Source organism: Lotus japonicus, chromosome 4, assembly GCF_012489685.1.
Source record: "Lotus japonicus ecotype B-129 chromosome 4, LjGifu_v1.2".
Classification (NCBI taxonomy): domain Eukaryota; kingdom Viridiplantae; phylum Streptophyta; class Magnoliopsida; order Fabales; family Fabaceae; genus Lotus; species Lotus japonicus.
Window position 1 is genome coordinate 69,748,030 of NC_080044.1, and position 266,430 is coordinate 70,014,459.

General features: G+C 35.6%; 24 protein-coding genes, 2 long non-coding RNA genes and 1 other non-coding gene across 48 annotated transcripts; 10 read left to right on the forward strand and 17 right to left on the reverse strand.

The window, feature by feature from the left end:
- Window positions 1-2,103: 2,103 nt before the first annotated feature.
- LOC130710488 (phosphoinositide phosphatase SAC3-like) lies at window positions 2,104-12,053 on the forward strand. Of its 2 annotated transcripts, XM_057559774.1 has the most exons (16): window positions 2,106-2,715; window positions 3,315-3,519; window positions 3,601-3,766; window positions 4,311-4,533; window positions 4,698-4,774; window positions 5,380-5,567; window positions 5,682-5,779; window positions 6,529-6,662; window positions 6,759-6,887; window positions 7,127-7,499; window positions 8,146-8,267; window positions 8,500-8,601; window positions 9,544-9,735; window positions 10,568-10,744; window positions 11,027-11,141; window positions 11,470-12,053. In XM_057559774.1, exons 1-16 carry the CDS (start codon window positions 2,623-2,625, stop codon window positions 11,584-11,586), a joined length of 2,511 nt encoding a protein of 836 aa, XP_057415757.1. In that variant the 5' UTR covers window positions 2,106-2,622; the 3' UTR covers window positions 11,587-12,053. The 2 variants fall into 2 exon arrangements, with proteins under 2 accessions (XP_057415756.1, XP_057415757.1); XM_057559773.1 differs by having other exon boundaries at window positions 2,104-2,715; window positions 5,380-5,779.
- Window positions 12,054-14,232: 2,179 nt separating this feature from the next.
- Window positions 14,233-15,561, reverse strand: LOC130715669 (60S ribosomal protein L31). The gene is made up of 3 exons (XM_057565786.1): window positions 15,429-15,561; window positions 15,216-15,309; window positions 14,233-14,752 (listed from the first exon to the last, which is right to left on the reverse strand). The coding sequence occupies exons 2-3, from the start codon at window positions 15,293-15,295 to the stop codon at window positions 14,473-14,475; spliced, it is 360 nt and encodes a 119-aa protein (XP_057421769.1). The 5' UTR covers window positions 15,296-15,309; window positions 15,429-15,561; the 3' UTR covers window positions 14,233-14,472.
- A 1,259-nt stretch (window positions 15,562-16,820) lies between these two features.
- Window positions 16,821-19,780, reverse strand: LOC130714631 (eukaryotic translation initiation factor 3 subunit K). Its single transcript, XM_057564544.1, has 8 exons — window positions 19,559-19,780; window positions 19,416-19,472; window positions 18,991-19,041; window positions 18,781-18,843; window positions 18,394-18,444; window positions 18,255-18,321; window positions 17,673-17,755; window positions 16,821-17,282 (listed from the first exon to the last, which is right to left on the reverse strand). Exons 1-8 carry the CDS (start codon window positions 19,670-19,672, stop codon window positions 17,079-17,081), a joined length of 690 nt encoding a protein of 229 aa, XP_057420527.1. The 5' UTR covers window positions 19,673-19,780; the 3' UTR covers window positions 16,821-17,078.
- Window positions 19,781-21,400: 1,620 nt separating this feature from the next.
- On the reverse strand, window positions 21,401-28,234 carry LOC130713496 (kinesin-like protein KIN-7B). 2 transcript variants are annotated; one of them, XM_057563261.1, is made up of 15 exons: window positions 28,076-28,234; window positions 27,433-27,670; window positions 26,990-27,079; window positions 26,783-26,883; window positions 26,493-26,606; window positions 26,335-26,416; window positions 25,999-26,066; window positions 25,737-25,796; window positions 25,533-25,657; window positions 24,913-25,108; window positions 24,267-24,404; window positions 23,831-23,920; window positions 22,871-23,752; window positions 22,364-22,668; window positions 21,401-21,988 (listed from the first exon to the last, which is right to left on the reverse strand). In XM_057563261.1, the coding sequence occupies exons 2-15, from the start codon at window positions 27,659-27,661 to the stop codon at window positions 21,664-21,666; spliced, it is 2,805 nt and encodes a 934-aa protein (XP_057419244.1). In that variant the 5' UTR covers window positions 27,662-27,670; window positions 28,076-28,234; the 3' UTR covers window positions 21,401-21,663. The 2 variants fall into 2 exon arrangements, with proteins under 2 accessions (XP_057419244.1, XP_057419243.1); XM_057563260.1 differs by having other exon boundaries at window positions 27,433-27,743; window positions 28,076-28,232.
- Window positions 28,235-30,973: 2,739 nt separating this feature from the next.
- LOC130713254 (uncharacterized) lies at window positions 30,974-34,939 on the reverse strand. Its single transcript, XM_057563039.1, has one exon. The coding sequence runs from the start codon at window positions 34,937-34,939 to the stop codon at window positions 30,974-30,976; it is 3,966 nt and encodes a 1,321-aa protein (XP_057419022.1).
- Window positions 34,940-36,098: 1,159 nt separating this feature from the next.
- On the reverse strand, window positions 36,099-36,943 carry LOC130713255 (uncharacterized). Its single transcript, XM_057563040.1, has 3 exons — window positions 36,582-36,943; window positions 36,239-36,491; window positions 36,099-36,158 (listed from the first exon to the last, which is right to left on the reverse strand). Exons 1-3 carry the CDS (start codon window positions 36,941-36,943, stop codon window positions 36,099-36,101), a joined length of 675 nt encoding a protein of 224 aa, XP_057419023.1.
- A 10,389-nt stretch (window positions 36,944-47,332) lies between these two features.
- LOC130714835 (sucrose synthase) lies at window positions 47,333-52,931 on the forward strand. 2 transcript variants are annotated; one of them, XM_057564796.1, is made up of 14 exons: window positions 47,333-47,477; window positions 48,392-48,489; window positions 48,797-48,923; window positions 49,015-49,166; window positions 49,255-49,447; window positions 49,849-50,184; window positions 50,278-50,373; window positions 50,510-50,683; window positions 50,776-50,892; window positions 50,988-51,154; window positions 51,252-51,476; window positions 51,697-52,260; window positions 52,411-52,549; window positions 52,640-52,931. In XM_057564796.1, exons 2-14 carry the CDS (start codon window positions 48,395-48,397, stop codon window positions 52,670-52,672), a joined length of 2,418 nt encoding a protein of 805 aa, XP_057420779.1. In that variant the 5' UTR covers window positions 47,333-47,477; window positions 48,392-48,394; the 3' UTR covers window positions 52,673-52,931. The 2 variants fall into 2 exon arrangements, with proteins under 2 accessions (XP_057420779.1, XP_057420781.1); XM_057564798.1 differs by lacking the exon at window positions 47,333-47,477 and adding an exon at window positions 47,561-47,564.
- Window positions 52,932-58,268: 5,337 nt separating this feature from the next.
- Window positions 58,269-59,800, forward strand: LOC130714836 (protein ENHANCED PSEUDOMONAS SUSCEPTIBILITY 1-like). Its single transcript, XM_057564799.1, has one exon. The coding sequence runs from the start codon at window positions 58,303-58,305 to the stop codon at window positions 59,629-59,631; it is 1,329 nt and encodes a 442-aa protein (XP_057420782.1). The 5' UTR covers window positions 58,269-58,302; the 3' UTR covers window positions 59,632-59,800.
- A 2,346-nt stretch (window positions 59,801-62,146) lies between these two features.
- On the reverse strand, window positions 62,147-75,588 carry LOC130714462 (uncharacterized). 3 transcript variants are annotated; one of them, XM_057564356.1, is made up of 11 exons: window positions 74,688-75,584; window positions 73,751-74,027; window positions 73,413-73,598; window positions 71,739-71,891; window positions 70,842-71,303; window positions 67,469-69,784; window positions 66,449-66,654; window positions 66,209-66,364; window positions 65,203-65,437; window positions 63,735-64,051; window positions 62,147-63,122 (listed from the first exon to the last, which is right to left on the reverse strand). In XM_057564356.1, exons 1-11 carry the CDS (start codon window positions 75,386-75,388, stop codon window positions 62,822-62,824), a joined length of 5,310 nt encoding a protein of 1,769 aa, XP_057420339.1. In that variant the 5' UTR covers window positions 75,389-75,584; the 3' UTR covers window positions 62,147-62,821. The 3 variants fall into 3 exon arrangements, with proteins under 3 accessions (XP_057420339.1, XP_057420340.1, XP_057420341.1); XM_057564357.1 differs by having other exon boundaries at window positions 73,751-73,989; window positions 74,688-74,813; XM_057564358.1 differs by lacking the exons at window positions 62,147-63,122; window positions 65,203-65,437 and having other exon boundaries at window positions 63,914-64,051; window positions 74,688-75,588.
- A 13,075-nt stretch (window positions 75,589-88,663) lies between these two features.
- Window positions 88,664-89,383, forward strand: LOC130711919 (auxin-responsive protein SAUR78-like). The gene has a single exon (XM_057561700.1). It carries the CDS (start codon window positions 88,745-88,747, stop codon window positions 89,117-89,119), a length of 375 nt encoding a protein of 124 aa, XP_057417683.1. The 5' UTR covers window positions 88,664-88,744; the 3' UTR covers window positions 89,120-89,383.
- Window positions 89,384-115,792: 26,409 nt separating this feature from the next.
- LOC130715910 (auxin-responsive protein SAUR40-like) lies at window positions 115,793-118,456 on the reverse strand. Of its 5 annotated transcripts, none has more exons than XM_057566064.1 (3): window positions 118,220-118,456; window positions 116,842-117,349; window positions 115,793-116,046 (listed from the first exon to the last, which is right to left on the reverse strand). In XM_057566064.1, the coding sequence occupies exons 2-3, from the start codon at window positions 117,305-117,307 to the stop codon at window positions 116,000-116,002; spliced, it is 513 nt and encodes a 170-aa protein (XP_057422047.1). In that variant the 5' UTR covers window positions 117,308-117,349; window positions 118,220-118,456; the 3' UTR covers window positions 115,793-115,999. The 5 variants fall into 5 exon arrangements, with proteins under 5 accessions (XP_057422047.1, XP_057422045.1, XP_057422049.1 ...); XM_057566062.1 differs by having other exon boundaries at window positions 116,842-117,359; window positions 118,220-118,443; XM_057566066.1 differs by having other exon boundaries at window positions 115,793-116,028; window positions 116,842-117,359; window positions 118,220-118,411.
- A 1,850-nt stretch (window positions 118,457-120,306) lies between these two features.
- Window positions 120,307-122,635, forward strand: LOC130716217 (adrenodoxin-like protein 2, mitochondrial). 2 transcript variants are annotated; one of them, XM_057566419.1, is made up of 6 exons: window positions 120,307-120,665; window positions 120,753-120,848; window positions 121,744-121,850; window positions 122,000-122,049; window positions 122,163-122,245; window positions 122,345-122,635. In XM_057566419.1, coding segments are annotated over exons 2-6 (357 nt in total). In that variant the 5' UTR covers window positions 120,307-120,665; window positions 120,753-120,846; the 3' UTR covers window positions 122,460-122,635. The 2 variants fall into 2 exon arrangements, with proteins under 2 accessions (XP_057422402.1, XP_057422403.1); XM_057566420.1 differs by having other exon boundaries at window positions 120,759-120,848.
- A 930-nt stretch (window positions 122,636-123,565) lies between these two features.
- Window positions 123,566-124,164, reverse strand: LOC130716218 (uncharacterized). The gene is made up of 2 exons (XM_057566421.1): window positions 123,950-124,164; window positions 123,566-123,824 (listed from the first exon to the last, which is right to left on the reverse strand). The coding sequence occupies exons 1-2, from the start codon at window positions 124,078-124,080 to the stop codon at window positions 123,695-123,697; spliced, it is 261 nt and encodes an 86-aa protein (XP_057422404.1). The 5' UTR covers window positions 124,081-124,164; the 3' UTR covers window positions 123,566-123,694.
- Window positions 124,165-124,897: 733 nt separating this feature from the next.
- LOC130711459 (peroxiredoxin Q, chloroplastic) lies at window positions 124,898-128,088 on the forward strand. 2 transcript variants are annotated; one of them, XM_057561085.1, is made up of 3 exons: window positions 124,898-125,312; window positions 127,468-127,557; window positions 127,646-128,088. In XM_057561085.1, exons 1-3 carry the CDS (start codon window positions 124,947-124,949, stop codon window positions 127,862-127,864), a joined length of 675 nt encoding a protein of 224 aa, XP_057417068.1. In that variant the 5' UTR covers window positions 124,898-124,946; the 3' UTR covers window positions 127,865-128,088. The 2 variants fall into 2 exon arrangements, with proteins under 2 accessions (XP_057417068.1, XP_057417067.1); XM_057561084.1 differs by lacking the exon at window positions 124,898-125,312 and adding an exon at window positions 126,061-126,557.
- An 83-nt stretch (window positions 128,089-128,171) lies between these two features.
- Window positions 128,172-132,866, reverse strand: LOC130711458 (probable flavin-containing monooxygenase 1). Its single transcript, XM_057561083.1, has 5 exons — window positions 132,310-132,866; window positions 130,878-131,118; window positions 129,352-129,530; window positions 128,884-129,236; window positions 128,172-128,796 (listed from the first exon to the last, which is right to left on the reverse strand). Exons 1-5 carry the CDS (start codon window positions 132,760-132,762, stop codon window positions 128,448-128,450), a joined length of 1,575 nt encoding a protein of 524 aa, XP_057417066.1. The 5' UTR covers window positions 132,763-132,866; the 3' UTR covers window positions 128,172-128,447.
- Window positions 132,867-140,390: 7,524 nt separating this feature from the next.
- On the reverse strand, window positions 140,391-143,470 carry LOC130715618 (uncharacterized). 2 transcript variants are annotated; one of them, XR_009011711.1, is made up of 3 exons: window positions 142,983-143,458; window positions 142,730-142,791; window positions 140,391-140,631 (listed from the first exon to the last, which is right to left on the reverse strand). XR_009011711.1 is itself a non-coding variant. In XM_057565735.1 (3 exons), the coding sequence occupies exons 2-3, from the start codon at window positions 142,769-142,771 to the stop codon at window positions 140,415-140,417; spliced, it is 333 nt and encodes a 110-aa protein (XP_057421718.1). In that variant the 5' UTR covers window positions 142,772-142,791; window positions 142,983-143,470; the 3' UTR covers window positions 140,391-140,414. The 2 variants fall into 2 exon arrangements, 1 of the variants encoding a protein (XP_057421718.1); XM_057565735.1 differs by having other exon boundaries at window positions 140,391-140,705; window positions 142,983-143,470.
- A 4,497-nt stretch (window positions 143,471-147,967) lies between these two features.
- Window positions 147,968-156,005, forward strand: LOC130710507 (uncharacterized). Of its 8 annotated transcripts, XR_009010378.1 has the most exons (8): window positions 147,968-148,397; window positions 148,698-148,787; window positions 149,118-149,204; window positions 151,115-151,207; window positions 151,361-151,581; window positions 152,306-152,678; window positions 152,763-153,907; window positions 155,403-156,005. It is a non-coding gene; the product is annotated as an uncharacterized LOC130710507 (long non-coding RNA). The 8 variants fall into 8 exon arrangements; XR_009010381.1 differs by lacking the exon at window positions 155,403-156,005 and having other exon boundaries at window positions 147,979-148,397; window positions 148,698-148,830; window positions 152,763-152,948; XR_009010380.1 differs by lacking the exon at window positions 155,403-156,005 and having other exon boundaries at window positions 147,981-148,509; window positions 152,763-152,948.
- A 6,732-nt stretch (window positions 156,006-162,737) lies between these two features.
- LOC130713256 (uncharacterized) lies at window positions 162,738-166,603 on the reverse strand. The gene is made up of 2 exons (XM_057563041.1): window positions 165,734-166,603; window positions 162,738-165,476 (listed from the first exon to the last, which is right to left on the reverse strand). Exons 1-2 carry the CDS (start codon window positions 166,601-166,603, stop codon window positions 162,738-162,740), a joined length of 3,609 nt encoding a protein of 1,202 aa, XP_057419024.1.
- Window positions 166,604-172,446: 5,843 nt separating this feature from the next.
- Window positions 172,447-173,196, reverse strand: LOC130713257 (E3 ubiquitin-protein ligase RSL1-like). The gene has a single exon (XM_057563042.1). The coding sequence runs from the start codon at window positions 173,194-173,196 to the stop codon at window positions 172,447-172,449; it is 750 nt and encodes a 249-aa protein (XP_057419025.1).
- A 2,198-nt stretch (window positions 173,197-175,394) lies between these two features.
- Window positions 175,395-175,512, reverse strand: LOC130716380 (U5 spliceosomal RNA). Its single transcript, XR_009011996.1, has one exon. It is a non-coding gene; the product is annotated as a U5 spliceosomal RNA (small nuclear RNA).
- An 8,201-nt stretch (window positions 175,513-183,713) lies between these two features.
- LOC130716125 (uncharacterized) lies at window positions 183,714-184,605 on the forward strand. The gene has a single exon (XM_057566321.1). It carries the CDS (start codon window positions 183,887-183,889, stop codon window positions 184,418-184,420), a length of 534 nt encoding a protein of 177 aa, XP_057422304.1. The 5' UTR covers window positions 183,714-183,886; the 3' UTR covers window positions 184,421-184,605.
- A 2,363-nt stretch (window positions 184,606-186,968) lies between these two features.
- On the reverse strand, window positions 186,969-190,163 carry LOC130714399 (uncharacterized). The gene is made up of 5 exons (XM_057564301.1): window positions 189,832-190,163; window positions 189,551-189,651; window positions 188,758-188,874; window positions 188,575-188,676; window positions 186,969-187,318 (listed from the first exon to the last, which is right to left on the reverse strand). Exons 1-5 carry the CDS (start codon window positions 190,058-190,060, stop codon window positions 187,148-187,150), a joined length of 720 nt encoding a protein of 239 aa, XP_057420284.1. The 5' UTR covers window positions 190,061-190,163; the 3' UTR covers window positions 186,969-187,147.
- A 9,414-nt stretch (window positions 190,164-199,577) lies between these two features.
- Window positions 199,578-200,516, forward strand: LOC130712080 (pectinesterase inhibitor 3-like). The gene has a single exon (XM_057561914.1). The coding sequence runs from the start codon at window positions 199,708-199,710 to the stop codon at window positions 200,317-200,319; it is 612 nt and encodes a 203-aa protein (XP_057417897.1). The 5' UTR covers window positions 199,578-199,707; the 3' UTR covers window positions 200,320-200,516.
- An 8,150-nt stretch (window positions 200,517-208,666) lies between these two features.
- Window positions 208,667-210,235, reverse strand: LOC130714730 (uncharacterized). The gene is made up of 2 exons (XM_057564666.1): window positions 209,910-210,235; window positions 208,667-209,823 (listed from the first exon to the last, which is right to left on the reverse strand). Exon 2 carries the CDS (start codon window positions 209,816-209,818, stop codon window positions 208,799-208,801), a length of 1,020 nt encoding a protein of 339 aa, XP_057420649.1. The 5' UTR covers window positions 209,819-209,823; window positions 209,910-210,235; the 3' UTR covers window positions 208,667-208,798.
- A 1,505-nt stretch (window positions 210,236-211,740) lies between these two features.
- On the reverse strand, window positions 211,741-214,102 carry LOC130714075 (uncharacterized). Of its 3 annotated transcripts, none has more exons than XR_009011155.1 (3): window positions 213,812-214,102; window positions 212,705-213,691; window positions 211,741-212,082 (listed from the first exon to the last, which is right to left on the reverse strand). It is a non-coding gene; the product is annotated as an uncharacterized LOC130714075 (long non-coding RNA). The 3 variants fall into 3 exon arrangements; XR_009011154.1 differs by having other exon boundaries at window positions 211,778-212,082; window positions 212,705-212,779; window positions 212,878-214,101; XR_009011153.1 differs by having other exon boundaries at window positions 211,778-212,082; window positions 212,705-214,102.
- Window positions 214,103-218,506: 4,404 nt separating this feature from the next.
- On the forward strand, window positions 218,507-227,699 carry LOC130710583 (uncharacterized). The gene is made up of 18 exons (XM_057559903.1): window positions 218,507-219,062; window positions 219,359-219,878; window positions 219,974-220,234; window positions 220,460-220,551; window positions 221,097-221,306; window positions 221,386-221,787; window positions 222,681-222,853; window positions 223,000-223,093; window positions 223,188-223,244; window positions 223,448-223,588; window positions 223,702-223,770; window positions 224,957-225,070; window positions 225,242-225,403; window positions 225,496-225,624; window positions 225,780-225,881; window positions 225,954-226,033; window positions 226,509-226,649; window positions 226,879-227,699. The coding sequence occupies exons 1-18, from the start codon at window positions 218,574-218,576 to the stop codon at window positions 227,462-227,464; spliced, it is 3,822 nt and encodes a 1,273-aa protein (XP_057415886.1). The 5' UTR covers window positions 218,507-218,573; the 3' UTR covers window positions 227,465-227,699.
- Window positions 227,700-228,871: 1,172 nt separating this feature from the next.
- On the reverse strand, window positions 228,872-235,426 carry LOC130711287 (3-oxoacyl-[acyl-carrier-protein] synthase II, chloroplastic-like). The gene is made up of 14 exons (XM_057560838.1): window positions 234,875-235,426; window positions 233,535-233,740; window positions 233,248-233,451; window positions 232,885-232,995; window positions 232,670-232,765; window positions 232,507-232,552; window positions 232,344-232,423; window positions 231,580-231,648; window positions 231,236-231,320; window positions 230,132-230,286; window positions 229,915-229,995; window positions 229,632-229,691; window positions 229,368-229,530; window positions 228,872-229,279 (listed from the first exon to the last, which is right to left on the reverse strand). The coding sequence occupies exons 1-13, from the start codon at window positions 235,149-235,151 to the stop codon at window positions 229,414-229,416; spliced, it is 1,587 nt and encodes a 528-aa protein (XP_057416821.1). The 5' UTR covers window positions 235,152-235,426; the 3' UTR covers window positions 228,872-229,279; window positions 229,368-229,413.
- Between the last annotated feature and the right edge of the window lie 31,004 nt (window positions 235,427-266,430).

Below are 266,430 nucleotides of genomic sequence, written 5' to 3' on the forward strand. Positions count from 1 at the left end.
CTATAAAAAAGTATTAAATAATATTTTATTTTGTCATATTTTTAGCATGATTCAAGCTATAAGCATATCATTGAGTGCATGATGAATCAGCTGATTAAAGAGTTTTGCTTACTTTATCATTGTTGGGTTTAACTTCACTAATAGTAATTTAACAAAAAAGAGATAAAATTTCAAAACAAAATAAGGAAGTAAACTAAAAACGCCTATAAATGAAAAAAAGGGACCATCAACAATTTGTTTATGTAAATTCAGAGGTACTATAATTAATTCTTCAAATGCCTATAATAGTATAATGTGAAGGTCAAATTGATTTTGATAATATTATAGTATTGCTGTCATGGGATAATCAAAGCTTGTAATTTTATTTTCTTCTTCTCTATCGTCTCAAGTAGCTGTCGCGAACTAATTTAGATGCCACGTTAGTGCACATTTAAGTCAGTCGTTGAATATAAAATATAATAGATTTGTTTTGTAAGAAAGAAAAAACAAGGATAATGAATGTAATTTTCTATTAATTATGTTTGCTGATTTGACACTTTTGCAACCTAAATGATGTTTTATAAAGTGCCGACTTTTCAAATTATTAATTACAAAATCAAATTTAAGATAATTCTGGGGTGATTTGTTTAAATAACATATACTTACTTCATTTAAGCATCTCAACTTCAGTTTAATTGGTCCATTCAATAATTACAATAATTAAATAAAAGAGACTCATCTCGATATAAATGTAGTTTTATATCAACATCTAATTTATATATGTTTTTTTTCTATCAAACGGGAAGGGGTAAACTCAAAAAAGAACTAGAGAAACAAAGCCTAAATAGGCGCAACTATCATGCACCAAATGGTACCACTAACTCTATCAAAGAGCATAGTATGTACAACCTCTGGAGGGAAGAGAAACGAAAGTGAATTCCACGCTATTATCTTGACCACAACGGGCTAGAGCGTTTGCCACCTTGTTAGTTTCTGTGTAGTCATGACTAACACAACAATAATCCAATCTAGACATGGCTCTCTTAGAAGCGGAGAGGCGAGGGTGGAAATGTATAACGTACTCATTTAGAAGCTCAACGACAACCTTTGGGTCGCAAGAGAGAATGATCCGCTTCAGACCCCAATTTATTGTTGTTTGGAGGTCATGAAACGCATCAACACAAATAATACTTCCATGTCAATATATATAAATATTATATTTCACTTGTTTAATGTTAATGAGTTTAATTTTTATGCACTAACAGATGTAGAGTTTTTTTTTTACACCATCAACCAATCAGATTTTATGAATATGAGAAAATTTGTTTTTTATTTAATTGTATTAATTGATGTGACACATCCTTACAATTTGATTGGTTGTCGATGTAAAAAAAATTACATTGTCAATCCATCATTCTTTTTCTCAATGTTAATTAATGAAAGAAATTAAATATTAAATTGAAATATTAATTGAAATAAGTTTTGACCGCAAAATGAAGTTAATAATTATGATTGAATAAACTTAATGTTGTTTAACAATTTAGTATAATAATTTTTTTTACATTAGAAAGATAAATTGCATCATTTTAAAAATTTATTCCGGGACTTTTCCATCCCAATTAATATATGTTCCTCAACTATTATCACTTAAGCTATATTTGACAAATCAACTAACTTTCATGAAATACAATACCTACAATATATTTATTTCTTAGAATTATTATTTTCTTCAAATATACCCTCCGACCACTATTATAACTTATAAGAAAAAACATGTTTTTAAATTCATTAAATAAATGATGTATCTAGTCTATAATAACGATTAGATACATCATTTATTCAATGAATCTAAAATGTTGTTTTTTGTTTATAATAGTGACCAGATGATGTATACAAGCTTCTAATCAACATTGATAATTATCATGTTTATATTTTCTGAATTTTTAAAATGTGGACGGAGAATTCACACGATAAAAATTATTTAATTATCTTTTAATATTGTGGTTTTGATTTGATCCTCAGATCTGAACTTTTATTTATTCTCTAAAAAATGATATATATATATATATATACATTTTTAAAATGAAATAAAAATTATTCGTTAAAAGAAAAATGAATCAATAATTAAACCTTGTTGTTCTTCTTCTTCTTCCCAAACCCGTGGTTTCAACCTTTTTGTTCTAGAATCTCCCCCAAATCGTGTTCCTATTCAAATTCCACCCAATTTTCACCCTCAATCTTCTCCTCGCATCTTCTTACCTTCCATATCCAGATTCCACACAATTTTTCCTGTTTATCGATATCTATTTTCTTCATTAGCTCAACAAAATCTCTCAATTTTCGTTTTGGGAAATTTCGATCTGTGTGTTGAAGCTCGGTGAAGATCAGTGGTGGTTATTGGTGGTAGCAGTAGCGTTAACGGTGGCAGTGATGGTGGAGCTGGAACGATGAAGAGAGATGGATGATTTTGAGAAATAATGCTGTATTTGAAGCAGCCTATAGTTGAGGTTATGGGTTTGAATTTTTGGGTTTGTGAGAGTTTTACAGCATTGTGAGGATTCTGAAAATTCATTCAGTGTTTGTATGCCATTTTGGTAGTGGCAGAAAATTCCCTGAGCTTGTGGCTCGGGGGATCTGAATTTCATGGCGTCGTCAGAGAATGAAGCTTCTCACTCTCCTCCTGCTCCTGCTTCTCAAGTTTGTATGCAGAAATTTAGGCTATATGAGACTCGATCGGTAATCACCCTTTCTCTCTGATCTCTCTGATTTTGTGTCTGTGATTAGGTTGTTCTGAATTGTAGAGAAATAATATGAATTTTATCTGTATGAATTTTTTCTGTACTGTAGGTCAAAAGTTTTATATCATTGGTCACTTCACATGTTTGTTGTTATGTTTCAGTGCATTTATTATCCTAGTTATAGCCACTCATGATCATAAAGTTGGCTCGTATTTCGATAATGCAATGTTAAATGTTTTTTAGAAGAAACTCAAGTTAGCTTGTCATCCAATGCATCAGATTTCTAACATGATAGACTGAATTAGTTTGGCAAAGTAGAAGGGAGAGGGACTACTTAACTTGGTAGCCCCATTCCTTGTTTTGTTTAAAATGGGTTTTCTCCAGCCTCGCTTCATGCTTAGATGCTTGGCTAGTTGGCTGTATGAATTATCATCCGGTCATCCCTGTGTAATCTCATGAGTATATTGAACTTGGGATGCCCCATTTGAGAAATTGAAGTTACAACATTGGATGCATAGTTGGAGATGAAGTGCTTATCGTGCTTTTCTTCTTTTTAAAGTATTTTTAACTTGCATTTATTTGTGTTTCGTGGCACAGAACTTTTACATGATAGGAAGGGACAAGAGCAGGGCACATTGGAGGGTACTAAAGATTGACCGTCTAGATCCTTCTGAGCTAAACTTGCGTGAAGATCCCACCACATATACAGAAAGAGAATGTTCTGATCTTTTGAGACGGGTACATGAGGGGAACAAATCCACGGGTGGACTGAAATTTGTTACAACTTGTTATGGAATTGTTGGTATGTAAATCTATAATGACTTGTCCAATTACATGTTTACAAATTATTAGTTGCTATCTTTATATGTTATTCTGCTTTTAGGGTTCATCAAATTTTTGGGGCCTTACTACATGCTGCTTATCACAAAAAGAAGGCAAATTGGTGCAATCTGTGGTCATACAGTGTATGGCGTCTCGAAGACTGAGATGATTCCATTGCCAAATTCTTCAGTTGGGTCTAGCATCATCAATTCTAAAATTGAGAACAGGTCTTTACAGTCTTTCATGTCAAATCAGTTTTACACTTTTACTTCTCATGGAAAACCTGAATGTTAGCTAGCCCAAGGGGGTTTGAGCATTTATATGCATATTGTACATAAATACATTTAATTTTTTATTTTCATTTTGAATGTGGATATTTTCCCACTGTTTACTACTTTAACTATTTGAAACTTAAAAATCACTTTAGTTAGTTCTAAATTACTTGGATTTATACTTTATAATGACCTTTCAGTTTCTCAACCTTAAATTATCTCCATTTTCCTCTGTTAATGAACCGTTACATGCTTACACCCCTTCTCTTCTACTTGTAAATAATATTACCCATTAAAATGCACACAGATTTGTGGAGTACTTAATTTTGATTAGACATTGTTTATGATGAAATATGGTATATTTTAGAATTACGATGGGGTTCCTATTCTTAATGTTTTGTTGGAAGTTAAACACAATATTTCTAGCCTTGTATAAAATTTTGTTGTTTGATGCATTATTAGGTTTTCTACGAGTCATTTTACTTTATTGATTTTTCAGGTACAAGAAGCTCCTATGCACAGTCGACCTTACAAAGGATTTCTTTTTTAGCTACTCATACCACGTTATGCGTAGTCTTCAAAGGAACTTTTGTGATAATGAGACAAGCCATGTCCTTTATGAGACCATGTTTGTCTGGAATGAGTTCTTAACACGAGGAATTAGGAATCACCTCCAGAACACTACTTGGACTGTTGCACTAGTTTATGGCTTTTTTAAACAGGTGAAGATAAATTACTCTTAAATTTCAGTTAGATACTTTATCCTTTGATTGATTAATCTTGTTAAGTGTCTGATTCGGGCATGTTTACGATTAGTTCCTGCTTAATTCAAGTAGTTTTGTCATCATTCGCTCTGATATCTGATGTATATTGGTGTCTTCATTAGGACACACTCATGATATCTGGACGGGAGTTCATACTCACGCTAATCGCTAGACGATCACGTCATTATGCTGGCACTAGGTCTGTAATTTTCATCTTATTTTTTTCACAATTAATCACATGCATCAAGTCTTTTTCCAATGTATGCTCCAGTTCGGTAGGACATCTGGTTCTTTAAATGGACTATGTGCAAATTTAGCTAGTCAGCTAGTTTACCATGGACCACCTCTGATGATTGTATCCTTCTTGTGCTGAGGATGTGAGATCCTTAACTCCTTATACAGTAATAATATAAGCCATTTCTAGTATTTCCTAGTTGTTTTGAATTGTCTCTATGCCTTTACAGTTTGTATATAAAATGGGTATATGATAGGGAATGTTGCATGGAGTAATCTATCCTGATGAGGTACATGGAACATAACCTTTTTAGTTTATAAAATGTTTTGTTAGCCTCACAAAGCTGACAAATGACAATGTGTGAGAAATTGAAAGAAACCTTTACACAAGATTTTCTAGTATAGTCAGGAAATATATATTAGAAAGAGATAGAAACATAGAGCTGGCAGTAAAATCTTGATTTTGAAGGATATATATGGTAGGAAATGTTTGAAATAGGAAAAGATGGATGCATAAGCAGTGAATATGTGTACCATTCATGGATTCATTTATTTGATTATTATGCATAGGTATTTGAGGCGAGGTGTTAATGAGAAGGGCAGAGTAGCAAACGATGTTGAGACAGAACAAATGGTCTTTGAGCATGTTCCGGAAGGTCTTCCAATCAAAATTAGCTCTATTATCCAGAACCGTGGTTCAATCCCTCTATTTTGGTCACAAGAGACTTCACGTCTAAATATTAAACCAGATATTATAGGTATGTCTTCCCATTTTAAGAATATTATTACACTTAGCAGAGTTATTTTTCTCTTCAACTTTGTTGTATTGGAATCCTTACTTTTGCTGATGCAATCATTTATTTCTTCCCCAGTGTCAAAGAAGGATGAGAATTATCAAGCCACCAGACTTCACTTTGAAAATCTTGTCAAGAGATACGGGAATCCCATAATAATTTTGAATCTCATAAAGGTAAACTTATTTTCCTCCATCTACTACATGTCAATTTCCTGAATGTTCAATATTCTTGTGTCTTGGTTGAATTGACAATGTATTGATGTTGTATTTGGCAACGTCTTGGGTTCTTGACTAGATTTATGTTTTAATATTTGCTAAACAAAACAAAATGCTTATATCATTATTATATTAACAAAGTGGAAGTTCTGCTAATGGGCTGTACTGTCTTATGTTGATTTGTTAGAATTATTTTTAAAATATATTTACTTATATCATGAACCAACTATCAAATGTTTAGTGAAGAAACATTAATAGTTTTATATTATATTTCTAATTTGTCCCTAATGCAAGAGTCTTTTGTGCTTGAAGCTTGCATATTGCACTAGCACACCTACCTTGTGCTAGAAAATTTAACTTTTTATTAGAAGAATAGGGGTGCCATTTATTGAACTGTAGACCACTTGGTCATAGAAGTTTTAGTCCCATGTAATGAATCAGCTATTCCAAACGCTTAAGTTGCTCGGTGAAGATTTTATATTATATTTCTTACAGTTTAGTTATTTAATTAGGATTAGAGTCTAGTATTAGCATGAATAGGTCTATTCGGTTAGTATTTGGAATCACATGATAATACACCCGGGCCATTCAATATTTCATTGCTTTGTGTCTCTATTCTCTCATTTTCTCCTTCCTTATCTCAACTGTATAATTTCCACTGTTCCCTTATTCACGAGACTTGCGTGTTTGATTTTTCTTTTAAGCAGACCCATGAGAAGAAGCCTCGTGAGTCCATACTTCGAACTGAATTTGCTAATGCCATAGATTTCATTAATAAAGATTTGCCTGAGGAGAACAGGCTTAGGTTCCTTCACTGGGATCTGCACAAACATTTTCAGAGGTTGGTTTTTGTTATATAATTCTATTTCTCCCGGTAAATTACACTGTGTGATCTGAGTGAGCTGATTCAAAAGTATGCCTTATATTTTACTTCCAGCAAAGCTACAAATGTGTTGCAGCTTCTGGGCAAAGTGGCTGCGTATGCGTTGACATTAACTGGTTTTTTCTATTGCCAAGCTACATCAACCTTGAGATCAGAGGACTGTCTAAATTGGCCACCTACGGAGTATGTTTTTCATTTTGTTTCAAATCTTCAATTACCGTCTCCAATATTCCATAGTTTCACAGCGTATATGCTTAAACTCATACAATATTTTGAATAAAAAATAGAACAATGCAATTTGGCCAACAAATAAATTGAATATCATTAAGAAAGCAGATAGTGCTTGATGGACTGGAACTGGAGAAATTCCCAAGTTCTTCCACTGGCATCTCTTAATCACTGATCTAATGTTTTGCATGCAGAAATGTTGATAAGGGAAGTGATTCACCTACTAGTCATTTTGATTGTGATAATGAGGATGCTGATCATTTAGAGAGAAAACCGAGTGAAGGAAACAATGTTTCAAATGCAAATCATTGTGTCAAACCACAAATGTTGCATAGACTGCAAAGGGGGGTCCTCAGGACCAACTGCATAGACTGCCTGGACCGCACAAATGTTGCGCAATATGCATATGGGTTGGCTGCTCTTGGCAACCAGCTTCACGCGCTAGGAGTTATTGACCACCCAAGAATTGACCTTGATGACCCAGTAGCTGATGATTTGATGAAGTTTTATGAGCGGATGGGCGACACACTTGCACATCAGTATGGTGGTTCTGCTGCACACAACAAGGTAATTTGAAGCTCTGCAGCTTGTTGCGATCACTTCAGTTTATTTATTCAAATGTAGCTTGGAAATTGATTTTTTTGCTAAATCATTTTCTTTCTTAATTATATTTGAAGACAGTTAAACTTGTAATGATAAGATAATCATCAATCCTATTACCATAAAACTTTTTTTGGGGGGATAAAATTAGTAGTCCTCTTTATTAACCACCCACTCAATTATTTAGGCGTTAACCAGAGTTCTTAGAGACCTAATTATGTTGTCTGAGCTGGATGGCACAGGATTATGTTGTTTGCTTTCTTCTTAGTATTGTGAGAAGGGACTGTGTCCTGCATTGATTCCATATATAACTTTTAGAAAACATTGATAACTTTGTGGCTGGCACTAGTTATCTAATGTCATGCATAATGTAGGCCCTAAGAGTTAATTTTGCTCTATTGAGAACAGGGATAACCCCCTGATGGGCTACCCAGTCTTTAGAGTGTTCTTAATCTCTTGCCTGTTATATTTCACTAAACTGTTAAATGTGCAGAGTATCTGTCGTCAGTGGATTTTCTTGCTGTTATATTCAACTTTACTGCATATTGGGACAATATATATGCTCACCACCCTTTTCTGTTGGTCTTTTTTTATAACTTCTTTTTCTGTGTAGATATTCTCTGAGAGGAGGGGCCAATGGAGGGCTGCAACACAGTCTCAGGAGTTTTTCAGGACACTTCAGCGTTATTACAGCAATGCTTACATGGATGCTGTGAAACAAGATGCAATTAATGTGTATGTGCTGCAGTCATGCATTTTTTTACTCTTACGCGGCAGTCGTTTTTTTCACTCCAGTCTCCAATCTCTGCATGTCTTGCTGTTCTCTGGCATTTAGCAGCTTTGTCATGCTATTTTTGCAGCTTCTTCTTTTATTATATATTTTTTGTTTAGTAAGATACATTTGGGGTCTTAAATGATTATTCTTTTCAGGTTATCATGAGATAATCTTTCTGTTCTGTTGGTGCAGATTCCTGGGGCATTTTCAACCACAACTGGGCAAGCCTGCTCTATGGGAGTTGGGTTCAGATCAGCACTACGATACAGGGAGGCTTGGAGATGATGATGCAAGGTATTTGAACATAATTTGTGGGAGTAGAATACCTTTTGTTGACTTCTACGAATTGGTCCTTGATTGAAAAACTTGCCTTAGGGTTTCTTGGCCTGGAGTTTATATAGTCCACCTCCCCTTTCCATATTTTCTATATATCAGTGAAACAGAAACCATGACTAGGGGTCCATGCCAACCCCATCTAGTGAGAAAAGACATAGTTGTTATTGTTATGATCTTTGAAACAGACACCCCCGTGGACACTTCAAGATTGGGGAGGAATAAGAGGGGTGAAGAGATATACTACACACAATAAAGGAATGGCCTTTTAGATAACAGCTAGAGAAATAGATGATAGTTAGGAGAGAAAAATACAACTCAAGTTGGGTAAACAGTCATCCTATTTTTTTATTAAAAAAAGAGCCCATAAGGGGCTAAAAATTGGGGTGAAATATGTAAGGAGAAAGAGACTGCCCAGACTATACATGCCATGAAGTCTCAACTTCCTTAATCCTGTCAAAATCTTCAAACTGTATCATGAAAAGAGAAACTACTCCAGGGTGGCTATCCCAACCGATTAACTTACCAGAAATTATTTGCCTTGAAATTCAAAAATCAGTGCGGTCTAAAATAAACTCAACCACGAATAACTGATTAGTGAACATGGTTTGAAATTTTTTAGAGGAGGGCTAAAGGTGTTGATGCCGAGCTGCCGAAAAGTGACAAGGCAACGGGAAAGAATGACAAAGCTGATAATCCAATCAAAACTATCATTTTCAAGGAAGATAAATGAAAGAATGTTTTAGTTCTTACTGCTTTATATTTGTTCTAGACTTCTAGTGATGTATTTGTTGATGTTGATAGGCTTATGGAACTTATCATGATAATGTGAAGCATGTACATTGAAATTTGGAAATGCCTCTCTATGCAGCTAACATGGTAACTCTAAAATTTTCTTTTTAGGTCGATTTTCAAAAGATCCTTCTCAGATGGAAACATTCTTCGTGAAATTTCTACACCTATGTCAGCTCCAAATGCCAAGCAAGAGAACTTCTCAAACCGTCATTTACCAGACCGATCACAAGAAAAAAACAAAGCTCTTTGCGAGTCATCACCTGAAATATCTTCTACTGAGAGTGACATTGCATTTTCAAGGTTTGTACTCTGTAAACATGTGAGCTTAATTGTGTTATATGTTTCAAGATATACAGGAGGGCGTGATTGTCAACATCCCATTTTATACTATGACTCCCCTATTTCATCTATTGATTAGTTGCTTTAATCTTAAATTTGTTTATGTCTTCTCTGTTCTCATAGCTGACCTTTCTGTTTGAGAACTTGTATATGATAATTAAAATATTTAGTATGTTAACTAATATTTCCTAGAAGATGAGAGACATCATTCTAGTTGAGATGGCCTTTATCCTTGGCTGTATTTGTATGTTGAAATGACCAATTACTACTAAGTGATGGGCTTTATCATGGGCCTCCAATGAGAGTGTATCACAGAAGAGAGAACAGGAGCAAGGGGAGGATAGAAATTGATGTGGGAGAGAATTCTGTTATGGTGGATCTTACAAACTGGACACATAGCAGCATAGGTGAGAAATAGGGGATGCGGTGGAATCAGTGGAGGGAGATGTTGGACGAGGTAGAAGGGATGGAGTGGAGGAAGATTGGCATGTAATTAGGTAAATTGTGGGGTGGCTGTTGCCACAGGGAAGAGAAGTTTTAGTTCTCTGATTCTCTTCTCTTCCATTTCCAGTTTCAATGTTTTCTGCTTATTTCCCTTGTAAGTGCAGAAATTTCATGTGAGTTTCCTTAAAAAGTTCCCTACCAAATTCAATTCCCACCACAAAGATTTTAATTTGTAATCTGAAATGTGTCAATGGGCTCATGTTGTGCTGGTATGTATTGGAAACTACATTGCTTGTTTGCATGATAGCATGTACTGATGTGTGATATGCAATTCAATTTGTTGGTCTAGGTACACTCCTTCTTTGCCTCGGAGACAGCTTTTTGGAGAGATGCAAAGAGAGCGCAGCCTTGAAGGTGATCATATATATTATTCTGAGCATGGGGATTCCTTTAGCTGCTCCAACTTTGTTGACCTGGATTGGTTATCTTCTTCTGGAAATTCATGTGAAGAAGAGCAATTTGAGAGGTAATACTTTCTATTGACGCAATTGTACATGTATCTTGCTAGAATGCTTTTTTACAGGAATATCTTGTTGGAGAGATACGTAGTCAACAAGGTGGGGATAGGGATGAGAAAAATGATGAGCATGATTAAGAATTATGAATTTTGGGTGTGAATATGTTGCCTTGGGTGTAATATGTATTTCTAGTATTTGTACTTTTCTTTCTGGACGGTCTACCAAATTTGTATTTCTTTCCTTCTTTCTGTATAATCATTTTATCCTGAAACAATTTGTACTGTATGCAGGTCATCCATAACCAACTCTCCGATTGCTGGTGTTTCTACGGAAAATGTTATCAGTGGGGTGATGGTAGGGGAAACAACTGTCTCCACTAGTGATCTGGGCGGCTCTAGCCTGAAGGTACCACCTCTTTTGTCATATAATTTTGTAGCATGAATTTGAAGTTAATTGTTTTGGTGGGAACAAATAAAATGTAAGTTTAGTCTACTTTCAGACTTCTAAGGGCAGCTTTTTTGATCTGGTCTGATAAAAGATGATGTATCCTGTGCAACATGGAACAACAACTGTTACCATTTATTTAGGATTTACATGAGTTGTCAGCTAAAACTTTTATTACCTCCTCCCTTGCATGTTTGGAGCAGCTGCTCAAACTCAAGCTACTCATAGAAGTTTCTTGCCATAATTGATTTTTGGCTTTCATGCTAATCTAATCCCATGTAATGTATAGGGAAGGGAGCAAACGGAATCGAAGTTATCCTACAACAACGGACGGTCCAACACGCCAGAGGAATTTCCAGATACTTTTGTGAACTGGGTGACTTATGGACAGACACTTTGCCATTGAACTTCTGCAGCATATGATCCTTTGCACTAATTGACATTTTTTTGATTGACTTGGCCTGCTCTAATGTTGCTGATCAGTAGAGAGTAGAGAGAGCTTATGCTCGGTAGTGACATGCAGCAACATTGTTTTCTGTCGTGAAAATCTCAATCAAATCCTGAAAACATAGCAGAAAGTAGTACGTAGCAAGTGGTTGTAAAATTCTTCCTTGTCTTGTTTCTCGTTGTTGCTCCGCCGGAGTTCTCTGTTTTTCATCTTTCTTTCAGCAGTTGAAGATTTTAGGACGGTGCGTGTTTTTGTAAATATTGTTAGACCCTGCTTGTGGGAGCTTCACTTTTAGACTTGTAGATAAATTTGATTCTTTTACAGTTTTTGCTTATTGTAATTCATGCTGGGGGTCATTCATACCTAGCGTTACTACCTGGCTACACCTGAAGCAGTTGTTTCTGAGTTATTCCGAACCTCCAAAATTTCTCTCTTTTGAATTTAAATAATGTTACGCGTTATAAAGATAGTTATGAAAACCAGATCTACCCAAGCTTTTCCAAACGTTTAAAGGGTTTTTTTAGCACTTGCTTCGAGACGAGCAAGACAAAAGTGAAGTGAATATGAACTCTTTTTATGAGTCAATGGTCATTTTATTAGTATCTGAAAGTATAGTGTCGGTTAAGTATGTCCCTAGACTGAAATACTCCCTCCGTTCCTTATTATAAGTCATATTTTTTGAAAAAAATTTGTTCTTAAATATAAGTCACTTTCTAATATCTATGAATTATTAAATAATTTTTTTCCAAATTCGCCCTCATATTTAATATGAAAGAGATGATGAACTTTTAGAATATTAACTTGGAGAGAGAAAATCATAGGAAAGTAAATAAGGGTAGTCTAGGAAAGCTAATCATTTCATTTACTAATTTATTATTACTAACTACTTTTCTTAATCTAAGAGAATTAGTTTTTTGTGACTTATAAATAGGAACAGAGAGAGTAGGCAAAATAGTTTCATATGTTGTAGAACATCGATCATGTTAGCGCCTAGCGTCAAAAAAGTTAAGTGACTTTAACAAATTGGAAGATATGTCATGTATGCCAATTTGACATGTTTGGTGTTGGGGAGAGGGAGAGAAGTTAACCATTTAACTCGCGGGGACCAAACCCTTTACCCAAAAGAAACTCGCGCTGAGCAAATTAATGCATCTAGGGATGAAATTTACCTGCATATGACAGTTTAACCTTACATATTACCCAATCCTAATCCGTTAACAACGTTTATGAACCTGAGAACTAATGTGGTTGACATTTTACCGCATGTGTGACTATTATGCGTACTTCCTAGGTCTAGGCACGAACTTGACCTACACCTACACTTCAGAGACCAAAATGGTTGATTGAATGTGCTTTCAACTAATGCAATTGATATCTAAACGCACATTGATTGTAGTTTTATATTTTGTTAATCGTTGATCTATACTTTAGTGAATATGGTAAAATTTTACCCCATTGATGTGTTGGGATGCGTTTTTCCGTAACAAAAATCAAACTCGAGAACCAAACTTGTTCATTAGTAGCTTTTATTTTACTTTTATGGGATAGTTTTTTGACATATGTTAACTTAATATCTTTCCACGTTTGAAATCTAGATCCTTTCCACCATGTCTTAAATATTAAAGAACTTCAAATTATTATATCTTAACAAGTTTAGAATCTAGATCCTCTCCACCATGTATCTTCATCCACCTCTCCTGCAAAATCTTGTCCATCGATTGTTCTACTGAATGGTTCACAGATTAATCGGTGAAAACTGAAAAATTAATTCATAAAAACTTGTTTGTGATTGGTTAAATTGCTGCCGGAGGTGCTGGACAAGTTTAATAACCAGTTCAATTTCACATTAAAGCAAACAAATACCACCCTAAATGTTCTTCACCTAAACTGTATTCTATTGTGAAACCATTCTCGCATTGACTTGAGAACAATGGAGCAACAAGACGACGGAAAACCTCAGGTTTAACTTGTGACCATTTTCGAAATTTGTTGGGAACAAACCCACAAAATTCTAATTTAACTTGTGACCTTCAAAATTAGAGATATTAGTGGTTAGTCACAGTATGAAAATCAAATTTGGTTTCATTCATTCAATTTAGATGACCGCTCACCTCACCTTGCTCACAAATAAGGCATTGTGTTGCAGGAGAACGGTCAGCAAAATCAAATACATGTAATACGGTATGTGAAACACATCGTAACCAACATCACAGATACCTTGTGAAGACCACAAACTAAACAGGGAGAGAGTGTACCCAACAGACTCTATTGAAGCCTGGGAATATTCCGGAACAAATAACTGTAGTAAATGAATAAAGAATGCAAGAATGGTTTTACAATATACACATTAACACATAATCAATGTTCATGGTTTCAAAAAATTTGATTTTACCGTTGCATATATCACAGCAGGCATACTCTGAAAATGAGTTTTAAGCATGCTCTGCAGATCAGTTGCACAAGGGTCTGCTGCAAGTTTAGACCACTAAAAACCGGTCCATGTTTTGCTAACCCAAAAAACTAATGAGAAATTAAAGAAAACAAGTTCAGAAAAGATTATAGCAAGTCATTATTTTCATAAATTAAACTAAACACACTCTAAAATCCAAATGAACTCTTCCAATCATGCTCTAATAAAAAGGGTGAGTTGACCACTCTACCACGCGAAATAAAACCTGAATATTAGGGGGGTTTTAACACAACGGCATATTATACTGTTTCATGTTTCCAATGCAAACAACCCGGAGGAAGAATATCAAAATTGTCATGCCACATATTCCAAATGTCTTAACAAAATGAAATGTAGTTGAAAAGATCACATTAACTAAGCTAACAAATATTTTATCAATCCTCATCATCGATAACCTTGGTGCCTAACCCCTTGAGCTCTTCCTTGGGGATTTCGACAACAGTAACCAGGGAGTACAGCTCTTCCTTTGCATCCTCATCATCGTTCCTCTTACGAGCAATGCGTACCCTTATCCTCCTGGGAACACTCCGGATCCCCTGGCTCCAAATAGCCTTGTTGAGCTTCACATCCACTCTGACATCATTAGTCCCCATGGCTTTCTGGGCAAACTTCCTTATCTCCTTGATTGCCTTAGGAGCTTTCTTCTTGAATGTGCTGTTTGGCATAGTAAAATCATTACATATAAGCTATACTGCTGCACTTATACTTCAACACACACACTTGAACAAATTCACAAAATATCTTCACAATAGAAAGACTAAACTAAAATGTAGATTGTTGTCAAAACTAACATATCTTATAAATAGAGTTTTATGCACAACACAAGAAAGAAAACATGAATCTAGTAACTTATCAACCATCAACCATAAAAGAATGAGATAACAGATTGATAACAAGGTTTTATATGTTAGTGATATTGGTAAGTGCTTCATTTTTGTAATACATAAAAGGGATAAAAGTAAGCCAAATATCAATAATTCACAACAAATAGGCAATATGAATCAACAACTATCAGATTACACTTTCTACATTATTCAAGATGAATACAAAAGCAATGTTGAAATCATCCAATTTGAACAAAACCCTAAATAACAAATTGTTAGAGAAAGGAAATTACCAGCTATGCAGGCGTTTGTGGAGGTTGATGGTGTACTCTCTGGTAACGACCTCCTCCTTTCTACCGGCCTTTTCCACCATTTTCACTTACTTACCTGCAAATTCAAAACATACATACATACAATCAGTGATTTCAATTCATTCGAATACAAAAACGAAGAAACAGAGAAAACAAGCTAGAAATTGAGTGAAAACCCTAGACTAGATGAGCGACCTTGTGGATCTGGAAGACGAAGACGCTGCAATCCGCGGCGGGGAAAAGTGTGATTTATCAGAGAGACGAAACAGAGTGGAGGCGTTGTGTTGCAAATAATAATATACACAAAACCTAGGTACTCAGCATTGGGTATGGGCCTTTTTTATTTTTGTTACTTTGGTATGGGCCTATCACTGCCTATAACTTTGAAAACAAAAATAAAATCCTTTTTTATTTATTTGATGAGTCACACTCACACCAAATTACTAGAACTATGCTAGAATTATCCTTTACTCTTTGCCTGATAAAATATTAATATTAATATGTTATATCAATATCTTTTATTTTATTTAAGTTGGTATGTTATATTTTAAAATACTTTCTAATTATTTTCTTAATATTTTCCATATTTCAATAAATATATTCTTTGACAATTCTTTAACGTAAGAGAATGATATCTCAATCCAAGGCATGGAAAGTTATAGGGCTCAAAAAAGACTTATAGAATATTTATGTTTATCTCATCTAAAAGAGAGGGAGGGGACGGTGTCTCAAGAATATGGTGGAGGTTGAAACTTGCAACATTGTCATGCTCCACTCGACCAACTCCTTTGAGTTAAGTTTTAAATCTATTGACTGATACTACGAAAATCCCGATTTAATGGTTAGGCAAGCAATGCACTTAACTTAAATATATGTTTGTTAATGAGAAGTTATAAAGTGGACCATTTTTTAAGTGGTCTACCGGTGATCCACCATTACACATCAATGCCTTCTTCTTTATAAAAGTTAATCTAATTTTGAATTGAAATTAAAACTACAAAAAAGTGGTGAATGTATTATATTTAACTTTCAAAACTAAGCCAACATTTCATTTTGTTCCTAGAGAACATAATTTGGTGGCTGATTGTTTATATTAGATTAGATTATTTTCTAAAAAACATAATTATATGATTGCAAGTGAGAATTTGTAGTCTGGTTCATTTTTTATCATTTTTTAAATGAGAATAACTTATAATACATGTCATATGCTTGTTTAAGATGGAGGTGTACAAATTGAGCCTATAGAAGTAAAAACACATAATTTTCATCCCTAAAAGATTGGAAGACAGTTTAGTCTCTCCAAGATACAAAATGCGAAAATGATCAGTTTTAGAGTTAAATTATGTTTTTGAAAAAGATGGAAAAGAATAAGATGTGAAAAAAATCTCGTTCGAGGTAAAAAAATTAGCAAGGGAAATGGAATTAGAGTAAACTCGCATTTTGCTCTCTACTAGTTATAGAAAAATACTTCGACTCATTAAAAGATTGAACCATTTAACATTTCACCCCACTAGAGCACTTGTAAATACTAAATAATACTTCAACTGCATATATGACATACTATCACTTGATAATATGGCCATTGCGTTCCGTCCAACTAGTCAGGAATATTATAGGCACTATAAAGAGAAGAGAAAATCTATTCAAGGAATTAATCCCCAATCAATAACAAAACATTCTAAAGCAATTTAATTTTCAGCCATTAGTACAAAACATAAGAGTAAAGTACAATCTCTGTCCACTAATTCTCATATTGAAGCATCCAAGGGGGGAGATGCTGCAAGGTGAGGCCAAATTTGCATAAATCCTCCTGGAAAGAAAACTTGCAGTCCGCCATAGAAAAAGTTAGCTAAGAATAGGGAAGATGCGAGTAATGTGCTCCAAAGGTACACTATCGGCTGTGTTTTTCTTCAAAATTGGGTCATTAAACTCATTTCTGGGGATGACAATGAGTTGACCCTTGCCTTGGCTTTTCTCAATAGCCCAACCAGAGTTGGCAACTTGGTGTTCAAGGAATTTGTCCAAGGATAAACCTTCAACGTTGATAGCCTATAAAAGTTCAAAACAAAATAAATGGTATTATACTTCAGAAAACATGAGAAACCAACTTCCTATATGAAGATCATACAAGTATGTCAAAGTCATAAAGCAAAAAAAACCACAGAACCTATCACTCAGTAAAGACTACAGAACAATAGTTTGACAAACTTGTATTTTGAAAAGCAGAAGAATGTAAATAACAACTGCAAAAGTTTTCGTGAACCACTTAAACAGTAAAGAATATAAGTGTGGTATTATAAATCTGAGTGATATCAATAATGTGTTCAACTAGCCATTAGAGAAGTAATGCAATGGACTGTGCAAGCAGATATTAGCTTAAGACAAAACAAACAGCGAAAAAATGAACCAATCTTCAAATGGACAAAACTACAAGCATACCTCAGCAAGCACAGTTCTAGGAACCTTTTGGTAAGTCAAGGAAATGACATGAACCGCATAGCTCTGGATTGCCTGCTCAAATCCTGCAATTCATTTCAACATAAGCTAGTATTTAAGCATGCATTAATGAAGAAGCTGAAGCTATGAAGCTCAACCAATGACAACCTTAAACAAGAAAAATAGGTTCATAAAGATAGATAGAGCATGATAAAAGGTAAATAGGCAACAATGTTCTGTTGAACTTCATTATAATGAGATAAATAGGCAACCAATGTTCCTTACATTATAATGAGTGCTGAAGCTAAAAAAAGGTAAATACGCAACAATGTTCTGTAAAAAATCATACTGCACAAGATGTAAGGAAAGTCATATGATATATGCTTAATTTCATGACAAGCAGAATCATGAGGCTTCAAAATGACAAGACCCTATTAACCAGATAGATAGAGCATGATAAAATAAAGAACTAACAAGGTGTCCAAACTAAAACTTTTCTGAATATAGATTTGTTGATTACATTCTTCAAAGTTTATTGGTGGTAACAGCAACTTATAATTTCATAAATAAAAAATGCATAATTACCTGGCACAGCTTCAACTATATGACGACTTTTTGCTGCTTCATCCCAAAACTGCCGAAACCTTCCTGTCTGGAGATGAGAGGTGTATTAATTTCAAATTCTAAACTACATAAGACATGGGCAACTAAGGCTGATGCATACCTCCAAATAGTGAGACAGAACAATCAGAGTCTTGAACTGCTCCTCCATTTGCTAAGATTCATAAGTAAACAAAAGTTAGTAAAAAAACTTCAAATTAAAATGCCGCACATTGAGTATAAGGAGGAAATGAACTCATCATGGCACAGTTAGACAAATTCAAATAGAAGATTCCTAATAAAAAAGGATGAATGCCAGATACTAATAGGAACCCCGCAAAAATATTCCAGGTTAAATGAGAGAAATTCATGAAATTGCACATGATTACCAAGTCCAACTTATTAAAAGTCTCAAACACACATGTTCAAACAACTAGTCATGTGTGCAACTGTTGCTGAGAGCAAGAAGAACTACCACAACAAAGCAAAGAATAATTCGTAAGACCCATACCACACGTTCAGGAATCAGAAAGAGACACAGACTGAAGTCAGGAGCTGGCATTGCCATGAGGGCCTGCACAAAAACAAAAACAAAAAACAAAGACATGAGCCCAAAAACAAAAAACAAAGACATGAGCACGTACCGAAATCCACTACTATCCAGTTCGACAGTAAGAACTACAAACTAGTAAACACATCCAAAATAAAAGCTTAGCCGAACCTTAACCAATATGCGGGCTACAATCTGGGAACTCATTTTCTCTGGTTCAAACTGCAATAACAAACAGAAAAACAATTACTTACTCGTAAACCCGCCAATCATTTCAAGAGTTCCACTAAGCCAATGATCTTAAACCCAATAATGAAATAACAAACAAATATTAAGAACACCAGAAACTAGTAGTAATCAATGTTGTCAAATCGCGGACCATCGCGGTGAGCTAAAAATCCGCTATTTCGGCCTCTATTTAGCTGCGAATAGCGCACTATAGTGGGCAATAGTGGCGTCACGATTAGCCAAAAATCCGCTACGCTATAGCGGTGTAGCGCCACTATTTGATAACACTGGTAGTAATAATGATTAAATAACAAACAATCACAAAACGAATGCTCTGATTCTTCTAAGGGGAATGGTAACACAAATACCTGGTAGAGACGAAGAAGGCACAGATTTGCATCCAGACTGTATGTTTGTGATGAAACCTGTAAAATTGCACATACATTTTAGGTTTACGTCAACAACAGAGAAAAAACCGAATTGCGAAAGCGGGAAATCGTGCATAACGTACCTGGTCATTGACATAGTTTTCGAGATCTGGAAGAATGTCAGGATTGTAGGGATTGAGAGCAAGAAGCTGCTCCACTGCGTAACCAACCTGTGCTTGTTCTCTTTCTCTTCCCATCTTTCGATTTTCGCCTTTCACGAAGAGGATGCGGAAACCCTAGTTAGCTGCTATCTCCACTCCACACACAGGGAAAACAAAAAAAAAGGCTTTGTTTTGTGTTGTAAGCAGAGAAAAATAAATTTTGCTTTATAAATGTTTAAATTCACTTTTGCCCCTTATATTTGGAATATTTAGATAAACCTTTTTTAATTTTTTTTTACTGTGCCTCATTCCAAATTTTAGGACCAACATTTTTTATTAAGTTTTAAAATATATTATTATCTCTTTTCGCGGCTTCGAAAAATAAATAAAACGAGAACAAAAGCCAAGACACTCATATGGAGTCTTTCAGCTACATAGTCTCCGAGTCCAGGAAGGGAATAGTAAAAACCTGGATACAGGAAGAAGACGAACAAACACCCATTTTTACAAGGAGGTAATATGATTTTTTAGAGTCACCCTTGGTCCCTCCGAGAAGCTTGGGGCAAAATTTCTCATGAACATGATGATTATGTGCGGATTATGCATCTTCAAATATATCACGGTGGTGAATCTTTGCTTAGCAATACTTGGTGTCCCCCTACGGCTACAAAGAGGATTTATAAAGAGTTAGATTGTTGTATGGGATAGGGTGGTCTAATTCGAGATGACTAAAGCAATTGGACTTGTGGGCTTTGGGGTTGGAGGTAATCCTTTTCTTTGAAGACCAACGCTTTACATGAGGGACTTTACCAAGCTTGAAACAAAGGATATAGACTAATAGTGTGAAATGAAGTGTGTTGACTTGATTTCGTCGCTTGATGACCTTGAAAATTTGAGACTAGTTGTAGTGCTTTTTGGCATAAATAACTTAGCAAAAATTGGGATTTTTTTTTGAAATGAAAATTGGGATGTTAGCTTAAAGTTAGTTTATCGGCATTATATTATCGGCATTATATTCTTATCACCAAAAACATAATATTTTTTTTAACTTGTATTCACTTAAAAAATAATATATTTTTAGTCTCACGGTTGATTGATAACATTTTCTTTCTTAAAAGATCCATGTGATCCTAGATAAGAATTTTTTTTAACGTCCTAGATAAGAAAATAAAAAACAATAACATTATTTTACTTATATTTAATCTGCGTTTTTTCTAAAAAATAATATAATTTGACATTATTTCTAAAGTAAGTAAATGACATTATATTTATCATTAAAGTTTAATAAGTTAAAATCATAATCTAATTCACATTAAATTAAAATTGACTTAAGAATAATGATAATCTTATTTTAATTATGTATAGATATTCAAATATGTTGCCCTCTCTGTATACATATTTATACATCAGTCCTTCAAACATATTAACAGACTGAAAAAAATCATGTCAATGTTGCATGGTAAAAAAAAAGTTAACCGTTGAATATATATTATAATGTAATTATTTAAGAGAAACGATTATGTTTTTAACTATGCAATGCTTTTATCTTAGCTGTCCACATCATTTTGTTTTTTGTTTTTTTATCTTACAAGCATGTGTACAAGCACAATAGATAATCTCATAATCTGATTCGAGCACTAGCTTGCTTATGAAGTTAGCTTGTTCAGTGGGCTTTTTTCATAAATAAAACTTTAACTTGAGATCATACTTGATGAAAATAAAATGCGTACCACTTGGACCAACCACTAAAGCCACTAAAGATGACATTGTGTTTAAAAACTAAATTGAACACTTACTCAATATTGCATTATTTAAGAGAAATGATTATCTTTTAAACTATACACTGCTTTTATGTTAAATACCTGTATTTCTAAGGTAGTTTATGACAGAAATTCACAAAAGCTACAATAGAAGCAACCCTCAAGCCCTCAAAAAAAGCCTATCATTAATTGATAGAACTAAAATACTCTTTCTTTTTTGTGTTTACATTCTTCAACACTGGTATGCCCATAATCTCAATATATGTTTGATGGTTTTATCATCTATGACTATAAATGAAGTACAGCTACAGATGCAATAGTTTGTGTTCACAAATTTAAAAGATTTGATATGAAGTTCCAGCCCCCCCATGTTTTCTTATTGTAAGGGCTTGCAAAGTTTAATTCAAACATGTCCTTGCTATTTTCATCAGATACACAGAAATCAATCAGCTTCGCTACAATTTCTGCGCTCTCCTGTACATGCTGCAAGTTATAAGGATCGGTCCAAAATTTATTCACCAGTTGCAGCCTCCTCTGTTTTCCCACTGGAGGAACTTCCCATTTTGCATAAAGATATTCCCTCTCCTCTGCAGTCAATTTAGTGTTGACCCTCTTTGATAGATACTCCCTTTCTTGCTTCAGAGCTCTGATGCTGCATTTCATGACCAACCAACAGCAAAAGATTAATTGTATTCTTTTGTTTATAATAATGAAAGTTGTGTAGGACCTGCACTAATTTTTCTAATATAAACCTTTTGCAATGACACTAGTTATAAACCTATGGTGCATTTGGAGAAATAAATCAATTAAGCACTTCTGGTGCGCTTATTATAATAAACTATATTGAGAAATTTATCGAAATAAGCTCAAAATAGCTTATAGATAGGTATAAAATCTTTGTTAGTCTTTCATCTTTCTCCCATGCATCCTTTCTGTTTGTTGGTCATAATTATAAGCTCTTATTCATAACTAATTTGGACTTGTGAAAATAAGCTAAAAACAGCAGATGATTCAGAGACTGGCGTACCTTGCCGATACAGAGCCTGCAGGCTCATCACCTAGAAGTGCTGGACTAGCATTCCCAAGCTCTGCTAGGTGTTGCTCCAACCAAGTCAATCTTCTAATTTCAACTTCCATATATACCTGATCAGAAGGATCTCCCTTTAGCAAAAGATAAAACTGCGTCCGGTGCACGAGAGAAATGTGGCATAAATGCCATAACATGATAATTTGCTTTCTCTGCTCTTCAAATAGTATGTGCCACGGCAAGGGAGATGGATCAGTTGTGTTTGTTTCTTCATCTAAGGACTTGCTTGCTTCAAGCTCCAAAACCTAAACCCGTGCAAGGGAGAAAATTAACAAGATCAATTACATTATATTCTATTAAAATGAATGAATTGCAATTTTAAGTTACGCAAGCATTGTCCGAAACAGGTAAACCTGAAAGAAGTGTTAAACTTTGGCATTTTAACATATAATTTACATACAGGGGGATATTAAAGTGTGTACAGTAAGGAAATCTATGAAATGTTACCTGGCAAACCAGAAGCTGCTTCTGGTAATGCAGTTTTGCAACTAGCTCTTTCAATTCGGTAATATAAATTCTGAAGCTACGAAAGTTCTCCTCAGCAGCATTCTTGAACATTTTCTGAATCTTCTTCACACTCACTGATTTTGATTGCCGTACAGCAGGGCTTCCTTCCTGTGATAAAATAGAATTAGAAGTTCCATCATCCTTTCGTGGAGTATCACTGCCGGAGTAGGAACTGTTCTCAGGTACCCTATTCTCATTGTCATGCTCCGTTGTTTTGCGAGAAGAAGAGTGAGGGGAGCAAGGAGCGCGTATTATATGTTGCATGTTGGGACTGTTACTTAAGGCGAATGGAATAATTTTCTTCCTTCTCATCTGGGTCTTGCCCTCTGGAGTCTCCCCACTACTAAAAGCACAGAACAGCTTGTCTATAGATTTTAGAACATTCTCCAGCTTCCTTTCTAAAGATGCCATGGTGTTCCCTTGACATTTCAACTGAGTGATCTTTTCCATCAAGTCGGCCTTATCAGCAGTCACAAAGTCTTCTGCACGGGAGCTAGCAGCTACCAAGTCTTTTATTTCAGACAGTACTTTCGACATGGTTTCAGCTGTTTCTTGATTTCCAAGATTATGGGTTGCAAAATCCTTGTGCAGAACTTCAAATGCTCGATTTGCATTGTCACAAAGCTGCAGCTGCCGGTTCTCAAGCTTTCGGATTTCGCCGACCAGAATGGATGGATCGGGAGAAGCTAATAAATTCTTCAACATAGCCTGCCTGCCCACTGGCTTCCTTCTCTTAGCATGCTTATCACTACCTGATTCATTCACTTCAGGAAAAGAAAGACATCTGACAACTTGACCAGAGGGCCCATGATCATCGGATCCCTGCCAGAATAATTAATTCAATCAGAAGAATAAATTAGAGTAAAACTTAACTGATGTGTTAAGATCTTTCCTCCATACCTTCTGAACTTTATTTGCTCTTCTTTCAAGGTCAAGTTGATATTGTGCAAGGTCTCTCTGTCGCCTCAGGTCTTCCATAGTCCTTTCCATCTGCAAACTTCTATTTATCAATTCTATTCATATAAAAGAGACCAGACTTGTATAAAAAATTAAAAAAAAAAAGCCAGCTTAAAAAGTGGTAAATGAATAGTTAGCCTTTCACAGTTCATGCTCGTAAATCTCAGAATTTGATCCATTACAGAAAGGGAAAATGAGATGCATTGTTACAGTTAAGAATTCCAAGTTTAATGAAAATAACAAATATATGGCAATATAGAAATCATTGACCACAATCCTGAGGCAAGAGATAATAATGTAAGAACTATAATCAAGACTTTTAAATTTTCAATCCAGTAAGCTTTTACATGGAAGTTAAGGCCAAGAGAGCACTTTGTACCTGCTGAATTTTCAACTCCTTTTCAGCTAGCAATGACCTTAAACATGACTGTGATGAAGGTTCAGGGCTTCGTAACTCCCCTTCAAGTCGGGCAACTTCCTTTTGCAATTGTTTAACTAGTGTCTTATCTGAAACAACCTGCATAAAACCACCACCAGCCTATTAAACAGACGTTTCTTAAAGATGATAGTTTTCTTTTTGTGAAAAAAAGTGAAAAACACTTGATAATGGACCAGGTTTCTTGACATAAAGATTATAGAAAAAAACAGGTATGTCACGAATATTAGAGTCCAGGTGACTAAACCCACAATTTGAAGTGAATATGAAAGGCTCGCTTTCTACGAAATTTTGTGTTTATAACTTACTGCAGTAATTTCAGACAGCTCTAATAAACAAGTAAGCGTCACTAGTCACTTAGAGGATGCCTACTAACGAAGAAGAATCTGAACCCAGGGGAGCTAAGATAAGATTAAAATTTTCATTTAAATGCACTTGTCAATACAATAACAATGTCAGCTGCCAAACTTCTGCACGCTTCTATTAAGAAAATAACTGTATATAATAATTAGAGCTGATCGTCGAAATAATTTTCACATTAATTTATTCTCCAATCAAACACAAATCATATTTAGGCATTTACTCTTACCATATTCACTCGAGCAGTATTAATGACTTCCTTTGCACTGGTAGCAAATGTTAGTGTATTTTTTGTTTGATCCACATGGCTCAAGGAAGGACTTATGGTACATATAATTGCGGTTCGAGCATTCCCCCCAAGTGAAGACTGCAATATACGTGTCAGTTTTGAATCTCTATATGGTATGTGACCACACTTTCCACCACTGCAAAGCAAAAGAAAACTCTAAGAGAAGAATCAGACTCCTGTAGAGGCATTATTTTATCATAATTATCAATAGAAGTTTAAGATCACCCAACTTCAAAAGTAAACAATTTATAGTCCTTAAAGAAAGATATCACGAGACTCCATTCAGTAAACAGAACTCTAAATAGTTGTAAATTATGAAATTTGTTAACATATCATCAATTATATAAACTCTTTTTTCTTCTCCAACAAAAATTAAACCGGAAAAAAGGGCCTTTAGTATTTTTTCTATAGCTACTAGACTAGGTAATCACTAAGACCTTTTAATAATTTTGGCTGCTTAAAAGTATACTTGTATTTATGACTCTTCATTACAAGAAGATCAGTGAGAAACAGTAATCACATGCAGTTGGATATTTTTCAAAAGTCTACAATTGCAGGACCTTAGCTTCCTGATGACTGATGTTAGAGTCAATAAACTTCGGTTGATGTGGCTTCCCTCCTTCAATCTTGCTCCAGTTGTGTTTGTTTGAGAGATGCGCTCACTTCCAGCAAGATCCACCAAATTCTATGAAGTGAACAACATTCATCAATTTGATTGGTTTGATATTAAGACTTTCAGGTCAAACTATGAAGATAAAACATACCAAACTGGCTATGTACGACTTTACATGGCCTGAACTATCACGAAGGCTGCTCTCTACAGTCTGAAATGTTAATACAAAAATAAATGAGTACTGATTGATAGCAGTGCAGTACAGTAAAATTGTCTTGTCTCTAACCTCTGCCTAAATTAGCTAAAGACGAGAAATGGGATGGTTAAGGTTAACCAAGATGGAACATGAAATATGCATCCATTATTCTCTTAAAGAAGATAACGAATACTTATATTTCATTTTTTGAGCTTACCAGCCTGATTATTTGATGTGATCTTGAGCTTTTATCATTTAAAGTAGTTTCCCCCACTTGCCTTTGCGCTGCGCAGATACAATATTTTATATGAACAGTAGTACTATGCAGATAACCTAAACAGTGCTTTCATATTCAGCATAAAGTGGCCAAAGTGCTGTATTTTCTACAACTCTGTTGCATGGTTTACAAAGGGAAATCTAGTTCAAAGTTCAAACATCAGCAGTAGTGAAATATAAAAATATAATCTGAACAATGGAAGACGTCAAATACTCAAGAAAACTTTGAAGACTACATATGAGACGCTAGACAAACTAAGCCAGATTTCTAAATTACCTTCACAGATCCCGATTAAATGGCTTAGATGTTGAACGTCCTTAGCTACTTCTTCATTCAGTTTTTCCACAATGGTCCCTTTCTGTATCCAAGGAAATATATATCAACATGGAGTCTTTTCACAAGTTTTAATAGAAGCTTTTATCTGTGAACTATACCTCGGGGTCATCCAAAAGTCGAAGAGGACCAGTTTCACGATTTAGAAGGTCTATGACAGTCTCATTATAGATTTCCAGTGCAGAGATTCGCAAAATAAAATCCCTTTCTGGTGTCTGTGAGATCAAAATTATAAAAAAATCATAAAGCAGGCATTCAACATCCCTTTCTGGTACATAGGATTCAAATCATGAATAGCATTTCTACATTACTTTTGTCAACACAAACACAAAAGCCACCTTCACATTCTGGAAAGGCAGCTGAAGTAAAGTAAGGTCTCAATTGTACTTACATTCTTAATGAACTCATAGATGTCCTTAATAGCATTTTCAGTGATGCCTTTCATCGTGAATGTCTTTCCACTGCTAGTCTGCCCATATGCAAAAATTGTAGCTGCAAGAAAAATGAAATTGTTGAATCTATTAAAAAAAAGTGCCATAATTAGCAAAAGGGAGAGACAGAGTCGTTCTGCCATAAGATTTAGCTCAGAAGAAGTTACCATTAATTCCAGAAAGTGCTGATAAAGCAACATCTTTAGCCCCTTCTTCATAAACCTTTTGATTTCGGCTTGTAGGACCAAAAACTCTATCTGCAACATAATAGGTAAAAATAAAAAATACCATATAAGCAAACATATAATAAACTTAACAAATACCAGTCCCCTGTTTAAAAAAAATTCAACTCCACTACAAGAAACACAAAAACAGTAAATGCTAGAAGAGTCATCATGAGCCCATGGACTTGACAATCAGTTTGATTCAATAATTAATTGCCCTATTTATCATAATTTAAATTCATTAATTAATTTCCCTTTATGAAAATTTCAGTTCACAATCTTTTTTTTTTCAAAATCTCCTAATCAGAAGGAGCAAGGGTTTGAACTTTGAACAGAGATCTAATCATTGTTCAAATCAAGTCGATCGACTTTGATGCAATACATACCGAAGGTGTATGGTGTGGCAGGCTTGTCTGGATTCGGATTCTTGAACACAATGGCCTGCTCATCCAAGCACTCCCAAGCAATCTGATCGTACATTGCGTGTTCCTTCCTGTTGAGTGGCCTCATCCGAACAGTGACCAGAATTTTCTCTTCCCGAACTTTCGAACCACCGGGAGTACATGACAGATTCCTCTGTATCTTAGATGACGGTGTTGCCGGTGCTCCCATCATCGTAAATTTCTGCATGTCAATTACCAATCAGCAAGAAAGGAAGCATCAAATCAAGCAATCGCGGCTTCCAGCATTTCCTTACCTAAAAGAATTCGATCGAAACAAAGAGTAATAAGTAACACTAACAGCAACAAAAAACCCTAATCCAAGCTTGCTATAAGTGAAAATGCAAAATCGAATTTCTAAATAAGCTAAGAGCGATGAAGATTAAGCTAGAACCTAGCATGATCTGAAATTGTTGAATCGTGTACAACTAACTCAATCACGAACATAATTTTCATCAGAATGCTTAAGGAAACAGAAATGGAAAAAACCTAGAATCTCAGTACTTCATTTAATACTTTCCTAAATTTCTTTCTATTTTAATTCTTGATCTTTCCATTTTCGAACTCAAGAAGAAATGGAAAGAGTTACCTGCGAGTGAAGATGGAAGGCACGGTGGCGTGGCCGGTTGTTGAGGCTGCCGGAGGTGGAGAAACGCCGGTGGATTTGCCGGAGAAGCGCGGAACGATGTAGAGAGAGAGAGGGGGAGCGTGTGGGTATAGTAACGAGTAACGACTACTATGGTGAGCAACAAGAAACGGACGTTTTAAATTCTCCGGCCCCACGTACGCATCATCCAGATTTCTGGGCCGAGCATCGTGGGCTTCCGGGTTTTCATGGGCTTTGTGATAAAATGAATGAGAATTGATTTTTTTTATCACCTTTTTTATCCTAAAGTATAGATCTCTAGTCCACCTAAAATAAAATCTCGTTTGAAAATTTTAGCAGCTTGAATAATAAATATTAAACATTTTTAAAGGATAGTTAAAAATATTTAACAATTAATTATTATTTATTTTGGTCTTTCATTGGAATGTATATAAACGTTGTGAGAATATAGTTATCACTCCCAACAAATGACTTTTAAGGATTTGATTTGCTGATCACTAAATCAACATATTGTTGATATTATCTATTGATTCTAATTATTTATTACTTTTTAATATTATTTTTTATTGATTGTTGAACGTTACAATTCATTTAAAATCCTTTTGACGACGAGCTTTCTGACGGGCTTTACAATTTCAAATTTATAATTATTTATTTGAGGTAACGGTCACTAATAGTTATTGCAAAAATTATTAATTTTAAATGTTATTTTTATCATAAAATTATTATTATTCTTATAATTGACGAATTAGTCAAGGTAACTTTTGACTTGTGTGAGAGTCTTAAAGTGTTGGAATAATATCATTTAATGGAGAATTTTCACAAAATAATATCTCAAAGACTATATTCACGCGTGATGCGTCTCAACCTACATGGTTGACTTCAATTGAACCATTAAATTGTAAATAGATGTTTTCGCTAGTTCAATAAGCGATTCGATTTTTTTAAACATTGTTGTTGTGTACAATTACTATGATTTTCAGAATTTTCTATTTGTGATTTTGAACACTCATTAAAAGTAAACCGCATTGTCATGGTCTTTATTGAGAGATTCTTGTTAAATGTTAATGCATGTCTGGATAAAACAACCAAATTCTTGGTGTTATAGCCATAAGGAAGGATAATGGTGTAGTACCACCACAAAAAACGGTTGTCCATGGCCGTCGCAGTTTGATTCCAGGGTATGATTACTCAATTTCAGTTTGAATGAGTCACAATTTTTATCGGGTGAATTCATTTAGGTTAAGATTTAGAAAAAATTGCAAGAAATTGCAGATAAGAGGATGAGATCAAGTCAAATTTAAAAAAAAAAAAAACCTTAACAAACAATTAAAGACGAAAATAATTAGAACTAAGTGAAAGATAACATAAAACTCATCTCAACTCCTCCTACATATACTGTCATGCCTGTTGTTGCAGTACAATAATAAATTTCAGAGCCGGTCCAATGAAATTCATCATATATTTTCAAGACTAGTTTAATTATTTATTGAGTAAAATACACTCACCCCCTCAAGATTTGTAAGAATGACACTCCACCCCATTCTTTTTAAAAATCTACACTCCACCCCATTTTTTATAAAGGCAAATTTTAGTGACGAAAACAAATTCCTCACTACTAAAAACTAATTACTAATTAGTAAAAATTTAAATAAATTTAATGCATATACACTATCATACATTAATTTATGAAAATAATTTTACTGAATTAAATTTAAAAAAACCATCCACTCTGTCTGTTAAGTCCACGTCTCATCTATCTCCAAATCATATTTCTCACCACAAACGGCCACCACCAAGCCTTTACTCCCTTTAACACGGCTCCACTGTCCCACAATGTGAAACCCCATGGCACCTCCATGCCTCAAAGTTTTGTTGCGACCTGAACCCCAGAACGTGAATCGCACATCCCTAAAGCCACTTGTTCAACTACTTCTTGTGAATTTCACCCCTTTAAGTTGTGAGCGAACGCTCTGTTGGTCTTAGATATTGTTGGATTTTGTTAAAAACGATGCTCCACCGCCTCGTTGGGCTCTAATAACCTCAGATCCACTTCATATTTTCATAATTTTGTTTCTCTATTTTCTTCACCCATTTGTGTTGCTTTTTTGGCCTACAACCCAATTTTGAAAATTGGAGGTATAAAGAGATTATTTTGATTAAAATTGAATTATTACCAAATATGAAAACACAAGCATGTTTCACTATGTTCGAGATATAGTTTGTAAATCGGGCAGGTGTGCTATTGCATAATTTGCATTATGAATTTACGGAGGAAAAACGCGATTGAGAGAATGAGGAGGATTGTGATGTTTTCATTTTTAAATTTATTGGATTATATTGATTTTTTTTTTGAAATTATTGATTAACAATTTAAATAATAACTAATTATTAATGAAAAATATTTTTCGTCACTAAATTTGCCTCTATATAAAATGGGGTGGGATGTAGATTTTAGATAAGAATGGGGTGGATTGTAATTCTAACAAACCTTAAGGGGGGTGAGTGTACTTTACTCTTATTTATTTATTTTTATATGAAAATGGAAAACAGAGTATAATAATGGCATAAAAACCTATATGTTTAGAACTTGAAATAATTATCTGTTACTATCTAATTGGTGTGGACTGCATCCGAATTTATTTAATTAGCTTTGCATGTCATTTTCAAGCTTCGTTTTTAGATGTTATATGCAGAACTATCCTTCTTGAAAGTCTTTGTGAGTGATAGCAACTGTTTATGGGAAAATTTTAGGCATAAATTGTTTTTTTGTGACGTACATGACATGGAAAATTTGGTCGCGTCGTCACTTATCACGCCTATTCACTTTTTTTTTTTTTTTTTGATAAACAAAGCTTACAAAAAAAACAAAAACAAAGACTAAATTCTCATGAACTCTGTTCCCACTTGATCCGCCCTCAACATAGGCACAAGACTCTGCAGGGGAGAAGCCCAAACCAAAAACGCCGACTGCGCAGATGCACCATACTTAGCTAAGAAATCCGCCACCGAATTTCCCTCGCGAAGAATATGCTGACACCGAACCTGCCACGACCGCTGAAGTAACGTCTTAATCCGCCCAATAATCGCAGCATAGCGGTGAAAGACAGGATGCAGATCCATAATCAAACCCAAAGCGAGCAGAGAATCTGAAAACAAATCCACCTGCCTATACCCATGGTCCCAGCAGACTTCCAACCCACGAAGAATGGACACTAATTCCGCAAGCAAACTATCTGCCTCACCAATAGAACCCGCATAACCCAAGAGCCAGTTCCCATGCTCAGATCGCACGACACCACCAATCCCCGCAGCACCCGGATTCCCCAGCGAACTGCCATCGGTGTTGAGAGCAACAAAATTCTCCCTAGGGGGCTGCCAGCGAACCCAGCGAACCGTCGGCGAAGTAGCTCCACGGTGATACGTATCAGCAATGAGTAACCACAGTTCCCGTGCCTCACGAACAACTTTGTGGACCACTAGGTGCTGGGACGCGAAAACGAAACGACAGCGCTCCTTCCAAATCACCCAAGCCGTAGCCAGCACGATATGCAACCCAAAACCATCAAAAATACGCAGCACCTCCCCAAAATTCTGGACTGCATAAAATGCTTGAGGGAGAATGAAACCGGTGCCACGCCAAACGCGTCTTGCATCCGCACAGTCACGAAGACAGTGCAAAATCGATTCGTCCCCAACTCCACACCTAGGGCACAAAGCGGGCGTAGCCAAGGAACGGCGTAACAGAAGGCAGCGGGTGGGCAATGCATCATGTAAGACCAGCCAGAGGAAGACACGAATATTTTCTGGAGCATTCACCTTCCAAACCACATTCCATAAACCACCAACGGGACCTGAATCAACGTCAACCTCCTCCTGATGCAGCAGCCACTGGAACCCATCTTTAACTGTGTAATTCCCATTCATATTATGAGCCCATATCAAGCAATCCCGAGTCCCGGAATCAAAGAAAACATGCTTGAAAGTGAACAAGAACTGATTAACCTCAGGTGGCAACTCGGTGTACAACAAGGAGGAGTTGAAAGATCCTTCAGAAAAGACATCCCTCACAGTCAAGTCTATGTCATGAATGTCAACCACTGGAACTATGTCACACAATAAACCAAAGGGTGTCCAGCAGGAATACCAGAAAGAAGAGCTGCCATCACCGAAACGAACCTGAAACCCTCCCTTAAGCATGTCACGTGCCTTAATAATGGAACGCCAAAAATAAGAACCGGCGCTAGCAGCGCAAGACAGAACCTCCCCCCCTGCCACATGCTGGCCGCGTACCACCCTCACCCAAAATTTCTCATCCTGTTGAACCAAACCCCAAAGTTGTTTACCCAACATGGCCACATTATTCAATCTCGCACTCCTCAACCCTAAGCCACCATATTTCTTTGGCCGAGCCACCTTATCCCAGGCTACCAAGGGGATACCCTTCGAGTGAGCATTTCCCCAAATAAACCTTCGAACCACCATATCCAACTGATCACACACCGATTGAGGAAGCCAATTCAATTGCATGACATACACCGGGATGGCGGACAAGACAGATTTGGCAAGGGTAACTCTCGCTGGTTTGTTCAACAAGCTAGCCTTCCAAGTTGCTAAGCGGGCAGATACACGGTCAACAATAAAACTGAAATCCTCCTTCCGAACCCGACCAATATGGATGGGGAAGCCAAGGTACTTTCCAATATTATTCGTGAAAGGGATGGAAGTGATGGCAGCAATCCGATCTTTAACAGCTCCATCCACACACCAAGAAGCCATGGCTTTGGACTTTGAAAGGTTAATCTTAAGTCCAGAAGCACCACAGAAGTCCTCTAAAACCCGATAAATATTCCGCACCTGAGCCACTTCTGCCTTAGCAAACAACAACACATCATCAGCAAAGAAGAGATGAGATATACCTGGGCCTCCTTGACTAATCTGAACCGGCTTCCACTGGCCCTGGCGCACCTCATGATTAATCATATGAGCAAGCCGCTCCATACAAAGCACAAATAGATACGATGAAAGAGGATCACCCTGACGAAGGCCCCTAGTAGCACTGAACGCCGGTAAACGATTCCCATTCCAGAGAAGCGAAATAGAAGAGGATGTGACACAATACATAATCAAAGCAACAATGGACGACGGGAAGCCAAACTCCACCAGGGTTTTTTCCAAGAACTGCCAGCTTACTTGATCATATGCTTTCTCCAAGTCCAACTTGAAGATAACATTCCTGCTCCTTCGCTTCTTATTCATCATGAAGTAAGCTACCTCCTGCAAAATAATAGCATTATCAGAAGTTCCCCGCCCCGCAATGAAGCTACTTTGAAGAGGCCCCACAATTTCCTGCAAGCATGGCCTAAGGCGAAGAACCAAGACCTTAGTGATCAGCTTATACATCACATTACACAAGCTAATCGGCCGCAACTCACGAAAAGATGCAGGCACATCCACCTTCGGAATTAGCGCAACAAGCATATCCGAGAGAGCTCTATCAAACGTGCCAGTAATGAAAGCATCCCTGACAACTGCATAGACACTCCCTCCAACAATATGCCAGCAAGATTTAAAGAAAATTGCCTGGAAACCATCAGGGCCAGGGGCCTTGAAAGACCCCATGGTAGAAACCGCCCTCCACACCTCCTGAGGTGACACCTCCGCTGAAAGCTGGGACACATGCTCATGGGACAAACTGGGGCAGAAGTATTTCCCTTCCTGTAGTGGCCTAGACGCCAAAGGAGAGCAAAACAATCCTTTAAAAAACCGCAACGCCTCAACTTGCAAGGTTTGCTCATCCGTGCACACCTCACCAGACGGTAGAGTAAGAGAAATGATCTTATTCCGTCTTCGGTGAACGATAGTTTTAGTGTGGAAATACCGTGTATTACGCCCCCCCAACAGCGCTTCTTGCTCCCTAGATTTCTGAAACCACAACAGCTCTTCCTGGGCAAGGGTATGATGAAGCTCAATCTGAAGCTTATCATGTAACAGAGAAAGGGCAGCAGAGTCCACCGTATCAAGTCTCAATTGAATTCCCCGAATTCGTGCATGCAAGGTACGCTTCCGTCTCCTAATGTCGCCAAACACGTCCTTATTAAACACCATAGAACGCTCCTGGACCAAATGCAAGTTCCCGGGGAGTGTCTCTTGCGGGGACCAGGCTGAAGCCACCACCTGCTCGTAGTCCGCATGGGAAAGCCATGCTGCCTCAAAGCGAAACGGCCTCGAACCACGGAATGGCGGGGAACCACCACACCTAACAAGAACCGGGGAGTGATCTGAATGAACCCGAGTAAGGTTCTCAGCTAAAGCATCCGGGAATCTGAAGTTCCAATCTGAGTCTCCTAGGCACCAATCCAGCTTCTTATGCATAACGGGCACACCACCACGACGTCGCACCCAGGAAAAACGAAGCCCAATAGTGTGAAGGGGAATGAGACCACAATCCTGGAGCATAGCAGCAAAAAGGTTCGCCCTTGCATGAGAGAAAACCCCTCCCCGCTGATCAGAACTGAGCAGAGAATCATTAAAATCTCCTATTATCATCCACGGATAATTAATCCGCTGGCGAAGTGTTGCCAGATACCTCCAACACGCAACCCGAGATGCAGGGATAGGGCTAGCATAAACACCCGTACAAATCCACGGGCTTTGAGACACCCGCACCTCCACAGTAATAGCCTGCTCAAACACATCTACCACATGAATACAAGGTAAAATGTGTGAAAGGGCAAGACACCATAATCCACCTGAGTGTCCATGAGCTTCCACAATATTCACTGGTAAAAAACCCAAATTCTCCCAAAACTTTTTAACTCTATCAAACTGAACATGAGTCTCCATTATGAAAAGTAATGAAGGTCTGAACTGCTGCAAGAGCTCACGCCTATTCACTTTGATAGCACATGTGATTAATTAATTTGCGTTGCTCTAGTACCAATTAACATGAGAGTTTAAAATACCTCAACTTATTATTTAGTAAATGACTAATAAATTATAAAATTTATTATAAAAGAAATCATGATAAATTGGGTAAAATGTATGAAATACATCCCCTTTTCGATGAATACTAGAGATTAATTTTCTTTTGTCATCTTTTTTTATGCGTACGTGGCATTAAGGTTGAATTTTTTATACCATAATGTCTTTATTCTTTAGGTTTGATAATGAGAATTTTATGTCATCAACTTGAAATGGTTTGCATTTAGAGTACTAAAATAGGAAGGTGATTATTCCCACTAAACATGAATTTCATTATTTTACATTTAAATTTTCAACACTCCTGACCCCCTAACGTACTATGACGTATACTCTCATTATCAGTTTGTGAATTTTTTTTATAGGCAATTAAGAATATATTGAAATGAAGCACAAGGGGTACTTCAACCCAATACAAGAGGATAGAAAAAGAAAGGTACAGTGACTTTCAAAGACAAAGAATATAAAAACCCACCCCCACCTCTCCATGGAAGAAAGATCTTAGGAGGAGACCTCATTAAAACCTTACTAGGAGAAAACTCCTTAGGGAAAACCTAGTAAGGAAAAAGAGTACCTCCCACTAAGATCAAAACGAAACTTCCAATGGAGACTAAAATACATAGATAAAGGGAAAAACATCATAAGTCATTGTCCCAAGAACCAGCACAGGTCAGCATGCCTAAAATCACTCCACACTTATATGTTCATGTTGCTCCTAGAAATAATCATCATGATATCCAAAGTATAGCCATAATCACACCAAACAAGCCTCAACCTCTGAGAAGACACCAGAAACATAGCACAACCACCACCAGATAATAATCCATGACCTGATTAGAGAGAGTCCACCTAAATTCCATGACAAGATGCCCCAAAAATTGATAGAAACACAGACAAGTATCCAACAAAAAAATCCAGCGAACAACCAGCATAGAAACCAGGATATGAAGATCCTAAATTAAAGCACCATCAGGAAAGTAATGCATTCCAACACCTGCACAACACAAACAGCTCCCAACCACAATTACCATGGCCCCAGAAGTATGTGCCAAGAAACAAATAAGTTAGCAGCTGCCAACTTTCCCTGCATAATACAAATGAACAGCAAGCAAGCAATTAAATTTGAGTGATACATGAGATGGGGTCTGATTTCCACTCAAATACAGAACATCTAAATTCCTTCTCCAATGCAGAAAACCAGCTCCAAGACCGCCACTGGATCATTTCAAAAATCTGTTCTGAATCTGCAGCCTCATTGTTGAATACTACATTGTTATGAGCTACCCACATTGACCACACCACCGCTGCCCAAATCGAATTCCAACATCTTTTCTGTTTTTTCTTCCAGCGATTCTGAGAGTGTTGAAGGAAATGAGTTCTACAATCCTCAGGTAACACCAGATCATATGCCAGCCATCTGTAACATTTACACCAAAGATTATATGAAAATGGACAAGAGAAAAATAAGTGACTCATAGATTCCACTGGTCAGCTGCAAAAGGAACACTTCAAACCATCCTCGTCAATTGCCACTCCCCTCTTAGCAAGATTAATTTTGGTCTGCAATCTATCCCATGACACTTTCCACATGAAAGACTTGATGTTAGCAGGTACAATCAGCCTCCAAATTTGCTTAAAGATAGATTCAGGTTCAGAATTCCAGAAGCCTTTAATATGAGCATATGCAGAACTTACCCGGTATCCCTCCTCATAGTTATTAAGCCAAAGTAACTTATCATCAATCCCTTGACGGAGTGTAACTTGATTAAGTCTCGTCATAAGATTCAGCAACATTCTGCCTTCCCTTTCTCTAAGCGGACGACGCCACAGCAGATTCCATGACCACGAATTTCCATCCCAACTACCCATCTCCCCAATACTAGCATAGCACTGTACGTGCTGATAAGTGGAAGAGTCTATTAAACTGAAACCTCAAAGTCTCATCGCCCAACCATTTTTCAGACCAGAAATTAATCCTTCTCCCATCGCCGATCCTTCTACTCACGGCCTCATCAAACCAGCTTCCTCCTGACGTATCAAAACAGGATTTCCAGATGTCTTGCCACCAACTTGAAGCTCTGCTACTTTGAGAGTAGTTTAATTGCCCAGAAAAGTCAACATATTAATGTGAAATCAAAATGTCCATGGCATGGGTTAGACTTAGACACAAAACCTAACACAATTATCATCTTCGATTTAATTTTTATGAGTCAAGGAAGTCTAATAACAAATCATCTATGAATTTGTTTAGATACGGACTTATCGGAGTTAGAGTAGCGGAAATAAATAAGCTCCAATATGCAGGGGTGAAGTAGGATCTTAATTAACCACGGATGTCCGAGATTCAATAAATTATGTGTATGTTTGAATATATGATAGAAAATAACAATAATAAAAAAAGTCATAGTTGATGAAGTAAAATTAAAAAAAATCTTTTATCTACCGTAATTTCAGCTCACCGTACCGCATGTCCAAACATGCACTATGACTTATAAGAAAAAAGAATTTTTTTTTTTACAAAAAATGCATGTTTACCAAACAAACCCACCAAGCAAACTGTTTGTTGGGTAAATCTTTGAAAAAAATGAAGTTTGATATAATTAACTTTAATAAAATGAATTTTTTTGGATAGAACAAAGTGAAATCACTTTTACTTCTTTGTCCAATGTGTATAAATTTTATGCACCAATTGTCTTGATCGACTTCCATTCGCACCAAAACACAATGAGTCATTTCATCAATATAATTTTAAGGCATTGAGCGAGTGAGACTTTTTATTTATATATTGTTCAACTTAGTTTTCGTTTAATGGGAAACATTTTTTTATTCACATTTGTACTTTATCAAGATAAAATTTAGGAGAGAAATCTATACGAATATCAATTATCATTTTAAATTTTAAATTTTAAAATTATTACTAAATTATTTTTTATATTTTAACTAATCACATATCAATTACTAATTATCTTTATTTATATTACATCAAATATTTTGTATCTTTTCGACTCTCCTGAAACTTATATAGTTATATACTTATATTGGCACTAGCTAGTAAATATTGTTTATCTTTTTGCCTGTTTAATTAAGCTTTATAGCTTAGTAAGGCGCCTATGTTTTTGGGCTGCAAAGAATAATAAGTGTATATGTCTTTGTTATGAAATATTTAAAATTTATGTAACAGAATCAGAATACGTGTATATGTGTGGGAGTGAATTGACATAGCTCACTAGAAGATATCTCCAAAAGCTAAAAGGAGAAATTAACATGGTTGACAGCCAAGTGCAAACTCATTACTAACTTGATCATGAAAGAGATCAATAACAGATTTTGGGTTAGTAGCTATCAGGGATGTAATATAAGCATGCTCCACTTGATTCATGCTATAGTCCTAGACATCAATGAATCATTATAGTAGTTAGTTGAATTGAATTACCCATAATATTTTTTAAGATATATCTGACATGCATATGCATATTGTGACGGTCAATATATATAGATAGTGAAGACTACTAACAACCACAATTTATAGAGTACTAAAACAAAACAAAAATTTATAGCAAGTTATAAGAGCCGGGGAAAATGGGTTGGGGAGGGAAAAGTATATGGATCGATCTCTGAAGGGATGTGCAATTTATCTTTTCGATGTAACAATTTTTTTTTAAAATGCATGCTACAATGACGAGAGTCATAACTTTACGTGTGTGTTTTATTGGCAAACATAAAAAACTCCACTAAATGTTTAATTTTACTGGTTGATGTCAAGCGCATCCAAGGTCTAACATATTAAGAACTCTTAAATTAATCATCCAATGATCACTTTGTATATTTGAGTTTATCCTATAGCACAAACGTATGTAGAAATACTTGAGAAAACTTAATTATGTAAATAGCTTTTAACCTATTTATAAGTAAGCTTTTCATACTCAAATTAGCTTATCAATTCATGAGTGCTTATAGCATTTAGTGACGCTTTGAGTGAGAGAAAAGTCATTTGCACCACCATCAAATGAAAAGCCATGAGTATAAGATCTGCGTCCCCACAAAACCATTCTTTTTGTTTGTTCAACCACAAAACCATTTAAGTGACCCATTGATTTTCTTTGCGGCCTTTGTAAATTACTACTATATATCTGGGACTTGATTGTCAACTCTCAACGACCCTACATGTTCTAATTAATTACTTATATAATCATAACAGAATTCACTTGAGATTTTTTCTTCATATTTTAATTAAATTTTCCCTCCCTCTTGCTTGAAATGGACGCAGAATCATGTGTTATACTTTCAAGTACTTTCATTCATCTATTTTTATTTCTTAAAGGAAATTAATTTTTGTACCACTTTACCTGTTTATAATGTTGCTTAATTAAACCCAAGCTAATTTGCAGAGGTCAAATAAGTATTGCATGGCCAGTATGGAGTTGGAATCTTTTCTTTTCTTTTGTTAAGTTATAACTCTTGGCCGGGAGAGACAGAACTTTCATACAAACTTGATGTAAAGACAAGTTATTTTCGGATAAGGATAAACTTAAATATTTTGCTGTACATTTTTAAAATAGTAACACTTATTTTTAAAAAAAAAAGGTTTCAATTTTTTCTCCTTTCATTTCAATAAATTAAGTATGAGTTAAAACTCTTAACTTATTCCCTTTTTCCATTTCGAAAATACTCAAATGTGTAGATATCTACATAGTGCAGATATCTAATAGTAGAAAAATTTTAATCCGAGACCTCTCTTACCGTAATGAATGTTTTGTATGATTGAGTATCATTATTCCAACCTGATATCCCTTTTGTTAAGCTAAAATAACTGAGAGTGTTAGTTAATTTAATTTACACGTCTGGTGGTGATTGGAATTGGATCTCTTGTTAACGTATTTTGTGGGCTCCAATTAATTAAAGGAGCTTTTGAAGTGTGAGGACCAGTACCTGGTGGAATCATCTTAGCTTTGTTGGGATTTTTAATTTTGTAATGGAGGAATTCCTTTGTAGTGCTGCGGTCTGGGTTGGACACAATGTTCTCACCCTCACACAGTATTTTTGAGTTTATAAAAAAAAGTCACGTGGTGATAATAATAAGTTTGATCAATTAAAAAAACTTTTCACTTGATGCATAATGATATATTAATGTTTTCAATGTATGTCTTAACTTATATTTCCTCCGCTAATTTTTTAAGAATCAAATCATCATTTCACCCTCTTAAGAAATGTATTTAAAGTAGTAGTTGATAGTATTAAATTTGTTCCAAATTTACATACATTTTTCAAACCACTTTTCTTAATTTCTATTAATCATAATTAATGAGTTGCATAGTGGAAAGAGAGAAAAAAAATCAATTAAATGAATGCATTTTTGTCCAAAAAATAATTAATGCACTATAAACTCTAAATTAATTCTTATAAAAAAGACCAATATACACGTCTCATTTTAGTTCTTATAAAAATGAACGGAGAGAATAAATATTTTCACAAATTAATAATTAGGTTTTTTTATTAGAAAATGTTAGTTGTTAATTGTTAGTAAAATCGTTCATTCGTTAGAGTTTGAACTGTGACCATTTGCCATGCAAATCCCTTCATTTCCCTTAACTCATAAACCCTTCCCTATAAATAGTTAAGTGTTTGTCATTTGGGTGTTAGGCAAGCTAAATCACCTCTTATAATTATAATTAGGTTAACAACTTGTCGGTATTACGTATGTTTCACGATGCTTAATCAACCTAAACCAAATATCGCTTTATTCCCCAAACAAATTAAACTAAAACTACATGTACACCCTCATTTGTTTCGAATGAAACAAAGACCGCATGCATGCAGATAGGAGCCAGTTTTACCAAATTGTTGGATCCAATCACCCTCCACACCGTCATTTGTTTCTAAGCTTGGCATTATTGGGGCCAATAATTATTCTAACCTCATTCCAAATTATTACTATTTCATGATAATGAAGAGTCAGTGCAATTTAAAAATTATGATTGTCCATTGAAAAAGTAATTATTCAAATTTAAAGAACATTATAATGACTTTACCTTTAAAATAACAACTCACTTTAAATAAGTCAAATATTTATAATATAAAATTAAGATTATAAGTTAAATCAACATTATTCACCTTATTTCAGTTCAGTGTGCTAATTTAGAATACGAGGAATTAGGATAACTCAAAGTGTCAACAATTAAACTAAAAGTATGTCATATCAATGTGGTTGGAGACATTAATTGACAATGCTCATGATGAAGAAGGTTCCAATCAGTGTAGCATTGCAACTGTATAATATCTGAGCAAGGATGTTTCAATCACTTCTTTCAGCTTAGGGAACATAGTTGTCATTTTGTTGATCCAAACAAACATTGTAACGTAGGGTAGTGAGGGTAGTTGTAATTAACACCCTCATGTCATTTAATTCTACTTCCCCCTATTAAGTGTGTGAATTACACACTTTCAAGTGCGTATAAAAAAGATGGGTGAAATTAGATGATATGAGAGTGTTAATAACAACTACCATAATTTAATTTTGGGTGTTGTTTAAATGATCACATAAAAAGTTTGGGTTATATCGCCACAGTCTTAAATGTCATCGATTCACTTAGAACTAGAATGATCTAACCCAAACTTTAAACTTTATGAATAATCGATCATTTAAACAATTCTTGTAAATCAATATTGTAATTGACTTTTGTCTTATTAATTCCTCTTTGCTCGATCATGAACGTCTGATTGCAGTGTTCAATACAATATGCTAACCATATTTCACCATCAATGTCCATCCTTGTCTTTATAATATGAACTCAACATGCTTGATTCACACAATAGATTGAGACACAAGAACATTTGAAAAGTTTTGACTGCTTCTTGATTCTACTGATTTTTAGTTGATTAAGCCTGTCATCGAGGTGATTTCCGGTCCAACTGACCAGAACGACCGGTCTAGTTCCTATAACACTACATATGTAATGTAACATATTACTATTTGTGTATTTTTCAGGTAAATAAAATGAAATTTTAACCATAAAAACTCGGGTGTCTAACCCTTTATAGTGGTTTAAGAAACATTTTCCGAAGTATAAACAAGATCATCCAATTTTCCAATTAATGAAGGCTCAAATCAGTCGTGTCTCACCTCTCTAGAAAGATGGCTAATCAAAAAATACTTTTCAGAGCAATCCATAGCACACGCACCATAAATTTGAATGGTGTCAAAATTTCCTGAAAACAATCTAGAACGAAAGGCAGTTAGTCGAGGAGGGAAAAACCACGAAAAAGTAGATATATCATATATTAGAACAAACATATATATCAGTCAATTTTGACAAACACAAAAATGCAAGCCAAGTGTATTTTTAGTTGATAAGCGAAGATTCACGTGCAGAAATTAATACTGACATTGCAATGGCACTGCAATGCATGTCCCAAAATTCACTTTTTTTTAATTCCTTCAAAAAAGCTGATCGACCTGACAAAACAACCTGGCCAAACTGAGCTTCCATAAAGAGCTTTGTTTCAGAAATAAATAAAAAACAGAGAAAAGTCACAAGCTTAATTACCGCTCACTATATTACTATTAATTTCAAAGAGAAACAAAACGTTTTAATTTATATATGTTACCCGAAGAGATTAAACTTGAAAGCATTAATCACATATCCTAAAGCCTGTTCCTTGTAACAACAGCTCATGCCACACAGATCTGGGACACTGTCCCTAGTCCCTACCAATCAACGCGGCAACCCGTCCACTGTATTCTCAGTCTAAAACTGTGGTCTTCCACTCTTCCTTGGTACTTGGTTGTTTTCTATTCATTTTATATTCTATATATTTAACTCAATTCAAAGTTAAACTTAATATATTATTTTTTGAAAGTAAGTTTTTTTTTACAACTGAAAGTAAGTTGAACTTAATATTCTAAAGTCATTAAAAATTATACATGGATGTTTTTTACAGCATAGGAATATGCGTCTTTAACACTTAAAATAAATTTCTGATCTCAATTAACGTGAAAAATCATCCAATTTTCTATATTACAACCAAGGCTTTTTATTTTGTGACGCAACAAAGGAAACGGAAATGATGACATGTCGGTGGTAATTGACTAATTGCCACGTCAGAAAACATCGGACACCAACAGGTCGTTTCATTCAGTTTAAATGGACCAGAGAGGATGTGGGGCCCGTCTCTTAAACCACAAAGGGATACGTGTCAGAACTCATATGACACCATGCAAAAATCAAATGATAATAAATAAATATAAATAAATAAATAAATATAAATACTCTAAATAAAACCCCACTCTTCTCTTCTCTTATCCTGTGATATACTACAAGATATATTACAGCCCAGTTTGGAAGAGCTTATTTGAGCTTATCTGACAGCATAAGCTCTTATGCCAGTGTTTGGGAGAGCTTATGCAAACAGCTTATGGTCTGCCATAAGCTATTTTCAGCTTATTTTCATAAGCTACTCAGAATAGCTTATGAAAAACAGCTTATGCTTATACACAGCTTATTTTTAATTTATTTCAATAAATTTTTAAAAATAGCTTATGAATAAGCGCTTATGTCATAAACGCTTATGACCATAAGCGCTTAATTAAGCTGTTTATCCAAACGGGGCCTACATATATAGGCATGTCCTGATACGTCAAACTACAGTTATATTCCAATGAGAAAATGACACATCATTGTCTAAAAGGGGATTTTGTATGTATTTTTGAGTTTTTCCCCAGCATAGTGATGAAATCTATCGTATTCGTACAGTATCTCATAAACGTTTCAAAAGAAAAATATATGCAGAAAATTGATACGTATAAAATTTCATGCAAAATGCCTTGTAAAAAAATTCTTTAATTTTTAATGAATAATTGTGATTTTTTTGTGAGAAAAACGGTAGAGCTCGGAAAGGTACTTCCGGGCCAACCAAATTGGGCTCCAAGAAAATATAATGAGATCAGCCGAGGAAGATTATCTCCAATATTACTTCGGTGGACCATCATATTGTGAATTTTGATACCATATATCTTATTAATTTATGTTCGTAAAATATATAATTTACAATCCAGTAGTATTAAGTACGTTCAAATTTTCATTTTAATGTATTAAAATTGATATACTTTCTATGGTGCTCTCACATAATTTCATATGCATGCATAATAATCTATCATAACCGACTATATTGTCATTTATAATGGTTTAGATCAGAGTAGGTTTGGTTATCCAGTACTCAACTGTAATAGTTAAAAAATTACTTTGTTTTTGTGTTTTTATGAATTGAAAGGCTTGCTTATTTTAATATAAAGAAAACCGTCAGCAGTTTAGAAATTGAGACACTAGAATGGAGTAAAAAACTAGCTACAGGAACCAGAAGAAAATTAAGGATGCTTAAGTAAGTACATTGTTTAATTAATTAATCAACTAGGAATGCATAGAGATAGAGGGTACTGTACTGTTATTAAGATTTAAAAGAGCAAAATAATAGAGGAGTAGAAAGTGGATAAGGATATATGAAGAATTAAAAAATGACAGTGATGAGTCAGAAAGGGAGAGAACGGGGAGGGGTTGGTGTGATGGAGAAAAGTGGTTTTGTGAAAACAACAAACAAACCACAGGAACAGGAAGGTTGGTACTTGGTGGTAATAATGAATCAAGGGTTCTTTTAATTTCGAGGAAATATATAATTACACAATGTAAGTTTTCGCCGAATACGTTAATTAAGGATTCAACATTCAATTATACAATTTCTTTTTACTATTGTGTTAAAACATGCATTTAAAAGTGAGATATATTATTTTTAAAGGTTTATATAAAATGAGTAAAATGGTAACTATGTAAATGCTATTACTTTTACTTTTCTTTTCAGAATTTTTTTTTTCTATCAATCTAAATAACTTAAAAATCATTTTAATTTCCTTTTATATTATTTTTTCTTATATCAATCTTTGGATTATCTAAGAAAATTCCTTATATATATATATTCATATATGTTATTTTCTCATTTCGCCTAGTTTAATTTGTTTGTTTACCTTCACTCTTTTTCTGTATCTGTCTCTCATTGCTTGATTCCTTCATTTGCTTTGTTTCCTTCTCCAGCTGGTTCTGGCATATCAAGTGTTTGGAGGCAAACTTGAACGTTATAAATAGAAATCTTATAGCCTGCAGTTTTGGTCTTGGTATTTTCGATCGATATTTGCATGGCGTAAAAAATTGTCATGTAGTTATCATCACTAACTATAGTTACCTTAGCTGATACTTGTTCAATAGAGCATATTCTTTACAAGGTCACCCTCATGGCAGCAAAAATTAATTATTGATAGCTCTTGTTTTCTAGTGCCATTTATAAAATTATCTACTCGTATAATTAAGGTACTACACTCTACTTTCATAGTACTAAATTATTTAATTATAGAGTAACTAGCTAGCAATTGAGTGGGGCCAGTTTTTTATTAATAATGCACACTTCAATAACTAGGAATGGGGTTTAGTAGGGAAATATAACACCAAAAATACTTTGATTGTGACGAGCACCACAATGCACTCTAAATATTGAATATTAATATTAATTTGGTACAATAGTTAGATGGAAATAAAAGCTGACGTGCGATATGATGTATTTGCTGAGAGAATGCATATTCAATTCTACCTTTCATTTTCAAGTAATAAAGTATAGGCAGAGACTATTTGCGCCTCCCTGTTTTGCTAAGTCCGCCATCTCTTTTTTTAAAAATTCCAACAATGCCCTTAGTAAAAAAACATAAAAAGGTAATATTTTATTTTTACTTCCCACACACCATCTCTTTCTTCCTCCTCATCCTCCTCTTAATCCTCCACTCCCAACTTCTTTTGGGTGATCTCAAGTCAAGAATAGAAGCTTACCCATGTAAGTTTTTACCTTTTTTCGAGCTTTTTTTCAGCTTTTTTTAGCTTTCATCGCGATTTCGCGACTTTCCGACGTAATTGGTTAGTCCCGCACTTAAACATGCGGTAGTGAAACAAATTACATGCTCCCGCTAACATAAGTGCGGAAGTGTGAAATTTATACCTTCCGCTAACTTGTTAGCGGAAGTGAAAAACTTAGTCATTTCAATCGTGTTAAGGTCTGGTACTGCTACCTAAATAAAATTGATTTTTCCGCACTTAAAAGTGCAGAACGTGATGTGTTGGAATAATAGTTCCGCAGTTTAAACTGCGGAAGGCAAATTCAAAGAGAATTCAGAGAGAATTAAAAAAAATTGACTATCCGCAGGCTAACCGCACTTAAACATGCGGTAGTCATAAAACCTGTCCGCAGTTTAAAGTGCGGGCAAGTCACGAAACATCCTCACATGACAGAATCAAATCGAGGGACTGAATGAAGACACAGAATACAACCTCCCATGGTTAATGTGGGTTTGAGAGACTTGATTTTGTGAGGGTTGAAAATTTTGAAATTGGGTTGGAGAGGAAGAGGGGTTATACGGTTGAAAGAGGGGGCAGGGTTTGTAGGGAAAGATAAGGTAGTTTTTTTTTTTAATTTAAATTACTGAAGGGTATTTTGGTCTTTTTTCAGTTTTGGGGATGGCGCACTTAGCAAAATAGGAGGCGCAAATAGTCACTGCCTAAAGTATATAACCAGGGACGGATCTATGTGTTAGATTGTGAGGGCAAGTCCCTCACTTAATTTTGGATAATATCACTAGAGAAAAAATTGAGTAGTAAAAGTATGTGGTTTTTATTGTCTATTTGATAAAAAATGCTTTTATTTGTGTTCCACAATTCTAAATGTCATCACTTAAATAGTAAAAGTATGTAATTATTGATGGTCTCTTTAGTAAAAAATGCTCTTATATGTGTTATTTTTGATAAAAAAATGCTCTCACTTCTAATAATATATGTTTTTTTTTCTTTCTAGACTTATATGTATATATTGCCCTCACAGTATCAAATTTATGGATCCATCCCTATATACTATATATACTTTTATTAAGCTGGTGGAGCAAGAAAGAGATTCGTACTTGAAAGACTCATACTTAATATTATGTTGCTGGTTCGAACTCTACTAATTCCTTAGATTAACATAAATGTAAGTTTTTTATCAATAGTTTTTGAATCCGACAACTTTTATTAAACGAGAGTAACATTCTTTACCCTACATTTTAGTGTAACCAAAAAAGAGAATATACTTTTATTATCCATTGTGTTGGGTAAGGAAATTTAAAGATAAGATTTTTTGACCTTTGGTGAATCTCTTAGAATTTAAAATATTTTTTTTATATTTCCTTTACCCTGTTACCCATATAATAAGATTATTTTACTTTTCTTGTCTGTGAATTCCCAAGCTCCTTGCCTATAAATTGACTCAGGCACCACCTCAGTTTCCATTCATTCATCCCTTCTCTTCGTACATCCCCTCTCTATTTTGCGTTTACTCTGTTTTCGTAAGTGTTGTTTCTTTTTTTTATTTTCTCTTCTCTTTCTTACTCTGTCTCTGTTCTGTTCTTCCCCTGTTTCGGTGCTCTGTTTTCCCCTGCCATGTCAGAATGATCTACCTCTGCTTGTTCATTCTTTCATGGCCCCTAGATCAGAATCCATGCTGTGATCTAGGGTCTCTGATTCTCTTCTCTCTTCTTACATGAAATGGGGGTGGTTTTCTTAGTCTAGCTCTGTTTCCATGTTGAATTTTTACTTCATTTTACTTGGAATGCTCTGTTCTTCAGACACCATTTGGTTTCTGGAACAAGGTTCTGTAGGTTGGGTGATTTTTTTGCCAACCCTTTTGCTGGTTATGAGAATTTCACACCAAAATGCATGGCTTTGGTTACTAAAAACAAAAATTAATGAAACTTGTGCACAGCCTGGCCTTGAATGAAGAACTTGTTTGTTTCTTATGATTCAATGTTCTTTTTCTTTTTTCACGGATCAACACTGTGCTTAGTTGAACTTGGGGGTTATGAGGTTGAAGCCAGGAACAGAATGTTGAATTTTTTTCTATTTTCAGACAAAAGCACAAACATCATTATTTCTACAACCACTTTAGATAATGTGATTAATTTAAAAATAAAAGATGGGTACACTGCAAAAGGATAATATTCTCCCAGCACTGATTAAGGTTGAAATCTTAGTTGAACAAAGGTTGAAGATTTGATATTAATATTTTAATGGACAGGTGGTTGGTGGTAGCAGGTTTTGAAAATCCAATACAGTTTTGTGGAATAATTTTAATCTTTCTTTATTTTGTTTTTCACTTGTTTGGGTTATTGACTCTTTGTGAATTGTTGATTAATCTTGTATTTTCTTGGTGGTCTATTTTGTGTGTTCTTGATCTGTTTCTTATGCTGCTTTTTCTTCTCAGATCATGGCCAATGGCCTGACCCGAGTTCACAGCCTCCGGGAGAGGCTTGATGAGACCCTTGCTACCAACAGGAATGAAATTTTGACCCTTCTGTCAAGGTAAATGTTCATCCTTTGATTTCATGGGTTTATGATCACAGTGGTTTATACTTTAACTAGAGGGTTTAAGCTCAAATTTTTATTTATTTATCTTTAAGCTACTTGGTGGAGTTAATCTTAATTGCATGTTTGGAAATCCTTCTAAAATTGATTATTCAGTCAGAATCAATTTTGGGGAGAAGCCTATATGAGTAGCTTCTGGGTTTTAAAATTGATTTTGAGAAAATAGAAGCTGATCCAAACATGCTATGATTATGTGTTGAGGAAGCATGCAACTCTAACAATGAAATGTTTTGGATTTTGATAGGATTGAAGCCAAGGGCAAGGGGATCCTGCAACATCACCAGATCATTGCTGAGTTTGAGGAAATTCCTGAAGAGAACAGGCAGAAGCTAACTGATGGAGCTTTTGGAGAAGTTTTGAGATCCACACAGGTAACTTGTTGTTTGATCAATCCATATGATGTTATAAACCACCTATGATTTGTGTTTTTTTGTTGATTTTCTGGTTTCAATGTTTTTCTAGGAAGCCATAGTTTTACCACCATGGGTTGCTCTTGCTGTTCGTCCAAGGCCTGGTGTTTGGGAGTATCTGAGAGTGAATGTGCATGCTCTTGTTGTTGAAGAGCTGCAACCTGCTGAGTTTCTGCACTTCAAGGAGGAACTTGTTGATGGAAGGTAAGGTTTCATAGCCTTTAAGTTTTGTTTTTCAGTGTAATTTGTTATGTTACTCAAATGGTAAGAAGTTGTCTCAATCTTGTTGTAGTTCTAATGGCAACTTTGTGCTTGAGTTGGACTTTGAACCATTTAATGCATCGTTTCCTCGCCCAACTCTGAACAAGTCAATTGGGAATGGTGTGGAATTCCTCAATCGCCACCTTTCTGCTAAACTCTTCCATGACAAGGAGAGCTTGCATCCACTTCTGGAATTTCTCAGACTTCACAACTACAATGGAAAGGTACCTGTTTCTCGTCCTTGATTGTAATTTTTTATGGTAGTGACATGTATGCATATGTATCATCCATATTTAGTGCATGTTTGGAAACTATTCTACAATTGATTCTAAAACTGTGAGTAGCTTCTGCGTTTCAGAATTGATTCTGATGAAATAGATGTTGATCTAAACATGCTATTAGTAACATCTAATAGTACTTGCTTTGTAAGGCATATTCTTCAATGAATTTATGACCTGAATATCCACATCCATGTTTGAACCATGTCTAGTAACGAGATCTAGAATATAAATCCAATATTTCCAATCCTATCTTTATATTAAGATGATTTATTCATTCCTGTACATATGCTGTCTTGTGTGTGTTCGTTTTGAGTTTACTGACAAAGATTTCTTTGCATTTGCAGACTTTGATGTTGAATGACAGGATTCAGACCCCAAATGCTCTCCAACATGTTCTGAGGAAAGCTGAAGAGTACCTAGGCACACTTCCTCTTGAGACACCTTACTCAGAATTTGAGCACAAGTTCCAGGAAATTGGTTTGGAGAGAGGGTGGGGTGACACTGCTGAGCGTGTCCTTGAGTCCATTCAACTCCTTTTGGATCTTCTTGAGGCACCTGACCCGTGCACCCTCGAAACTTTCCTAGGAAGAATCCCTATGGTCTTTAATGTGGTGATCCTTTCACCCCATGGTTACTTTGCTCAAGACAATGTCTTGGGTTACCCTGATACTGGTGGCCAGGTTGGTTTACATGAAATGCTTCAGGTGTACTATTTCTCATACTTATTTTCCTATCATGGTTAACTCACATGCTTTGCTTATTCTCTAATCCAGGTTGTTTACATCTTGGATCAAGTGCGTGCATTGGAGAGTGAGATGCTCCAACGCATTAAGCAACAAGGCTTGGATATTGTTCCTCGCATTCTCATTGTAAGTCCTGTCGCATGTTTAGAAATCTGTCTACAATTGATTCTAAAGCCAAAATTTAATTCTGAGGAGAAGCTTGCTTTGTCTATAATGTGTGTATATTTCTCTAATTGGTGCCTTTGGATGCTGTTAAATGCAGATCACTCGTCTTCTCCCTGACGCAGTGGGAACTACTTGTGGCCAACGTCTTGAGAAGGTGTATAACACCGAGCACTGCCACATTCTTCGAGTGCCCTTCAGAAATGAGAAGGGAATTGTCCGTAAATGGATCTCAAGATTCGAAGTCTGGCCCTACCTAGAAACTTATACTGAGGTAAATGGTTAACCCAAGATTCTGATGCTGTTCTAGCATTTTGATGTTTTCATTTGAATTTGACCTTGATTTTAATTATTTTTTGTCATTAGGATGTTGCTCATGAGCTTGCCAAAGAGTTGCAAGGGAAGCCTGATCTGATCGTTGGAAACTACAGTGATGGAAACATCGTTGCCTCTTTGTTGGCACATAAATTGGGTGTCACTCAGGTAATACTTACTAGATCAGTTTTATGTTGTAACCTTTTGTTAACTATGTTTTGGAACTTTAAGGCCTAATGTTGTTTTCCCTTTGTTCATTGTAGTGTACCATTGCTCATGCACTTGAGAAGACCAAATACCCCGAATCCGACATCTACTGGAAGAAATTCGAAGAGAAGTATCACTTCTCATGCCAATTTACAGCTGATCTCTTTGCAATGAATCACACTGACTTCATCATCACCAGTACATTCCAAGAGATTGCTGGAAGGTGAACTATCTCTTTATAATTCATACCATATTTTTTCCTTTTCACAATTTTCATGGATTGATTACTTACTTAAATTCTTGTATACATACTTGTGCAGCAAGGATACTGTAGGACAGTATGAGAGCCACACTGCCTTCACCCTTCCAGGACTCTACCGAGTCGTCCACGGTATCGATGTCTTCGATCCAAAGTTCAACATTGTCTCACCCGGAGCTGATCAGACCATTTACTTCCCGTACACTGAAACTAGCCGTAGGTTGACATCCTTCCACCCTGAAATTGAAGAGCTTCTATACAGCTCAGTCGAGAACGAAGAACACATGTTAGTCTCTATTCTATCATTTCCTCGCCCCGTTTGTTATTTGTTTCCATGTAGAAAAATACTTGCGTGTTTAAAAACTCTACTACAATTTGATTTTGAAGTCATAATCAATTCTGAAAAAGAAGCTAAGGTGAATTGAATAGCTTTTGAGTTTCAGAATTGATTCTGATGAAAGAGAAGCTGTATATCTGAGTCTAATGTAATATCCACTGTGTCACAGATGTGTGTTGAAGGACCGAAGCAAGCCGATTATCTTCACCATGGCGAGGTTGGACCGTGTGAAGAACATTACAGGACTTGTTGAGTGGTATGGCAAGAATGCTAAGCTGAGGGAGCTGGTGAACCTTGTGGTTGTTGCTGGAGACAGGAGGAAGGAGTCAAAGGACTTGGAAGAGAAAGCTGAGATGAAGAAGATGTATAGCCTGATTGAGACCTACAAGCTAAATGGGCAATTCCGGTGGATTTCATCTCAGATGAACAGGGTCAGGAACGGAGAGCTGTACCGTGTCATTTGCGACACGAAGGGAGCGTTCGTGCAGCCTGCTGTGTATGAAGCTTTTGGTTTGACAGTGGTTGAGGCCATGACTTGTGGGTTGCCAACATTTGCTACCTGCAATGGTGGTCCTGCTGAGATCATTGTGCATGGAAAATCTGGTTTCCACATTGACCCTTACCATGGTGACCGTGCTGCCGATTTACTTGTTGAGTTCTTTGAGAAGGTTAAGGTTGATCCAACTCACTGGGACAATATCTCTCATGGTGGTCTTCAGCGTATTGAAGAAAAGTAAGCTAATTTCATTTCAATTCAATTGCATTCTCACACTCTAACCATATCAATATATCATATCACATTGGGAATGCTTGTTCACTTAACATGTTTGGATCTGCTTTTATCTCAAAATCAATTCTGACTAAGGCTTTTGTGCTTCCACAGGTACACATGGCAGATTTACTCTCAGAGGCTTCTCACTCTCACTGGTGTCTATGGCTTCTGGAAGCATGTGTCTAACCTTGACCGCCTTGAGAGCCGCCGCTATCTTGAGATGTTCTATGCACTTAAGTACCGCAAATTGGTCCGTGACATGTTTTGTTTCCTCAGTATTGATTATGGCATTAGATGTCAAGTTACTAACCTGTTTTTTTTTTCATTCTATGTGCCTCAGGCTGAGTCTGTGCCCCTTGCTGTTGAAGAGTGAAAACATGAGGCTGACGAAGAGTAGATAAAAGAAATGGAGGAACCGGCTTTTTCCTTTTTATTTTTATTTGGAGTCTGTTGTTTTGAGTCTTATAAATAATGTCAATTATTTTGATTTTGTTATTAAGCTTTGGATAAAATGAAGAAAAAAAAGAGTCATTGTCTTTTGTTGTAGCATGATGTGAATGTAATTGGAAAAAGCTTTGAAAGGGTGTTGTCCCCATCAATTCAATTTCAAGTAGTGCTTTCTTCTTTGTTCACTTTGCTGTTTGTTAATGACTTTTGTTGTCTTTATCCTTCAAAGTTGAAACCACAATAAAATTGGTATACAGCAAATGATACTCCGCAATTTCATCCGGTATTATCTATCACACTATAATAGGGGGAAAAAAGCTAAAAAGTTAAAACTGTTGTAATTGTCATTTTCAATTTTTTGTTGTTGGATTAGTGCTATTTCCAAGTGGACAAAACAATTGCTATTATCTCCACGTCTAACTTCACCATCCCCTTTTTTGAAAAAACTCTAAAATCTTCCTCAATCCTCACCATCCCCTTCTTCTTTCTACCACATTCCTCTTCTCCATCACTATCAAAGCTTGTTGACAATATCAACATGTTTCCTCTTCTTGTTGCATTTTCCCCCCATTTGGTTCAGTAAAGCTTGCATTTTATAATGCAGTAGCTAAAATACATACCCCACATCAGCTTGCAGAATGTTATTTTCGGGCAGATTATGTTAGATAATGCAGAGTGTAACATTAGTGAACAGGATTGTGATATTGAGTTTCATTTGTTCCTCATTTTAAATTATAGTACACATTTCATCTTTTGCGTACCGCAAAAATGAAGTTACTGAATTGAACAACATTTTAGCTACCACATTTTAGATTGCGAAAATGAATACAAAGTTATCTACCGCGCAGTAATAAGGGTATTCTTAGAAGTTACCTGAAGACAGTGAAGTTAGATTTGGGGGTGGCAACTAGCAAGGCATCTAACTCCTTTTCAAATGGGTAATTGGGACATGGATCTTACACGTCTAGTATCTACCAAAGAATAAAACAAATCTTAATGAGAGACTTTGTTTATTTTTGGGGCTACCCTCATCCAAAGGGTCTGCACCTTTTAATGTGTCCAATTCAAGTAAAAGCCAATTCAGGGAGCTTTCAAAGAAAGCCAAATAGCTTTTTGTTGGTAGTCCCCACTTTATTCAAAGAAACGCTGCCTTGAAATCACTTATTTTGCTTGCTTCTTTAGTATCAGACAGATTCAGTGAAATAAGCATTTTTGTACATATCATCCAATTGGATCTATCTTGAGAGGTTTCATAAAATGGAAAATGCCATATCCATGATATTTGATTCTGTAAAAATCTTAAAATCTAATTCACTAGCAAAAAACAGATAAAATTTCATGTGTTTCAAGAACATAATTACTTACACAATATTTAGTATTTACATTGGAAAAGCATAACAGTGACTTGTAAGGATCACATTCTCATGCTGCTTGTGGCGTTTTGGCTTATTTGTATCCCTTGGTTATAGGCTTATAGCACAAGTAGAAGTGGGCCATTTGAGAGCATTGGTTCTTTTTCTTTCCCTTTTTTTTTTCTCATGTCATTTTCTCAACTCTTGAAGAAGAAATATCCATTTTCTTAGGATAAAAGGACATGAACTGTATTTAATTGTTTTTGGTTGGATACCAAGTTGTGCTCGTGATTCCACATAAGTCACTTGAGCTGTTAAGCATAGTGTGAGACAGTGAGAGTCTCATGACAACAAAAACGACAAGGCCCAAACCTCAGCAACTTTGATTCGGAGTGCTGTATGCGCGGTCCATCGTTCTTTCACCAGGTGCTTTTTTAGTCATTCGACATTTACATAGCTATTTGTCCTTCACCAACATCTGCATGCAACAAATACTTTTGGTATTAATGTAGGCTTAATACATCAGAAGGCCTCTGAAATTGTAAAGGGAATCAAATTCAGGGCCTGTAAAATTTTCGCATCAAATTGGGTCCCTAAGAAAGTTTTTTTAATTCAATTAAGGCCAAATGCTGTTACACCTCAATTTTGTCCTACTAAGCAATTCCACATGGCTTTTTAATTTTTTTTTAAATAGAAAAATTATGAAACTTTATTTTTTATTTCCAACTCATACATTAAAACATAAATAAAAAAAATAAAAAACTTAATAAAATTCCTAATCTAAATAAAAACCTAATCTAATACCTAACCTAATCTATATTAATATTAATCCCTAATGAATAAAACATCATGAACAAACCCAGAAATAATCATTTTCTTCCTAATCTGATTCATCAACTCCCTAAGGACCCAAAACCCTAAATGTAGAAAAGTGCTGGTGTTGGGGTGGAGGAGGAAGGAGTGGAGGAAGAGGCGCGATCAGAGGAGATGAAAGAGGGTGGATCTAGGGTGCGCGGTGGTGGTGCGATTGGTGGATCTGGGTTATGGGGTGCGTGGATCTTGGGTGGTGGTGGTGCGTGGATCTGGGGTGCGCTTCCTCTTCCATTGCTCAGGGACCAGTATAAGGAAGAGGAGGAATTCGAAGAAGGGGAGGCAAGAACAAGAACGACAACGACCCAATGTCGTTTCGGTGTGCTCAGGCCGCGAATTGGACTTACAGGGGAAGAAGAGCTCAGGCAGCGATTTCCAAGGTGCAAAAACGAGCCATGGATGGCGATTTGGACTTACAGGGGAAGAAGAGCTTCCTGTTCCTTTGTTTTGAAGCACTGCTGGTGCTTTGTAAGATTGTGAGAGGGGAGGTGTTTTGGTTGACTTTGATGTGCCGTTATGGTTGATGGTATAGTGAGTAGTGGTGGGTTAGAGGAGAAGGAGGAAGAGAGATGAGGAGGTGGTGGTGGTTGTAGACTGCTGGGTTTGATGGAAGAAGGAAAGTGGATGAAGATAAAGAGGATGAAGATGAAGAGGTAAATGGAAATTTGTGAGAGGGATTATTAGATTAGGTTAGATTAGTTTATTAGGTAGATTATTAGTTTGTTTAGTTAAGGATTATTAGATTAGATTATTTATTAAGCTTTTAAATTTTTTTTTTCTGATTATTTAATTGAGTTGGAATTAAAAATAATTTTTTATTATTTTTTAATTAAAAAATAATAATAAAAGCCACGTGGAATTGATGACTGAGATAAAATTGAAGGCTGGCACACTTTGGCCTTAATTGAATTAAAAAAACTTTCTTAGGGACCCAATTTGATGCGAAAATTTTACAGGCCCTGGATTTGATTCCCTTTACAATTTCAGGGGTCTTCTGATGTATTAAGCCATTAATGTATTTTCACAATTGACAAGCACGAGATTACATTATTCGAGGTTTAAAAAATCATATTAAGTGAATAAGCCCCTCTTAACAAATAATATTGATTACATATCGTTCAATGATCAAACCTACGACTATGCTTAAAAAACTCAGTTATTGTTGGAATCAAATGTCATAGTCAAGTCCCACATCGGAGAAGTCAGAGAAAGAGAGAGAGAGAGTTTATAATGAGATAGACTCATAAATCTAATTCTTTAAGGTTTTTGGTTAAGATGTGGTGTCAAATATCTTCTTGGTGTTTCCCTCGACCTTGCCCCACGGGTCCTCGCCGTGACTTTCCCCAACAAGTGGTATCAGAGTCGATGGTTCGTGGACCATGGTAACGGCTCCTTGTGTCGAAAGTCTTCCTAGCAGAGCTGGCTAGGCAGCGGGTTCCGTTGAGCAGCGAACGGCGGCTCAAGGGTGGATAGCTTCCGCAGACGGGAGGACCATGGGTGATGTGGTTGATGGACTCACACTTGAGGGGGATATTGTTGGAATCAAATGTTAGAGTCAAGTCTCACATCGAAGAAGTCAGGGCAAGAGGGAAAATTTATAAGGAGATGAACTCATAAAACTAATGCCTTATGATTTTTGGTTAAGATGTGGTGTTCACCTGGTTAATTGAGCTGGGACTTGGTACATGCAACAAATATTTTAGCTGCACTAATAAGTATCGTCTGCATGATATTACTAAATATAAAAAATATTAAAAATTTAAAAAAATATTCAATTGATAGATAGAAAACTATTTTACTAGTGAAGATAAATTTAAAAAGTAAAAAATTAACACTTAAATTTTAAAATATCTATGAAATTGTCTAATTAATAAAATAATATTTACAAAAATTTATAAATATCATATTTTGAATATGATCAATTAACATTAGGTGTCAAATTGTGCATATTGTAAATTTATACCACCTTGCAAAATTTTGTAGAATGTAACCTATAAAATTTATATCCTTTAGTGAAAGAGATTAATTTCTATACACCGACGGTGTAAATAAGTTTTACACCATCATTCAATTACATCTCTTCATTTTGTTAGCTCATAATTAATTTTAAATTTAATAATATCTAAAATAGAAAATGAAAGGTTGTGATTGAATGATGGTGTAAAACTTTTTACACCGTCGGTGCATAGAAATTAATCTCTTAGTGAAATGTCACGACAATGTAATTTCGTGGTTGTTTGTTATGAAAATACATTAATACCAAAAGTATTTGTTGAACCATGTGATAGTATCTACATTATCATGCATATCAAAATTTAGATAATTCAAATGATTGTACGTACGTAATCTTATAACATATCATATAGTAAATGAAATTATATGATGAAGTGTCAATTAGTTTTTAACTATTATTGATCTTGCGTCATGCACAGATGGAATAAGAGTAATTTGTCCGTATACATTATACCTTTTTTCATATTTCTTTTTTTTTTAAATACGTATATCACTTATTTAATTTTTTTTCTAATCCGAGTTACATTCTAATTCCCTCTTTTTTTTAAAAAAAAAAATTGTTATGCTTTGAATCAATATACCAAAACCATTTTAATCGTTCAGATGTATATACGAAAACAAAAAAATACAATACTACAATTTTTTGAGTTAATTTTCAAATCAATCCTTTAAAATTATTTTATATCAATTTTTTATAGCATATTGGAAATCATATTACATTCATTTTTTTTATTTTGTAATACAAAAAAATAATCATAATCATTAAAAAAAGTCTTTGTCAGCATACATCTTAATGGTAGAAAAGTCATAATTGACTTTTATTAATTATTCTAATGTCATTAAAAACAATTAAATGTCAAATTAATACAATAGTTACTTTTGAAAAAAGTCACAATTGACTTTTGTTAATTATTTTAATGTCATTAATAACTATTAAATGCAATATTAATACATTAATTATTTTCAAAAATATGAAAATATTTAAATTACTAAAAAATCAGAAAATATAAATATATATTCAATTTTTGTTTTATTTTGTAATATAAAAATTAAATATAATCATTAAAAAATGGTCAGCATACATCTTAATAGTAGAGAAGTCACAATTTACTTTTATTAATTATTATAATTAATGTCATTAAGAATCATTAAATGTCAAATTAATATAGTAGTTATTTTTGAAAAAAGTCACAATTGACAATTATTCTAATACCATTAATAACTACTAAATGCAATATTAATTATTTTCAAAAATATAAATATGACAAAAGTGGAATATCTAGGCAACATCTTCCGCTGAATATTCACACTTCACAGTACCATGAGTACTATTCGAGTCATCTCCAGCACCACCATCAAGGCACCGAGTCAGAACGACGGTGACTCAGCTGAGAAAATCGATTTACCACCATGGGATCTCCAATTCCTGTTACTTGAAACCATCCAAAAAGGCCTTCTCTTCCACACAAAAAACCACCAAATCCACCACCTCCAACACTCCCTTTCCTCCACTCTCTCCTTCTTCCCACCCCTCGCCGGCCGCCTCGTCATCACGCGCCACCATGACAACAACAACAACAACTCCACCGCCACCTGTCACATCACATGCAACAACGCCGGCGTACTGTTCGTCCACGCCGCAGCAGAAAACACCTCTGTCGCTGACATCCTTCTACCCAACTACGTCCCTCCCATTGTCCACTCCTTCTTCGCACTCAACGGAGCTAAAAACCACGAAGGCACCTCACAGCCGTTGCTGGCGGTGCAGGCGACGGAGCTGCTCGATGGCCTCTTCATCGGCTTCACAATAAACCACTCTGTTGTTGACGGCAAGTCGTTTTGGCTTTTCGTCAACTCCTGGGCTGAAATCTCACGGGGTTCCCTTAATCCATCAAAATCCCCTGTTTTTCAACGTTGGTTTCCAAACTGCATTGAAGTTCCAATTCGATTTCCATTCACAGAGAAGCAAGCAGCTCAACAGTGCTCTGAGAAAATCCTCAACCCTCCCCCTGAGAGGATCTTCCATTTCACGAAGGAGAAAATTGCGGAGCTCAAGATGAAAGCTAACATGGAAGGTAACACGAATCGTGTATCTTCTCTACAAGCGCTTTTGACTCACCTATGGCGGTCTGTGATTCGTTGCAAACAGGTTAAACTGGAAGAAGATGTGAGTTACTTCTTGAGTATAGGAGTTAGGACCAGGATGGTTCCACCATTGCCGGAGGACTATTTCGGAAACGCGTTGGTGGTGGGTGGTGTTACCATGAAAGCAGGGGAGCTGGTGGTGGAAGGTGGGCTAGGGAAGGTTGCTATGGAGATGAATAAGATGGTTTGTTTGCAGTCTGATGAGACGGTGAAGAAGGAGTATGAGACTTGGGTGAAGAAACCGTTGCTGATTTCGCCGACCATGCTGAGCGTTAGTCATTCCTTGGCCACCAGCAGTTCGCCGAGGTTCGATGTTTACGGAAATGATTTTGGGTGGGGGAAGCCGGTGACTGTTCGGAGTGGCCGTGCCAATAAAGGATATGGGAAGATTACAGTGTTTGCTGGGGTAGAGGAAGGTAGCATTGACATTGAAGTGTGCCTTCCTATTGAGATTCTTGAGGCATTGGGAATTGACCCTGAGTTTACTCATACATTTTCCAATTAATGGAGGTTCAAACTTCAAAGCAAAACCTTGGTGTAGTTCAGTCCATATTTCATTTCAGATTCATGAGTATGATTATAATAGTATTAGTATTAATTCTTACTAGTATTGATCTCGCGCCATGCAGGATGAAATAAGATCACTTTATTGACATACATAAGAAATTTTTTATATTGACTTAAAGGGTCTAAAGGCCCCTGAGATTACAAAGGGAATCAAATTCAGGACCTGAAAAATTTTCGCATCAAATTGAGTCCCTAAGAAATTTTTTTTAATTCAATTAAGGCCAAATGTTGCCACAGCTCAATTTTGTCCTAGTCACTTTTACCACGTGGCTTTTATAATTATTTTTTAATTAAAAAAATTATTTTTTTAATTCCAACTCATTTATTTAAGTAGAAAAAAATTAAAAAACTTAATAAATCTCTAATGTAAATAAAATCTCTTAACTAAATAATAATAACAAAAAACATGAAACCCAACAAGAAATTAACAATCCCTTCAACATCAAACAACACAGATCTAGGGTTTCACTAACAATTCACAAATCTTCATCCTCAACCCCAACAACTGTTATCTTCTTCCTCAACTCCCAAAAAACCCATTCTTCTTCTTCTTCTTCCCCACCCCCACCCACCCAACAAACCCAAATCTTCATCCTCAACCCCAACAACGGTTATCTTCTTCCTCAACTCCAAAAAAACCCATTCTTCTTCTTCTTCTTCCTCTTCTTCCCCACCCCCACCCACCCAACAAACCCAAATCTCCATCCTCAACCTCAACAACTGTTATCTTCTTCCTCAACTCCAAAAAAACTCATTCTTCTTCTTCTTCCCCACCCTCACCCACCCAACAAACCCAGACAACCAGAACCCCACCACCCTCAATCCACATGCAAATCCGAGTTCAGTCTCACCTCACCAACCTAGATCCAGCCCAGATCGAAGCATATCCAGACAAATTGATGCAAGGAGATGGTAAAGGTGCAGTAAGGAGAGCTTGGGTTTGGCAATGGCAGCAAAAAAGTGTTGGGTGTGGTGGTTGGGGTGGGTTTCAGTTTTGTTGGTTGCTAGCTAAAGAAGATGAAATTTGGGGTGGGTAGATAGTGGTGGTGCGTGGGTTTGGAGGTGTTGAGGTGGGTTGGGTTCTTATTTCTGGATTCTGAATTTTTGGTGTGGTTATGGGTTTTCAATGGTGGAGGTTGAAGAGGTGAGGAAGGTTGCAGGGAGTGTTTTGTTTTATTTTTAGATTTAGGTTTTTATTTACATTAGAGATTTTATTAAGTTTTTTATTTTTTATTTATGCTTTAATATATGAGTTGGATTTAAAAAATTAAGTTTTAGGAATTTTTTCAATTAAAAAAAATTTAAAATGCCACGTGGAAAAGCTGAGTAGGCTAAAATTGAAGCCACTTCAGCATCAGACACACTTTGTCCTTAATTGAATTAAAAAAAATTTCTTAGGGATTCAATTTGATGCGAAAATTTTCCAGGTCCTGGATTTAATTCCCTTTGTAATCTCAGGGGCCTTTGGACCCTTTAAGCCTTTTATATTTCGTCTCTCATTTTTTTAATAGGCTAATGTTAGTTATTAATTGTTAGTAAATAAGTTCTTTCACCACCAGGGTTTGAACATTGACCCTTCACCCTTCTCGTTTATCTTTTTTTAAATGCGTATATCACCTATTTAAGTTTTTTTAAGCCTATTTACGTTCTAATTCTAGTTTTTTTCTAATTTGTTATGCTTTGAATCAATATACCAAAATCATTTTAATCTTCTAGATGTATATACGAAAACATAAAATACAAAAATTTTGAGTTAATTTCCAAATCAATCATTTAAAACTATTTGATATCAATTTTTTTGATAACATATTTGATATCATTTTAAATGTAAGAGTATAACATTCATTTTTTTATTTTGTAATATAAAAAATAACCAAATCATTAAAAAAATGACTTTGTCAGCTTATATCTTAATGGTAGAAAAATCACAATTGACTTTTATTAATTATTCTAATGTCATTAAAAATCATTAAATGTCAAATTAATACGGTAGTTATTTTTGAAAAAAGTAACAGTTGACATTTGTTAATTATTCTAATGACATTAATAACTATTAAATGAAATATTAATAAATTAATTATTTTAGAAAATATGGAATTATTTCATATTTAAATTACAAAAAAAATCAGAAAATATAAATATAACATCATCTACCTACTAATTATAGTATGAGCGAGAAAATTTATGAAGAAAGACATAGAATAAGAGGGTGATACTTAAATTGCCATTTTTTTGTTTCAGAAATAGTATAGGATTTGCATGAAATTGGATAAACTTCAACTACTACTTTATAAGAACAATAAATCCAGTGGTTGCATTAATTAATTTTGCATTCTTAAAAAAATATTACGTGATGCAAGTATAAAATTCAACTTTTTAAAAAATAAATTAAATTCTGACTCCGTGGATCCCAACACACATTTTTCCCTATGAGACCTTTATGGCCCAAGTGGTAAACTGTGAAGTTTTCCATGGATTCTTATTGCTTTGGAATATTTTGGTAGTCATAATTTAGTGTTGCAGTATACATATCCTTCTGAAAATGGCAAAAAAAAAAGAAAAGAGAAAGACAAGGAGTACAAGTGCATATATATACCAACTTAGGGTCCTATAATCAGCCTCCCCTACATCGTATCGCTTTCTGCTAAATACTAATAGTGACACAACTATAACAACTTACAGTAACCTACTGTACACTTCGATTGGCTGATGAAAAAAAAAGTACAGGAAAATATAACAATTTTGTACAAGCCTTGACCTTTCTACTTACAAAATTGACCCTGTACATCATATATCTTAAATCTAAAACCCCCATATGTTTGGTGCCTGCCTCTAGGTTCTTTATGAGAATTTTGCATGATACTCAAGATAACTGAAGCCTTTATTGCTTTTGACAAAAGGATCTTGTACTCAAAATGGTCCTTTGATTTTGCAAAGTTTTGTCTTTCTTTGTATGCCCCAGTTACTGGCTTTCCCATTCTCTACTTCCATTGACAAAAACCATTAAAACTTGCACCGTGTATAGCAGAATCAAAATGCTCTACTAACCACCTCCAACTTTGGCATATTAACAGGGCAGTGTCAACCAAATTCATAACTGTGATGCTTTTAAGAAATGAATTTTGTACTTACTCCCTAATTTCTCTTTTCAGTGAAGTCTGTTTGGGGTAGAGAAGTACTGCCAATGATAAAGCAAGTACAAAACCAACGATACCACTAAATGGTTGAAATGGATGATACCCCATTATCCACATAGGAATGTTGGCCTTATTGTAATATGTTAAAACACCACCCTTTTGCAAGAAAAAAGTGGATGCCATCATCCCTGTACGTATCCCGATAGGGATGGAGAGACTACCTCCATTTCTCTCTCGGAAACCTGACAAAGACAACGATAAAAGCCAAAGTCCTGGTATTGCTTGTAGAGACCTGAAAACCCAACCAAAAGAGAAGGTTTTGACTTGGAATGAAGAGAATAAGACTGATGTAGACTAATCATATCTAGAAAAGAAAATCCAAGGAAATTAAGTTCAAGGAGCCTTTGAGCTTCAAGCACATAAATGGGAATGTTATTTGTAATGAATTATAATCATACCTAGGAAAGAAAAAAAATATATTTTGTTAAAAGGACAAATCCCATGTTAAAGTGGGAAAGTTCAGGAAGGCTTTGAGCTTCAAGCACATAAATGGTAAAGAAAATTATATATCAGGCTACACCCCTCAATTACCAAGCTTTGGGGTGGGGAACAATTTTTTGATAAGATAATGTTAGTTTTACGTGACTCTCTCACATAATTCACATAATATTGCAACTGCTTTCCTTTTCTCACTCCTCTCTCTATCTCTCTCATTTTTTTGAATAGAAACAAACAAAAGAACGAATGAGGACAAAAAGAAAGATAAGAGTAATTAAAACAGAAATAAGAGATTATGACTAGACGATTTCCTGGTGAATGGGAAAATTTGAAGGCAGATAAGGGTCCTGAAAGTGTAATGGATGAAACACAATAGGCAAAGCATAACTCTAAAAAGAAGACAGACCTCTGCAATATAGAAAATGCTAGCCCGGAAATTATGATTCCTTGATGATACCCGATATCAACTGTAATTTCCTGGGGCAACCATGACCTGAAAAGCAGTTCTTCCACCATGGAAATAGCACTTGCCATGACAGTTCCTTGAACAACTACCAGGCCCATTTGACCGTACACTTTTAGCCAAGTCATGGCATCTGAAGGTGGAGTATGAGGCCAAGAGAAGCTTGCACAACCAATAAATGCATTCACGGCATGAATTGAAAAAACAAAGATGACTCCACCGACAAAACCACCAGCAGAGCCTTTCAAAAATTTAATCAGCTGCATCAAGGATAAAGAAATTAGCTGATCTTTCATGAAACAGTACACAAGTAGTTCTGGTGAATTAGTTATTCAATGAATATTTCATATTCTCCTAAACTCCCTCACCCGTCCGCAAATAAAAGTTGAAGTAAAAAGGATGTGCGAAATTTACCTTTATGTGTATAACTGTATATTGAAGAAAAGAAGTCTAAAGCATTAATTCAAAGTCACAAATAAGCAAAAGCATGAAGATTTAGAATAACTTGCATACTAAGTAAATTTTGGTCATTTATGATACAAATTGAAGTAAATAACAAAGTTACGATTCCTATCTAAATTGAGGAAGAAGGTTATTTAATGATCTCTAACATAATTTGTTTCTCACCTACCTTTTCTTCTTGAATATTTATTCAGTTGAATTATCAATTGTGATGTATTTTTGGTCAATATTCTTTTTTGTTGATTTTTCACCATTAATGTTAGTATTTTAATAACATTCATGTTCTACTAATTTGTAAATAAACATATCGAAAGAGAACATATCCAAGTTATAGCTAAATTGCACATAATGGATCTAGGTCGGTGTATATAATTAAATACCCAATAGGTAAGGGTATGGGTATTAAGTCTATCAACACAAGTACCGGCTCACGTAAGGATTTTTTTTAATGCAAGTATGAGGATGAGTACTGTACCTTATCCAAACTGTACTCATATTTATTCCTAATTATATGGTTATATATAATTTATCTATCCCCTCCAGTCTTCCAAACAGATACCATATGTTAACAAACTACTAGATCTAAAAGCTTCGGTAATTGTCCGAAATCCTAAAAATACTACCAATCATAACATTCTAAATATATTTATTAAAATGTTACAAGTATTTCCTCTGCCCCCTCTATGAAAGCAAACTTTAGCACATTTATGGTGGGAAAAGGCTTTTTGTTATTGTCATTATTATTGATCTTCCTTGTCATTCCCTATATATCTAACTAGATATATCTATATAATAGATGAAATTTCAATTTTAATATAGATAGCTCAAAAAAAATAAGGAAAAGATAAAACATTATAGTTAGAACCTCAGACATATCCAGATAATCTCCAACACACTCTACTGAAACTACTCTCAAACACATTCCATTGGTTTTATGTCAAACATTTACCTTTTGTGGTGATGTCAAGTCCAGCCCATACTGTTCAAATGAATTTTGGTACCCACGGATTCTTTTCCCCCATAACATAACAAGTATCATTATAGCAGTGTAGAGGCCAAGTATGCTAGCAAACTCCACTATTTTGGAAGGAGTCTTTGTCGCCAAACTCTGAACGATTGTTGGAAGCAGTGGAATAACAATAGGAGACCATAGAACAAGGGTCATGCCGACAAACCCACAAATCCTAGAGGAGGGGAAATCAGTGCAGTTTGAGACTCATGTTAAGACAAATAAAACTCAGGCATTAAAAACTGATAGTAAGACCTATGGAAGATATATTCACACTTAAGTGAATACATGGGTAAAAATTACATTAGATAGGGACCAGCCTTTAGATGGAAATAGAAAGGATTGTGCAAATAGTGGTCATCTTTTTCAGGTGCAAACGTCTCGTCATAATCTACCTCATATTCTTGTTTGTTACCCAAGTCAACTAACTGGGCCTTGTAACCAGAGAGAACCATCAAATTTAGCTTCAGAGAGTACACCCATGTGCAACCAACGGGTTTACCACCAAGGGGGTAAGGAACAGTATTCCTAGTGAAATTCTCTTGAAGTGCTTGGCGCTCAATCTGTGCAGTGTGCCTTTATGAGTTATGCTCCCACACAAAAAACTAGCTTAGGGTAAGGGTTTCTCTACCTTTATAAGGGCTATTGGTCACTCTAGTCAATGTGGGACTTCTCAAGATCACTCTCAACAAAGTCTTTCCATAAAATATCTCAAGAATAGATAAATCTTTGTTTCTAACTAATGAAAAGCCAATAGATTTTTCAAACTATTGTTTTTTCAAGATTAATATTGTTGGCTCTCTACTAAAATTAACAGTGGATTATGATATATGTAGCTAAATTATTGCAATTTTTACATTATACCAGGTAATTCCACAATGGAAGGCCACATTAGCAGAAGTACAAAAAAAAGATAACGAAATGAACATTCACCAGTTGAAGTTACCTCTGAAACAATGGGCGTTCAGCAATATGCGAGAATGAGATAAGCCTATCTGTCAAACTCATTGCACCACGTATACCACCCCACAGCAAAGCAATTTTTCCTACAAGCCTCAACATGCCACCTTTCTGTCCTAAATCAGCTAGCATGGCAACCATTCTGTTCAAGAAGGGAAGTTGCCTTAAATTATTAGGAATAAAAAACCACTAGAACCTATTACTTTGGTAACATCTGTGCTCTGACCTTTCTTGATCCACTTCACCATCTTCTTTAGTAGGTACAACTGGACTAGCAACTGACATGGCTTTCTCAGCAAGGCTTGTGACTAAGTTATTCTGGTTCTTTTCAGATCCTTCCTCCTTAAACTCTTGTGGTTCCTTTGAATGGTGCTCTTTTATTTTCAAATATGTGGATGAGCTTTCAGAAGTTTCATTTCCTAGTTGTGGATCCTGGAACAGAGAAATTTAAGTATAAAACTCAGACAACTCTATTTACACGCAACTTACAGTTTAATAGTGTCAAAAACCAATTATTCCAAAAGCTTAAGTTGTTCGGTAAGGGCCGCAGGAATGGTTTTATAATATCATTTCTAACACACCCCCTCACACAATAGTCCATTTGGGCTTGAAGCATGGACAATGCACAGGCCCACCTACTCTGTGCTAATATTCAACTTTTTGTTAGAAGAATTGGGGGCGGCAATGATCGCACTTTAGACCGCTTGGTCATAGAGGCTCTGATACCATGTCAAGAACCAATTGTTCCAAGAGGTTAAGCTGTTGGGTAAGGGCCACATGAATGATTTTATATTATTATTTCTAACAAATAGTAAACTGGTATTTATCCCATCTGCTTCACCACTTTCTGTTCTTTTCTCATTTAAAGGATACATACAACTTAAGTCAGTCCAATACCAAGTAGATTCTTTCAAGTTATAATTGATCGAGAAAAATCATAAATACGAAGCAACTTCAGTAAAAAGTATATTGAATACATAAAATGGAGATAACAAGAGAAACATTAAATAATGAGTAAGCCAAGACACACAAGAGAAAAAATGTATGATAGAGAGAAAAATATGAGGAATTAGTGCAGTATATATATATATATATATATATATATATATATATATATATATGGAAAGATAGTTAAGCAAACCAAGTGATAAAAATAAAACACTTGATCCCTATCTTGCAACAGAGGTTTAAATTGCAACTTGCAAGCCAAGAACACTGAAAGCAAAAGAAGAGATTGAACTAATACCTTCTGTTGAATGAGTAAAGCAGAAGCCCCAAGAGCAGCTGTAACAGCACCAACCATGACAGTACTTTTGCTTGCATTTTCTGATTCACTTTGTACCAACTCACTATTGATAGGATTGTCCAGACCAGTTTTTTCATCAGGTACTTGATCTATATCTGTTACACCAACAATGTCATGATTCTTTTTTCTAGGTTTTTCCCCGTCATCATGGCCCAGATATCTACTCTGGCCGTTATCTTGAAGTGAAGCTACATCAAAATATTTCCTTAAGGTAGCTAATATGGATCCAACAATAACACCAACAGGCATCACTTTTCTCAGGCAGCTTGTTTGCGGAACAGAAGATGATATTACCCTAATGATATGTTCCCCATCAAGAGTACCAACATTTTCTATAGCACCCCCAACAACATGATCTTGACTTTCAGTATTTTGTTGCACCTTGCTATCCACAACAGCCAGTGAAACCGCGTCTGCCACATACTCCAGATCTCCCGCAAGCATCGATTTCATTTCTATCATTTCTTCAGCATTCAGCTTGCGTCCAACTTCCATCTTCAAAGAATCTAGTACTCTGTTTTTCACTAATTGGATCAATTCCTCTGACCTGTCTTCACCAGTATCAATCATGCTGTTCCCAGTGTCTGTTGTTATGAACTCTTTAACAGGTTCTTGTTGCTTTTCAGTATCTATTATTACATATGGTGGTTCAATATACTGCTCTGCATCAACAGATTTCGCAGACGAGGAGGCCTTCATCTTGCGTCCAGCCTCATAAGTTTCAGCATCAGCAGAAGCAATTTCCATGCCTTGTGGTTGTTCAAAAGGCTTCCATTGACCTTCTTCTGGGAAATAGCCAAGCAATAATGCAGTAGCTGTGTTTAAATCAAGTGATTTGGCAGAGACCTCCGAAACAAGATATTTACGAAGGTATTCTTTGTAAGGCGAGTCAGTATGTGCACCTGCAGGTGGCGAGTCAGTATGTGCACCTGCAGGTATGAACACCGGCATCCTATTTACCTGTCTCTGTCCATCCCATTTATCAACAAGAGATGTTTTGTCAATTAGTTGACTAGTCGTGTTACTTTCCTTCTTAACAGGGTGATCATTAGAGTTACAATTGTGAGAATTGAATACAACACTCCCATTAATTGTACTCAGGCTTTGAGTTTGTTGTTCCTTTGTATGACAAGAATCATTCTTCAAGAATGTGTCATTATGGTGATCTACAGAAGGATTATCACATGTGCTGGAATCATTGTTCTGGCTATTACCTTCTTCCTGCCCTCCTAACTTGTGTTCAATATCGTTTCCATCCTTGACTTTATCTTCATTGTCTGAGCTCTGTTCAAGCTGAGTTAACATATTTTCTATCACACCAAAAACACTATTCATAGCCACTTGGGTGGAGTCATCCATTCCTGTCAACGCATCCATTGCTTGAGAAACACTGATGGAAGAGGCACTGGAGTCTGAGTCAGAAGAGTTAGGTTTCTGCGAAATAGGCTGCATATTCTTGTTATCTTTCTTCTCGTCATCATTACCTTCCTTTTCTATTGTTTGGTTCTCAGAGGACAGAGAAGATGAAGATGGTTCATCTTTTGCATCAGTTGATGTCGTTTTACTTTGATCACTAGAGAAATCCTGACTTTTCTCTTCAACCTCCAAGGTGTTACTTTCCTCTCTGTCTGTTTGAGGTATTCCACCATTTTGGTTTTTTTGTTCAGCAGCAGCTACTGTTTCAAGGCCACCTGCCCCATCAGAATGGCTGGGAGTAGATGGTTTAGAACCTATTTCCAATCCTTTCTCGCTATGATCAATATCAGGAACGACTTTTCCTATTAATTCCTCTTCTGTGTCATTATTGTCTCTAGACTCTCCAGTTTCCTTCCTGAGAGAACCAGAAGAACCAGATTCGTTGTTGGATTCCTGAGGTTGAGCTAAATTTGCAGAATTTGGTGATACCTCTAGTGGAATACCTTCTGTTTCTGTTCCTTCAGCAGATTCACCCCTGCCACTTGGAGCACTATCAGAGCCATCTGTAGAACTATCAGTCTTTTTTATCTGATTCAAAGATGACTGATCTTCAGACTTAACTTCTGCACTTGGCACTCCTCTTGATTTTTCTTGGTTCTTTTGCCCTGGTGATGGTTTAGGGGCCTGACTCATACCAAGAATCCTGTCAAACTTCAAGTCAGAGCCTTGTGAATGCATAATTCCAGACACGGCATCTGTTAACTTTCCACGAACATCTTCTGGAACAGCATCTTGTAAAGCTTTTATGAGTGTCTCTCCCTGACCCACTGCAGTTAATACCTGGAAATTTGTCACAAATGTCACTGCAATTACAAGATTCTGAAATAAAGCTATAATTTAGATAAACCATTACGAATATTACATGATACTAGAAATAACATAATTAAACAAGTAACCAAAGCCAAATTTAAGAATAAATGAAGACAATTCATTTAAACTATCAGCATAAGAACAAAGTGACCCAAGCCAAATTTCAAAACTATTGCTTTTGAAATTCGTCAATTTGTATTATTTATAGAAGAATAAAAATAAAAGGAATATGAACCACTGAGGACAAAAAATGTCATATTCCCAGTTAGGAACCTTCAAAAGACTTAGGTAGAAAAAAGATGATTTTATTGATTGAAAGAAATTGACATAACTACTCCAAGGGTTTCCCCTTACAACTGAGCTACTGCTCTGTTTTTCCAAAATAGCCAATGTGAATCTCCTAGAGTTTCTCACTATTTATTTAATTGAGTCTTTTCTAACTGACTAACTTTCATTCTACCTCTCTATCCTAACATTCCCCTAGAAAAGGAAGAGTGCCAAAATTTTTGGTAAATGATTGATCACTGATGAATTCCAAGAAACAAAATAACCAGATTATTTAAAACTATCTCTGTTATCAATAAAGGAATTGTTGAGCATACGATACCTGGAATGAATTTTTTTTCCCTCTTCCTTAAAACCTTTATCAGTTAGGTTAGTTCTCAGATAAGCTCTCCAACATAACCAAGTTATTCCGTTTTGCCATAATTTTAACTAAAATGGTAAGAGTCCAAGTTACAAATATCTCATTGTAGATAGCAACAGAATACCGAACTGAAAAGATACACAACATAATTCAGAAACTGAAATACAGAAGGTTCACGGAAAATCCCAAATAATCACCAGGAGTACAGGAAATAAATATGGAGGATCACAAGTAAAAGCTGAAAACATAGAGGAGCTAGTCTGCTGAAATAAATATGGAGGATCACAAAAAATGCACCTCCCTCTTGCTCTTTTTTAGCAGCAAAGAAATATTATTAAAATGATAGAAATGACACCAAGTTATAAACACTTTATGCTCTACCTTTTTCTTCTTCTCTTCTGATAGAGTACCGGGCATGGTAACATCAAGCATATTCATTACAACTTGTGTGGTCTGTAGAACTTGACCATGGTCACTATCTACTGAGGCATCGTTCTCCTCTTCAGTCGAATCTGCATCAGAGCTAGTCTGCTGCAATGGACCATCTTTAACCTGTAAGCTAATATCTACCTGCTCAAAGTTCCTTTGTGGTTCTTGTTGGGACCTAGGCTGGCGGCTAGCATTACTCTTACCTCCTTCAAGAGAATCTTTGGTAGGACCAAGAGAGTATCCATTAAATGCATCTGACTGAGCAAGATCCAACAATTTGCTGACATTACCTTTCTTATCTGAGCTCACTTCCTCTAGAGCAGATAATCCTTTAGAAGGATTTATGGTTACATCTAAATCTGTTAGAAGAGGATGACGGCCCTTTAAGAGTCCCAGCTCCACTGCTGTGAGCCACTGCGTATATAAACATCAGAATATCACTTTGAAGGAGTAGACTAAAAAATCTCCCAAAACTCTACACGGGAAAAATAAATGATTTTTTGTAACAGTTAAGAGAACTGAAAACCTAACTAAAGATTTTGCATAGAAGCTATGTAGCCCTAGCTTATCTAGCTGAAGAAGAAATGAAGTAAGTTCCCGTTAATAAAAGATTAATGAATCTATCATCATGATAATTATGAGGCTTTTTCATTGTTTTATTGTTCATATATTTTTACTAATTTTTGTATTACATTACTTTAGTAAAAGAAGCAACTTGAAATCAATACTTTCAAAACTGACCATCCATTGAACAATAATCCCACTTTTTTGGAGTATAATCCCACTTGAAGAATGCTATATAAATAAGACAACAAAGGTATCCATAACTTGGTAGAGAGAGATAGTTACCTCAATTGTTAGAAGCTGGCACCACGATAAAGCAGACATGTCAGTATCCATAGCACTAGATGGTAAACAAGAACACAGGAGCAGGCTTGTGAATGGATTTTCTGCAATCAGATTCCGTGGAACTGAGAACACTGGAGCCATCCCATTATCACTCTGGTAAGATTTACAACTGGTAAGATTTCTCATTTTGGGCATTTGCATACATGCATAGGGAAATTAATACTTGGCAAATAACAAATAGTACAAATATTTCATAAAACCCATAGACTCATATATAGAGTTTATCCGTGCTAGACAAGAGTTAAAACATGTCATGAACTGAGAGTTGCAGATTATTTGTTTTTTTTTCTAAACGCTGTAAAATTCTACAGCGAAGAGCAAGGGTGAGGGAAAGGGGAGAAGCAGGACTGCCACTATGCATAACTCACCTTGCTCACATTTATTTTGTACAGACTGTTTTATTTAGTTTGTATAGCTGTAAATCTCTGTAAATTAGCCTTGAAATCAGTCTCAGATAAATAGGACAATTATGGGATGATTGTATGCTTCATATTTGTCATGAATCAATTATCCCAAAAGTAAGCTATTGGGTAAAGGACACATGAATGATTTTATTATTATATTTCTAACTCACACTTCACGCAAGAGCCCATTGGGCTTGAAACGTGGAAAATGCATAGGCCCACCGAAATTCAGCTTTTTTTTATTAGAATAATTGAGGGCACCAAGGGTCGAACTCTAGATCACTTGGTCATAGAGGCTCCGATACCATGTCATGAACCAATTATACCAAAAGCTTAAGTTGTTGTGTAAATGATACATGAATGGTTCTTTATTATATTTCTAACAATATTATTATGTAACTATAGTAACTTGAGTAACTATTGATCCTGATATTTATGAGACTTAATAAATATATCATTCTCAAGTGTGTAAGTGAGCACATGGATGATGGATTCACTAAATGCCTTCTCGTTTTCTCTGTTTCAACACATTTATTGCTTCTAAGCAGAATAGCAATGGCGACTCAAAACGTGTTTCAAAATTATCAAGACTGTAAGTCACATTTACTAAATGGAAAAAAAGTTCAATATGAGCTATTTGTCTGATTGTACATAGCAGGCAGGCTAATATATTCTACAACAGTTCAAATGCTAAAGCTGAGATGCCAATTTTACCTCATGCAGATTATTGCAAAGATATAGGCAAAGCAGATAATCAATTAGTTGAACAAAACAACATATAAAGTGTTATCAAAACCACAATAAATGAACGAATCATAGATAATTGAAGTCTCAATTCTCAAATCCTAGATAATATAAATAAGCATCTAATAACCTTCAACCAACTAGGTCTGGTTGCCTAGTCAGCGATCAATAGATCAAATAACGACCACTCTTATTATAATACCAATCCATCTTTAAGATACGTATTTCTAACATGGCAAAATATTTCAATCTCTCTTTGTCTTCTGTTTTTTAAGAGGCAGAAGAAGCTTGTGATTATTCCACTATCTTAGCGGTCAGGACACATTGAGATTCAATTGCAGACAGTTAGTTCTTCAGCATCTTGTGGATAATCAGGAGGATACTACTTACTCCAATCACAATCCCATCAAAACAATAGACCACTTAAAAAATTAATATTCAGCATAATGCGGTAACGCATGCTTACCTGTATGAAGAGAACAGGAATTTTAACATCCCTGATCATATTTCTTGTGCTGGATTTTGTATAAAAATCTTCTATATTCTCAAAGCCATAAGATACCATGGATATTGCTTCTTCAAAATCACGAACAGATTTTGCCAAAAGAGCTTTTTCCACATCAAAAACTTTAGTTTTGCCTTGGAATAGTGCCTACAGAAACAGTTAGATTTCATTTAGTCAAGTCATAAGCACTGGTGTTAAGAGATAGAAGCAAAAACCGATTGTGTGAGAACTGAGAAATCTCGATGCAGGCTAGGTAAAATAGGGAAAAGGTGGGTGAAGATTGAAAGCAATTTCATTACCTTATTTGTTTGTAGAATATCTACCAGTCCACCAATGAGTCTCTGATCAGTGACAATGTGATAAGGAGAGGCCTTTGTAGCTTCATCTAAATCAAAAGGATTGTCTATGCACGTAGCAGCCGTCAGTGGTGTTCTTTCCCCAACCTCAGCCAGGTATTTCGTCAGCATGTTTGCCCCATATCCCCAGCCAACACCCATCAAGGTCGTCCATGGCCTCGCCTTATTGATATACGTTATAGCTGTGCAGATATCATCGCTGTCAGCAGCTGTAAATAACCTACAGAACATAAAGCAGCTAAGAAGTCTTACCATTGTCTTATCTTTGCCATAAGTCTCTAAAGAGAAAACACTACTCCTAATCCATTATAAGAAATTACCCAATTCTCAGTCCCAGTGCAGACGAAAGAAGACAAATAGGACCATCAAAAGTCAAAGAAGTAAACGAACTTACGTTTGTTTGCATGAAAATGGAAGAATAAAAGGACGAGTAGCAGTTCAGTCCCCCTGTCCCCGGCCAATAGTAAGAACTAAGAACCTAACCCACCATCATCTTCAATCCAAAAGCACCATCCTCCTATCATTCACCCGATAACCACTATAATATGGACTATGAACTATCCAAATTCCAGAGCACTATTCCACACTTTGGCCCAGTTTTTGAATTGGCTTTTAGCATTCGACTCCTAACTAATAAGGAAAAAAGCACTTACAAATTTAAAAGTGATTCCAATTTTCTTCTCCTACTAGTGAAGTTCATCAAGCTAGCTCTTTATTGTCCACTACACTAATTCCCCAAAGAAGTAGCATATCGATTTTCGAATGAATACATCATCCCCTCCATGCAATGAATCATACAAAAAAACTGAGTAAAATGTGAACAGTTTACCCTAAATTACTTGCATCTGAATAATCTTATGAAAAAAGTTCAGAGTGATACCGAGGAGTGGTGAGAGGTGAAGAAGCGCATCCTCTGGGATTCATGACAACAGGGAAGTACCCTCTCTTGAGAGCTTCGACCACAAAGAGCTTTATATTATCGTCGGCGCTCCCTTGCGGCGTTCCGGGAACAAGCAAGAGAGTAGAATCCAAGCCACGCTCCTCTTCCAAATCCAAATTAGCAGGCCAATCCAATGAAACCACACCTCCATCCGGTGAAGTCACGCACACTCTCTGATAACTCAACTCATCCTCCTCCGATTCCCTCTCTCGCTTCCTCTTCTTCTTCTTCTTATTCTTCTTGACTTGAATCCTCCCATTGCTGACGCAGACGTAGTGCCTCTCCTCTTTGATAAGCCTCTCGCTGACATCGTCGTTCCCTTCGAACGAGATCGAAGGACAACGGAGGAGTACGAAGCGGTTAAACGGCGTCGGAGAAGAAAAGAGGATCCAGTCGCCGACATCGGAGAGCGGGGAACTGTTATCGGTGTTGTTGAGAGGTGAGGATTTGAATCGGGAGAAGAAAAGAGCGGCGGCGCCGGAAGCGAGGCCGAGAGCGGCGGGGGTGATGGAATCGAGGGAGTTGAAGAGGTTATAGGAGGAGGAGTTGATTTTGAGTCTGCGGCGGCGGAAGATGCGAAACTGGCGGGTTTGGGAGGGTTTGGCGGGAAAAAGGGAGGGAGTTAGGGTAACCGCCAACATGGTGGTTTCATGAGAGGAGGAGGAGGCTGAGGTGATCGATCATATATGATGACATTCTACAGTTCCGGTGAAGCGAGGGAGGCCTCAGCGGTCCAGGATTGTCCGTTAGTCGCTCGATGAAAGGTTGACGTCCACGTACCATTTCCTCTACATTTCTCCACCGCCCCTGTTACTATCACAGTATCACCTCACCTACATAGCTCCATTTTTTTGTTTTTATTTTATTTATTTATTTTTGAATGATTGAAGAAAAGAACAAAGCAAAAGTAAGTTAGGCTCATGCTATTGGAGGCAATCAACGGCAACAAGTCATGGAAAAATTATTAAAGGAACCCATTGCATGTGCAAAATAAAAAAATAAACAATCAGTATATATGAGTTTGTCTCACGATAAATGTGCTTGAAAAATCATTGAAGGAAACCTCATTGCATTGCATGTGCAAAATAATATATAAAAGAGTAAAATACACTCACCCCTCAAGGTTTGCAAGAATGACACTCCACCCCATTGTTTTTTAAAATCTACACTCCACCCCATTTTTTATAAAGGCAAAATTTAGTGACGAAAACAAATTCGTCACTAATAAAAAATAATTACTAATTAGTTAAAATTTAAATAAATTAAATGCATATACACTATCATACATCAATTTATGAAAATAATTTTACTGAATTAAATTTAAAAAAACCATCAACTCTGCCTGTTAAGTCCACGTCTCATCTATCTCCAAATCGTATTTCTCACCACAAACAGTCACCACCAAACCTTTGCTCCCTTTAACACGACGACAACCATCCCAGAATGTGAAACCCCATGGCACCACCATGCCTCAAAGTTTTGTTGCGACTTGAACCCCAGAACGTGAATCGCACATCCCCAAAGTCACTTGTTCAACTACTTGTTGTGAACTTCACCCCTTTAAGTTGTGAGCAAACACTTTGTTGGTTTAAGATGTTGTTGGATTTTGTTAAAAACGGTGCTCCACCGCATCGTTGGGTTCTAATAACCTCCGATCCACTTCATATTTCTTAATTTTGTTTCTCTATTTTCTTCACCACCCATTTGTGTTGCTTTTTGGAACGGGAGGCAGCAGTGGGGAATTTTCCGCAATGGGCGAAAGCCTGACGAAACAATGCCGCGTGGAGGTAGAGGGCCTACGGGTCGTGAACTTCTTTTCCAGAAGAAGAAGCAATGACGGTATCCGGGGAATAAGCATCAGCTAACTCTGTGCCAGCAACCGCGGTAAGACAGAGGATGCATGTGTTATCCGGATACAATCCAATTTTAAAAATTGGAGTTATAAATAGATTATTTTGATTAAAATTGAATTATTACCAAATATGAAAACACAAGCATGTTTCACTATGTTCGAGATATGGTTTGTCAACCGGTCATGTGTGCTATTGCAGAATTTGCATTGTGAATTTACGGAGGAAGAACGCGATTGAGAGAATGAGGAGGACTGTGATGTTTTCATTTTTATATTTATTGAATTATATTGAACATATTTTTTAAAATTATTGATTAACAATTTAAATAATAACTAATTATTAATGAAGAATATTTTTCGTCACTAAATTTGCCTCTATATAAAATGGGGTGGGGTGTAGATTTTAGATAAGAATGGGGTGGAGTGTTATTCTAACAAAACTTGAGGGGGGTGAGTGTACTTTACTCTAAATAAAAACTAAACAATCAGTATATAGGAGTTTGTCTCACGACAAATGTGCTTCAAAAGGCATTATAAGGGGGAATAACAATTGAGATAACTTCTTCCAAGATATCAAATAAAGGAGAAGACATGGGAGAAGTCTCAAACAAACGAATCACGTCCAATGAATCACTTTCACATATCACTTTGTCGGTATCCAAGGTCTCAGGCCAACAACAAACTATGTTTCAAGTCTAGAAACTCGCATGAAGAGGACCATCCCATGGAAGGTAGCTGAAAAACCTGCCATCCGGTCGGAGGAGAAGTTTTGAATGATGTTACATGCACCCATCGAGTTGCTACTTGGACGGAAGCAATCATCAACATTTAGCTTGACAAACGAGCTTCAAGGAAAGGACCAAACTAGTTGAGCAAGTTGATTTTATTATTTTGAGGAGAAACGACAATTGTTATCCAAGAGAGTCACATTCCTTCACAAAAAGGAAGAGATATGGTGCAAATCAATATCAACTAAGTAAGGGGAATCATCAAAGATGACATTATTTCGTCAACACTAAATGATAAGCACAAACCTCTGATTCTCTTTATGATGGATAAGAAAAACAAGTCAAGTTCTCCAATTACTATGCAGAAACATTTCATATAGAGAGACACCGCATCTAGCTCAGATTTTGCCAGCACGAGAATAATCGTGAAGACAAAATACTTCATGTATTATGATTAAATAACTGTGTAATTAATTTATTTATTTTACATTACCAATGTATTATAATTAAACTTTTCTTGATAACCTCAATACGCCTTTATGTGGGGTGGTTTCATCCTCTACCTCTCAATTCTTAGTATTGGTAGTATTATTATTAACTCAACCAAAACCCTTAACTAAAGGATACACAACCTAAAAGTATGGAACTTTTGAGTGAAATAAAATTTATAAGTCAATCTTAGTCTCTAGGAGGGGTATACAGTTTTTAAAGATAAATTTATGGAATAATAAAATAACAAAACTGATGTAATTGGATTAAATTATTTTTCTCTTCAAGACTAGTCTAATTTAATTTGCAAACACCTCTTGTCATGCGAGAAAAACTTTGGTACCAAAGAGTCAATACTCCCTCTCTCACACAATTGAACAGTTACCTTCCACTTTTACTTCCTTTAAAAAAAAAAACCTTCCACTTTTGCTCAAAAAATATTAAATTGGGAATAACTAATCATTAAAATAAAGGACAGGTGGCATGCCATCATTGGAAGTGATATTTCTTTTATTTACTAAGGGGTTAACCCAAATAAAAGGAAATGTAACCCCTAAAATAAAGGGGTATTATAAGAGTCACACATAAATGAAATAAAATAGGAGGAAGGTATACAATCATAAGTCCTAAAGGGCATAAGAAAGCCCATTCCATTTGGGCAACTGAGTTTGTCTCTCTGTAGACATGGTTCAACATAACCTAATCAAAGTTGCTTAATAGACTTTTGATCTCTCTGCCCAAAGTAGCCATAGGCATAGATGCAAGACACCCCTCAACAATAAGCCTAACCACGAATTCAGAATCACTTTCCATTGGAGAAACCCCTTGCCAGTGCTATCTTGACACCATGATATATACCCCAAAGCTCAGCATGATTAGCAGAATAATTACCCAAATTGTCTGAGAAGTGAGAACTGAGAACCCAACAAGGAAATTACCCTCATCACCTCATGATTCACCCCCAAGCAGCATGATTGGTTAGAGGTGAGAAGGATCCATCATTATTAACTTTGATCCAATCTTCCCTAGAATGACTCCACCTGATCAAGGCAGAACCAGTGGATTCCATCTAATCATTAGAATTCAGAAGTGATATAGTATCTACTACTGTAACACTGAAAAATTCCCCTGCAACCTTAGATGCATTTTTTTTTTATCTTTTAGTGCCAACTGCCAAATGAAAACATAAATGGAAATATATAGAAAAAAACTTCTTTCTTGGTGTAGACTGTAGAGAAGATCCTAGAATCCTTCAGAAAATAAATGAACAGTCTTAATAATTGAAATCCAACAGCATATATATGAGGATTTACATGTCTGTCTCGGTATGGGGAACTTACATTTGGATTATGTAGGAAGATTTTTCATTAATTAAGATAAAGCTATGATTGATTATAGGAATGACAATGAGGAATCTAAAGAAAAGATCATTCTAACATTAATCCGATCACCTAATATAATAGCTTTTATATATTCATGATTTGGCAATGAAATCGTCCAAATTATCTGCATTTGTAACCTCCAACGCCCAGATTATTGGGTCTTTAATAATGCTAAATATGTGCAACATCAAGCACATGGGAAAGAGATTGCTAATCCAACAACAATCCCCATACCTATATACCTAAGATCCAACATTTGTTTCCTACTGTATACAAATCCATCCAAAATTTTCAGCAAATCAGGTTTTTATAATCAGTTAGCATGTTGAGGCCATGCTGCAGATTAAATGATCAAAAGTAACAATAGCATCTGGCACATGGGTACTAGGAACCTGCTAGTCCAAACAATACTGATTCAGATTTTAACTAGTGCATTATTCTTCTACTTAGGATATGAAATTAATCCATATTGAAATTAATTCATATTTCAAATGCCTGATTACTAATGATTTTGACTAGTTTATTTTGGGTTTGGCAAAATGCCGACATAACTCTGGAAATGCAGACGCTATATATAGCTATTTGTAATTAATCACCTCAATTAGTCATCACTATTGGAGCTTAGTCACATAAGATGACAAATTTCTATTCGGCTAAGATGGGTTTATGATATTAATTTATCACTATTCTTATTCTCTGTATAATGCAGAATTGGTTTTGTTTCTGCTTAACAATTTCACAATCTGGTGCAAATTAGTGTCTATTGCTGTCTTATTTTATTGGAACATAACCTGGATTGAAGAATTTGTCATTTGCTTCAAATCACCTGTACCAGAATTCATTGAATGCAAATAAAGTTTGTTTGGTCCTGGTTGAAGTTATTATCTACTCTGGTTCATTCTGCATTTCTCTAATATTTATGTTTGATAGAATAGAATATTCTTATATTTATTATTCTGTAATTATGCATGTAATTAGGATTTAGCCTTTATTATTAGTCAATTTTGTATTTGTATAAATAGAGGTTTATTCATCAATAATAGTCACGGAATTGATTTCCTTCATGGTATCATTGAGCAGGTTCAGATCCTACTTTCTGACCTAATTTTCCCCTTTACTTTTCTTTCTATTATTTCCTTTTTTTTTTTCCTTTCCGCCAACTGCCGCAGCGCAACCGCACCTTTTGCGCCACCGCCGCCGCAATCCAAGCCCAGCCGCGCTTCCAGTCGCGCCGCCGGCCACGCCACAGCCACCGCGCTCCTTCAGCAGCGTCGTCGCTCCCGTGCGCGTGCTTCATCAGAGCTGTGCGAGTTTCGTAGACAACGAAACCCAACCTCGCGCCTCCGTCGCTCGAACGCAGCTCCTCCGGCCACTTCCACAGCCGCCGCCTGCCCGCGTCGCCGCCAGACCTTCCCTCCTTGGTCGCCGCTCCACGCCCGTGCAGGTCCTTCTTCTTGCTGCGCTCAAACCCGCTCCCGCAAGAAGACCCGACCCGTTTCAGGATACAGCCCACACACCGGTCCAGCCAACCCAGGCCTGCCCGGTTCGCCAGTGAACCAAGCCAGCGGTTCAATTGAACCGGTTCACAGCACAAAAAAAAAAAAACAAATTATTTTATTCTGTTTTACAGTTTCTATGGCTACCTCCGACTCGACCACTGACTCTCCAACCGGCGACACCACTATGGTCCCTACGCCCACGGCGCCGTCCTCCTCCTCTGCCACGTCGGATTTTCATCCGGCCCTTGCTGTCACCAATATAAAAAATAATATTCCTTTCAAACTCGAGATCGACAAGGATCATTATGCTCTGTGGGCTGAATTGTTTGAAACTCATGCTCACGCCACTCAGGTGCTCCACCATATCATTCCTCAAGCTGGCTTGGAGCCTCCTGCGCGCACCGATGCTTCCTATGCCCGGTGGGCCACTCTTGACTCTACTGTCAAACAGTGGATTTATTCCACCATATCCTTTGATCTTCTCGCCACTGTTATGGAGAAAGGTTCTATTGCTATGGCTACTTGGAACCGTATAGCTTCTATGTTTGAGGACAATCAGAACTCCCGTGCTGTCGCCCTCGACCAGGATTTCATCTCCACTCGCATGGAGGATTTTCCTAATGTTTCGGCCTATTGTCAGCGTCTGAAACATATCTCTGATCAGTTGAGGAATGTTGGCGCCCCAGTCAGTGATCATCGTCTTGTCCTCCAGTTAGTCTCTGGTCTCACTGAGCCTTTCCGTGGTGTTGCCACCCTGATCCGTCAGAGCGAGCCTTTGCCTCCATTCCTCAAGGTTCGCTCCATGCTGATTTTAGAGGAATCCGGTCTCGCCAGGATGTCAGGTCCGGCCTCTCAGACTGCTTTGCACACCTCTGCTTCCCGTCCACAGGCCTCCGTTGACTCCTCTCAGCAGCGCCCCACCTACCGCAGCGATCAGGGCCACTCCAACCATCGTTATGGGTCAGGGCCCCATCGCAATTATCAGGGTGGTTCTGGTAAACCTAAGAAGAAAGGTGGCTCCCGTTATCCTGGATCATCTGGCTCCTCTGGTTCCTCTGCTGCATCTCCTCCACCCTGGCGTCCACCACCGCAGGCATCCTGGAATCCCTGGGGTTGGGCTCCTCCCCCTGGTTGGGCTCCTTCCCCTTGGGGCATGCCTCCTTGTCCTTACCCCACATCTCAGTGGTCGCGTCCCATGGGTGCTCCGCAGCAACCCGGCGTTTTAGGTCCGCGTCCTCAGGCCTACACCGCTACTACTTCTCCAGCACCCACTGATATCGCTGCTGCCATGCACACCATGTCCTTGACTCCTCCAGACACCACGTGGTACATGGACACCGGCCCCTCATCCCATACTGCGGCATCTCAAGGTACTCTCACGTCTTATTCTAATTTAAGTCATTTAAATCAGAAACTGATAGTTGGTAGTGGTCAGGGCATTCCAATTCAGGGTTCGGGACACACTTCTATTCCTACCCCTCACAAACCTTTAGCACTCAATCATGTCTTGCACACTCTGCGAATTATTAAAAACTTAATTTCTGTGCGACAACTCACTACTGACAATAATGTTTCTGTTTCTTTTGATCCATTTGGATTCTCGGTGTCTGACTTCAAGACGGGGATGCCTCTCCTGAGATGTAACAGCCTCGGCGACCTCTACCCAGTCACTCGTTCCTCTCCTTTTGCTGGTCTTGCTTCTAGTGTCTGGCACAATCGACTTGGTCATCCAGCTTCCTCAGCTTTAAACCATCTTATGAATAATAAACTTATTTTTTGTGAACCTTCGCGTTCTAGTTCTGTTTGTGATTCTTGTGTTTTAGGCAAACACGTTCGGTTGCCTTTTAGTTCATCTGAAACTATTACTTTGAGACCATTTGATATTTTGCATAGTGATTTATGGACGTCTCCTGTTTTAAGCACTGCTGGTCATCGTTATTACGTTTTGTTTTTGGATGATCACACTGATTTTTTATGGACGTTTCCGATTAGCAAGAAATCTCAGGTTTATGAAATGTTTACTACTCTTGCTACACTTATTAAAACACAATTTTCCGCACATATTAAATGTCTTCAATGTGATAATGGACGTGAATATGACAATGACTCCTTTCATCGGTATTGTGATGCTAATGGCCTTATTTTTCGTTTCTCTTGCCCTCACACTTCTTCTCAAAACGGCAAAGCAGAACGGAAAATTCGCACCATTAACAACATGATCCGCACCCTCCTAGCTCATTCGTCAGTTCCTCCTTCATTTTGGCATCATGCCCTTCAAATGGCAACGTACCTTCTGAACATTTTGCCACGCAAGACTCTTCAGAATGATTCTCCTACTCAGCTGTTGTATCATCGCGACCCTTCCTACTCACACTTACGTGTCTTTGGTTGTCTATGTTTTCCTCTATTTCCTTCCGCTACAATAAACAAATTGCAACCACGATCGACTCCGAGTGTGTTTCTGGGGTATCCGATGAATCACAGAGGTTATAAATGTTATGATTTGTCACACAGAAAAATTATAATATCGCGGCATGTCATTTTTTATGAAACCCGATTCCCCTTTGCTGACCTATCCTTGACTCCTGCCCCTTCTTATGAGTGCTTCACCGAGGACCTCCCTCCTTATTTGATCCACCATTGGCAAACCGTATCATCCCGACCACCTGACCCTCCGGTCCCGCCGTCGAGTCCCACTGACTCTTCGCCTCCCTTACCGGCTCTCGTCTCCCCTCCTGCTTCTCCCTCGCCTTTGCCTTTGCCTCCGGTCCCCCCTGCACCACCCGTACGGACCATGACTACCCGTAGCATGCACGACATCTCCAAACCTAAAAAGCTTTTTAGCCTTTCGGTCTCTATTGATGACCCGTCCATCTCACCCTTGCCTCGTAACCCAAAACAAGCCTTATCCAATCCCAATTGGAAGTCCGCTATGCAGTCTGAATTTAATGCACTTATTAGAAATAATACGTGGGAGTTGGTTCCCCGTCCTTGTGATGATGTTAATGTTATTCGCTGTATGTGGATTTTTCGCCATAAAAAGCAGTCTAATGGTTTGTTTGAGCGTTATAAGGCTCGTCTTGTAGGTGATGGCAGGTCTCAGATTGCAGGTGTGGATTGTGACGAGACTTTCAGCCCTGTGGTAAAACCGGCTACCATACGGACAGTTCTCAGCATTGCTCTCTCCAAATCCTGGCCCATTCATCAGTTGGATGTCCAGAATGCCTTTCTGCATGGTGATCTCCATGAGACTGTCTACATGCATCAGCCATTGGGTTTCCGCGACTCTCAGCACCCGGACTATGTCTGTCGTCTGAAAAAGTCTCTTTATGGTCTGAAACAGGCGCCTCGTGCTTGGTATCAGCGGTTTGCTGACTATGTTTCCTCTATTGGCTTCCAACACAGCAGTTCAGATCATTCCCTTTTTATCTTCAGGCGGGGTACTGACATTGCCTATATTCTGCTATATGTTGATGACATCATCCTCGTTGCTTCTTCTCATGCTCTCCGCAAATCTTTTATGGCACTTCTTGCATCCGAATTTGCTATGAAGGATCTGGGTCCTCTGAGTTATTTCCTTGGCATCGCTGTCACTCGGCATGCCGGTGGCCTTTTCCTCAGTCAGAGCACTTACGCTAGTGAGATCATTGCCCGCGCCGGCATGGCGTCGTGCAACCCTTCTACTACTCCGGTTGACACCAAGCAGAAGCTCAGTTCTTCTTCTGGGACTCCTTGTGAGGATGCCACTTTGTATCGGAGTCTTGCTGGTGCCTTACAGTACCTCACCTTCACTCGTCCTGACATTTCCTATGCTGTTCAGCAGGTGTGCTTGCACACGCATGCTCCCCACACCGAGCATATGCTTGCTCTCAAGCGTGTCTTACGCTATGTTCGTGGCACTCTGACTTATGGTCTTCACTTGTATCCCTCCCCTATTGCGAAACTTGTTTCTTATACGGATGCTGACTGGGGGGGATGTCCTGACACCAGACGCTCTACTTCTGGCTATTGTGTTTTCCTCGGTGACAATCTTATTTCTTGATCGTCTAAGCGGCAACCCACCCTCTCTCGCTCTAGTGCTGAAGCTGAATACAGGGGTGTTGCTAATGTTGTCTCCGAGTCCTGTTGGATCTGCAATTTACTTCTCGAGCTTCATTTTCCTCTTTCTCAGGCAACATTGGTCCACTGTGACAATGTTAGTGCCATCTACCTCTCTGGAAATCCAGTGCACCATCAGCGTACCAAACATATAGAGATGGATATCCACTTTGTTCGGGAAAAGGTCGCGCGTGGCCAGGCTCGCATCCTTCATGTCCCTTCCCGTCATCAGATTGCAGACATTTTTACTAAGGGCCTTCCTCGGGTCCTCTTTGATGATTTTCGTTCCAGTCTCAGCGTCGGTGAACCTCCCGCTTCGGCTGCGGGGGTGTGATAGAATAGAATATTCTTATATTTATTATTCTGTAATTATGCATGTAATTAGGATTTAGCCTTTATTATTAGTCAACTTTGTATTTGTATAAATAGAGGTTTATTCATCAATAATAGTCACGGAATTGATTTACTTCAATGTTAAATGAAGTTTCACTACACATACTAATGGTGTGTTCTGAAATGGAGTATATGTTATTTTATCATCAGCAGGTGTAGTGTTCAGGTTTGAATGTATGTTGGTGTAATCGATCTACCATATATATTCACGTGTGAGTGTGGGACGCCGAAACTAGGGAAAACATATATACTTTCTTTGTATCATGGAGAAATTAAAGCATGGTCCATAGTTTATGCTTCTGGTTCATAGAACACCAATTGCAACTTGCACAAAATTCACATGGCAATGAATATCATTTCATCAACCATATATACGATGTGCGGTTCAACCATGTAAAGCGTGCTTAGTCCATGTGTTGCTCACATGGCGCTCTGCCCCCTGCATGCCGCGTGTCTCTATCAAGTATATTACAATTACAATGCTGACTAAGAAAAATACACCTGAAAAATAAAGGAGGGAATTATCAATTTTGAAGTGGTATACGGGTGATCTAGTATCAATTAATAACAGTTGATTTAATGATATTTTAACTGGCAATCCTGAATCAACGACCATAAGGCATAAACACTAAATGAATAGTGAACCACTTCAAAATTGATTTATCCTATAACTCTCCCTTATATATATTCGAGACTCTAGTTCAAAAAAATATTCGGACTCTAATGAGGTGAGGTCTTTCTAATGAGCTATCTCAACCATATATCTCTAGTCAATATATGTGTAACTTTTCAACACAGTACCCCATAAAGAGAAATTGACATCTACATATGACTCATATACATATAGTTTCTACTTAACATGTGTATGACAAACTCTGGTACCATATTAAATTTAAGAGACTTAACTCTACCTCAAAATTTAGCTTGAGATCGACGTGTCTTCTCATGTATAAGGGTTAACATACCTCTAATCAAAGTGAGACTTCTCAACTGAAAAATTGAAGAGATTTTCATCTTATAACTTTGGTAAAATTTCATTCACACAGTGACAAATAGAAAGAAAGAAAAAAAAGAAGACAAATGAGAAATATAGTGTGTGACATGATAGAGAAAAATTAATACAATGAAAATACAATGAATTAATGTTTGCGAATGATGAGTGAGAGATAACAAACATCAATGCAAGGTTTTTTCTATGATGGGAAAGAGTGAAGCATATTAGTAGGTTGAAAGATAAATTAGTTGATCTCCATCATAAGAATCTTTCAAGCATCATAATAGCATTGTTAATTAGCTTGGTAGATATTGATAGTCCACAATGCAACATAATATTTTAATTTTTTTATATATCTACCAATAGAATAATTTGAAAATATATGCTTCCTTTTTTCAACAGCCAAAAAAGGTGTTTCATTTGGCAATCTAGTTGAATTTAATACGAGGTGGTAGTTAGCACCAGTTGGCTGTTGGCAATTCTAAATAGAGCAAGGTATTGTCTTTGTCTTTGTATTCCTAATTAATATAAAACATGTATAGATGTGCAGAGGAGGAAGGAAAAAACAAACGATGTGGTTTTGTATCTGGATATATATAATATTCTGGAGTGAAATAAAATTAATTAGCAAGTACTGTTGTTGATTAGGAAAGATAATATATGTTAATAGGTTGGAGACCTTGGCAACATACTTGCACATGTCTGTCGCTTTCGGTGCCAAATGAGAAACACTAATTCTAGTTGAAATTCAGTGTCACTGGTGATTAATACAAGACAAGAAGTTAACTAAATAATGATCTTGATTAATTATTACCAAAAAAACAGTGAACTTGAACACTACTAAGAGAAATGCAGTGTTTGGAAGGAATTGCGTATTGGGTTTAAAGCCCAAATTAATCGAAGGGAGCATGAATTTTCTTAGTGCAATTAATATGTAGATGACATGAACAATCACTATCAAAAACCATTATCAGATGTTGCGAAATTGTATCAGGTTAAGGTAAATTTCCACAAATTAAAGTTCTCAAATGCAAGGTGGGAACTGGGAAGTGTACCTTTCATACAAGCTAATTCGAGGAGGAAGAGTATTAGGCAACCTATATCATTGATACATTTTTAAAGTTGCTATATCTTGCTAGAAAGGTCCTAAAAGCTTATGGTATGAAGAATAAAAGTAAGAGAAAATAAAATAAGAAGAAAGAAATTAAAAGAGTAGAAAATGAGATGATGGTGAAGAAAAAATGAAAGAAAAGTGAAGGAAATAAAATGATATGTTTGTAAAATGACAAAAAAAATTAAAAATTGAAAGATAATTGCATTAGTCAAAGAAGAAATAACACCAACACATGTCGATCCGTTGTAAAGGACAAATATATTTCCCTTATAAGGTTGTGTTCGATTCTCATTGTTGATGTGAGAGTTGTGTTGATGAGTGATTTATAAGTATCTTTATAAATGACTTATGATTAAGAAGCATGTATGCTCTGATATGTCATAGTGACCAAAGTCGAAACTATCCCAAACTTTTTTGTTAAAAAGAAATTTAACGGGCACAAAAACCATTTCATCACAGTCAAAGTCAATAGAGCAACCAATAATAGACATAAAAGACCATTGTTAAATTTTATTTTACAACAATACCAATTTTGAAATTCTACATCTATATTATATCTGCCCTTTTATGTTTGTTTTGATTATTTTATCGCAAAAAATAATTCACTTTATTCTATATAAACAACAAGGTAATATTTATAAAAAAAACAACAACAAGGTATATACATCAATAAGTGGATGATCAATTATATCTAGGTCTTACTTTCAAAAAAAAAATTATATCTAGGTCTTTTAGATTTATATTAAATCTAATTTTTTAGATAGATAGTATTTTAAAAAATAAATATTTTTTTGAAAGAAGAAAAACATATATAGATATTAATTCTGTTATAAGATGTTTTTCTTTTCCTCTTATAACCAAAACAAGTTTAAGATGTTTTAATTCTGTTATTTTATTTTAATCCTAATTTGTCTCTAGGGTTGTTATTTCCTTTTTAGTTATTGTATTTATTTATTTTTTTCATTATCTTTGATTCCAACTTGTTTGTTTCCTCTAATTTCTCTCTATCCTAACAAAATTATTCTTGTTATGATTTCAAATCCACTGTAAGAAAAATTATAATCTATCACTTCGTTTTTTTTTAATTTACTTTAACTCATCATTCTTAAATACAAATTCAATTTTTTTGAACTTAATTCTGTCATAAATATGTTCAAGTTAATTTTATCTAACCTAATCTTATTATCCAACATTAAACTAAACTATATATCCAAAGATTTACTCAAATTTACCCTCAATCACACAAGAATTTACTCAAGAACAAGACGTGGGTCCCACTTGACCAGGCCCCTCTGTTGCATATTTTTGTATACTGGTGTGACTATTTTACCCCTGTCCCTCCCCTTTATATACACCTTCCCCTCCAATCTCATTCCCATTCAACACTCTCCCTCCTTCTCTCTCTAAGCTCTCCCTCTCTCTCTCTAGATTCTCAATACCAGTCATCAATGGCCAGAGGAGGCAAACTAACGAAGCTGAAGTCCGCCCTAAAAAAGTGGAACTCATTCAGCAGCAACGGAAGCGCCACCAAGCACAGCAGCAGCGCCGTCGCCGACGACGAGTCCTCCTCCTCCTCCCTCCAAACCGTCTACGTCGGCAAATCCCGCCGCCTCTACCGCGTCTCCTCCGACGTCGTCGACCACCCTGTCTTCCGTGAACTCGTCGAACGGTCACGTGAATCACAGCAAAACGACTCCGACTCCGACGCCGCCGTCAACGTCGCCTGCGAAGTCGTCCTCTTCGAACACCTGCTCTGGATGCTCGAGAATGCTGACCCTCAACCTGACTCGCTCGATGAACTCGCCGATTTCTACGCTTGCTAGCACCAACAAGAAAAGAAAAAAGAAAAAGAAAATCGTACATCATTATTATTTTCTCAACTTTCTATATATATATTAGTAGTGATGATAATAATTGTTTATGAACTATTTGTGAGTTGTGATGACTGTAATTTCATTGCTAGCAATAACTAACATTCACAAGAGGAGAAGAGATTGAGAGATATTTACAGAGTGTAATTCATCATTTGATCTGTACTTATACTACTGCATTTCTTCTTCCAATGAGTTTATTTTCCACTTTATGTACATTTTTTTTATATAAATTGCATGTATGATCAATAATTTTGATAGGCAAATGCTCAATTTCGTCTCTTAAAAGTGTAAGGGTCAGACAAATTAGTCTCTAGAAGAAAAAAAATACTCATGCGGTCCTGAATTATGTCAAATGGACACTCACTTTCAGGAACAAAATTGATCATTCACTTAATTTTGATGGATTAAGTAGTTCAATTTGGTAGACTAATTGGTTAATTTAGATGGGTATGTGAATGGTTGAGTTGAGCGTTGGAGACTCCAATGTGTGTTAGGCAATGTGAGTGGTTGTGTGAGTTTCTTTCTTCTTGTACAAGGGAAAAATATTGTGTTGTTTTACCTCTGAAAACAACAAGTGTAGCTGTCAATGAGCATGGCTTTGGAGAAATGCTGTCTGTCTGAGTAGAATGTGAGTGAGATAACGCCGAGATTGTTTTTTTGTCCAAGAAGCATTTGTAGCATTGAAAGCTTCAGTTTTGGTCTTGTTTCTCTATTTCTTAATGTGGCTGTTTGGTTGGAGTTGCCAACGCATTTGGACCAGAGAGGCTCATTTTTGCTAATTGAAGGGAAATGAAGTTGACATGGTGGCTACTTTCCACCTTTCTCTGGATTAACTAAGAAGATGCCCAGAGACTCTTAGAAATTGACTCATTGCCTCATTGGCCCCTTGTTATGTCACTTTTTTCCTCACATATGTTTGGATACACGGTGGAAAAATCACATTGGAGTCAAAATCACAATTTTCCTTACTTTTAGTAGAAGTTTATTGTGATTTTAGCTTCACCGTAGTTTTCCGCCGTGTTCCCAATCATGCATATATTCACTTGTTAGTTGTTACACCACCTGCATTTATCAAAGGGACAGGGTAACATGCATGGTGTACTAAGTACAGAAGATCTGACAAGTATTTTGCATATGAGCATCTTTCTATAGGCATTCAGAAAAAAAGTGAAAATCTTTTTGGTTAATGAGACAAATTTATTGATTTGGAAAAATGTGTATGGGAACTATGTTAAACACTTTTAACTGATCACTTTTAAATTTAACCAAACAAACTAATTTCTTTTCAAAATTGATTCTGGTTGACATTGAATATGTAGAAGGATTTCAATACATAATTATCAGTGGTGAAACAGTAACATCCACATCTTTTTCAGTTAACAAATTAACATTATGCTATAAGTTAACAAATTCAAAGTACAATTTGTGTGTAGTTTAGTTTTTGGGAAACACAAGAAAGAGGTTAATTTCTGGCTACTTCCAAAAAGTTACCCAAGAGTCCACATCAGTGACTTTGGCCTTGCATTGCATCATCGATTCCATTTGAAATTGAAGAATCTAGTTCCTCTCTTTGTCAAGACTCTAAAATTGGCATTAATTACTAGCCACTCACCAAAACATTCATGGGTTGGTCAAGTAAATTAAATTGATTGAATAATTATTGCTTATTATCTTGGTTGTTGGGTGGAGCTGAGAGAGACTGATGCATCTGAGCCACATACAATACTGAAAAATAAAATACTGTACTATGTGTAAAATATAGCCATCCATCTGAAGCCAGAGATAGCAGCAGAAGAAAAGTTCATATATCAGCTAGACACCAGTGAAGTCAACCACTTTTATGCAGGCACCAATTAGCAGAGTTTTTGTGTGTTAAAGAAATTGATGCTGCTGAGTGCTGAGCTTATTATAATAATGCAGTGGGTCTCAAATATTGTTAAAAATGTTCATGGGAAAGAGATTATATACTATATCTGCTAGCTAGAGATACGCTTACTTTTTGAACACTAATGATTAGGTAGTTGGAGATGCCTTTGTTTTCCTCAATACAAACACGCTCCCAAAGCCAAAGGAATTTGCTAGTTAGTGAAAAGAAAATAAGAGCTTTTCTTAACCAAAGGCTTTCGTGTCATCCACTTAAGGTTAACAAACGCGTTGCCAAGTTGCCATTGCCCCACCTTAACAAAAAATTGGAATGGTGTGTTGTCCAGAAAAAAAAAAAAGTTTTACGTTGTGTTTGGATATCAGTTGAGTGTAACGTGAATAATTGTTCACCTCGAATATTCAAAAATTCTTGAAAGTGTTATTAATTTTTTATTTTATTTTGTGTACCTAGGCTCTCATAGTCGATTGCTAAATGCATCAATTTGACAAAGAGATCAACGAAGTGCGTGTAATTTCTACTAACAAATTTTTTGTCCGATGCACAACCAATGTTTGAATCTTGAAAACATGTTTAAAGAGTTTAATTATCTAGTAACTGTGATTGTGCTACTGCTACCATAACTTAATTTGTCTTTGTGGCAAACGTTGTTGCTTTTTCGCCATGAAACATTAATGTTGAAGTTATATGGTACTGAAATAGTTGTGTCATTTTCTTTTGGTTTTCTGGGGACAATTTTTCAAAGAGATGCCCCTTGCAATACATCAACAGCTAGACCGTCTTTGTTCCTCTTGAATTTGAACTTTTGAACTTTGAACATAAAGAGTTGAGCAGCCAGGGTATTAAGTAACCATCCATCATTATACTCAAAAAGGAAAAGGAATTTGGAATAAAAGGAAGTTGAACATAAAATAATTAAAAGGAAAAACAGAGTAGGAAGACTATTGATTAAGATAGAATGAAGACGTGTTGAATGGCGTGGGTCAAAGTTATGAATATGGTTAACAAATTAAATTTAGTTTTTTATGTGGAATAAGGTTTGCTTTCATCTTAAATTCTTATTCACTGTATTTGTATTTACTGTCGGAAGTTGCTGGTGTGGAACCAAAAGTAGGGTTGGAATCATGATTTTGATTGAGATTCTAAAGCAGAATACCATCATAGAACAATTATTTCCATCCGAATTCAACTCCAGTACTTTGCACACTACAAAAAAAGAAAATAACTAAAGAACAATTATTCCAGAGATCTCATTTTCTACACCTTTATTTATATGTATGAATTTACATTTGGAGGAGCCTAAACTTAATTTTTTGAGAAAAGAAAGGTAAGGGAAAAGTTAGAAGTTTATCAAAAGTTGGATGAATTTTAATTTAACTTATGATATAAACATACATTTTTTACCCGACACTCATCTGACATATAATTTAACAGTAGATTTTAATTGTTATAAACATTAGTGGCAATAAAAAATTGTAATAAATATGTATATCAAATGGATGTCAAGTAAAAAGTGTCTTTTTTTCCTTTTGATTTGATTATATTTTGGTTTTTATTTATCAATTTTTAGTTTTTATGGAATTGGATTGTTTAAGAATACCTCTAAACTTGCTAGTCTCCTCATCAGAGCAATATAAAAGGTAATGCAATTGATTCATGCTTTGGACATTTAGGGGGTGTTCCCATGGTAGTTAGTATCGCAAGTATCGTACGATACGTATCGCGATACGATACGAAAATCGACTCAACGATGCGTATTCCATGCATGTATCTATTTGTGTTCGTATCGCGCCGCGTATCGTTGGTATCGCACATGTATCGCCGGTATCGTTTCTAGGACTGAATCGCACGATTCCAACACAGCTTGGATCCGGGTCGGATCCCACAACCCGGTTTGAATTTTGAACGTTTTTCAGCTTTTTTTCAGTTTTTTTTTTTTTAAAAAAGGGTTCAAAATGCTGTTTCAACTTATTCTCCTAGAAATTAGGAAGTGGGTCATTTAATTTCATTAAATATTAACCTAAAAAATGCTATTTCACCTTAACCAGCCCATTCACGTTTTGCTGCCTTTGTTCTCTGTTTCAAACTTTCACGTTGCTTGCCCTGTTCTCTGAATTATATTTTAATTGTTTGCATTTAGTCATTTTATTGATGTTTAGTACTTTAGTTTGGCTTATGGCTTGGAATTAGGTTGAAATTAAACTTTGTGAGACTATTTTTCTACTTATGACTTGGATATTTGATTATTTTGAACTATATTTATATGATATATTAGTATATTATTTCATTTATGACTTAAATTTTTTTGTGTCCGTATCTTACGATACATGTTACGATACGATACGCGACACGGAAATAGGGTCTAACGATACACGATACGTATCTCGATTTGACTACCTTGGGTGTTCCTGAATCCTGATCCAAATGGACAATTCAGAGAATTTGGACAGAACCACTCGTGTCTTGACCAAAGCTAGTGCTGTATCGATCATTGTATACTTTCTTGATTTATATATGCACAACAATCATTGAAAGTTGCCTGCAAAAAATAAAGGCAATCTTAGCGAGAGAAATAAAATACTTGTCATGAACTTCCGGAAAAAAGAAATATCTTTTATGGAATTAAAAATTAAAATAAATTTCAAGTGTCAACTATTAATGGTTTTGTTGCTGTATATATATACTTGTATAGGTACTTAGAATCTGAACACTAAAGTTGAGAATTAAGGTTTCCTCTCCACATATAATTTTCCAATAAAATTTGTGTTCATTATATTTTAGGTCCCTGCAACTTATATCCCATGATATATATGGTAGATACATGCTGATCTCTTAGCAATCAATAGCCCCACTAAACTTTCGCTATTGAAAAACAAACTATAGATAGATAACCAATCTTGTCCTTTTGTAGTGTAGGATTTAACATCACAAAGTAAATATATAACAAGTCAACTTACATACACATAGCAAGTAGCCAATTACCTTGTTCTTTCAATTAGAGTGAATAGTAGTAACAAAATTTTGTTGAAAACATGAGCACGTACTAGAAAATTTTCTATAGTAGAAATGAAAAGACCATAGATTACTAGTAGGGACCAGACAGAGACTTGTCAGAACCGAAAACGACGAAGGTACATAAGAGAGGGCCGCATTTTCCGGGTTTTGGTAGAGATGCTCCCAACCAGACACTACACCACACACAAAATTTCCAAGACCTTTTTGTTTGTTTAAGCAACTAGGTTTACGCCGCGGTGCATCACTTCATCTTTTAAGTAATTAGTTAATGATTTCATTTTAAACTCATGTTAATTGAAAAAAAGAACTTATTGGTCAAGCTCTTAGCGTATAATGTGTTGATTGTGAAGCGAATAGTTAGTCTCATAATTAGGAACTATGAGAATATTGGACATTTGTGTCATTTCAAAAGTCAGAGATTCAGACAAAAGTAGGCCACATGGGTAATGTAATGGGTATAATGTGAATCAAAATTGGATTTGAGGCTCATGGAGGGGCCTTTCTCTCCTTTTGCACGAGTGATATTGAGGCCATGTTACTGCAGGAATTTTTGTCTCTGAATTTTTAGGTACAAACACCACAGGCTGTGCCTGTATAATGTTCATGTTAAGTGTCTCCTTGCGCCAATTTTCGGCCACTCACTTCCTCCTTTTCTAACTAAGTACATCATACTTAATCAGTTTTCTTATAAACTTCAAAAAAAAAATTATATACTAAAGATAAATAAAAACAATATAGTTCTTACTAAAATTCTTGATTCAAATCGATATATTCAACAATGCTCGGTGCAACAATGTGGATATTGATTGAGCAAGGCAGAACAATGCTCGATGTTTTAGTGGGGTATCTACAAAAGGCATTGCAACATCCAAATCAAATAAGAGAATATGGTAGAGGAATTGGACTTGATTCACCGTCGATACTTTACTAAATGACATGAGAACTAAACAAAGGCCCCATAAGATGAAGGATCACATTTAGCTGGTTTACTTTCTAATTAGTTTGATTATTCAGTCTTGTTATCTAGAGTATTTCTAGAGTTAAGATTAAAAAAAAATCTAGCGTTAAGATGATGACACTTATCAACTATATCCGGTAATTCTAGAATATAAAAATAACAATAAAATGTAAAATCAATGTTGAATGAAAATTAATTAGCACAAAATTGAGCTTTGCTCCCAATTTCTTTGTGTTTGCTTTGATTTCTTCTTAGATATAGTAAAACGACTTTCTTGATAGTGTAATTTCATCCTATTAGAATATCAAGAGTGGATGAGGAAGATCACTAAATAAAAGTTTCTATCTTTGTTTTTTTGTATATTTTGTATTTATACTTGTTCTGTATGTGAACCTTTCTCATGTGTAGGACCATTAATGAGTTATACAATCGGTATAATTCCCTGCATACACATAGCCCCTCCATGAACCTTTCTCATCTGTCGACATAGGCTTCTTGGATTTGGACCCTGATGTGCTCGGTCGAATCACAACCATTTCACTTTAGGTCTCAAGTCTTGGGTCTGTTGAGTACTACATCACAACTCAGAACAAATACTTATTCAATAAATTAGTCAGTTTGGAAAATGATACAAGCTTGTGGGTAAATATCATTAATTATTCCAAACGTATTTATGATGTATTATAGATACCTACAATTCACAATTGTCTTGTCCTTTTCAAGTTTAACTCCACAGTTCATTTATTTGCAAGATTTTAGTGGATGATCTTAACTCATTGATCATTTATTAGGAACAGAGATTTTTTGTTTGGTCATGTTGGATCCTTATGTCGAACAGGTCACTAATTAACCTAACTACTGATAAAAAAACACTGCACATCCAATGTATAGGGTTTCTATCATTGCCCAAATTGAGTTTGTTATGTCCTATTAAAAACAAACTGTTGGTTAACAGGCTGTTTTAGGAAGGCATAAGCGCGCACCAAATCCTATCTTTCATGCTCAATTAACTGGATGCCAACGAATAATAAAGGTCAGATAGAGACTTGTGATCATGATTTGTGTCCCAGAATGATCACAAGCCAATTGGAAAGAGACTTGTTATAGGCAGCAGAAATATTGAGCTTTTGTACCAAGCTGCCATCGAGGCTCTTGTTCTCGGCTTAAAGCATATTTGGCTACATTAAAATTAAATAAAACTAGAGTAAAGCATGCATGATTTGTCCCTTTCATAACAACATTAAACTGACCCCTCAGATAAAAAAATCTCACAACATGATCTAATTTCTGAAAGAATAATGTTATGTTCACACCTCTAAGATGAGTGGAGAGAGGTGGAGGAGGAGAGAGATAGGAAGAAAAGAAAAAGTAAGAGAGAGAAAGTATGAGATGTGATAGATAATAAGATGAGAGAGATAAAAATAAAAATGAGTGGAAATGAGTGTTTAGAAAATAAAGTGTGGATATATCATTGTTGTTTCTGAAACATTGCAGGCACTAAATTCCAAAAGGAATTGAATTCAAACCATTACAAGACATTTCCATGTGCTACATGAGATCTGAGTTCATTCATTTCCCCCCTCCAAATCAAGATATACTCATTAATTTTTGGCTAATTTGAGCTTAATATCATATTCCAAAAAATTCACAATCAAAGTGATCTAAACATTATGTGACCAGCTAGAACAATTAAAGAGAAACTCTATCTCCATCAATATGTGATCTGAAAACAGAGCCCGCACACCGCACAATCAATTATTTAAAAAAGAGGAGTGGGTAAAGGACCAAAATTCCAGTTCCATGAATATTCAAAAAGTATGATGAATAGTTGAGTATCTTCATTTGAGAATTTCTGTTAATTTGTTTGGTGGGTGTTTTTTGTCTGATGCTGTTTACTTCATTAGAGGATATGTGTCGTCCAAAACCAATCGGTCAATCACATTTACAGCAGTGCATATCATGTCATGTTTCTGGTGAATGTTTGGATAACGTTGCATTTCCATCCTCTATTTCAGTTTTCATTAGTGCATTTCCAACTCATTATGATCCATGTTTGGATATTCACTCTTTTTCCTCTTTTAAAACATCATATCATAATAGAATAGATACTAGCTCCTTTTATACAACTAGATTTTTACATTTTCAGTTGAAAATAATACAAATAAGCTCTCTATGTTGAAGTTTTTTTTTTGTTACATCTATGTTGAAGTTTCTCACGTCTAGTAATAAAATCACTTTTTAAATATTATAAAAAAATAACTTTTTTTTTTGGTAAAAACAAATAACATTCAATCATATCTATAGTCATGGGTTTAATACATTCAGAGAGACCTTTGAAATATGCCCCCTAAAAATATCTATAGTCATGTGTTTAATTTATATGTAATGTTAAAAAATTACACTTGCATTCAATTATATCTCTCCATTTTCTATTTTAAATATTTTTTAATTTAAATTTAATTTTGACATGGTAATTTATTGGATTCTAATTGAATAACAGTGTAAAACATGCATGGTTATAATTAAGCTTTATAATTGTCTATGGAATTAGAGAAATAAGAAGAAAATAATGAAGTAAAAACTTGTGTTAGATTATGTGATGCAATACAATAAAAAGATAAAGAAAAAAAGGTGAATGTACTATATTGAGATTAGAGATGACAATGAGTAGGGTCTGAAAAAAGTATTATAGTACTCATTCTCATACCCACATTTTTAAAATGTACCCATACCTGAACTTATACATGTGTGGGTATCAACCTGAATACCCGTCTTCATATTCTCTAGTTACTTATATGTTCATACCCGTACCCTAATTGAGATGTTTGAAAAATCAAAATTGTTTTATTTAACTCATTTAAGCTAAGGTACATAGAGCCCAAAAAACACAAGTGTAATAGTGATCTGCTAGTCTGGTTCTCACAAATGTGACACTTAGACCGGCTAGTCTATACTTAGGGCCTGGTTGTTTTGTTGTTTGTCTAGTTGGGCTTTGATCCGTGAAGCCTTGAACCTTTGACAAAAAAATTGTGTGGTTCTCTTATCCACTATTTTAATGTTAAGGTAAAAATTAGTGGAAAAAAATATAAATGGAAAGAATGTAAGTGAAAAAATGAGGCATTTTTTTTTTATTTTTTCGAATTGAAGGGAAAAAATGAAAAAAAGTGGCAAGAATGAAAATCATAGTGATTTAATATTATTAATTTCTTTTCAAAAAAAAATTATTAATTTACCCTTATATATTTTATTTGAATACTTGAAACAATATTATATATCATGTTAAAATAATTTTACAATATTTGAACATTGATAATTACTAATTAGTCATTAAATTTTTGGAAAAAATGTTTTTTATTTTTATTTTTATTATCACGTTAATTTTTTAAAAAATATTGAATATTGTGACCGGATATATTTACTCTTTTAATGTTACGGCGTCGTCGTTGCTTCCGTACCCTTTAGAAATATGAGGACATAGTACTATTCAGTTCATTTTTAGATTATAAAGAACTAGCTAGATTGGAAATTTTAAAAGTTTATTATGGAATAAAACATGACAAATGGGTATGAAACCCTTTCTCTTTTCAATGGGTACAAGAAATTGCCTTAGAAAAAGTATACCTCATTTTAGATAATTACTTATTTAAATTTTGATAAAACCTAGAAATATTTGAATTTAACATAAATTTAATTTTTCGACCATAAAAAATATAATTTGTTTTTTTCTCGACAAAGCAAAAATTCATTGAAATAAGCATGAAAACAAAACTCTCATGGATGGTTCAAATATTACAACAATTAAAAAGAAGCATAAGTCCAAAGCTACAACAGCTAGCTTTAGCTCAAAGGAAAAGAAAACAAAGGAGATTAAAAGCAACAATGGAGAAACGAAAAGTACAACAAGATAAATCTAAATTGAAGAAGAAGCCAAGGTTGTAACGGCTATAGCAGCCGCTCAGCCCTTCCGTTGGAACAAGCCAGATCAATCCAGTTTAGTGCACTACGCAAAACTTGCCCTGAATTTTACAGCAAAACAGCAACACTGCAAAAAGGGGACTGAGCTGCACCCCAGAAAAAGAAACAAACGCAGCAGACCACGGCTCCAAAAAACTCCTCACAACACTTGCCAATTGAAAACTACAACCAAAGCAATTAACTTATCCATTCAAACTATGTACATCCCATCCTCATTCATAAAAAATCACCTTTCCAACTCCTAAGTTCATAACAGATTGGACATCCATTCAACATAAAAATCAGAGAGAAATATCTGCCAGAATGAATAGAGGATACAAATACCATTTCACCACCACATCTCCCATCTTCGTCCAGATAGGGAATTCCCTATTGCAGCCGGATTTAGTAAGATAATCAACTAGTGATAAAAGCAGTAAAAAAATGATATTATGTGAGAAATCAACATATAAGATCTCAGTTATAATACCAAATAGTCAGACATAGATCACATTTTAGGAAAGCCAATTGTGAGAACATCATGGTTCATACTTTGCAACAGATAGTTAATAGAATCAGGGTACATAATTCAAATACATTTTACCTCAGCTAGACACTCTACCTATAAACATATCATGAACTGAATAATGTACATACGTCATCGGTGATCTGCAATCCAACCCGTTGCAACGTTGGGTTGCTTCTCGGAAAGCGTTCATTCCGCAACTTGTAAAAGCAGTTCACTTGAATCATCATCTGGCTGAAAAGTTTACCGTTTGAAATGAGAGATTTAGAGTTTTCAATGACTTGACACAAGTAGTAGGTGAATATCGAATAATATGAAGTTATATAATCATCATCTTTAGTCCACAAAGATCTAGAAACTTCACGCATCCCGGATGAAGTAAAGACAGCTATTTGGTAGTCTGTCTTGGGTAGGCTGCGAATCATCCCACCAACTGAGCAACAATCTAAACAAATAGTAACATTGCATTTTGACGCCATTCTTGTGGCCACGAGCTTTAGATAGGAACTATAATTTTTTAAACTAAACTGAAATTTTATTTCTCAAATTTAAAAGGAATAATTATACTGTTTTTATACGAAGTAAAGCTAGAAGATTTTTTTTAAATCAAAGCTAGGAGGTTTCTTTTATAACAAGAGGAAAACTAACGACAGAAAAAAAAACTAACCTATAACATCAAAATAAAAGACATAGGTTAAATTTATAAAACGATGCTATGAACGCCACGAGAATCACCGGCGCGCGATCACGGAAATGGCTCTTGGCGAAGATGTTGAAGTTTTCATTTTTTGGAGGACTCTGAATGAGGTGCAAAGTGAGCATACACGTGAGACAGTACACGTCCTCATTGAAGACACGTGAGAACGAAATGTTGAAGTAGGTATTATCCTTGAGAATGAGTGTTTAAATGGAGAGCAAGATATGCAGGCATGGATGGGTCCTAGTTCTCACACTTCTCATTCTTCCTCATGAAAGATGACGGGTCGTTGAGAGTGTTGAGGAGGCTCACACACATCTTGTCGTTGTTGCATAGGTGCGGACTAAGTCGGTGCCCGAACGAGATGAAATGGAGCTCAGGAGACTTTTTAGGATAATTAGAGGGGAACGTGATATCAAAGAAGAAGAGGTCGTCATGCTAGGGCGTGCCGACAACACCTATAATCACTGCCCTCATCAGATCAATGCGTCGCTCATAGTCCAACGTAGATGGATTCAGGTAGATTTTCAAGGAATTTCTTCTCCTTCATGATACTCTTGCGCGGATGCTCGTAACGTTGTTTCCGTTGCGATCACGAAAGTGGTGATCGGAGTCGTCCGAAACCATGTCGAATTGCTTGAACTCGGTCATATTGCTAGGAATTTTCTCACCTAACAGTACCTTCACCCGTACCACTTTTTCTTCATCTCATCATCTCCCTGATCTCCATTCTTTATTCTGCCCCAAAAGATGGTTTCTGTTGCTCGATTGGTACTCGGTGTTCTTTGTACTTATTTCATTTTTTTCCTTAAGTTTTCTTCATTGTTCTACTAAGTTTATCTTCTAGAAGTTTTGTATGTTATCATTATGGTCTGTTAAGATCAATTTAATGATGATTCTTTCTTTTATATTGATTTTTGTGTGTTTCTTATGTTCATGTTATTCTTGATTCTTCTGCTAGCGTTTCTTGCTAATTTAGATCTTAAATGTAATACTCAAAGTGACTGATGATTTTGTGTTAGATCATATGAGTTTCTTGATTTCTTTATTATTTGTATGCATTATGTTTTCGTTTGTCAATTGTTCCTTATTTCGTTTTTGATCAAATTTCGATTCATAATGATTCTCATTTATTTTGTGTTACTTCTGCTTGTATTTCTCATTGAGTTTATCTTCTAGAATTTCTATATGTTATCATTATGATTTGGAAGTGATAGATCTTTGCAAGATTTCGTGTTTAAGATCAATTTCACGATGATTCTTTCTTTTGCATTGATTTTTGTGTCCATCTTCTGTTCATGTTATTTGTGATTTTTCTGCTTGTGTTCTTGCTAATTTAGATCTTAAATGTAATACTCAAAGTGCCTGATGATTTTGAGTTACATCAAACGAATTACTTGGTTTCTCATTCAATCTTCATTTGTTAATTGTTCCTTATTTCGTTTTTTTTATCAAATTTTGCTTTATAATGATTCTGATCAATTTTCTGCTTGTATTTTTTTATTATGATGTTTCTAATGCATTAAGTTTTTGTGCAGGAAATGTTGTGTCTCTTAAACCGTTTGGGTTTCTCATGTAAGTAATTATAATGGTTTACATTTAATTGCAATTTATATGTATCAACTCTATCTTGGGTAATTGTCTATTGGATAAATTCTAATTGGTTTTTATCCACCAAGTAACCCTACTTTCTTGGCCATTGTTCGTAATAGGTCTAGGGAATGCTAAACCTCTAGGTTTAGTTCTCACATTGCTCTATTGTGTGCTTGGCTTGCTTTACGCGCTACCTTTCATTCGTGAGGGTTATATTCTGGTTACAAAATATGTAGTTGGTATAATGTTTGAATTGTGATACCTTATTGTCCTAGCCTGTTTTGTTGCTGCTAATGTGCTGGTATGTGTGGTTTTACACTTGAGGTTGTGTTTTCTAAATGCATGTACTGTTTTCTTTCACAATTGCTATGTTATATGCTCTAGTCTTCAAATTTTGTTATTTTTGAATTTGGGATGTTTTGTTTCTATATGATATCTTTACACTTCCTGGTTTGTATTATAATTGTTAAATTGTTGTTAAACATTCTTCTCCCTTTCACCCTTTCACTTTGAGGTTCTTAGATGGTACCATGTAGATTGATTGTGATATTGTAGAGCTTATAGGGGTTACTCAATTCAATGTTTACTTTACGGTTCAACTGGGTATTTTTTTCTTATGACCTATGTTTAAAAAGATTGATGCTCGCAAGGTGTTTGTTAAAATGCTTAGTTAATAGAATGTTTAAGTAGTGTGTGATTGGGTTAGTGATTGTTAAGGATCTTTGTAAATTTGATGTCAAAAGGTTTTTCCAATTTGAGTACCCCAATTAAATGGTTTGCATCCAATTTTGAATATATATACTTCCAAGATTAAGGTAACAAGAAACAGAAATAAAGAACAGGGGAAGAAACAGAGATACGAAAAACAGGGAAAGGGAAAAAAGCATAGGTGAAGCATGGGTGAGTGATATCATTGTGACCATGAAGTATGTTCCTGACTTCCATTATATCACTAATGCAACGTTGTGATCATGATTGAGAAAGTGTCACAAATGCTTTGCCTATGTCGTTGTGATGCCAAGCATGTTCCTGACTTCCTTTTAGAGTATAATTTAAAGAGCATGTTATATAGCTATTTGATATTCAATCTATCATAGTTGGTGCACTGTTAAGTATCCCCTTGATATGTACCTTAGATGCATGAAATGCACTTCATATTGTTTTTTCCAAATCTATTGTTTGTTTTACTGTGCAAATGAGCAGTTGTTTGTTGAAATGCTTAGTGTGTGATTGTGTTGAGTGATTATCTTTGCAAATTTGATGCAAATACAAATTCTAAATCAAGGTCAACAGTGGAGCACATTTCAAACAAGAAAAGGAAGCGCGGTTCAAACAAGAAAAAGAAAGATGCCAAGAAGAAGAAGAGAGCCGATTGTAAAGTAGCATCATCTTCGGCTTCGGTGGAGCAGTTATACCTTCTTTTTTTTCAAAGAAGACAAAGGGGACAAATGACTATTTATAACATAGCAATGCAATAATTACTCTTATTTTGTAGGTTGAAGCCAAGACTCTAATCATTAGCATATTGTACACTAAATCCCCAGAGAATGATAGGTTGCAATGGTGCCATCAGGCAGCGTTAGCACTCAAGGAAAAGCTAACACCACTTGGATTCATGGACACAAATATATTGATGATGTCAGATAGTTACTAAAGCAAAGAAGAATCAGAATGTCCTAGTATACATTGGAAGTCATGGTGTTCTTGATGATTATAACAATGAGATTTTAGCATCAGATGGAGACGTGGTTAAGGGTAAGTATTTTGCAAAATTTTGAAATTTGTTACAAAACCATTGACTAATACAATTTTTTACTTTGACAGATGAGCTATTCTCTAAAGAAGACTCAAGGTTGAGTATGTAGCCCTGCCCTCCATTTCCATCCACCATTGGAGTCAAGCTTGCACTTACTTATTGCTTGCACAACACAAGGTAATAGTAGTTTTCCTTTCACACATGTGTTTGGACCTAAGACTAAAAGGAAGCGCCCCTGCCTCTTGGCTTTTGATTATCAATCCTTAGCTAAGAAAGCTCATGTTGCACAAGTTAAAACTTAAGGCTGGCGTGGCTTCTTTCTGATTTAGCTTTAGCATGTTGGATTCTTTGTGTTTTTCAATTAACTGTGATCCGTGGAATTATAGCTTCATGTGGCAGTGCTTGTTTTTTGGGATAGGTCACCACTTCAACCGTTAGTGTAATTGTTGTTATAATCATTTTCCTATATTACTTTGCAGACGCTTTTGAAGAAAAATATGGTGCAGGTATCTTCTAGAATTTCTATATGTTATCATTATGATTTGGAAGTGATAGATCTTTGCAAGATTTCGTGTTTAAGATCAATTTCACGATGATTCTTTCTTTTGCATTGATTTTTGTGTTCATCTTCTGTTCATGTTATTTGTGATTTTTCTGCTTGTGTTCTTGCTAATTTAGATATTAAATGTAATACTCAAAGTGAATGATGATTTTGAGTTACATCAAACGAATTACTTGGTTTCTCATTCAGTCTTCATTTGTTAATTGTTCCTTATTTCGTTTTTTTTTATCAAATTTTACTTTATAATGATTCTGATCAATTTTCTGTTACTTCTGCTTGTATTTTTTTATTATGATGTTTCTAATGCTTTAAGTTTTTGTGTAGGAAATGTTGTGTCTCTAACACCGTTTGGGTTTCTCATGTAAGTAATTATAATGGTTTACATTTAATTGCAGTTTATATGTATCAACTCTATCTTGGGTAATTGTCTATTGGATAAATTCTAATTGGTTTTTATCCACCAAGTAACCCTACTTTCTTGGCCATTGTTCGTAATAGGTCTAGGGAATGCTAAACCTCTAGGTTTAGTTCTCACATTGCTCTATTGTGTGCTTGGCTTGCTTTACGCGCTACCTTTCATTCGTGAGGGTTATATTCTGGTTACAAAATATGTAGTTGGTATAATGTTTGAATTGTGATACCTTATTGTCCTAGCCTGTTTTGTTGCTGCTAATGTGCTGGTATGTGTGGTTTTACACTTGAGGTTGTGTTTTCTAAATGCATGTACTGTTTTCTTTCACAATTGTTATGTTATATGCTCTAGTCTTCAAATTTTGTTATTTTTGAATTTGGGATGTTTTGTTTCTATATGATATCTTTACACTTCCTAGTTTGTTTTATAATTGTTAAATTGTTGTTTTTTTTATACAAAAAGTTCACTTGGTGATTCCAATTGACTAGATTTACCATGTGAATTGGTGACGGTACAAAACTCATGATAGTTAACAAAGTAATATCACTTAAACTCATTATATCAAAAACCAAAGCGAATTAACAGCTCCATCCAGAAATGACTTCCTCAATGTAGTCCCCTTGACATCATCGACAAATTACCAGCTTCATACATGCCTTCCTCATCCTCCCCACCTTCCATAAGAAGCAGTAGACATGACCATCAACAGCTGGTTACGGACAGCGCCAGATACACTGGCCATCTGCATGAGAGGGGCCAAGAGGTGGAGATGGTGGAGGTGGTCCAGCAGACCTTTTTCCTTTGAATCTCGCATACTTGATTTTTTGGTGATTTTTGTGGTATGCACACCATTTGCCAGACGTCACGACTGTTTACACTTGCCTTTTTGAGCAATGATCTGGAGGCGGTACATTCTTTGGTACCCGCCCACACACCCGAAATGGAGGCCTCACATATACTGTAGGAGAGCAGGCTTTCACATTAGACCCGGGGTTGGCAGAGAGAGCAGCGGAGCGAGGGTTGGCAGAGGCAACATCAAAGCGAGGGTTGGTAGAAGACTCTTTCTGAAGTTTCGTAGAGAGGGAAGACAAGCTGGATTTCATAGAATACTCTCCCTGAGGCTTCGCTGGGAGAGCAGCAGAGAAACCTGATTTGAGAGAAGCCTTTTTCTGAAGTTTCGCAAACAGGGAAGACAAGCTGGATTTCATAGAAGACTCTTGGTCGAAAGAAGATCCAGCCATTGCAACAGATGGAGAAAAGTGTGTTTGAGAGGAAATGAATCGTCTCTCATCTTGAAGACCTTCCATTTATTTATCTGATCTTCCACTGTTGAATCATCAGTATGAGGCAATTGAGGCAGAGCTAATTCAAAGTCTTTCCCTTGAAAACACAACAACAGAGCCTTATGCATGTTGGCAAGAGAAGAAATATCAACCACACTTTCAGTAATTAGTTCAAACATGAGATTTCCAAAACTATACACGTCTGACTTGCTTGACAAGTTCCCAAAGAAAGCTTTAGGGGCCATATAAGCGCCAGTTCCCATAATACTCTCACTTGTCACAATACGAGAGGAATTGTTGTGAGAAAAAGATAGCCCAAGTCCAAAGTCGGATTTTCTGGAATAAAATTTGCGTCTAGCAAAACATTAGCAGCCTTAATATCCCTATGGAGCACTCCGAACTCCAACTCATGATGGAGATAATACAAACCGGAGGCAATCCCTTTTATAATTTGGAGCTTTTGCTCCCAATTAAGTTTGGTATCTGATGTACCGAATATGATATTAGGAAGATTACCCCTAGGATAATACTCGTAAATCATATAGTAACGGTCATCATCATCAGTAGAGTATCCTAGAGCCGTGACGATATTCTCATGCTTTACGATACGAGACATCAGGTTAGCCTCATTCTCAAGGGAGTACCTCCGAGCTTTACTCCTTTTAACTTCAATTTCTGTTCCATCTTCTAAAGTCCCATGGAACACTTCGCCAAATCCCCCAACCCCAATGAGCATAGTGAAGTTCGATGTAGCCCTTACTACATCACCAAAGTGCATGAATGGAAGGGTCATTGGATGTTCAGACTGGTTGTTTCCTTCAGATGCAGCACGAATCAAGAATGCACGTTCCTCCATCTTCTGCATTCCATGAACGAATGCTTCACTTGCACCGGAACATCGGACCGATTTGAAAGCACGTTCCTCCATCTTCTTCATGCAAGAGAGCATGGAAGGTTTGGAACGTTTGGATGAAGTGGAAAAGGAGTAGGGCATCAGTTTCAGCGAAGAAAAGGTAACCGCAGCCATGGAGAAAAGGTATTAAAAAGGAGAATAGGGTTCGATCACTTCGATGGGGTTCTAAATGTTGATTGTTAATAGCAGCTCAACTTGCTCATTTCACATTGTGAACGTACTAATGTGGTTGTCCATATATTTAATCTCTTTCTATGTCTACCTACATGTGTTGTGGGATGTTTTATTATATTTCGTATTTTAAAATCTTGATCAGTCAAGGTTTCATGGTTTTACCCTGTTGTGGTCATGTGATCAAATCTTGTAAACCACTAAATGTTAGTTTTTTTTTTGTCAGGTTAGGGTAGGCCCTGTTAAGGTTTTTTATTTCATTTTGTTTTAATTCAATTGGTTTTTTTGTATTCTTTTTTATTTTCAAAGAGTAATGTTTAAAAACCGTTTTTCAAGATCGCGCGTCATAAAGATTCAAGTCATTTTTCACAAGTCTATAAAAAAAGTGAATAAACACAATTGTGTTTTGTCGTTCTACCAAAAAAAAATTGTTTTGTGGCACATCATTAGTGTGTGAATTCTCTTTTCTTCTATTTATCCCTTAGTGTCTTTTTTCCTTTTTCTGTTACTCTTTTTTTCCCAAATCTTTGAAGCCATCTGTGAGTATATGTAGCTTTAATAAAAATGTTTTGGCAGTTTGGTCCTTTTGTTATAAGCTGTGATCCCTTTTCTCATTTTTCCAGTTTTTATAGTTCGTATGTTTTTTTTAAAAACCTTGTTATCATATTAGAACAGCCGAAAATGGGTTGGGCTAGGCTAGGCTTTGCGCGGCCTAGGCCTTACCTACATTCGAAACTCGCGGCCCAAGCCTTGGCCCGTGGTCTTTCATATGCAAAATTTTAAGATTCGGCCTAACCTTCTAGGAGGTATGGTCTGACCTACGAGCATGTTCAAAAGCCTACTAACTTAAAAATAACGTCTGAAAGAGACTAATAGACCTTGGGTCTAATAGGTCGCAAGGTCATAGATCAGCAAACTTATTAGCCTTCACAACTATCAATGAATTTCTATTTTGAATCTTGAAGAATCCAGTTAAAAAACTTATCCTCAACAATACTAAAAGGATTTCTTTTTATGAGAGAATGTTTTTAATTTAGGTTTTCATCTTAGTATTTTTTCTCTTTTAGTTTTTTAGTATTTTTGTACTTTTTAGATATGATATTAAATTCATTAATATTTTTTTGTTACAATTAAATTTATTAATATAATATATTTATTAAATTATAAAAAAAAATAGGTAAATAGGCAGGTCTATCAGGTCGAATAGGCTTTTTTGTAAGCCTAGGCCTAACCTTTTTAGCTAATCAAGCTTTTTAAAAAACTTAAGCTTGACCTTTTTAACAAATAAGTCTGGCCTAGGCCCGACCCTTGGTAGGCTAGGCCGTAGGCCCCTGATGAGCCGTCTGGCCTAGGGGTGTACAAGGGATGGGTTGGGATGATTTTGGTTAATCCTAACCCGATCCTAAACATTGACATGACCAATTCATAGACCCTAACCCGTCTCTAGACTTGAAGCAACCCGACAATATATGGGTCCAATTTAGGACGGCTCTATGTAAGATGAAACTGGGTTGACCTGAGGACAATAAATCTAAGACTATTTGATACTAATTGTAAAATTTAAAGATAATGACATACTAAAAGAGTTATAAGTTAGAACAATTTTTTAGAAGAAAGAACTTGAAAGGATCCAATTCTTGCATAATCTATTGCCCTTAAGAGGCTTACATTTTATTTGATCTAAATGCACATGACTCGAAGCAACCCGACAATATACGGGTCCAATTTAGGACGACTTTATGTAGGACGAGACTGGGTTGACATGAGAGACAATAAATCTAAGACTATTTGATACTAATTGTAAAATTTAAAGATAATAACATACTAAAAGAGTTATAAGTTAGAACAATTTTTTAGAAGAAAGAACTTGAAAGGATCCAATTTTTGCATAATCTATTACACTTAAGAGGTTTACATTTTATTTGATCTAAATGTACATGTCACTCATTTTATTTTAGGGTTAAATATGTTTATGGTCCCTGTGTATTGAGGACAGTTTGAGTTTGGCCCCTATTTTTTTCAAAGTAAAGCAATCATCCCTCCGATTACACTTTTCGTAACAAACCACCCTTAACTCCGCCAGTCCTTGCCAAATGCCATCACCTGAGGGGCAACTTTCTTTTTGGTCCACCGGTGCTCCATGGGCATTTTAGACTTTACATTCAGGGGCTTTTAGACTTTTCCCCTTTTCTCCTTCTCCCTCTCACTCTCTCTCCTCTCACTTCAATCATCTCCAACAGCACCCTTTCATGGATTCTTTGTTTTCTCTAACCCCAAAACTCTTATCATTGAATTGCAACCCTCTTCACCCTCTTCTTCAAAATTAACCCACTATCACTATGTCGATTTCATAACAACTCTATGCAGGAACCAATACTCATAACGTTATCTCAAAACTCTTACTAAATGAAACCACAATCCAAATAACACTTGAGAGCAGCAAGAACCCAGCAAAAAAAATGAACAGGACAAACTTTGCAACATTACTCTATAAAGATCAACTAAGCTTCATGGGCATCAATTTCAAGTTTCAACCTCGCAAAACAGAAACTCAAGATTCAAGACCTCAGAATCATAAATCCCCAACTTATCAGAGAGCTTGCTGCAAGCCTGAGAATCACAAATCCAGAAATCAATCGTTACATTTCTGCACAGAAAGGAAAAAGGAAAAAATGGTGAATGGATTTGGGAACGAACGGTGCGACGGTCGGGGACGCAACCGACGGCGACGAGGAGCTCGCCGATGGCATCGAAGGCGCCTTCGCTGTCGAGTCCGAAATCGAGGTCGTCATCAACGAGGACGTTGACGATGTAATCGACGATTGGCTCAGAGAACTATGTTTTCTCCAAAAACAAAATCTAACAACAAATTCAGCGCTGACAGATCTAACCCAGATCTTGCTTCAACCCAGAACTTGCTTCACCTTGGCTCTCTCTGATCTCATCTCTGTCTTTCTCCTGAATCTCTCTTTCTCTCACAATGTCTATATTGCAGATGTGGTTTGAAAACCCTGGTTCTCTTCTTAGACACATGGCTTTGGTACAGAGGTTGGGAAGTGAGGTTATGGTGGGGTATATGACAAGGTTGATGGAGGCGAAGAACCTCGTACTGCTGCGGTTAGGGTCACGGTGGCTGGAAGGTGGTGTTGGGTTCTTGCCTTGGTGGTTTATGCGTTCTTGCCTTCTGGTTTCTGGGTTCTTCCTGTGGTGGTCAGGGTCAGTGAAGATTGGTTGGGAAAGATGGGTTTCTCATTTACATTTTTGCCCTTTTATCATCCATTAAATCCTGGCCATTTAATTGAAAAATATTTCAAGATGCTAAGATCTGATGGTTATAAATAATGGAGTACCGGTGGACCAAAAAAAAGGTTACTCACCCTAGTGGCATTTGGCAAGGACTTGCGGAGTTAAGGGTGGTTTGTTACGAAAAGTGTAATCGGAGGGATGGTTGCTTTACTTTGAAAAAAATAGGGGCCAAAACTCAAACTGTCCTCAATAGACAGGGACCATAAACATATTTAACCCTTTATTTTATCTCTCTTCACTTGTCTCACATGTGCATAATGCACATGCATGATTTTCTCTTGTTAGAGCATGAAAATGTCCATCTTTTGACCAACGTTTATTTAATTCATAAGATATATGTTAAACATTTTCATTTCATCCACATGGTTAGATAAATTTGAGTACCATCTATCACATTTTGATCAATATAACAAATTAAAATTTCATAAAATATATATGTGGGACGGGCCGGGTGACCGAGTATCAACCTGAACCCGACCCGAAGCCGGATAACTCAATGATCGACCCGAACCCGATATCTTTTAATGATCGTTGAACCTGGCCTTAGAGTTTTGGGCCAGGACGGGTTGGCGGGTATGTCGGGTCTTGTACAGTGTACACCCCTACCCGACAATATGCAGGTCCAATTTAGGACAGATTTATATAGGATGAGACTGGGTTGGCCCGAGAGACAATAAATCTTAGACTATTTGATACTAATTGTAAAATTTTAAGATAATAACATACTAAAAGAGTTATAAGTGAGAACTATTTTTTAGAAGAAAGAACTTTAAATGATCCAATTCTTGCATAATCTATAGCACTTTGGAGGTTTACATTTTGTTTGATCTATATGCACGTGTCACTCATTTTGTTTAATCTCTCTTCACTTGTCTCACATGTGCATAACGCACATGCATGATTTTCTCTTCTTAGAGCACGAAAGTGTCCATCTTTTGACCAACATTTGTTTAATTCATAAGATAGATGATAAAAAATTTCATCTCATCCACATAGTAAGATAAATTTGAGCACCATCTATCACATTTTGACCCTTATAACAAATTAAAATTTTATAAAATATATATGTGGGACGGGTCGGGTGGCTTGAGTGTCAATCAGAACCCGGCCCGACCAGAAGTTGGATAACTCAATGATCAACCCGAACCCGATATTTTTTAATGATCGGGCCGAGTTCAACTTGATCCTAAAGGCTTGGACCGGAACAGGTTGGCGGGTAGGATCAAGTCTTATATATATATTTTATTATTGCGTTCTTCTTGTGACATTGAATTAAAGGGATAAAGGATGACTCAATGAAGAAGAACGCAATAATAATAAAAAAAGATTAAGAGATTACAAATTGATCTGAGTACATATGCAAAATATTGTTCCCCTTTCAACTTATCTTATTCTGGGATCGAGAGCTGTGAAGAAATAATGACCCTAAGCTATGTACCTTATTTCAAATGCAGCCATAAAAAAACTAAAAAACCAATAATAACAGTCAAAGGCTCATGCACCACCAAGCAAGCAATTATTTATGGTCTCTCAAATCAACCCTACTAATCTTTTTTTCTCTCTCTTTAATTCTTTTTCTTCTTCATGTTAAAGCCTTTTTATTATCTCTATGGCTTTGGTCAAGATTGTACTCACCTTGGTCAAAACTAAGGTGCGGACAGAAATATCCAAAGAAGCACCACACAATTCAAACGCATTAATCATTAGAGGGTAAATCTCATGTGCCCACCTCTTGTAACTCCGTGAAACCGAAACACCCTTACCCGGAGGAGAACACGACTCGCCAACACGGACGTCGTAGTACCTGATGCCCACACGCCTAGTCGCGTATGCTATGCACGCGTGAGAATCACAGGCGCGCGATAGCGGAAGTGGCCCTTGACGCAGGTGTCGAAGTTTTTCAGAGGACTCTGAATGTGGTGCAGAGTAAGCTTACACGTGAGGCGGTACATGTCCTCAAAGAGGCCACGTGCGAAGGGAAAGCTGGAGTAGGGCTTTTGGCCGAGAATGGTTGCTTGAAGGGAGAGCAGGATCTGCAGACATGTGGACACGAATGTGTTCAACTTCTTGCACTTCCTCACTAGCATTAATGGGTCGTTAAGAGTGTTGAGGAGGCTCAAACACACCTTGCCATTTTCATATAGGTGCGGACCAAGTCGGAGCCCGAACGAGAAGAAATGGAGCTCTGGCGGGCTTTTAGGATAATCAGAGGGGAACGTGATATTGAAGAAGAAGAGGCCGTCATGGTACGGCGTGCCGACGACACCTATAATTGCCGCCCTCATCATATTAATGCGTTGCTCGTAGACCCGAACGTAGATGGATTCAGGTAGATTTTGCTCAAGAAATTTTCACTCCAAAACCATATCAAATTGCTTGAACTCGGTCATATTGACAAAGAAAAGCTAAGAATTTTTTCAACTAAACCAAAATTATTTCACCCGTACCACTTATCTTCATACACAATCACGTTTATATATTACACGGCTTATCTATTTAATCTTTTAATTTTATCTTAATCTTTTCAATTCGAATCTTAACCAAATCTTTTCACGTTTAAGTTTGTTTTTTTTACATGGTGCAAATATATCACGTTGAAGTTTAAATTAGTTGTTTGAGTTAAATATGTTTTTTTATTCCTGACTTATACATCATTATCAAAATGGTCCTTATAAAATAATTTCATAGTAGTTCTTAGTCCCTAATTTTTTTTGTTTGGCTGAAAATAGTCTTTATATATAACATCATAAAACATTTTGAAAGTATTTTTATCGAGTTACGAGCTCACCTATTATTCTCACATCAGTTTTAATCTTCAAAAATCTCATTGACACTGTGGCATTATTGATATTTATCCCTATAGTAGGCATTTACATATTATTTAGAGAAAAAGTTTGATGCACCGATGGAGTAAAGTTTTTTTTACACCGTCAACCAATCAGATTTTGAGGATGTGCCACGTCAATCAATGAAATTAAATAAAATGAGAGATTTTCTCACATCCTTGAAATCTGATTGGTTGACGGTGTAAAAAAACTTTACACTGTCGGTGCATAGAAATTAAACTCTATTATTTAGTCCGTCAATTTAGACAAAAAAAAAAAAGTCTATGTGGCATTGCTCTTGTTAGGATTTGATATATCCTTATTTTGGAAGTGTCGATGAGATGATCTCTTTTTTTTTCCCCTTTGTTTTAAGATGATGAGATGATCTCTTGATCTAAACTCTTGTGCCAAAAAAAGGAAACCTTGTCAATTTATGTTATTGACTATCCATCCAAACAATATGCATTTTCTTATTACCTTTTTTACTATGTCGTTGCCCATCCAAATACAGTGAGGGGAAAACGGGAGAAATTTTGATAAGGAAATCTTCTCTTGGTCATGGGGCGAAAAAAAGAAGGGAGGAAAAAATGATGAAAGATCCATATAAAAGCTTTCTCTCATCAAGTACAGAGCAAACTCAAATTTCAATGAGACAATTGATCACTCTATTTTTTTTTATTATTATTACCATATATTATATCTCATCTAATTCAGGATCCACTTAATTGTTCTCCTTTCACTAAGTTAAATATGATATTGTATCACTCACACCATTACCAAACTGGCAGGAGATTAACTCAACTTTTCTTTCTTTCCTTTTTCTCTTAGTCAAAACAACTTAAGATTCCAATAACTTTCAGCTCATTTTGTCTGAGTTGAAGATAGGGGTGCACATAGGTTGTGTTGGATGAATTTTGGTTAAAATAAATTCGAACAGATCAAAATTATTTGGGTTGGGTTGGGTTGGATTTCACGAATTTCTTCTTCGGACCCGATCCGAACCAACCACGAAGTTCGGATTGGGTTGAATGGATTGATTGGATCACTATATTAAAATAATAATATATCTGAAATATTAAAAAATCTTGCAAATATTATTATAAATTCAGAAAAAGTTATAAAAATACTAAATATGTTATTAGGGTTGGCAATGGGCCCCGTGGGTGCGGGTTTGACCATTCCCACACCCAAACTCAAACTTAACACTCAAACCCAAACTCAAACCCAAATTTAATATGGGTGCAAAAGTTAAACCCAAACCTAAACCCCTGGGTTTCGGGTTACCCAAACCCAAACCCAAAACCCAATGTGAGCACTGAACCGACAAAAAACCAAAAAAATCGATCTGGAAACAACATGTGCATAAGAGAACAACATGAATATAAGCTGATTAAACCTCATCATCATTCCAATACAAAGGAAAAAATATAGTTCATGAACATAAGTCTACTTAGTAACTTTAAAGAATACCCTACTTAGTAACTATATAAGGGCTGATAATTAGACTTCGGATTTGGGTTTGGGTGCAGGTGCGGGTTTAATCAATCCCACACTCAAACCCAAACATGTTTTAAAACTTGGGTGAAACCCAAACCCAAACCCGAACCCAAAGAAATCGGGTTTCGCCCGAAATTTCAGGTCGGGTTCGGGTTGGGCCCCGTGGGTTTGGGTTTTCCTTCCATCTCTATATGTTATAATACTAAATAGCATGAAAATGACACAAAAAGTTATATCAAATAGAATGAAATAATATCACATAAATGACATATAACCAAATATCATGAAAACATAAAACTTCATTACCAAATGACATGAAACAATCTAACATAAATAATACCTAAAAAGTGAAAAACAACACTAAATGTCATGCCATGACACTTAGAACTTAGATGTCTCCAACATGCCAAATAATATATATAGACATGTAACAAATAACTACAAACAAATACTCTAAGTTCAAATATGACAAATAACTATAAATACTTAAGTCTCAAAGTTTCAAAAAGTCATCACTCCAACACTAGCACTCCAAGTATGAGTAAAATTATAAAAAAAAATATTATTATATGTATGGATTCTGGGTTGGGTTGGATGGATTTGAACTGAATCCGAAATCCGATCCGAACTTGGTTGGGTTGTAGTAAAATCCATCCAATTAACCCGATTATCCGATCCAACCCACATTTTTTCTATTGGATCAGATTGGGTTGGACGGGTTCATTGGATCTACCCAGCCATGTTCACCCCTACTTGAAGACACGCCTAATAGCTAGAAAATAGAAATAGTGTTACAGGACAAATTAAGTTTCTTCATGGCCGAATATAAGGACATTGTTCTAATTCAATCATCAATAAGTTGATAAGTATTAATGAATATAAAAAGTATCATATTTTATTAGCAGTCACATTTTTACATCTCCATCATGTGCGCAGATGATGAGATGCATGAATAATGGACGCTTTATTTTCGGCACATCAAGAAGAAACACTAATTATTGTTTTCTAAATAATAAATTAGCACATGCTCTCAATGAAGCAATGACAACTCAGAAAGGGATGTGATTGAAGATCATGTTCAAGAGGCACATGATGATCAGATTTAGTTTTATTTTTCTTTTGAAAGCAGAGAAAAAGCAACTTTTGCTGTATGAGAATGTTCATACTTAAAGAACATGTCTGGATACACATTACACTTATGCTTCAATGAAACTTATTAAAGTTGTTCTGTTTTAATATGTTAACAAAAGTTTAGTCAGAAAAGTACATATCTGAGGAGAACATTGGATATAATTCTTATACCAAAGCATAGAGTACCTGGAGGTTTAACGACAATTCTACCAGCCAATTGCTATTAAGAGACAAGAAATCTTTCTAATTGGGGTATTCTATTATTGTTCACATAACAAACCAAAACAAAAATGATGCAAGGAAACCTCCGTTTCACACCAGCACTATCATCTGCACCACTATCATTATTTACTCTTCAATTGTTCCTGTGTTGTCAGCTGCAATTCCACCAACATCTGAAAGTTAGTTCAAAAGGAAAGATTTATGTTGTTGGATAATGCAAACCACATTACATTATGAGATAGCAAGCTAAGAAATGAAAAGTGAAATGAGGCAAAGAAGGGCTGAAATGAAATTACTGCTGAGTTGCCTAAAAACTGAGATTGCAATCCAAAATAACAAACATGAAAGACAAATATATCTTCATTTTATTGAAGCACAGTATGATAATGGGGAAATGAAAAAGAAGTTGTTTTCTTCCAGATGCTAAGTGGACATAGAACATAAATAACTGTTCAGGGATATATTAACATTTAGATGTAGTACTAGTAGAAGGCTTGATTGTGAATAAAGACTGGGAATCCTTCTACATTTGATGCTAAACCTAAAATCAATTCTGGAGAGAAAACTTTGTGAGTCATTTTTGGGTGAAAGAATTGATTCTGAGAAAACATATACCGATTCAAACAAGTTATTGGATGGCTGGATCATATCCCTAAGACTCAGGCCATATATTCAGGGGCAGTTCCTTCCCACACAATTTTATTTTAATAGATTCCAACAATCATGCTAGAATTGATTATGACAAAGGTCAAAGGAGAAGCTAATACAAAAATGCTATTGGAAGTCCTAAATTTGATTCAATAGCTAAAATCAATTATGGATTGAAACATTTCTGAGTAATTTTTGGGTAGAACAATTGATTATGAGAAAACATAAACTGATCTAAACATGCTATTGGATGGTTGGATCTGATGCAGCCAACATTATTCTATATTATTCATGATGGTATGATAATGCAATAAACTTACAGGGGCTGTCATCATGTTGCTGATGGGTGTTCTCCATGCAGTTGAGGAGGTACTTAAAAGTCTCAATTTCACATGGAATGGTGAGTGCACCACTGTGGTCAAACCCAAATTCCTCAGCAGCCTTTTCCAGCAACATTTTGAAGAGAGGGTGGGTAAGGTAGCTGGTGGGAATGATGAACCTCCGAAGCTCCGGACCGACATAGACGGCTAAGTACCCTTTGGGAACATCATGTGGTCCTTGAGGGCTTGGGCAGCTATCATCATCAGAATCACAGTACACAACAGTGGTTAACCTCTTGTTAATCATTGGTGATATGCCTCCAAGATTCACATCTGCATGTTCATCAGAATCTTTTGCCACATGCTGCCACTTCTGAAATATTTCCTTTAATCTTGCAATCTGTCTCATTCCAATCAATTTAGACCCTCCAGCATCCTCCATCTTGGACTCTCCAGCATCCTCCATTGTTAACAATTGAATGTATCCCGGGATTAAATTCAGCAGATCCTACAACAGACTGAAAATGTACCATAAGATTTTTAACAAATTGCAATCCAAATATATAATTGTAACAATAATGAATCATGTTCTGAATTCTTTAAAAACTAGAAAAAAAGTAAAAAACAGATGTCATGCTTCTTCTTCTTCTTTTTTCTTTTCAATTAAGCTGGCCAAACATGAGTAATTGAATAAAATTACCCAGAGAATTAAGATAGAGAATGTACTGAGATTATAAGACCAATCACCAATGAGTCAATAACCATGAGGAAAACATTCATCTATCATCTAGGTACAAAAAAGTTAAAAACAAAGACAAATACTCCTCTTTTTACAATTTACATTGCTATTCCTCCTCGCGTTATCATTCCCGGCTATGCACAGATTCTTTCATAATATATGCATGTTTGGAAATCATTCTACAATTGATTTTAAAGTTAAAATTCATTCATGGAAGCTTCTGTGAGTTGCTTCTGCGTGTCAAAATTGATTCTAAGGAAAAATAAGTTGGTCGAGAAATGCTACAAGCTGTTACTAGACATATATATATCATATTTGAAATGGAAGCCTACCAAGTGAATAGATTCCTAATATTCCCAAATAATCGTTGAAAAGATCACATTGCAAATTTCCATAATCACGAAGAATTACTACCAAATTGAAAGGCAAAACAAGAAGACCGCAATGGATCCATAAGGCAAGAAAAGCATAATTAGGAGCAAAGAATGAACCTATAGTAGTCGCAGCAACAAGAAGTTTGAAAATGACCGAAATTGAGCAACAGATTAACAATGATGATGGCGAAGTTTGAATGACGATGAATAGATAAGAATGAAGAAAAAAGAAGAGCGAGAAGAGTGAAAAGAGGGATTTGGATACCTGAAATAGAAAAAGCACATGAGCTGTTTGAAAGAATGTCAACGAGACGAGACGAGACGAGGTGACAGAGCTTCTTCAACTGTATTCAAGCTGGAAGGATAATTTGCTTTTTTCTAACGCGGAACTCTCGGAGTCAGAACGAATGAAGCTCTGTTTTTTCAGTTTTCTCCCTCCAACACTTGTATTTGTATTTATAGTTTCGAATTGCCTTTATGTTCTGATTAAAATAATTCAACTTTACTTTTTTGATGCGTCACTATTATGATTATCCAATTCGTTTTTTAAGCCTACCCTGGAGGAGCTCTCCATTATATTTATCTTCTAGTCCATTAATGTTCCTTCTTCTCAATAGAGATGCCTATACTTTACAGCTACTATAGAATATAGATACTCCAATAGTTTACATATCTCACATACACTCAGAAAATTTATACGGGGATTGAGTCATATCATATAATCGAGGTTAATAAATTAAGTCTTGGAAGGGAGTAGAACGGTCATTCAAATCGCTACTCTAGTTTTCACCCTAAAAAATCTTAATTATATCATCATTAACCCCTCATCTAAAGGTTAGGGTGGGTTTGATTGCATGATCTAAGTTAAGATTATGATCATTGTTTGCGCACTATTATCATCATTACTTCCTCCGTTCTAGAAAGTTTGTAGTTTAAGGTTATGGTACAAAGACTAAAAAAACAGTTATTGATAGTATAATTTGACTAGATTGTCCTTATTTAATTTTACTAGTATGATGTGCAACTATTAAATTATACTTAGATAGAGAAGAATGTAATTAATAGAGAAGAGTTGTAGTTGGTTAATATGAAAGGTGATAAGTGAGAGAAAATGTATTAAATGAGAGTATAGGTGGAAAAAATTAGCAAAAAATGCATTGGTTTAAAAAAAACAACAAACATTTTGGGATATTGAAAGATGGTTCAAAACAACAAAAAAAAATAACCATTAAAAATAAGGAAAGAGAGTAGGGAGGAAAGGGTGTTCTTGGGAAGAAAAAACTCTTTAAGTTTCGAAATGAACAAGGCTAAATGATTAACTTGTGAACGAACTTTAACTTACTTTTCAAGAAGAGACAAGGTTATGAGTTGTGTGAAGAAATCATGTGCTCAAGCACAACATTTATAAAGAAGGGGAAAACCTGCGAGAATCTTTTCCCCCCTCAATTTCAATTCCTAAATTAAAGAAGAATGTGAACATGTATGATACCTAAAATAAAGAGTGAAAATTTTAAAAATGACAACATTGAAAGTCGCGACTTTATTACATGTCTTTATGTTGTCGAGACTCGAGTTATGAGAGCTGGATTTGGCACCCCAACCTTTAGATTTCACACTCCTAATTTTCGGATTTTCGGGTTCCGAATTATTTCGGAATCTTATATTCCGAAATTATATCATGATTTGTAGTGCAAAATACATGTAACATCCCACTTTTGAGTGAAAAAATACTTCGGAAACCTTATTTCCGAAATATTTCGGAAACTAAGTTTCCGAAATATTTCGGAAACTAAGTTTCCGAAAGTGGGGTGACATTTCTAATGAGTGGGGTGTCAAATCTAGCTGTCTCGAGTTATAATTGAAAGTCTCAAAAAGACTAAAATAACCGAGTAGCAAAAGAGTAGAATTTACTGAATTTTATCTTAATCAAAAGTAGGTTTAAAGTGAATGTTTATCTTAGATTGCGTTAACACTTTTAAGTGATTTTTCATTTCTAATTGTTTACTTTGCATTTTGGATCATTATTTCATTCATAAAGACTCCATTTGTACTTAGCTTAAGCTTGTCAAACTTTACATTACATGCCGAAGTATAAGCTCCTGTTCTAGTTGGTCCAAATAGCTGCAAGGCTCAATGTGGTTCTTGACGTCCAAAAAGTTTCACAACTAAGTGAGCACCCTATTTTTCTGCTAGGACGACCGAAACGATATTCACCTTGTCCAACGGTTAGGCAAGCAAAATAAAGTTGACACATCTATTAAACAGTTGCAATGTTACTTAAGGGGGTAACCATCATCTCCACCTGCTAAAGAGTTGTAACTAAATAAAGAACAATAAAGATATCTAAATTGTAGTAATAATTAAGAAAATGCATGAACCTATATAGTGTTACTTTATTGACAAATCAATGGGAGGGAGCGATCGCCAATCCAAGTAAAGTGCCGCGAACCGCTGTGGGCCTGTGGCGTGCCAGTGAAGTTGAAGTCTCCAGTTTCTCTTCCTCTCTTCTCTACGACTTGGAGCCAAGATTCGTTTTTCTCATATCACTTCATCTTCTTTTCCCTGCAAATTTTGGGGATTTTTCACACCCATTATCATGCTAAAACTATAATCCAAATAATCATTTTTGTTTTTTTTTGGCAGGGAATTATACATTCATGTGTAGAGCAGCGTATAATCCAAGCGTCATAAATCATGGCCTGCAACCTTCGGTTAGTAATTTTTTGTTTATTTTTCTTATGGCATTTGTTTATGCTGATCTCTGTTTCTCATGTGTAATTTTTTGTTTATTTTTCTAGAAACAGTTTCAAATGCATTCATTCACTAAGTCATACAAGGGAGCCATGTGTGAACAAAATAATTTCCTTTCAACAATGACTACTAACAGCACTAATGTAAGTTCTTTTCTTTGAGATGATAGATTCTATGGTAGTATGCTATATACTTCTATTAATGTATCACAGCATTCAAAAACACACTAGTTATTGTGTGTGCATTATAAATATGGATGAAGTAACAATGTTGATCATCTAGATCATTTCACCATTGTTTTATTAAGATTACTGAAAACTGAAAGAAAATTACTTGCACTGGTGTGCCACAGGGCAAGTTTTTTATTGTAAACTGCTGATTTCTTATTTCTAGCTAGACATGCTTTGGTAGTTGAAGAAGAGCTGTCCAGTATTATATAGCGGGTTTTTTCTCTTGTTAAGTGTTTACTTAGACAAGTGAGAACTTCAAAAAGTGAGGAAATTTTGACTGTTGAGGTTTAGCCACTCTGCTAAACCCTTCCATGTATGTGGTGTGCATCCAAATATTATTGATTTCATGCTCTCAAGTCTCAACCATATGTGTATGATATTTGAGCAGGAGTTAGGTTGTTGCTAGAGTGTGATTCTTTCAAACAAAACAGAAACAATAACAATCTGTAAGCCTCTGTTGTTGCAGTGGATCACATTTCCTTGAAATATTTTCCATTCCATGCCCCATGTGATCAAATGTCAATAATCGACGTATTTATCAAATGCCCAATTGGCCTTCTAATCATTCGTGATCCGTCAGTGTAAACTTGCCTTACTATTAGTGTTGTACCTTATCCATATATTTTATTTGATGATAATAGAGCATCATGTGAGTGTGAATGATAGGTTGAATAATTGAATATGCTTACATGGAATACAGCATCCTTGGTTAAGTACATCAGGGCCCATATCTTCGCCAAATTTTTAAAAACAATTGACATTTGTCAGTTTGCTGATCCCTTCCTTAATACGAGTCAACTTTATGTAGGATATCTGTGACTATTATTGACAAGGATTGCGAGGAAAAGATTATCAAAGTCCCTGTTGGCATGTCTATGTTAGAAGCTACTAATGAAAACGACATTGAACTGGAAGGTAATAGCTATATGGTGACCCTTCTTACACGCTGCATTTTTCAATTGACAATATGCAATTGTGTTATTGCAGTTCAATTTGCATCCTCAAGTTTCTTCCAAGTCCATTTTCTTTAACCAAAGTTAATTTCTTATTTGATGTGATTGAAGGAGCATGTGAGGGCTCACTTGCATGTTCAACTTGCCATCTTATAGTCATGGTAGGTACATCATGGATGATATATGCAGCTAAGTGCTGCTGGATATCAATTTTATTATTCTCCTAATATACCGTTTTCCACTTGCAAGAGGGTCACATTTGAACTTTGTGTAGGACGTAGAATATTACAATAAGTTGGAAGATCCAGCTGATGAGGAAAATGACATGTTGGATCTAGCTTTTGGGCTCACTGAAACGTGGGTTTCTTATCCATGAAATTTGGGATTTCAAAATTTTATTTTCCATTTTTCCTGCCACAAATTTCCTCTTAGACTAAATTTGGCAGCTCTATGCAGGTCACGTCTGGGTTGCCAAGTGATTGCTAAACCTGAACTTGATGGAATTCGTTTAGCTATTCCTTCTGCTACTCGAAACTTCGCTGTTGATGGTTATGTGTCGAAACCACACTAGCAAGTACTGGATAAATTCGGGTGTGGTGCAAAGAATGCAGCTATCTCAGTTTTGTAGCTTCTACCGAGTTAGATTAATGAGCATTAATTGATCATGGGCATTATTATTCATATTGAGTTTTGTCTATGATTGCCGACAAACTAGAGTGATCAAGATCGAATTCGATTAAGCTATAATTGCTTGCCAATAAAATTAGTGTATTATTTCTGCTGTATAAGTAACTTAAGCTTAATTACACACAAGAGGTAGCTTAGTTGGGAACATACGCCGGATGTGTGAAAAGAGCCCCTGTAACTAAATTTTGGATCTGAAATCCTCCTCCATTGACTGGATATTAGCCAACTGAAGGAAAGGAGATAGAAAATAGAAAATATTATGCAACTAAGAAACGCGTCCAAACCTTCCAAACAACATCCAATAAACATTGTTAAACCCTAAACCCTAAACATTGAATAAGATGTGAGGTTGATTTATAGAGGTGATGTTAATGTCTATACATCTGATTGACTCAGTACAATCTAACTCTACCCTCCAAAGCTTTCTTTCTGCATAGTGAACTCATTTGGAGAGGAGGGTTGTTAAGCAAGAAGCAGTTTGAACTTAACCTAAACTACATCAGAAACTAAAAGCATGGAATCATAAGTTCATAACCAGTAATCAGAAAATGTCTATTTTAACAGGTCAATTATATTATCCCTGACAAAAAAATACCTGAGAAAAGCCTAGTGAGAGTAAAATGAAGTTAAAATACTGCAACATCCCCGGAAGGTCAGGTAATTGGGAAATAACGAGTTCACAACAACATTAGCAAGCAATTTAGCAAACAATCTAGATTAAGGTTCTCTAGTAAAAGATTGAGCCATTTTCTGCCAAAAGTGAACTTGTTGGAAATCATAGAAGTGATGTTGATTATTAAACATCTCGAGCAATGGCGGAAAACCATGCAGTGAAGATCAGATGATCAGTTCCATATTCGATAAAGAATTTACTTAACATATGTTATAAATCTAAACAAAAATGACTAACTGGAAAAAACAAAGTGTTGTGTAAATGTGACCTTTAAACTCATTTCAGAAAACGTATCAAGCATAATTAATCACTGAACATCTAAGAATGGGGCAAAATTGATCTTCAAGAAAACAGAACCCTAATCAAACTAGTACCTGTAATGTAATAGCCATTCACATATGTAAAGAACTAAATACAAAGAAAAATAAGTCAAATCTGATTGTGTTTCAGCTCAACTTCCTGAGAATTTTGGAAGCCCAACGCTTAACACGTCCTCTCAATGTGTAACCAAAAACAACTCCAGCAACAAAGCAAATTGCACAAAGCTTTGAGCATGTCCAGTAAGACAGTGCTTGTCTGCAAGAAAAAAACACATAATTAACTACCCTAAGGTGAAAAGCCAAACCCTAATCTTAATCCCAACTGAAAATGAATAGTGATGATGATAAACAATCAAATCATGGCGAAGAGAAGAGACATACCTGGAAGGTCTGGTAGCCAAAACGAGGGACGAATCGTGAGCTCGGCCGTGGCTATTACCGAAGCTCAACGACGACGGTGTTCTGAGGTCGCCGGAAACCTTGACGACAGCTTTCCCAGCAGCACCCTCCATCGCTTCAAAGTACAATCACAACGCCGCCGCTTTCACAGCTTCTTCAATTTCCTCTTCTTCTTTTTTTTCTCTTAAGGAACGACGTCGTAAGACTATCACATTTAAAAGCTCACATTCACTAACAGTAAAAAAAAAAAAAAAATTTAAATTGCACCCGCCAGGAATGGATCAATGGACCTCGGAAAAATAAATTGCACCCGCCAGGAATCGATCAATGGACCTCCTCTATCCAACCTATATGTCCCATAATTTCTACCACTTGAGCTATCATACAGGGACAGAGTCATTTGACTTTGATGCGTAGACAAATGCAAAGACCCTTTTATGCTTAAATTCAACTTTTTATTACAAAATTTGTGCGCGACAAAGATCAAACTCTATACAACTTGGTCATAGAGGCTCTAATAACAACATGTTAAGAGTCAATATAGCAAAAACTTGATAAAAATCATATAAATGATTTTATATTATTTCTCTAACAACATAAATCACATTAGAACTTTAAATCTGATTATGTGGCACATAATTGACTTTAAATTGAATTGTGTGGCAGGTATATGCAAAATTAGATTAGAAAAAGATATACAAGATAAATGAGTCACCATTTAACGACAAAGTCTAAAAAACGACCGTATATTACTAGGGATTAAAAAGTAAAAAAATGTTTAAGTGTTTAAAAACAATATTTGCTATAGTTTTAGGGACTAAAAAAGACATTTAAGCCAAAACAAAGTTAGCATTGAGGTTAAAGTTGAACATTAATCATCCACCACCCAATCCTTATCTATATGAAATCTCAATTCAATCTTTAATATACTCCCTCCTAAATCCTAAGCAACAGGAAAGAACAGAAGAGGAAGCACAAGATGTTTTGTTATTCATCACCATCAATGGCTAAGGCTTCTTCCCTCACCCTCCCAAACCCAAACCACTCTCTTCCCATCTTCATCCACTCTCCATCTTCTTCAAACCTCCCATTTCCATTCCCCCAATCATCTTCTAATTCTCAATTTATTGGCCTCAAGCTATCTTCTACTCATTCATCCTCTTGCTCAGTTCCATCTTCTTCATTCAAAGGTTCCATTGTTGCCAAGGTGAGTAAAGGTTCAAAGCCACCTGCTTTCACGCTGAGAGACCAGGATGGGAAGACTGTGAGCCTCACCAAATTCAAAGGAAAACCTGTGGTTGTCTATTTCTACCCTGCTGATGAAACCCCTGGCTGTACCAAACAGGTAAATTTAATTTTCGACTATATTCCTTCCTTAATTCAAACAATGTAGCTTACTTCACTTCAATTATAGCAAGAAATGAAAATATATTCTCAACATTTCGAAAATTTAGAATTCAACACAAAGTGGATAGTGGAGGAGATAACTACCTAGCCAGCTCTGTCAGTTCAAGTGTACACAAGGAGGGAAAGAAAAAAGTGAAGTGTACAAGTATTGTTTGTGGTCCTTATGAACTGAGATGACATGGCAAATATGCTGAGATTTATTGCAATGCAGGTAGACAGACATTGTTGTTCTTTTGAAAAAGGAAGGTGTTGTTTATGGAACATGAGGTTTATGACATAAATCCGATAGGATAAAGGCCTAATATTAGATTATGCAGAAACAATGCAATGAATCATTACCATTGCACTGCTCATATGGATTTGAATTGCGGACAACATCGCGTGATGCAGCCACAATAATGACGAGTTATGATTCATACACACCTTTCACTTATTTTCACCTTCATTTTTTATCAATTTATCTCTTTTATACCAATCAAATCATTTGTCACATCTTTACTTTTTCTTTCTTTTATTCCTATCTCTCTCCTCCACCTCTTCACACCTCCAAAATGAGACCTTGTGATGGTTTTTGGACTTTTGGGTACTTACTATCAGGCACGGATCCACGTTAGTACCTTTGGGGTCAATTGCCCCCACAAAAATTTATTGTTTTCAAAATGATATTTAATACTATATATATTATTGTTTTACACTATTCTTGGTGAGCAATTCTATTGAACATTCATCCTCCACGTATCCTTATCTATCTGAAATCTCAATTCAATCTTCAATAAACCTACCTCCCTCCTAAGTAACAGAGAAGCACAAGATGTTTTGCTATTCATCATTATCAATGGCTAAGGCTTCTTCCCTCACTGTCCCAAACCCAACCCACTCTCTTCCCATCTTCCTCCACCCTCCATCTTCTTCAAACCTCCCATTTCCATTCCCCCAATCATCTTCCAATTCTCAATTTATTGGCCTCAAGCTATCTTCTTCTTCTTCTCATTCTTCCTCTTTCTCAGTTCCTTCTTCTTCATTCAGAGGTTCCATTGTTGCCAAGGTGACTACAGGTTCAAAGCCACCTGGTTTCACCCTGAAAGATCAGGATGGGAAGACTGTGAGCCTCTCCAAATTCAAAGGGAAACCTGTTGTTGTTTATTTCTACCCTGCTGATGAGAGCCCTAGCTGTACCAAACAGGTAAATTTGATTTACTCCTTTTTTCCTTCCTCAATTCAAACAATGTAGCTAGCTTCACTTCAATTATAGCAAGAAATGAAAATTTATTCTTAACATTTTAAAAATATAGAATTCAATTCAACACAACAGTGGATATTTATAGACTTATAGTTGAGGAGGATAACTTACCCAGCCAGAACTGTCAGTTCAAGTGTCCCAAAGGAGGGAAATGAAGGGAAAGAAATAGTGAAATGTATATGTATTGTTTATTGAAATGCAGGTACACATTGTTGTTCTTTTGAAAAAGGAAGGTGTTGTTTATGGAACATGAGGATTATGACATAAATTCGATAGGGTAAAGGCATAAATTAGATTATACAGAAACAGTGCAATGAATCATTACCATAGCACTGCTCAAATGGATTCGGATTGCAGATAACGTCACGTGATGCAGCTGCAATATTGCGGTTGTGGCTGCAACCGCATCACTATGAGATTATGGTGTGTGTGAAAAACTGAAAATCCCACAGTTCTGCTACTCAGGAGGGCGCAGCGGCTGCATCATTCTGCAAAGATACTCAGAGTCCTGACATAAATTCTTTTTCGTTCTTTGTCTTACCTTATTTAGTAGATTTAGAGGAAATTCAAGGGATTAGGAAGAATGAAGATTTTGGATGGTATTGAGATAGTGAGGAAAGAAATGTAGGATTTGGGTGGAGGGAGGAGGAGATATGGAATTTTCGAGGTCATTTATGCTAGCTAGGCTATATTTACTGCAGATATAAAATAAGTTTATACCACAATGGCCAGCGCAACAGCCTCAATGCAATGCCCACATTTGTCGCAGCTGCAACCACAAATCCACAATTGCAATTTAAAACCATGCAACTGATATAGTCTCAATGCCAATTTAATTTATCTATTATTACAGGCTTGCGCTTTCAGGGATTCTTATGAGAAGTTCAAGAAAGCAGGAGCTGAGGTTGTTGGTATAAGTGGTGATGATTCTTCATCTCACAAGGTAAAAATCAAAAGTTGCACTTTCCACTGCTATTTTTTTGTTATTATTATTTGCATTTGATCATGTTATTTTATTCTGAATCATGCAGGCATTTGCAAAGAAGTACAGACTTCCATTTACATTGTTGAGTGATGAGGGTAACAAGGTGAGGAAAGAGTGGGGAGTGCCAGGTGATTTCTTTGGAGCATTGCCTGGGAGAGAGACTTATGTTCTTGACAAAAGTGGAGTGGTTCAGCTCGTATATAACAATCAGTTCCAACCAGAAAAGCATATCGACGAGACCTTAAAACTACTTCAAAGCCTTTAAGGATTTCGATTCTTTTGTTCTCTATATCGCTTGACCTGATTCAGAGGTGGACAAGTATGTAAGCATAAATTGTATCGTCTGTAATTACTTAGCTGATTTTGCATCCTTCGATCGCATCGAGGTGATAACATTCTCCAATAGAGAGCAAACATCTATAACCTCTCCGGATGTAATAATGCCTTCAATTGTCTCTAATAGAGTCATATTTCAGTATCTTTTACATATAGTGAAGTTTAGTTTCAATTGATAAAGTTACCATCCATTATATTTTTTATGTGGTTTTTGAACCTATTTCAAACAACAGGGCTCAGCAATTTCGATGATTTATTCAAACAACATTGATATAACCTTGAAGGAGTCATGACTACATTTCTTAAACATGGCTCTGAGTGTCTAAACCATATTTAGCCCTCAATTCTCACAGTATACTCATCCCCCAATATTTTGACCCTTATCTTTAAGGGGACACCAAACTGACTACTACTATATTTCTTCCCAATAGAACATGCTGGTATGTTTCTTATTATTCCTATATTATTTATGCGGTTACTAATAGAATGGTTATAACTCATAAGCAACATGATCAATCTTGCTTCTCATTCTCATAGTCTGCACTGCTGTATGGGCCAAATGCTTCAGATATCCAGTTCTTCTTCCTCAAGGAATTCCACCCCATATCTTTGCATATTTCATCACTATGGTTGATGCTATATGTTGAAATGCAGTGTCTCTTATAGAACCTTGTAGACCTTTTCATCACTTCCATCTCCTTATTTGTATGTGAAAGCATGCTCTCAACATCTGGGAGCTTGAATTTGTTGTCTATCAGAGCGGAAAGCCACATGGAACGTAACTCTGATGAGTGAAGATTTGAAACACTCTCAACATAGCCTACAAAAGCCATGTTTGGAATCAATGGATGTATAGTTCCCCTGTCATGATTAGTAAGGATTAAATTATTAGTTCTCAAATATTTTTGTATGAAAGCAACAAAAGATGAACTATAGTGTCTTTCTTACCTGTATAAAGGCATAATACCAGAAGAAGGGTACTCCAACAAGCTACAAAATGGCTCTGGTAAAATGGATTTGAGCTTTTTCTTTCCATCAAAACCAGTTGCTAAAACCACTACATCAGCCTCCAGTTTTGATTTGTCCTCAAATTCAATTCCTCCATTCCAAAACCACCACTTTGATGTTTTTTTGAAGAGAATTTTGCCATTTTCAGCCTCTGAGAAGAAATTTTCAGGCATAATGGCCATTTGGCAAGATGCATAATCTTCCTCAAAGGGATGTTCTGGTTTCAACCCATACTTCGCCAATGGAAATTTCCACATAATGTAAGACTCAATGAACTTTGAAATTCCATGCCTCTGTTATAGTTCATTGCACAAGAAACCATTAGCTATATAGACTTTTAGCTGCCATAACATTTATTCAAAGAATGAATGCAGTATGTGATTTTGTTAGTGAAAGAAGTTAATGTACCATTGGAGACAACATGAGGCTGAGAAGGGTTCTGAGAAAGCTCTGGTCTGGACTTTCATGGAGGAGCTGAGAAGATCTTGTAGAGTAGAACAAGAAAAATGGTAATCCCCAAACCCAGTAATGAGGAACTGCCCAATGCAAAGTCCTTATTATCATGGTACATGGTTGTCCTTCAGGTCCTTCACAACAAGTCACCAGTAACTTTGTTATTGAAAGTTTAATTAAGAAACAAACTTAAAAATATAGAACAAATAAAAATTACAATAGTTTTATAACTGGAATTAAAAACTAGAAAGAAAAAAAAAACAAGAAAAAAAGATAATCAAAGACTAAACAACGTAGAAGTTTCTCTCGTTTTCTTTCATATCATTGAATCAAGTTAATACTTTTCATTTTTCAAGCTGGTCAAAATGACATGTGGCGTTGAAATTTTAGGCAAGTTTTCATACACACATCTTATCTATAGTATTTAAGAATAAGACTACCACACGTGGTTCTAATTTCTGCGGCTAAAGGTGAAAGTTGGAATTAGACATTGAAATCCAGTTTTTGTCATTAAAAAAGTCTGTTACATTTCTAAATTTTGCCATGTCACCTTGACGTGTCAACCTATGCACAACAACTTTCTTGAAGTCAAAACAATTAAATAAAAAGAACTCAAATTTATAAAAATGTTGGTTCATGAATTATTCGATCAAAGTTTAATATAAAATAATGTATGTTTATACAAAAGTGATTAAAATATTTATAAATTTAAATTTACAATTTACATTATTTGTATTTAAATTTATTTAATTATAAAAATTTATTATATCTAATTTTTATATGTGTGTGTGTTCATAAAAAAACATGAAATTCACAAATATATGTGTGGATTGGTTGAATTTTCCTTTTTAGATAGAAAACTAGGACTTGAAAAAGGCCTTAATATTCATTTTAAAGTTAAATCCTGCCTAATTATTTTATATGACCTATTGACCTGTCCAGCTTCACATCAATTATTATTGTTATATATATATATATATTAAATTATATGGAAAGAAGAAAAGAACAGTCAACAAGACAAAAACTTCTTTTACACATATTGTGCAATCAAACTGTGCAAGTAGAGACTTGGAAAATTATAGCTCGGTTGGTTGGAAAAAAAATCAATAAGAATAAATTGGATACCAACTAAAAATTCTTTTGGTTGGAACACTATTACTGTCTTCGCTATTGCTGATGCCTATACAGTCACAAGTAAGAGTGAAAATGACAATGACCAGAAAATAGAATAAAAGACAAGCATGCATGATAATTTGGTCGCCATTAGAAAAAGAACTTTCAGAGACTTGTCTTCATATCCCACAACACATATGTGCAATTGTTGCCAAACTAAAATTGGGAAAAGGCTGCGAAAGATGGACGAGGAAAAAACAATAACAATTGCTTTCACATTAATCATCAACGTGCTTCTATAATATTGTTCCAAAAATAATTAACAAACTAATAACACCACCAAAAGGGACTAATTGACAATTATGTACCTTGGTTTGCCTGTGCACACTCCATGGCTAAATCAAGAGCAGATTTTTTGAAACCAACCACCACAACTTTTTTCCCTTTGAGAAGTTGAGTAGAAGCATCATGGTCAAGTTTAGAGTAATCAAGCGAATGCAGAACCTTTCCATTGAATACATCAGGACCTTGATTGCGTGGAAACGTTGGAATCTTGGGTATGTCCCCATATTTCCCAATGCAAACCACTACATACTCGAACCCATACCACTGAAATATATTGTAAAAAAAACAGATTATACAACCATTATTACACATAATATTTTACAATAATAAGTTTTGAAATGTTTGTTTTTGGTGAATAAATGACATTAGGGTGTGTTTCGTTGGTATGTTGGAACTTTTAAACATTGGCGTGAACCTTTCCGTATTAATTGAGATAATTGTTTCTTCAACTAACCCATCATCCAATCATATTGGAGATAAGTGAGTTGGAATTTTCATATTTTATTTATTAATTTATTTTTAACTCATTTATCTCCAATGTGATTGGATAATGAGTTATTTAACACAAACTTTATCATGGGTCATTTAGACAACCCTTATAATAAATAAAAAGTTTCTGTCTTATAAAATGAATTTTTGAAATGTTTATTTTGTTTTGGTGAACAAAAATTTGAGTGAGTTTGGTAGTGAGCATGCCTCCTGGACCATATGTTATTTATAGAAGTGGTTATATTAGTAGTGAAAATTGAACATACAGCTTATAGAGAGCTTTTAGAGAGGAAGTGACTCGTCAAGTCGTTATTAATAACTGAACTAACATATTTTGGTCAAAAAAACTAGGAGTTATCTAAATAGTTCTGCTTATCTAAAAAAATCTAAATAACCCTTAAAAAAATTGGGTTGAATCACCATAATCCTAGGTAGACTAATAATATGTAACATATCAATAAATTAAGCAAAACTATATCATAAAATTAGTTAACTTTTTAATGGAAATTTACAAAAGATACCTAAATAAATAGGTTTCAAGAACTTTTACAATTCTTCATTTCTAACCAACAAACAGTTTTTACTCCTTTTGTGGAAAGGAAAGGAGGTAAGGGAATATATGAGTGTGTTTGAACAACATTGATCCACTTTAAAATCATGTTTTAAATTCACGTTTTTAAGGAAATATTTTCTTTAAAATTTATATATATATATTATATTAATTATTGCTTAAAACACTAGGTTTTTTTTTGGATAAGCTTAAAACAGTAAGCATAGATCATAAATATCAAATTAAGATCAATATGAAGTTAGTGTATCTTTTGAAATTCATTTGAAAACTATGGTGAAGTTAAAATTATGGTGAACAGTAGTAAAAGCTACAAAAGTTGCTTATGTCTACCATAATTTTGATATTTTTGTAGTTTTCAAACATTAGATAAGTTGGAGGTGGATGATGATCAAGACCTGAATGGTATCTGAATGATTATCCCGCACAGCAACCTCCCAAACAGGACGACCAGGAAGGGGGCTTCCAAAGTCACGTTCACCCTCCGTCGGTACCCGGTTCCCTAAGAACCGGATTTCAACCACCTTGGAGTTGAACCGGATGTTTTTCATGACATCAAAGTGTTGAGCATAGGAGTGCAAGTACTTCAATATCTCCAAGTGGGTTGGGAAATCAGAGTTGTCCCTTTCATGCCAAGGGAAATCAGTGAACTCATAATCACGACGGTGAGATTGAAGCTTTGTGGAATTGTAGGAGCAATGCCTCCAAACTCCGCCAATGGAATCAGAGGCTTCGAAAATGATAGGGTTGTGGTGTGATAGCTGTTTGGCTGCTGCTATGCCACTCACTCCAGCTCCTATGATGGCTATTTTTGAAACAAACATGGTGTTGTGTTCACGGATCATAGCCATGCTTTCAAGGTGTTTGTGTAGTGAAGAATGTGTATAGGTGTAAGTTCTGTGCAATGACAATGGGTGTGGGAGTTTGGTATTTATAGATGCTCAAGCTGCATGCAATCGTCACTCTTAGATCACGTGGCGGAGACTTTTCTTGTGAAAAATGAACAAGAAAGTTATCAAAGGGTTTAGAGTACTCTTATATTGCTTTCATTTCTATGCTGGAAAATAATTTGTAGACATTCATACTATACAAATATTTAACAAATAGTTAGGAATAATTATATCTTCATACCTTAAAAATGGGGTGTGGAGAGGTGGAGGAAGAGAGAGATAGGAAGAAATGAGAGAAAGTAAATATGTAATAAGTAATTTGATTGATAGAGAAAAGTGAAATAGATAGAAATGAATGTGGAAAAGAAGAGTGGAGATGTGTGTATATATCATAACTCTGATACTTCCGGTATATGTTTGAATATCATTATTAATATATCAAGTATTATTAACTTTTAATGGAAATTAATTGGTAATGTTGAAGAACTTTCCTGCCATATTTATACCCTGGTACATATAGTCTTTTATCTCAAAACAAGACATTTGTTTAATTTAAATTATTGATGCTAGCTAGCTAGTCAATTCATTATTTTATTCTAGAGTCAAGTATTATGAGGAATATTAAGGTATATGGGTTATACCACATAGGTTGTCATTGTTTTACACCATTTTGAATTATTGAAGACTATAGTGACTTTTATACCGCCACAAAATACAGAGTTTTCTTTTAAGCATATAAAGTTTATTGTGACGGTTAAAAATTGTGACAAACTTCCAATATTAGTGATATCTGTTACAAAATAGTGTTGCTAAACTTTTTGTTCCATATGTAAAAAAAATAGAAACTTTTTGTTCCATATATATAACTGATTAAGTGGTTTAAACTTTAAAGTCTCTCATAATCACTTTTTAGAAGAAGTTGCTATGTGTAATTTTGAAAATTATCGTGCTTTTGATTTGATTGTGTGGTAAAAGGAAAATATATTATATATCAAAGTCAAAGTGCCATGCTAATTTGATATTCATATCATTAGTACGTAGCTCTTTCTTAAGTAAAAGATTAATTTGTTGACCAAAAAAAAAGTAAAAGATTAATTTAGTCCAAGCATATGGAGGGATATTGTTAGATATTTGATATCTTCTGCGAAGAATGCATTAATTATGAATGAAGTACACATAGACCGTAGTAACAGTAACAGAGTCTGAACAACGAGACTAACTACTAACTAGACTATATATGACTCCGATCCCTTGAATTTATTGACTAAATAAAAAATTTGTTTCTACAAGACTCAGGTTGATTACATTAATAAATTAAGTTGGGTATGAAGAACACCTTATATATGTTAAATTACATTTGTTATCTCACTACATCTTCACGTCTCATCACCAATTAATAAATTAAGTTGATATGGAGAACACGAGGGGATGCATCTTATAAGAAATGTAATCTTAAACGTGTCCTCTCTAAACTCTCTCTCTCTCTCTCTCTCTCGACTGCTTCGGTTTGGGTGGCCGTCACGGTGGCACCCCCTTTTCTCCCTCTATTTTGTCCTTTAGTTTTCTTCCTGTGTGCTAATAAATCGGATCTATACCTGGGATAGCTGAACCAGAGGCCATTTTTCCTTGGGTTTCTACCGCTCTCCCTACTTCAACAGTTGCGACCTCATTTTGCCCTCCTCGCCGCATCTGATGTTCGCTTCCTTCCGCTTAGAGCCGCTTATGCTCGTTCTTGTCGAGCAATCTGGCCTGGTATCTCTCTTGCTCGAGAGATCTCTCCCTGCAAAGCGATTTTTAGATCGTGTTTTTCAAAGGTTCGAGTTTTGGAGGAGTTGGATCAAACACTGCTCTGGTGGATTTGTGCTGAGGGTTTCTTCTGGGTCTGCTTAATTTGCAGAGTCTTTCTTGTGGATCCACTATTTTTACGGTGTTAGGGTGCGGCGTCCGCCATCTTTGGTGGTGGGTTTTTGCCGCCGCGGGGTGGTGCTTTGTGTGCGAGTTTTGATAGCGAGGGCGGCTGCTATGTCTTGCTGTGGTGCAGAGTTTGGTGGGGGTTCGTTCTGGTGGCTTCTTCTTCAGTGACGCCTACGCCGACACTGGGTCCTCCAGATCTTCTTATCATCATCTTCCATAGAGGCGAAGCCATCATCTTCAAGAGCAAGGCTCTCCAATGGCGACCCTAACCCGAGTGGCTAGTCTTCCTTGTGCGCTGATCTGTGCTCTTCATCTTCTTCCCTTCTTTATCCTCTTTGGCCATATTTATGTTCAAATCTGTGCTCGCGGTTGCCTCCGCGGTTGGTGAGGAGGTTGGGATTGCGTTTGGGGTGTACATGTTGGGGCTGGAGGAGATCTGTGCGTGCCTGTTGAGGCCAGATCAGCTCGGATTCATGGATTCGGGTTCCCTGGCAGCGACGATGGTCTCTACCCTTTCTGGTGCCTTTCCTAGTCAGATTCTCTGTTCGTGAGTGTGAAGGGTTCGTGGTTGATGATGACAATTTGGGCGTCGTTGGCAGGGCTAGCCCAACACTAAGTGTAGCCTAAAGCAAAGTTTAAAGTAAGACCTTATTACATAAATGAGGACTATAAAAAACTTTAATTTTGGAGGCCTTTTTTACTTAGTAAAATAAAATTCTTTTTGGAGGCCCAAAGCCCTTGCTTGGGTGGCTTTACCCTTGGGCCGGCCCTAGTCGTTGGTGATTTTGGGTTATTGGTGTTGTAACCGAGTCTTTTGGATATAGATGGCAGTGACTTTGTTCAATCCTCGTTGCTCGGTATCTTGGTCTGACCGTTGGTTTTCCTGTCACGTACTTTGCTGCTTTCTATTTGATTGATGTACTGTGATTATTTGGGTTCCAATCTCGAGTTGAGCTCTATTTTTGTTGGGTTTGTGTGATGTTTGCCACACCCAGGTCCCTGTTAGATGTTCTTCTCGTAGGTTTTAGGTGTTTATTCGCCGGGTAGAAGTCTTAAGACTTACATTATAGCATTGTGGACTATACACACGTTGTGTGTTATCTGTACTATCAACTTTATATTATATATATATATATACATTTTTTTGAAAATAAATAAAGGTAACCTTATGTGAGAAAATAAGAATAAATCATGACTGTTAGATCTACCCAGCAATGCTCAAGATTAAAAGAATTTAATGGTCATGTGATTGTCACATGATCACTTAAAAATGTCATGTGACTTTTTTTAAAAGTCACATGACTTCATGACTTAATCTTAACCATTGATGGTTAGATCTAACGGTCATGATTTATTCTCATTTTTTCACATAAGATTATCTTTCTCATATGATACATCCCCTGAGGGCACCTTATATATATGTTAAATTTCATTTGTTATTTTTTGAAGGAATGTAGTGTATTCCATTACTATACTATTTGTTGCTAGATTTTCCCTACTTCGCAAATATGGGTGTTGTTTTATTCTTGTAAATGAGTTTAGAACCCCTTATGTTAACTTAATTTATCTCATTTCTCTTTGCCCATAAAAAAATTGTCATTTTTATTGATAAAATAGAAAAGAGAACATTAAATAAAAACATTGTATATTCTCATCCATTAATTTTTATTTTTATTTTGAAAATGTCATCCATTAAATTGATGAAAAAATTGGTTGTTATGATTGTTCAAAAGCAAGTGTTAAATAATTAATATATTCAACTAAAACAATGGGTATGAAGGGAAGTGTGAATCTTTCCTTTGTGTTGACCATGCAAAATTTTCAACGTGAGTTCGTTTCAGTTTTGGGAAGTTTAGCTACCAGTTAAACAATTCAATTAGCTAAAGTCAACTCTAAGTCTAAGGCACTGTTTGTCACAATTTAAAACGAAATTAATATCCTAATGTTATGCTATTAATAACCTTATCTTATTAATTAAGAGACAAAAAAATGATGGTGAGGGCGTTTCCAGTCACGTCTAATTTATCTGATTCAATTCAATAAACAGAGAAAAAGCTCGATAACATGCATGCATCTCTCACATTCAAGCATATGGGTAGAGGAGGCTTGAGTTTGGCATTATTTTTGGAAAACTAATGGAGGCTAGGAGGGAAACAACAAGGAACCTTAGAAGGAAGTTTGGAAGAAATTAAAGATACTTGGAATTTTAGTTAGTCATTATTCCCTTTTAGCATCTTGCATGGAAATTTTGAAAGTGAAAAATATATATAACACGGCTCTTGCCCCATATGATTCTGATCTATCCGTATTTGTGACCAATATCATGTATTGTACCTTTTATCTTTTGTTTAAATTTTTCCCCAAAATGTATGTGTTAATCCGTTTTTTTCCTTCATCTTACACTTAATTACTGCTCTTATAATTAATTTGCCTATATATTTATAACACTATGATATCTGAACAAACTCCCAACATGCTTGATGCTTTGAATTCAGATAACTGAAATTAACTGAAATGAATTAACATCTACAGATGATTTACTTATAGAGCGAAAATTTGTAGCTACATTAAAATAACATCCTCACACAAGCTAGCTTCTGACATAGAATTATGCTATCAAGTAAATTAAAATTCATGTGGTCTCTAATGGAAATATGGAATGGAGTACAACAATTTAATTATAATACACTTTAATTTGTGTTGCCAGCTATCCTGTATATATGCATAATGTAGTTTGACAAATATTGGTAAGACTACAAATTGACGAATTTAATTATTAGCAACTAATTCACCCTCCTGCGTTATGCTTGTGTTTAAGTGAAGGATTTGTTTCAATATCTATTGGCACTAGTTTGGTTCTTGGGCAGAAATCATAGCTGGCGAGTAGGAGTTACTTTGACGGTTTGATAAACATTGTCTACATACTGGAAGGCTTGGCAAGTGTCTTTGAGGGTGGGGTTTTTTTTAGTTTTCTTGTAAACTTCCTGAGAATTTCCCTTGATTTTATATACTTGGTACTCTTTTTCCTTCTAGGTTTTCCCAATGGAGTTTTATTCTAGTAAGATTTTAATGAGGTCATTTCTATAAAGTCTATTTTCAAGGAGGTAGGGGTGGGTAGATATGTCTTTGGTAGGATTTGTGTTTCTTGTTTTTGTTCTAGCTTCTCCTATTTTCCTCTCTTCTTTTTATTGGGTTGAAGTACCCCTTGTACTTCTATTCAATATAATTCTTATTGCCTATAAAAAAAATATATGTGTTGACAATCTTATGATTCCATAGCGGCGTAAAACTCCAAAATCCGTTCGCGATAATGTTAGTTTAATTTAATATTAGTACACCCTCCGGTCACTATTATAAGCAAAAGTTTACTATTAAATTCATTCAATAAATGATGAATCTAAAAATCTAACTTTTGCTTATAATAGTGACCGGAGGGGGTATATAGTTTATATTTTTATTTAGGCTAAAAAGTCGTTTTGGCCCCTGATGTTTTAAGTTTGTGCAAATTCTGCCCCTACTTTATTTTTGTCGATGTTTCTACCCCTCGTGTTTTTAAAAAGTGCACCGTCTACCCCTCCGTCAGTGAGACGTTAAAAAACTAACGGAATGAGCTGATTTGGTTTTTTATTTTTATTTTTTGGACCTGTCACGTGAAAATTACAAGTTAAATTGAAAAAATGGGGCATGAGAGATTCAAACTCAAGATCTGTAAGTAGCAAAACATGCATTTAACCAGTTCAGTTACATACATAATTGATATATACATCAAGCAAATTTAATTAATATCATTTCCTTAATCATCATCAACTTCATATACTCCTCTTTATCTCTCCAATCCACTCATGAACCTCTCCTGAGAAAGTCTGACTGATGGAGGGGTAGATGGTGCACTGTTTGAAAACATGAGGGGTAGAAACGTCGACAAAAATAGAGTAGGAGTAGAATTTGCACAAACTTGAAACATCAGGGGCCAAAAATGCTTTTTAGCCTTTTATTTACAAATATTAGTAGTTTATATGATTAAATATAGTTGGATGACAATATTTATTGTATAGATTAATATTATCCGGTTTTGGATGTTTCTCTATGTGCTTTTGTTCCGCTTTTCGATCCGAATACCAACTCCCAAATCAATTTCAATTAATTTAGTTTATGGATTTGATTTGTATGTATTCTCACTACAATCTATTTTGACTCAGATATAGTACAATGATTGGTTCTCAAATTAGAAAATAAATTTTTCAGGATTGTTTGGCAAATTCAAACTCACTTGAGACGGTTATTCCTAAAATTGTTTGGTTCAATAAAGGTTTCCATTTTTAATGTAAAAAAATAAATTCAATTTAATTAAAATGAAATGAAAGTAAGTACTTTTGAACATGTGACATTATTGATAAAAGGCTTAGTATTTAATAGTATTTTTGGTATTTCACTTATCACGATTTCACAGTTCTGGTCCCTCATGAAATTTATTAGTCTACAACGTCCTTCAAGTTTACTAATTATCGCAGTTTTGGTTTTCCGTCAACTTTCATTAAGTATTTAACGATTTTTTTTATCAAAGACCAATTAAAAATTAAATTACAATTAAAATCCAAAATATTATGAATATTCATCTTCTTCAAGAACCATGTGCTTCATCATATTCATAAAAAAAGATGGTGAATCTCTGGTTTTTTTATGAAAATGATGATGAAGAACATGCTTGAAGAAGATGAATATTCATAATATTTTGGGGTTTTCTTTTTTCTTTTTCTTTTGAATTAATTTTTAAATAAAAAACCGTTAAATATTGGATGAGAGTTGATGGAAAATTAAAAATGCAACAGTTATAGTAAATGTGAGGGGCGTTATAGGCTAATAAATTTTATGAAGGACCAAAACTGTCAAATCGTAATAAGTGAGTGACCAATAGTGCTATTAAGCCTTGATAAAAATGTCACATTGAAACAAAGGCTTTAATTCCAAAAATATATATGTACTGTCATCTCAAATCACTTCAAAAAAAAAGTAATTTTAGTGGCACGTATTTTCTGGCGGTTATCTAATAACCGCAGATAACCGCCACTAAATGATCCATACCTTTACTATCCAATACGATTATACACTGTTAAACGCTTGATCTTCCCCCTCACATGAGTTTGGTCACTCACACTCACTCGATGTTTCCAATTTCTCACTCACACGCCATTCCTCATCTTACTTTGCTTTCATTCACGAACGTCGTTGCTCTGAGCCTTTTTCTCCTTGTTTCCTAGAGCTAATAATATGTACTGACAGTCAGGGCTTTTGTACCCTACTGATATAATTTATTTTGGAAATTACAGGTTTGGGGTACTTTTTTTATTTACCAAACTAGTATAAATCGCCACTGACAGTGGCGATTCTATTTTTTTTTTTTACTTTTTTAAAGAATCGCCAATGCTATTGGCGTTTTTTTTTTTTTTTTTTCGTTTTTTACATAAATCGCCAACCATGTTGGCGTTTTCTCTTCTTTTTTTAAAAAAATTTTTTTTTTACTTAAAATTGCCAACATAGTTGGCGTTTTCTTTTAAAACTGCCAACATAGTTGGCGTTTTCTTTTTGTTCCTTTTATTTATTTATTTTTCTTAAAATCACCAACCCAGTTGGCTTTTTCTTCGTGTTGTTTTTTTAATTTTTTTTAAAAATAGTAATTAGAAATTTAGAATGATATTTAATCAATTGATACTCACACACAATTTTGACTCAAAAGACATGCCTACCACAAGTTCACTACTAACATTTTGGCTACCATTTGCCCTTTCTTGTGTGTAACCATCTGGAAAATTTGTATCTTCAAATGCTTCACTGTTAATATTAGTGTAGAAAGGTGATAACGTGACATCATTTGAAGGTTCTCCTTCACATTCCTCATTTATATTATCCTCTTCTTCACTGAAATCAGACACATTATCCCTAATTAAAGTATTATCAAAAACACCTGAACCACCAATGAAATTATTTGACATCTGCAAATTTTAAAAGACCATATGAATATTTTTATAAATATAAATGAGAATTAGAGTAAAGCTAAGACAACTATGTATAAACAAAAGTCACAATTTTACCTTGGAAATTTAAGAAACAACTCAAGAAATCTTCTAGTAAACAGAAGGAGCTCAAGTGTTCAATCCAAACATCTGTATGTATTTGTTGTGTAACAATATGCTTATGAAGGTGCATATTTATAGGGTCTTAATATATTAAAAAAATAAAAAATAAAAAACCAACATGATTGGCGATTTGAAAAACAGTAGAGGAAAAAACAAAAGGCATAAAACGCCAACTGGGTTGGCGATTTTAAGAGAAATAAATAAATAAAAGGAACAAAAAGAAAACGCCAACTATGTTGGCAATTTTAAAAGAAAACGCCAACTATGTTGGCAATTTTAAGTTAAAAAAAATTTTTTTAAAAAAAAGAAGAGAAAACGCCAACATGGTTGGCGATTTATGTAAAAAACGAAAAAAAAAAACAAAAACGCCAATAGCATTGGCGATTCTTTAAAAAAGTAAAAAAAAAAAAAAATAGAATCGCCACTGACAGTGGCGATTTATACTAGTTTGGTAAATAAATAAAAAAGTACCCCAAAGCTGTAATTTCCAAAATAAATTATATCAGTTGGATACAAAAGCCGACAGTCAGATAGTAAAAAAAAAATTAAACATATTCAAGATAAGTTTAATTTGATAGTTTGTTTTTTTAGTAATTTGAATTTGAATTAATATTATATTTTCAAAAGAAAATTGAATTAATATTCTATCCATTCTTATTCATAAATTATTTTAACTTAATTCTCTTAAATAATTTAAGAGAAGTAGTTTTTTTTTTAAGGCTTAAGAGAAGTAGTTTTTTTAAAGGCTTAAGAGAAGTAGTTAATTACAAGCAATAATTAAGTGTGTACAGGTGAAAAACAGAAGATATTAAACTTGATGTGGCACAAGCACATGTATTGTGACCCGTTTGTACCATTGCATGCCCCCACAACAAGTCTGAACTCTGAACTCACCCAGAAGTACTACAATTCGATTCCATTACATTTGAATGCTAGCTAGCTTCATATAGAATACTCGATTTTAGTATGTTAATTTATCACCATGTAGCATGTGCGCTCTCTATAAACAAGTATTTGCACACGTTGAGAGACATAGGCTAGTGTGAATACTGTTAAATTTATTAAACATCATGGATAGTCAATTGAAAATATTTGTTCATTATATATGGGTTCACATTAGAGATAAAACATCTCAAAAATAATATTTTAACCACGAAAACCATGCAAGTATGATCATTTCAATATAATCACAATAATAAACTTATACTACTACTACATAAATTTAATAATATTTTTTTTACATAAAAAAAAAGATAAATTATAGCCTTCTAAGGATTAATTCCTGGATTTTCCCCTCAACTCATGTCCACCAACTCTTACTATTTAAACTATGACTATCATTCCATAGCATGAATTCAATAATATTAAGAATATAATAATTCAAACATGATTTTATTAATTTACTTTAATAATAACTAATAGATATAGTTCAAAGTTAGATGAAAAAAAAAATACTAACTCACATGGGAAGTTATTGGGTGAACCATTTTTTAAGTGGTTCACCGATAATCCACTATTCTTACTCATCGATGATTCAAGATCATTAATTAAAAAAAAAATTACTCTTCACTATCTTGAGGTTTTCCTATATGACACTTCATCTCATGTTTGTCAAGTAGGTAACATACTTTTTAACAATATTAGGAGGAAAATTTATAAGGGTTCGGTTGATAGTTGTAGAGGGACAACGACAAAAGAGGACGGTTAACGGCCCAATAAAAATCATATTCATGGGCTGAAATAAAACGATCACCCAAACCTATCACTCCAAAAAAATGGCCCAACAAAAAAAACATCAAAGTTCAAGTGAATCAAAGATCAATCCCAGAAAAATCAAAATAACACAATGTGTTCATCTTCAACAATGTAAGCTGGGTTACCTGATACATCTCTCCTGCACACCATCTCAGCAACAGCACCATTCTCACATAATGATACCTCTCTGCCGTGTTTCACCCATAGGTACCAACAGAATAAAAGATCAGTATCAATCAAAGCACTTATCAGGTTAATCGAACAAAAAACGAAAACAAAACTTTCAAAATTGATAATTCAAAAATGTTAAAGATCCAAAACGACATTCAAAAATCTATGAATACCCATAAACGATCTCAAGATATAGGCTTTCCTTACCGGCAGAGGATGAAGGTACTCTTCCACCATGACAGTCGACGAACCCATCTAAATATCAACAAATGCCCCAGCTCGAGTCACCCTTTGGCCAGATCCACACATGGAATGATCTTCGAAGCAACGGACGAAGGCCTAACGGAGATCCCCAATTCATGGAAGAACTCGAACCCCTGACCAAACGAGAGAACCGAGAACCCTAACGGAATGGGGGTGGGTGACATTGAAAGATCCACCAAAACGAAATAACCCACCCACGAAAGAAGCGCGACACGAGAGTAGATGGAATAAGCTGAGAGAAGGAAGGACAGGTTCTATCGGAGAAGAAGAAACACATAGCACTGAAAACGACATTGGAGGCGATGGGAGAAAAGGCACTATTGGAGATGAAGGAAAGGCACTGTCGGAGAAACCAAGGAGCTATTTCTCTGTTTATCTCAGACCCAAACAACTCAAGTCAATGTCTTCATTTTAATTTACCATGGGGCTAATACTGTGTTTACCTACATTTACCATGGGGAGTTATGTGAATAATGGGAATAGTTTTGGGGGGATCTACCCTATTAATTACAATATGGGGAAAAAAAGTATAAATCCTAAGTAAAAAAACATTTTTCATTTAAATTTAAATAAAGTAAACCGGGTCCAACATAAAAAAACTCAGTCACCCCGGCTTGTGTAAAGATACACAAGAAAAAAACTTATGCATATTAGGGGCCTCCTTTTACTTTATCACTTTTTATTTACTTTTGAAATTTAAACAAAAATGAATCATTTCCTTCTTCTTAGAGCAACTCCAATGCATGGTTGCTAGTTGGGTTGCTTAAATGCTATTCTGGTGGGTCCAGACTGCCACATAGGATTTAAGCAACTCATAAGCAACTCATGCAGAATACACTCCAGTGTATGGTTGCTTATTTTACTTTTAGCTGGACCCCACTATATCTCATATATTTATATTTTATATTTCCACCTAAACATGATTTAAGTTTAAATCTTAATTAATATTTATAACAACTCATTTCAAGTTTAAATTTAAATCTTAATTAACATATTCATATTTTTTTTAACTTGGGCCAAACGGTCACAAGAATGACCAAATGACCCAAACCCTACCCATAACAATCCAAAAAAAAAACCCATTTCAAGTCAAAACCACACCCCTTGTTCACTCAGCCTATCATAACCCTACTCAAAATAAACAAAACGCAATTACTCTCTTCTGAAACGCTAATTCACTTTTCCTCTGAACGCATTCACTCTGAAAACCGCAAAACGCATTCACTCTCACCCTCCCTCTTCCTCTCCTCTGAAAACCGGCCCCTCCTTCTTCCCCTCCTCTGAAAACCGCTGTCGCCATCTTCCTCTCCTCTGAAAACCGCCGCCCTCTTCCTCTCCTCTCAAACCCAGATCGAAGTCGTGCGCCACAGACCTAGATCGTCTTCTCACCCTCTCTTCTCGTCTTCAATCAGTGCATGCATGATATGGGTTTCGCACAGATCGAAGTCAGAAGGCACAGATCGAAGCCGATTGGTGGTTCTGCCATGGTTTCCTTCACGGATCAGAGGTTCGTCCATGGTTTCCTTCACCGATTGGAGGTTCCTTCACAGATCAGAGGTTTAGAAGCACAGATCGAAGCCGATTGAAGCCACCATGTATTTTACTGTGTATTTTTTTGTATTGGATTCATGTCAAGCTTCATTTTTGTAATCAATTTTGTCTTTTTTTTTTTGGATATTTTTTCTTCTGTTTGTGTTTAATAAATTTCTCCCTTCCTCTTGTGCTGGATTTTGTTGATGATTTGTGTTTCCCTCTTCTTTTAACTGGATTCTGTTGATGAATGGAGAGAGAAAAAACAAATTTTTTAAACAAGCAGGAAGCTAAGCAACGTTGCTTATTTAAGCAACGTTCCTTAACTTTGATGGATAAGCAACGACACCTCAGCCTGCTCCAATGGTTCCAAAAAATAAGCAATGTTGCTTATTTTCTCCAACCAGGTTAAGCAACCTGCGTTGAAGTTGCTCTTAAGATTCTAAATAAGAATTTGACAGGGAAAAAGTGGAAACCAGAAAGAAAGGAAATTGATAATTAGCATTCTGTTTTGTATTATTTATCTCTTCCTTCCTTTCATTTAAAATCATGGGGAAAAAGAGCGTTACGAAAGTTGCAGCTTTATTTCTTTGTTTCTATCTTCAAATTCTTTCCGTGATTGATGAAATTAGGGCTGAGCAGCGGGGCGGTTTCGGGCTCATTTTGGCCCAACCGACCAAAACCGAAATGTTAATAATGTGAACCATCACCGACCGTGGTTGTTATCGGTTATATCGGTTTGGGGCCATGTCGGATGATGGGTTGGGGCGGGTTTGGTCATCCACATAGGAGAAGAACAAGCATAAAAAAAAAAGAGGATTTAAAAGATTTGAAGCATTCTTGAACATGAGCAAATATACAGAAGAATATCAGCTAAAAAAGAAATAACAATTCATGAACCAAATATATATAGAAGACAAAAAGAATACAAAGAAATTATTGAAAAAAAAAGAAAGAAATTAAAGATCTAGTGGCTTTAAGCAAGTGTTCGTGACTCCAAGTGGTTTAGACTTCGTGTTGCTTTGTCTCTGCGTTTTAATTCCAATCAGCTATAGCTCTCATTCACCAAGTCATATGAGACAAAAAAGTTTTCATCTTGCAACATCGAGGAAGAAGGAAGAATCCTAAGGTGGATCAAAGCCCAAAAATGCCGAAATCTGAAACTCATCAAGCCTCACACTTGCTGGAAAACGACATGGATGTTGTATCTCCTCCGACAAGCCCGAGCTTCGATCCCAACATGCAACAACGCCGACAGTGCTTAAGCTTGGAGGATGAGCTCATCTCTTCAACTTGGAACTCGCTTGGAGGCTGAACTAACCATAGGTCTGAGAGGATGAGAGGTTAGAGAGAAAAGTCTTGGGTAGATAAAGTGAAAAGAGTGACTATCTAGGGTTGATAAATGAGAATATGAAGGAACAAGTCTTGGAAATGGATGAGTTCAGAAGAGAGTGGCGGTGGAGACATGGAGGTGGAGGATGAAACTCAGTGGGTAGGTGTTTGAGAAAAATGAAAGACAAGACAATGATGGACACTGGACAAACATGCGTGCAAGCCTATGCTTAGGTTCATTGAAAATTTAAATTTTAGTCTCTCTCCTTCGGTCAGGTACGGTTATCAATTAGTCAAAATTATTGAAACTGACACCGACCGCAAGAACCCATACAGAACCGTTTTAATGACCCGAAGACTCGTTAACCCGTAAAGATCCGCCCGCATGTCATATTTGGTCACCGGGTATGTCGGGTTCGGGTCAGTTCGATTATTATGCTCAGCCCTAAAGGAAATGGTGGGGACTGATTATGCGAAAAATGTAGAGAAAACAACAATAGGGCTGCAGTATATTTTTATTTTAAGCAAATGCAGAACAAGCCTCATTCCTTGCGTTTCAACTCGTTTCAGATATGTTAATCACGTTTTACATTTTTCCTCCTTCTTTCAGCTTCTTTTCGTTTTAGGGTTCTATCTGTTCTTCTGATTTGAAATAGGCAACAATGGCAAAGCATGAAGTAATTGGGAATCCTAAGTTATTCCTTAGAGATGTGTGGCAACGAACAAAGCTAATCAAACTAGAAACAGTGGCAAATGCACAAAGCTAATCATTTTACTGTCTACCGGTTCTCCTTCAAATCTAGTATTGGAAAAGAATAATTAGGAAAAGGCAAGCCAACACCTAGAATTAAAGTGACCAAACCATAAAAAGTATGGAACAAGATTGACAAGGAAAAAAATGTTTTAGCAAACGAACCAGTTTTCATCATATCAGTTTTTGTGGAAGAACCCGAGAACCTGGTCATGAAGCTGAAATTTCGACACATGCAAGAGCAGGAAAAAAAAAACTACATAACTGTGACATCTTATCTGCCAAAACTGAAGTAATAGAGACATCAACAATCAAATTAGGGTTTCAAAATTTCCCCAAATCCTAACAATTAGGGTTTTAGCATTTCCCCAAATCACAAAAATTAAGATATCCAGTTTAATCCAAATCATGTCAATGAAACAACTCAAACGAGGAGTGAAAAATTTCCCATCAAAATTGCCCACGACATAGTGAAATCGAACAAAAAAAGAAGACAAACATTCCTGCAGATGGCGATCAGAAATGGAAGAAGATGGAACAAGGCTGAACGCGAAGACAATAGCAAGGGAACACGGCTGAACGCGAAGACAAGGAAGAACGAAGCACAAAGGGAAGACCGAAGCTTCACGGCTAGCACAAAGGGAAGAACGACAGAGAACAAGCCACCAATTTGATGGAAGTTCAGCCACCCTAATCTCAATACATGGTTAAAAGTCATATTAGCAGGGGTAAAACATAGTTTTACATACATAATTATTAAAAAGTATGAGGGCATATTTACTAAGTTATAATTCGGCTTTTGTATTCTAGTAGTATAGTTTTTTTTGGAAATTGCAGCCTTGGGGTACTTTTCCTTTTATTTACCAATCTAATATAAATCGTCACAGTCAGTGGCGATTCTATTTATTTTTTAAATTTTTTTTAAAGAATCACCAATAGTATTGGCGTTTTCATTTTTTTATTTCTTTTTTTATATAAATCGCCAACTATGTTGGTGTTTTTTTATTTTTTATTTTTTATTTTTGTTTTTTCTGACCATCACCAACTCTGTTGGCGTTTTTTTACCTTTTTTTTAAATCATCCACACGTTTTTTTAATTTTTTTAATTAGTAATTAAAATGGTATTTAATCAATTGATACTCACACACAATTTTGTGTCATTACTCACTTTTGCAGCACTTTAATCATAAATATTTGAACCGATATTTAAAAATAAATATATTTACTAACCTAAAATGCAAGATGCAATTTCACTGTTCATGAGAGCCATTTCTTTTTGTTACAGAATTCTTGCTTTTGGGCCTATTGCATTCTTGGGCTGCATTGGAGTATCTCATCTGAAACTTCATGTAGGGTTAGGAATTAGGTTACTCAAAACCTACTTGCCTATTGACCAAAAAAAAAACCTACCTGCTTCTTCCCGTGGTTTCCGGCCGCTGCCGTCGCCACTGAACCTATTGCTCCTTTTTCCGTCAGTCACAGAGGTAGGAGCTAACCCCTCTCACCGGCCAGCTGTTCCAGCGTTTATGCATCGATGCCTGATCCCTAAGGACCTACTGTTTCACCAAACCATGGCTTTCTCCCTTGTACGAACGCTCGACCCTATCCTGCCTCTACCGTGTAGGCTCTGCAACATCCCTCTACTCCTTCCCTGAGCGGTCATGCCTTCTTTCCTATAGCTGTGTAGGTCATGCTTCGTAGGTACCTTGAAGCTCCCAAAACCAATTGGTTTTCCTGCTTTACAGGTTGTATGCCTACACCCTACCTCCCCCTCAACCTTCCTTTACAGCTTTGTTGATTTCATTTGATTTGATGCACGCCAAAAAAAATTGCTTATAAATTCATCCCTTTGTTGTGGTCAGTTTAGCAAGATTCTTTTATTGCTTATGATTCATTACTAATCTGTAATTTGTAATAAATTATTACTCATCTTTCATTGTAGCTTTTTTCTATAATTTCAGTGGATTCGTTTATACTGTGATTGTTCATTTGTTCATCTGTTGAGTTGTAGTAGATGTACTGATTATCTCTGTTGTGTTTGTCAGGGTAAAATATAAGGCAGAGTAATATTGGCTGAAATGGCTGGACTCACTAACTCGATTAGGAGCTTTTGTTCTGTGTGAGACACATGAAAGGTAAGAGTAAGAGTGCTTCGTATGTGGGACATGTGTGTTGTAGGTGAGATCTCTAAGCCATTTGTCATTCATCTGGTTCTTATGGTCATGAGATAGATCTACATCTACATTACGTGAAGTATATCCAATGGTGGGTTTGTAAAAAGTTTGTCCTTATTAAGTTATTTTGTGGTGTAGATATAGTGTAACTTGTCAATTAGTCAGAATGGGTTCAAACTTACGGAGTATATGCATATATTTGTGTCTGTTTGTGTGTATGTATTTATTAATGATATATATTATGAAGTCATTACATGGAAATGATTGTTTGTGCTTCATTTGCCTATGCAGGCAGCTCCATCATTTCCGAGTTCATTTCCTCACCTATTTTCTGGCAAAGAAAAACTCCATTGTTTGATTCCTTGTGCAATTGATCAGGTATAGTCTTTGATTATTTTAAATGCAACTTTTCAGGTTGATTTCATTTGAACATGAACCTTTATGGCAATGGTGATATGTCATTCCTTTGTTTCGGTAAACTTCCTTATTCATTTTTGGGGTCTGAATTATGTTCAAAATTCTCTTCATATGTATAGATATCGAGAGGAAAGGAAAGACATAAAAAGATCTATTCCAAATATTTTTCATTTCTTGTCTTAGCCTTACATGTTATATACCTTCACTGTGTTGTTAGATAAGGATCAGATTGAGTGAGTCATCTTTTGTCCCTGAAACTTTCATTTGCTGGTGTATAAACACTAAAATATAGCATATGGAAAACATAGAAAATGCTGTAAAAATTCACGCTAAATATTTATCAAAATTATTTTCTTGATGGTTTCTGTCAACAATATTCAAGTTTTATTAGGATCCACTCTTCTATGATAGCATTTTTTACTCTTTGGGGCCAAAACCAGGGTAAATGTTCATATACAAAATTCTGTATGATTAGCGCAAAAGAAAAATCTGAATGATAAAATTCCAAGAAGAAATCAATTTTGGTGAGATTGAATTTGAGTGATGAAAATTTTGAAAGTTGAAATAATATACAGATAAAGATCGGGAAGATTAGGGGAAAAGAGAAGATTTTGAGAGATTTGAGAGAAAATTAAGCTATTTTCTTCCCTAACTTCACCTGTAAAGAAAAACGTTCCCTAACTTCTACTGAGGGTGCAGGATCATTATCCCCTGCTACTCTCTTACACTTTGTTTGATAGACCTTAATGATAGGTAGTCAAATCCTATCAGTAACCTTCATCATTAAATAGTAATGTAGAGATAAAAACTGGATGCAATTGTCCCTCTTGAGTAGTTATGTATTGGGGGCTGTTCAAGTTCATTTTGACAGATGAATACATGATTGATTTGCAATGCATTAGATCCTAGGTGAAACCAAGCCAACTTCAACAGTTAGCTCCCACATATAACATGAACAAGCAGGTATTTATAACTATATGTTCAAGATTTTGTTTGAAGATATTAACTGATCTAGCACATACTACCAGAAATTAATTAGTATAATTTCTTCTTTTGAGAAAGGATCAACATACTTACTAACATAATATGATAAAATGTTTTTGGATGTTAGATGGCGGCTATCTTCATAGAATGCTAATTAGTAGAACACAACTTGAATGTGAGGAAAATGAAGGTTGAAATGGAAAGGATAAAAGAGGGCATTTTACAAGTGGATTTGTTTTGATGCTGAAATAAAAACAATTGAGCTTCATAATCAATTATTAATTGTGGAGATACAATCATTCATAACAATCTAATTAATTAGTTAGTTGCATGATAAAGAGGACAATATATCAATCAGCAACCAAACTTTGGTCAAACCGAGTCAAATAAAAGAGATGAAGTATTACAAATGATCATGTCAATTTCATGCTGATTTGTTGGCTGAAACAGTTACAATGAGGAAGCAATGAAAAAAGCTTTTAAAGTAGATGAAGCCATCAAAAGTACATTGGGGAGAAAAAGGATAGCTATGTCAACCATTGTTATGGTTCTAATACAAAATGAACCTACCAAAGTTGATAGTGAGTCCACTGCATTGGCTGTGCTCTTTTCAGTGTATAACTATCAAGAGGAAAGAACATGACTGAATGGTTGTCATTAAAATTTAAAACAACAATGATCGCTGGTAGTTTAATATCATGCACTTTCTTTACTGAGCCATGTGAGAAGTCTAACCACTAGAAAGGAAACTTGTGTGGAAAGAAAATGATTGAGCCTATAGGTATACATAGTGAGGAAAGAGTGGTGGGTTTTGAAGAGTCATTTGACTGTCCAATATCTTTTTTCTCAATACTAATTATATTTTCCTTATTCTTTACTATTTTCAGCAAGTTGACTCATCTATTTTTAGGAACTTCTCCGCTAATTTTTTGCGAGCAAGTTCTTATTACTACTATATAAGAGTGATTTCAAGCAAAGAGGTGAATAGTAATAACAATGAAATTATATTTAATTTTTTTATTCATTTCATTAAAAAAATGTTTTTATTCATTAGTTAAGTCTAAATCATAATTATTGGCTTCAAAATTTACCATTGACAATATTTTGTGTCTCAAAATACAAAACCTTTATAGTTGTTTTTGGCTTCAACGAAGGATGAAAGTTGTTGAGATGGGCAAATTTTCTCAAGGCCTGGTGCTGAAGAGAATAGAAGCTTTTCCCTTCACTACATGGTTTGGTCACAGTTAGACAAAGGTCACAAGGTTCATTGGTCTAAGTCATGTTATGATCATGGAGGTTCATGTGTTTTATGTTCAGGATAAAGACTCTAAAGAATAATGGAATTCGCAAACAGGTTGTTTTTACTCTTCATTGTATGTGCTTTTATTTAGACTCTCTACTTCAAGTTTGTTTTTTCCAAAAAAAAAAACAATAAAAGTTTTTTAATATAATGTTAATTACAATTAAGAAAACATTTTAAGAAAATTACAATTAATAAAAATAATCCGTCAAAAAAAAGACTTTTAACATAATTTTACTATACTAATTAAATCTATGTTTTAAATTTAATAAAATTACGTTGTTTCAGAACTTATTTTCTTTAGTTAACCAATAAATCATTCAATCAAACCCAAAATTGCGACACCTTAAAGGGCACTCTTGATTGTGTTTTGTATCTTACAGAACTTATTTTCTTTAGTTAACCAATAAATCATTCAATCAAACCCAAAATTGCAACACCTTAAAGCTCCCATCTATTTTCGGAAAAAAAAAATAGTTGATTCTATGCAGTGAGACATTTTGAAAGCTATATTAGTTTTTAATAATGATTTCAACACGTTTTCTATTCGTTTCTTTATCATCACATTTTGATCGATGGCTACTTTATGCTAGAGTATTCATTTTTTTAAAGAAACTATAGAGTCCATCTAATGACATCTAGAAGCAATATCCAGGAAATTACACAATATACTAATACCTCTGCTGCTTAATTTGTGTGTTTTCTAACCATTACTTTGCTTTATAAGAGCTACTGGTAGTGCCACTCAGCTTAGGTGTTCTGATTTTGAACTCAACAGGTTGCGACTATGTGCAAGGAGAGGCTGCATGAGATTGCGAAGGAGGTTAACTTTGTGCCAGAGAATGTGGAGTGGAAGAACACGTTGAAGCAAAGGTTCATTTGCAGGGACGATGAGGTTCAGGGATGGAAGAGTTATATCAACGAAACCACCTGCAGATGCGAGCTCTGGACCCCTCAGCGCAACTGTTGTATTATCATTCCTATTGTCCTTTTGAGAATATATGAGATGGATGAGATTCTCAAATTGAGCAAGTTAGGGTTTATCCCCTATTTCCTTTGTTGAATTCCAAAAAATACGTTCCTTAGTGAGGTGAGGTATTAGTCCCTTTGGAAGCATGATTTGGTTGCCTTCGACGCCTCCTTTTTAAGAGGTATTAGTCTCCCTAAATCTTTGGTGTGTTACATGGTTTTTTAATTCTGTAATCACTTTTGACTCTTGGTTTTATGATTTGCAGCAGAAAGGTTTATGCTGGCTTGGGCCCTACTTCAAGGCACCTCCATAGATCTTTAGTTCATTTACTGTTTTGTTTCTCCTCTATTTACTCTTGACAAACTCAAATAATTTACTATTCCCCTGAACATATTAACTCAATATGAAGTTTTTGTCGAGAAATTTAACCATTCAAGTGCATGTTTTTCCACTTATCATTTTTTATTTGTTTATTGATTGAAGTTGTGTCTTTTGATAAAAACTAATATGATTGGGATGATTTTTATCTTTGGTAATGCTTTTTCTCTTTTTGTTGGGGTACTTCATGTTGGTGGTTTGATTAGATGGAGGATAAGTATGTTGCGAGGAGATAGTGAAAAAAGTAGAGCTATTTTGCTGTCTTTCCTTGCTTTCCTCTAGGTTCTTTTGGTTATCTTGTGTAAGACCCTACTTTGATGTATGAAATTATTTGTTTTTGAATAAATAATATAGTGTGACTTGCTTATGATTTGTGAATTTTCTTGATGCTTTGTAGTGTGAAGTATTATTAACATGGAAGTGATAATACTTGAGGGCTAGGATATAATTATTTATAAAGTCAAGGACTCAAGGATGAGTGAATTTGAGTTGCTTGGAGGCCAAGAAAGAAGGTTATGGCCGAGTATGTGAAGGGAGATGGAGTGGAGAGTGATTGTTTGACTAATTAGCATGAGTTTAGGGAAAATGATAATGGTTTATGGCTCATGATCAAGACTGATCAGTTTTTGGACAAGGGATTAAAGGGAAATGAAGTGTCATAAATTCCTTGTCTCAATTCAAAAATTGTAAATTCTAAATACCCTTGCTTGTGCATGTGTTGGCCATGGATTTGAGGGGCAAAAGGGGGATGTTGCTTCAGTTTTGTGAACCCTAAAGAGGCTAAGAAAGAAACCTGAATCCACAACCTCATTCCACACTCACTCAATCAGAAAAAAAGAAAGAAACAAGAGAGAAAGGGAGAGAGAGGGCGGCGGCTAGAGAGGAAGAAAAGAGAAGAGAAAATAGTGAAAGCAAGAGAGGGCAAGAGAGAAAGGAAGAGACCAGGACAAGGCTGAGGTTGCAGCAGGGATAAAGCTTTCCATTCATCTTTTCCAGAACCATTTCTTCATCCTTCCAAACCCAACAACCAAGGTAAGGGTTGATCTAGTTGGGTAGAGTCTTGCATGCTTAGGACTTGAGTTGGTGATGTTTGTTGTTGTATGTTGTATGAAGGGCATGGGCTGTTCTGTTGCCTTGTGATCATGATGTTTTGCTGCTGAGTTGAGATGAAATGTTGATGCCATGATACTCCTTTAATCATCACTACAACTATCATTTCTTCTATGATTTTGCTTGATTAAAATGATTGAAGATTCATGTGCTTAGATTTGCCTTTTGTGCTGGAATGGATGGTTATCATGGGTCTGGAAAATTTGGCATGAAATATGATGCATGTTATATGACCCTTGATGCTGGTATATGACTTAGAACCTTTAGAATAGATTGGCTAAAACGAAATTGATGGCAAATGCATTCCCAGTCAGATTTCTGTGCTGGACAGTAAACTTCAGGCCTATTTTCACCTATTTCTGATCGTCAAATGAAAGAGTGATTAAAATGAAAGTTGTAGATTTTCGAAAAATCTTTCCATACATATAAAGATCATAAATTTTGGTTTATTAATGTGTGCTGGAGGTCGTTTTTAGTAACTATTGCACCTGCTGTTTTTCCCTGTGTCGGACAGAAAGTTTTAAGGTCTAATATCACCTTATTCTGGGGCTCAAATGAAAACTTGTTTAACTAGAGAGTTTTAGATCTTTAAAATAGCTTTCCAGAAAGGTATCATACATGATTTTTTGTTGGAAGACGTATTCTGTATACCAGTTTCAATGAATGTTGTTTCTGCTGTCAAAAGCTAAGTTGCGAAAATGTTTGTAGTTTTGTTTAGGAACATGTGATTAGGAGATGCTATGAATTATGTGTGATTAAGCTTGTGAACATGCTCATGATTGTCTGTATGTTAAGCATGATGTTACTTGTGAAGTTTTTTTGGAAGGTCGCTCATCCAGCTGTAATCCCTTCCATTGTGTTTGTATGTTGTCGTTTAATTCTGAAATCAACGTTGACATAAGACTCTAGGACTGACTTTAGAGCCTTAAATCATGAGTTTGAGAATAATCGCTTGCAAGTATTATGTGATGAGAATGTGATGTAATTGGAACATAGGTCTAGTGATGACTATGGAACATGAGAACGATGGTACTGTTAGAGACAAACAGTTACTTGCACGCGAGGGAGATCTTTGTGGATCATTGCGGCTCCACATGTTTTGGTTGACTGCGGTCACCTTGTGATTTTGTGGATCATTGTGGCTCCACGTGATTGAGGGTTGTACTGTGTGTCCCCTCCGAGAATTGTTCATCTGCGGATGATGGTGATTTGCCCATTGGTGTTGAGGTGGTTGTGTGAATGGTGAGGTCGTTAGTCTAACTGAACTTAGGTGACTAACTGTGATATAACCTAAATATTTTCCTTATTAAATCTTGTTATTTATGAGAACTATATGAATATGTGAATGTTTATTTGAGAACATGAGATCTGACCCTGTTATGTGTTTTATGTGTTATTCTGGGGGGGGGGGGGGCAGATGGTGAAGGTCAAGAGCGCAGTGACCTCGTGGACGATCGACTTGCATGATCAGCACAAGGACAATGCCTGGCAGACCGACTCTGCCCAGGTGCGTCGCCTCTATGTCGGCAGTGCTACAATCACAGGACGAGACCGGCACGGGAACGTCGTTGAGACATAGCGAATGGAATGGGGCAAGGTCAAGATGCCTTTTGCACCATGCCGCTTCCTGCACCCAGGAGATGAGGGTTCTTGCTTGAACTCTCCACAGCGGGCTGCTGCAGAGGAGGGTCCTTCACGCGCGCTCGAGGCACCAGACTGGTGGGCACGTATTGGCGACCTTCCAGTCCCGCCTCTAGAGTCCCTTCCAGATGCTGCTGTCACCCTGCCCATTGCTGTAGCTGTTGAACCAGTGAAGAAGCGTCAGAGACAGTGTGGTTGGCTCGATGAGTGACTGATGTTGCCGTGTTGGGGGTCGAGTGTTTCGTAGTGCTGAACTATCATTTATCAGTTTTATTTTTCAGAGTTTTGATGTACTTTTGATGTAGGGCTCCAGCCCATGGTTTCAAATTATGCACTTTGAATTATGGTTTCTTTAATTAAGAGTTATTTTATTTAAAAATGCATGTCTTATTTATTTCCGCAAGTTTTATATCGGAAAGTTTTCAAGATGTTCGTAATAATTGAACTTTTGTCATTAATTAAAGATTAATAATTGAACGACGAAAATTCTTTACGTAAATGGTGACGTTTGGTTTACTGTGTGTCACTCGAGAAATCGGGGCGTAACATCTTGGTTCTTTGTTGGCTAAGAGTTAAGACTTGGGGTGTGCTAAGGATAGTATTACCTTTGCTTGAGGTTATTACTTATTGGTGTAAGCTTTTTATGCAGAAACTGGCGTACCAAGTGAGCACCCTTTTTTTGTGGTTTTCTCTACTTGTGCTTCATACCAATTTGGTCTTCAAGGCTACTGGATTCTGGTTTTTGAGTTTGGTTGCAGTTCTTTGTCGTTTGCTTATTTGCCCCACTTAATCCATATACCTCTTTTGGTTCAAATGCATTCATATTCGTAGATTGGTCTGGAGTCTTGCTTTGGCTCTTTCTATCGCACGAGGTTGTATTACTCATGCTATCATTGACATATTACTCTTCAATACAATTTTTCTCTTTAAAAAATAAATCATGACTCTCTTGCTTCAAATCCTGGTCTTGAAGTCCGCAAATAGATTGTGCTGAAGCCGATTTACCATTTTTATATTGTTAATATTGGTGACTAGAGTAATAAAGAAAATTTTGTATTATGCACTTCTTTGACAGTTAATGTCTCTGCCAGCACTGTCAACATAACATTGATTATCTGCCTTGTGATTTTTATAGCATTTGTACATTAAGTAATATTCTAGGCTGTGACATTTGAAGAGATTACGTTAGTTTGAATGTTGCTTGTGCCTTTTTGAGCAGTACATTTGTAAGGTTCAGCTGAAACTGTGTTAGTTTTGATTATTGGGATAAGCTTTGATGTATTTACTACTTACTAGCAAGTCAACAAAATATAAAATTATGCGTTCACATGGCACAATTACATTGATTTTGCTATCAAATTAAATTTCAAAAGTAATAGTTCAAAACATCTCTTTTTTATTTTAGTTTATATTAATACAATTAAAATATATTTTACCAGGTTTAGTCTGCCACTTAATATCATTAAAATTTTAACAATGCCCATAAATTATTAATTTAATCACAAAGTTTTGTATTAATATTAGGTAATTTTAAAATACAATTTACAATACGTAGTTTTAAAGAGTGGTAAATAGTCCCCGTAGGATAGCTCAAGTGGTAGGAGCTAGGGACATATGGGTTGGGTAGGGGGAGGTCCAGGGATCGATTCCTGGTGGGTGCAATTTATCTTTCCGGTGTAACAAAAAAAAGAGTGGTAAATAATTACATGGTTGGCAAATACTTTCACACAAAAATAATCTTTTTTTGGTTGTCAAGTAAAGAAAAATATTTTATTCAAAGAGAGATTTTCGAGTCTCTGTTAATTCTTTTATTTAGAAGTGTACAAAAAGATTTTTACTCTCTTAAAAATTTCGCCAAATATTAGTTATGGCCTTGTGATATCTATCTATCTATCTTCTATAAACTATATAAAGGGAGAGTTTTTGCAACCTTGAGGGTAAAATTGTAATTTAACATTTTAATGCAATGGGTGAAAAACTTTCCATGGTCAAATAGGTAAATTTGTGAGTAATTCAATATGAAATCAATCTTGACCATTCATTTCTTCTAATCCTAACCGTTGATCCTTTTCTTATGAAATTTTTTGTACAACCTTTTCATATTCTTGGTCGTTTTATTTGTTGCTTTTGTAACTCATGATCATGGATTATGGTTACAAAATCACCAAGAGTCTCTTCCTTCTTCTCTCATGTATAAAACATCTTTCCATTCATCTTTCAACTTATTTTCATCTCTCTCATTTTGATATTCAACATCTCCATTCATGTGCAGGAAATCTCTCTAATTTGGATTCTCTAACAGCATCATTTCAGCACAAGAATATCTTCCATCAGGTTAGAAAATTTTCTTTTGCATCTTTTTCCTCTCCACCGGTCACTTCTTCTTAATCACTTTTCATTCTCAGGCATTGAGTGGGCATTGAGTTTTACTTCATCATCATCTTCCATCCGGTAAGTGCCATTCTTTCTTCGCCTTATTTATCCCTTTTGATTTATTTGTTCTGATTTCGCCATCATTTCTTCTGCAGATTTTATTCTCATGCTACGGTTCTTCCGAAACGGTCTTATTTTTTCTCATTCTTCATCCTCCACTCCTGTAAGATTTAGTCTTTATTCGCAATATGCATTTTGTTATCACTTATTCAATAGATGAAAGTTACGCATTTTATTTTACTTTTGTAATTTATGCATGTTTTTGTTCTTTGCTATTGATTATCAATATTATTATGATATGTTCATAACTTCTATTTCGTTTCAAAAATATTTTTTCCGCATAAACCGTTAAAGTCATCTTCTTGGTTATTTCTCTAATTGTGTTTCATTATTTTTCTTGAACAATTTTATGATGTTTGCTTCCATTTTTTTGACAATTTAATCTTCAACCAATGTTGTAAGTTTCTTGCTTTTTTTTTTTCAATTTTGATTAATTTATTATGAACTTAGTTGACCAAATGACAATTGTTGAAAGATTTTTTACCACTCTACGTTTGAATCTCTCAAGACTCAATTGTAGTATAGTAAAGGGTTTTGTCGTATCCACAAGGAGGTGTAATACTTATGCCGTTCAATAGCTAACAGACTCAAATGATGGTTAACAGAGATATTAGGGGTTTGTTTAAGAACATGAAAATATAAAGAAAGCAGGTAAAGTAGTTGAATTCACCAAGGTAGATAGTTTTGCTGGGATTAGAGTTTCGTTGTTTGACCTCTATGTATTCTATTGATTCACATACAAATATCGTTCTTTGCAATTGATTCCTCCCACCATTTCTTATCTTACTACCCAGTCCCCCGGTGTAGAAGATTATCAACTCCCTATATTAACCTTCAATCCCTTGATCGATTAACAATAGTGAGTAGCATTAAGCATAGATGTTTGAATAGACTAATGATCTAACCCTATCCCTAGACCTTAGAATCATTAGATGCTTTTACCTAATTCATATTTAAATAGTTAGTTCCCACCATCCTATTAAATCTAAATTCATGTTCTAGGTGATCAATCCAAAACAAGCATGAAGCACAAGGTAAAAATCATTGAATCATGGAAAAGAAACATATGATTAACTCTAGTTCAGACTCAAGAACGTGTGAGTTCCCTACACAAGTTTGAATCAATCAAAATACCCAAGGGGATCAAACCTAAGATGTAGCATGAAGCAAAAGAGAAAACCATTGAATCTTTAACATAGAAACATGAAATTTGCATGAAAGGAAATCAAATAGATTACATGAGCATCAAAACAACTAGTTCTAATCCCAACAAATGAGAAATTAGCTATCCATTTCCATGGATAGCTTTACAATCATAAAAGAGAAGAAGAACGATGAAAAACCGAATGCGTGACGGTTCCCCGGCGATGAAATCGGCTCCAAAGCCTTCTCCCAAGTCTCCCATACCTCCCTTGATGCTCTCCTTCGAATTCTATCTTTCCCAAAGTTGTGGGTTTCAGTTATGATCCAAGAAGTTCTTCTTTCTGATGGGATTTTGGTCTTTTTATATAAAATCCGTGTACAGGGTGCTGAGCATGTTTTCTGGGCGCTCAGCACCCTGATTCCTTCACTAATGGGTTTTGCCACCGCTCTAATCATGCTGAGCGCACTTTTCATGTGCTGAGCGCATTTTGCACAGATTACCCTATCTATTGAAAAGGTGTTGAGCGCCTTTAAAGTGTGCTGGGCGCCCTTTTGACAGAACTTCCATTTTCCTCTTCTGTGGCAATGGTGCTGAGCGCTCTTCAAGGGTGCTGAGCGCCTTTTTGACAGAAGCCTTCAAAACTATCAACTCTTGTATTTCTTTCTAATCACCTTCCTACACCAACAATTGAGATTGGAATCATATATAAAACATCTTCTAAATCAAAACTCTCATTTCTATAAATTCTAATCAAAATGGGGTCAATTTGCAAGATAATTTCCATAAATCACATAGATAAGTGCCTTAATAACAATGGAAAACTACGTAAAATTGGCACTTATCAACAATCTTTTCTTCTAATGTGGTACAATGAAGTTTTTTCTCTCCTTTTACATTTCATTGATTTAGTTTCAATTTATTTTTTCTTTCAGGTTTTTTCAATGTTGTTTTCCATTATTCCAATGTTACATCTTGAAAACATGTAAGTTTCTTGCATTTTTTGTAATCTTTATTGTTTCATTATGAACTTAATCGACTAAATGAGAGTCACCTTTATTTTATTTTCCAACATGGTGTGGTGTTGTCATCTTCATCGTCTACCTTAAGTTTAACTCAATTTATATCATTTTATTTATTTCATATGGGTTATGAAATTCGAAAAGTTATTTATATTTATATTTATATTTATATATAATATAAGGGAGAAGTTTAGCAACCTCGAGGGTAAAATAGTATATCAATAAACAATGTTTCATATATTTATTTTTATTTATGAGCTTTTAAGTAATTATACATATTATTTCATATGTTATTTTTAAGAACCGTTCGATATTCAACCGACTTTTAATCTCAACCGTTTGATATTCCTCTTGAATTTCCTCCATCAATGTAAGTATATAACTTGCTACTATTAAGCTCAAAATTATGTTAAATAAATTTATTATTATTTAATTTATATGAGTTATGGAATGTCATAGGTCAAAATTAATATTAAATATGATATAAGTTATGAATTTCATAAGACACATATTATTAGTTTAAGTTTGTTGAAGTATTAATCAAATAATAATTAATATTAATAATAAATCTTGAAAGTTAAAAGTCACTCAATAAAAAAAAACTCTTATCTCTTCCTCTTGAATTTCATTCATCAATGTCATTTTATAGACTTCTACTATTAATTTTTTTAGAAAATAACTTCTACTATTAATTGAAAATTACTTAAAAATTAAAAATTAATTATTATTTATTTTATATGAGTTATGAAATTCAAAAATTTATGCTTAATACTAAATAAGATCTTACCATAAGAAAAAAAGACTATCTCTAACCCCTTTTTCTACAACTATATAAAGTAATAAGTGTCAATACTCATTTAACATATGCACTTCACATAAGCTTTGTTGAGGTATTTGCCTTTTTCTTTTCAAAGGCTCACGCTTCAAGACATTTTTTAAGGTACATATATCCAACGACTAACAATTGATGGACTAGCCTATAATGTTTACGTGTGTTCTAACATGGTTTTTATTTCATGATGATCTTCAACTTGATTTCATCATGTCAAACTGAAACACCTAAAAAATTATTTTCCTTTTAATTTTCTCAACTTTTTATTTTGTAGGATGACTCAAACAGTTTGTGTACTTCATGTGTGGAAAACAAGAGATTTCAAAAAATCTCAATTTGTTAATAGTATTGAACTGCTCTTAATCGTTGAAAATGTATTAAATTTCTTTGTTTTTCCCACTTTCATGGTACCTAAACCAAACAATTTATTGTTACCATAATTAAGTGAATTTTTAAAATTGTAGTTTTTCAAATGCTACAGTTTAGTGACACACTTTATGTATGACAAGTTTATGCGATTCAACATTTTATGGTTCAAGATCTGCTATAAAATATAGAGTCACAAAGCACAAATATAAGATTACTTGTATGAGCATCTCAAAAACTGAAGAGGTTACAAGTGACACTACTCCTACTGCAAAATATGATTTTGTACAATTTAATATAGTTGGCATCATTTTCATGTAATCGATCATCTCTGAAGAAATCAAGGTTTACAGTGATAATATAATATGGACTTATAATGTTAACTTCAAATTATTTTAAATAAATTTATTATTATTTATTTAGTATGCGTTATGAACCTCAAAAAGAAAAACTTAATATTAAATAAGGTACAATAAAATTGTTATATCAAAAGAATAAATCAAAAGTATCAATTAGATAAACAAGTACAAACAACACAAATTAAAAAATAAATACTCATAAAAAATCTGCGACAAAAAAAAACATAAATTAACACTTCAATAAAAAAACCTATTTATAAAAAAAAATATTTTTTCACCTTTTCATACAAATAAATAATTTTAAAAAAACCATAAAAAAACAAAAAATAAAATAAAATAGAAGGCCCCGTGCAACGCACAGGTAAAAAAAACTAGTATTTATTTAAAAATAAAGGTGGGTGTTTTAACATTAAACTTTATGAGAATGCAAAAAAAAAATTTGAGAGCAAACTGATTTTATTAATAAGGAAGAAAAATAAAGATCATGAGAACATTCCTCTCATGTGGAAAACGAGACAAAACAGTCTACTCCTTCACTAAGCTATTTTGGTGTTTTAAGCAACTCATGAGCGAGCCTCATTAAAACCTCCATAGGAAAAACCCAGTGGAAAAAACCCTAGGGGAGGAAAAAGAGTACTCAAACATGAGCCGACACCAAAAAGATATCTAAGCAGCTCAATAATCTTCCCACTACCATACATTGATCATGTGCAACCATAAAAGAACTAAAGCTTCCAAGTGCCAACTCCTACAACTGTGAAATACAAAGACAGCGCCTAGTAGAGTATATATTCCAAATCTGATTTTATCAACCAGTAACATGGCCTTCAAAGATGAGTATTGCAGCTCCCTTTTTGTAGCGCAGGTTCCTTCAACATCTTCAGACCTGCAAAAATGGCTAAACACCAATAACACTGTTAAAATAGTACAAGGGTCTCGGGTTATTTGATCCACGCTTGGCAAGAGCGTCCGCCTCTGAATTAGCTTCACGAAAAATATGCCTTATCTCCAAGCAATTAACTAGAGGAATAAGGATATCAATCTGATTTAGGATTCCTCTCAGTTTCCAGGGCCTATTTCTTCTGCAATTCACCCATCCTACTGCTAAGGATGAGTCACTTTCAATGATGATGTTGTGAATGAGATGTTGTTGACAAAGAGACAAAGCCTCATGAATTGCTACAACTTCAGCTTCGAAAGCAAATCCATGTCCTATATTTTTTGAGAAGAATCCCTTGATCTCATTCCTCACATTTCTCAGTATCCCTCCAATGCCTCGTGTTCCTGGGTTTCCTTTTGATGCCCCGTCAACATTAACCTTCATAGTTCCATCAACAAGAAGAGACCAAGACGCATTTCTCATCTTCTTTTGCCGTGGTTGTAATCTGATGTTTGTGAAGTCTCTAGCAAAATGCTCCAGACTATATAAATTTCTCTTATTCAGTGCTTTGATCCACCATCCAATTCTTAGTAAATGCATCTCCCAAATATTATCTAGATTAATCTCTTTGTTACTGAAGCAGCTTCCATTACGTTCCAGCCATATCGACCATAATAATGAATATGGGATAAGGCTCCATAGGGTTCCATCAGAGATTCTTGGAAGATTATCCCATTCCGCCAGCAATTGATTCAAGGACTTAGGAATTACCCAGCAAAATCCTTCCCTGCTAATAATTGCTACCCATAGATTCCAGATATGAACACAATGAAGAAATAAGTGGGAAGAAGTCTCACTCACCTGATTACAGAACACACAAGTCTCAAGTCCGTTTAAATCAATTCCCCGTGCCCTGAGATTATCTTTAGTCGCTATTTTATTTTTCTGCGCTTGCCAAACAAACAGGCCTACTTTAGGCGGGACTAACTTGCTGATAGTATTTGGGACTTGCCATTCACTTTCAAATACTTGTTCTTCCACCCATCTGCAAGCATCTCTAACATTGAAGATTCCACTCTGATTTAGGCACCACACAATGGAGTCGTTTTCACCCACTGAAGGTGTTATGCTGTTAATGGTTCTAACAAAATCCTCATATACAGCCACCTCCCAGTCAAAAAATTGTCTTCGGAAGGGAAGATTCCATTGCCATTTACCTTCATGAAATTTTCCTACTTCAGCTAATAATGTTGCTCTTGTGTCACATAACGCAAAGATCCTGGGAAAAGACACCCGTAGCGGCTCATTGTAGGTCCAAGGATCATTCCAAAAGTTTGTATGCTTCCCATCTCCAACTGATACAAGGATACTTTTCCCGAAGCTCAGCGACATCAAGTCATCCTCTATAAGCACATTGAAAACATCACCCATCATTTTAGACCATCCACCACGTGAAATTCTTTCATTATGCAGCAGCAAAGAATTCTGGTCTAATTTGTATTTTTCAATCACAATTTTCCTCCACAGACAGTTAATATTTGTGCCATATTTCCATGCCCACTTTAATAGTAATGCTTTGTTCCTCCATGATATGAATCCCAGTCCAAGGCCACCAGCCTCTTTATTTTTGCATACCTGATCCCATCCTATCCAGTTAACTCGTCTCCTTCCATTGTCACTTCCCCACAAGAAAGACCGGAGTATTTTTTCAATTTCAGCCATAATTCTCTTTGGTGCTTTGAAGACTGACATAGGGAACATGGGAATGGAACACGAAATTGACTTAATAATAACAAGCCTACCACTTAAAGAGATGAATTTGGAATTCCAATTTCTCGACCTGCATCTAAGTTTCTCAATCACAGGTTTCCAAAAATCCACTCTTCTCGGATTTCCGCCAAGAGGAACACCTAGATACTGGATAGGCAGAACCCCTGTACTCCAACCATGAAGAGCTGCTAATCTTTCGACCTCTAACTCAGGTATGTTGCATCCTATCAGCATGGATTTCCCATAATTCACTTTCAAGCCGGATGCGAACAAAAAAGATATCAACATATTACAAATATTTTCCAACTGCAGCTCACTGTTTTTGCAAAACAGAAGTGTATCATCTGCGAATTGCAGATGATTGATAGCAAGATTCTCGCTCACCCTTATGCCACTGAAGTTTTCATTTCCCAAGAGCTGATTCAGGAGGCAAGAGAGACCATTAGCGCACAGATTAAATAGCAGCGAGGACAGGGGATCCCCCTGTCTAAGGCCTTTTTCAATGGCAAAAAAATCGGTCGGAGAGCCGTTAACCAACACAGCCAGAGATGCCGTGGATATGCAATTCTTCATCCATGTTATCCATTTATCCCCAAAGTGCATTTCATGGAGAATATTTATCACAAAATCCCAATCGACTTGGTCGTAAGCTTTGGCAAAATCTACTTTGAGCAACAAACCCCCCTCTTCTTTCCTAATCATAAGGTCAGCAATCTCATTAGCGATTGATATGCAGTCCACAATCTGTCTACCAGGGACAAAAGCAAACTGATTCCCTGTTATGAGTTTAGGCATTTCACGCTGTAATCTGGCAGCCAAAACCTTTGCGATTAATTTATATGTGCTTCCAATCAGGCTAATTGGCCAGAAGTCAGAAATCGAGTTCCCTTCCTTTTGTTTCGGCATCAAGGTAATAAACGCTGCATTCATTCCCCTAGTCACTCTTCCAGACTCATGGAAATCAGCAAATAATGCGAACACATCATCCTTTACAAGTGACCAATATTCCTTGAAAAAATTGAAATTGAAACCGTCGGGACCGGGTGCTTTATTTCTGTCTGAATCCCTTACCACTGCCCATATTTCTTCAGTTGAAAATTTTGCTTCCAGATCATGTCTATCTCTACTGTTCAGTTTGGGGAGATTACTACATTCAGGGTGGGTCTTGTTTTTGCTTTTCGGGTGAAAAAAGACTTGAAGTGGTTGAAGATTGCTCCCTTAATTTCTTTTGCCTCCTCAATCACCTGTGCGCCTATGTTTAATTTGGATATATTCTGCTTCTCTCTTCTAGTTTTGTGAATCCTGTGAAAGAATGCAGTGTTTTTATCACCCTCTTTTATCCATTTAATTCTAGCTTTCTGAATCCATTTGCTCTCCTCCATTCCGTAGGCCTGCCAGAGGTTTTCCAAAGCCTTCATTCTTCCACTAAGATGCACATCTCTTTTCCTTCTATACTGATTGGAATACTCAGGTTTTCCAGTAGCGGCTCTTTTGCCTTCTTCTAAGTTTTTCATACTGACAATTGCCAACTTCTGTAAGTCACCATTTTTTGTCACCCTTCTCTGGTTCCATATAGTATCTTTCTCCATTTGATCAGCATGCTTTTGTTTGACTCTCCATTCTCTTCGGATATTGGGTCGCTTTCTCTCCTGATTTTCCTCAACATTTTCCTTCTGCCTCCCAATCTGTTTACGTTTTCCATGGTTCCTCAGAGAGCCTACGTAATTCATTCTTTCCTTGTCCTTTCGACTCCTCCGAAACCGCATTGGGTATTTTGCTGGGTGTACTGTTAGGAAAGCGTTGTTCAGTTTCTTTCTATGCCAGAAATCTGCTGCTTTCAGCCCCTCGTTCCTGTTACTGAAGTGAATAAAACCGAATCTCAACCTTCTTTCATTCTTCCTTCTTCTGGGTAGAAAAGCACTTTCTACCTTTCCATGCTTTTCAAGTGCTCTTCTTAGCTGTCTGTAGTTCACCCGATCGTCCAATCCGTCGACAAACAATGTAACTCCTGTATTGGACTCTGGGTTCTTGTTGTACTCATCATTCTTGTTCCAACGTCTTCCTCCATTTGTTCCAGATCTCCCAAAAACCCTAGCAGAGCCCGTGGGGCTCATTTTTCTTCCCTCACTTAGGTTAGAATAAACTTAAACTCCCATGAGAATGCAAAAATTACTCATCAAAATAAATGGTTAATATGAGATAGTATTTCATAGGTTAATATGACTTACGATTTTTTTATTTAGTGTTTAGTTAAATTAATTACACAATAAATCAAAATTACTATTAATTATTGAACTCCATAAGTCATGGTAAATTATTTTATATTAATTAAAATTTTAACTAATATTAATATTAATCTTTAACAATTAAAGGTAGGGTTGTTTTGGTGCAAAAGGTAGGGGTTTAAACATTAAATCTAATATGAATGTCAAAATAAATGTTAGAGTAATCCTTCCAGCTTCACCAAATTTATAGTTAATATTAGTTACATATCAAATAATTAGGTTTTTTTAGGGGCAATAATTAGGTAAATATCAGTAATAGAATTACATAGGACATATGAATTATTTTAATTTCCTTTTATATATATATTATTTCATATTAATATTAATCTAAAAAAACTTAATATCAGTTACGAAATTCCATAAGACATCATAAATCATTTCAGCCTTATATAATAAATAAATTAATGTTAATACTAATATTAAAAAAACTAATATGATTTATGGAATTCCTTGATAAATTATTTTTTGACTTATATAATATATTAATTAATATTCATATTAATATTCAGCAATTCAAGCTTGTGATTTTACCATTAAATTTGTTATAAATGTCAACTCAAACTTTCTAATGATCATTTAACCTACACCTAAATTTCCTATTACTAGAGTTTAATTAATATTAGTAACAAATCAAATAAAAATAAAATCATATACGGAATTCCATAGGACATGAAAATTATTTTTAATTTATATAAAATTAATATTTAATATTAATCTTGAAAAAATGTGATATCAATTATGGAACTCTCTTTAGGACATGGTACATTATTTAAAATTTATAAATTATGTAAATAAATATTGATATTAATATTTAGATATTAAAGTTTGGGATTTTTACATTAAATATGATATGAATGCGACAATAAAATTTCTACTAACCGTTGCGCCTCCACTTAGTTTTTTGTTAATTTTGTATTTGCTATTATTTATAAATTAAATAAAAATAAAATATCGGTTACGAAATTCCAAAAGACACGATAAATTTTCTAGGGAATTATAACATAAGTTACGGAATTTCACAAGACATAGAAAATTATTATCAAATTTAAACAATATATAAATAAATATTAATATTAATCTTTAGCAATTAATTTTGAAAGTTTAACATTAACTTTGATATGAATGCCACAATAAACCTTTTACTAACCCTTTCGCTTACACTTTGATATTTTATTGGTGTTTTTTTTTTGGTATTTTATTGGTGTTTAGTTAATATTACTTACACACTAATTAAAAAGTTTAATATCAGTTACGGAAATCCATAGGACATGTATGATAATTTTATTAGGATTATAATTATATAATATAATAAATAACATATTAATCTTTAAAATTTTAATATCATTTACAAAATTCCATAGCACATAGTAAATTAATTTGGATTTAAAAAATTATATAAATATACAACTAAGGATAAGATGTGTATTGTGATTATTATTTTATTAAATGGTTGAATCTAATTATAGTAATGAGAATTTTATCATGATTTTCTAATTTGCACAAAATTTGTTAATTAATATATTCAATCATTTTTTTGCTGCCAAAAAAAATTTGTCACAACAAAAAGAGTTGTAACCTTCCTGCTCCATGTAGTTAATGAATGGGAAAATTAAATTAATAAATATAAAACAAATCCAAATATATTTATCCCATTATACTAACTATTGTCTTATATGTATTTCTTATATTTCGTTAAAGCCAGTAAGTCAATCAAAATGTCAAGTTACATTCTCAATGTAATAATCATTCTATTTTCTATTTGTAACAAAATATTTTTATAATCATTACTTACTTAATGTCTTTTATCAGCTCATATATAATATAAGAAAAGGTAATATATAGTGTCGGTGTAAACTGTTTTTACACAAACGTCTGATTGATTTCCGTAACATCAGAAACTATAATTGTAATTTAATTAAAATAAATGAACAATATAATCATTTATCCCACGTGACATACAATAATTGGATAACATTGTAAAATTTCATTACACTGACAGTACACATCCATTAAATTCATATAATATTTCATCTCACTAAAATAAAAAATTAAATTGTTATATAAAAGACCGAATTAAATAGTTCAACATTGAAATAAACGTCAAGAACACAAATTAGTATAATTATTATGTCACTACAAAATAAATACAAACACATACGACACACAAAAAAACACTAAAAAATTTAAGTTAACTTCCATCTAAAATTAATTTTAATTTTTTAATTCATAAATTTGTGTTTATAAACCTAATAAGATAAATTACTTTATTAAACTTTAGCTCAATAAACATAATACCTCGTGTAACGCACGGGTAACAAAATATTTTTTTTCCTCTATAACAAACTAAATTAAATAGTGCAACATTAAACACAAAACCCAATAATAAATAAAATAGTAGTGCTTCTACAAAATAAAAGCAAACACATTCTTCACGGAAAAAATTTACAAATTCATGTTTTCTTATATTCATTTTTTTTTTTGTCCTTTTAACTCATAAACTATTTTTAAATAAACATAATACAAATTTAATTTTTTTATACAATAAACAAAAATTAAAATCCCCGTGCATCGGACGGGTAAAAGGACTAGTATAATATAAAATAATAACTAAATCGATGTTAGGTAGACATAACTAAATCCATGTGATACTAAATTCCAATTTTGTATAACAAAAAAAAATCAATTTTTCTAATATAATTATAAATGTAAAAGTTAATTTTTTTTATTTTTCTATATATTGATCTAAACTTTAAATTGATATGAGTTAGGGTGGGGACGTACAGAGTTCAATCCCTAAGGGTGTAATTTATTTTTCTGATGTACTAAAAAAAACTTTAAATTCAAAAACTGAAAAATTAAATGACAATGCGTTTCATCCGGAATTTTTTATTTGTATTAATATCAAATATTTATCGTCAAATAACATATCAAATTGATAAATAATATTATTTATATTTCGGTGCATTAGCAAAAAAAATCTTATTAATGTAAACTTTTTATCATTGGTGTAATTTGAGTCTTGAGGCATAAATTGAAAATAATAACATTATTATAAAATAATTATAATAACACTTTAAAAAACTTACAATTGTATATGTATCTTTAATATTTTCATATTAAAATTTAAAATTATAATAATAAAGATAACAATTAAAATGAGTGAAATACGTAACTTATTTAATCGATTTAAAATCCTCAGTTGACCATCTTACTCAGGTCCCAATTGCATGTCAAATCCTCAGCCTAGGCGAGAACTTGCCGGTAGACCAAATAATTTATTATCAAAGTGCTGCAAAAGTGACTAATGACACAAAATTGTGTGTAAGCATCAATTGATTGAATACCATTTTAATTACTAATTTAAAAAAAAATTAAAAAAACGTGTGGGCGATTTAAATAAAAAATAAAAAAAGTAAAAAACGCCAACATGGTTGGTGATTTATATAAAAAACGAAAAAAAAATGAAAACGCAAATGCTATTGGTGATTCTTTAAAAAAATTTAAAAAATAAATAGAATCGCCACTGACAGTTGCGATTTATACTAGATTGGTAAATAAATAAAAAAGTACCCCAAAGCTGTAATTTCCAAAAAAAACTATACTACTAGGGTACAAAAGCCTTATAATTCAACTGGGGTCATAACATGAATAGTATAAATAAGGACCTAGTCAGCACTTTTTTTTTATAAGCCAAATGAATAATATTGAAGTGAAGCACAAGGGGTACTTCAACCCAATACAAGTAGGGAAAAAAGAGAAGAGAAAACTAAATAGAGTAGCTATACAAAATAACGACAAAAATCCTCCTACTAATGTAAAGCCCACCACCCACCATCTCCTTGGCTACAGATTAAGGAAAGCATGCCTCATTAAAACCTTACCAGAAAAAAATCCCTTGGGAAAACCTGGTGAAGGAAAAAGAGTAAATGGTTTCAATAATCAAGAAGAAATCACCAAGGAGGACTATATAAAAGAGCACATAAGATAAAAGCAATAAACCCCCATTCCAGTAGAAAGCCTTCATGACCATGCTGCAACCAGAACACATCAGCAACATTAAACCCATTAAGATGCCATCAAATATCTTCACAATGCACAAGAACAGCACTCAGAAGTCCTTCCTCATCTACTCTGATAGCTATCAAATCCCTCCAAAAAATAATACTTATAGACATATAGAACAGCATGCCACCAAGAAGAAGATTGCCATAAGATCCAATTGTGTCACATCATCCAGTTAAACTACCTTTCATTACACCTAACAGTAGCACTTAGAAAATGGCCAGCTAAGCAAATTGCTCCTTCATTAAGTCAGCACCTGTCATATTAAGTGTCCATAGTTCACCTGATTCCTGTAGTCTACACTCATTTGAATTTATGGGCACCCAAGTATGCACCGTGAGCATAGTTTTCCGAAGAAAAAGTAAAAGAAAGAAAAAAGCTTTGAGTTCAAAAATAGGCATTGATCAGGTAGTTAGTTTCTTCAAATATATGTGAACTTTGCTCATACAGTAATCTTCTTTTTTTTTTGGTTACAGGAGGAAAAGATACAGTAATCTTCTAATGCTTATTGCAAATCTCTTTTTTAGGCAAAAACTATTAAATATCTGAAAAATGGAAAATTAAATGATGTAAAATGGGTTAAAAGATGCTATTATTATCAACCTTAAAATCAAACAAACTCGCTTTAATATTGCTTCAAAAGTTAATATAAACATATTGCTTCAAAAGGAAATTGTGTTTAAATGATAATACACAAAAAGTCGATAGGTGCGAATGTGAGACAGTAGGAAAGAGTTCAGATAATTACTTGCATTTAGTTGTAGGCTTAACTCTACATACATTATTATACCACTTGATACTTCATAAAATATATAGAGTTTTTCATTATGTCTTACACTTGTAGCACTGATGGGACTTTTTTGACCCAGCTCCACATCTGTAACAGAAGTGACCTCCACACCTGCAGCTTAAAATAGAAAAAATTCAAGCATATATTCTTATTGCAAATGTAAGTAGAATAGTGACAATATATAATCCACAAATTAAACATTACCAAAAAAAAAACTTTACAAAAGATTATAAATTAGTAATGCTCTTTAAACATTGAGAAAATTACTCTATTTTCAAAGACATTATTTGTTGTTATATATATACAAATATTTTTAATTTATAGAGTTAAATTTATGTTAACCCCTTCAAGATTTTTTATTGAAATTCCACCACTGTGTGAAAAAGTGAGTAAATAAATAAAAAATGAAGAAGCATAGATTCTAACACGTACAAGGATACCATATGAAGATCACAACATGACAAAACTCACAATGTATGACACGACTTATGTATCTAACTACTATATTTCTTTTCATTTATAAGAGAGGAATATGGAAAAAAAAATTGTGAGTTGAGTTTAAAGTCAAACAAACCAATAGTTAAAAGAATGAGATAAACTCATGTGAACATTAACAAAATTCATTGAAAATACCATCTACACAATTTAAAACACAAAAATTTCAAAACCACATATTGAATGAGTGTCAACTTAATATTTAAGGTGTGTTCGAGTCATATCTAAACCAAAAAAAATACTATTACATTTTAACACTTCCAACACATATCAGACACCATGTAGGCATGTTCAATCCAAGCTTTACTAATTATGTCATGCATGGTTAGTAATATTGGTGTGCAAAATTCAACAATGCAAGAGAAATGAAAGTGGACCTGCATTGCATGTATTGGCAGCCGCCTATTTTTTCAACATAGATGTTGCAATGAGGGCACTTCTTCCACTTGTTATCCTCAGCAAGGTTCACCAGCTCATCCTTATTCAGCATCTGAAACTTATTGCAATTGATACTCCCGTGCCATGGCACCTTACACTGCGCACAGAACAACCTCCTGCAATAGGGGCACTCCGACTTCCTAACCTTCTTCCACCTATCGTTCACCAACAGAGCGGAGCAGTCGGCGAAGGGGCAGTAGAGCTTGTGCGATTGCTTGATCGTCGCCTCGTACAACGCCCTCAGCCACCGGTCCAGCATCTCCGCCGGGAGAATCACGCAGCAATTCTCCGGCGTCAGTCGTCCTGAGCATCCCGGAACGGGGCACCCGAAGTAGATCACGTTTTTCTCAACCATGGTTGCGACGTACGTGGCAACGCAGTCGGAGCAGTACGCGTGGGAGCAACCGGTGATGCTGAAGGAGTCCTTGGTCGTTTTGGTGTCCGTGCATATTTCGCAGACGAACGGCGCATCGTTTGAACTCTCTCCTCTTTGTAGTTTTCTTCGTTTGGTGGAAGGGTTTATTGGAGGTATGAAGTTGAGGACCTTAACGCCGTCGTCGTCGTCGTCGGTGTCACAGAGGTCGATGATATCGACGTTGGAAGAGGGAACTACGCCTCTTTTTCTTTTCAGACTCATTGGAAAAGGGTTTTGGATTCAGGGTAAGTGCTGCTGCCTCACACTGCCACTTTACTTCGATGGCTTATGACACAAGTCTCTTAGATACTATTTCGTTTGGGTTGGGCCTGTAGCCAATACTTTATTTTCCCAACTTTGCATATTCTCAACAGATTTTGTAAATTTAAATTAACGAATGGATGATGATAAGACGCAGAGGATTGGAAGACAATTTCATGACAGAGGTCATTGTAAGCTAATTAATTACTTCTTCACCAAGGACAGGTTTCCCTAAACAATGGTACTTTTGACCTACATCAACCTTCTGATCAATTGTTGCTTATGCTTTACATGTTGCTTGCCTATGATCTACCTACCCCATCGTCTATCATCTATCAGCTAATTTTCCAATTCACTTACAGTTGTCAATTCATTGCTATACAGCTTGCAGTTCGTGGCTATAACTATAACTAAGCTGTGAATGAACCATTGAGTCCATATGCTATTCACATTGTTCTAATTCATGCTGAGGTTTAGTCCTAACCATATATTTTAATCTGATTAGTATATAATTTCTTCATTTATCTTTCTTTCCCTCTTTTTAATGAAACTAAGTTTGTATGCATTTGTGTACTTACAAGTTCTCTTTAGAGGTGTTAGGCTAGGAATCATGATTTGGGATCAATGAGGATTGACTTCAATTGGAGTCCTAGTATATTTCTCTTAGTAACTATACCAATAGGAGTTACTTCATTTACCCTCAATCTTGCCTTGATGGTATTATTTAACCCATGTCCTCAAGTTGGTTGGTTTCTTTATCTGAACGTAGAACATAATCATATTAAAATCAAACTGTGGGCATTGAAGCCAAATATAAGAAGCCATCCCAAGCTCAGTGTTAATTACATGATGTGGGACTCATTCTTAACTTTTAAGTTTCAACATGCTAATGTCAAGCACAAAATCAAACATATGACATAGGCTAAAGCAGCTTATGTGAAAAACAACACTGTCCATTAAGAAATATCATATGATACATGAAGAAATTTTCAGAAAATATCGAAGTTCTTCTTATCGTTTGCTTTTTTGTGGGACTTGGGCTGCGTTAATTGCTTTCTTTTGAATCTTTGATCGCCTTTGTGTAGTACTCCTCTCTCTCATTAATCTTACGGCTCGTTTGTATGACCAGCATTTATGTCAAAGCTGATATTAAACTTCCAAAGGATTTTACCTATTTGAGTTGGGTGTTTCAATTTGAATCATAACCGTGAATGTTTAAAAGTATGTGAATATGCTCAATTTGGAGTTTTGATAAGAAAAACTATAAGAAACTTGTAAACTATAGTTGTACATTGTTGTTTCTGTAGTTGTATCAAAACTATAGTAAATGATAAGAATGTTTGTAAACAAAGATTAATTACCATATATCATGGGACTTGATAAGCTATTGTTCCTCCCTCCTGATTTGATTTTTAGATTTCAAGATCATAGAAATGGTGCATATAATTTTAAATGACATCAATTGCTGCTTTCAGAGTTATACAAATCGTGCTTGTATAGGGGGCTTTTCAGAACATAAACTGCCACCTGAGCAGGAGGTTTTTTCAAGCTCACTGTCAAGCTCCTATGTCTTACTTGCAGAAATTTCAGCTATTAATCTTGGTCTAATTCTGGCATGGGACCTGGGCCATGGTAAAGTGATATGTGAGAGTGATTCACTCGACGCTAATAAGCTTGAGGCGCATTCAGGGTTTGCAGTTCTAAATGCAAGTTTTGCAAGAGACTATCTCAGTGTCCTTACTGCCTCGGATAGTTATATTCAAGCATGTTCGAAGGGAGGCTAATTATAGTTCTGACTTAATGGCTTCCTATGGGTTTTGTAGGATGGATAACCTCAAGCTTTGGACTCTTCTCCTTGATTGTGTCATCCCTCTTTTAGCTTCTTATAGGCTTTGTTCTTAGTTTTTGTTTTTCTGTTGCTTGTTGTCTTTTATTTCCTCTTCAATTACATATGGAAGTATCTTTGTAACTGCAATCAAACATTTTGATATACATGGATGTACAATTGAGATTCCTAAACTTTGAACCAGTCCACAATAAAACAGTTTTACCTAGGCTTTGATCTATAATTTAATTTCACAAGTATTGGAATTAACTTATTCAAATAAACTTACTTTAAAAAGATAATACAATTAAAAGTTGAACTAAATTTTATAGGGTTCCTTCCAAATGGAAGAATCCCTTCAAAAAATGGCGTATGCCTCTTGTTGCAACAAGCACACGGTATTCTTTAGTAAAAGGCGAAAGAATAGTTCGCTTTGTGCTTCATGCGAGGCTGCATGCTCCCCTTAACATAGCTTCTGCATATTTATATAAGATGCCATGTCAAGGTCAGTGTCTATTACATGATGTGGGACTCAATCTTCACTTTGAACTTTCAACATATTAATAATGTCGAGCACAAAAGAGTGAGGTGATAAGAATGTTTCTACATTATTGTTTCTGTAACTTTCTTTAAAGGGTAGCAAATTATAAGAATGTTTAGGTGATCACTCACTTGATAATAAGTTTAATGCTCCTTCCTCCTCAATTTGATTTTTAGATCCTAGCTTACCAGAAAGAAAAAAATCCTATTCTTCCACACTTTCTTCCACTGTAATTGTCCCTGATAATTTGTTTAAGGTGGTTTGGAAATGGAAGGGTCCTCAACGCGTCAAGGTTTTGTTATGGAAAGTGGTGAATGATGTCCTGTTAACCAATTCAAATAGGTTTCTTCCACATATAGCTAATTCTGATAAATGCTCTCGCCCCTCGGTGTCCGAATATACCTGAAAACTCATTACATCTATTTCGAGATTGTGATTTTTCTCTAGGTACCTGGAAAGAACTGATTCCGGAATGCTAGAAGGGCAATTTCTTCATGATGGAGAACAAGAAATGAACTGGTTTTTGATAGAATAGGAAAAAGTCATTTATTATTTTCTCAGCTAGTTGTTTTAGTGGTTGAAGATGTTATTAGAGCAACCAGAGAATTTCCTACTGCAAGTGCATTTGGAAGAACTTCTCAGTCTATTTCCTTTAAATGGTCTTCTCCCTTAGAACCTTGGATTAGGTTGAATTCTGATGGATCTGTTCTACAATCACAGAATATTGCCATGTGGTGGTATAATTAGAGATCATGAATCAAGGTTTTTAGTAGGATATTGAGTAAAGCTAGGGAGATGCTCATTTATGCAAGCTGAATTATGGGACCACAGAATCAGAATTGCACAAGCAAGAGGCTTCAGGAAAATACTGATTGAATCAGATTCAGAAGCAGCAGCTATAAGGTTCTTAAAATCAGGCTGCCATGAAACACATACTCTTGCTTCTCTTTTAAGGGAGATTAAACGTATGGTGGAGCAAAATAGTGACATCCATTGGAGGCATATCTATAGGGACGCAAACACGGTAGTTGATGCATTTATAATAAGCGAATGTTCCTCCATCAATTTGATTTTTAGATTTCAAGATCATAGAAACTACATTTAGAAGTATATATTTTCTAATACCTTTTATTCCTGCAACCAAACGTTTTTTTTTATACAAATTTGTATAATTTAGCCTTTAAAAAATTGTATAATTTAGATTCCTAAATTTGGAATCACTTCACAATAACATAGTTGTATCTAACCTTTGATTTAATTAGGCCATGGATAACAACATTACATAGATACTAGTGTGCTTTCAATAATTTAATGTATTGGCATTAAGCAATTCCCCTAAACTTGGCCAATGAAATAAGTTTAAAATAGGAATTCATAATTGAAATTTGAACTAAAATTTATAGGGTTAAATTGGCATATGACTCTTAAGATTAAGAGTCTATTTGACGACTCAAATATTAAGATATTTTTCCAACAAACCTTCTATGGAAAAGATAAAAAGTAATCTTATTTTTTCTTCATGAGAGACTGAGTTGCTAGTCCGGAAAATTTATATAAGATGCCATCCCAAGCTCAGTGTTAATTCCTTGGAGTGGAAATGCGCACAAGGACTGTGTGGACTACCTGGGCCTCCCCTTACCAAGCTCTATACCCATTAAAGAAAGGTTTGGTATATAAGCCTTTAAAATGTTCAATGCATAAGCAATGGGGACTTGGGACTTGGAACTCTTAAAATATCACTATTTTTCCAACAACAAGAAAGGTAAATTTTATATTTAAGTTAGTTTCTAATTAAACCTTATTAAAAAACCTAATAACACTTATGCTTGAACACAATGTTGTAGAAAATGCAGTGCACAAAACGAATGTTCTGCGCTTTTTGTGACATAAAAAATCGAGTTACATATCCAAAGAAATGATAATCTGAAATATTACCTCAATTTTATGTGTGGGTTGAACAAGCAAACCAAACACTTATCCAACTGCTCAACTACTTGAGTTGATATACACTTGTGGCCTTTTTTGAGTGTATAAGTATTTTAACTAATAAACCTCACAACAATGCGGGATTTATTACTCATACGTGCATTCTCAAAAATCTCACTGCTCTCTCTCCCATAAAAAAAGATAGAGTAAATTAAGATTGTCTGTATTAAGACCATCAAAATAATTAGACTTATACTACACCAAAAATCAACACCAAGCACAAGTGATGAGTGGAGAAGAGTAATGACTTGCACTAGAGGTTTCACATAATGGTTTCTCATTGGCTTAATCCTCATATTAGTCCTTGTCTTTGTGTCGCCGTCTGAACCAGGTCCCTGACCGGAAAAAATTGTGGTTTAAATCCCTCTCTTTTAAAAACGTATGGAGCAAGTCCTCGCCGGAGCTCGGAGCTGGAGCTCCGGCGAGTGATGATTTAGCATGCTGACTGTGTAAATGATGCTTACGTGGATTTAAAAAAAAATAAAAAAATTACACATAAGGAAAATAAATTAATTTAAAAACCCAAAATTAATTAAAAAAATCTAATCCCGAATTAATTAAAAAACCCAAAATTAAGCAATTCATTTCCTAGAAATTCATCTCCTCCTTCATCTTCTCAAAAAAAGAAAAACCTAATTTCCTAATTCATCCAGAACCCCCAAATTCATCTCCTCCTCCTTCATCTTTTTAATCTTCTTCTTCACCATCAACATCATCAAAGACCCATGAAAACGACACCACCACCACCTGCAACCCCCACCTTCTACCCCTGAAAACCTGCAACCGACTGCAACTGATTGTCTGTGAGAGAAAAAAGGAAAAAGTGAAAGGAAATGGCGAGTGGTGTTGGTTGGCGACTTCGCGGTGGTGGTGAATCGTCAAATCTGGGCAAGGAGCGGCGGAGGTAGCTTATGGGTTTGGTTTCATGGAGGCAGATCGGAGCCCTCAGAAAAGCGTGGTCTCCCGTTTCTCTTCCCTTCGCCTTCAGGTACCATCGCACCCACGCCCCACCATTCGGACCCAAATCGAAGAGACCTAGGACCTGTGCACCGCTGCGCCAATAGTCGCGACCAACACCCAGACCTCTGTCGTGAGCTGCGTCTTCATCGAAGATGAACCTAGATTTGTGCAAGGCTGGAAAGAACAAAACAATTCTGGGTTGCGGTGGATGGGGTTGTAGTGAGGTGGGTAGAAGATTGAGCAGGCTGCAGCAATACCCATGTGTGTCTGGGTTTTGAATCCTTGTTCTGGGTTTCCTCTGTTGGTTTGTGCACTGTTCTGGGTTCTTAATGCTAGTTCTGGGTTTCCTTCATCTCCTCTCCCACTATTTTTTATGCCCATGGAAATAAAGCTTGCAACTTTAAAGTCAAACTTAGCAAAATTGGGTTTTGCCCTTACGCCTTCATCTCCCACTAGCTTTGAATATTTATCTTCTGGTTTTTCCCTTATGCCAGTACCTTTATTTTAGATATATGAAGAATTTAGGGTATTTTTAATTATTGATTTTACCTTATCTGGTTGTGGGGTTTGATGGTGGAGGTTGAGTTGATGATGTCTGGCCAAAATTGATGAAGGGTGATGAGACAAAGATGAAGATGGATGATTTCAGATGATATGTTGTTGAAGATGATATGGTGGGTGGGTATGATGGGAGAGGGAGAAAGATGAGAAGGTGGAGAAAATTTGTTAATTAAAGTACCCTGAAGTAAAAAATTGAGAGGGTTGAATTGTTTAAAAAAAATTGGGGTTTTAATTTTATTAATTTAATTTAATTTTCTGATATGTAATTTGTTTTTTATTTTTTATTTTTTTTTAAATCCACGTAAGCATCATTTACACAGTCAGCACGCTAAATCATCACTCGCCGGAGCTTCTTGCTCCATACGTTTTTAAAAGAGAGGGATTTAATCCACAAATTTTTCCGATCAGGGACCTGGTTCAGACGGCGACACAAAGACAGGGACTAATATGAGTATTTAGCCGTTTCTCATTTAGCACAACCATACCATACAAGGTGTATAATTCAGAGTAAAATGCAATGCCTCTTATGTTTTTTTTTCTTTGATTTAATAAAGAATATATATATTTAAAAAAAAACGTTGGATCTTTTATTACATGGTTTGGCCTGGTGGAGATGAAGCTCACTAGCACTCACTGGTAAAACCCCTAGGATTACAATTCAAAGAATTTTCTGAGTTGTTTGATCACAATCATTTTTTAATAATACAAGGGGTTCCCGGAGACGGTGATGCCTTATTTCCACCCTTTTCTCCTAATAATGCTCATTTTTATCACAAATTTGAGCATGTTGAGTTCTAGTGTGTCTTACAACTCCAATGGTCAGCCTGTGGGAATGACATGACCTGTAACTTTTAATGAAAATCCCGGGGTAATCCTAGAAAATGTCATTTGTCTCTTCCCTCCTAGGGGTATGATAGTAGCGGATCAGCTTTTGGATTGAATCCAATATCAGGTGAATCAATACCCACAGTTGTATGGGAAACACAGCCCTGACATCTCTATATAGATCCGTGGGAGGTTACTCCGACGAGTGTTAAGCAATGTCTTAACAAAATTAAGTTTGATATTCCCGCGACCTTTGCGGATTTTTCTTCATTACCCAGGTAATGTTAATGTTAATGTTAAGGTGAATACTTATTTTTTTCCTCTACCTGACCAATGGGGGCAGATTTATGGGCTCCAGGGTGTTCCGGGATTTTTTGGGGCTTTCTTCCTAGCTCCTCCACCACCGCCCTAGTTTTCTTTTCTTTTTTCCAATCCAAAAGCTGATCCGCTACTCTCATACCCCTAGGAGGGAAGAGACGAATGACATTTTCTAAGATTATTACATGATTTTCATTAAAAGTTACAGGTCCTGTCATTCCCACAGGCTGACCATTAGATTTATAAGACACACTAGAACTCAACATGCTCATGTTTGTGATCAAACAACTCAAAATTTTCTGAGTTGTTTGATCACAAACATGAGCATGTTGAGTTCTAGTGTGTCTTACAACTCCAATGGTCAGCCTGTGGGAATGACAGGACCTATAACTTTTAATGAAAATCCTATGGTAATCCCAGAAAATGCCATTCGCTCTTCCCTCCTAAGGGTATGATAGTAGCGGATAAGCTTTTGGATTGGATCCAATATCAGGTGAATCAATACCCTGAGTTGTATGGGAAACACAGCCCTGGCATCTCTGTAGAGATCCATGGGAGGTTACTCCGACGAGTGTTAAGCAATGTCTTAACAAAATTAAGTTTGATATTCCCGCGACCTTTGCGGATTTTTCTTCATTACCCATGTAGTGTTAATGTTGACGTGGATACTTATTTTTTTCCTCTACCTGACCAGTGGGGGCAGATTTATGGGCTCCAGGTGTTCCGGGATTACCCGGGGCTTTCTTCCCAGCTCCTCCACCACCGCCCTAGTTTTCTTTTCTTTTTTCAAATCCAAAAGCTGATCCGCTACTCTTATGCCCCTAGGAGGGAAGAGACGAATGACATTTTCTGGGATTACCACAGGATTTTCATTAAAAGTTACAGTTCCTGTCATTCCCACAGGATAACCATTGGAGTTGTAAGATACATTAGAACTCAACATGCTCATGTTTGTGATAAAAATGAGCATTATTAGGAGAAAAGGGTGGAAATAAGGCATCACCGTCTCCGGGAACCCCTTGTATTATTAAAAAATGATTGTGATCAAACAACTCAGAAAATTATTTGAATTGTTTGAGTTGTTTGATCACAAACATGAGCATGTTTAGTAATTAAACTTCTAAAATTTATTTTTCTTAACTCACCACGTTAAAGGCCGGGTTAATTAGAGGATATCTTTTATATTATTTTTTTGAACGTAGGGTTAAGAGGATATTGAGATAAACATTATTTGATGAATGGATTGCGTTCTGAGATTTGAAAAATAATTGAGATTATAATTTGGAAATTAAAGGGTGAGTTGTTTCATTTTGAATAAAATTTGGTGTGTGTATATATATATATATATATATATATATATATATATATATATATATGAGATGTATCATATGAGAAAGATGTTCTTATGTGAGAAAATGAGAATAAATCATGACCGTTAGATCATGTCATGAACGGTCCAGATTAAAACAATTTAATGCTCACATGATCACTTTAAAAAGTCATGTGACTTTCTTAAAAATTCACATGACTTAATGTTTTAATCTGGACCGTTCATGATTAGATCTAACGGTCATGATTTATTCTCATGTTCTCACAGAAAAACACTTTTCTCACATGATACATCCTCTATATATATATATTTTGAAATGGATGAATATATATACTTTTTAATAATTTAATTAGTTCGATTTGTAAATATTTTAGGAACAACAGAATTTAAGACTTTCAATCATAAAAAATCTAGAGAGGAATGTATAATAATTAAATATCAAATTGAGAAATAAATAATATTGAAAAGCTAAAATGTATAGAGGGATATAAATTTGAAAGATCATTATTTATAAGACTCCCATTATGGGCTTTTTATAAAATAAACCAGCCTTAGCATTATGTGACTCTATATCTATGAGATTAATTGGAATTTATCCTACTTTCAAAAAAAAAATTGGAATTTATCCTCAATTATTCAGCAAGATACACCAACCAACCAAGGCTTTGCCTATCTAACACTTGACTATATAAATTTATATATTTTGATACCATGAGTACATGACCATGTCCTATACAATGATGAGTAGGAATATGTCTACGGTCTTGAGTTGGTGAGACTTACATAACTCACATGATGGATGCGGTGAGTTATTTATATCAAAGAAAAATTATTAAGAAAATAAAAGGAAATAAGTCATTATTAAAATAATGTGATTAACAATATATTACAGATATATAACTAGTTAACTTTTACACATACGTTGTAAGGAATAGATCCTCTCAATAGTAATTTTTTTACAAGGGTAAGGTGGGACATTGATTTTAATTTAAAAAAAAATGGAGTGATATAGAAAAATTAATAATGATAATCAAAGAAAGAGACTTTGGTTGAACTTTGAAGATTTGTTGCGCACATGCATGCACCGCCGTCTCCCTCTCCCTCTGTATATGCCACCCTCTAATAATATTTATGATAAAAAAATGCTAACAACACATTTTTTTTTAAAATACACTCATTATAATTGATTTATTTTAAAAAAAAAACAACAATTTTGTAAAAAGTGAGGCTGTAAGAGATATATTAACTTTTCAAAAAATAAATCAATTACAATGAATACGTTACATATCACTAAAAAAAGTGTGTTGCTACCATTATATTTTTCAAAATTACTTATCTTCAACCTTAGCTTTCAGAATTATTTTTCTCTAATGTGAAATTCTAACACATTTCTAAACACACGAAGTTGCACTCACCAATTATGCTCATTCTTCCATTCAACTCAATTAACAGTGGGAGGTGTCGAGTGCGAAACCAAATTTGACCTCACACACGAGCGCTTCATTGTCCAACACTCCAACCCCAACATGCTAGATTGCTAGTCCTATTATTTTTATTATTGATTAATTAAGCATATGTACTACCATGAGATACATAAAATATGGGTACAAATAATAAAAATTAGTTAAGGATTACTCTTATGTTTTGTTAATACTTCAATTCTCTAGAGAGAGATAAATAAAATATTTTTTTAAAATTATCTTATATATAATTACCATTAAATGTTAAGAAATTAAGTCATTAAATTTTAAATTAACATAAAATTATCTTATTGTATATTTTGTAGAAGAAAAAAATTAAAAATACTGATTTATATATATTCAATTGAATTTTAGTTTTTTTAGATTTTATATACAAAATTTAAAATTGGTCAACTTTAAAATATGACTAGTAATCTGATTTAGGTCAATTTAATAACGTTGATATTCGATCGTTTTGACCGACTCTCACTAATTATAAGATCCACCAAATTTCTATTTTATTTTAAATGGACCGGTCAATTAACCGATTCTCGATTCATGATTCAACCTGTTTTAACTATCATGATAAATTAATAATTATTACATTTAGAAATTTGTGGAAGGAATAATGGAATGTACCATAATGATAAGGCATCTTAGGTGTCGATTCTGAGCATCTCTTATGAGATCCCTTGTTGCGCCACCCTCACCTACTGCTGTCATCCTAGTTACTCTTCTCCATAAAATCTCTTACCCCTCTCTCACTCTTCATTCTTCATTCTTCATTCAACCACCCACCTCTCTTCCTTTCCTTTCAACCTTATCTTCATCTCAAACAAAACAAAATGAAAGTTTCAGAGAATTCTCCAGTGGAAGCTTTAGCTCTCAACTACTTGAGCTTTGGTTTTCTCAGCATCCTCAACAATTTCTGGACATGGCTCGCCTTCAGCTTCTGGAACCTTCGAGTTCATTCCACCCAGCCAGAATTGCTTCCTATCGAACCCGGTCCCTCCACCTCGGACTCATCTGACCCTGTTCCTGAGGTGTCGGGCCCTGATGTAATGAGTGCTCCAGTTGCGGCGGCTAGTGGCGGCGCCGTTGATGTTGACGGAGTTACCAAGGGAAAGTTGAAGTTCACGTTGTGTTATGATACGAGGGAATGCGGCGAGAGTGACGGGGTTTTAACGGAAACAGCAACGGCGGAGGAGTGGGAAGAAGAAGAAGAGTGGTGGAAGAGGTTGTTGAGGATGAGAAGAGGAGAGTTTCAGAATGGATGGTACACGTGCCAGGATTTAACGGTGCTTAACGGCAACGTTGTTAGGTTTTGGGATGGTGCTACTACTACTACTTCAACCTCAACCTGTGTTAGTGTATGGTAATCCAATAATTAATTGCATTCGATGTTAATTAGGTAAGTTAGCTAGCTATCCCCATCAAGAAGGAGAGATTAATTATTCAGAACTAATGTGTATATATATGTAGTGGTACTGTAGTTGTAGATTTGGATTATGATGATTAATAATCCATGCATTTCAGTCTTAATGAATGCTCAAGTGTTGATTCATGCTTTGGTTCATTCAATTGTACTATGTAAATCCCAGTTTTAGAAAGTAAAGTTACCAATAAGTAATGAAACGCTTATCCAAAAAAACCAATAAGTAATGAAACAGTTGTCCCCGAGGGTTAGCTCAAGTGGTAAGAGCTAGGGGACATAAGGGTGGGGAGGGGAAGGTCCAGGGTTCGAATCCTGGAAGGAAACTTTGAAGGGATTTTCTAACTTACCGTTAATGAATATGGAGATATATACTGTTTACTGTATTTTTTTTTTTATAAGCAACTTTACTGTATTATGATTCCCACTGGCAAAGTAAAACAAATTTGAGTAGTAATATTCTCAATCGTTGGAGAATATGCCAAGGCGCTTACAGTGATTACTGATTATTCAACCATTAATTAATTAAGGATATTTTTATCGATCTAAAGACTACATTAACATATACTTGTGTCTAATCATTTTGCCATGTCATTCATTTACATTTGATTAATTCGGTCACACTCTTTTTTAATTTGTTGGTGTTCTTCTCCCCACTCCCTCTAATCATATTTGAAAAACATAAAAACAAAAAACAAAGAATCTTCGGCAGCTACAACAACCAACAAATCCCACAATATCAACCAAACAATAATATAATACTAGTATTGTGTTTTTATACCAAAAAACATAAAAATAAGTCTTGAATAATAGTTCAAGTGGTCAGAACTATGGGATATATGGGTTGGTAGGGATAACAATATAACTCGAACTGTGGGCACCCGCCAGAACCCGACCAAATTTTACGGGTAAAACTCAAATGATTGGGTTTGAGTTTGGTATTAATGAAACTCGCACCCAAACCCGAACAATATATAAACTACTCTTATATATACTATGTTAGCAACTTGATTTGTGAACAATTCCATCATATTTGAACAATAAAATACCATATTTTTTTTGCAAAAAGATATAACATGATTTTTTCACAACAAAATAATATACCCGACGGTAGGGCTGCACGTGAGTTGAGTTTGATGGGTTTTCAGGCTAATCAGGATCTGAACCAATCAAAATTGTTTGGGTTGGGTTGGATTTCGTGAATTTTCTTTCACCTACGAACTCAAACCAACCCAATCCGACAATCTTCGGAATGGTTTTGATGAATTGATTGAATCGCTATATTAAAATAAAATAAATCTGGAATATTGAAAAAATATTAATAAACAAGTACTACAAGTCTTTAACATGCAATTACATCTTAAGTTTATAACTACCGTCTACACACATCTATACAACAACACATAACTAAACAAGTACTTCAAGTCTTTAAATATGACAAGTAATTACAAACAAATTAGTCTCCTAAAAATCACTCTAGTAGTAGGACTTCAAGTCTTCATAAATTACATATCCTACTAGTATGTTAGGTAAAAAAATAAAATTATTAAAAATATATATTATTATTGTATGATTGGATTTCGGGTTGGGTTGGATGGATTATTATAGAATCCGATATCCGATCCAAAGATGATTGGATCATAATAAAATCCATATGGACCCATTTGCCCAATTCAACCCACATTTTTACAATTTGATCGGATTGGGTTGGATGGTTTCGTTGGGTTGACCTGGCCCATGTACACCCCTACCCGACGGATTTGAGTTTGGTATGAGAGTTTGGGTTTGGGAAAGGCAAAACCCGACCCGACATGTTGCCATCTCTATGGGTTGGGTGGCGGAGGTCCATGAATCAATCCCTAGATTGTGCAATTTATCTTTCTAATGTAAAAAAAAAGTTTATTAATTCAAAATGAACAGCTGAAATTTAATTAGCTAATATGCCCACAACTCAATTAAACCCAAGCCATAACCATTCAGCCTCTTTCTGAGGGCTGGAACTTGCAATGACTGAAAACTCTCTTTTCTCAGCATGTTCTGTATTTTCTTTAGTCAAGCTCAAGCAAATCTCCTCTCTTTTTCTTTTTCATTTTCCTTTTAGGACTTTTCCTGTGCTATTCATTTTGTGAGGAACGAATTAATTTCCAGTGTTTGTCAATTTTATTTCTGTGTGATATTTGAGTTTTCAATTTACATTTTACACTATTGCTGTTCTTGCTCTGCAATAGCTTAACCACTTTATCAATATCCAGAGGGCGGCGTTACCACAACAAAATAAATCCAAGTCTTGGTAATTTATTTGCTTACTTGTTAAAGTTTCTGCAATAAGAACCCTGAAGCTTGAATACAAATCCAAGCAGCCTGAATGTATTTTCAAATCCAAGCTTACTAGTGTCTTTCCTAAGTCCAAAAACCAAATGATCAAATAACTATTCTATTTCATTATGTACTATCACATTCCATTCCATTTCATTCTAATCTTAAACATTGAAATATAAGCTAGACAAGTTCAGTTTATTGTGGCCGAAAGAACCGGCAATTGGATATTGACATGACAATAATTTTTTGTACATGTACCGAGATACAATGATAAATGATATTTTGTGCATATACAGAAATACTAATTTTATGTACAGAATGCACAAAAAATGGTTAGGAGACCTACAATATACATCTACAGAAAGTTCCATTGCCAATAGACCTTCTCTACAATCCCTCCACCACTTTTAACAGCAAGGTGTAGTGTCTCAGAAGCTGGAGGAACACCCCATAGTAATGGCACTGCAACAGTCATGGTTAGCTTTTCATGTAAATCACCTTTACTTGCCTTCTCCGCAGCAAGAACCTGCCATATAAAAATGTTGGCTCTAATGCTCAGAAAGTTTGGGTTAGAGAGTTTATTTATCACTATATAAAATTTGAGTCTTCATTTTAAATTTTCACAAAGTCCTAGCCATCACTCTCAATTATCATGAAGGCACAACATCAATGAAATAAAATAAATTAATCACATGTAAATCCAAATTTGAAATAAATAAAACGATGAGATTTACATCTTGATTTAAATTTGAAGTTTTAGGATTAAATGATAAAAATTAAAATCTAAACAAGATTTTTTTATCTTAAATTAAATTTGAAATTTTAGGATTACACTGGGTCTACTTGCTAGTGAAAAACTGAAGAACAGAAAGATGACACATCAATTGGAAAGTACTGAAGTAAATGCTTCTACTTAGTGCATTTCACCAAAGAAATCCCCCTTTAGTAGATGGACCAACTAACCCAACTAACATTCAGGATTTCCAAACATGCAAGATGCAACTACCCATAAAAATTCCAGTTACCTATTAACAAAGGTAAAATGAGCAGAATATAATTTTCATTTATAAACCGTCAGCCTAATCCAGTCAATCATTGTTCAATGGCAGGTGAATGGTTTACCAATTCAAACTTGTATAATTATGCAACTAATTGTTTCACTTCAACAAGAAACTTAGAATAGGAACTTGAAGTGAAAAGAATTGTTGTGTATCTTAGAGATGTAAGTAAAACATGCTAGGAAGAAAATTAATTTGAGAAACTCTTGGATTTAGTCTAGGCCTTACTAACACCAAAAGCTAGCTCATGAGGTAAGGAATTCTACAAGACACGCTGCTTATAGACAGAGCTCTGATACTACCTTGAATTTGGGATATAGATCTAACTCAATACCAAAAGCTAGCTCGTGCGGTGAAGATTGTCCAAGCCTTTATAAGCTCGACTTTTGCAATATCTTTAGTCAATGTGGAATCTCAACAAAAACAAATGATGGCAGTTAGATTGCTTAGCTGTCGTCTTGTTCGCAGGTAAGTCCAAAAATGTATTAAGTTATTCATGTGACCCAACAAGATCTAGCTGTAAATCTAATTGTATGGAAAGGTTAGATTTTTAGGCCTCGTTTGTGTGTGTAACTGTAAAATAATTCTTTAATAAGCAGAACATCTCAAGAAAAGTTAACAATGGTTTGCAGTTGTCACTAAAATTTCTTCAGCATAGTAAGAACCAGAACACAGTAGCTTTATTGCTAAAAAAAAAGAGTACTATGTGTGCAGTATGGCCTACCTCGCCACCATGCTCTAAGACAGTGTCCTCCACCACATCACTAAGCATCTCAATGGAGCGGCAGAAACCAAAAATACAAAGTCTTCTGTCCATATCAAGTCCCTAGAAAGAAGACATTTCATATTTATGCGAGGGAAAAGGATAACTCATGGAGGAGTTTTTGTCAAAAGAATGAGTGGTTACATTAGTAGCTGCAATATCAAATAGTGCACCCAGACAAAGGCCTTGATTGGGATCCATGTAATCAGTCTCTTGGAACCGTTGAAATTTTTTAGAAGTTTTGAATTTCCCTTGCTTTTTCTGTAAAGCATGAAAACCTGCTTAGCAAAACAATATCTGCAGTTGAAATGGATTGTAAAAAAGACGAAGATACTATGACACAGGTTAAAAAGGTCCATATCATGTCTTGGCCTTAAAAACTGATTCTATGTCTCTATGATGCCAAGTATTCTACATTAAAGGCCAAGATAACTCTTTACGTGATGCGTAAAAGGGCAAAGAATCTAAATCACCTAGCAAGTACAGAATAAAAACTTCATAATCATGATCGAGAGAGCATGATGTAAATACTAATAGAACTATAGAAACGTTCGTAGACCTTAACCAATAACAGCTTTAAAGGTAGTTGTTTCTTGACATAGTATCAAAATCTCTTCAATAAAGTCGTCCCGCCCCTTTAGCAATGGAATTAAAGTTTCAACATAAGTTCTGGGTGGCCATGTACTTTGTTTAGTTAAAACCAAAGGGCACTGAGTGAAATTTGAAAAGATCAGTTAAAGATATCAACAAAAATCACTGTTAGATCCCTGCCATAGTAGATTCTTACCAAAAAATCACTGTTAGATCCATGTAACATAACCATATACAAACAGAAACAAATTGCAAAATGGAAGCAAAATTAAGGTTCCCTTTACATTTTAATAGTTAATTTCTAAACTGAAAGCAAAATGAAGCAAATTGCATGATTAATTCATACATCTGAAGAGCTGACACGGCGAGGAACCATGGAGCCTCCAATCTGGACCAGTCCTTCAGCCGTGAACAAGGTAATTCTGTCCTCAGGAAGCCATTGAATCTCTGAGAAGCCACAAACACAAACGAAATTAACTAAGAAACTCCCTATATTCTAATTTCCTGAATTCGAGCTCAATTTTTGCCATAACGGAACCCTAATTTTTCAATTTCAAGCATCGTTGCACAATCAGAAAGAATTTCACAAAATTGAGATTAACACAAGGGGATGGGAGAAGAACGCACCGTCGTCGGCATCGTCGGACCACGGGAAGAATCCGAAGGAGTGGTCGCCGGAGTGGTTTGCTTTGGGCGCGAAACGTAGGAGACGAGGTTGAGTGATAGAATGAGAAGGCGAGAGAGGGAAGGAGTTGAAATGGGAGAAGAAGGGGAAGGTTCTGGAAGGCGAAATGGAGGAAGGAGCGGAAGAAGAGAAGGTCAATCGAGAGAAGCAGAGGGTGGAGGTTTCCGCCATTGAAGAGGAGGAGAATCGGAGAAGAAGGGAGGAAGTGGAGTGAACCACAAGCCAGAGATATGAATGAAAGAATGAATGAGTGATCGGGGTTTGATACGTGCTTGGACTCGCCGCGTGTTCGGACACCCATGAGGTTATTACAGTAAATTCACTTTATATCTGGCTGAGAATTTTTTTAACTTTTTTTGTCAACAGGGATAATATACACCTGACTTTTTTTTGTTAAAGTACTGGGCTTAAAGCCCAAAACTAAACTCTAGCCTGCAGTTCAAAAAAAACACATAAAACTTCTCCTTCCAACAAATGGTTTGAACAACTATAAATTGTAAAGGTTTGCTTCTCAACTGATAGATGAGTTATTTCTCAATTTTTCATTGTATTTTGAAAATCTAATTTGAGATTGATTCAGCTGTCTAAAAGGTTAAAATACTCAACAACATCTCAATTTGTTCAAAAGGCTAGTACCGCATGGGTAAAAGAGATGATTTAGTTAAGAAATATCTTATCCTAGACTCCCAATTAAGGGTAATTGGTTTGACGCCGAGTTATTTATTAGGCTTAATTGCACATTTAATCATCTACTCATACCCTTTGCGTGAAAATGATCACAGACAAGAAATAATGCAGTTTTCGTCTCACGCGTATACCTCTGTTTGCACTTTTGATTTTTTATTCATAATTTAACGGTTTTATGAAAATTAAAAGTAACAATTAATAATTAAAAAAAACCACACGAGTTAACCTTTTCCCACTAAACTCGTAACCCAAAAAAAAAACCTCATAGAACCATTGTGATTTTGTTTATTTGTTATTTCCCACCCGACAAAACTAAGACTATATTTGGCATGTCATTTCAGCTAACTTAAAACTTATTTGACTAGCTTAAAAACTTTATAAAAGTAGTTGGTAGAGGAGCTTGTTTTAGTAGCTTAAAGCTTTAAGCTATAAGCTATATAAGGTAGCTTATTGAATTTATTCTCATTTTTTTCTTTATCATTTTAATAAAATTCTATCATTACCCTTTCTATATTATAAAAACAATAAACTCTAATTATTTTTATTTTTAAATAATTACTATTTAATTTTTTATATAAAATTTTAAGAAACATTTTGTTAATTTTGAGAAATATAAACTTACTTTATTAAATTGAAATATTGATTTATTTATTTATTTAATTCTATTTAAATTAATAAAAATATTAAGATGAAAATTAATTAAAAATTAATTATATTTTTGAGATGACAAATAATTTAAACTAAATTTAAATATTTAAAGTAATAATTATTTTAATATCATATATGTATTTATGTGTAAATAAAGTAATGTTGAATGCAAAGATTTATACAAGTATGCCCACAGATAAGCTTTCAACTTAATTATGTCATTTTACAATTTCAGCTTGTTTAACAACTAGTTTTATTAAATACTTTTTTACCATCAGGTAGTTTTCCAGCTATCAGCTTTCAGCTTTGAGCTAACTTATAAGCTATCAACTAACTTTTCAGCTTTCAGCTAGCTTATCAGCTAGGCATGCCAAACATAACCTAATTCTCATTGACGGGAGATGCCGGTTGTACAGTCATTTGAAAAGTCAAAATTGCATTTTTTGAACTTAAACATTTGTGTAATTAGTATTTTCTCTTCCGAAAGCATTCTAAAAAGTGTAAAATACAAATTTTGATTTTTGAAATTTCAAAATCCACAATTCTATCACAAGATGATGGTTAGGATGTGTAAAAAGAAATCAAAACTGGTTAACTTTGTTCATGGTTTGGGCCTCTGCACTCCGGTCCGATGGATTCAAAAAACACTACTCCAGTCTCAGTCTCAGTCTCAATCAAAACTAGTTTAACTTTGTTAATAGATAAATGACTTTGTATTGACTAAAAATTATATAAATAAATGACTTTGTAGTGTGTTAGTATTTGTTAATAAAACCTTGATTACAACTCAAGTCTCACACACACGAGAAGTTCTAAATGCACGAGTCCAGTGGCCTAGTGGCAGCTGGGATTTACTTTTCTCTCATCTTTACTTAACTAGTGAGTAGCCCGTGCAAATGCACGGGTGTTTTTTAAGAAAATATTTAATAGTTATTTTAATTATTATGTAGACATTAAATATTTTAATGTATATTTTATTTTTTGATGCTTAACAACAAAGAGTAAAGGAAAAGAAAAAAAACAATTCGTATTGCCTAATCACCACAGTCCCCATGGAATCAACCAGAAGAAGACTCTCCATCCCTCGCAGGGGATGGTGCACCATATAGAAGCTCTGATCTTGCCCAGCACCTGCTTTAGCCAAGAAGTTCGCGCAAGAATTCCCCTCACGTAAAATAACATTTTATGTATAATAACATTTTAAAATTTAGATTAATTAGTTTTTTCACATTAAATTAGTAAAATACATGAAAATTAATTTCTTAGACTAAATTTTGTGGAGAAGTTAGTTCTTATATGCAATAAATGAAAAAAATATGGTCATGCCTTAAAAAATAATAATAGAGAATATACAAATCATGAGGGGTTGGAGATGGAGTACAAAGTTACATGTTCAAGCTTTTATCAATTAGACTCGATAGATAATGCATTAGTCACATGCTCATCATTCAGATTCACCGTGGCAGCTCAAAATGCAATTATGTGTAGAATCCTAAAACAGAACTCCAATCTTTTTAAAGGAAAGAATCGAATTATTCACCAGAAACTTATGAGAACAATCTTAAATAAGATTAAGATAGATACAGACTCTTATCAAGCATATAAAACACCTACCAATATAATACCAATTCAATCACCCATCATTTCTTAAGTTACAAAAGAATTATGCCCATAAACCCATGACAAAATTTACAAAAGAATTTAACAGGACGCATCATTTCACGTTTCAATCCACATTGAGCTATTTGCCTTACTCCATCACCTCCCTGGTTACAAATACACGTTTCATCCACAAAGACATACCAGGTCCCACATTAGAACACACCTACCAAGCGAATTATACCAAAAGCAGCATTGTATTAAAATTTAAAAACCATGGCTCGTTTTTATTTGTCTTCCACAATTCAATACTTCATATTTGCATCTTGACATTTTGATCACATTATTTGCACTGGCCGCTTAGCTCTAACTGAGACATCACACACCCCACAGCTTCAGGGATAACAGGCAGTTTACAAAGCCTAATATTGAACCTGCTTCAAACATTCCTTTGCTGGACCCTCCTTCCCTAGGAAGGTACAGAGGCAACGGGAGATTAAGTTTCCCTGAAATTCCTAAAGCTGATCTATTCTTCAATAGTTTCCTAATAAAAAATTTAAGGGTAGAGAATTAAAATTCAAATTAAACACTTAGGTTCCATGCACACACAATCTTATATTCAAATTCAAATTGGGACAAGAGCAGGAGTGAAGTTATGGATACAAACTAAAAATTGAGCAAAAAAATTACAATTGAACAATGAAAAAATATAAGGGCACAAAATCGAAAAGATACAACATGAATAATGCAGCGAAGGAGAGAAAGCCAACGGTTGAAAGATAAGAAAGATTAAGGCGCCAACAACTCACAAGAGCACCAAATCCAACTGCGGTGACCGAAGCAAGAGCGACCTAATGAAGTTGCAATGATGAAATTGCTGTTGAGTTTAGGGATTTTGGCCCTAAATTTTCTCCCCAAATTCAAATCTGAAATTTTCACTGAGGTAACGAAATTGTTGAGGGAAGGACAAAATTGAAAGGTGCGAGATTTTGGGAGAGAGATTTTTGGTGGGTACCGTGAATTGGAAAGTTGAATCGCAAATATTAGAAATTTAGAACAAAACCATGAAATTGCAGAAGAGTTCGAGAAATTTGGGAGAATATTCAGAGATTTGGGAAACCGGATCCAAAGAAGAATGAGAATAACCAAGCGAGAGACGGCGCGTATAGATCACAGACAAAGCAAATGAAGAGAGATAATAATTAATTATAAAAAGAATGACCTGGAAAATTATGGAAGAGAGTGTGAAATTTGAGTGTCTCACACTCTAGAGTGAGGTCTCAAAAATATTAGATAACAGGGTGGATTAAACTTAATCACAACTTAAGGGCCCGTTTGGTGCGACGTATAGTATAAGGCCTGATAGTATAAGGCCTGATAGTATTAGGTCTGATAGTATAAGCCCTAATAACTTTCTTATACTATCCAGCGTTTGGACATACATTGTATAATTTACCATATCGTTTAAATTAATGCAATTTTATGTTTAATAAAGTATTGAATAATGATATAAAATAAAAATCAAATATGGAGGTGATTATAACGGTGGTGGCGGTGGTGATGGAAGTAGTGGTAGGTTGGTGGTGGTGGTGTCAATGGTGGTAGGTTGGTGTTGGTGGCGGTGGTGGTGACAGTGGAGATAGGTTGGTGGTGGTGGTGGTGGCAGCGATGGTGGTTGTGGTGGTGGCGATGATAGGGTGGTGGTGGTGGTGGTAAGGCGGTGGCGGCTACGGTGGAGGGTGGAGGCAATGGTGGTGGTGGTGGTGGCGATAGGGTGGTGGTTGTGGTGTCGGTGGTGGCAATAGAGTGGTGACGACGATTATGGTGGTGGTGGCGATAGGGTGGTGGTTGTGGTGGCGGTAGGGCGGCGGCGGTGGTGGTGGCGACAACATCGGTGGTGGCGGTGGTGGTGGCGATGGTGGTTGTGGTGTTGGCGACGATAGGGTGTGGTGGTGGCAGTAAGGCGGTGGCGGCTTAGTAGGGTGGCGGTGACAGTTGAGGGTGGAGGCAATGGTGGTGGTGGTGGCGATAAGGTGGTGGTTGTGGTGTCGGTGGTGGCGGCAATTAGGGTGGTGGTGGCGGTAGGGCGGCGGTGGTGGTGGTGGTGGTGGTGGCAACACCAGTGGTGACGGTAGGGCGGTGGTGGCGGCGGCGGCGGTGATCGGTTGGTGGTAGTGGTGGTGCCAATGGTGGTGTAAGTTGGCAGCAATAGAGGGTGGTGGTGATGGTGACTTATACGTCACAACCTTATCATGCCTTATCCATCACTCACATGATGGATTAAATAATACGTCATTTAAACGTATAAGGGGACTTTGATGGATAAACTTATACAATACAATGTCATCACCAAACAATGGATAAACTCATAATGTATTGTATAAGCTTATACTATCATGCCTAATACGGCGTGCCAAACGAGGCCTAAGACAGCTAGCAGATAGGTATGACCGCGTGATGCTCAAAATTCAAGACACATATAATTCATTATTATTTGCAGATATCAGATGAGTAGTTGATACTGAAAAATAAATTTATTTAATTTATAGATACAAATTCATGATTTTCTTGTTAGGGGGCGAGATATAAGGCTAAAAAAATCTTTATTGAATTTTATATAAACTTTAAATAATAAAAAATTATTTAAATATAACTCTTGGTTTTCTATAGTCATAAGTTTATCTATTATTGTATCAACAATGATTTTTTTTCAGCAATTTCTCTCTCGATATATACAACTAATAAATTTATAAGAAGATCATCTTCAATTTTGTTGTGAAACCGAGTTTTAACAACTTTCATTACAAAAAAATATCGTTCGGTAGATGTTGTTGAAACATGGAGTGTTTTAAATAATGAAGCTTTATGATAATTGAGAGATTCGACTAAAATTCTAAACAACAATAATTTTGGGTGGGAGGCGAGACTATGACTAAAAAAAAAATTATATAAAATTATCTATAATCGGTAAAAATTTCAAAATTCTTGAGGGCGATGACCCTGTCATAATACGCCTCTACATACAAATGGAGAGAGTTTTAATTAAATAACTGTGACAATATGTTTACACTTTTAGAGTATATAATAATTAATCTCTTAAAAAATAAAGGTCAAACTACAACCATTGTAAAATAATGTAAACCTGCACTTGTGCTATATAGTTTGGTTGAGTAAAAGTCTAATTACGACCCTAAAATCTCTCACCAACTCTTTTTCCAGAAACCAAGTTTAAATGAAAAAGAATGCATGTTTGCATTAAAAGAGGTTTGACAAAACGTATTGTGCATTTAATGCAAGATTCATATAGGCTAAATCTAGAGAAATCTCGATCGTCCAAGTACCTGGATCAATAAGGAGAAATTTGTTAATGTGAAACTTGAAACTTCTAAGAGCCTCTCCAATGCTAGTTCTTATTTCTTAGTTCTTAGCACTATTTATGTGGGCCCGTATTGCCATATGTGTTTAAGCAATTCTCAAGTAATTTTGCTCCAACCATGAGTTCTTAGTTCTTAGTTCTTACTACTATTCATTTGGTCCCACCAACCACATTATTTATACTTTTTTTCCATAAAGTAATAAAACAAAACTCATAAAGTAATAAAGTAATAAAGTAATTTGGATGAGAGAAAAATAATTAATATTTTAAGCTAAGAACTCAAAAAGCAAAACATCTTATATAAGAACTGAGTTCTTATTTTTAAGAACTAAAGAGTCCATGTCAGCACCTCCAATGGTAAAGTTCTTAGTTCTTAGTTCTTAACTCCAAAATAAGAACTAAGAACCTTGCATTGGAGATGCTCTAAGTTCTAATTACATAATCTCACATCTTGAGTTGGATAATTGAAGCGTGAAATAAAATATGTAAAAATGAATATTTATGGCATGTTTGAAAGAGTTTATTTGAGCTTATCTAATAGCATAAGCGTTTATGCGAGTGTTTGACACAGCTTATGCAAACAGCTCATGGTAGGTCATAAGTTATTCAGATCGAATAGCTTATGAAAAATAGTTTATGCTTATATATAGGCCCTGTTTGAAAGAGCTTATTTGAGCTTATCTGATGGCATAAACTCTTATGTCAGTGTTTGAGAGAGCTTATGCAAACAACTTATGGCCTATCATAAGCTGTTTTGAGCTTATTTTCAATATATTTCAATAAATATTTTAAAATAGCTTATGAATAAGCGCTTATGACTATAAGCGCTTAATTAAGTTGTGTTTCCAAACGGGGCCATAGCTTATTTTTAATTTATTTTAATAATTTTTTTAAAATAGCTTATGAATAAAAGTTTATGACCATAAGCGCTTAATTAAGCTGTTTTCCAAAACGGGGCCTTAGTGATCTCATTTTAAGATGTGAGAATTGTCTTATGATATATAGGTAGCGTTTGGTGACGGAACGGAACAGGACAGAACGGAACAGAACGGGACAGAGCAGGATGGAACAGGACAATAATGTTATGTGTGTTGTGTTTGGTAACACCAAGTCAATAGAACAGAACCATGATTTTAATTACATATATAACCCTGCATGTTTAATATTTGATTGATGAAAACGAATTGAACTCAATTGAACATTTTGCAAAGAAACCGTTTGTTATTGCTTACTTCATGAAATAATCACTTATTTCTTTAAAATAATCACTTATATATTGTTTAAGTTGTTTCAGTATGCTATTGAAAAAAGCAGAAACCTAATTATTTATTTAAGCTATTTTAAGTGCGTTTGTTTAGATTAAAAAATATTGATTTTTAACTATATATTTTTTTTAGAGATTTTAAGAAAAGTATAAATTGATTCGTGTTTGTCTATTCTAATTAAAATCACTTTTTTTCATCTCCTCTCAACTATCATCATAGATTTTCATTATAAGTTAAAGTAACTGTTTCAAATAATCTGTTTTCAGCTTCAGCTGAAACAAACACAAAAAGTGATTTTTTGATTTTAAAAGTGATTTTTTGATTAAAAAGTTATCTTTCCAAAATAAGTTGAATCAAACGCACTCTAATTAGCTCGTTTATCATTGCTTACAAAAACTGATTTTACTTTTGAGAAAATAATTGATTTTATTTTAATTAAGTTGATTCGTGTTTGACTACTCTAATTAAAACCACTTTTTTTATCTCCTCTCATCTATCATCATAGATTTTCATGATAATCTAAAGTAACTGTTTCAAATAATCTGTTTTAATCTTCAGCTGAAACAAACACAAAAAGTGATTTTTTTCCAAAATAAGTTGAATCAAACGCGCACTCTAATTGGCTCGTTTATCATTGCTTACAAAAAGTGATTTTACTTTAGAAAAAATAATTGATTTTATTTTAAGTGATTTTTTTTGAAAAATTAGATTTTCATTAACTTTGTCTACAAATATAATAAATGCTTTCAATTCTAGAAGTGATTTTAAACTGTTTAGATACAAAAAATTTCAAATATAAATTAGGGGTAATTTTGAACTTGCAAAAGTTTTAAGAGAGTGTTCCGTTCCGTTCCCTTCCCTTCCGTTCCACCTTTTTCAGGGAACCAAAAGTGTCCCGTTCCTGGAGTCTTTTGTCCCGTTCCGTTCCATCTTAAATACATGACAAACACAGAACGAAACTCATGTGTCCTGTTCCGTTCCCTTCCCACCTGTCTACCAAACGCTACCATAAAGTTATCTTACTCATATCTCTAGTTGAAATTAAACTTCTCAATATTATTTCCATCAGAATAATTATACAATCAATAATCATATTTATATATTAAAAAAATTCATGTTAAACTTAAATAAATAAATAGTTTAATATACTTCTTTCTAGCTATTTTTGAATAATAGTCATTAATCCAAAAATAAGTTCTTAGTTTTTTCATATACTCTTCAATATTTTTTTCTCTTGTCTCTTCCCGTAATTACAATTTGCCTATTTTAATTTCTCACATATTAATATTATTGTAATTCCTCTCGTATTAACATGTCTTTTTGAACAACAATGTTTAGTAGTAAGCTAAAGTAACAAAACTCTTTGATTCAGAAAATAATAATCTTCAAGTTTACGACAAACAGGCACCGTCCTAAATAAAAAACTGGATGTGAAGGCAAATGCATGTTCCAAAATATTAAGACACGAAGAGTACTATTAGGCTCTTAGCTCAGCTCGTTGTATTTCTTATTAATACCATGTCTACCTCTACCCCTTTTTTAAGTTTACCTTTTTAAATGTATTCATTATCTTTAAAATATTGAAAACATTAATTATTATTTTATCAATTACAAAATTTAAATTATATTTACTTTCACGTTACTTTGATTTTTTTAATTTAATTAATGTAACAATAGAAAATTAGTGACGTCATACGAAAAAATATCAATGAGTGGTCGGTTCAAGTATGATATATATATATATATATATATATATATTTGTTTCCTCTTAAGCAATGTCTCAAATTCGAATCTTGTAAATAGGAAAAAAAAATAGTTAGCTCCAACATAATAAATAAATTCTCAGCTCGAACATGATCATTATGTAGATTTCTTGAAGTTAGAGTTTGTCATCTCCTATGTTAAAAATATAAATTTCAAAGGTCTATGTATAATTGGATTGAAATCAACATGTAATATTTTGGAATTGTGGTAATAATTAATCAAGGCACGTTTATCACTAATACTTCAATAGCTGGAAATGTTAAAAATACAATTCAGTGTTGACTTAAGAGACCTTCCTCCAAACACTTCTTAACAGGCACCACCATTTGTCCTATAAATCCACCCTCGCATTAAATCATTCTTCCACCACCCTACTCCATCCATCGATCTCTAGCATATTGTAACAACTCAAAGCTAAACTCTTCACTCTTCCAAGCTCCTCCTTCTTCCTTTCCATTCTTTAAATCAAAAAAGAAGAAATGCCAAAACATAACCCTCTCTCCCTTGCACTCTTTGCTAATTTCTTCCTCTTGTTCGCCGTTGCTGCTACAACGGCGGCAACAACCCCGCAAGATGAGGTGTTCCGCTCATCTTGCGCGGAGGCCAGATACCCTGCCCTATGTGTCAAAACCCTCTCCAAATATGCAGGCTCCAACACGAAGCCCTTGGACCTGGCCCAAGCTGCCACCAAGGCCAGCCTCGGCCAGGCTCGCGCCCTCTCCATTTACCTCAAAACCACCGTCCAGGCTCAGGCCACGAGCACCAGGCAGCGAGCTGCACTGAGTGACTGCATGGCTCAGATCTCCGACTCTGTAACCCAACTAGACAGGACGTTGAGCGAACTGCAACACCTCCAGGTGAAATCATTCCAATGGCAGATGAGCAACGCCCAGACGTGGGCCAGCACAGTCATGTCCAACGGCGGCTCGTGCGTGCGCAGCTTCAGGAATAGCGATGCGGACGCGAAGCTCAAGTTGGACATGAATCGGAGGGTCACCACCGTTACCATGCTCACCAGCAACGCGTTGTATCTTATCACTCGCCTCAGTGAAGGCACGAGTCGCAACCATCGCTCTAATTCCCATCCTTGATGATTAATAATTAGTGTGTATGAAAATCTTTGGGTAAGGACTAGCTGTTTTTGAGCGAAAGCTTTTGGTTTTGGCTTTAATTTTCTGCAAACACAAGATGTAAAATCAACGTTTGTAATATATAGCTTGTCTGTTTAATTATCTATGTACGTGTGTGCTCAATGTAAAATGTGTAATAATAATGCACCTTTTTGTAATCTTTCTATTTCCTCTTCTACTGCTCAAGCTTGCCAGGTTTTTCGTCCTTTTAAAGAAAATAAACAAATTTGATCATTTTTTTTATCGAACAAAATAAGGTGGGTTGAGATTCTCTTAAGTGATTTGACAATGAGAATTGTAATCTTAGCTCTATCTTTTTTTTCATAAATATTTAAAGAGTTCGACTATTTAATTTAATACAAGTGATTGAAGTGAAGAGATAGATATACACACCAAACACTACACCAAAATGCGCTATTTAGCGGCGGTTGGATTGGTCATTAGCGGCGGTTTAAACCGCCGCAAAAAATTTACCGTCGGTTGTCCAACCGCCACTGTTTCTGGCGCCGCTAGTCACCCTAACGTCGTTTTTTAGCAACCGCCGGAACAACCGCCGCTATAATCTAGCGGCGGTTTGAACCGCCGCAAAGGAAAAAATTTAGCATAGCGTCGGTTACAACCGACGGGAGTTAATAAATTATTTTATCATATAACTTTTTGGCGGTTTGAGCCCCCGTAAAGTAACAGCTTAAACATAGCGTCGGTTGCAACCGACGCGAGTTTAAAAAGTATTTTATCATATAATTTCCTGGCGGCTTAAACTGCTGCAACTTGTTCTACATACATAGCGTCGGTTTAAACCGCCGCGAAAACCTTATCATTTATTATTTTATTTTTTTTATAATTTCTACTTTCGACTTTTATTCAATAAAAGCATAATGACTTTTATCTAGTGCCCTAGCACATTTCCTAGACATAAGATACATATTTAGCAATCCCAAATACATAATAACATTTTCTTCAAAGGTAAAATAAAGAGGGACTTATGGAAACTAAATATGTAATAACATTTTCATTTTTTAAGTGAAATAAAGCTGGTTCTTTATGGAAACCAAATACGTAATAACATTTTCATTTTTTAAGTGATATAAAGCTGGTTCTTGTTTACCTTGTCAATAAGGCATTTTAGACACAAGTAGCCAAAGTTTTCATTTTCAAGTTTCAACCTCCTCATTATTCATCACCAATTTCTTATTCTAGTTGTGCAAACCATGTCTGCATGTGAGTATTGAAAGGGAGAAAAGGGAACAAAGAGAAAAAGAAATGTTTTTTTTTATTTTATATATAAGTGGCATTTGGTGGGCTCAGACCATGATTGATCAAGTGCACCACTTTCCCCCCATTTCCTTCTATTTACAGATTCCTTGTTAATTTATTCTCCTTTCTTATTAACTGGTCCCTAATTTAATCTATTACTAGCTTCTTCATCTAAAAGGACAGATTTTTTTTGGGTATGAATACTCAATAGTTGGTTCAAATATTACATGTTTAATTCTCTTCAAATAAGGTTTTGGATTCGAATTTTAATTAAGAAAAAAACACTCATTGGGAGAGTTAATCTCACAAGAAGTTCATTTTGACAGCACAATTGATAGCTTTTTAAATTATAAATCAATAGAATTTCATTTTGACAACACAATTGATAGCTTTTTAAATTATATATCAAACTAATGGTATGAATTATAATTGAGTGTAAAGACAAGCTACTCATTTTATTATATTACTTTTAAGAATTTTTGATAAATTCATACCATGATCACGATCACAGTATACAAAACCTGTAACCTGCAATAGAACAATTACAAGAGGAACATCTTATATTACAAATAAGGAAAGCAAAGATAAAAATACCAAACATGTCAGGCTCCTTAGTATAAGGACCTTCTAATCATCCTCAAAATGTCATTTATAGATTCAAAACATAAAGAAACAGCAGTATATTGCCCTTGAAGAAAACAAACATATTGTACTGTTATTGGGCTTACAATATTTGTGTCATGTGGGCTTACCAAATTTGTACTATAGGGCCAGGCGACCCATGACCCGAACGGGTCAAAACTTCATAATATATAAAGGAAACACCGCCCATGCGGTGGGGGATCCAATACTTTTTACTCATTTTGTTACTTTGCCTTGTTCTACTTTTATTGCCTAATTGCTTAGCCCTAACCGGAGATTTAGACCGGAACATTGGCGCCCACCGTGGGGCCGAGGAATTCAATCCTAGGCTTCAAATTCACTGAAAATGGTGAATCGATCTGGAGCAAACGGAAGGGACAATCATGTTAACCATGAAAATGTTCCGCCCGACATTTTGCAACAGATCATGGCGGATCTAACTGATCTTCGTCAACACAATCAACAACTGCAAACTCAACTTGCTGAGATCAACCAAGATCGGGGCTTGCATGAGGGCGATCGTAGAATGGCAGAGATGGTGGTAGATTTCCAACCGTTCACAGAAGACATTGCAAACACAACCGTTCCAGATAATTTGAAGACTTTGGTTCTTGATTCTTACTACGGAGATTCTGACCCCAAGGATCATTTGGTGTATTTCAACACCAAGATGCTCTGAAGTGTAAAATGCTTCCTTCAACTCTTAAGAAGTCAGCAATGACTTGGTTTACAACGCTCCCACCGCGTTCAATTGCAGGGTTCATGGATTTATCGGCGAAATTCTTGTCCCAATTTTCAACTAGTCGCGCCCAGAAAGTGACTCCAGCAACCTTGTTTAATTTGCAACAGAGGCATAATGAAAGCCTTCAATCCTTTATGGGGCGTTTCAATCAATTGTCCGTGCATTTGGAGGATAAAATGCCCGAAATTTGCATTGCGGCTTTTGAATTGGGTCTTCAATCAGGAAGTTTGAACAGCAGTTTGAGTCGTAAGCCCGTGGAGACAATGGCGGAGTTGCGAAGCAGGGTACAGGGTTTCATTCGGGAGGAGCAAAGTGATCGCATAAAGAGAAACCGTAAAAGTGCAGCGGTAACTGGCCAACAACAGCAGTTAGATTCGAAAAAGGCGGTGGTTAATGATCAGCGTTCGGGCGGAGCGGTTACAAAAGGAGAGAGAGGTTACAATAATTCAAGTCGTTTTGATAACCGCTCTAATTTTCGCAATCGTGCTCAGCCTTATGGAAATCGTGGTTATGGATCGATGACGTGGACCAGAAACCAACAAGACAGGTCGACCCCACTCGCGGTTAATTTAACTGAAGCATTGCACATGTGTCTGGAGGCGAACACAATTCGTTTTCCTAAACAACCAAAACGCCCACCAGGCAACGTGGACAGGAGTAAGTGGTGTGAGTACCACCGAATCGCGGGACATAATACAGATGATTGTTTTACCCTAAAGAAAGAGATTGAGGCATTAATAAAAGCAGGCTACATAAGTCAACTGGAGGGGCGAAAGGAGTCGGAGGGAGCTGGAACCTCAACGAAGCGTGATGATACAGGGAAAGAAATTGAAGAGTCTGAACCAAAGAAGCAAGCTGGCGCTGAAATTAAAGGGCGCATTCATTCTATATTTGGGGGATTTCGAGGAGGAGGTATGACTAATTCTTCAAGGAAAAGGTATGTTCATTCCATTAATGCTGTCCATACAAACGATTGGGGAAGTTGGGGAGTCAATCAGCCCGATATTACATTCACTGTTAGAGATTTTGAGGGAGTACAACCTCATGAAGATGATCCCATTGTGGTGATGTTAAAAGTTGCTGATTACGAAATTGAGAGGGTACTGTTGGATCAAGGGAGTTCTGCAGATTTGATATATGGCGATGCATTTGAAAAGTTAGGGCTTACGGAAACTGATCTGTTACCGTACGATGGGGCATTAGTTGGTTTTTCTGGTGAAAAAGTATTTGTTAGAGGATATGTGGAGCTGAATACTGTGTTTGGTGAAGGTAAAAATGAGAAAGCTTTTGCCATTAAGTTTCTTGTGGTACAGTGCACATCGCCGTATAATGTGCTTATTGGAAGACCATCGCTTAACAAGCTTGGGGCGATTATTTCAACAAGGCATTTAACAGTTAAGTATCCATTGGATAAGGGCGGAGTTGGAACTTTGAAGGCTGATCAGGTGGTTGCTAGGAAGTGCTATTCTGACAGTTTCAAACAGTATGGTCACATGGGAAAAAGAGCCGTGAAGGAGGGACATAGGGTTTTTGGAGTTGATGTTGATCAAGATGAGGTTAGTTTGGACCCAAGAGAGGGCTTTTCAGATTTTAAGGTGACTCCAGAAGAGGAAACAAAGACAGTGAAGGTGGGCGAAAGGAATTTGAAGGTTGGGGTAAACTTAACTCCAATCCAGGAAAGCAGACTGGTGCAATTGTTAGCTGAGAACATGGACTTGTTTGCTTGGAGCGCCCAAGATCTTCCAGGAATTGATCCAGAGTTCATTTGCCACAAATTGGCATTGAACCCTGGAGTGAAGCCGATCGCCCAGTTGAAGCGTAAAAGGGGCGAAGAGAAAGCATTGGCGGTGAAAACAGAGACTAATAAGTTAATTAATGCAGGTTTTATAAGGGAAGTGAAGTATCCTACTTGGTTGGCTAACGTTGTCATGGTCAAGAAGAGTAATGGAAAATGGCGAATGTGCACAGATTATACGGATTTAAACAAGCATTGTCCAAAGGATTCATATCCATTGCCGAACATAGATAAGTTGGTGGATCGGGCTTCGGGATTTGGAATGTTGAGTTTGATGGACGCGTACTCGGGCTATCATCAAATTCGAATGTATGCGCCAGATGAAGAGAAAACAGCATTTATGACGAACCAAGCGAATTATTGTTATCAAACCATGCCGTTTGGGCTTAAGAATGCAGGAGCAACTTATCAGCGATTGATGGACAGAGTCTTTGAAAAGCAAGTGGGGCGTAACATGGAAATTTATGTGGATGATATGGTGGTCAAGTCAGAGGAAATGGGCGGTCATTGTACGGATTTGGCTGAGGCTTTTGGAGAAATCAGGAAGCATAACATGCGTTTGAATCCGGAAAAATGCTCTTTTGGAATTCAGAGTGGAAAATTTTTAGGCTTTATGATTACTCGGAGGGGAATTGAAGTTAATCCGGATAAATGTAAAGCAATTCTAGAAATGCAGAGCCCAACATCGGTGAAAGAAGTACAGAAGTTAACAGGAAGGATTGCGGCCTTATCACGATTTTTACCATGCTCAGGGAGTAAGGCGGCTCCATTCTTTCAGTGTTTGAGGAAGAACAAAGCTTTTCAATGGACAGATGAGTGCGAGCGGGCTTTCCAAACTCTAAAGGAGCATCTAGCTAAGCCTCCCATATTGTCAAAACCAATCCCAGGTATTCCTTTGTCAATTTTCATTTCCATATCAGATAATGCTGTGAGTTCTGTCTTATTGCAAGAATGTAAAGAGGAGTTGAGAATTATATATTTTGTGAGCCATGCTTTACAAGGGGCTGAGACAAGGTATCAAAAAATAGAAAAAGCTGCACTAGCTTTGATTATCACCGCCCGAAAGTTGAGGCCTTATTTTTAAGGTTTTCAAATCAAAGTCAAAACTGACTTTCCCTTACGCCAAGTACTTCAAAAGCCTGATTTAGCAGGGCGTATGGTTTCTTGGGCTGTCGAATTGTCAGAATTTGGTATAGTATTTGAGAAGAAGGGACAAATAAAGGCGCAGAGCTTGATAGATTTTGTGAATGAGATGTCTCCGGAAGAAAAAGTACCAGAAGAAGTGGAATGGTTCTTATCTGTTGATGGGTCATCAAATCTGAAAGGAAGTGGAGCTGGTATAGTTTTGGAGGGACCAGGTGGAGTAATTATAGAGCAATCTCTTAAGTTTGACTTCAAGGCGAGCAACAATCAGGCAGAATATGAAGCAATAATAGCTGGGGTGAGGCTTGCTTTGGAGATGAATGTACGTTGTATTGTAATAAAAACTGATTCTCAGCTTGTGGCGAATCAGATAAAGGGAGATTATCAGGCGAAGGATGTTCAGTTGGCTAAGTATTTAGTAAAGGTTCAAGAATTGTTGAAGCAGATGGATAAATTTCAGGTAAATCATGTTCCGAGGGAAGAAAATACAAGGGCTGACATATTATCCAAACTTGCAAGCACGAAGAAACCAGGTAACAACAAGTCTGTAATTCAAGAGACTTTGAAGGGTCCAAGTGTGAAGGAGGATGATGTTATGGTGGTTACGGGCGGAGCAGCATTAGATTGGATGGATAGAATTCGAATGTGCCTGGAAGCGGATGGGTCAGATTTAGCTCTGTTTTCAAAGGACCAAATGCGAGAGGCGAGTCGTTATACTATGATGGGCGGACAACTTTACAGGAGGGGCGTAGGAGTACCGTTGTTAAGGTGTGTTAGCAAAGAGGATGCAGAAAGGATTATGTTTGAGGTGCACGAGGGGGTCTGTGCCAGTCATGTAGGAGGAAGATCTTTGGCTTCGAAGGTGTTGAGGGCAGGATTTTATTGGCCAACTTTAAAGGGCGATTGTATGGAGTATGTTAAGAAATGTGAAAAGTGCCAAGTTTTTGCTGATCTTCACAGGGCACCTCCTGAAGTTTTAAGTTCAATGAGTTCTTCATGGCCATTTGCAATGTGGGGCGTAGATATTCTAGGTCCATTCACTCCAGCAGGGGCGCAAGTCAAGTTTGTTTTGGTGGCGGTGGATTATTTCACAAAGTGGATTGAAGCAGAGTCAATGGCGAAGATAACAGCTGAGAAGGTTAAAAATTTTTATTGGAGGAAGATAATTTGCAGGTTTGGAGTGCCAGCAACCATTGTTTCTGATAATGGAACACAGTTTACAAGCAAGAAGGTCAGGGATTTTTGTGCAGAGATGGGAATTGAAAATAGGTTCGCCTCAGTGGAACACCCACAATCTAATGGGCAGGTTGAAGCAGCAAACAAGGTGATTTTGAATGGCGTGAAGAAGAGATTGGGCGAAGCAAAAGGATTATGGGCTGATGAATTGATCACAGTGGTTTGGGCTTACAACACAACACCCCAATCCACTACTGGAGAAACACCTTTCAAGCTTGCTTACGGAGTTGATGCAATGATTCCAGTGGAAATACAAGACATGACTTTCCGAGTGGCTACATATGAAGAAAACCAGAATCGGGAAAATGTTCTAGTGGACTTGAACTTGGCAGATGAGGTAAAAGCAGAAGTTCGTTTAAGGGAGGCTGCAGTCAAACAAAGGTCAGAAAGGCGTTATAAAACACGAGTGGTGCCTAGGAGCATGAAAGTGGGTGACTTGGTATTACGCAGAAAGGCAAAAAGTCCAACCGATTCAAAGCTGACATCTAACTGGGAAGGTCCATACAGAATTCTGCGAGATTTGGGGCAAGGGGCTTACCACTTGGAGGAGTTATCTGGGCGCAGGGTTCCAAGGGCATGGAATGCACAACACTTGCGCTATTACTACAGTTGAAGTTGTGTTTTGTTTGTTTCGTTTCAGTGTGTTTTTATTCTGTTCAAAGACTACGTCGTGTTCATTGTTTGTGGTTTCTGTATTTGCTTAAGTGTCAAGACTATGTGGTTTGTCTATTAAGACTTGGTAGCATGCACTCTTTTCTCTACCCATTAGGGAGAGTTTTTAACGAGGCATGATGTTAATTTTTAATGAAAAAACAGGTATGCACTCTTTTCTCTACCCCAGGCGGGAGAGTTTTTAACGAGGCATAACCTTTAAAAATTTCTTGAGTGCTTTGTTAGCATTTAAGTTACTTTTCAACTTAGGTCTATCAATTGGGCGATTCCAGACAATTGAGAAAGAGTAAGTCTCTTGAAACTAGAGCGTTTGGCCACGAATTCATAAGCATAGCCTTAACTTGGATTAAGCTTGTCCAACTTAAGCACAAAGTCTCCAAGCGAGCAAATTTCTATATCAGAACAAATTGCGCTTCTGATCTTTTTATTTTTGATTCACTTCAAAATACAAAGGCCTTATGAATTCAAAGAATAGTTGTTAAAGAAAAATCAATTTTTTCTTGAGACAGAAAATTTGATAAGCCCAGGGCTTTGAGTTTTGTAAGAATTTGTCAAGCCTTCTTCATAAGGTAGACAACTTGTTAAGATCAACGCCTTCGTGGATAAACGAATTCAGAAGAAAGGTATTTTCGCAGTACATTATTTTCATATTCTTATACTGATTAGAGCAGTACTTTAAGTTTAGAGAACACAATAACTTTTGAGTTAGATTACTGAGTTATTACCTTTTAAGAAGGAATGGGGAATTTTAGAGGAAGATAAGTAATTTTGAAGCGTAGACTAGGGGTGACACTTAGATTTTAAACTTAAGCTTTGTTGCATTAATACTAGAGGGGGGCGTTACATTTAATTGAAAGCGGGAAATGCAGGAAATAAAAAGCAGGAAACTAAGTCAACCGTTTGGTATAAGACCAACGGGAACAAAACATCATTTCAGTTTTTCTTAGGAAGGATCAATTGCTTTCCCCTTCGCCCTCTTTGTTGTTGTTGTTGTTGTTGTTCTCCTTGTCTTCTTCTTCTTGTTCTTGTTCTTCTTCTTCTTCCTCGTCAAAGTTGGGCGTGATTAATTTTCCTTCAATGATCCTAGCATAAGGATCAACGCCTTCAGTCTTGATAGGCACGTCAGGATTTAGGAACAAGATTTGCTCCTTAGCTTTGTTAAAGCCAGCCTCAAGTTGGGAAAGAATGGAGGCTTTCAAAGATGCCGTTTCGGCAGTAAGATCATCAACAGTCTTGTTCAAAATTTGTTTTTCTGAGGCCAAGGAGTTCGCCTCTTCCTTCATTTTTTGTGTTTCTTCTTCCTTCGCCTTCAGTAAGGCTTCACCTTCTTCCACAGTCTTTTTCAATTTTTCAAGTTCTAAAGCCAGGTCAGCGGCTTTCTTCTCGTTGGCCTTGTTAGATTTTTCCAACAGCTTCATTGTGGACTTCAGCTTTTCATTTTCTTTTTCTTTGTCTTCCAGCTTCTTAGCGTTAGAAAGCCCATCAAAGTGGCTGGACTCAATTTCTATCATCTTGGAAATGGCAGCAATTTCCAAACTTTTAGTCATGACGGCATGGCAGGCTTCTTGAAGCCCAACTTTCCTCATCTTTTCCTTATCAGCTTCAAATACAAGGTTGGTCTCCACAAGAGAGTTGAAGTTGATGCGGGAATCCCATAAGGAAGTAATTTCTTCTGAAGTCATGTCCTCAAATTCTTTCAGTTCGTTCTTCCACGAGGGAGGTGGAGCGCTTGAGGAACCATATTGGTTCGCCCCTTTGGTTGTGAATTTTTCCAGCGGAGTTTGAATGGTGGCTTTCTCAGCAATCTTTTCAGAACTTTGGTTTTTCTTTCTTCTTTTCGGGGCTGGATTCTTCTCCGTCTCAGAGTGACTCCCTTCAGGTTCGGTTAGGGACTTGGCAGGAGATTGCTTTTTCTTCAACGCCTGTTGCTCGCGGCGGAAGCGGAGAATATCGTCTTCAGAAAGGCGAGACATCTTCGCTGCAAGACGTAAAAGCAGAAAATAGCAGTTAGGAGTTTTGCATTAATTTTTGGGTGAGTCATATTAAGAAGAAAAATGTTCTTACCAACAAAATAGGATAAGTTTCTTTTCTTGAATGCTTCATAGAAATCATAAAGGTTCAAATGAATTGTGGATAAGAAATCAACCTCATATTTCTCATCGGGGCTAAGAGAGGATTCGGGAATATTATGGATAAGTTGGGGCTTATCAGTCCAATAGAAAGGGAATCGTGGGGTTCCGTCATCAAAGTAGAAAACATCTTTACTTTTTTCGGTTTCCTTTAATTTGAAAAATTTGGATTTCCAGTGTTAAAAATTACTCCTAAAGAGAGTAAACACCCCACGCCCCCTGGCAGAGGATAGGGAAATATATTCGCCCTTCACCTTCATGCCGGAGGTTTCGAAAAAGTAGAAAAACTTCTTGCAAGTTGGTATTATGCCTAGGCAGACACATAATAATTCAAAGGCTCGAAGGTAAGCCCAACCATTAGCAGAAAGCTGGGTAGGGGCGATGTTCATTAAGGTTAAGCAGGAACAGGTAAAGTCAGGAAAGGGGAGTTTGTATTCAAGGTCTTGGAACAGGGTTTTAAAGAGGTAAGTGTGATTTTTCCCATTCGGGTCAGGTTCACCGAAACAACAGGGTTCATCAGGGGCGCAGACGACTATATCTAAATGTGTATCATTACCGTCAGCCCTAAAATTATATTGGGTTATCAAATCCATCACTTTGGGAATAGTGTGGAAGTCGCTGTATCTAGTAGCAATTGATCATGAGATCCATAGGGAGTCAGCAACTGGAAGTTCTTTACGTTTCTTAGGTGATTTACGAGGATTTTTGGCAACCATTTTTGAGAGCGAAGTTTCCTGAAAAGTAAGAAGAAATGGGGTTTGTCAAGTAGGAGTTTTTGTGTGTAAAGGGTGAAGTAGGTTGGGTAAACAAGTTCTAAGTTTTGGGGAAAATTATTTATCCTTAGAGAAAGTGATGGAGTGATTTTAAGTTAAACAGGAGAGACAGGATAGTAAAGTTGAAAAGATGAGTAAAAGTTTGAGAGAAGAAGAGATTACCAGGAAGAGAGGTGATAAGATCTGGAAGGAGATGGGAAGTGTTTCTGGTGAAATTCCCAGAAATTCTTCAAGTACTCGAGGCAAGGCAGTGAATATTGTTTAGAATTATAGAGAAAGTTACTAAAAAGTTGGGAAGGTAGAGAATGGTAAGAAAAGGATTTTGAGCCACGTTTTATAGTGTTGGTGGGTTTAAGGCGCGTCGATTCATTTTTAAGCCGAATCGATGAACTTTGAAACGTGTCTCTTTAGGGGCCTTTAATTTTTACCTTGAAAACGTTTCGGGAAAGGGAACGGGTTTGCGTGTGGATAGAGTTGAGAATAGGTAATTATTACTTTTGTGCCGTTTGATAAGAGTTATGTCAGTGGAAATTAAATGCTGAGTGGAGGTGAATTTTGGGAAACGTCAGGCGTCGTTTCACCATGGGTTTTCAAATTTCAAAATATTTGCATATCTTATCTGTGATCATGGCAGGAATATGACAGTGAAGTGACAGGAAAAGATCTCAGTTAAAATCTTAAAAGAGAGAGCAGGTGGAGTAATTTCAGTAATCGATAAGGGCGAAGCTTCTTTTCGTTTGCTGAAGAAGGCGAAGCTTCCTTTGCTGGTTACAAGGGCGAAGCTTATTTTGTTTATTATGTGACATTTTTTGCATGTAACAGTTACTTAAGTTTAGCGTTACTGACTTTATATGTTAAAGGGCTTTGAGTATTGTATTGTGGGCTTACTTAAAAGACACGCTGCCCCTTAAAATGGCTTTTAAGCTTAGGTGTCTTGTGGGCTTGTGTACTGTTATTGGGCTTACAATATTTGTGTCATGTGGGCTTACCAAATTTGTACTATAGGGCCAGGCGACCCATTACCCGAACGGGTCAAAACTTCATAATATATAAAGGAAACACCGCCCATGCGGTGGGGGATCCAATACTTTTTACTCATTTTGTTACTTTGCCTTGTTCTACTTTTATTGCCTAATTGCTTAGCCCTAACCGGAGATTTAGACCGGAACACATATCAAGCAACATGGTCTCATCCATTGCCCTTGAAGAAACTACAATTAAACATGAAGCAGAACACAGACCAAAGTTCACTCAGAGTTTGTGTTTTATTCCCCATGTTTATTTTCTACAAGTGATCTTGACAGCAACTCATCTCTTTTAAGCTCCTCCAAGTTTCTACAAACAGAAATAAAAGAATGTGTTATATTGTGCTAGAATGAATTACATAAATAACATAAGATCAACAGTAAAATTTTGGGAATTATACAGAATATTTGTAGTTTGTGCAGAATTTACCACAGCATTTCAAAGTTCAATCCATACAAACTTGAGGCATAGGGATATATCAATAACTAGAAAATACTATGCAAAGAAAAATATGGGAAAAATCAGGAGAAATGCAGCAGGCAAATAAAAATAGAAACATGGTCAAAATTACACATGAAGGAAATCAGGGAACATGGTCAAAATGATAGAGATCTATCTCAGATCCCAAAACTTCTAAACTCCAACTAAAAAATGGAAGTGCTATAAAAATTGGGGACCATGTTATGATATGATACATCTAATACTCTCAGAATCTGCAAAAGTAAAAACAACACAGATTTTGTTGTTTTCTATCTCCCTTGAGAATTGACAATTCCAGAGATAAAATAGAAAAAATGACAGCATGTGAGAAACAAAATGCAGTGAAATTGAAACAAGCAGCAAAAAAACAAAATTGTTTGATCATGAACCATGAAAGGAAGAAGAGAGTGGTATTAATATGGCTGAGATCAAAGAAGAAAAAGAGAATTACCTAGAGTCAACCAATGATATTTTGACCGCTTTCAATCAAAGAAACTAATCTGATCAAACAATACTCTGCAGGAACCTGAAAAACAGCAAGCAAACAATTAGGTTGGAAATAACCAGCTATAACTGCACTAAAGGGAATTTACACGAAAGGTAGAGTTGTCATATCAGATAGACCTAAAGAAGAAGACTATTTTTATGCCAATCCTCATGAGTGTTTGCAATTGCAAGATGAATAATTGGGAACCACATGATCTCTGCTAAACACACGCCTATAGGGGGACAAAAATATGATTAAGTAGGTGAACTTTATCAAGTGTGAAGGTGTCATTATGATTTTACTACACACAATAAAATCTTATCTAGTATTTAAAATCCATACTTAGAAACTACAGAAGCAACTAAAAGTATTTGCAGTGAAAGAAAAGAACCAAACAAGACAAAGCAATTCAACCAGAAAAGAAGTACAATAATTTTGTTAAAACCATTCAAACTACAAGAACCAACTTGAAAATCTAATGATACAATCAGGGCCTACAAAGCAATTTAACCAGTTAGTAACTTTCTTATAATCCCCACCTTGACAGATTGACAGGTTCTTTTGGTCAAATCAGAAGAATTTTCTTCCTTAGTTTATAATCTTATGATATCATGGATTACGCAAAAGGAAAACCCTTAAGATGCCTCATCAAAACCTAATCTAGTTCCAAATTAGGCAACAGCAAGAGCAACAATGGCAATGTTAACATTTAAACTTGATCATCAACAAACATGCAGCTCAAAAACACTTACAGTGACAGAAAAGAACCAAACAAGACACTGCAACAAGCAAAAGAAGCAAGGCAATAACATCAAAAGAGTAGAGTGAACACAAACAATATCAATCAACAAATAGGAAGAACTAGATTCTGAAAGTATAGAGAGATGGTAATACTAATTGAAGAGGAACTTTAGATGGAATCAACTTCAGATTCCATCACTTCTTCAGATTCTGCAAAAATTAACAAAAATCAGACTACACACAACCCTAGATTTTCATATTTGAAATCAAAGTGAAGAGATCAATGATATTCAGATTTGAAATCAAAGTAAAGAGTTATCTCAGATTTACAATCGAAGAAAACAAAGATGATTGAAATAAAATCGCGTTGCCAAAGAGCGGAGAACAGCGACGGCGAAGAACGATGGCGGAGATCGAATAGATCGGAGGTGGCGGAGAACGATGGTGCCGAGGGAGAGGGACGGTTGCCAAAGAGCGGAGAACGGCGACGGCGGATAACGGTGTTGGAGAACGGTGGTGGAGGACGGTGGCGGAACAGTGAGAGAGAATGGACGGTGGTGCGAAATGAATGAGTGAGGAGGGAGGGTGAGGAGTGAGGTGCGATTTGGATCTGTAAATAATAGCTTTAGTTTTTTTATTTTTATTTTTAACTATAAATAATTTGCTGGCGGTTGAAACCGCCAGTAAATCAAAACAACCGACTCCATTTCCCATCGGTTGCCCAACCGCCTCCATGAAAAACATTTAGCAGCGGTTTCAATAAACCGCCGCTATTCAACCGACGCAAAATCCCGTGTTTTCTAGTAGTGAAATTTGTGTTTATTTAGATCTTTGTTATTCTTGCCATCTTTGTAACTTTTCTTGAGATCTTTTTCTCAAGCTAATTTTAATGAAATCTTTTGCTGTTTGAAAAAATACATAGAGAGAAAATAGCAACTTGAAGAAAATTGAGGGAGTTTAACAAGATCTGAATCCAAATAAGATGTATGCATGACCCGAGTTGGTTCTATTTCCTTGTGTGTTTTTATTGGAATGCCAAATAATAATATTAATAAAAGGCACTAGGGGTGCCCCACCAAAGAACAAAATTACAAAAGAACCACAGGAGGAAAAAGAAGCAAAGCCAAAAGCAAAAACAAACTCCGATCGAGAGTTCCAAACTCATAGGATAAATCTCCAAGTTCATATTCTAAATTAGTGTTAGAGTGAATATGGTGAGGTGTTGGCACAAGATCCCCTTGTAAAGGCTTCAAAGACCCTTAATTGGGTTGCTGAAGGTTTCTGATGGTTTCATAAGTATTGATAATGTCAATCAATTAGGCCTAGCTATTAAAGAGGATGACGCCATTGGCTGGGAGTTATGGTCTGATATCTCTTCATTATTTTGAGGGTGGTTATCTTAGGTCGAGTTTAATGTCATCACCTGCAGCTCATCTTTTAGGCCGAGTCGAGGTCATCAAACCCAAAGGGTACATAACTCTCCAAGTCTAACAATGAGCTAAGATCAAGGATACTTGAAGTGGAGCTCGTCCCACGAATTAGGTTTGAGGGTCACCAAGAATACACAACCCTCAAAGTCCTAAGCGATACTTAGAAGACTTGAAGCATAGAGGTCCTTCGTAAGGCTAGATTTGAGGTCATAATGCTTGGAAGGTACACAACCCTCCAAGTCTTAAGATCACCACCCTCCAAGTCCTAAAACACATTGGCCTCCAATACATTTTTTTTTTAAAAGCCTGGCCTCCAATACAGTTGATCAAGAAAAATATATAACATCATCACAATCATCACACTTGCATTCCACGTTGTCCTCGAAGGTTAACTCAAATGGTAAGAGTTAGGGGACATAAATGTTTGAAATAGTGAATGGTCCAGAGTTCGAACCCTTATAAAAAAAACTTGCATTTCCCCTTTATATTAGATAAAAAGAGAAGAGGAAAATGAGTGATATGATATCTGATGTGATGTAAAAAAAATAAAATATATGAAAAAAAGAGTAAAATGATATAAGAAAGAAAATTAAAGGTGAATGTACAATAATATTGGATTGTTTGCTCATGAGATCTTGTTTCTGTTTCTATCTCTTACTAAGGATAAATTAAAGTTATGCCAAACAGTCAAAGATGTAGTATAATACAGTGTCCCTCGTCCCATATATACGTTATATAGAGTTGAATAGCTGTGTTTTCATTAATTAGAGTACCAAGTCACAATTGATTTTGTAAATAAAGGTACACGTGATTAGGAATTAGTATCACAAAAAAAGTGGTAAACTACTGATTCTTAAAGGCCTAACAAAGTCAAACTATTACATTGGATTGAAGTTCTCAGATATACACAAGTGACAAGACGATAGAAAGAGATAGCGACAAACTAGTTACTAGTGGTAGCCGACAAAGTTAGTCTACAGTCCTACATAAGTTTGATGCTTTTACATAAGTTTCTGGAGTACAATAGAGAACACCTCTTTATATATTCACCTAAATAATGAAATCACTAATCAGACATGCATTATAGTAAAACTAGTGGATTGAGTGTAGAATGAAACTAAATTAACACCCTTGCTAGCTAGTATGCATGTCAATTGGCAGACTCATCCAAGCTACTAGATAGGGTTGTTCTTATCTCTGTAGATCCTGTTTTCTTTCCAAAGCAACCAAAAAACAAATCAGGAAAAGAAATGCGGTCAGTGGTGAGAATTAAGGCCGTGTATGGGAAAGAGGGAAGAGCAAAGTTAGCGGATCTGATTTAGATAGTCCTTGGGAACAATGTAGCCACCTCAAACCCGCATCTTCCGTCTTGACAGGGCGGAGCATCGATTGTCAAGAGTTTTTTCTGTAGTAGGTAAAATACTTTATAATATCAATAAAATATTTAATATTTTTTCAAACTTACACTCATATTTAATATGATATGGAAGAAATAGTGTAATTTTTTAAAAAAAAAATCGAAGAGAGAAATTCATAGGTACGAAAGTTAATAAAACTTTTCACAAATTCATTATAACTAATTTTCTTAATTTTAAAAAATTAAATTAGGTAAGATTGACTTATAAAAGAGACAACACATAGAGAGTAATATTATAAATATAAGAAGACAAATTGGTCTTTGTGTAGGAGATAAACACCAATTATAATACTCAAACATTTTGTGTGGGGATGTCTAAATAATTCTAAGTAAATTAAAGTTTGAATTAAATCACTCTAGTTCTATGTGGATTAGCACTACAAAAAAAAGCTAATTTATCAGGGGGGGGGGTTTCATCGTTTAGTAGCCAACCTCCACAAAGCGTTTAGCGGCGATTTTGAAAAATCCTAAAGTTACACTCGCCACATTTAGCGTTGTTTTTTAAGCAACCTTTCGGACATGCATAATTTGGGGGGGGGGGGAGGGGGGTTATAAACTCTATTAGTTTGCAGGTTTATAACAAGAAAGAGTATTTTGCGGCAATATGCCACAATAAGAAAGTAATTGTAAAAAACTAAATTGAGTGTTCCTAGCCGTCAGAAACAACTTCATGCTACAATCAACACTAAGAAATATGCACCTAAACCTATTTAACCTAGAAACTATTTTAGAATCTAATCACTAATGAAATGATTTTTCTAAAGTAGGGGTCAAGAAAGAAAAAAAAAACAAAAGAAAAATACATTATTATGAAGTTATCAATGCCATAGCCTGTTTGGTCAAGATGGTTGGGTGGCGTCGTCCACTGATGTTGTTTATGCTTCTAAGTAGTTTATTTTCTTGTTGTTGGGGCCTTGCCCCTCTTTATAACAACAAAAAATCACTTCCTTAATCAATTTTCCTATATAATGTAATACAACTATTTTCTTGCTTTGTAATCGATTTAACTGCTAGAATTGCGTCCAGTCTAACACTTCATTTTTCAAACTAGACACAATTTTGAAGGTGAAATCAATAACTCTGCATTGCCTAGGTGGAGGAACTATGTGGCTCCAATGGTAGAGCAACTCCTTCTCTATGAATTGTCAGTGAGCAAGAAACTGCCGACATAGATCCATGTTTGAACTCAAATTATCAAAAAACTCAAAACTCAATTCTACAAGTCTCAATAATTAAATAAAAAAATTTAGATCAAAAACACTCATGATGTTGAAGAAGATGATGAATTATGGATTTAGAATTAGGGTTGATTTGGTTTTTAATTTTGTTAATTTGATTTAATTTTAGAATGTGTAATTTTTCATTTTTTTTAAATCCACGTAAGCCTACTACTAACACAGTCAACATGCTTATTCATCACTCGCCGGAGCTCCAGGCTCCGGCGAGGGCCTGTTCCAAACAAATTGCAAACGAGATGACCCAAATTTGTAAATTTTCCGGGGAGGGACTTACTTCAGACCACGAGACAAATACATGAACCAATATGATGATTAACCCTAAATTTTATATTATTCTTTATATTTTCCATAATAATACATCATCTACACTACTTTAATCAACTCTACTAACTTTTTACTCTAACTCAACAAGCATAAAAAAATCTTAAATGAACTCCACAATCTACCCATTTTCTTCCATTACAGTTCTGCCACAAGCCTTTCCCCTTTTTACCATATTAAAATAACATTGTTTTGCATCAAATTTCCCTCTCTTGAGTTGCTATGAAAACTCAAATTATCAAAAAAACTCAAAACTCAATTCTTTTTTGGTTTCCCAAGGTATCCACACAGCCGGCAGCCGTGAGACTAATCATCCGAGGCTCGGAGATCACATTAAGTGGGTAAGCCTCTCCCAACAAATGCTTCTCCATACGCATCGTCCAAGAATCGAACCCTGGATTAAATGTTTAAGGAGCTCAACTATCTACCAGTTGTGCTACACCTTGTTGGTTCAAAACTCAATTCTACAAGTCTCAATAATTAAAGAAAAAAACACACTTTCTTATTTTTTTCATTGGGCCTCGGTCCAATAATTTCGGACAGCTAGAAAAGCGTTATTGATGAGTTATCTCGGCCCAATAATTCCCGCGAAGTTAAAAATCAGTTTGATTAGGTTTCATTCTTCTTCTGCGCATAATAAAACCCTTTTTGCCGTGAGAACTTAGCTAGGGTTTTACTTCACACCGATGAAAATGGAGGAACCTTCATTCACAAACGGCGATGATGATGATTTCTGCAATTCAATCCTCTCTCGCTTCGGCAACTCCACCGCCGAGAATCACCAGCACCTCTGCGCCACCGTCGGCGTCATCTCGCAGGAGCTCAAGGAACGCAACATGCCTTCCTCCCCCGTCGCCTACTTCGGCGCCACCTGCAGTTCCCTCCGCAGCTTCGCTTCTGAACCGAACCCTCACAATCACAGCATCGACGCACTCCTCACCATCCTCTCCCTCCTCATCGCCGGGGTCCCCGTCCCTGTGCTGAAGACGCAGAGAGAGTTCTTATCTAACTTCATCGTCCGTGTTCTCCAGTCGCCTTCGGTTTCCGAGAGCGGCGCTGTCAGTGGAATCAAGTGCCTCTCGCATTTGCTGATCAGTAGGGACACTGTTGACTGGTCTGATGTCTCTCCCTTGTTCAATGTCTTGCTGGTGTTCCTCACTGATTCGCGACCTAAGGTGAATTCCCATTTGAATTTGTCTTTCGGATTTTCGAGTGTGTTAGTACTTAGTAGTTACTAGTTAATGGTTTCGGCGAGTTGAATTGTTTTATTCTGTTGATTCTGTGTGTTGATGTTTTGAATTCTAAATTTGGGGTAATACATAGATAGAGTAGTGTAGGAAGGTTACATGGCTTTTGATCAGTTCTCGACAAGACAGCTTCCGCGTCCTGATGATTTTGGATCAGGACGCGGGGTGCTTGCTAAACTTGAGTACATACTTGAATGTTGTGTGCTAATTAAATGTTTACACAGGTTAGAAGGCAATCACATTTGTGTCTTCGTGATGTCTTGTTAAACTTTCAAAGTTCTTCACTTCTGGCATCTGCAAGCGAAGGTGTCACGAGCTTACTTGAGAGGTTTCTTTTGCTTGCCGGTGGAGCAAATGCAAATAGTGGTGAAGGAACTAAAGGAGCACAGCAGGTTCTGGATGTTCTTGATGCCTTGAAAGAATGTCTGCCTTTTTTGTCACTAAAATACAAGACCAGCATTCTTAAGCACTTCAAAACCCTCTTGGATCTACGTCATCCTCTAGTCACGAGGCGCATAACAGATGCTTTGAATTTTCTCTGTCTTAACCCTTCAGCAGAAATTTCCCCTGAAGCCCTACTTGAATTGTTAAGCTCATTAGCTCTTTCCATCTCATCAAATGAGATGTCTGGAGATGGATTGACATTTACTACTCGTTTGCTTGATGTTGGAATGAAGAAAATTTATACTCTTAACAGGCAACTATGCATAATTAAGCTTCCCATTGTTTTTAATGCTCTCAAAGGTAAGATATTTTGAATTTTATTGTGTCTGTGCATATAGTCACCACTTATCAGAAGGAAACTATGGAAGTTTACTATTTTTCTCTTGAATATGCAGATATTTTAGCATCTGAATATGAAGAGGCCATATATGCGGCCACAGATGCACTCAAAAGCATGATCAATTCTTGTGTCGATGAAAGTTTGATTAAACAGGGAGTGGACCAGCTCACTTTGAGCAAAAACGGAGAACCAAGGAGGTCAGCGCCCACGATTATTGAAAAAATTTGTGCAACTATTGAGAGCTTACTTGATTATCACTATGCTGCTGTCTGGGACAGAGTATTTCAAATTGTTTCGGCTATGTTTCAAAAATTAGGTATTTTGTTTGCTATCAACCAATACTTGTTTTACTTTCTTACGTAGACTTATTAATCTTTCGTATGTATTATTGTTTAATTTACAACTCGGTGTTGTGCTTCGCCTTGTTTCTTTGTTAGCTTCTGCTTATGAAGTTATGATCTTTTCGTATTCTCTTTCATCTAATATCTGCATGGTGTAAACTTCTTGTTACTAATGTTGGAGATCACTATTATAATTGCAGGAAATAATTCTCCGTATTTTATGAGAGGAATAATCAAAAACTTGGAAGATATGCAAAAGCTGCCTGATGAAGATTTTCCTTTTAGGAAACAGGTGTAACTATATTTTCTATGTCATTTTTAACTTTTCACTAAATTATATGGATGTAGAGCTGTTGATCTTATTCAATTTCCTTGGATATATTCTATATTCCTAGCCAGGGCCATATGTCCCAATTTTGAGCAGTTTCTTGTATTATTAGCTGACCTGTAAAGAGTTAGATGTCTTTCGGATTATATTGTAATCTTGAAGGTTCAAAAGTTTCTAGGTGATTTTTAACAACCCTGTTATTGTAGGTGCCAGATATGGGTTCATCCCCTGTAATATGTATCAACAGGGGTATTAATTTTGTTGATGAGTAATGCATGTATGATTAGCTGGTAACGATAAATAGCTGTAAGAGCTATAGTATTTAATATCTATTGATTTATATGTTCAATAACTGTTGATGAATTTGAGTTTTCCTTTTTTCTTGGTCCATTTCATGGCCAAATCATGGGTTTATTGGTTGTTGTTGGATGATCTGGGAATTTCTCTGATTTTATAATTTTATGTCCACAAATTACTGATGCGGACTACTGGTACATTCTAATATGCAGTTGCATGTATGCGTTGGATCTGCTCTTGCTGCAATGGGACCTGAAACTTTATTATCCCTTATACCTCTGAATTTGGAGGCTGAAGATTTATCTGATGCAAATATTTGGCTTTTTCCAATTCTGAAACAATATATTGTTGGGGCGCGATTAAACTATTTTACAGAAGAGATTTTGCCTATGATTGAACGTGTAAAGGAGAAGGCTCAGAAGGTATGAAACATTTAATTATGAGTTGCATTATTGTTGCTCTGCATGATATTTATGCATTTCCACTTTGTACTTTTTGCAGCTTGAGAATCGGGGACTCATGGTGTCGTCAAGGAATGCAGATGCACTTGCTTACTCTTTATGGTCTTTGCTGCCTTCATTTTGTAACTATCCTTTGGACACAGCTAAAAGTTTCAAGTCTCTAGAGAAACATTTACGTAAGAAGCTAAAAGAAGAACCTGATCTTCGTGGAATAATATGCACTAGCTTGCAGCTTCTGATTCAACAGAATAAGAATATTAAGGACTCAAATGACCAGGATTGTGCTGGGCAAGATGTGGTCAAAGAAGAAGTTTTGGTTCATTATTCGCAGCAGGTAGCAACAGAAAATCTGAATGAGCTGAAGTCATCTGCAAGGAACTTGCTGAAAGAACTGTCAGAAGTATTCTTGAATACTACAAAAGATGATGGTGGCTGTTTGCAGGTACTAAAATTAAGTGAATTGGGATAATTGGTAATAGTTGCTTCAATTTATTGTAGTTAGGCAGAATGCATGCTTCCCTAATATGTGCATGTATATTGGCACAACATTAAATTAGAGCTTTCCATTCTGTATGTTATTGTTCTCAAATGGTTCTATGTTCTATGCTTTTATTATCTGGGGCACATGTTTCAGTTTTCATTGTATTTGGCTTTTGTAAGTGTCCAAGAAATAATTCTCATTAGTATTTGGGCTTTGGGCGCTGTTCTATATATATGTACATATATATCATGGTCCAAGCTCACTCATTTGCCTAGGAAATCAGTTTTAAGTCATGATTTCGTCGTTAATTAAAGAAATTTATCATTGATGATATATATGTACATATATATAGAACAATAATCTCTTAAAGTGTTATTTCAAGTTTTAGTTCTTCAATAGTGAATATTGCACGGGACATATTGCATAGATGGGCAGATCCAAGAATTAGTAAAGCTCACAGATCTTCATTAGATTGATGGTAATCTTTGGAAATGCTATCGAATGGCAACTGTTTTCATTCCTTAAGTTGAAAAATAGCTACTTTAAAGTTTCAAAATCAATACTTGATTTTTTTATATCTGGGCAATTTCTGCCAGTAATGTTTCTTTGGGAATTTGTTTAAGGTCCCATCTTTCCACCCTATAGGTTGGTTCCTAAATCTTAAAATGCTGTCATCTATACAAGTTCTTGGTCATAATAATATTTCTTGGTTTACCCTTTAAATGAACAGATTATTAAGTGCTTTATTTTCTGGTGGGTTTCTTCATTACTTGAGAGTTGAGAAATGAACTGGTCCTTTATTTGTTACATTTAAATTGTACTAGAAGTTAATAATGATTTTACTTCATTTACAGCGCACGATTGGTGACATTGCTTCTATAGCAGATAGTGAATATATATGCAAATTATTTGGAGAGAAAATGTGGCAGCTTTATAAATGCACTCAAAAGGCCAGTAAAGCAGGAAATTCGAAAGATTCTATGCAGATTGATGATGCATCAAATAATGTGTCTCCATTAGTTATCAGGTTTGATAATCATCTATTCTGTCCATTGTGTCGAAAAAGATTGTTTTAATGAGGGGGGGGGGGAATGTTTGTAATGTATTTTACCTAGTTTTCTTATTTTTGAGTGGGGTGTCTGCATTTATTTACTTAATTTATTTTTGTTCCAGGGCTCAGCTTCTGGATTTTGCAGTTTCTCTGTTGCCGGGTTTAAATGAGGAGTGTATTGCTTTATTATTTCAAGCAATAAAGCCAGCATTTCAGGTTTGGCTGAGAGATATAGTGCATTACTTATGAACTTCTGAAACCTTTTTTCACATAGGAAAGTTTTGATGGTTATAGCGATTATTCTTTACAGGATGTTGAAGGTGTCCTGCAGAAGAAGGCATACAAAGTACTTTCAATCATTCTCAGGGTATTTTTTCTATACTCTACTCTATTATTGATTTTCTGATAACACAAGTTTCAAAGTATCTTAGTATTAATTTATTGATTTATCATTATCATTCTTGGAGCACCACAAAATAGCTTATAAATTGGTAATATTTGCTGCTAAGCTAGTTTCATGCTACTACAACATTTCAGCTGACAGTTCTATTGTTGGATTTTTCTTGACAGAGCAAAGATGATTTTCTTTCTTTGAAGTTTGAGGAATTGCTTGGGCTTATGATTGACATTCTTCCTTCATGCCATTTTTCTGCCAAACGTCACAGGCTTGATTGCCTTTACTTCTTAATTGTCCATGTCTCAAAATCAAAGGTATTCAAAGCAGAGTTGTTGCTTCCATGTTTGTTTACCTGAAACTTCTATTTGTCTTGCTGCATCTGATATGTTGTAAATATTAAAGAATCTGAAATTATGGATGCATGCAGGATAATCTGGAGCACTGGCGAGAAATTGTTGGTTCTTTCCTTACTGAAATAATACTTGCTCTTAAAGAGGTAATATGTTAATTGTGGAAACATTTAGCCTTGCACTTTTAAGTGCCCTTTTCCACGCAGTTTTTATTTGTAATAAATGACTCGGTATGCAATGTGTTCTATTGGCTCTGCTGCATTTTTCTTTGGGGTTGTCAGTTGTCACATTTCTTCATTATCCACAGTTTGGGGGCAGGGGCTTTGTGCAATGGTACTTTATAATCCAAATCATACCTTTCTGATACATCCATTTATAGCTGTTAATTAGTAGTACACTGTTGCAAATACATTTACAAATTACAAACCACATAGGGCAACCATCCTGCAACATGAGACATGTAGTGTTTCGACTTTTAGAGTTCATGTTTCCCGTGTAACCCACATAACGTTGCGCACCCCATCATCCAAAATGATGGTATTTAAGGGTCAAATAACCTTAGATACTTGTGATTTTCACCAAGATCCTTCATGTGGGAGAACTCTGCATCTCAAGCAGACCTGTAGTTCCAGCAAGCACAGATGGCTCCACATATAGGAAGCCTTGAGCTTCAGTTACATATTAGCCTAATCAATTAAATACTGAATATAAACTATAAGAATGTTAAGGTAAAACTTCGTTTGAAACGATGGGGTAAAAAGCAATGTGCCACTTGAAGGATATGATTCGGATTAGCCGTTGATTCCGACATCCGTCATTTTTTTTTAGTATCAGTATATAGAAATTAGGGGTGCTATTGGTTTGAGATCCTTTGTTCTATTCCACGAAATCCATTATTTGGGGGCTGGGAGAGGAATCGATGATGTAAATAGTTATTGATGGAGCATGGCTGAAATTTTTTCTGTAATTTCTAAATTTACATTTGGGTTAGTGGCAGATATGGAAAGTTTGAGTGTATGTGCACTTGACCTTTTTACAGCACCACTCTGATTCCCCCCCCCCCTTCTCTCTAAATTATCACTTTTCTTTTGATGAAAAATTGAACTGTCGATATAGGGTGGGATGGCTATTCTTGTGTTTGCTGAGCTGTGTCAATAAGCCGTTTGTGATAAATGTGATTTTTATTAGTCTGTGTGTGTGTATCATGTTGAAAGAAGAATGAATAAGCTGTTTGTGATTAATTTGCATGGACATTACTCGTATTCATCAATAGCTTCTATTTTTACTTCAAAAGATTGCTGAGGTGCTAAATTTGGAAGAGTATCCTTGCAGGCTAATAAAAAAACCAGGAACAGGGCTTATGATATTCTTGTTGAAATTGCCCATGCATTTGGGGATGAGGAGAGAGGTGGGAACAGAGAAAACCTGCTTCAATTTTTCAACATGGTAAATATCCAATTTAAATTTCATGTTTTTCATCCTCAATAGTAATCAACGTCAGACCACTTTTTTTCTGGTCTTACTTGATGTCATCTTCAACTATCTGTGGTTTAACAATGCATAATTTATAGGATTCCACATGGAGTAATTCTATTTTGTGCTGTTTTGTGAGCTTAGGTTGCTGGTGGCCTTGCTGGGGAAACACCACATATGATAAGTGCCGCGGCCAAAGGTTTGGCTCGTTTGGCTTATGAGTTCTCCGATCTTGTTTTAACTGCTTTTAACTTGCTCCCATCCACGTTTCTCCTCCTCCAGCGGAAAAATAGAGAGATAATTAAGGTTTGTTTAATTTTATTTGTTGGTTAAATGCATTACTGACTGCTTTATTTCCTTGACCTGCTAAGTAAGTATCCTGTCACTTCATGCTTCAGGCTAATCTAGGTTTATTAAAGGTATTAGTAGCCAAATCACAAGCAGAAGGGTTGCAATTGCACCTCAGAAGTATGGTGGAGGGTTTGCTGAAGTGGCAAGACAACACCAAAAATCATTTCAAAGCAAAGGTTGTTGTTTTGGTTGTCATATGTGATCATTTTTTCTTAAGTTTATTAATGCAATTTCATTGATTTGTTTTGGATGGCTGTCATCTAAGAATTGTAGCTATGGCCTAAGTGGTTCAGAACTTCAGATTGTAAACAGAGATTCAAATTCTTTTCAGGTTAAACTTATTTTGGGAATGCTTGTTACGAAGTGTGGACTGGAGGCTGTTAAAGCAGTTCTTCCTGATGAACATATTAAGCTTCTAACCAACATACGCAAGGTATATTGAAGAGCCGTAATGATTCTTTTATATAGAAGTCTTTCTGGAATTTACAATCCATTTTTGAAACAGATCAAGGAGCGCAAAGAGAGGAATCGAGGGGCTAAATCTGAAGAAACTAGATCTCATCTTTCAAAAGCAACGACATCCAGGTATGATCTTGTGCTTATTTGCATGATGCGTAGCGTGGAACTTTGAATATCGTCCCCATGCGCATTGATGTACTAGTGTTTTACATATAGTCCCTACTCCCTAGTGCATATTGAGCTTTTAGTAAACTATTATTTTCAGTGAGAAGATTTTTACTTCCAGTGAGAAGTTATTTTAAGTGATAGAGAATGGGTTTTAAGTTTGGTTGACCAACGATATCATTTTCAAGACACAAACAGCCTTTTTAAAATGACATACTTGTTGGGCCCAAAGTTATCCACATTTTGTTCCTCAATTTTTTTTTTCCACAAATTGGGTATTATTTAGGTTGTGATTAGGCTTTGTAATTTTAAATATAGTGCTTGATGAAAGCCCTAATCAATTTATTTTAGTGCATATACTATATTCTGCTAAGTTAAATTTGCAAGCCATATCTAAAGCTGCACCCGGCCAAAAGTCATGAAGTTTTATTTCCAGGCAAAGTAGGTGGAATCACACAAAAGTCTTCTCGGATTTTGATGAAGATAGCGGCAATAGTGATGCGGAATACCTGAATGCCAAGACAATGTCCAGAGGGGGCAAGTCTTTACGTCTCAAATCAGCAGCTTCTTCATTTAGGTAAACTTTACCTTTTATTTTGTTTATTCTTATAAATTCTTTTCAATACTCTGCTTCATTGTAAAGTAGAAAGAGTCCTTATTCTTGGATTCACGCTTGCTTTTGATCTTTTAAAAAAAAAAATTTAGATTGCATTGTGTAAATCGGCAGTTATCCATGATGGGTATTATAGAACCTGTCTAAGCTTCTGATAATCAATTTCAACTAATAATGTTGCTTGTTCATCTAGGTCCAATATCAGACTAAAGAAGAATTTGCCCGAGCACTTTTCTGACCAGTCCGATGATGAGCCACTTGATTTGCTTGATCGGCAGAAAACAAGGTCAGCTCTTAGATCGTCTGATAATCTCAAAAGAAAGTCGAGATTAGATGATGAGATGGAGGTGGATTCTGAAGGACGTTTGATTATCCGTGAGGAAGAGGAATGGAAGAACGAAAAACCTGATGACCCAGACTATGATGCTAGGAGTGAGCGGGATACTCATTTGTCTGCGAAGTCAGGAACTAAAGGACAGAAGCGGAGAAAAACATCCGACTCTGGTTGGGCTTACACAGGGAAGGAATATGCTAGCAAAAAAGCAAGCGGAGATGTTAAGAGGAAGGACAAGCTTGAACCTTACGCATATTGGCCACTTGATCGGAAAATGATGAGTCGTCGCCCACAGCACCGGTCGACTGCAAGAAAAGGTATGGCCAGTGTTGTAAAGATGACAAAAAAGCTTGAAGGCCAGAGTGCCTCTGGTGTGCTGTCCCTGAAAGGCTTGAAACTAAAAAAGACTCACAAGAAAGGTGGCAAGGGAAAGAAAAAAATGTAAGTAGCGCCAGCGCTGATTGTTGTGCCATGTTTTGCAGTATTTAGATAATAATAGCATTATACCAATTTTGAAGCCCCATAAAGTGTAAGATGAAGCTAAATCAAGTGTATTTTATTTTAATGTATTCAATTGATTAGAAAGGGAAGCAGGCTTTTTGGTTCCTATTTGTTATTTGTACACGACTTCTCATGTATATTCGTTCATATAGTTTAATTTAACAAAATGTTTTAAATTATGACATGTTTTCAACTTCATATTATTGTGTACTTGATTTCCATTGTGATACAATATTGAAACAATTAACGTTTCAAATGTGAGTTTTGTAGTATATTATTCTGCAAGGTCAAGTCTATCAAGCATGCTAGCTCATAGTTGTAAATTTTTTTAATTCACTGTACATGATTTATAAGTAAAATCCTAATTGTTATGAACAATTATTTTCCGAAATGCAAGAATAGTGTGTTCTGAAAAATATATATTCATTTAACCCAGCTTAACTTCCGCTAAACCCCATGAAAAACCAATTTCATTGGTTGAAATCACAGTGAAATAGAATCAATGTAGTTCTTTACTATGGCACTGATTACTGTTTACTTGTGAATTAAAATCGTTCTTCTTTCTCTCAAAGCAATCATTTTAAAGCTAGAACAATAAAATATCTCGTTGGAAGAACTAATAGGTACATTGTACATATGTTAAGTACTAATATATAATTTTACTCTAAAATTGTTTGCTTAAAGTGAAGTGCCTTTCCTATGCATGAGTCTTTTTTCTTGTCAATCCTTACGTAGTTTGTATCACTCTTTACAACAATGCGTTGTTTATACAGAAGGCTACCTATTCAACAAAATAAAGGCCTACCTATTGTAGTTGTTGGGTTACTAAATTGTATTTTTATTTTAAGGGAAGAAAATACTGCAAATAAATGGATTCGGAAGATTCTTCATTTCCATAGGAGTATAAAAGATTTGATTCGAATCCTCAGGAGTTGGGTACCATGAATAAATTTGGTGTGAAAAAACTTTAAATACATAGTAGTAGTAGATTTGGTTGGTTCACTTTAATTTATCCAACATAAATCAGCTTACCTAACTAAATCAAGTCATAACTAGCAGTCCATTACCGCACTAATTTTGTTATTGTTGATTATAAACAAAAGAAACTTTGAAAACGAAATTTGAAACATGGACGACAGCAGCATGTTACAAGGACAAAAATTTCAAACAACAGACATGTATTGTCCTATTGTTAATGAAACTTGAGAAATATCTCACTTAGCTCAACTACTTATTTATTGAAGAGAAAATTCTCCATGTTGGAAACATGAATTATAATTCGTGCAGTTGGTCATGAAAAGTCTTGGGAAGACGAAGTCACTATAAATTCAATTGTAAGTTTCAGTTTCCATAAAGTCAAAAATCCTCATTCAATTGAAACCAACCAACCAACCTCAAGAAATTTCAGTTAAGAAGCACCGAAACCCGTTTATTGCACTACTATTGCCTAGCCACGAGGGTCTATTTATACAAATGGGAATAAACCAACACACAGTAATATGACCCCATGAAAGAGGTTGTTAAAAGGTTACATCAAATAGGGTCATGCTTACTCCTACTCTAGCCATTCATGCATGCTATAAAGATATAGATAGATTGGCCCCATTGCTACCACTAGATATTCTCTTGAGCATTCTGATTCTGTAGGTACAACACATGGCCATCCCAATAGTGTTTGTTTGTTTGCCCACGGCATATATTTCCACCCAACCAAACAGTAGAGTTAGGGTGCAATAACATTGCCTTGGGTACTCAGCAACTGGGATGAAAATAATAAAAACAGACTTAGAATGTAGAAGAAAAAAAAATACCAAAACATAACCTACTTTTAATCAAACAAAACATACCTTGTTTATAATTATAGGAAAGTAGTACTATGTGAAATATGTTGTTTCACTTATATGGGGCAAATATGATTGAGGAATTGTGACCCCCAAAACCAAATGAATTAGATAAGGCTGCCTTGATATCCAGCCTCTCTTTCTTTGGGCCAACAAGCACTGCAGCATCCTGGTTTAAATATGTTTATTAGACAACCAAATTAGATAACTGTAAACCCGGTAAATGCACAATTTTAAACAAAGGATGGATGTTGCAACAGGTAAACATACCACTCCTTTATCTGGGTTTTCTAGGTTGATATTCGGATGAACCCACCCACTTCTGATTGCCTACATAATGGAAAAACATAGATCAGTGCATGTTTGAAAATTCCTCTATAACTGATTCTAGAGCCAGAATCAATTTGGGGAGTAGCTTATGTCAGTAACTGGGTTTAAGAATTGATTCTGATAAAAGGAAAGTTGATCAAAACATGCTATCAGATATGTTTCATTGTAAAAATGAAACCAACTGTTCACATTTCATAAAAAAGTGATTCATTTGTTTTTTTACCTGAATTGTTGCTACAGCTTCTACACCACCAGCTGCTCCTAGTAGATGACCAATCATAGATTTCGTGGAATTCACTTTTAGCTGTACATTAAGACATCTTTTGCTAAGCATGGCAGTATAAGTAACAGTGCAAATCAAAACAATTAAAGAGAGCACCAAATCAATTATCTTTGAATTGGCTAGCAAGTCATATAAGAACATGAAAAGGGAAATTTACCTCGGGGTTTTTACCAAAACAGTGAATAAGAGCCTGGTACTCTTTAAGATCTCCAGCTGGTGTGGATGTGGCGTGTGCATTTATGTAATTCACATCCTCTCTTGATACTCCAGACTGAGCTAATGCCTTCTCAATGCAAAGTATTACACCAGCCCCTGTTTGAGGATGGGATAAAGAAACATAAGTTCCAGCCTGAGTCTGGAGTCACTGATCTCCAAGAATGTCATTTCTCACCAAGTAGTCAATCACTTTTAGTCTACTAAAATTGTCAATAAAGTTTCATTCACACTCCCCAAAAAGTGTAAATGGAGTGGAAATGAAGTGCAGAGAGTAAGAGATAGAGTAAGAGATTTGATTGATTATATGATTGAAAGAGAAGAGAGAGATAGATATATAGATTGAAGGTGGAAATGAAGTGCAAGTGTGAATGAATCATAGCTCTAAAATTGTCATGATGAAAGTGTAATACATTCCAAAGTTTTTAAGATCACAAAGGATGATTTTTGAACGTCTCAATCACACACAGAATTTGTAATAACTACTAACAGAAAGAAACATGTGACATAAAACAAGTCTGAATGCAGAAGCTCCACATTCGCATTATAATTTATAAGTGACCAGAAAGATATACAAGCGCTTCTTTTCTTTTATAATATGCCTTAAATGATTTGACAAATATAGAAGATGCACTTGCATTTCCAGACAGTGCAACAGCTTCATCACAAAAGCCTAATTTTTATGAACTCAAACTGACAAATGCTACACAAATAGAAGCATAGGCATCCATATGAACAGAAGTGTTGAAACATAGCATGAGTAAACAAAAGTTAGACTAAAGATATGCAACTTTAAGCTTCTATACTATTATTGTCATGAAATTACTCCACCAAGTAAGCAATATAATAAGAACCAAGAAGAAAATATCATACGCTTGTCTTATTTCACTGTTCTCTCTTGAGATCCTAAAGGGTAGAACTGTAGAAGTACTTTTAAACCCAGACCATGTTCATCAAGATGTTTATACGAAGGTGATCAGTACATTTATAGATGATTTGTGCTTTTAAAATTATATAAATTAAAGGACCTTGAAGATTTAATATTTACCATCAGGACGTGGTTCAGTTACATGATATGCATCAGAGGTAAAACTCCCACCAAGGAATTCGGCGTATATGACTGCACCTCTTTTCTGCAAGGTAAAAAATTGGATAGTTTAACAAATTATAGCCAAAAGGGATATATTTACTTAATTTAGGGATGATATAATGTCAAATCAAGACTGCAGTAAAATGAAAAATAATAGGCAGTGAAGTGATGACAAGTATGAAGAACAATCCTAAAACAAGATACAACAGATGCATCAAGCGCTCTAAATACTGTTGGAGGGAACTGAAGAATTAGGTAAATCCTAACACAAGGTACCAATTATTAAATCAAATTAGAAATACCTTAGCATGCTCCAATTCTTCTAAAAGCAAAACTCCAGCCCCTTCCCCCATGACAAATCCATCACGATTCTGTAATATCATAACAATTAGCTGATGGTTAGTAACACAAGATCAGGACAAGGTGTAGAATAGAATGGATATAAAGACCAAAACTGCAAGCATTTAGTTTCTGTGACATAGCAATTCATGTACCGATTACTTTTTTAAAATAAATTCAAGTTTAATTAGTGTTTTTCAAAACTGAAACTATATGTCAGCTCAGGAAATTGAACATAATTTCTAGTTGTCTTTTGTTCTATTAGATCTGCATGACTTCACAGATTCATATTGCTGTATTGCTTTTTAAACTTTGGCAGTTGGTGTCTTTGTATCCTAGGTGTTCACAAATAATATGTAACTTTTGGTGTTTCTGGATTTAATTTTTATTATATAAAACAAGCAGTATTAGAAATAGAATAAGAAGACAGCACAAAAATAAGGAGAATAAAGAATTCTAAAACAAAAAAGATAACCACTAAAATAAACACAAAAAAGTCCTACAGATCTTATCACTGAAGAAGAGCTTCGGAATCTTATCACATATCTGAAGTAGTGACTCCCATAAATTACAATGTGCTTAATTTAACAAACAAAGTTTGCTTGATGAACCTTCTAAGTTTCACAAAGGTTTATGTAAGGTAACCGTTGTAAATTATTACAAAAGACAAGGCATACCCATCCAATTTAAGTAGGGGTAAAAAGCACCAAGAATGTAATAGTCTTACTATATCCCAAGGGCGGGAAGCTTTGGAAGGATCGGTATTTCTCTGTGAGAGTGCCCTGCATGCCACAAAGCCTCCCAAACCTGCATCAATGATTGTAGGATACATGTCAGGTTCATGGCATGATGACTCCATACAAGCCATAAAATGAGTAACAAAAGAATACCAATTGGTATAATAGTAGCATCTGAGCCACCACAAAGCATCACATCCTGCAGAAATATTCCACAATTATTAAATTTGTTAGCACCTTTGGATAAAATGAAAATCTCATTGTTTGGGGAAGAAATCCGGGATCCTAAGAGCAAGTATCAAAGTAAAATACTTACGGCTTCACCTCTAATGATATGGTTTGCTGCATTCAGTATACAAAAGTTACTTGTAGCACAAGCTGTAGAGATAGAATAATTAGGGCCCATCCATCCCTGCAATCCATAAAAGAATCATTAATCAAACATCACCAGGAAAAATAAAGAAGCTTATGAGTAAAACTAAGACACCTAATTATGGTCTATAGTAAGCGCTAAAATCTATTTAAACTAACCAGATCCATTGCAAGCATGGCAGAACCCATATTTGTTGTGGCAAAAGGTACACAAAAAGGATTCATCTTCTTATATGATATTCGTAAAGCTTCCACAGCATCATTGAAAACCTGTTCAGACACAGAATAATAACAAAATGGTCAACCAATCAATGCCATAACATTGCAACGTATAATATAGTCCTGGCTCCATTTTGATTTGCATTCAACAGTAAATTTAATCCACAATACCAACAGGTGTTACAACTTACTCACAATCTCATGATGCTATTAGATATAAAATTGAACTACTGAAAACAACAAAAGTCCTAATTTTTCTTCAACTTTTGAATCTCAACATGCGGAAGAGTAAATGTCGGTCACCTTCATGCCACCCATTGCTGAGCCAATCAAAACTCCACACTTGCGTTTATCTAACTCATTCATTATATCTTCAGTAAACCCACCATCAGCCAAGGCCTTTTTACCAGCTATAAGCATGTAAAGCATAAATTTATCCATTCTCTTTGAAAGTTTTGGTGCTACCCAGCCATCCGCTGAGAAAGACTTAATTTCTCCAGCTATCCTCTAGAGAGAAAAAAATAAAAGAGTATTCAGAACAATGTCTGCAGCAGGAAACAACTGAAAAAAATTTAGTTCAAATAACTTACTGTCGGAAATTCTGCACAATCAAAAGTCTCGATCTCACTTATGCCACTAACACCATCGAGTAAATTATTGTAGAAGACATCTGGATCATGACCAAGTGGTGTAACCACGCCCAAGCCTGTCACAACTACTCGCCTTTGTTTTGTAGGAGGCTTTTTCAGAGTTGTGATTTCTTGGGCAGGTTCCAAAGCTACGGCCATCGTTTTACCTTGAAAGTTTACAATTCCAAGCCATAGGTCAGCACTGAGCAATTGGAACATGAAATATGAATAGTGGGACATAAAAGTCATGTCTATAAATTGGCATCCTTCTACATCAGCACAACTTAGGAGGCCTATCATTCAAAAAATGTAATGCCAAAACCATTGCATTAAAGAAAAAGTCAAACGCTTAAAACTAAGTAATGCAAGCATATTCTTCAATTTTCAAGGAGGTACACATTAACATTGGTCAATGAAGACAACTACTGACGAAGAATAAATATGCTGAGGTTTAAGCAACCAGGTTACAGAAAACCTTAAACAACAAAAATGCTATGAAATTGAAGCCTTGTCAAATTGAAGCAGAGTCTTAACTATCCATCCATTGTTTAGAATAAAAAAAGATAGATTCCTGGACCAGACCCTACCAAGCAGCTACATGGATGAGAAAAGCATCCTAGTACCACAGAGTACAGACATGTGCAGAAAGTTGAAAAAAACTGAAGAACTAGGAACCAAATCATAGTAAAAAAATTCATCCTCCAACCAGAGACAGAGTTGGCCATCATGTGGCGATATTTTCAACATTAGCTTCAGGAACACTTCATTGGAACTCTTAATTGAGTGTAAAAAGGAAAACTCACAAGGGCTTTATCTTGCTTAAAGTAACTTTCTCAACATGTGATGAAAACAACCTCCATGAAATTGCAAGAATACAGCAGTGATGACCATAAGATGAATAAAAAACAATTAATCTATAAAAAAATTAGAATAGATTTTTTTCTATTCGATATATACGAGAAAGGCAAATTGTAGAGTTGAGTGACAAGTGTGTTGTACCGACCCAGTACTAACCACGTTAGTTTCCTTAACACAATGAAGCAGGTGAAACAAACATTGGAATTAAACCAGAAATCCACATAATACAAAAACAAAACAAACCAACCAAAGACAAAGATCCCAACCAAAACCACGAGGTTTTGATGAACAGTTCAATAAAAAAAAAACGCATCCAAACGAAAATCATGAAAATCCCAGATGTGACGATCAAGTGTAGAATGGAAAAAATGAAGAAATACCCATTATAAAGAACACAATCCACAATCTGAAAAAGCTAAACTTGTAAGGAAATTGAAGATTACCAGAATGAGGGTGTCGATTGAGACGCTTGTGCCTGCGATTAAAAGTGGAAGAAGTTGTGGATCCAAAGGCATTGTGGCAGGGTTGAAGGGAAGTGATGAGACCCTGAATGGTGGTGGATCCGTAGAGCGATGAAATGAAGGCTCTGGTGGTTCTCCGGGACCTGGTGGAGGAGCGGAACATGGCGTGCGAGGTTCTGGGACGGTCAGCGTCGCACGTGACTGACATGCAAGCGGCGACGAGCCACGTGCAGAGGGATGAGGTTCCGGCCATCGACATGGATGGAATGAAATCAATACAGTAAGGGAAGAAGAAGGTTGAGATTGTGAAGCTAGTTTTCAAGGACTAGAAGCTATAGAAGAAGCTGAAGAAGAAGAATGAAAAGATGAAAGCGAGAAACAGAGACACATGTAGAGATTGAAATGGAGGAAGGTGAAGAGGAAGAAGAGGAAGAAGAAGGTTGAATGAATCGATCTCTGTGTTTTCTGCAATCTGAGTGAGTGTGTGAGTCGTTCCGGCTAAGTGCTTTCTCACAAGTGAAATGACAGGCACAAACGATATTAATAAATTAATCAAGAAATTTTGGAGCTTTATAGTACTATTTTATTTTATTATATATTTCTCACTTGATTGATCATTTTATTTTTTTATTATGTAAAGTATTATAAATTACCAACCATTTCCAAGACTGTCTTCAGTATTTGGATTGTGAATATAGAAAAATTTGTTAGAATTAGTGTGATTTTCGAGTCTCAATAAAACTAGTTTCATGATCCCGTTTGTAGAATACACTAAGTACCTAAAGCCTTGTAAATTAGGACATGATTTTTTATAGTCAGTCTTAAGAGTTCTTTGAGTCCGACAGCTTTCTATGCCTTGGATTGAAGCATCAACTTTTCACCCTAAATTTCTATAAAAAAATGTCTTTTTGAGCCCAGGAGCTTCCTTACCATGGAATGGGCACCATCCTTTTACTTTAATTTTTTTTATATCCAAAGTTTAATAAAAAATATATCACTGATTATTTTTATAAGTTATGTTAAATAAATTTTAATATACTGTAGAAAGGTTAGAATAAAAAATTATTTTTCCCTTGTATGGTAGTAAAAAAAAATTATTGTCATTTTGAACAATTTATAAGAAATCTGATTTCTTGGAAAAGAAAGTGAAAAGTGCCAGAAAATTAATTGGCTTTTACTAGTATTTTAACATTTTTCACTGTTGATTATCAACAGTGAAGGTAATCTTTCTCCAAGGAGTAGGTGGGTCTTTTTGTTAGTTTGGTGGCTCTTTGGTATTGTTACGTAATAGCTACTATAGTTAGTTTTTCCTCTTTTTCTCTTGTATTAGGTTGAAGTACCCCTTATGTTTCTTATCAATATATTTCTTATGGCTTATCAAAAAAAAAAACAACATTAAAGGTGGGGTCCATGCTGGGATCCATCATCCATGTGTGGAGAAGAAGCCATGAGGACCTGGACTCTTGGCTGGGAAACGAGCACGCTAGGGGCTTGTTTGTTTGCAGTTTTGTTTTAGTTTTTAAAACAATTTTTAGAAACAATTTTTAAAAAGAGTTTTCATAAGAAAAAAAACATGTTGAATGACATGTTTTCCAAAATTTAGAAAACTCATATCTAAAAACTAAAAATAGATACTGAAAACATCTTTTAGCTGTTTTGGTTTTTTATTTTTAAAAAATGAAAATGAGAAATGTTTTCAAAAACTGTTTTTGAAAACTGGTCATAACAAATATGTTCTCAGTTTTTAAAAACTGAAAACTGTTTTGAAAACATGAAACAAACAGGTCCTAGGTCTCTGCTTTCCCACTTCATATTCTTATTTAATTATGTTATATAAATAGTGTTTTTACTTTTTACATTAAAAACTGTAAAATTATTAACAAAAATGCCATTTTGCTATAAGACCCGGTAGAAATGGTTTATGGGGAAATGCTTGTTAGCTATAACCATGTGAACCAATGAAATGATTAATTTATAATTTGATATTTTTTCCATTAAGTCATCCTTATTATCCCAAAAATCTTCTTTTACCGTCTATATATCCAATAATATTTTTTCTTTTCAAAAGTACTTTCAAAATAAATAAAAAATCTTTTCAAAAGTGACTCCTCCACTTTGTTTATTTCCATTGATTTTACAGAGTTGAAAATTTGGAGTGTGTAAAAGGACGGTGAAAAGTGCAGCGCTGTCACTTTTCCTATCATGCGGCAGTGAAAAGTTGAAAACGTGAGAGAGTGGATTAGTGACAAAATAACTTGTAATTAACTTGTCAATTTTTTTTGGTTACAAGAGGAAGATTAACAAAAGAAAGCGACTAACTAACTGCATCTAGAAACAACGATGCATAAACAAAGGAAGGTGGCCGACTCCAAACTTGCAAAGGAGACCCCAACATGCTAGCTTCACGAGCAAAGGTATCCGCTGTGTTGTTCCGGTCCCGCGTAACAAGGGAAACGCTACTCCTCTGGAAAGTTCGCATATGCTCCAGCACTTGACTGATATACTCCCTGTCCCAATACCCGCTGAGATCGCACCCTGGTTGAAGAGCTTCAACAACTTGGAGACAATCAGACTTACACTCCACAACTCTGAAGCCCTGCACCACCGCTTCCTTGAGACCCAGCTCCACAGCTTTGAGCTCAGCTAGGAAACTGCTTCCATGACCATAGCTCACTGAGGTTGCAGAAATCCAATTGCCATGTTTATCGCGAAGAACAGCCGCACAACCCATACGCCCCAACTGCGGATTCCAGCTGCCATCCACAGCTACGTGCACTCCCGAAGGAGAGCTCCCATCAACAACATTCACATCCATCCCCGGTTGTACCTGATGTTTCTGCATTGACGTACGCCAAAGACAATCATCCCGAAGGATACACCGTAACACTTGGTTCAACGGAAGCACTCGAGTCTCGAACACGCTCATGTTGCGCCACCGCCAGAGCCACCATAACACTGCCATGCCCAAGGTGCTATTCCGGTGAGTAATGACGGATAAAAGCCAGTTGTCGAAAGCTACATGTGGCAGTGGTGCCGGCAAAACAGTATTAAAGTAGCTCCAAAGCAGTCTCGAGTCAGGGCAGTGGCGGAATAAATGGTCCAGGTCTTCATGATCCGAGTCACATCGAGGGCAAGAAGCGTTACTAGCAAGGTGCGCCGTAAATCTCTTTGCGTTGGAGGGCAAAGCTCCATGGGCAAGGAGCCAAAGGAAGAAACGAATCTTCTCTGGAACCCGCAGCTTCCACACTTTCCTCCAAACTCCCATGTTTCCCAGCGCCGGAGCTGTCAAACTATAGTAAGCTGTGCTTGGTGTGTATCTCCCATTGGGACTGTGACTCCACCTCAACGAATCCGCTTGGTTCCTCGCTTGTGGGATGGTAATGTTTACTAATTCAGTAACGATTTCCGGAGGTAACACCGTGTACAAGGCATTGAGGTTCCACCTCCCCCCCTGCCATAAATCAGCAACAATGAGCTGTGTATCTGCAATATTGACAAAGGGAACCCGATCACACAATCTCCCTGTCCCCATCCAATTCACATACCACATGGAAGAAGAGCCATCACCTAGAAGGGGCTTGAAACTCGGGCCAACATATTCGATTGCGCGGGTAATACTTCGCCAAATATAAGAGTCGCCACTCTTGTATGCTCCTTGCAAAACACCATCAGGCTTCAAGTATTTTTGAGACAGAGCAGTAACCCAAGGCTTCCCATTGTGATGAAGTAAATCCTCCACCAAAGATCCAAGCATGGCTATGTTATTAAGACGAGCACTTCGAAGGCCCAAACCCCCATGTTCCTTCGGTTTGATGATCTCGTCCCAGGAAACTAAACTCCAACCGCGATTGCTATTCCCTTTAGCCCATAAACAACAACGAACTTTCTTGTCAATAATATCACAGATAGCTTGGGGAAGCCATAAAGATTGCATAGTGTAAATGGGAATGGATGTTAACACGGACTTCGCGAGACATAACTTTCCGGCTTTGTTCAACATGCGGGTTTTCCAAGATGCTAATCTAGCATTAACCTTATCAAGGATAGGGAGAAAGACGTCTCTGGTAACTCTTCCTCTTATCAATGGAATGCCAAGGTATTTACCAAGATTGGATGCCCTCCTAAAGCCCATGATTGATGAAAAACTCTCCTGAGTAGCATGAGCAACAGTTTTGGAGCAGCACATTCTAGACTTGTCCAGATTCACACGCATGCCCGAAGCCTCACAGAAATCCTTCAACGTCTCCGAGACAATATGCAATTGATCCCTACTCGCTTGACAAAACAGAAGAATATCATCTGCAAAAAATAAGTGGGAGATATTCATACCTTCCTTAGCAATACGAATAGGGTGCCAAGAACCCTCCACAACTCTTTTTTGGATTAAGAGCGCTAATCTTTCCATGCACAACACAAAGAGGTACGGGGATAACGGGTCACCTTGGCGGAGACCTCTTTGAGGGGAAAAGGACTCAAGCTTAGATCCATTCCAAAGAATAGATATGGAAGCCGATGTAACACCCCACATGATTAACTCAACTATAGTTGGAGGAAAGCCAAAGTCATGCAAGGTGGCTCTAAGAAAGTCCCAACTGACTCTATCATAGGCTTTCTCCAAGTCAATTTTCATAGTCACCAAGCCTCCTTTACGCTTGTAGGTATGGATTGTATGCATGACCTCCTGTGCCAGAATAATGTTATCCTTGGTTCCTCTCCCAGGAATGAAGCTACCTTGGAGGGGGTTGACCAAGTCATTCAGAAGAGGTCGGAAACGATTAACTAGGACCTTTGTAATCACTTTGTAAGCAACATTACACAAACTGATGGGACGAAGATCCTTGAAACGCAGAGGGTTCTCAATCTTGGGAATGAGGACAATGAGGGTCTCTAAAAGAGAAGTCTCACCTTTCCCATTAGAGAAAGCATCGACCACCATGGCATGGAGGTCATCGCCTAGAATATCCCAATACTGCTTGAAAAAGAACGCTTGAAAGCCATCAACACCTGGCGCCTTGAAAGAATTCATGGCCATAACCGCACGACGAACCTCCTCAAGAGAAACAGGTTCAACCAGGTCATCCCTATCCTCCGCAGAAATAGAAGGAGGCATGAGCTCCATGACATGGTTACGAACAACCTGGGAATCAACAGAAAACAGGTTAGTGAAAAAAGCTTGTGCACCCGCCTTTAGACCCTCCGGATCAGTGCACCACTCATCTCCAACAAAGAGCCCATGTATCTTATTTCGCTTCCGGCGAACCACCGTCTGAATATGGAAAAACTTTGTGTTACGGTCACCAAGCTTCACCCATTTCTCGCGAGACTTCTGATACCAAATAAGTTCCTCTTGGACAAGTATTTGGTTATATTCATCATGCAACTCTTTTTCCAAACGGAGCAAGGATTCAGTTTCATGTGCTTCAAGCTCATGTTGGAGGCCCTGCAACCTACGCTCCACCAGCTTCTTCCTCCTTGTGACGTTGCCAAATACGGTCATATTGAAAGTTTGTGATGCCACCCGGATATTACTAAGCTTCCCCGTCAAGGATGGGGGTGGTTCCTTCCAAGTATTACGGACCAAGGGTTCAAAAGCGGGATGGGTTGACCAAGCTGCCTGGAAGCGAAAAGGCCGTGATTCGCGATCACCAACAAAGGCACTGCATCTAACCAGAACGGGGCAATGATCCGACGACACTCGAGCCAAATGCTCCACGTAAGCCTCCGGGAAGGTGTGGCGCCAAGCAATGTCCCCAACAGCTCTATCTAGGCGCTTTGCAATGGTACGACCTCCGTGTGGCCTTCTCTCCCAAGTGAACTGCTTCCCAGTGGAACCCAGATCGAGAAACTCACAGGCTTCTAACATGGAGAGCATACGGTTTGTTCTGTTTTGACAAAACGCGCCTCCTGACATCTCTGAAGGGGAGATGATTTCATTAAAGTCACCCACAGCAAGCCAAGGTTCCAGAATCCTATGGCGAAGATCGAATAAGTACCTCCAAAAGTCCTCTCGCAACGAAGGATTAGGGCTTGCGTAAATTGCTGAGCAAGTCCAGGCTCTATTATTTACACTGATAGAGATGGTTACAGCTTGAAAATGAACCTCCACCACTCGCACATCAAAGCTTCTGTTAGCGGGCGCAAGAATCCAGATTCCTCCCCGATGACCAGACGCTTCCGAACACCCACAAAGGTCATACCCAGCTCGACGCCAAAACGAAGCAACTGTATCAAAAGGACAATGTGTCTCAACAACTATAAATAAGGAGGGACGAAAGGATCTAATCAAATCCCTAGCCCTCCTCTGACCATGAGCTCCTGATGCTCCCCTAATGTTCCAAGCAAGTACATTCAAGGATGTATTATCCATAAACATGGCGATTAGGCAAACAAGCAGGGTTCACTGCCTGCTCGAGGTATTAGGATCTGCAACTGCTGCTCCAGGGTCTAGGGGGTTATCTGCAGTCGCATGAATCACCATATTGGTCGCCTGACCTTGTCCTCGCGAGCCTTCATCATCCTCAAGTAACGCATAGCGGTTGCCTTGTTGATGTTGCAAGTTCAGGGTTGTTGAAGTTCCATCCTCAAACACGTAAACTCTGTGGTTCCCTATCATTCTCGTAGCATGCATATTTTGCCCTTGGTTCCCACGCTGTAGCATCGAACTCGAAGGAGAAACTGGATCCCCAACAGGTTCCAATCGTGGGCCCATGTTGTTATTTTCTTTCCTTATTCTTTTCCTGCCATGGGAGTTATCTTTCACATTGATAGAAATAGCAGTATCTGATGCAGCTTTGAATTGCATGGCTCCACTGCTAATGTCACGAGAAGGTCCCTCAATGATTTGCTGGCTGTTTCCTTTTTTCCCCCCTTGATTTCCGCTCGTCGTACGTGCCGTTTTGGGAGGATTCTCTAACGATTTCTTCTGATGAGGGTTTGGATTTTTCCACGCCTTCCTCGTCACCGACATCCAATCCCCGTGCGCTGATTCAGGGCACTTAATGGCCGCAACTTTCGCGCCAGGATTAGCGTTGCCCGTCGCTGGCGTGGCGGAGTCCAGGGCTATGTCATGTTCACTTGTTTGAGCTGTGGCGGCTGTCCCCGCCTGAATCACTGGTGAAGCCTCGGGGACAGAACAATGTTGGGCATGTGGTTGTGGCACTGGCAACCCTGCGCATTGTCGGACGAGGTGACCGTAGCAACCGCAATGCGAACAGAGGAGGTGCAGCCCCTCATATTCAACATTATACCAAACACCACACAAACCGACCCTCCCTAGCACCGGCTTGTTTAGATCTATTTCCACACAAACTCTAGCATACTTCCCCCTCTGCATGTCCATTGTATTCATATCAACTTTAATGGGAGTCCCAACTGCAGAAGCTAAAGTGAGCAGAATGCTCTCATCATAAAACTGGAAACCAAGGCTAGGGATGCGAATCCAAACTGCCGTGGTGCTTATCTTCGAGTTCGCTGCAACGAAATCCGGTGTCCATGGCTTGACTGCCAAGTAATGGTCATATATCATCCATGGCGCTCCCGTCATGGCCCTCTCTCTGTCTTCCTGTATATCAAATTGCACTAGGAAGTAGCCGTGAAGTAGATCACGTATCTCCATTCCACCGGATGGCTTCCATAGCATTCTGAGGCGATCACACAGAGCTTTGTAGCCAATATGTTTACCAAGGAGTTTCACAACCAGGCAATCCTTCCATGGTTTGCAGATCTCAGCATAAACACTCTTATCTGTGAAGTCAAACATAGGGAAAAAACTACTCCCATCAATGAGATCTTTCTTCATGACACCAGCCTCCACCAAGTTGCAGACTTGCTTACGCTTCTCAATCGTCTCCTTCCCGAGTACTTTCTCCTTGAAAGTTGGTCTTCGCGTGGCTTCCGGTGGTTTCCCGGCAGGCCGTCCACCGTCGTCGTCGCCGTTTGCATGTTCTGTGTCTACGTCCATAACCCTAATAAGAGATACTCTTCACTTGTCAATTTGATTATTGTTAACTTTTTTATTATTTTTCTGATGTACTAAAAAAAAAACTCTTGGAAACCGGAGCTGATATTCTCACCCTCACTATCACGGATTTGGATCCCTCGTCACTCCAATTTTCACTCTCATCTTTTTAATGTTTTAAATTTATTCCTTTCTCTTTCACATTTTCACCATGCACCATTTTTAACTTCCCGACTTAAAATTCATGTATGTTAAAATCTCACTTTTGGATTTTCAAAAATTCGGTAGATGAGTTACCATGCATATTTTAAATTTTGATGTGTTAAAAATATATTACCGGAATTTTGAAAATGAGGTATTATCCAATTATATTATGGGAAATCAAGTTTTCGTAGTGTAAATCACCAAAACGTTGTGCTAAAAATAAGAACCCATAAGCAAAACTCTATTTGAAAGTCTTACTTTTTTGCCTGCATCCCTTGTTGGGCGCCTATTCGCTCTTTGGGATCAACCTCGTTAATGTTGTCTTTCATAGACAAACTTCAGGGACCACTCCTTGAATTTTGCGAGTGAATGAGGTAAGTGACCAGCAAAGGATTGCAAAAGAACATCCATTCTTGAGAGACCCATGCATAATAGAGATTTAAGAGAAACGAGAGAAAGTGCCTCAATGCTTTATTTCTTAATGTGAGCCAAAAAAAAATGGGAAGTTCTTAGGAGATCTTTGTTACGCTACTAATCTAGCGATGCACGAATTGTGACGGATCTTGGTGCTAAGGATTGAAACTGAGTGAGGGTTGCACCTATTAAAATCTATGGAAACATCTGACACGTAATTATGCGTGGGACTACGAGGCTACTCATTATGCTTTTAAGACCATGGGTGTTCTCGAGTGATGGTTATCCTTATGTATGGTTTGACATCAGGTGGCTTTTGAAAGCTGTTTGGGAGTTCAATGACTCCCAAGACCGGGGATTGAGGAGTTATAAAAAGTAATGAAATCTTCGTCTTCATTGAGTCGCGATATGTTTATATCATGTCTCTTATGTGAGCAATTGTAGGAGCTCGACTGATATTGTGGTAGATGGCGGGAACCTCTTGATGATTTTCTTGATTATGAGTTATAACCTCTTATACACGCCTACCACTACTAATGGTTGCACTAACCAGCTGGATAAGCGGGGGCTACACTTGGGCGACAAGTAAAGGCTGTGCATGTGCAACGGATAGAGGTTGCACTTACACTTACACCACGTTATGAGAGATATGGGGCATCAAAGATTGAACAAGAACATTGTTAGCCGATTGGAGTATCATTGGTGATGATTATGTTTTGTCTCCACTTCAGTTGTTCTTTTAAATATGTGACGAGCTAATCACAAAGAGGCAAAGAGACACGCACGACGACATTGTCCTCTTGGGATGGTCCAGGTTGCTGAAGCAACGGTTAATCCACCTATTTCACATGATTGCTATTTTCATGGACTTCTTCATCATGGATCGTGACAGATACTCCTTTATGAGAAGGATTGTGGTTTCGTTGCCGCCTTTTTGTTTTCGTCATGGTAGAGATGGACAAAAATACGTTTACTGATTTCCCCACAAATGAGGCAAATGTTATAGTAGTAAATTGTCTTACTGTATTAAGAATGCATGTCTATAGAAGAGATACTTCTTTAGAGTGCTCCTTCCTTAAAGGCCTCCCTCTTCTCATATTCCAATGACCAAGTGAGCACTGAAGGTGAATGTCTACAAGGCACTATGACCCCAAGTCAGAAAAGCTGAGGTTAAATAAGTAGTATAGAGTGTACCGAAGGTGCATGTCCCGTGATGTTAGAGCATCTCCAATGCTAGTTCTTAATTCTTAGTTCTTAGCACTATTCATGTGGGCCCGTATTGCCACATGTGCTTAAGCAACTCTCTAGCAATTTTGCTCAAACCATGAGTTATTAGTTCTTAGTTCTTATCACTATTTATTTGGCCTCATCAACCACATTATTTATACTTTTTATTTTCATAAAGTAATAAAACAAAACTCATAAAATAATAAAGTAATTTATATGAGAGAGAAAAAATATTTTTTTATGCTAAGAACTCAAAAAGTAAAACTTCTTGTATAAGAACTGAGTTCTTATTTTTAAGAACTAAAAACTCAATGTCAACACCTCCAATGGTTAAGAACCCAGTTCTTAGTTTTTAACTCAAAAATAAGAACTAAAAACCTTGCATTGAAGATGCTCTTATATACTTACCATGCATATACTAAATTTACTTGGAAGAAAAACATTTAATACTATATGACCATATCAATCGATAATATAAGACTTCACTTTGATTTAAGATTTTATTTTAAATAACATGCGCAGAATATTGTGATATTAAGCCAAAGTACATGAAGCTATTATTTTATTCCAGTGCTGAAAATGAATATGGAACAAGTGGGTTGAATAGCAAGCAAGTCAGAATAGCTGAACAGGTAAGCCAAACTTGATTCCTTGTCAACTAACTATCCCCATATCAAGCAAACGAACTCATTATTCCACCTGCAACTGACATCACAAATGCCATGCAACAACCCACACAACTTAGTCTCAACCAATATTAAAGTTGTTACAAAATGATTGCTTTTAAACGTTAAGGTTGCGTGCCCTCTCACCTGGGAATCCATGTTTCAATGCGTAAACAATGAATACATTTTGAGCATTAAATTCGTGTTTGTATACAATACATGTTACTGTCTCCATTGAGTATTCTAAAATTGCAAAACTATAGGTTCAAGACTTTACTTTTCAATGGGGACAACGTGCCTACTGGCCTCCTTGTTTTTGTTACTAATGATGTAATAAGAGTTTTAACTCCTAGACTAGTGTAGTTTTTTTGTGTTTGTTCGGGGCTTTAGCCCTCCAAATTATCAAAAAAAAAAAGCTGAAAATATCAAAGGAACAATTTGTTTTGTTATATGATAAGTATTTTTCATATACCACTAAATAATAAGCTTCAACTATATTTTTCTAATATACGTGCAATAATAATAAAGGTTATTACACGTATATTAGAAAAAATATATATACTTATTTTTATTAAAATAATATTAAATTATACGTATGTCATTTATTTTGTAGGATGTATACGTGATATATATTTGCTAATGAGAACAATTAAACCTTTTTTTTAATCCAAATGTTATCATTGAGAGTGATTCGGCGGAGGCGATCACGTCATCGTCGCATTTGGTTAACCCATATTTGGAGATGGTGGAGGCTATTAGTCGTGCAATCCCTTTTGAAGTGGATGTCTAGTTTCATCATGTTCTTCGGGAGGCCAACTGCGTGGTGGATAGCTTAGCTAAGGCTGCTCATGTTTTTTGGTTTTGTGATCCAGATTCTGCATTCTCCGCTTGCGGAGTGTCGTCACCTATTATGCTAGGATGTAGAGGAGGCTCGAGCTGCTCTTTTTGATCCTCTAGTTTAGTGTTGTTTCGCTTTCGGGGTCATGCCCCTCCATGTTAAAAAAAAAAACGTATTTTTTTTATTGATTCGAACTAAATTTATTCATTTTTATCTAGCTTCTCATATGACTTATGACACGTTCAAAAATAATATGACTTATGACTTTTAATTTTCTTGTTCATTACCCCTAACCAAACTTAGACTCCACTACTTCATTCGAGAACCAAAATTAAAGTAATTGGTGAAGTAAAAACAAAGGAGTAACACACTATATCGTTCACCAAGTATTACTATTAATTTATAAAAAGCATTTAAAAAAATGAGTTGCAATAGTTATTTCAACTAACTTAAAAATTATTTGACTAGTTTAAAGCTTATTTAACTAGCTTAAAAACTCTTTAAAAATGTTTGGTGAAGGAACATATTTCAGTCGCTTAAAGTTTTTTTAATAAGCTATCTCATGTAACTTATTGAATCTATTCTCATTTTATTAAAATTTCACCATACCCTTATATATTTATAAAAAACACTAAATTTATTTTCTTACCACACTAAACCTATAACTTTATAATACAAATAACTAATTATTTGTCTTATTCTATTTAATTTAGTGAAATATGAAAAATTAAATAAGTAAATATTAATCTTATATATATATATATATATTTTAAGATAGTAAATAACTCGAGCTAAATTAAAATATTTAAAGTGATAATAATTTTAATATTAGTATCATATAGTTTTTTTATGTCATTTTACAATTTCAGCTTGTTCAACCGCTAGTTTTACCAAACATTTTTTAATCATGTCGCTTTTGAGCTTTCAACTAGCTTATCAAATTTCACCTTTCATCTAGCTTATAAGCTTTCAGCTAACTTATCAGTTAGCGTGCCAAACATAGCCTAAATGACCCAAGATAAATATTGAATAAAATACTCTAACTTTTTTTATATATGTGTCTAAGAAATATCAGTTCACGACACATGTCAAAATATTATTGAATCATCAAACAGTAACGTGAATCATAAACCAAACATTCAATCCTTTACGTTTTCAAACTATTTTTCAGACTACTAAATAATGAGTTTGCCTAAATAACCGATGAGATAGTTTGGGTTAAATAACCTATTGACCAATCACATTGAAGATAAGTGAGTTTTAATTTCTAAATTTATTTTAAAAAAAACTCATTCATCCATTGAGTTGTGGGTTGGTAACCCACATCACATGAGTCATTTAGACACCTTCTAAATAATAAGCTTCAACTATATTTTTCTACGTGCAATAATAATTAAGGTTATTACACGTATATCAGAAAAAAGTTATACTTATTTTTATTGAATTACAGTATACATATGCCATTCACAAATGTCTCGTTTTTGTAATATGGAATACAAGAAGCTCATGACTCGGTTTTATCATCTAACTACTGATTCAACTTTTTTTTTAATTATCAAACATATAAAAATCAATACTAATTAAATTGTAAAACTGGACATGATCAACTTTTTTGTTCCAATTGAAATGATCAGTTCCAATATTATTCAACATGTCCTAAAGCAACTGATAGAGTTGGTGCAAATCTAATTCTTTGGATATGGTCCCCTATTTCGTTTTGAGATCTTTTGTAGGTATGTCCGTCTTTCTCCACGTCTATGGATCAAGATAATGTTATCCAACATTGATTGAACGTCTTTGCTGCTTTTCTGGCCAATTGTTTGTTAATGAAAATAGTTGTCTAAATGACTCATGATAACGTTTGGGTTACATAACTCATCATCCAATCATATTGGGGATAAGTGAGTTGGAATTTCTATATTTTATTTATTAATTTATTTCCAACTTATTTATCTCCAATATGATTGAATGATAAGTTATTTAACTCAAACTTTATCATGGGTCATTTACACAACCCTAATGAAAATACCTGTTTCAAAAAAAATTATGTTATCATCAGCTCACACGATACCCAAATGTGATTAGTCCATACTCCTAAAAGTAATGAAACGATTTCAGACTCACTTTTGAGTTTATAATTAAGAAAGAAAACGTAATTATGGAGTACGTAAATATAAAAATAATGTGTGGTGGTTGTTCTAAATGAAACTTATTTATTTTTAAATGTGCATTTGCCTAAAAGTAAGAAAAAACTACAACTTTTGCTTTGGTTTATAGTAAATTTAGTACTATATAAATCATTTTCTTTAAACATATTTTGAATCAAAATAATTCAATGTTTTTTTTCTGTATACATTCTTTTTTTTTTATTAATTTCGGGACTTAAAGCGCCCAACTAACCTCTCTCATAGAGAGTATTACAAGAGTCAAACCTAAAAGGAACGAAAGCAAAATGAGGTAAACTATCATAGATCCTCATAGGCATGAGCAAGGATAGCCCATTCTTAGCAAAAGCGTCGGCTACAGAGTTAGCTTCGCGAAAAACATGCTTCCGGTGAAAGTTGGAGCAGCGGGAGGTGAGGGACTTGATCTGGTCCACAAGAGGAGCACTGTTGTGAGAGTTTGGACATCCCTTATCCAGCAGGCTGATTGCTATTTTAGAGTCAAATTCAATGAGGATTTTAGAAAAGCCTCTAGCCAGAGCAATCTCAACCCCATGAAGGATCCCCCAAAGCTCTGCTTGAACGATAGAACAGTTGCCTAGATTAACTGAGTATCCCACCAAAAATTGGCCATCGTGATCCCTTAGGATACCACTGTTGGAATCAAGTGTTAGAGTCTAGTCCCACATCAGAGAAGTCAAGGTGAGATGGAGAGTTTATAAGGAGATGGACCCATAAACCTAATGCCTTAAGGTTTTGTGTTAAGATGTGGTGTCCAGGATCTCCTTGGTGTCTCCCCTCAGCCTTGCCCCATGGGTCCTCGCCGTGACTCTCCTCAACAAGTGGTATCAGAGCCGATGGTTCGTGGGACCATGGTAACGGCTCCTTGTGTCGAAAGTCTTCCTAGCAGTGTGGCTAGGCAGCGAGTTCCGTTGAGCAGCGAACGGCGGTACAAGGTGGATAGCTAGCTTCCGCAGACGGGAGGACCATGGGTGATTTGGTTGAAGGACTCACACTTGAGGGGGAGATTTGTTGGAATCAAGTGTTAGAGTCAAGTCCCACATCAGAGAAGTCAAGGTGAGATGGAGAGTTTATAAGGAGATGGGCCCATAAACCTAATGCCTTAAGGTTTTGGGTTAAGATGTGGTGTCCAGGATCTCCTTGGTGTCTCCCCTCAGCCTTGCCCCATGGGTCCTCGCCGTGACTCTCCTCAAGCAGCACGGTGATCATCCATAATGAGAGATCCATCAGAATTGATTTTAATCCAAGAGGTAGGAGGAGAAGCCCATCTCATGGTTGTTGATTCACTGACGCGAGATGCAGTGATGCTCAAGCTATCATCAAAGGAAGCAACTCTAATATCCATTAACAAGCTTCGGATTCTGATATAGATGGCAGAGGGAGAGTTTCCCAAATTCTCAAAAACCAGTTCGTTCCTAGCTCTCCAGATGGCTTCCAAGGCAACCCCAAACACCATGCTCCAAGGGACCTGAAACTGGAAATAGCTATGGTTATCCAGGTTCGTTGTAAGCCAATTCTCTCTTCCCAAATTAAAGAAGGATTGTATACATTCAGTGTTCTACTTTTTTGTCAACGTATTCAGTGCTAAGTTCATAAAAACATAAGTCTATGACATTTTGGGCTCTGGTGAGTGGTGACCCATGTCGTCGACATGCATGTAAATTGACTATTGACTAATACACACGTGCACATAATTACCAAATGTGAACTTCATGTGATGTGTTTTTAACTTTTTTTAATTTCCTTTATTTTTCCTATTAATATTTATAATAAAAGATTGTCTAAATGATCTATGAAGAAAATTTGGGTTGAATAATCTGTCACCTAATTCCATTTAAAATAAGTTAGTTGAAATTTCTATATTTTATTTATTAATTATAAAAAATTCTATTGGTCCATTGAGTTGTGAGATAGTAACTCGCATAGTCATTTATACAACACGAAATATGTATATCGTATAGTTTATAACGTTTCGGCAGTGAGTTGTCTTTAATGCTCGCACTACTTAATTAGTTTTAATTTTTATTGGTAGTTTACTATGATTTGAATAACTAACAAGATAACTATTTTTTTTTACGGTAAGCTAACTATCTTAATCTAAAAAGATAACAATTAATAGCTAATTAATAATATTAAGGTTTAAGAATAACTAACAAGATTATTATCTTAACCTAACAACATAACGATTGATAGCTAACCACCTAACAAAATTAAGGTTTAAAAATAATTAACAAGATAACTTTCCTAATTAATTTTTTTTTGTTACAAGAGGAAAAAGATAACTTTCCTAATCTAACAAGATAACAATTGATAGCAAACAATATTAAGAAATAAGTTGCCACCAGTGGAATTTAAATGACATTTAGTGGATCAAATTGCCACATCATATTATTTTCGCACAACACTATAATTAATATACATAAATATTCATTAATTCATCTATTTTATTTATTTTATTTTATTTTGAAAAGATACGCAAAATTCAGCTCCCCATAAAAAAAACGATAATATGATGAACCAAATTTCAAAATGTAACTTATTTTATTTTATTTATCAAAAAACTTATTTTATTTTAGTTTTTTGAAATTCAAAATATATAAATGAATTCTTTTTTGTACATGGAAAGATAAATTGCACCATCTAGGTATTGATCCCTGGACTTCCCCACCATAACCTATATGTCTCATAGCTCTTACCACTTAAGCTATCATTCATGACAAATATATAAATGAATTCATTCATTTTATTTTAATTTTCAAATTTGAAATAATTTAGTTCATCTATTTTATTTATTTTGTTTATGTTTTTTAATTTCAAAATAAATATAAGTATTTATTTTATTTCTTCAAAAATAAAATAAATTATTATTTTGTTAAATTTTTTTATGTGGCACTGCCACGCGTTAAATGAGGGACGAATTTTTTTTTTTATATTGAGGGACCTAATCCAAATTTCTGAATTAAAAATTCTTAATCAAAAAATATTAATCTATCCTTACTCTCCTTTATCATTATTTTCATATCCAGAAACCCAAAAATTTCATAAAAAACATCTTCATCATTTTTTTTTTGAAAATTGATTAATATCAATTAAGTGCTAAATATAAAATCATATTTATTTTACCATGAACCAACCTCAGACTATAAGAAAATGTCCTCGGACTACAAGAAATATGTGGCCCCAATCTGAGTATGGACTCCATTTACATGAAGACAACTTAAATAAACCATTTAGACGATGTTGGTTCATTGGGGCCGATCTCATATTTTAGACTCTATTTATCTCCCCAATATGATTTGGACATCATTCACATATATTCACTACAAAACTATAAGGTAATGGGTGGTAATTATTTCTACTTATACATTACTCAGCTCTTGCTATTCATTTCAATATGAGACTTATTTCATTTACAATTGTACTGATGTACCTTGTTATTTTTTAATGAAGCTTTCAATTAAACGTAAAAAAAAAATAGCTCTCAATGTTTTTAATGGTGTGAGTATACTTAATGAATAAAACTTCTAACTCGTGTAGAAGGGCTGTTTAGCCCTTTTTGTGGCTGTATTTTCGAATCATTTAAAAGTTAAACTCCATTCTAACAATTGAACTTTAGAGCAAATCTTGGTTATTTTCCCTTTGATATGTTATAACACAAGTTTAGCTGCTTGCCATTGTTTTGGACCGTGTCAAACACATAATAATCTTCCAAAACATACTTGGATATACTATTAGAAGAAATTTCACATTGTGTTTTTCTTTCTTGTTGGATTTTAGGAAAAAAGAAAGGAAGTATATCAGTGTTGTATTGATGTGGGTTACACTATTTATTTATTTATTTTTTGGTCAAATGGGTTTCATTATTTAGACTGCAAGGAAATTTTTTTGGTCAAAGTACTGTAAGGAAATTTTCAAGCAAAAACACGTTCAAACGGGCCAAGTCATTCTTGCAGCCTTATGGGGTCTGACTCACCCATCATGCCTTTGAAACAGATCTAACATTTCTGCAAGCCTTTCAGACTCTAAAGTTCACATTGGGGTTTTTGGGCCTTGGCCCGGTTATGATTGAAATGGAACACTTTGACCAAAAAACAAAACCTCTAGAGTTCACAACTCAATTGCATGATAAAATCTGGGAAATGATCCTTTATACTTATTTGTTTGGCATGTCTTTTTTGCTTAAGACATGTATATCAATGAGAGTCAATCCTATTCGAGTTAGGAACGTTCATATCATGAACCACTTGATCCAACCGGATAATTTATTTGATATGTGATGCGATTCCTAATATATTTTTAGCACATTTAATCTTTCAATTTATGTATTTTTCGATGTACCAAAAAAAATCTCTCAATTTATGTGAGAGTCATAACTAATAATCCATCCATCATTATTTTTTGATAATGTTAGGGGCAAAAGCCCAATCCATCCATCATTTTCATTCTATATATACTCAAATTCTCATTTTCAAAGCACATTTTTCACAAATTAAATTAGTAAATCATTTTAGACATTCTTCCATTCAGCACTTGCTAATCAATGTATTGAATTTCACTAAAATTCAAATATTTACCACCCTTAAAATTTGGCTTTAACTAACTAGGAGTGAGTCATCCTTCCTTGGTCTCTATCTGTCGATCTTCATCTTTTATATATAGTTTCTACTGCAATGCTGCAGGTTAGTGCTTTGTTGCTTTAGCATTTGCATTTGCAGCAAATAGCTCCAAAATTGTGTACAGGGATGGATGAGCTTGACAATTCAAAGAGTGATAGGTAGATGGTTATAGTTTTGGCGTCTTACTAGTTGAAACTTGAAACAGTTAGTCATGTCTATTTTGCACTCACCTAAGAAGAAAAAGAGATATGATCAGAAACAAAGCGTGGGGAAAAAATGGTTAAGAGTGTGTGGCGTCTTGCAGACCATGAAAATGGATAACGATGAAAGTTGTATGTATAGTGGCAAATGATGATTATAGAGGGTTCTGGTGAGACTAGATGATTGTCTTCATGGACTATTCCATAATCCCATGCATTCGTCACACCGGCTACTCATGTCTCATTTGAGATTACATTTAGTAGATAAATCTTTTCTAACAAATCATTCTTCATACACACTGTTTAGGAATTGAAACCTCGATTAAATGCTTAGTTCAGTCATTTTTAGCTTTGAATAATCTGTTATGCTGAGTCTGCAATTTATTATAATAGAACTCAAGCTTCTAGTGCAAGCTTGCTACCATCACTTCTATAAGTCATTCCAATTAGAGAATAAGTTTGTTAATTAAGGAGTTTAAAAGGAAAGATTAGGAATTGGGATATATATATGGACCGTTCCAAATAATTAGAAGGCATTCACTATCATGGAGGATACTGTTCTATTCGTGTGGCATTAAGATGTGATTGTTGAAAGAGATTTTTCTGGCTACCTGAACTTGTTTGTATCCCTAAAGTTGCACCAGACAGTCATCAAACAATTAGCAATGTGTCAATACCCTATTTCACATTCAGTCATTGCTTAATTGGAAAGTTGTACACGGAAACTTGATGGAAGAAGTTTGGTCCACACATAAATCACTAACGGCTTGTTTGAGTTTTCTGAATTAATTAAAGTATATTTTAAAAAATGTTTAAGCCACATATTTTTGAAAGCTGATTTTTTTTTTTTGAAAAATATATTATTTGGAAACTAAAAACAACCACAAAAAACACATCTGACATTTTTGGAATTTCGATTTTAAAAATAAGAATTGGTTTTTCATAGGAAATGAGTTTTTTTTTAAAAAAACCTTTTATAAATTAAAATAGAAATCAAACATATCTTATTTCTTCAAGCTTAAGAAATAGGTGAAAGTAATCACAAAGTATGGTATAATGATTAACTCATTTCGTCTCTTAACTATGAGGTTGGAGTTTGATATCGTTTATAGGAATGTAGTGCATATTGTTGTCAGTCGTTTACCAATTAACGCGAACACCTACAATAAAGAAATTAGTTACTATTGTTGATGGTGGATATCTTGTGCTAATTGAAAAAGAAAAATAAAGAGGTGAAATTATAGATTATTGAATCTAAACAATACAAAAATTCAATATTGGAAAAACAAGTTGCTAGGAAAATGAGGATACAAATTAAACGAGTACAAAATATTTTATGCTTAATTTAAAAAAATAAATAAATATGAACATACTCCATTTAATATACTCAACCAATCATATTCTTTCCAATAATTACATCCATGAATAAATTTTGGTAATCTAACAACCTTTTTTCCCTAAAAATAATATTATTGAGGTTTGTCCTTCAATAGTTAATCTAATTCTCAGCAGCTCTAGATTGATGTATAGCAGAAGACATTGTAGCAAATCTTTGGCTCAGCCTAATTGATTGTCTCTCCAACATGCACATGGTTTTGTTGGCAATAATTGAATAGGTTCATGACCTTTATCTTTTCTAGCTTGGAGACAAATTTCAAGTTGAACTCTTAACATTGTTTATGAATTATGAAATATTAAATTAAACAAGTAATTCTTAGAATAAATTACTCACAGATCTTACAGTATCTCTTCACAATCATATATTCTTTCCCCAATTTTCTCTTCTTTTTCTCTTCTGTACTAAGTGGCTTTGACTAATAGGCACTTTTGTTTTTTTGGACAAGAGTAATAGATAGCACTTTACATTATTTTTACCATCCCATAATTTTCTCAACTGGGCCCTTTCTTCTCCGAGTTTTAGGCCCATCACAGGGCCCGCTTCAAGTCTTTATAGAAGGTTACTTTCCATTTATGTTTCTCTTTTTCCATTTTGGATAGTGACTTTGCATTCTCATATCAAACTTCTTTTATGTTAGCTCAGATGATAATGGGTGGGGCAAAATGAGTTTCATATGTATATTAAAAAATACTATATCGCTATAGTTAAAAAGACTCCAACTCTTTAATTTTCCTTAGAGGTAGAGAAACTGAGATATCACCTAAAGTTGCAGGACCAAGAAATAACACAAGACTATGATGTGATAATCCTCTATACACTATACCAGCGGTTTACCTTACAGTGCTCGTGTGCTTACCAATTCCTCTCATGTTAGTCATTGAGCATTCTACTCAAAGTTCTTGTGGTGAACAGTAATGCACCTTACAGTTATGCAAAAAACTTCTGGTGTTTGCAATTGATAATTTACAATTTCACTAAAATAAATGATTAAATAGAATCTAATATTGGATGGCACAACTTGTTTAGAATTTATAACACAGACTAGCTATGATGTCATAATCCTCTGCTTTTGTGGATAGGACAAACCTTGTGTTTAGCTGTTTTGTCCATTCATTATATTCATGATTTTTCTCATAATTGCTAGTGATTTAGGTTGTTTTCCGTTGGAATTGAAGCAGCAAGGATATAATTAAGTATAGTAAACATCATTAACAAGGAGACAGGGATGCTAATTAACAGTATTAAGTGCCTTTTAAATTTTAATGGCAGGAAACAATTGACCCGAGAGGGAAAGTAAAGCAAAACAATGATCTCATACCCAAAAAACAGTGTTACTCCATAGACTTAGAGGTGTCTTACCATTGTCAATGGGAATGCTAATATAATAGCCTAATACACAAGGTGAATAGTCTCAATGAATAGGCATATTTCAATATTATCACTTATTTCTTGGTCACCACTGTTTTTTTAATACTTAAGACTTTTGAAACATTGAACGTGAAGTAATACTACAATAGATAGGGAATGCGGCCTCTAAAACAACAAAGAGAAGATGTTATTATTGAAGTTTGATGTCACACAATACCCAAGTGGCCAAGTCGACCTGTAATTTATCAGAACAGACCAAATTTGTCTACTTCATATGTTAATAATGTGGTAAAAACTTAGGTGTATATATATATATATTGACTCTCATCTTGGCGACTAATTTTTGAAGGAAAATAATTTCTAGAACTCAGTACACTACAATTTTTCAAAGAACATGCACGTTTAAGTAGCAAATTTGTCTGAACGCCGCTAAAACCGCTGTTAAATGTGGAAAGAAAAGAAGAATTATTTAGCAGGTTTTAAACCTCTGCAAATTGATTTCTTGCGATTTTCCTTCAAACACTTTCTTATAAAATTTTACCGCGATTGTCTTGTGAATATTTTTGCAAAAGTTGGCATTGCAGAATTTTTTTAATAAAATATGAATGTAATTACGCAAGAAATTATCAAACCTAAATCAACCATATGCTGCTCGTATATCCCTTCACCCGTATGTCTAAATATTGGGATTTTTTGAATTTCAATTCCTTGAAGAAAATATAATAAGTAAATCATGGATTTTTTTGAACACTAACATTTAGATGCCAATGCCATCAGCAGCACTAACTTCACTCATAGTATTGTTGTTGCAGTCATTTTTATTACTGTGTTTCTCTGCATATCTATTTTCAATCACAATCTGGTCATTTGCTACCACTCAATTTCAATTTAAACTCTCTGATGACTTGAATTGTAGTCAGAGTTACCACTTACCACAATACTACAAGAAGCCGCAATGTATATACTTCAATATTTGCTGTTATAAATGCTCAACCTCCAACTAGCTAATACAACTCTTTTTGTAGCGAGAAGAAGGCGATTACAGCCTCCAGACAAAGCCAACATGCTTCTTGAACATTGAAGATGGTTTTTTATATATAATAAAAAGAATTGATATGTTAAATGTATAGGAATAAAAAATTTGGCAAAGAAATTAAAGTTAAGAAAGAGTGATCTAATGATGTTATGGAGCAACACGTCAGGAAAGGCAAGCAATGATTTTAACTATTCCATAGAAATGGAGATGATGACTTGATGAGATTAAGAACTCACCAATCATCACAAATCCACGTGAAGGTCAATTAAAGCAGAGAGTGGAGCTAAGGAAAGCAAATTAAAGCAGCTGCATTATATATTCTTGATGTAAATTGTTTATTAGATGAGTGAATTGAGAATGTGATTTTGAGAAAAGAAGCATGGGGTGTGTTAAATACAGGGGACAAAAACAGAGGACATTATATTGCGGCCTTCCAACAAGGGTTTATATTTATATTTATATTTATTATTAAGTGCACTTGTAATGTAAGGGGAAGGTTTCCTTTCTCCCAAATTTTATTCCAAGTTCACTCCCTTTGAGACACTGTACAATTATCAATTATGGGAACTTACATATACAATTTGCACAAAAACACACACACACACACACATATTTATTAGCTCAATATGTTTTAACTTCTTTATTCTTGTACACAAAGCAATTGGACTGTGGTTGTCCCTAACTTCATGAATTTTTTTTTTTTGAAAGTGAACTTCATGAACTTAAAGAGTAATATTTGATGAATGGGATAAAAAAAATTGTAATGTCAGTGAAGTATTCTAATGTTGTTTTCATTTTTTAATGTGAGTGTATTTATATTTCTTATTCTGAGTATCTGTTAAATATTTATACTATACTCATCTCTACACCTCTAAATCAAAGGTGCTAATGTCCTTGTAGCTAGCCGCTTTAGTAGTTTATAATGTATAATGTATAGGTAGCTAGATTGTCACATTGCAAAACCTTCTCACAAATACACATCCAAAATGAATTAATTGCCTAAGACACATATGTCATGTCGAAATCTAGTGTTTATCTTTCAAGTTGTTGTTGGATGGAGGAAATGGAAATTGATTGATTGAACCCCACTTTTTTAATGGTGCCATTAAAGTGCCCTCTGAAATTGGACCCACTGGAGCAAAATATTGTGGCTACTCTTTCCTATCCTAAGTGGATAATAGCAGTACCAGAGCACTCGGAGTTGCCCCTTGAAGATGTTGTGGAATCACCTGGATGGTGACCTTAGTGGCTCATTAGCTCATGACTCTTCTACCATCAAGTTCAACTCTCTCTTTTTCTATGCGCACGTATATGTCCTGAACGGCTGAGAAAATATACAAGTGAGCGAGTACCGTATCGGGTGTTCAGCACAAATAAAGTAAAATTCATCTCATCTAAATACTCAAACGAGCACAAGAGAGATACACATACAATATTACAAAAGACTGCCAAAATGTGATCATTGATTCAGAAGTAACTAGTGTTTTTACCCGGTGCGTTGCACGGCGAATATTGATCTCATTATTTAGACACGTATTAAAAAATTAAGATATAATAAAAAAATAAGCATTCAACCAAACAAAATCAATCACAATAGTATCACACAACTTGCAAAATTTGATAATTTTTTTTATATATTTAATCCTAAATATTTTTAAAATTATGAAAAATATACTTAAATTAGATGAAAAATTGTTCCCGAGAGTTAGCAAAAGTGGTAAAAGCTATGAGACATAAGGGTTGGAGCGGAATGAAGAGTTAGGAAAAATTATTAGCTTTTACCTTAATTATTCTTAATGTAAAATGTTTTTCCCCGTGAAAGTTTTTTACCATGTGATTTGAACATAAATATATAGTACTCATTTAAGAAAAATGTTTTAAAATCTTACCGAAAATTTGGCCCAAATTACTATTATTTCGTACTCATTTTAAATTTCAAACTCATTTTTTTTACAATTTTTTAAAAAAGGAAATGCATTAACTTAAATTGAATACTAACTCCTTAATCTATGAGGTGATTCTATAAATTATATTTATTTATTTAACAATAAAAGAAACTCAATTAATTTTTGTGAGCGTTTCTTACCCGTGCGTTGCACAACAAATTTTGTTCTTTTTATTTAAGTATGTATGTTCATATCAAAATTGATATACTGAAATTAATATTGCCAAGATTTACATTAGGCTTAAAAAGGTGGAGGATATTGAGGCAAAAAAACGTGGATCACACCCCAAAATAAGTCTCTGTATTTAATTACTTATCTTCCAATACTTTTTAAAAAAATGTGATTAGTTTTCCCAATATGTCCATTTGCGAAATTTAAGGCATACTAGTGTTTTTTTAACTGGGATCCTGGGTCAAATTTGTTGGACGTCCCTTCTTCTGAAAGAGTTTCTCTGCCTTCATGATGCTGACATTGTAGATGAAGTTTTGGCAGCCAAAACTGGAAGACAATGATGCAATTAAATAAACTTGCAATGGGAAGGATAAAAGCATGTAAGTCTGCTATCAATTGGCCGATTAAGTACATTCAGAATAAGGGTTGCATAAGAGGAAGCATCATGATGAAATAAATTTAGTAATGAGTAATCTAGGTAAATCTTATATAATTATGACAAATCTTTTAAATCAAATCTAAAATTTTAAAAGGTACTAAATAAAGATAGATAACAACTACAAAAATCTAGCAAATCACAATAAAAACTCATAAAATCTTGAATTAATTAAAAATCTGAAAATTAAATAAAAATACCATAAAAATTAATTAATACTCTAAAAATAAATAATAAGATAAAATCATGAAATAAACAACCTAAATCCTAATCAAATCTAAAATTTAAAAAGGTACTTAATAAATATAGATAAAAACTATCAAAATCTAGCAAATCACAATAAAAACTCATAAAATTTTGAATTAATTAAAAATCCGAAAATTCAATAAAAATACCATAAAAATTAATTAATACTCTAAAAATAAATCAAAAATAAATTAAGATAAAATCAAGAAATAAACAACCTAAATTCTAATCAAATCTAAAATTTAAAAATGTATTTTTTATGAGAATTAACCTGAAAATGACATGTGGAATTTCTTTTATGAGAATTAACGTGAGAATGACACGTCACTAAATCTGCCTGATAGAAGTTCTTCTTTTCTAATATATATTGATTGATGTTGGAAATGCCTTGACCAATTCCAACTCTGAACAATTTTTCTGTTTCTTTTGCAATTATGACCCTCATAATTGTTTCATCGTTGTGGGCTTTTGGTTGATCCATAGCTCATTTATAATGGGCTGTGCATGAATTCTATTTTGGAGAGACACATTTATAATGTTTTCATTTAATAGAGGACAAAAAATCAAAATTATAAGGAAATCGATTTGTATAATTAATTTGTGAAAGTCTCTCTGGCTGTGACACTTGTCAGCCAGAAAGAGGGGTGGGAGGAAAATCATTCTGGCAATGCCATGTGTTAATTTTTTGTGGATAATGATTTTCTTTTAATAAGTATATAGATTCACATTGACTGGATTTATTGCTTTAACTAGATCTCATATCAAATTTAATGAAAATGCGAATTTGATTAATGATTAAGAATTATTCACTTTGCTCATTGAATATTTTTATAAAAAAATTTATATTATTTCTTATCTAAAAGCCGACTTGTGTCAGACTGTCTTTTATGGATACATCATTTATTGTGAACACTTTTTATACTGTGCACTAAACTCCATCTCATCAAAGATATTCCAAACTCTTTCTCTAGAAGAACATGATAGAATATGAATATGTTTATTCCTTTAATTATGTTAAATCAATCCATGTAATTAAGCTAGATAAATTAGGAAATAGTTTGACTTTAGCTATACAACTTGGTATCTTTCTCATTGATCAAAGTTGGGATGCCAGTACAAAGGGGGAAAAGTAAAAATAAAATTAATTAAAAGTTGAATAATACTACTTCGATGGTGCGTTGTCATGGTAATCATCTAAGAAAGAGTACAAAAAACAATAAATAAAGCACACCCCACCACACCAATGGCTTCTTCCTCTGATGCTAACTTGAGCTATGTACAAGTGTAGGGACAACAAAAGACTCTTGTTAACGGTTGTTCAAACTTCAGTGAGAGTGAGTGGATCCATCAAATTAAAGAGCGATACACATGTCGGTCACTGTCTACAGGAATCAGGAATGTTACTGCTGACATCTCCTATAACTATATACTTGATGTTATATGTTACAAAAGACTTAATTGATGTTCAGTTGTTCAAGGGGGAATGAATGAATTGAAGCCTTTATTAGCTTGATCATAGACAAGCTAGCCTTTAAAAAAATCAAAGGAATATAGAAGAAAATTAAAGAGCAATTACCTTATAAATGCACAACAACTCAAATATATACTTTCAATTTAACTTTTGTGGGCACAACCATGTGGACATATCCCTCACGCATATTCAAGAGAATTAGCTTTCCTTCCCTTCAATTTAACTTACTTTATTTCATGGCTGATATGATTAAGCATTAACAATTAAGCAAAATGTGTATGTGTGTCATGTCATCAAGGATCTTGTACTCTGCACAAACATTGTTGATGGTATAGCATATGTGCCAAGAGGGGTTGATTTTAGTAATGGCAGACACTTCTCTTTTTAAATCAGTTTGCTGCTAGCTTGAGACTGAGCCAAGCTACGAATTTAGTTGTGTCATGTCATGCTTAAGTTACAAGTTTGCTAAAAAAAGTGATTCATGGTATATTGGTATAACACGAAGTAGCTGAGAGTAGTATATATAGAAACTTCTTCGATGTTTAAACTTTCCAAATTAAATTTCAAAAGAGGTAAGTGTGGGATTGATGTCACATAAAAATATATTTCTACATTTTGTTCACACCAAAATCATTTCTAGTCACCGCATTTCGATCCACCACCACTGATAGGTGTTGAAAAAATCGAGTGTGAAATTAAAGTCACACACAATGAAAGTGAAAGTGATTGAGGAATATATAAGAGTTAATTAAGGCTTACCCACAGATCAATAATATCTTAAAGGTTTGGGTAAAGATGCGCTGTATATAGGGCCGACTCCGATATTTTGGAGGCCCTGGACAAATAATAAAAATGAACCCTTAATAACTTTAAGGTTCGATATTTCATCAGAACCATTATGTTGGTTCGTTTGGCAACTGGCCTCTTGCAACCCGCCAAGGGTCGCGTGTTTGAATAATAAAATTCAGGGTCGGTCCCGAAAAAGGTGGGATTCGAACCCGGTACATAAAAGTATCAAACATAGTTACTAACCACTAGACCAGCTCAAGTCATTAATAACATCTTGAACATTAATTATTATATCTCTTTTGGTATTTCTTGTTAGCTCAATACGGCGTGTGAAGAGAGATCTATGTGCCTCCCTCATGATGCAACACAACCACCACAGAAATAGCCCAGACACGGGTAACCAAGCCTTCTTTGTTTCAACTGCTATTAAAGCCATTGTCTCACCTATAGTGTCATGGAGAGCGAGGTGCGGGTGAACAACGTGATGAAGAGAGGGCGAGTGTGGTTGGTTTCAAATTTAGTGTTTGAGTTTCAATTTTGGAAGAAACGAAGAAGGTCGAATGGGTGATGGAAAAGGTCGCGTGATGCGCTGCTATATATAACGACAAGATGTTTGGGAATAGGGGCGGAAACAAAGCGAGAGTGATCCAGAGGTTGAGAGATCGAGCTAGAGCGAGAGAAAGAGACAACAAGGGTTAATTGACCTCGCGACGATGGAGGCCCAACACTCACGAGGTCCATAGAGATTCACACTGCATCGCTCGATGGAGTAGAGATGGTGGATGGCGATGGCTTCAGTTGTGTGACATGCGCGAAGGTCAAAGAGGATGGAACGATGTTGGTCACGTGCGTTGGCTGACATGAATTCAAGCGTTTCATTGATGATGATGGTGTTGAAACCGTGACTCTTCCGACGGTGGCGTGATGGTGAGGCGTATGGGTAAGGGAGGAGTGTGACTTGGTATAGCTTGTGGTGTTCACAAACTAGAAAGTCTACTCAAGAGAGACGAGACTTTGTTTCTCTAGTTTTTCGGGGTTGGGGCTTCGGGTCATGGTTTAGATGGTTTGAAGGGGGGGGAGACTTTGTTTGGTGGTGCTCAATGGTCTATGATTTGTTTGGGGTTGATAAGAGAGGCATAAGATGGTGAAGTCGTTGTGTTGAGGGTTGCAATAGATAAAGGATTGGTGGGCGGAGGTAGTGGTGATTAGGTTGAACTTTGGTTATAAAATATGTCATGGTTTTAGTATGTGTTCTTTGTACTCCACGACATATTTTATTAAGTATTTTTTAATTTCTTTTTTCAATAGACTCTTACGAGTCTATGAGTCAACCCTACAAGTCGAGTTTACCTTCTTAAAACAAGTTATCTGCGTCGACTGTCAAGTTTGACAATCTTGGTGGTGATAATGACATTGATGGTATCACAATTTACAAAACCTTTAAATGAACATGAAAACTTGAAAATGCCATGAATTATGTGGTAAGGAAGTGGTGATACTTTTTTAAATGACTCATATTAAATATGAACTACTTACATTCATGTATAAATATAGAGATGGTAAAGCGGGTTGACTTGTCCTTACCCATATGTAATCCGTCATAAACAAGACGGGTTGTGATAGCCCGTAAAAAAAAAGTGGGCTTTAAATCTTATCTCACCCCAAAAGAGGGCAGGACGGATTAGCACTACAAACTCGACTTATATTGTCATCCCTACATAAATATTAGATAACATATATGATAATAAGCACATGATAAATGGTGAGAAGTCGTGTAAACGGCCGGAGTTGAAAGCAGTTACACCGACAAATGCTGAGGCACCCCTCTTCACATGTTCGCCCTCTCCTTCCTTCCTCACACACTCTCACTTTACCAGATTCTCCGCTGCCACCTACATCCATGTATCTATCTCTTGATCATGAAATTTTTCAATTACTCCTTTAATTTTAATTCTCTTATATATATATGGCCATGTCCTATATTGCCATTTGGCCGGCACCGTACACCGTATCGTTTACTCAAATTATTTTGTGTTTACATCCATTATATTAATTTTGGTTGATAAAAAACAAATAAACCTAATTCATGTGTTGGTAACTTGGTAATTGGTATGAAGAAAAAAATAATAAGAGAAAAGACAATAAAAATTAAAGAAAGAAATATAATAGAGAATAAGATGGCTGTCGGCTGTGGGGATACATTGATCAAGACAAAAAAAATAATAGAGAATGAGATGATTTTTATTTTTTAAATTGTTTGGTTGAATAGCAAAAGTGATGAAAAGAGATCATAAGTGAGAGAAGAGTAAAAAAAACATGTGTAAAAGAACATAAATATCCTGAACTAAAATTAAAACATGATAATTAATTTAAAAAAATATAATTTCAAAAAGTGGGTTAAGTTTTTAGTATTGTTATTATTATTTTTCTTTTTATTACTGTTATTATTTTTAATTTTTTATTGTTATTATAAAATATAAAGAAAAATGACATTTTGGTAAATTTAGAGAAATATGTCTCCATGCCATTTTCTGCCATGTTGGGGGAAGAAAATTATGTTTCCATTTGTTCCAAACCTGAGAAAATTTCTTAGGAGCTGAGTTTTCACATATGCTGTTCTTTCTTCACGAATTCATGCGTTCCAAATAATGCATAAGGAATAAGTGATTGAGTTAAGCCCTATAAAATAAGAGGGGGAGAAAGGTCCAAGAATAGGAGGGATTCCTGCTAACAAGGAGAAAGAAACAAATCAACCAAGTTTTAAAGCATTGTATTTGTAACAAAATAATCGACTGTCAAAGGTTTTATATTGATGATTAAGGTATATATCATGATCTCCCAAAGAAGGAGGAATCAAACCTATGGCATGTGAATATCTCCTGCTTTTGCGGCTAGGGGCTGTCGTAGTTTGTATGTAATAGTCCTCGTTTCGTTTATACGTACTTTTCCGTTTACTTTTTATTGGTCAAGAATCAAATACTTACTATCATTTTTTTTAACCAAAAATACTAACTATCATTGATGACATGAAAAATGGTGGTTAATTAACCCTTACCTTTTTTCATTTTGAGTTTTTAATATATGCAAAATGGTGGGTGGAACTTAAATTTTTTGGGGCCTATATATGATTAAAGCACATGCGTAATAGATAAGTAATCATCACAAAGATGATGAAAGAGACCTTAATTATGAGAGAAGAACAATGGATCTTTCAAACAAGAATTTGTATAACATGCATCATTTGTTCATAAAAAAGTTCTAAGTTTGAAACCTGCTGGTCACTAGCTAGGCAATTCATATTCTCACCCTTATTTACCAAAATTTCTAACATCAGCATTAATCTCATACAAAGTTATAATAATTCAAAATCATAGAAGATTTTTTTGGTACATAAACGATTTATTTTAATTTAAGTGGTTGTATACTATGATTTTAATTTCACAGTGATTTTTTTTATCGTGTATCCAAATATGGATATATTAATTTATCTTATTCACAAAATACTAGAATATATAAGGCATATATGCAGCTAAAGATTCTTGACTTCACCCCCAATTAGGAAAAAACTAGTAAGTGTACCTAGACAGTTAAGAAAATATAAAGCTATTCATAATTTTTTCTCTAAATAACGAATCCGAGTTCTCAATATGATAACTTTTGTATACTTTTATTCTCTCAAGTAGGTATATGTCTTTTTTTTTGAACGTAGGTATATGTCTTTATTATGTTCTGATGTATGCCTTCTTAATTTCGTGTGAAATTAAACTGAATTTTCGTCTTTAATTATTAAAATAAAATATATATTACTATTCCCTGTTTTACTTACAAATTCAAAATTTTAAAATTATATGAGGATGAGTGTATAAATTCAAATTTAGAAAACCATTTGTTGGAAAAACCGTTATAGTTACCCGAATGAGAGGCGATATCTGTCAAAATAAAAAACTATTGTCAGGTATTCTTTTTGTTTTCTTTAGGTATTTTCATAACTGACATCCATGAGACTAATATTTTAAAATTTTTAGTTTCAATTTATATTCATAATTGACAGTTATAAGACTAATCTCTTTGAGACTCGAGATCCCATTAAGATTTAAGTGAATCACAATTAAAAAAATTCCATACCTACTTATTAACTAGATACTTAAGAAATCAAAAATAAAATATTTTCGTCTAGTTATAGAAGTGGTATGTATATATTCCATTTTTATTTTGCTGATCTTACCCGTGTTTGGTAGTCAAAAGTTGAGAGTGGAAAGTTATGAATAAGATAATGGGTAATAAACAACATTTTGAAGCGTTTGGGCCTGGACTATAAATGGCTTTTCATGGTCTCTTGTGGGTCCAAGCATCCATGTAGAATCTGAAAAAG

Excerpts from the sequence above, each read along its gene's own strand:
- LOC130710488 (XM_057559773.1), top strand. The coding sequence starts at position 2,623 with ATGGCGTCGTCAGAGAATGAAGCTTCTCACTCTCCTCCTGCTCCTGCT. Across the intron at positions 4,775-5,379 it reads CGTCATTATGCTGGCACTAG|GTATTTGAGGCGAGGTGTTA; the intron begins GTCTGTAATTTT and ends TATTATGCATAG. Across the intron at positions 8,602-9,543 it reads CTTGGAGATGATGATGCAAG|GTCGATTTTCAAAAGATCCT; the intron begins GTATTTGAACAT and ends TTTTCTTTTTAG.
- LOC130715669 (XM_057565786.1), bottom strand. The coding sequence starts at position 15,295 with ATGGTGGAAAAGGCCGGTAGAAAGGAGGAGGTCGTTACCAGAGAGTAC. Across the intron at positions 14,753-15,215 it reads CACAAACGCCTGCATAGCTG|CACATTCAAGAAGAAAGCTC; the intron begins GTAATTTCCTTT and ends TATGCCAAACAG.
- LOC130714631 (XM_057564544.1), bottom strand. The coding sequence starts at position 19,672 with ATGGGAAGAGAAAGAGAACAAGCACAGGTTGGTTACGCAGTGGAGCAG. Across the intron at positions 19,042-19,415 it reads GCCTTCTTCGTCTCTACCAG|TTTGAACCAGAGAAAATGAG; the intron begins GTATTTGTGTTA and ends TTGTTATTGCAG. Across the intron at positions 17,283-17,672 it reads CTAGAACTGTGCTTGCTGAG|GCTATCAACGTTGAAGGTTT; the intron begins GTATGCTTGTAG and ends GAACTTTTATAG.
- LOC130713496 (XM_057563260.1), bottom strand. The coding sequence starts at position 27,676 with ATGCAGAAATTTACGATGATGGGAGCACCGGCAACACCGTCATCTAAG. Across the intron at positions 26,607-26,782 it reads TCTATGAGTTCATTAAGAAT|ACACCAGAAAGGGATTTTAT; the intron begins GTAAGTACAATT and ends TTGATCTCACAG. Across the intron at positions 26,417-26,492 it reads GACTTTTGGATGACCCCGAG|AAAGGGACCATTGTGGAAAA; the intron begins GTATAGTTCACA and ends CCTTGGATACAG.
- LOC130713254 (XM_057563039.1), bottom strand. The coding sequence starts at position 34,939 with ATGGAGACTCATGTTCAGTTTGATAGAGTTAAAAAGTTTTGGGAGAAT.
- LOC130713255 (XM_057563040.1), bottom strand. The coding sequence starts at position 36,943 with ATGGGTAGTTGGGATGGAAATTCGTGGTCATGGAATCTGCTGTGGCGT. Across the intron at positions 36,492-36,581 it reads ATTGACGAGGATGGTTTGAA|ATGGCTGGCATATGATCTGG; the intron begins GTGTTCCTTTTG and ends TAAATGTTACAG. Across the intron at positions 36,159-36,238 it reads AGAAGGAATTTAGATGTTCT|GGAAAGTTGGCAGCTGCTAA; the intron begins GTATTTGAGTGG and ends TGTATTATGCAG.
- LOC130714835 (XM_057564796.1), top strand. The coding sequence starts at position 48,395 with ATGGCCAATGGCCTGACCCGAGTTCACAGCCTCCGGGAGAGGCTTGAT. Across the intron at positions 50,185-50,277 it reads ACCCTGATACTGGTGGCCAG|GTTGTTTACATCTTGGATCA; the intron begins GTTGGTTTACAT and ends TCTCTAATCCAG. Across the intron at positions 52,550-52,639 it reads CACTTAAGTACCGCAAATTG|GCTGAGTCTGTGCCCCTTGC; the intron begins GTCCGTGACATG and ends TATGTGCCTCAG.
- LOC130714836 (XM_057564799.1), top strand. The coding sequence starts at position 58,303 with ATGAGTACTATTCGAGTCATCTCCAGCACCACCATCAAGGCACCGAGT.
- LOC130714462 (XM_057564356.1), bottom strand. The coding sequence starts at position 75,388 with ATGTTGGCGGTTACCCTAACTCCCTCCCTTTTTCCCGCCAAACCCTCC. Across the intron at positions 69,785-70,841 it reads CAGAAGAGAAGAAGAAAAAG|GTATTAACTGCAGTGGGTCA; the intron begins GTAGAGCATAAA and ends ACAAATTTCCAG. Across the intron at positions 65,438-66,208 it reads GAACGCCCATTGTTTCAGAG|GATTTGTGGGTTTGTCGGCA; the intron begins GTAACTTCAACT and ends CCCCTCCTCTAG.
- LOC130711919 (XM_057561700.1), top strand. The coding sequence starts at position 88,745 with ATGGCCAGAGGAGGCAAACTAACGAAGCTGAAGTCCGCCCTAAAAAAG.
- LOC130715910 (XM_057566064.1), bottom strand. The coding sequence starts at position 117,307 with ATGGAGGATGCTGGAGAGTCCAAGATGGAGGATGCTGGAGGGTCTAAA. Across the intron at positions 116,047-116,841 it reads GCAACATGATGACAGCCCCT|ATGTTGGTGGAATTGCAGCT; the intron begins GTAAGTTTATTG and ends ACTAACTTTCAG.
- LOC130716217 (XM_057566419.1), top strand. Across the intron at positions 122,050-122,162 it reads CTTGCCATCTTATAGTCATG|GACGTAGAATATTACAATAA; the intron begins GTAGGTACATCA and ends AACTTTGTGTAG. Across the intron at positions 122,246-122,344 it reads GCTTTTGGGCTCACTGAAAC|GTCACGTCTGGGTTGCCAAG; the intron begins GTGGGTTTCTTA and ends AGCTCTATGCAG.
- LOC130716218 (XM_057566421.1), bottom strand. The coding sequence starts at position 124,080 with ATGGAGGGTGCTGCTGGGAAAGCTGTCGTCAAGGTTTCCGGCGACCTC. Across the intron at positions 123,825-123,949 it reads TTGGCTACCAGACCTTCCAG|ACAAGCACTGTCTTACTGGA; the intron begins GTATGTCTCTTC and ends TTTTTCTTGCAG.
- LOC130711459 (XM_057561084.1), top strand. The coding sequence starts at position 126,186 with ATGTTTTGCTATTCATCATTATCAATGGCTAAGGCTTCTTCCCTCACT. Across the intron at positions 126,558-127,467 it reads GCCCTAGCTGTACCAAACAG|GCTTGCGCTTTCAGGGATTC; the intron begins GTAAATTTGATT and ends CTATTATTACAG. Across the intron at positions 127,558-127,645 it reads ATGATTCTTCATCTCACAAG|GCATTTGCAAAGAAGTACAG; the intron begins GTAAAAATCAAA and ends TGAATCATGCAG.
- LOC130711458 (XM_057561083.1), bottom strand. The coding sequence starts at position 132,762 with ATGGCTATGATCCGTGAACACAACACCATGTTTGTTTCAAAAATAGCC. Across the intron at positions 131,119-132,309 it reads ATCATTCAGATACCATTCAG|TGGTATGGGTTCGAGTATGT; the intron begins GTCTTGATCATC and ends AATATATTTCAG. Across the intron at positions 128,797-128,883 it reads GGTATTATGCCTTTATACAG|GGGAACTATACATCCATTGA; the intron begins GTAAGAAAGACA and ends TAATCATGACAG.
- LOC130715618 (XM_057565735.1), bottom strand. The coding sequence starts at position 142,771 with ATGGTGCTGTTGCTGAGATGGTGTGCAGGAGAGATGTATCAG. Across the intron at positions 140,706-142,729 it reads GTGCAGGAGAGATGTATCAG|ATGTCAAATAATTTCATTGG; the intron begins GTAACCCAGCTT and ends TAAAATTTGCAG.
- LOC130713256 (XM_057563041.1), bottom strand. The coding sequence starts at position 166,603 with ATGAGCCCCACGGGCTCTGCTAGGGTTTTTGGGAGATCTGGAACAAAT. Across the intron at positions 165,477-165,733 it reads AATTAAACATAGGCGCACAG|GATGATGTGTTCGCATTATT; the intron begins GTGATTGAGGAG and ends TCACTTGTAAAG.
- LOC130713257 (XM_057563042.1), bottom strand. The coding sequence starts at position 173,196 with ATGAGTCTGAAAAGAAAAAGAGGCGTAGTTCCCTCTTCCAACGTCGAT.
- LOC130716125 (XM_057566321.1), top strand. The coding sequence starts at position 183,887 with ATGAAAGTTTCAGAGAATTCTCCAGTGGAAGCTTTAGCTCTCAACTAC.
- LOC130714399 (XM_057564301.1), bottom strand. The coding sequence starts at position 190,060 with ATGGCGGAAACCTCCACCCTCTGCTTCTCTCGATTGACCTTCTCTTCT. Across the intron at positions 188,677-188,757 it reads TTGATATTGCAGCTACTAAT|GGACTTGATATGGACAGAAG; the intron begins GTAACCACTCAT and ends TCTTCTTTCTAG. Across the intron at positions 187,319-188,574 it reads TCTTAGAGCATGGTGGCGAG|GTTCTTGCTGCGGAGAAGGC; the intron begins GTAGGCCATACT and ends TTTATATGGCAG.
- LOC130712080 (XM_057561914.1), top strand. The coding sequence starts at position 199,708 with ATGCCAAAACATAACCCTCTCTCCCTTGCACTCTTTGCTAATTTCTTC.
- LOC130714730 (XM_057564666.1), bottom strand. The coding sequence starts at position 209,818 with ATGTCTCGCCTTTCTGAAGACGATATTCTCCGCTTCCGCCGCGAGCAA.
- LOC130710583 (XM_057559903.1), top strand. The coding sequence starts at position 218,574 with ATGAAAATGGAGGAACCTTCATTCACAAACGGCGATGATGATGATTTC. Across the intron at positions 225,625-225,779 it reads AAAATCATTTCAAAGCAAAG|GTTAAACTTATTTTGGGAAT; the intron begins GTTGTTGTTTTG and ends AATTCTTTTCAG. Across the intron at positions 226,650-226,878 it reads TCAGCAGCTTCTTCATTTAG|GTCCAATATCAGACTAAAGA; the intron begins GTAAACTTTACC and ends TTGTTCATCTAG.
- LOC130711287 (XM_057560838.1), bottom strand. The coding sequence starts at position 235,151 with ATGTCGATGGCCGGAACCTCATCCCTCTGCACGTGGCTCGTCGCCGCT. Across the intron at positions 231,321-231,579 it reads AAGAATTGGAGCATGCTAAG|AAAAGAGGTGCAGTCATATA; the intron begins GTATTTCTAATT and ends TTTACCTTGCAG. Across the intron at positions 229,531-229,631 it reads AAAACCCAGATAAAGGAGTG|GATGCTGCAGTGCTTGTTGG; the intron begins GTATGTTTACCT and ends TATTTAAACCAG.